Source organism: Solenopsis invicta, chromosome 7 (genome assembly GCF_016802725.1).
Source record: "Solenopsis invicta isolate M01_SB chromosome 7, UNIL_Sinv_3.0, whole genome shotgun sequence".
NCBI classification, from domain to species: Eukaryota; Metazoa; Arthropoda; class Insecta; order Hymenoptera; family Formicidae; genus Solenopsis; species Solenopsis invicta.
In genome coordinates this window covers 784,370-1,030,621 of record NC_052670.1, presented here as the reverse complement: position 1 = coordinate 1,030,621, position 246,252 = coordinate 784,370, and the positions used below count along the sequence as shown (strand labels likewise).

Sequence of the window (246,252 nt, the reverse complement as noted above, 5' to 3'; positions counted from 1 at the left end):
TCGCTTTCGACGATACCTTTTTATCATCTATAAAATCTGCGAATCTTTGTAACTGACATTTTCAATTAATATTAATAATAAGGGCATTATGAACGAGAAAATTGGAAGCTCTTTTTACCAGGGGAAATTGATTTTCTAATTTCTCCATGTAAAATGAGTCATTTATTAGAAGCCGTATAATACGAAAGTCTTGATTAATAAAATTGATCATAAATCATCAATTAAAAATTAATCGGTAATTATTCATTTCAGTAAGTTTTACGCAACTGCGGAATACTGTATAATATAGAAACAGCAATTTATTTGCCATTAATCATTTTAACGCTACCGCACACAGTTAATTTTCATTTATGAAATATCGTTCACGGAAAGTCGCCGGCGCATTGATTTCCGATAGGTAATTGTCACCGCCATCGTCAATAGAAACTGTTTCCCTGAACGGTGTGCAATAAAATCTTCCTCGCGTACAAATTAATATCTATTCTCGTAATTTATTCCTTTTCACGTATTATTTTCGCGCGTGAAAAGTTTTCTTTCACCGATTTTGATACCTTGTTTAAACAAAGGCAAAACCCGACAGTTCTATTCCTAAGCGCATCTTTTTGAGAAGGTTTCAAACGCGATGGCAAACGTTAAAGGTCTCCACGGATCAATGGGCTAATAGCGATGATCTAATCTTGACGAAACAGGGGAGTACTGATGCAAATCGCACGTGTACATTTTATAAATACTATGCATTTTTATAAACAAAAAAAATAATTTGCTAATTGTCGTTAACAGATTAATTTTTTAATTATCTGCAATTTTCACACTGAACTTCAACGATTATGGCAATTGTGATAATAGATTATAGATTTTGAAAAAAAAAACAAAGTATTAAAAATAATATTAAAACTGAAAATGAATAAATAAAATAATCTTTGATATCATAATGCTTAATTAGATAGTAAAATCATATTTGTCTTCTTTATTGTTTTATCAATAATTAGCAAGGGGTAAGTAAGAAGATATTCTTTATTTACAATACTTTTAATTTTATACAGCATAAAAAATAAAACACATGTATTACAAAACAAAAATTCTTATTTCAATATATTAATTGTTGTAACCTTAATAACTACCTCGATCATCTTGCATCTCGGCTTAATAACGATCTCGCTACGAGCTCTCGTTACGCCGGAAATGCGAGACTGCGAATTCTTTAACTGCACGAGCAACTCAAGCCGCGTGCAGTTGACAGCGATGACCATATATGGTCATCTTGAGGGCATAATGCCCCATAACGTTATTAGCGGTGGTATAATTTAGGTTGCCTAATCATGAGCAGTGGAGAGTTTCTTACATTAAAGAACGGCACATTACGTGCTTCGCGATCACCCTACACGTCCAGCGGCAGAATGCGAAATACGAAACGTGATCCATGAACTATGATCAATACGTTGTAACAAAGGGGATATTAATTATTATGATATTTGGGAAATAAATTATTAAAGCCAAGTGAGAGTGTTCTTTGCCGCCCCCCGTGGCTTCCTAGCAGCACCCTCCTCATGAGTTCCAACCCTTTGAACGGAACGAATATTTTATTTTTGTTGCACTCGGCGGTACAACAATATGCATAAACAAGTATGTATAAACAGTTTATCTTCTTTCTTCAGGCTTATTTCTGTTATTCAGCTTTGGCTGAGTCACTGACCATAAACTCGTAGTTTTCTGACTGTTCCTATACCTAAAGAAAGGTCGTTTTTGCCCAGTAGGTAAAGGAAACGTAAAAAACATGTGAAGCTAATAGGTTTCATCTGTCACATGTTTATAGGATAACGCAATAAACGTCGACAATAAGGTGGGAAAGAACTTCTCTAGACGCCTCTCAGATATCTTCCGTCTATCCCTCTTCATATATCGTGATATAATCCTTCATTTCAAATTCATTTTATTTATTAGATTCTTATTCAACAATATTAGGAACCCTACTAAGCTTCACACATGAAGTAATTTATTCGTATTGAAAAATAACAGAGAAGGTAAAAAATAAGATCTGAGAAATAACGTGTTGCCCATATTTTCAATGAATGTTCTTCATGTTCAACAGGTCGAAATCTATAAAATTTATTAATATGTTTTTTACGTTTCCATAATAGAGAAAAAAAACGAAATTTTTTAGATATTGTTCTTTTGATCCCGTTATAGTTACGGTCCAAGGCTATACCCAACTTTCGATTTCGGTTTTGGTTCCAGTTTTTGTACTCGTACATTGTTACTAGTTTTCAATAAAATAACATATTAATCTTACGCAAATTTATGAAAAAACAGTTTTCGGTCTAGTTACAGTTCCGGTCCATTAGCTTGCACAATATCTCCGTCCAGTTTCGATCCAGTTCGGGTTTCTGTTTCGTCTAGTAATAAGAATTGTCTTCTCAAGAATCTTCTCAAGTGTCTCTTCTGAATGCTTGTTTGCTTTCTCAGCTTTCTTAGGCACAATCGTGCCAGTCGTTTTACAACTTTCAACTTGTACGCTGCAATTTTCAAAATGTGTCTTCGCATACCGATTGTGATCGAGGATGTGTTCCCCGTGTACATCGAGGAAGATGTTACCGAGAATACGGTATACTTGAAGATGTACCTGGACTCATGATAGATGAAGAATATGAGGATGTGTCGATCGCTAATAGGCAAATATCAATATTACCGCAGGAGAATTTGCGTTTGCTTATATTATAACATTTACCAGCAAATTATATTTCGTTATTATCAAACTACGAGTTGACAAGGCTCGATTTACGCTTTCACATGTTTCTTCGGTCACGATTTGCACAGGAGTTTTGTTGGTTTATTTCAAGCGAGCATCGCGTCGATTTGTTGAGTAATCAAAATTTATTCGAGATCGAACTAGCTATCTCAAATGTTCCTTCCGGATATTTACGTCGCAAAAAAATACTGTACAAAAATTCACTATACTAAAGCGATTCGTATATTGTCCTGATGTGTTTGAATCTTTGTTGATACTCCTTGCGTCTTGTGATCTTGGATTTTAAAATCCCCGCTTCGTGTGATTCCATTTTTATATATAAATGTAATATACTATAACAATGTATATATATTATTCAATCAAGTAATAAATGTTTTTCTACTGTAACTTTTATTTCACTCAGTATAGGCAAGGTATTGTAAATTATAACTTGATTAGATTCGGCTACGTCATCGAAATTCTTTTTCAATTTTGGTTGAAACCGAAATTCAACTAAAACTTTAATTTTTAGACAAAACTGGCAGAATTTTTGATCAGATTCTACATATAATAATTATTACGATTACATTTTACATAATGTATACGCGTGTGCATCACGCAAGATTTGAATCGCGCGATAAATCGAGAGGTCGATCTGTCGCGCGGCGATCGATGCGCGAGCGCGAGCACGATTGATCGAGAGTCGCTGTACTCCGTACTCCAGCGCGATAACTCGTGACGTGCTTCCCATTGAAATATACTACTGTATACTACTGGAACGCTCACGGGCATCAGATGGCGATCCGACAAAGAGGGTCCTAAGAGGGATCCTTGTCCCTTTCTAGTACAATATGACCAAAAGTTTCATCGTACAATCAGAATCTCAAATATTTAGATCTATGTATAGATTAAGAACGAATATACTTTTTATGGGACTGTACCATCCCCACTACTGTTCACTACGCGTGCGTAGTCGGCTTAAAAAAGGATAAAGATCCCTCTTAGAACGCTCTCTCTCGGATCACGGCCTAACACGGGATTTTATGGCCCTGCGCGTTCCAGGAGTATAGGTGGCCCCGTTGGTGCTGATCGCAAACGCTAGACGTCAGTAGGCACAGAAAGCAAAAGAGACAGCTGTGACTCTGTTCCTCGAGCGAACTCTTTAGTTCCCGCTAGCCGATCAGAGTCGCGTCGAATCCTTGCCGTGTAATCTGGAGCGATTCGTTTAGCCGTCCATTTCCCTAACCTCCAAAACGTCCGGATTCTCGGCACATATCTTGCCTCTTCGAGGATCATCTCTAATCTCTTTCTCTTTCTCTCTCGATCGCTCTTTCTTTCTCCTATAGTTTCATCCTATCTGTCCTTTTTTTCTCTTTCTCTGTGCTTCATTCTTCCATTTTCACTTTCCTATGTTTTTCTATCGCCTTTAAACTTTATCTCTGTTTTTCCCTTTTCTTTCCTCTCTCTTTCTCTCTCTCTCTCTCTCTCTGTCTTTCTCTCTCTCTCTCTCTCTCTCTCTCTCTCTGTCTTTCTCTCTCTCTCTTTCTCTTTCTCGCTCCCCACTCCACCGAGAGTCGCTCTGACGTATTGAAAAGTGTCTCTCTGTGTGAAGAACCTGATTGTTCAACGAGGTTTAAAGGACACGGTGAACGAGTGGGTACCGTGCGACGTTCGTCCCGCGGAAATCCTACCTGCGGTGGAGCCGAACGGCGGAGCAGCAGGAGGATCCCGGCGTAGACAGCGATAATTGCTGCGCGCGACGATCGGAGTGTGGCGAGAGGATCTCTCGCGGTGGCCACGGCTCAGCTTCCCGTCGCCGAGCAAAACAGGCAAAATTCCGACGATTTACGGTCTATGAGCGCCAAGAGTCAGGGGGACCCTGGAGAAGATCACGTTTCCAGGTGTCACGAGAGTTGCGTCCTTAGCGTCGCCCGTAAAAAGAGAGAAAAGGGAAAAATGAATAAAGCAGAGACATGCTCTCTCTTTCTCTCGCGGGGAATAGCGTATTGTGTCGCGCGCATTGACAGCGAACTGCTCCGGGAGCCCGAGAGGCGGACGCTCACGGTTTTTCGATAATTTCACCGCGTGTTTAAACGCGTGTTTAAGGATTGACACGATCTCGGTAGATCGCGACGTCCCGTGAGAAATTGTGCGCGGAGGTTGTCGCTCTTTCCGTCTCTCTCTTGGCGCGACCTCTCTCTCTCTCTCTCTCTTTCTCCGTCGCTCTCCTCCCTCTTCGCGCCTCTGTTTCGCTCATTTCTGACTTCGTACGAGATTTCTTTACAACGACGTAGTACTTTACCTTCATCATGTGAGATCGCGAAATCATGAGGCTGTCTATTATTAGCGCTTTTGTTTTGGTGCAACGACATCGATTTGTCTTGGGGGGGCTGTACAATTCTCGAGGTGACTCGACGAGTCCTTCTATCGTTTATGTTCGCATTAATCAAAAATATCCGAGCGATCTTTGTTCTTCAGCCGCTTTTTCCTCGCTCGATTAGCCAATCGCAAACAGTATCCTATTATGAAATTTGATGAGTAGTTACTTTTGTACAGATAGACGATTGATAAAACGATTTGTGCAGATAGACGATTGTACAAATAAAAACGATTGACCGTTCCTCGCAGAGCTATTAAACGTCTTCGGTATTTAGATTTGTGAAACGATTTAACAAAGATAAAATATATTTACTTATAGTCGCGCAATAGAAGGTATATCGTGGTTTACATATATCTTATTGTTGTACTATCATTTTTGTAGGGTAGGAGCAGAGAGTCCTTGCAGCGACATGAAGCGCGCAGCTGCAAAGAAGCTCATCGAACGTTACTTTTATCAACTCACGGACGGATGTGGAAATCCTCATTGTGACAATCAGCATTGTGCCTCCAGTGGCAAAGTATGACGTGACGATTCAATATTTGTTTATACTAAACTGTAGGAGGAATTAAATAACGTTTTACTTACGTACTTTGCCTTTGATTACATGTTAGGTAACTAATCTTACTCCAAATCAAGCGGCAGCTCAAGCGATACAGTTGTTCTCGCAAGAAGCAAGACTCTGCGATGGAACGCAACCCAGTAAAGTTGCTCGGACTACTATAGAGCCTGGACAAACGTCATTAGCAAAAACTCTACCTGTAAAAAGCATTAATTCTACGAGTTCTGATGAAGGTATTTAGTTGATTTGCTAAAAATACAATTCTCGAAGCAAAACATCTAATCATTATATCAGATGGTATGTAAGAATGTAAATGATTATTCATGGATGCAAATAATGTAATCTTGTTTCTCATTAGGAAAACAAGAGTCATATCTTACGGAAGCTAAGCTTCTGGATATTATAGAAAAATGTAAAGCAGAGAATTCATATTCTTTATTAATTCATACTCTGGGGGAAGTATTTTCTTCTGGAAAAGCATTAAGTCTCAGTTTTCAAAAGACTGAGAAAAGCAGTTCTCCTTTGACGGCACTTCTCGAACGAGCACCAGACACTCTGTTAAGGCCACCCGCAGATTTGAATAAAGAAGCGGTACGATCTCTTCAGGGGGAAGATAAAGAAGAGGATAGTAGTGATCCGTCACCTACAGTTCCTAACAATGATGATACCAGTGTCGATTTACCATCGGTCCGCAGAGCTTTTGAAGCACTTTGGTCTCTGCCAGGTATGAAAAAAGATACAATTTTGATTTAAATACTGCTCAAAAATGGATATCTTTGCTGACTAAAGTAAACAAATATTTTGTTCAACTCAATTAGGCGATGTGTTTGAGTCAGCTTTGGTCAATGCACTAGTCTCTTTGGCAGATGATATAGAATTAGATCTGAGAGTATTTCGTATGGTACGATGGGACAGTATGGATAGTTTGTTAAATGTATTTCTCATTGCCTTTGAAATTCCGATGCTTGGAAATAGTGAATATTTGGAATTAGCCCTCATTATGCTGTGCAAAGCGTTGAGCTGTGTACCAGTACTGGCACAAGCCAAGTTAGCACGCGTATGGGCCAAACATTGTAAATCGCGGCTTCCAAGTCTTCTGCAAGCGTTACAAGAACTCATAACTATCAAGGTGCTTTTTCTCAACTTTTGTCAATAGGATTTAGTTCACTTGCATAGATCGCGAATCAACGTGCATGTTGTATTATTTATTTCCTTATAGGTACTCGGAGGAATTTTCACACGTGATTATTGCGTCCAAGATGCAGACACTATTACCGCACCTACAAAAGTTATGAAAATTTTATATTATGCGAGTATGTTGGCTGGTGAATTAGATCCGCCTGAGTTAATATTGGGCGACGAGGGTGAGTCAACCGGTAGTGATAAAACTTCACGATCATCGATATCAGGACAAATTCCTCAGGTAGCATCTTTGTTAATTATTCTCAACCTGAGGTATGCATCTATTATATTCTTTTCTTATGATAAATAAACATACATTTTAGGATCTGTTGGCGACGGAATTAGGAATTACTGCGTTGGACGCACGTAAACCTTTCATACCATTTACTGATTTTTACAATGAGCCACTTAGCGATGCCATAGAAATGGATAAAGATTTTGCTTATTACAAAAGCGAAGAGCCAATGAAATTTAGCTTCATGAATTATGCTTTCATTCTTACGCCGGCCACCAAAACTTTGGGCTTATATTATGATAATCGTATTAGAATGTATAGTGAACGACGTATGAGCTTTTTGCAAACTGTTGTCGGGCAACCTACTAATCCATATCTCAGATTAAAGGTCTGTTAATTCAAAGATGTGAAAATAAGACGATTAGCTTTGAAAGAATAATGTAAATTTTATTATTTTACATTTAAACACAGGTGCGAAGAGACCATTTGATAGATGACGCATTGGTGGAATTGGAAATGGTTGCAATGGAAAATCCATCTGATTTAAAAAAGCAATTGGTTGTCGAATTCGAGGGAGAGCAAGGTGTCGACGAAGGCGGTGTGTCTAAAGAATTCTTTCAACTAGTTGTTGAGGAAATTTTTAATCCTGACTTTGGCATGTTCACTACTCAGGTGAGAATTTGTGGAATTAACTAAAACGTTTTTTCTACTTTGGCATGTTTGATGTCTTTTTATGTATATTTGTAATTTAGATCTATAAAACGTGATTATTATTTCATTTTAGGAAGATACGCAAATGACGTGGTTTAACCCGACATCATTTGAAAGTGACGCACAGTTCACATTAATAGGCATTGTTATCGGTCTAGCAATTTATAACAATGTAATTCTGGATGTCCGCTTTCCAATGGTGGTTTACAGAAAATTACTAGGTAGAAAAGGCGGTTTCCCGGATTTGGAGGATTGGAGTCCGACATTATATCGAACAATGAAAGAATTAATGGAGTACACTGGAGATGACATGCCAGAAACATTTATGCAAACTTTTCGAGTGGGTTACAGGTACGTCTTTGATAAACTCTCTACAACAGACGCAGAACAAACCTTTAGCCTTTTATTGCAAGTTTTGACCTGTGATGTTATTCTAAGCTCTAAACTTTACAGCTGAAATCTGGGCAGCTCACTTAAAAAGAATTGGCTGTAGTATTTTTTAAAGAATTAAAATGTATTCATAATTTGTTTTTTCATTGAATAAAAATCATAAAATAACTGAATATTTATCATATGCAAGTCATCGAATAACAAATAAATTTTTATTTATCATTCACAAATGGTCGAGTAATAAATACATTTTTATTCATTATTCAATGGTAAAGAAAGTTATGAATAAATATTTATCAATTGTCAATCATTTCTATTATGACTTGAGGCGTCGAAGATGCTTTTTGCCAAAGAAAAAAAACCGTTTTATAACTTGGAGCAAAAGATTAAAGATTTTCTATATGTATTATAAATCAAAGCTTAAATAATCACAGCCAAAATCTTATTATATTTTCTTATTGCATCTTTTTATAGAGATGTATTTGGATCATTATCGTTCCACGAGCTCAAGGAGAATGGTGATGAACTGTATGTTACACAGGAAAACAAAAAAGAATTTGCCGACCTCTATGCAGATTTCTTGCTTAACAAATCCGTGGAAAGACAATTCAATGCCTTCAGACGTGGCTTCCAAATGGTTACGGATGAAAGCCCGCTCGCGTTACTCTTCAGACCTGAAGAGATTGAGCAGGTGACCATCGTGACATGACATAAAGAACACGTTATATCGAATGACAAAACTGTTCTAACAAAATTATTTGGATATGCACGTAGCTCGTGTGCGGAAGCAAAATATTTGACTTTGCCGAGCTAGAAGCAGCTACGGAGTACGAAGGCGGCTATACGGTAGACAGCGAAGCGGTACGTAACTTCTGGCGTGTAGCACATTCCTTGCCACCGGAGAGTCAACGAAGGCTTCTTCAATTCACCACGGGTAGCGATCGAGTACCCGTCGGCGGTCTTTCGAGACTCAAAATGGTCATTGCCCGACATGGTCCCGATTCTGACAGGTAGTGTTCGCATCAACGCTGATAACTTATCAAATACTCATTAACGTATGTTTTCAGATTGCCAATAGCTCACACATGCTTCAATGTGTTACTATTGCCGGATTACAGTACAATAGAGAAGTTGCAAGATCGCTTATTAAAAGCAATTAATTATTCGAAAGGTTTTGGCATGTTATGAGCATGCTCCATCGCTCCTGTTTCTTCCACCGTCTTTCGAACGATATTCGAAGTACATGATAAGACTCGATTACTTTTGTCATTTTATTCGTAGCTACATTATTCAGATGTATTTATCATAGTAATCCAAAACCGTGCCAGTGCGCTTAAACATGGAAACGTTGCTTGTGCAATATGAAAATCATCAAAAGGCTCCTAACGTTCTAAAAATTCCAACGAATCAAAGATCGAATCCTTTGTACAAAAAAACAATGTTCTTAAAAAAATGCTTTGAAACTTGCATCAGTGCAAGAGTCGCTTGTACTATACTGTGTACTTTTTCTACTAAAATATAGGTAACGAAGACCGATTTCGTTAGCCATTCCGAAACGATTGAGGGAAGAAGTGCAAGAGACATTTTTTGAAACGCACGACTACAATGAGTGTAAAAACCGAACGCGGAACTGCATTATAAAAATAAATATGTAACGTTAGCAGAACATAGTCGACATAAACAGGATGCGTTTCGGGAACTCAATGGTTGCAATCATTATGTGATTTTACGTCAAGATATTTTATTTATTATTGCTTAATTCATTACGACAACAAAGTGAATTGTAATGATAATTGATATATAATGATAATTTAAACTTTTATTATTGAAGGGATTTATTAGTATAAGTTATTGCAACTTTTAATTCAGTTTATATGTTTACAATATAGATGAAATTTTAATTTTAAACAAAGTGAAATTTTATTTATAAAATACTTAATGTATTTGTAGAAATGTGATTTATATAATTATGTTATGTATAACGTAACATTTAACTTGGATAATAGTTTAATGAGTAAAAGTGATAATTGGTACAAAACGATGTTCGCTTTTTTTATTGATTTGCAGATTTTTAATATAAATATGATGATAAAAAAAAATAAGAGAGGCTTTCATTGTACGAAGTTGTTTTTAGATGTGCCGTTTAGCTTCCTAAACGCATCTGATGCAGCAAAGCCGAAAACAACCCTTAATATGAAACACATTGAGCTAATGTCACTCTGAGCAGACTTTTTTTTTGTTAAGTAAGGCGTGGGATAGTGGCGCTTTTGTATGTATTTTTCTTTCAATTTCTAATATTTTTCTCATATATCTCGCGTCACAATGATGATCAAGTAGTATCGAATAGAAATTCGATTTGTATAAACGTTTATAATAGGCAGCTCTTTAACGGCTGCCAGACATTGTCAGTCGTTTTATTGTTATTCACGTGACAATAAAGCTCTCAGAAAAAATACCACCCTATTCATTGTATTAACAAAAAAAACTAAGTATTATATTAAGTCGTTCAATTATCTTTTCCATTATTCTTTTTTTTTTCAAAAACTGAAAAAGATTTTTGAAATATATATAAAAAAATCGTTTATTGAAAAAGTATATATTATTATAAGAATTGTGATAACTCGTCTTTTTAAACTTTTATATTTTATTGAGAATCTCAGAAAAAGAACTAAATGCGATGTTGAAAGGTTGATCTTTTATTTATATAGTTACTCGAATGGCACGACCAATCAAAATAAATTGACTTGCTTATTCGTCATTTGAATGGACAATATAAGTGGGTGCAGAATAATTCCCTACATCCGGTCACAGATTTTTCCTCAATCTTTTGGGAATACGAGATTGGAGCTTAAATACGTGCTGCAATTCGGAATTCCTAGGCCGTTATTCATAATTGATTTTTATATTTAAAACTGTCTTAAGTACCATCTAAGATGTCTTCAATCAATCAGCGAGTCATATTAGCATCTTAAAACATTACTTAAGACGATCTTGGAATAAGAATTGATAAATATCGGCTCAAATCTTATTACCTCTTGTCAGAATATATTCTGGCTACTCTCATTGCTACACCACTGACCACTGCTGACCAGCACTGACGCTCCACTACTTTCTGGAGTAATCCTGCTCGCCTTTAAACATCTAGGGACCTTACTATAACCTTAAATTTCTCCAACAAGTTATATATTAGGTTTGATCGCGTTGCATGCTCCAATATACTCCAACGTGCTCCAATACATTTGCAGCAAACGTATCGGAGCACGTTGGAATATATTGGAGCATGCAACGCGAACAAACCTATTGCTATATAGGGTACGATCAAAATGATGCTACAAGTGCTTTGAAACATCTTTCGATTGGTCAATTTGTAAGATTCTTTATTCTGATTGGTTAATGAAATTAAAATGAAGTCCCATGGACTGAAGTCTCAGGCTGAAGTCCCATTAAACTTCCCGTGTAACTTCAATGATGATTTTTACTCTTTTCGTTTCCGCCCTAGAGAAAAAATTTCATAATCCCTGGATTGATTGCAGCCATAGTAAAAGTTCTTAAGTAACCGTTGGAAACTTACAGATATAAAAATCGCATCTCACTACATATATATTTGTATGGCAAAATCAGTGTTGGGTAGTAACTAGTTAAAAAATTAAAAGTTAAATGATCAAGTTAAAAAGTTAATAATTTTTAGCTTATCTAACTTACAAAGGAAATTCGCTAGCAGTACATCGATTGTAATAAAGTTTTATAGGTATGTAGCGTTTACTTAAACATTTACTACAGTAAAGTCGTAAGTTGCGATATTTAAGCATTCTCGAGAAAATTATTAAATATTTCCAGCACCTATATGTCCAAATGCATAGACGTTTCTCAGATCTCAGATCTGTCTTTGTCTCGCAAATGGTAACGTAGTGTACGAGATAAAGACAGATTTGAGATCCAAAAGCGTCTATGAATTCCGACTATAGTACCGTTACAGTAGACCCATTCCGTTACTTCATAACGAAATATCACCAGCTAAAATATCGTTACGTGTCGTTGCGCAGCTTTTCTACCATATAATATCTGCGCAACGACGCTGTAACGATAGATCTTATTGCAGCTTGTATACAAATTCCTTATCTAATCAAAGCATTAAGGCGATGCTGGACCAGTTTCTATACGTGCATATTTTTGGACAGGCATTTCTCGTAACTGGCTTTACAGATCGCAAAATCCTTCTCCGCAATTAAAGTAGTAACAAAAACATACACGGGAAACTATAATTTAGTACGAAAAACAAAAGTAAATTAAAAAATTATAGTTTAATTATTGGCTTCTGCAGCCGACTCGTGACAACATGTGCCCTATATAAAAGTTTTAGACTTTGTATGTATGAAATAAGTAGTTTACTGCGTATGAATTAAATAAAAGAACAATACGACGCTTGCAGAATGGTCCTAGAAGCTCTAGTATGAGAGAAATGGATGTCTGAAAATTGTTTATTTGTTATGTAATTTGCACGTGCATTGGTGCAAAGAGCAGAAATTGGTTTCATTGTAGTTCAGAGATCTTGCATTAGAGGCGCTAAAGTAAAAAAAACAAGGACAGATGAGTGCGTTTGATAAAGTGCGCTAGTCTATTCCCCTTACTCTTCGCCTCACGCGCGACCCACAGTTCGCCGAAAAAAAATCTACAGCAATCTGCAGTATCGACGTTAAGTGAGTTCCACCGTCAGTTCAGCATCGCCTTAATAATTACATGGTTTCGACACAGTCGTCTTTTGAGTTAGAGATGTATTCCCACGAACGTGTTCGCAAAAGATATTCATATTCATTTATTGTTAATATAAATATTTCGCGACCGTTATAAATGAGCGCTAGTGGAAATGAAGATCAACAAGATTTCGCAACGATACTATAGGTGCTAGAAATATTTAATCATTTTTTCGAGAATGCCTAAATATCACAACTTACGGTTTTATTGTAGTAAATGTTTAAGTGAATACTACACACTCATAAAATTTTAATAAAATTGTTGATGGACTGCTGGCGGTTGATGGATGGTTGATGGATTTCCCCAGCTGTTAGTTAATTTTAAATAACAATTTTTAATTTCAACTAATTTTTGAAACATAATTTATCAACTTTTTTCCTAAATTAAAAATTTATCTACGTAAAAGAAAAAAAAATACATTCTTACATAAAAAAAACATTTCTTTTTTATTTCATAAAAATTTAATTTACGCGAATGTAAAATTAAATTTGTTTGATTATCCATTAATAATTGTTTTGAGTAATCTAATTTTAAAAACTTACGAACTTTTATGTATATAAATAACTTTTTTCATTCATAATATAATACTTTTCAAAATTAATTTTTAATTTAATCCTGACGTAAATTTTAATTAGTTTTTTGTTTATATAACTTTTAACATAACTAAATTAACTTTATAAGCCATTAATTTAATTTAGTTAAAAAATATATTAACTTATCCAACCTTAAACAAAATTAAAATTTATTTTTGTAATGCAAACTGCAAACGTTAATTTATTTACTTTCGAATTATTCGGGTACCAAATTGTCCGGACAAATTTGCTCTTTATTTAGATCTGATTGCACATTAATGTTGACTTTAAACAAAACTTAAACATGTATCTGTCTTTCTTTATCTTTCTTTCGAAATAATAACAGACATATTTAAATCTCGCTTAAAATCAAAATAACATCGATTAATCTTATATCTTTTATCGACATGCAATTATTTATATAGGCTGATAACCACGATAAATGGGAATCCCCTGGCTTCAGATGGAGTGAGAGAAACCTTGATACTTGACACTTGTTCCACATCATCAGATTTTTATCTTTGATTCGATCGTGATATTCTCAATATTCACGTAAGTAAATGTATAAAAGAAAGTTTGTCAATTTTGTCTCAATAAATGAAAAGTATTGTGATTTAAAATAGTTGAGAGATTACGTCAGATTAGACAAGCGCTCTATCTATGTTACGCTCCGACAACGGTGAATAAAGGAACTTTCTAGAAACATCCGTCGAGTACACGGTACGTAAGATATAAAAAGAGAATATTCTACATGTGAAAAATAAATAAATTATTCATACAATTTCACGTCGCGATTAAAATTTCATCGAGATTTATATTCTTTTTTCTGTCACTTGTTTTTTTTTTTTTATAAATTTGATTAACTCTGAAATACTATGGATGAATTTTCAGCTTTAAGTTTTTGTTATTACATTTTGATAGTTTAAAATAACATTTAATAAGATTTCTTTTACATAAAAATATTGTCATTCTAACCCTTTGCAGTCTACAAAGTATACGTGAAAAGTATTAAAAAATAATTAATTGTGGGGATGTAACAAAAATATGAGCAGCATTCCAGAATTAAGTAAATGTTTTTAATAGTAATCAGATATATTCAAAACATGATTGCCAATTTTATTATGTAATTATATGATATGCTTTTTCTTATAAAAATATTTTTTGCATCAGTTACAGGATGTCTAATAATAAATCAGTAATTAACATGCTGCAAGAGTTGTTAGTTAAAAAAGGAGCTGTGCCTCTCTACACTTTTACAAACAAAAGAATTAATGAGAACAGAACGCTATTCGTATGTAATGTGTCGTACAACAAATTCTATGCTTCGGGTGAAGGAAATTCCAAAAAGGAAGCCAAACATACTGCTGCAGAGAATATGCTATCACTGTTGGAGGCAAATAATGAAGTTTCAATACTAGCAGATAAATCTTCAGTTGCGAACATAAAGCCAAAAAGCTTTGAAATGAACGAAAAGATTTCATCGCCCTCTTGTCAACCGTCAACCCCTGTCTGTAATTACATTGGAATGTTGCAAGTAAATATCGCAAGTCACCTGTCAAATATTACAGTTTAAAAACTAATTGATACAATTTTTTCTCTCTGCACAGGAATTGTGTCAACAGGAAAAAATAAACCCAAAAGAAATTCATTATAAAGATCTCTATCAGGACGGACAGGATCACCAGAAAATATTCACGATAGAAGTCATTTTGGGATCAAAGAAGGCGACGGGTACGGGACCGTGCAAGAAGTCTGCTAAACAAGAAGCTGCGAGGAAGTTACTGATGAGTCTAAATTCAAAAGTAGTTAATTCAAACGTAAATAATGCAATTGAGTTAGATAGAACTAAATTAGATATATTTAGCATAAACACAAATGATCTTAAGAAGAAAATGCTTGAGAGTGCAATACGAGATTTAGGCACAGAAATATTAGAGGCAACTGACAAAGAAACTTCATTGGTAGTAGAGTTATCGGAGAAGGCAAAGTCACTCTATCTTGAAAGTTTCACTGAAAGATATAACAGGGGAATCGATCAGGAAATCGATCCATCTCAAATCCAGAATTTTCACATTTTATTTAAGAGTAATTATTTCTGTAAGATTCCATATGACACAAGAAAGAAGATGCAGATTATACAGGACAATTGCAACTACCAAACGAATCTGATGCATGAGATCAGAGAAGAAATTGAAAGATTATTAGAAGTTAAGATACGCTTCTCTATATGTCGCGGAGAGAAGAATCACATAGCGTTCGCACATCTGATGTCCAAGCCTCGCGTCACGCAAGTCGGCGTAGGTAATACTGAAACTATAGCAAAGTCTTGCGCCATACATAACCTCGTGAAGGCTATTTTAATATTTTTTAGTAACTAAATTTCACACTTCTGAACGTATATGATATTAGTTATAAAGAATAATCCATAAATATGGAATAATAATTTGTTTATGCGCAATACATCGATTCACATTTACATTCATATACATATATATATATATATGCATGTATGCTGTAATCTCATCACTTATACTTTTATTATGTTACATACATCAAGTTTGTAACAAGATTGTATATATGTTTTTATTTTTAATCGAGTTTTATAAATTAAAAAAACAATTGTAAAACGCATGAATTGCAAAAATAAATTTATAAGATTACATCGAAAGTGAATTTGTTATGAAGACCGAAATGTTCACCGTTCTCACTAGAAATCTTTTTTTTTATAACTGAACTAGTGTACACTTGAAGTGAAATGGGCATATGTTCACGAGAATTAGCGAAAATGAGAAAAAAAGTTCTACAACAGTCTCACAGGAACCGAAGACAGACCTAATACTATCTGATACCTGATACAAATTTTTAGTCAAGCGATTTAAGCTTCTTGTGCGCATGCGTTGCTTTTGATCATCCGTCATTTGGCGGCAAACTTTACTTTGTTCGCTCGATTTCTGTTGGTTTGGTAGTGATCATTTGAACTCTCGTAAAGTATCCCCTTATTAGGAACACGTTGCCTAATTTACGAAAATGTCAGATATACGTGTTCTGGGTAAGCGATTAGGGCAACGCATTGGTCAGGAGGCGATCGTGCTCGGCAGAATCACGGAGGTATGAAAATATTTTAGGTTAGGTTACCTCTGTTATTCATTGATTTATACAGGAAGATAATTCTTCATCGCATTATTATTATTATAAATATTGATTATTATTAATTAAATAATATTTTCAATATATCATTAATATATTTTTTAATAAAGTTATTTAAGGTGAGAAGGAATTGGAATAAGTTTCCTCTTGCCATCTTATTTTAAAATGACTAAAAATTAATTAAACTCGATCAAACTTAATTAATCTTATCGAATTCCTTATAAAATGGCACTTTATCTAATAGATCTTTATTTATGTTTTAATGATTCATGTTTGTGTAAGGCCTATGTAACTGTAAAGCCCAGTTACATAGGTAATAGCAACAGAATAAGCAGCAGTTCAATATGATAAATAAAAAAAATATGAAGCATTTAAATTTATTAAACTGTTACTCATTCCCTGTTTTCTTTTCCCTAGTTTGTTCATTGTGTCCACGGCTTAATGGATCCGATTTAACTTGATTTCTATCTTTTTCTAGTTCTTAGAATTAGAAGTCTGTTCTATTGAGTCGGAATAAAAGTCTATAGCATTTATTAATGAGATTCAAAAAATGTTTAAATATTTATACATAGATTTATGTACAAATGTATATAGAGGTATGTGGAATCTGCTCTAAAGGATGTCTTGTGAAATGAATTATTTTCAATTAGCATTATGATTTGATCATTGTCAATGACTGAAGACCTATTGAAAAATACTATGAACTTTTGTTCCGACTCAACATATAAACCTAAAATATAGACCTAAAATGCGTTTGGCGCATTGCTTTTGCAGAAAAGTTCAGATGGTATGAGTGCAGAGATAACGACGACGGATAACGCTCGAATTAATGTGACATTCCCTCAGTCACTTGACATTAACGTCTCGGACTACATAGAGATGCGTGGTATGGTCAAGTCAAAATCTACTATGTCCTGCAAGAGCTATGTATGCTTGCCTGAAAATCTGACTGCAGACTTTGGTAAGTAAAACGTTCTCTTTCTTTGAACTGAAGTGTCGACGGCGTCCTTAACAAAGGGATTTGCTATAGATGTCAACAACTACAATACAATGGTGAACGTACGCTGTGCGTTGGGAAATCAATTAGAGGAATTACTTTATGGAGCTTAGAAATATAAAGCTCCAAAGAATTTAAGTGTACAAATTGTTTACTGTTTCTTTTCTTACATTCTCCTCTTTTTACATTCTATTAACTGGTTTAGCATATATATCCTTACCATAAAAATAACAAGGAATGCTGTAATATAAAATAAAAGCATTCAAACTCCTGCATTCCTCTCGTTTGTACATAAAATTGATCCATAAAATCTGATAAGTACAAGTATACAAACATGCGAAACTGTAATAAATATATTAGAACTGTAATAAATATATTATCTCAATAATATATATTGGAACACATTTTTGTCTTTAATTATACCTATGTCACAGTTGCGTTTCGTGTGTAATCCAAAGACGAGCAACGACAATTGCAAGATGTTACAGGGCATTCAGTATGTTGTCTGAAACATAACATGAAACATTTTCAAATTTTATTATATATGGTTGGATTTGGAAAAAAATAACCTTTAATTTGGCTGCAAAAAATTTGAAAAAAACCTTATGAAGGTATTTTGTTAAACAAAACAAAAAATTTCTTTTCTTTACAACTTTAACTCTTTGAATCGTACTTTTATTTAAAAAAATTTTTTATGTCTTCTACTTTCGACGATATTCGCTCCAAAAGAGAAATACCGTTTTTTTTTCCAAGAGGTGTTTTTACCCCCAAACATGAAATTCCGCAGATATAAAAAAATATGGGTCTGTTAGATATTCGTATTTAACAACATATTTTAAGGAGAATCAAATCAGCGCTGAATACCCGTGACCGTTCCCTTGTTAGTATTAATTTTATTAATCTATATAATTTTATAATCTAGCATATGTATCTATGATTCACATCAGATTAAATGCGTAAATCTCGTATCCTTACCGAAACCACTGAGCTATATGTTCACTGTGTCCACCGTGTTTACATGTTAGACACCATGAAAACCAACTATTGAATTCCGTAAGCTTCGCGTTGCATTCTTCGTTCCTGGTGCCACCGGGACTGGGAGCTGTTTGCAATCCGCTAACGGTGCCTATATGCATTAAGCATATTGCGCAACGCGGCAAAGGTTTGCGGCAATTCGGACACGCCGTCATCTATAATTAAAAAAGCAAGAAAAAGATTTTACTATCGAAAATTTGAGATTTGATAAATGTATAAATTATACAAAATCCCAACTAAGAACCAAAAATGTACCTTTAATTTGTTAGGAGTACTGCCTAATCTGCCGAATGGGACCCTTGATCTGCTCAATCCTTGCATGGAAGCCGATATGCTTTTGCCACAGAAATGACAAGATACATGTATCTGTTGCGGCGGTTTCTCCTGTGGCGTTGAGGACCTCATAGCAATGTCAAATTTGGCTCTTTGAAACCACAATTTCCATGAATTCAAGAGATGTCTGTAACTGTAACAGAAACATAGAATAAGAAATCTAATTATTTGATATTTGTAAGAAGCAAAGTGACACGTGGTTCCATGTGAAAGCAAGTTAACTGCATTCTGAATTCGATTTCAACTCTCATCTCCCATATATGTATATTTTGGTTTTATGAAAGATTGGAGAGTTGGAGATTGTAAGTTAAAAAATATGAAGAAAAAATGCTAGAGCTCGTTCTTTAGATCATATTTCAATATTTGCGAGAGAAGTTTGATTGTAATACATACTTTGTAATCCATACTTGAACTTGATTCTCTTGAAGTAGCTTAGGCGGAAAAGTTCTGATAGCGATAAGAGTACAACTCTGAACATCTGAGGTAATTTCCAAGTATTTACTCAATAACTGTATACCATCCATACTTGCGCCTAAAATGCGTTATATGATGCGTTATAAACAAGAGCGCATAATTAACATCATATATTTATAAAAATACAAAACATATTCGAGTCACAACCTGTAACCAAGAAGCCCGCTAGATCTCCATCTTCAATTACCTTCTGGGTTAGTTTTTTTAAATATTCGTGCAGCTTATTATCTGATAAGAACATGAGAGCGAATGCTACTCGATCTTCGACAGCCATACCATTTTCGTTCTACAAAATCGAACTGATTAAGCGTCTAATATCAATCTCATTAAATTTTGAATCATCTTTGCATATTTATGCACTTACAAGCACGCTTTCATAGGAGTCGTTATCTGCAGTCAAGAAGCTAAATGTTGCTCTTAAATAAGGATCTGACAACTGGGATTTAGATTTCTGACATGACTCTCTCCATAATGTGGTACGCTCTTCAGAAAAACCTGATAGTGCCATAGCTACCATATTCAGAATAGTCGTTTGTTTCTTGCTGGCACCTCGGTTTAAAATATCTATAGCCTGTCTCAGGCAGAGATTAAATACCGCGAATGCTGCTGCTTTCGCATACGCGCCTTCTTTCTCCAGTTTTTCCAGGTATGCATTATCATATGCCGTATTGGTCTCTCTGTCAAATCGCAAACCACAGAGAAAAAGACTTCTTTCTCTGTCCGGCGATCTATATCAATCGAAATTACATTAAATATACGTATATGTCCATATTTTCTCAGTATTTTTATGCACTCAATTACCTGTAGACTTTTGTCATGTAACCAGAACCTATATCCGTCCATGGGCGATGGATCACTTCCGTTTTCAAACCATTGACTGGATTTTGCTGATCTAATTTCATAACTGTCCTATGTAAAAATTGGAACATTATGTTTACATATACATATATTTCCAACTATAAGGCATTGTAATTTTACCTCACACCGGGATGCTTATTATCGGGGCTCTGTATGGTGCCGTCTTCTACTAAAGAGCGACTTAGGTATAACCATTGCCATAAATTTTTTAAAGTTTCGTTCTCAGCTATATCGCCATTATGAGTCAATTCTGGCTGCAAACGCATATAATTATAACTCAATTACATATAATTAACAGTAGAAATAAAGGGAAAAATAATCTAACACAAGCAGAAAAACAAAACAAATATTAAAATATTTGGCTCTATCCACTTACAAGCAAGCCATATTCGAACATAGCACGCCTTTTAGTTAAAACTGAAATATCATCCAGTTCCTTGTAAACGCTATCCTCACTGTGTATGTATTTAAATGATTTAAAAGCACAATTCCACATGAGACATGATCGCGCGGACCAATTTAATGTTATTCTCTCAGATACAGTGTAATCTGTTATGCCTATGTGTAAAATGAAAACGTTTTAGTAATCTTGAAAAATACTGCAATATAAGAGGATTATACTTAAAGATATCAGACACCTTGTAGCGATATTGCCAACAATCGGTTCTCATCGGTTGGATGCCATGAAAAACTTATGGGATTATGCCACGGTGGTAAAACCACTCTTTCCAAAACACCTGGTTCGGTATCCTCTGCTCCACAGTACTGAATGTCAAATAGATGCAAGCCAACTGCAAAATAAAAAGTAAATTTGTCTGCCTTTATTTTATTTTATTTTTTTTTATTACCCGTTTAACATATTTAGCATTAATTATAGAAAATTGTACACAAGGTGTATCAGATCACTATTCTTTTTTCTCAATAATAAAGTTTTTCGAAAGTTGTGGAAAAATTTTAATTACCAAGATCTATCTGAAATATCCAACAGTGGCATTTTGATTTTCTATTCATTTTGGAAAATTATAGGAGGTAAGGCTCTGAGTCAAATCTAAAATTTCAAATGAGAACATAGGTCAAGAAGGATTATCACTGGATAGAGCTTTTAAAAACAATTTTCACTTAAACTTTTTTTTATATCACTTATGATTTTCGATAAAAATAATGAAATATTGGAATACGAGTAAGATTACCGAGTTGGTAAAAATGTTGGTAAACAAAATTTTTGGTACTTTAAGCGTATACTTGGTTATGAACACATTTCTCTAAATGCGCTTTTGTTGATTAATGTGCGTCGTCAAGCGTTCTTACGCGTGATACGGGTAGTCTGCTACATCTTGTATACATACGCTCATTATATAATTAGAGTTTAAAATTATGGACATGTTATACCTGAGTCTTTTTGTAATGTGCCAATTAGATTTCGTCTAGTAGGACACCATAGCACCTTTGTTACTTGCCGTTGCGGCATTATAGTAACAATTGGTTTCTCAAAACATCGAGTATCCCAAATTGTTATTAGATTGTCAACATGTGAAAGTAGTTGATAATTATTGTGAGGATTTACCGACAAATTATATATCGCTTTCGTCGGAGTGACATTCACCACCTTTGCAGAATCTAAAAGAAAGAATTGAAGAAGTATCGATAAGTGAACCATACATTAGTACATTAGTGTAGATAGTATTTTTGAAGGGTATACCTCTAAAATCAATAACTTTCAACTGTTTGTTATTGACACCGAGAGCCAGACATCTCGGTTCGTGTTTAAACCAAGCGGCGGAATGTACAGTTTCTGATATGCCGGCTTCTATCACCGGTCTCTCCGAGCCTTTTGCACAATGCAGCACGTCCCAGAGCAACACAGAATGTTCTTTGCTATGTTTGTCCAGACCGGACATGATCAGGTGAGTGTCCACTGGATTCCAGGCAACGACATTGCACGATCGCATGTACTTAGGAACTGGAATTTTATTGAGATATAGAGATTAAGTGATGTATCATGGAGAAGTAATCTCGCTCAATAATAATGTAGCGCAATGATCTCTACAAAATTCTCTGCCAATCAGGCCCTGATAATCGAACTCCGGGGGGCTGAGAGTGCTCAGAACTATCTTTCCATTTGCGTGGCCACTGGCAACAATGTCTGGCTCCGGTTGCGGATACACGTCGACGCATCTCGCGTAGCTGTTGATGGTAACGGAGCAGACCAGCTCGGCGACGGAGTGCTCCGAGATTTGAAGATCTGCGTTGGGAAAGAAAAATATACATGTAAATGTCTCTTTCAAGCGTGAGTTTAGTGTACTTTTGACGCAAACTTACAAGTTTGATCGTTCTCCCGTACGCTGTTATCGCGCGGTCCGATTTCGTAGAGATTCAACAGCGCGTCGCTGTCCCACGTGATAAATCGGTCCGAGTGAAAGGGGGACCACAGCACGTCCCATTTAGGGCGGCTCATCTTTCCCACTGCCTCGTCGATCACGCTACTGTCAAAAAGCCGTGGAACATCGCGTTACTTTGCACCCCACAATGTTGAAACACGCAGGTTCAACGTGCACGGCAGGTAGTGCGGGTAGTGCGATTCCGTCGCGCGATATCCATCCGGTGATCTATCGACATGCCAAGGAAACGTCTCTGGTTATCCTCTGCAACGTCCGTATGGTCGTCCGTCCTTCGGGGAACATGCCCTTTCGATGTGTTTACATTTATTCCGTTTATCACGCCATCCGACTTTTCTCCTCTCGCGGGAATCTAATCAACAATCGACAACCGAACCACACTCGTCAGATGTCGTCCATGTCGTCAGATAAGCGACCGCGAGGTAACGACTGCGTTCGTAAAACGCAATCGATCGATCCGACGTGAAGTTGCCGCCGAGCGATATTCGAAATTCACGCGAAAAGGCACAGCCTGTTTTTTTCCAACTAGTTTATCTTCTTTCCTCTTCAATATTTAATTATAAATTCTACTCGTTTTAACGACGAAGCATAACGTGACCCGAACAACAGATCTATATAGAGACATGTTCGCTGAAAACATTGAAAATCGAACTGCGTATCGGCGTATCGCATTGCGAGATACGAAAGTGTCGCCAACATGAAAAATTTCCCATTGGCGGCCGTGCGCAATATGGCGGCTCCCGCTAAAACGCGCGCGCCACAACTTCGAAGGAGAGGGGAAGCGTCAGATCGCGTATTTTGCGTGTTTGCGCGTATTCACGTTGATTCACGTGTCGCCTCTTTCATTACTTTCGATTGTATCGGCAGACGGTGAGACGTCTCGAGATGTCTCGAAATAGCGTCGACGGGAAGAAGCGGTTCCGGCGGCTTTCGGCGAAGTCGCGCCGCAAGGTCTCAAGGTCGAGGAGAGAAGCGATATTGGATAGATAAACACGCAAGACCGCGCGAGTACGTCACGATCTCGTACATCCCCCGTAAAAAACACGAACCGATAGCGGACAAGACCCACGTGGGCTCTCTCTCGGACGACGCCGTTCGGTTCGACGTCGCGTTCGCGTGCCGACTGCACGAGAAGGAGAGAATAAGGCGAGGAGTGAGACAGATTCGTTTAATCTAATTCAAGATCGGGACGAGCGGAGAATTCGCTTTCGGCAGCAAACGGGGGGTACAAACTCTAATGCTCGACATGTGACTTGAACCGCGAGCAGATAACACGAGCTGCATCTCTTATCAGCGATCACGAATCGACCTAGGACTAGACGCTCCGCGCCGACTGTCGCGCTAACAATTGATGCTTAGAAAACGCCAAGTGTCGGTGTGACGTAAGGAAAGGCGAAACAGCTGTGGTGAAAGACTAGAGGAATTCGGGAAGGAGGAAAATAATTAAGAAAACACGTACGCATCGTTGGAGAGGTGGGTGACACTCACACATACACATATATTTGAGGCTGCCATGCTTGCACCGTTCCATGCCCCCCACCGCGTCCTCCAGCCGTACGTGCATTTTATAAGGACTGTACGCTCGTTACAGTCAGCCAGTTATCACGGTGTGACCGTTACCGCGTCATCGTTGTCGTCCTCGTTCGGCGTACGGGAATCGGATTGTCATCGTCCTCGCCACCTGCTCAGAAATCCGTCGTCGGTAGCGCAACTTGCCAAGATTCTCGGCGCCTCCTCGTTCGCGACAATGGCCAAAATTAAGGTAAGTATGCGCGAGAGCGCAGTCCGGCTCTCTCCTCGAAATTACGCCGTCATCTCATGTGGGACGTGGCTTTGAGAGGGAAGAGGATTTTAAAACCGGCATAACCCCGATCTCTCCACATTCCGCCTCGGGGAAAGGGCGTGGAAAAGTGGACTTTACACCGTCATTCGGAACTTTTTCTTCCGTTAATTATTTACACTTGGAACTACGTGAACATATTCATCGCTAATTGGAAAATCTCGGGAATATTCCGCTTAAAAAAAATATTCAAATTCGAGTCTGATATTATATACGTTTGAAAAAAGTATTTAAAATATTTCTTTTCGGTTAATTTATAAAATTTACGTGTGAAAAAGAATGATGTAGAAAAAGAAGGATCCCTCTTATATTATCTATTAAATATTCTTGTTACTTATTCTCAAGTAATTTTGTAAATATTTTACAACCCTTAGACAGGACCAGTCGTCGACATTCTTGGCGATGAAATGACGCGCATCATATGGGATTCGATCAAGGAAAAACTCATCTTGCCCTACTTAGACATTGAGTTGCATACGTACGACTTGGGTGTCGAGAATCGCGACGCGACGGACGACAAGGTGACGGTGGAATGCGCTGAGGCAATCAAACGTTACAACGTCGGCATCAAGTGCGCCACGATCACGCCCGACGAGAAACGCGTGGAGGAGTTCAAGCTGAAGCAAATGTGGAAGAGCCCGAACGGCACCATCAGGAACATCCTGGGCGGCACGGTCTTCCGCGAGGCGATCATCTGCAAGAACATACCGCGCCTGGTGATCTGTTGGAAGGAGCCAATCATCATCGGCAGACACGCGCACGCCGATCAGTACAAGGCTACGGATTTCGTGGTGCCAGGTCCGGGAAAGCTGGAGATCATGTGGACTGGCGATTCCGGCGAGAAAATCAAGCATACCGTTCACGAATTCAACGGAGCTGGCATCGCTCAGGCTCAGTACAACACGGACGAGAGCATTCGCGCTTTTGCCCATAGCTCGTTCCAGTACGCGTTATCGCGCAACTATCCGCTCTACTTGTCCACCAAGAACACAATCCTCAAAAAGTACGATGGTCGTTTCAAGGACATATTCCAAGAGATCTACGACAAGGAGTACAAACAGAAGTTCGAGGCGAAGAAGATATGGTACGAGCATCGGCTCATCGACGACATGGTGGCCTATGCCATGAAGTCCGACGGTGGTTTCGTATGGTCGTGCAAGAATTACGACGGCGACGTACAGTCAGACTCGGTGGCACAGGGCTACGGCTCCTTGGGCATGATGACATCGGTTCTCTTATGTCCAGATGGTCGCACCATCGAAGCCGAGGCCGCCCATGGCACCGTCACCCGTCACTACCGTCAGTATCAGCAGGGCAACGAGACGTCCACCAATCCGATCGCCTCTATTTTCGCGTGGACTCGCGGGCTGCTGCATCGCGCTAAGCTTGATGACAACGCGCGCCTACGACACTTTGCCGAAACTCTTGAGAAAGTTTGCATCGACACCATCGAGGCTGGTTTCTTTACCAAAGACCTCGCCATATGTATCAAGGGCATGAGCAACGTCACCAGGGCCGATTACCTCGAAACGTTCGAGTTTATGGACAAGCTTGCCGAGAATCTGAAGAAACAGCTCAACGCGTGACTGAAGGATGACAACGAAGAATGTAGCCTACGAGCCAAGTATTAAGTCATTGCATTGTAATGAAAGAAAAGAAATATTTACGTGGTTACGGGAAAAAACCAGGCTTCAACGAGCACATTATATATATATAATTGCATGCATATAAGATTGTCACAGTTACGTCAAATCTTCCTTGGTTTTATGCTACATGTCATAAGCGCGTTTAATTTTATCTTAGAGTCATTGATCACGCCATTGGTTTCGTAAAACGTCACTAGTCGATTGCCTCATATTTTCCTCGTGGCTATGTAATAGATATAAAAGGCAAGATAATGATATTGACTAGTGATTTGATCAATTCAACTCGGCAAAATAAATAATATGGTATAAATCATTGTCAGTCGTAGCGCTACATTTTAAAATTGTAGAATTTATACAATGCTACGAATGGACGAAATGATTTAATGAAACAGTTTTGTGCACTGGTTGGTTAAGGAAAGCGAATCTATTCATAAATAATTGTATAGATTTTTAAATAAATTTTTTTAATAGAAGGCAATAAATCATATTTATATATATATAGAAAAACTCATTAAAATAACTTTGAATCACTTTATATTAAAGGTTAATCTACATTGTGCTTTTCTGACTTTCAATTTTTTTGCTTTTTGCCTCTTTTCATACTATTTACTGTTTTATGAAAATTGACGAGATAAAAATTAACCAACTCTGAAAGAAGACAAGAAAAACGTGACAAGAAAGACACTTGCCGATAAAATAGTGCTCAAAGAAACAAAAGGGTAATAAAGAGCAAGAAACAGGAAGCGAAAAACACATTGTTGATTAGCCGTAACTACTTGTGAAAAAAAATCTTTGGAAAATTAAAAAGAAAAAAAACTTTTTTCTAACAGTATGGAAATTTTTTCTCGCTTTTCAAATCTTTACATTAAAATTACGTGATTTCATTATTATTACTATTATTATTATTATATATATATATATATATATATATATATATATTCTCATGGTTATATTATATAAAAATTGTAATAATACAGTATTGCATTTTTTTTAAATATTTTTCAAAAAAGTTGCAATTTAGCGTAGCAAATAACAGCTTCTTAATCAGTTACGTTTATCGGCTATCAACTCGTGATTACTTAATTTCGCCCACAGTTCAAACGAATGTTGTGCTAAACGTCGAGATAGGACTTTTCATTTTGTTGCAATCCGAGCAAAATCGATGGAAAACAATTATATCTTCGACATTTGAATAATTTATGGAATTGCATAAGTAATTACAAGAATCTTAATAAGTCTAGTTTTTTTTGTTATCTGTAAGATATGTAGTAAATAACGCACGATAAGTAAACCAATAATTTCTCATACAAATCGACATATCATTTGTTTGAATCTTTTAAAGTAAAAGGTTTTAAACGGACGCTGATTGGAATGACTGATCAAACTCTGATTAACTTCTCAAATAATATTTGTTAGCATTTATTTTGTTAGTATAAATGAAATTACTAATTTCTTATCAATCAACGTATATTTATTAGTTTCTTATCATTTAAAAGATTAAAAATGATGAATTATACGTGTTGGACATTTTGTTGCGAGCGATTCCACTGGTTGGATTAAGCCTGATTTATGCAGACTGACGTAACCATAAGAAATTTGCCAAACACAATCAATTATTCTTCTAGAAATTGGCAATGAAGTTGCCTTAAAAATAATTTTCAACGATTAAATAAAAAGAGGGATTGAAGTGTAAGGGAAAATTACAATTTTTAAAGCCTTAAAAGTGCACAAAGAATCTGATTATTGTATTATCTTATTAATTTATATTTCTGTAGAGTTTCTATGAGTTTACCAGATCAATGCGGAAGTCTTGATCCCCTTTTTGGTATTCTTATTAGTTGACAGATATTATGGAAATTATATTAGAAAAAACTAAAGCTGTGACGTCAAAAACTGTCTATGAAAAATTCATGCGATTTAAATTATTTATAGTGCTACTTTATATAGGCAAAAGTGAGTCTAAAAAAGAATATTATTTATGTGTGATTATAATTTTTTAAGTTTCTGAAAGCAACAAAAATAAGGAATATTAAAAAAATGCTTGTGATGAATTTTGGGAATTCAAAATGTTTTTTAACAACTACTGTATTTGTTCTTTTCCAAAATTTGTACATTATAATCGCAAGCAAATATTTCTTTTTTTTTTAACTTATTTTTACCGATTTTTACTAAATAGCACTGTAAATAACTCAAACGACACAAACTTTTTTTTATAGCCAGATCTTGACGTCACTTTTTCAACGATAAGTATCATCGTATCTGTCATCATAGTAGGTATCTGTCAGTATTAATACTCTGTAATATTATCTTTTCAAATAAGTCCAGAACTTTTGCACTCACCTATTAGGTATGCACAAAAATTCTGGCGGTTCATTTCAGAGTTTTTCAACTTTTAAGTATAATATATTGATCCCAATATCAATGCATGCGACTCCATTTTTATAATAATTCTTGCAGCAACGATTGAGAAAATAAGAGGAAGTTTTAGTAGCGTTTATGAACAGCATTTATGAAATAAGAACGGAAGTTATTAAAATGCACATAAAAGCGTTGAAAGTAAAACTGATTATTTCTTTCGCTTATTGCAACATCGCCATACACATTATATATTTTGCCGTGTGCTTCAGTCTTAGAATAAATTCAAAAAGCAAAGGATAAGTCTGTTATGTATAATAACTTCTCAATTTTACTTGGCAAACATTTTTTTTATTACATCAATAAAAAACACTTATTATGTCTCGTTCAATAGTCTCGTTTATTATAAGATTGAATATAAAGACGCCATTTCATGGACAATTGCACCAACATATACTTATAAGTATGCTAGTGCAATTATCCATGCATGAAGCGGCATTTTTAGATTAACTTTTATGAAAGTTACCTTTCAAAGAACCACCAGAACTTTTTGTATATTTGAATATTTATTTCATTGATTTTATTAATTTCTTCTAATAGATTTTTTAATCCTTTAGAGAGAAAATATATAAACTTCCAAGTCTTCTTAGCTTGACTAAAATCAAATTAGTTTATAAATATGTGGAGATATAAAAAATGCTTTTATGTTTTTCAACAGTGACTTGCGATGTTTTAACGTGGCTTCGTCTATGAGACGAAGCCACATTAAAAGGTACAAAGGTCTATACTCGCATTGATTAATTGCGAAGAATTCATTAACCTTTCGAAAACTTTATAAATTATTCGTGCATTACGCGAAAATGAATTCTCTCATCTTACGTAACAGTCGCACGACAATAGGGGAAAGTAGGGTTATTGTACGCACTGGGTAATTGTACGCTTCGTGGTTTGGCACCTTCCCGATGAATAGAAATTATATCACGACGATATTTGTAGGCTGAAGGCATTTTTTAAATATATAACCATACGTTATATCATTTAAAAACGTAGTTAATTGAAAAAATAAGAAAAAGTAAAATCATGATTTTTCTTGCGATTTTGGCATTCAGAAAATAAGGCAATAAGTCCGTATTTTTACTTTAGTCATTTAATTTTGTTATACCTAACAAAAGTACGTTTTTCCCTGCGTTCTTTGAGCTATTGTTTATTAAATTTAATTAAATAGTCATCAAGTAATTGTTTTTTTATCAAATCAAGTTCGCCGTCGACAATTTTACGCATCCATCTTGAAAGGCGTGAGACCACGTGAGATCAACTATAGTGCCACTAGTACAGTGTAGTGTAGTTAAAAGAATGGGCTATAACCTCATTTTTCCTCCGCGTCCATTTATCCAACCGCACGTACAATTACCCAAGGCCCGAGAAATTTTTTCGTTTAACCACTTGCTTCTTTTTGCTGAATATAGCATTACCAAATAAAAAATTGTTCAATATGACAATACATAATGATAAAAAAATGTTTAAAGTTTCTATTTCTGTACTCGTATCGATTTCAACTTTAAAAATCACTTCACTGCGATAAATTTCCCTTAGGTGCGTGCAATTTACCTACTTTCCCCTAATCGGACACACCCGGATGTACGTTACATGTATCATCGAACGGTAACGGTGAGTTGGTGGTAATTACTTTACCAACAACGCAATACGTACAAATTCCGATTTTGTCCGCTATGCGGAACCAGAGATAACATTTCTCGATTTAAGATAAGAGAAAGTGAGAGAAAGAGAGAGAGAGCAATTACGCGAATTGACGCGAACGCAGAAGAGATATGGCAATTACTACAGGTGAATGAAACAATTGGAGTTTTCACAATATTTATGTTTCGACGAGTCGTTTGTTACTTTCGACTTTTGCGTCATGAGAAAAACTTGTCCTTGCCGTTGTATTGTTTCACGCATTGAACTACACGTAACCTACCTTTCTGCGCGGAAATGCAAGACAAATATTCGTTAAAAATATACATCTTCGGATCTATTTGAAAACGATAATTTATCAATGTTAGTCCGATTGTGTATTCAGCTCTCAGAACTGAATATTAATTCGTATGTATGTTAACCCAATCACCTTTGTCAACTTCCAGCGAGCAAGAATCAACGATACGCGAATATATTTGTCGGCAGATTCAAGCAGGATATCGCGGTGAATTGGCATCATCTGCGTTTGCATTATTCACGTTCGGCATAACCCGAAAATATTCATCAGCGAATCGTCAGCAGAATTAAGCAAGAATTGTCATTTTATAACTGGGTTGAACCCAAGAAGAGAACGAAAAAGTCAAAATATTGTCGATTTTACGTAATTCTCTGGTCATAATTTGGTCAATATATGACGTCAAATTAACACGTTTTGACATTTCTGTTCTCTTTCTTTTTCAAAGAAGTAAATCATTTAAATGTAATTCAAAACTTTGACGAAAAAAAAATTTTACAAAATTCTACACAAATTTAAGATTTCAACATATTTGACTATCTGGGACGTAAAATAATGGTTATTTATATATAAGGTAAATATTTAATTTTAATATTTAATATTCATCGACAGTCAAACTATAAATAATAATTGTATTCCTTAGTCGTTCCCGAATCTAACAATCGCAAAATATTGTTCTGAATTGGTCTAGTCTCTGATAATTTTTTCTAGATCGCTGCATATTCTTTTCTGTCTCATCATCAGACTTCGTTCCGGAGCGTCCTCAATGGCGCCGGCGGTGCGAGACGCGTGCACGCGCGACTGTCTCGGCAGGTAAAAGGCACACGTTTGCGTAACGTCCTGCTATTTTACAACGTTGCGCATATATCAAGCGCTGTTATCGCGCAATGCCTCGCTCGAAAATAAAGGTGGTCTCTTCCATTACTGACTGCATCATCCACTTTGGTGACGTACGCTCGTTTACGTGATGCCGAAATGAGAAAAGAGGTCCAAACGGTCGGAACGAGTACTTATTTACAATGTACTGTAATCTTACGTAACCTTCAAGGCGAAGATAAATCCCCTCTCTTCTATCTCTACGATATGATAAAAGCTACCTCATTGACCTGAGCAGCTCGCATCCAATCACTTTTTCATCTGTTTATAGTGGTTCGAAAAAATTTCTAAAAATTCTTGAACCCACTTTCAAGTTTCCAAAACAAATATCTGTACTACATTTTGGGAAAAAAAACGTGATACAGAATTTCATTAATTTTGAAATTTCGAAAAATTTCTGTGGATAGAAACAATCGAATTCCCTATGTTCACGATTAGGCCTGCAGGGACAAAGGATAGCGTATTTCTTCTCGTTTTTTCGCGAAATTCAATAGTACCGTGATAAATGTTTCACAATGTTTAAATTATATCGTAACGACATGCATATTTTGTATTTTGTTCCTCTTATGATGAAATTACTCGCCAAATAATTATGGATGTGAGTGTATATGGGCGATATCTGTCACATCCCCAATTCCTATTTTGGTCATTCAGTCGCGTGAGACGTTCGTGATGCTGAAAACTGTAGTAAATAAACGGTAACTAACGTCAGCGTTCTCATCGACAGAAACCCATCGGCTCCGAGTCGACCGGACACGCCTGGGACACCCTGTATACGAGCGCGCATTGCTCCGCCCCGGCGAAGGAAATGGATGTATCGAGATGCACGTCGGCGTGTCGACGCATCTGCGAAGCTCCGAGGATTCGTTCTCTCGGCTTGCCGAGGCCGAGAACCGTCGAGAGGAACCGACGTCATTCCATCGGGACCGGAAAGTAGGCGACCCTGAGCTGTAGCGACGAGGAGACGCTCCCGTCCACGCGCATGCATGCGGCTAGCGAGTTCGCGAGGAGGAAGAGACAATTAATAGCAATAATACCGAACGATACGAGACGTGACTATAATAAGCGAGGACTTCAAAAGAGAGGATTCTCGATATAAAAATAGGGGATGAGAGAACAAAGACGGAACAGTCTACGGGACGAGAATAGAAGGGAGTAGAAACGAATCGTCCTGGAAAAGAGAAAAAAAAACAGAAGAGGGCTCAATACTTTCAACATTAAAATGCATTTCTCTCGAACAGTTGGTCCGGTAGGATCTCTCCGTTGTACTCAGAGGCCGCCACTAGAGTGATGCTTCATCGAACATCCGTTTTCGAACGATCAGAGCAGTTTTGCTTCTTCGGGCACTGCCCGTCGGGGACTTCCGGTGAAAACCAAAACAGCTAGGCCCGGAAGAATGACGCGCTTCCTCCGATGTCGGGACGGAGAATCGGAATTGCAGATGGCGCCCGGGCCGCGCCATCGTCATTGCCTTCGCAACCGCTGGTCGAGTCGGCCGACCCAGCAGGGGCGCGGCGGAGGGGTGGAGGAGAGAAGGAGTCGCGCCCGTTCGCCTTCTCGTATAGTCTTCCTACGATCCACTATCCGCTCCGACGGTCAGTGCTGACGCCGGTGACGAAAGAGCGATATTCGCGATCGAAGAGTTCGGTAAGAACGAGTTGGAGCGGAGTGAGGGAGACTGGGAGGGAAGAGAGAAAGAGGGAGAGATTGAGATAATTGAGAGGTGAGGAAAGGGAACCACGGCGTCGCGACGACGATCTTTTTCGTACCGTCGGCGTCGTTGATGTTTTCGAGGTTGAATCGTTGCGATGGCCGAATGAACGAACAACCCGCATGGATTAGTGGATCCTCATCCCTAGGGGAGAGGGAAGGGCTCTTTTGGCTGCTCGATCGCTCAGCCGGCAGTCTACTCGTCGCTGTTGACACGATGCTAAATTGTCGCGTACCATAGCATCGGGACAACCTGCTACGAGAGACTATACTCAGTGGCGCAGGTGGCACGAAGGTTTGTTTTCAATTAATCGTCTCGGGACAACACGTTACGCGCTATTAATATATCCGCGAACTGTTCTCCCCTTCCTCCCTCTTCTCTCCCTCTTCGTCAGCGAAAGCAAACACACTCGGGAATGTAGAAACGACGCGGAAAACGAAAAATGAAGAGGAACCGACTTTGAGGAAACGCGGCCCCGCAATATGGCCGCCACGGATTGATATTCTTTCGTTCTCAGATGCTTTTTCTCATATTCTCGTTGTATCCGATGGAAAAGGTGAGGAACGGATCGCGGAACGAAGATGATGGAACCGTCGCCCGAGCGGATCGATCGTGCCACGAGGCGCGACGACGATTCCTCCGCGTCGATTCGAAACATTGCACGCGCGCGCGCGCACACACGCGCATCCATCCTAAGAACAAAAAGTCATGATGACGTCTCAAAACGGTGTCAAAATAATTCCAAAATGATTATCAAAAATCACTTTTCAATTAAATGGGTCAGTTTTATAATCTTCGATTAACTGAATCATTGATTTTTCTGTTGGAACTAACCAATCGCATCTGTCGTAAGTAGAATTAACCAGAAATAACCAATCACGATTGACGTTTAATCGGTCGGTCAAAGTTAACAGCATTGGTAAAATTGATCTTATGGCCGGAATTTATAGTCCGTTTTTATATTTGAGATCGTCTTAAGTACTATCTTAATATATCATCAACATCAACCAATCAGAGAGCTTTATTAGCATCTTAAGACATTATTTAAGATGGTGGTCTTGAAATAAGAATTGATTATGAACACCACCCTATGTCATTTATCGTGACCTGTTCTGCTATCCCCGATAGGCACATTGTGCAAGTATTGTACAATAATGGTATTCCGAATTGACGAAAATTTTGCAATAATCATAACGCTGTAATTTTACGAAATAAAATTTCTAAATAATATTTCTGTTAAAAATTAGACAAAACTAATTTTGTAAGTATAAATATTTTACAATTATTTAAAAAAAAACGATTTGATTTTTTATTTAAAATGTTGCATGCATGAATGTGTAATATTTCATACTGTTGTATTTCTACATTATAATTTAGGAATAATTATGTATTTTTGTATACATGTATATGGAGAGATTAATTTATATTTTTAAGTATTTTACGTATAGCTAAAATATTTTTTTCAACTATGAAACAATTTCTTACTAAATTTAATTTTGCAAGTATACCATTAAAATGAATCGACATATCATCATAATTTTGCCAAAATACGATTTCAAAATTTATATACGCCAATAGTTATCAATATTTTATAAAAGGTGAATATTTCTACATTTATTTTTGTAAATATACCTACATATTTGCAAATTATAATTTTTATGTAAGATTTCGTCAATTTAATAAATGTCCTATCGGGGTTTGGAATCGGGCTTTTCCAGTCGAATCATCCTCATTCGTTTTCCTTGCTGTTCACCGGATATCGGGATATGATGAAGCCAAAGTCGGTCACAATGCAGGCGCACTGAATGGACCTTTCGTTCCTTTCCTCTTGGTTAAAAGGGATTACTCGTCGATCCCGTAAAGTCGCGACGTTCCTTCTCTTTATCCTTAGATATCGACATTCAACGTCGATATCTAAGAACGGTAGTCGCATTGCTCAAGGCTGCGACAGTTTATATCGTACATCTCATACCAAATTTTTATTACTAACAAAAAAGGAATATTACAAGGAGAAACAAGATTTGTAATATTTTTTAAAATTTAATTTAATTTATTTTGTATTGCAAAGTACATTTGAGCTACACCGTAAGAATATTTACAATTATACAAATACACAAGAAATAAGACGCCATATTACTGCTTTAGAGCCCACTCGAAAATATACAGATATATAAAAAAATAACAGATAAAGGATAAAATATCCCCTTTACAATCATTCTGTAAAGCATTTGTCACATTTTCACAGCTTTATTTAAAATAAAATAACTTTGTACGATATACTCAAAAGTAAAAATATTGCTTTTATACTTGAGAAATACAGTTGTATTACATTTAGGGATGAACAGGGTTGGGTAAGTTAATACATTTATATAACTAAATTAAATTGAAACTAATGGCTTATAAAGTTAATTGGTTATAAGTTTACTTGAACAAAAAATTAACTCAAAAATTACGTTAAGATTAAATTAAAAGTTATTGATTTTGTAAACTATTCATATTTAATTGGAAATTTGTAATTTTTTTAAGTTAGATTATTCAAAGTTATGATAATAATCTAATGTTTTATTTGTAAAATAAGTTTATGTAAAATAATAAAGAAATATTGTTTTTTATGTGGAAATTATTTTTTCTTTTGTAATTCATTTTTTGCTACATAGATAAATTTTTAACTTGGAAAAAAATAAATTAAAGTTTATAGGTTTAAAAAATAATTAGTTAAAATAAAAAATTAAATTAGTAAAAATAAACTAATTAAGTTAAAAGTTGTCAACTATTATAGTTATTTATAACTACCCAACCCTGATTATATCATAATGTACATAGTGTTTAAAAATTTTTGTTTTTTTTTTTCAAAAATTATTCAAAAACTATGACAATTGACTCCGATCTCTCCTAAGGCATAGAAAATTCGCTGAATAGACGTATCATGAAGCTTATCGCGTCCGCCGTCGTTCGTATTCAATTCGCTCAAGCGGTCGGATCACGGACGAAGCGTCTATCTCCTCCGCCTCCTTCGCGTATATGTAGCATTGTACGCAACCGATATCGTGGGCAAGAGCAGGTCGCGGCAGCGCCGGGGTTAATCATGGCGCCGCGCGGCAAGCTGTGCAGCAGGCGTTCTCCGCGACCGTGGCAGCCACTTGACTCTAAATTCGATCTACGCGTGATCCCGTGAGCCGACATGCAACACGATTCCCTTCCCGGACGATAGTTTTCGAATAGTCAATCCGTCAGTCGTGGCGACCGCCGCGCCACGTCGGCTCGATCCTTTTCAGCTGAAACGTTCCGCCGTTGTAAATTCAATTCCTTTACAACTGTGGGCATCAGAACGAAATTGCGCTTCGCACAATGGCGCAAGACGCGTCGTCGCTCGCGCGGCCCGCGCGGCCGTCGAACGGTCGAACGCCGATCGTCGATGTTGGAAACGCGGCCATATTTACGATGACGTCCATGCGTGCGGGCGACATTTGGAGCGGAAGAGGAACGCGAGGGCCGGCCGCCGCCGTATCGACGTTGGAAAGGTCTGTGCGCGGCCGTTTTTCCCTTCTCCCCACTCTCCCTTTTTCTTGCGCCTTCCTGCGTCCCAGGCATCGCTCGCGCCTTTTCTCATCCGTCTTTCGCGACCGTCTTTCAATGTAATTCGGAAAATCGTAAAAATCGCGCTCGGCAGACCAGGGAGGAAGAGGGGGTGAGAGGAAGGGAGGGGGGAGACGAAATCGTTTTACGTTCGCGCCTAATTTCACGTGGCTCTGGTGACGACCGGATGGCAATCCCGTCCTCCTCCTTTCGCGAAAAACGGAGTACCGCGACGATTCCAATACGCTCCTGCGCTTATTTATATTTACACGTACACGCGGCTGCCATGCCGGTCGACGATAGATCCGGTCTCGCGATGTCGCGACGATTAGAGCGGCGACCGCAAGCGACGGCTCCGCTAACGAAAGAGGAGAGTTGGTATAAGAAGCGGCGGAGGAGCGGGAGGAGAGGATAAAAAAGACGGAGAGATCGAACGCGCCTTGGATCGAGGAGAACAGCGGCGAACGTTACGCGGAATTATTTTCTCGGATGGCGGGAGGGAGAGAGATTTTTCGAATTTTACTCGCGGCGGGAAAAAAAGAAAAAAGGAAAATATGGCGGATCACACCACCGTTACCACCACCATTGCCGTTGTCGCTGGCCGCGTGTCTGCGTCGCCTCCATCAGCCTCCATCGTGAGGAGAGGCAGACGTATGCTACGCGGACACGCACGTTATACTATTTCCGGTTAGTGTTTCCCTAATGCGAATCAGAATTTGTTCGGGTCCACGACGCGACGGCTGACGACGACGACGACGACGACGGCAAAAAAATAAAAATAAATAAATAAAACTTGTTACGACCCAATAACGATACATGTAGGAAAGAGTGCCAGGCCCAATCGGCGCGCCGCGATATCGCTCCGATAAAGGTTTTTAATCTCTCTTGACTCGCAAGAGTATCGGGCGGACGTTCGAGGCGTTCGCAACGAGTCAGCGTCGTCGCCCCCGTCGTCGCCGTACCGCGCGACGTACGCGTGAATGCGCCAGCAGCAGCAGCAGCAGCAGCAGCAGCAGTAGTAGTAGCAGCAGCAGCGGTGGCAGCAAAAGCAACGGAGCAGTGGCAACGGCAAGGTGCAGCGAGTGCCATTTAAGCGTTAATCGTAATCGTTATTGCCAGGTGAGACCAGAGTCGTCCGACGATGACGGTGTCTCGCGTCGAACGATAGAGAACGTGGTGAATAATTCCTGCGCGAAGAAAGAGAAAGAGAGAGGGAGAGGGAGATCCAGGAGCAAGCGAGCGAGGAGCGAGCGAGTGAAGGCGCGCGCGCGCGCGCGTGTGCACGCCATGTTTCCTGCAGCGGGCAAGGGCGAGCGAAGAAGTCTGCGCGGAAGCGCACGGCTCTCGTCCAAGATGTCGGGAAGACCGCCCCGGTTGCGTGCCCTGCGGCCGCGGGCGCAGCATCAGAGACGAGGGAAAACGGAGTCCCAGGCCTCCGACGCGACCACGCCGAGATCGGAAGGTAACCTTAAACGGGCCGCGGCGAGTCACGAGGTGGAGCACAATGCGAAGAGATACGACGCGAAGAAGGGCAAAGACACTACCACGACCAAGACGACGACGACGACGACGACGACGACGACGACGGACACGTCTGACGCTGTGAGTAAGACGCACGATGCGATGGACGGAATTGAAAACAACAACGACGACGACGACGAGCTAACGGTGACCGCCGTCAACACCGTCAACACCGTCGAGGCCGTAGCCGAGGATGAGGCGGAAGAGGATGGGGAGATGAAGGAGAAGAACAACGACGACGACGACGATGACGACGATGAGGCGACGCTGGACGGCAACGTCGACGTGGATGTCGACATCGACGTTGACGTGAACGTCGCGGTGAATTCCGCGGAGACGATCGACGTCGAGGCAAACGGCCAGGCGTCTTACGAGTGCAAGACCTGCGATCCGCCGAAAATGCTGTCCAGTATCAAGGCCTATTTCGAGCATCTGCGAAAGGAGCACAAATATAAGGTGAGCACCCATGGGGATGCTGTGTTGCACTTTTCTCAGATCTGCTGTGTTTCGCGTTCTTGTGCTTTTCTTTTAAATTTCTTTTTATTTATTTTGTTTTTATTTCCTCTCTCTCTCTCTCTCTCTCACTCTCACTCTCTCACACTCTTTCACTCCCCTTACTTCCCTTTAAACATGGCCGTTTTTAAAACGGAAAGTGCGACGAGACCGGGAGAAAGTTCCGTTTTAAAACCGGAGGGTGGTATCCGATAACGATAAATACGAGTCATCAGGGACGCAGTCTGTTACCGTTGTGCGTTATTTTGCCGCAATTGCCGTAATTTCCGTAGTGAACGACGAAAAAAAAAAAAAAGCTAAGCGAAACAATCATATCAAGACACACACACACTCATAGGTCGCAGGAATATGTTTTATTGTAATTTTTAGGGCAAAAACGGGCACAGTCCAGTCGAAAATCGTTGCCCTGCGTGTTCGTATGTCGCATTGAACGTGAAAGATCTTGAAAATCACCAAAGAGTGCATCATTTGAAAAGAAAATTTTTTCGATGCGCAAAATGCGATTACGTGACGCACATCAGAGCGCGTTATACTAAGCATGTTAAATATCATTCTATGCCGATGATCAAGTGCGATGCTTGTGATTTTAGTTCAGCGTATAAGGTTTGTTCTTCTCTACTACTTGGTTTTCCCAGCGATGTGTTAAGCATATCAGACAGCATAACTTTCCAGGGTTTTGAAGAAGCTTGCGATTACACTTTGAGATTATATAGATTATATGTGTGCCTTTAACGCTGTTTTTCAGTGGAATCTAGAAAGACACATGCGGAATCATGGAGGTGGAGGTGCTTTCAAATGTCGTGCATGTAATTTTACTGCTGATATCCGTCAGAGCTTAACGGTGCATGAGTCGTATCATCATGACCCACCTGTCGGTCAGATCAACCGCAAAAGTAATAACGCTTTCGAACGTAAGCCACGAAATAGTCCAAAACGTTACAATCAGGTATTATAAGCATATATACATATATAATTGTAATTTCGCTCGCGTTACGACATTCCGCTTGTTTAATCACTCGGTATAACGTATTTATAATGTTCGCTAGGTTGGAGCCAGTGACTTTCGAGAAGTTTTAAATAAAAGTGGAAGTACAACCACCTCGGTCGGTTCTTCCGATTCGTTCGTATCAGATCACTCGCTAATTTCGATAGACGATAAGAAAAGCGCCCTGGCCAACGCCGAGTGCATCGCGTTAAAATGCGAGGAGAAAGGCTGCCAATTTATAACAGCCTGGGACTCTGAGATGCAGCGTCATTTAGCGGAGTGTCACGCGCCGGTTTCTCCATCGAAGCCAAGAAAGCCACTGCCGATGTTAATTCCATTGAGCCTAGCGAGCACCAAGTCCAATAACACGGTCAACAGTAGCGGCCCACCTACGACCCTATTGAAAGTTCCGCGCGTTAGAGTGAGACCTGAACTGGCGCAAATCGCGAGGGATACGGAGCTAGCTAAGATGAACAAGGAGGTTGGTTGAAATCATTTCTTTTGTTCAAATGTTAGAAATGTTACACATGTGATGATGCCTTATATCTCGGTGTTGCCCGTCGTCCGTTTTCAGGCCGCGAATTCGAAGAGGAATTTCAATACTGCCGCTGGGGTATTCGAGAGAAAGAATGCCTCCTTCTTCGATAAACTGAAGGAAAAACTAACGACGACCGCGACGTCGATTAATAACGGTGTGCCGGAGGTAGCTGTAAGTAATGAGAACGACTTGAAATGCTGGTGTACGTTTAAAGCTAGTAGCATGGAGGAGCTAGCTTGCCACAAACAGACACACCACACCGCGCTCAGCGTGTCCGTGGGCACGACACGTTGCCCTAAGTGTAGAAGACGTTGCAAGAGTACAACCGATCTCCAAATGCATATGCAATACTGCCATTCGCGCAACGACGCAACGCCGTCCATCGATAGTAGTTTAGAGAAAGTAACGAATCGTTCTCGCTCGGACGTCCGCATGACCTCGTATCGTGACGAATACTCTTTTCCGTCGCAATTGGATTGGGACGCGAATCTCAGAGGACTAAATTCTTCTGGACCTTCGGTACGGTGCTTGATAATAATAATAATAATTTATATAAATATATACATATATATGCCTACAATAAGAACCCTGCTACGCAACCGCGACTCTAGATGCGAACGTCGTCAGGAAGTCTGTATAAATTACAATTAAAGTTTGAAAAGTTGTTTGTAGAAGGCATTTTTTGACAATTCTATTGGGGAAGTAAATTCTTATTGCTATGTGCATATTCTTCTATTTTGGCTATGTGTTTTATAATTTCTCGTTTCTGTAAAATAGTTATTAAAGACCTACAAGTGTTGCTGTTGCTGTGATTGTTACTGTTAGCACAAGATATTTTGTAGGAGTATGCATAAAGAAGCTCTATGTATCGCGAAATGGTAGGCGTTGATTAGAAACTAGAGCGAGCCTCGTTGTTTTTCTTTTCATTTATTATTAAGAATGTGCTTTACATATTGCATAGTGGATGTCGAGCATCTCTCTTTCTAGTTCGTTTTTAATTCTTTACAGTTTTTATTTATTACGATAAAAAACTTTTGTCAGTTTGAAGGTGGTCCGACACATCCGAGCGGACGACGAGTATTCAAATGTCCCCATTGTCCATTTTGGGCTTCCACCGCAAGTCGCTTTCACGTACATATAGTCGGTCATTTAAACCGGAAGCCGTTCGAGTGTTCAATGTGCGCGTATCGTTCTAACTGGCGATGGGACATCACAAAACATATTAAGCTTAAAGCGGCTAAAGACGCAGTGCATACGAGCGCCAGAGTGCTCATGACGGATGAGACAGGTCGACGGAATTATTCCAAATATAACAAATATCTCGCACAGGTGAAATAATGAATCTCAGTTACATAAAATAATTCATTATTCTTTTATCTCACATAGATGCAATAATTTAACGAAGAATTGCCTTCCAAAGAGGCAATGTACATACGATAAAAAAAAAAAAAAGAATCTCGGCACCACAATTTGGCCACGGCGCTCGGACGTTTGTTCACTATTGCATTGTAACACTTATTTGTAAGCATATTCTTAGTAATTAATAAACAGAAAATACCGATCATATCTTTCTCCATGAAAATTCGATCGATATTTTCGAGAATTGTATGAAAATCGAACGAAATTCGCCGGTTTATCATGAGCGCGATACAAAATTCTTGGTGATATAGGGTGCGATCCACTTGATGCTACAAATACTTGAAAGCATTTTTTAATTGATCAATTTGTAAAATTTATTTTTTATTTTTTAGTCAATCATCAAATTTAACAAAAGACGATTTCATGACATCGAACATTTCGTTTAGCTCATTCTTTTGTGAAATTTTATTTACATGGTGAAATATCTTTGCTCCAGGTAGAACAGCAATCGTGGGACGAAGATCGTATGGAACAGCGTAGCATAGAAGAAACAAATTCTGAAGAAATGCCGACGAAATTGGTGATTGTGGACAACAAAGAGTACGTTCCGTTGACTGGCCCGACGTCGCAATCTTCTATCACGATTATTCCGTCGAGTGAGGCAAATCAAAATATTCAAAATGTAGACATAAGTCTGCGACCTCCACCACCGCTCAAAGCAGCGGTTAGAAGTCGTGGACAGTCTCTGTTGAAGAACAGTCCGATTACGATGCATATACATACTCCTAGTGGTGGTGGTGCGGTCTCTATATCTCCAGCGATAGATGAGAGTAAACGCACTCAGTGGAAGTGTAAACGTTGTAATTACCGAGATACCAACAAAGATAACGTGTTGTTGCATGTTAAATCTCATTACGAATCTGCTGATCATGAGTTCATAGAAGAAAGGGTAAGTTCTATGCCTAAAATTTTATAATTTAATGTTTACAAGTTTTATGAGTAGCAAATGTCGATCGTAAAAGAGTTACGGTCAGTAACAAAAAGCTTTTATTTTTTTTTTTTAATTGTTGATTCTGCATTATGCTCTATACTTAAAATGTAGAAAAGAATTTATAATTCTATGTTCAATAAAAAGATTAAACTATTTTTGTGTCTGAAAATGATAATCTAATTAGTGAAATCTATCGCCAGTATCTCCTTAAGTTTTGTTTAACTAGTATTCTGTTTACTTTTATTTTTAATATGCTTTAATTTATCAGTAGTTAATTTAATTTTTGTGCTTGAAGACAGTATAATAACTGACGAAAAACTAATCCATTCTAATTTAATGTGTTACTTAATTTTTTGCAGAATCCATTTGGTTGTGGGGATTGTCCATTTTCAGCATCGGACGCTGCTACTCTGTCTCTTCATAGGCTAAACCATCGGCCAACCTTAGAAGCTATATTTAAATGCTATCTTTGTCCATACTACGTTAAAACAAAGGCGTATGTGTCGCTGGTAACTTACTTTATTAACGTGAACATTTCTTTTCTTTAAATTCATAATTTAATTCTATTATTAATTAATCAAGAAAGTAAATACTTTTGTGAATTCACAATCAGCTGGTTGTTCTTGTGTAAACCAAGTGGTTTATTTTATCTCAAAAACAACAGCAGACGTTTCGACTCGTGATTGAGTCCTCTTCAGTACAATTGAAAATTTACAAGACTATAATGTTTAGCCAAAATAATAAACTTTAACTTAATAAACTTTAGTCTCTTATCTAATAATACAAGAAAAGCCTTAGAGCTAGGTCTTAGTACTTACTAATATTTATTGTGTAATTTTTTCTCTTATTTAACACTTTTCTCGTCCAAAATTGTGATATTATCCCAAACAAACTCATGAGACAATTCAATTCTATGCTCCATAATGACATGATTTATACAAAAAACAATCGGTATCGGCTCACAGAAGCATTTATTTTTCTAATTTATTTGTGAGAGCCTTTTACACTTATTGTTATCATTTATTTTCTTTTGAAATTAAGAAATGTTGAGTTTTATCAGTAATAAAAGATGTATAGTATTTTATGTATACACAGTCTGTATTATATAGTAATGATATAATGTGACATATAATGCAATTGCGCTATTCTTTTATTATTACAGAGAATTATTGGAGCACTCTAGACTCCACGGGGAAGAGCTGGCAGCTATGCATCAGCAAAATACGGATGTTCAAATTTCTAAGAATAAATTGCAACAAATATCAATTTCCGAAGGTGGTAAGTTTTATAAATTGCACAATTCATCGAACGATTTGTACAAATATACATTCGCGAACATTCGTCGCAATTGAAATATTTGTTACAGGTGTTTCACAAACAAAAGACGAATCGTCCATAGAACAAGTAATTCAGATAACGTCGCGTAACAATGTAACGGCATCTTCAAAGATGACGGAAGCTCAGTCGTCACCGCCTCCACCACCGTCGCTTCTTCTAGATACTCGTGCCCTTCCGGATGCTCCGTTGGTTTGGGTATCGAAGCTAGATGGCACTCTGACGAAGATGCTCAAGTGTCGCCACTGTCCGTTCATCTCATCGCGACGTGCGGAGGTGCTTGATCATGAGACAATGCATGTAGACATGCCAACGCAGGGACCCTTCATCGCCTGTACAGACTGTAGCTTTACTTGCTCGCGTCGGGAGGTCATGACCGCACATACAGAAATGCATGCGGGATCTCTGGGTACCGTTCATTGTCTTGTCGATGAAACACGACCTGATGCCCAACAGGCGAATGATCTGGCCACTCTACTTGGCATGCCACAAACTCCTATGTTAGGTAGTGAGCCTGATCTACAGGATTCCCGTCTTGTGCATTGCTGCGGCAAGTGTCCGGCGCGATTTCTGTGCGAGAAAGAGTTGCGTATTCATCTGCGGTACCACACCACGGAACTAGCGTATTCATGCCAATGGTGTTCATATGCAGCGCGACAACCGGCGCATTTGATAGCTCATCAAAAGGCGCACTCGACAGAATATCAGGAGCGCACCAAATATTTGTTGTCGTTGTACGGTCACTCGCAGCGTTATCCTCCGCCTGCGACAGCATGCGTCGAGACGGATAATCGGGACACTGACAGTGGGCCGAATGTCGCGTGGATCGTCGTTGAGATCAATGAGAATGCGAACAACTATATCAATGGTACTACAACCGTTCAAAGAACTGGAAATCAGGTATTTACGTGCGCCAAGTGTCCAGCTCGTTACTTCAAATTAGATGCTTTGGAGTACCACATGACGCTTCACGGTTCAAATAATCGGTTCAAATGTAATGATTGCGATTATTCGTCGAAAACAGCACAAAATCTATTGAAACATCAGGTAGTACATCGACGGCACAATGAATCCAGCGAAAGTTCGACTGCGGAACTATCATCTACCCCCATTGCTGAAACTACTCCGACATCTTGTCCCGAATCTCCAGTGCAATCATCACCGGATCCACAATTCGGTGTCTTTATGCGTGGCAATCCAAACTTTGTTTATCCAGGTTATCTACGGAACGGCCGTTTGAAGGAAAAGCGCTACAAATGTCACAAATGTCCGTCCGCTTTTGAAAAGCGTGAGCAATATAGGGTTCATCTGACTTTGCACGGTGCAAAACAACGCTATCGCTGTGATACGTGTGACTACTCGGTGAAATACTATGCGAATTACATACAGCATTTGAAGAAACACCAGGCAAACGCGGAAGCGCAGGCATCTCGCAGACAATTTGAGGACGACCGAATTTCAGTGGATAGCGATAGCTTCATCGATGCAGGTACGGCAACATCGTCACGCAAGTCTTCGCGATCGTCTGCTGTTAACACGCTTGCGGTATTGTCTTCTGTCAATAATGCTACCCTGCAACCCTCTAATCAGGATAAGCAAAGTTTACTATTGATGCAAAAAAAAGGCATCATTTCATCAATGGGTGACGCCGACGCGGAGACGATCCGCTGCCTGAGTTGTCCGTTTTCCACTATCGATAAAGATATCATGGACTTGCACAAACGTCGCCATGGCATCGAACGCATGACGCCGTCGTGTCCGCATTGCGACTACATTCCGCGAAAAGACGAGAACATCGGTGAGCACATTAAGCTGCACTTTACAAGGATGTACAAACCCGAATCTTATCTTATAGTCGAGATGCTTACGTTAACGATGGAGAAGGTATCCGCCAACAGCAAGAGTGAAAAGGGTCAGCGGTTGAAGGAATTATTGTTCAAGGAATGCGAGGATGGTAGATTCCTACCACTCACAGAAACGGTCAACTCTCTTTCTCTACGTACTTCCACCTCGACAATGAAGGCTACCAAGGAGAAGGTTATCATAGACCCAAACACAGGCGAAACTAAGCATCGTCTTGCCACGTAAATCGAACTTTTATCTAGCGATCGCGATCATGCGATTTATTGTGTTCGCAAAATGTTTATATGCCTTTTTATACGTAAGAAACTGGTCCGATATTGGTAGACGATGTAGTTGACCTCGCAAATGATCATAGATCGATACGTATTGTAAAAATTTGCAATCTTATTTTTGTTTAAAAGTAATGAAATATATCAATTTATTGCACATCTTATTTCTATAAAATTAAAGGTACATATAAAAATTCGATTTTCGACGATAATGTACATGCGGAGTGTTTTATCCAGTTATATTGATTTCTAATTTTTTTTTGTATTTTACTGTTTAGTAATTTCGAATGGCAATGTGTGTATGAGAAAGAGAAAGCATACTCTGTGAAGTTAATACATTGTACGCCATATATTTTGTTAATATGTTGGTTAATAATGGGTTTATTATACTTTGACTCACTTTTCTATTTTGATTTTAAATATGATGATAAAATTTTGAATGGTTTCTATATTATTAGTAAAAAACACAATTGAAAGTCTGTAATATTTTAATATGTTCAAAAAATTCAAATTGAAGTTATGAATATATTTAAAATCTTGAAAATCAAAGATGATTTGAATTGACTTTATGCAATATTGTATCGCAATCAAGATCTACTATAATTGACTTTTTTAGGTATATAAAATTATCAGAGAAATTGCCACGTTTGATTTTACATATGTTTGAAGCAGTTCAATACAATTCAAATATATATAAAGCAATTTAAAAAGGTTCGGATATTTTACATTCGAAGCAGTTTATGTCAGTTTTCGTTATTTATTCGAAGCAATTGGAATTTTTATATGACTAAAATAGCGAAGATTTTTCAAAAAAAGTCAGATGCCCATCTTAACAATGATCATTAATGCACGATGGTCATTATTGTAAATATTTATTTGAAGCCTTACCAGACTTGTACAATATGATAATAAATGCTCATACTGTATATATGTATATTTGTGTTGTTTTATCTAAAAATATATTTCATGTAAGTATTTATATGACTTTGACATATCTTGCAAGCTTTTGCGAGCTCCGTCGAATTAAAACTATTTTTTTAACGGAAATATTTATCTCTTCTGTATACTATTATGTTATAAATATATGGTACGCGCAGATATTATATGTGCTCGAAAAGCTGCATATAAAAATGTAACAAATTGTTAAAAGTTACAAAATTAATGTTCTGGTTAAAATTATTAACATTTTATTTAACTTTTTTATGCATTTTAAGAAATCTTATATATATATGTAAAACGAATGTAAAGATGATAGTATTAAAATATTAAAACATGAAATACACTAATCATTTACAGTAAAATAATTCTGCTTTTATCTATTATATAATTGTATAAATCGCAATTATTTTTTCAAATAATGAGAAAAGGTGCAGTTGAATACATGCCTTTAAATTCACATAATCATGACGTAGAAATAAAAATTTGTATAGAATTGAATTAAATAATTAAGAAATTAAAAAAAAAAAATGTTAACCAGTATTATTTGTATGCATTAAAATGATTAAAATATACGAGCCAGAGCAATAAGTTTAATGATAACAAAATAACACTTTGTTCTAATATACAATACACAATGGATACTAATTGAGATTATACTTAAAATGATACTTAAGATGATTTTAAATATAAGAATCGATTATGAAATTATGAATATCGGGCCGGTATTCATAGTCGATTTTCATATTTAAAACCTCAACTTTAGTGTCATTTTCATCCAATGGCAACTCTGGTGTGGAGTGTGGACGTCGCGACTCGCGTCGCGCAGCAGCGGCCGCAGCGGGACGAGATTCGAGATCAATAAGGATTGCGACGATGTCGCGCATGACTGAATTATTTTGCGAATTGCAACAGTCCCGAGGAGGTTATGGCGATGACCGGGGTCCAGGTTGATCCCATATGATCTCGTCGTCTGGCTTGCGTGACAAATAGAAAGCGGCACTGGTGCTCAAGGGACTCCTCGGGGCAGACGACGACGACGGTGACGATGTTCGAGGGGGCTATAGCGGCATTTTTGAACCGCCTGCTGGGCAGGTACGTGGAGGATCTGGATACGGAGCAATTCAATGTCGGTATTTTCTCCGGGGATACGTGCCTCACCGACCTGAAACTGAAACCCGAGGCTCTGGTACGGTCTCTTTTCTTTTCTTAATAATTTATAGACAAATAAAGAAAATTTAAAGTATAATTGAACATGTGTGTATTTTTTTATGCATTTGTACTTGCAGTATCAACTGGGATTACCTATTAGAGTAGAGATTGGCTTGATAGGAAAAATTATTTTGAAAATACCATGGTCTGGACTTTTCTCGCAACCCATTGTGATATGCATAGAGGTATCAAACGATCTGTGTATGACCATATTGCAATAATAAAATATATTATATATTGAAATAATGACACAAACGTTGTTTTACCTTTATCAAGGATGTATACGCAGTAGCAGTACCTGCATTATCTGGACCATATGACCCAGAGATACAGAAACGTTTAATAAGAGCAGAAAAAAAGAAGATACTCGAGGATCTTAGAGACAATGAAATATTTAGAGCTGGTAATAAAACCTTTTTTATTTAGATATTAATTATTATTAAAATGTTCTATTGAGAAATTTAATTTAATTTATTTTGTAATTGTAAACAGTAATAAATAGCCTTTTAATTTTAAGTAATTTAATCTATCTCTACATTTATGATTTTCTTCTATAGGTCTACCTCCACAACTATTCGATGGTCTATTGGCGTCAGTCACAAAAAACTTTCAGATTACTATAAATAATGTACATATTAGATATGAAGAGAAAATATTGCGCAACTTTCTTTGTGCCTGTGGTATATGTATACAAAGTATATCCATAACTACTACCAACAAGTAATTTGATAAATGTATATTACCACGCCTTTTCCAATTGTACGTGTCTAGTATTTTAATTAAAAATGATGAATTCTAGCAAATGGAAGCCTGGGGTGTGTGCTACAAACTCGCAAACGGTGTACCAGCTTATACGCGCGGAATCGCTCAGTGTGTACATGGATCACGACACTGAATCCTGCATAAATGTTCAGGGTAATTGGGACATGTCCAATTTGCTCGCGTGGAAAATCACGATGCATAGAGCTCTGCAGACGTTTGGGATGAAGAACAAGGAGTTTCAGTTTTGTATGTTTAAAATATTACTTGTCTCGATTATGGAATACTTATTATATATCTTACATTTGAGATATATAATAAGTCTTACAGTATTTCAAGTCTCTTTATTTTAACAAAATTCTTTTTGTCACAAGTGTTGAAGCCGTTCACAGCAAAGATTAAAGTCATCATACACAAAGGCACAGAAATGCAAGCTTCACGTATGTTAGTCGATATTGTACTCCAGGATGTAGCGATGCAATTATCCGAAGCGCAATACGCCACTTTTTGTCATATTCATGACTCTTTACTACGCGCAACTATTAACAGGTGAGTTTGCAACATCTAATATTTTTTCATCTATTTTAGTGACACGTGCATTTTTAATAAATTGATGAAATTATTGATTAAAAACTAACGAGATTTAATTATTGATAGACCATATGCTAAATATCGCCCTGAAAAAACCGTGTACGAGGAATCGTCAGCTTGGTGGAAATATGCATATAATTTTGTTCTGAATCATTATATTAAGCCGTACACTTGGTCATGTATAGCCAAACACAGAGAAAATTACAGAAAATACAAAGAGACATGTATCCAAAGTTTGCAACGACCAAATGATACAGAGTTGAAACTGGATATGCAAAAACAGGAAGACAACTTGACAATATTAAATATAGTGATTGCAAGAGAGCACGCTAGACAGGAATTGAGAAACAAGGATATTGAGCGAGAGTGCCAAATCACAACAACGAGTCCATCGAAAGAAGTCAATGCGGAAACCATATTACCGGATGATAACGATCAAACACAAGATAAAACAAATCAATGCAACAAAGGTGAAAATCAAAATTCATTGCCGGATATAACGCAAAATTCATCAGTTTCAAAGATAAAACCAGGGAAGTCCCTGAAACAAATCGGTGAGTACATTTAAAGTGTTCTTTTTTTTATGTATATTATAATTTCAATTAAGGGAAAATTATCACAAGAAATACTTGAAAAAAGTGTGAATTGTTCATCTGGAGAATCTTTTTTGTAGATTATAAATTAAACTTTACTTTGGCAAATTGTTGCCTGAGTCTTTTAAGCAAAGGCAAAGAAATGCTGATCGTAACTGTCACGCAATTTCTGACAAGTATTGAGGCACGGCCTACATTATTAGCTTTCAAGATATCTGTTCGTGCTGAAAGTTTTGTAATTGAAGCTATATCAACTGATGGTGATTTGGTTCCTTTGATTACAGTGGATAACGTGTTAACAGGTAACACGCCTATTTATCTCTGTAAGCGATTTATAAATTATTGCAGACTATTTATAACTATTATGTGTTACAGGAAATGTGTCTACGTATTTTTTGGCGATAGATTTTGAGAAAAATGGATTAAATATGGATCCTATTTTCGAAGTGTCCATAAAGCTGGAAGCCATTGAAGTGACTTATCATCACGTAATAATACCGCTATTATATATTACTTTAAATAATATTTTGTCTACAATTGCCATAATTTTTATAAATTGCTTTTCAGTTTGCAATAGTGGAAATTATAAATTTTTTCAAATTTAATACCAATTACCTTTACGATACGATTCGCGGAGCATACAAACTGTGGGACTGCGTCAAAAGAAGATATCTGAACTTTGTGGATGATATCGTCTCACAGACATTGAGAATCAGTTTTAAAATTGACATCAAAAGTCCTTACATCATATTTCCCGAACACGGATCAGTTCAAAAGTACGTTCACTATGTACGATTGTGTAGAATTCGAAAAGAAAGTGCATACAAATAAAAAAAAAATTGTTTTATGTATGTTTACCTTTTTTTTTAGAGGAGGGCATATACTTGTTTTGGATCTCGGTAACATAACGTTGACCAACGAGCTTCAAGCAACGAATTTGCAATTGGAGGATGCTACTCTCATGGAACTAGAAGAATTACTATATGACAGACTCAATATGATGTTCTCCGGTGCGCAAATTTTATTTTGTCATTCGGGCGATGATTGGCGCTTAGCGAGAAAACGTAGTGATTCAGAGTATCATTTGTTACCTAAGTTGCAAGCAAACGTGACACTCTCATACAGTATTAGACCCGAATATCGTCAATTACCACGGTAATTGTATGAAATATATATATATATATATATATATATATATATATATATAGTTGCATGGTTGTGTTGTAATCCTTTGTTTATTCATCGTTTTCAACATACAATGTTCCACAGGACAAAACTCAATGTACACATCTCGAACATGAAGTTTAATCTATCGGAAAATAAATTGCGACTGCTGGCGTATTTTCTGAATAAATTGCTAGTTCTGTACGAGAACAATATTGAGAAATATAAAGCTACCGTAAAAAATTCAATTTCCGGACGAAAATCTAGTATTGTTTTTATTTCTACGAAAGAATTGATGAAAGTACAATCCAGCGTATGCTTGCCATCTGTCATAATGGTGCATAGTGATTTTAAACCTGTCATTAAGGAAGTTGTCACTAATAATGTACCAAAGCTTGATAGGTAATGATTGTATTAATTCATACGCATGCAAATAAAGCATGCTTAAATAAAACAATTCTATTTTTAATAGGAGTGTCGTCTCTTCGGAAGTTAGTGAAGAGGATTTAGAATTGTTATCTAAAACGATTAACTTGTCCGGATTTGACGATAATATATCTCCGTGTAATCACATTAATTTGTTACTTCGATTTGCTATAGGAGAGGCAAGTACATTAAGCAACCGTATTTTATTATATGAACGAATATGTTATTGATATTGATCCAAAATTTAGTTCTCCGTAAATCTGGAAGATATGGCGGATAGCCGAGAACAGCCTTATTTAAATTTGAGATTGCATACCTTGTACTACGAAACAGCTATAATGGAATATGGCGTTGCCGTTCAGTTTGGTATCGGGTCAATTTTTCTGGTCGATAAGACAAACGCTGGCGTTACGGGATCTTATCTGGAACTGATATCCACTGACGAGTCTTACGAAGTCCTCGTTGTGTCGTATCGCAAGGTAATTTATTGTGTACTAATATAAAATACAAAATTATTGATCAATTTTCTCTTCAGGTTAAATCAAATTGTCCCGATTTCAAGTCGCATTTTAAAAACATTGAACGCTCGCTGGTTGTAAATTTGCTGAATATTAATGTAAACTTTCATAGATCCGCATTGTTGAAAATGAAAAATTACTGGAATAAATTTCAATCGTAAGTAGGATAATTTTTATGCGACAAAATAAAAATTGTCTTGATAACTATTTTAGAGAAACAACTTTTTTATTTTAGTGTATGTCAAGATACTCTCTTATTCAAGTACGCTGAGAAGGTGTGCAGTAATATTATGAAATGGGAACAGCGGGATATTGATCCACCTATCCCACCGGGTATGAATACATATCGCTCATTTTAAGAATAAAAATATTAATTAGCTTTTCACTTATTAAATTGAATCTCATCAGAATTCCCCTTTTCTTGTAGATAACTCAAAAATAACGATTTTTGAGTTATATCGCTATTGTAATAATGAAAAAATATATAGTAGAAAAAATATTTAATATAAATATTTAATATAATGGCAGTAATTAATTTTATATTTTACACTACTTTTTTAGGTGCAATTAAATTGAATTATTCAACTAGACTCAGCTCGTTGGTAGTGAGATTTTGCGACAAGGATATAGATTTAATGCAAGTTAAGATTTTGGGTTTGGAAAATGATTGTATCTACAATGCGAACGAAAGAATGGTGTTGCGCGCACATCTTAGGAGCATAGTTGCTGAAGATTTGATTGATGATACGCTTTACTCCAAAGTAATCACCTTGAATGATATATAGTGTTTTTTCCACTACATAATATGCATAAATATATGTATATACATATATATATTTTTTTTCATTTTTAAGATTTTGACGACCGACGAAGATAAAGTTTTTGATCTGAAATACGTTAGACACACTCCAAGATTATATAAATGTTCAGATATCGATACAAATCAGGATGATGTGATGTCGGATGGTACCTTCAAGCTTTCTATTGGACGAATAAATTGCATAATCATTTCTAAAATTCTATATGATTTACGGGTACGGCTTATGTTATGCTTAATGCTCATATCATTTATAATGTCAATACTGATTTTAACTTTCTTCACAGAATTTTATAATACCGTTTACTTCCACACATTACACGCGTTTTTTGTATTACCTGAAAAATAAATTCGTTGGAGGAATTGAACTGTTTAAGAGAAGCGCGACGAAATTGCATATTTTTATCGATATACAAGGGCCTACTTTTTTACTACCACAAAAGAAAGATGCCCCCAGTCTTTTGGTTTTTGATACAGGTAAAAAATTGTGTTTTTTAAGCAAATAAATGGAAAGCGAGTATTTTTAATATTATTAAAAAATTTATGTTTAGGCATATTATCGGTTGAAAATTTTTTTAAGAATAGTGGACAGTCGATCAAAGCAATCGCTAGCGATAACAATCAATTAATAATCGATAATATTTTGGTTAAATTAAAATCTATGACTGTGTCTAGAGCAATTATGACATTGACTCGAGATTTAGAAGTTCAGGTAAAATCATATCGATTAATTTTAATTAGTTGTAGCAGATTATTAAAAATGAAATAATATCACGTATATTCACGTAATTTCAGGAACCCATTATCGAGCCTATACAAATTCAGTTTGATATCAAGAGAAAAACGGAATACCGTAGCATTATTGAATTTCAAACTTATGGTTTATTCAATGTACAAGGGGCTATTGATGTCGTAAATATAAACCTAAGTCAGAGGGATCTCAAATCCCTCATATCAGTGTGGCAAGATAATATTTCCAAGATACCACTGCTTAAGAAAATTGGTGAGAACGAAGATAGAACTTTGACGCAAGATTCCCAAAAGAATAGTAACCACGACGATGTTATGGTAAAGAAACTGGAAAACTTCTTAACGCACAATGAAACAGCACTGTGCGAAATCAACATAAAACTTGCGTTGGAGGGTTTGCATTTAAATTTGTTCATGGATACGGAAGAGGTAAATATTGATCTAAATTAATGCTTACTAAAATATCGATCTAAACTATTTTTATTGTGTTGCCTCGCAGGTGTTGAGCTCTCCTGTGCGCGATTTAAATCACGGTCTGTGCAAGCTAAGCTTCGGAGAAACTATTAATACTTGGGATTTTTATAGCGACAAAAGTTTAAAAATGAAATTGTCTTTGCAAAGTTGCTTATTGCAGGACACTCGCAAAGATTCTGTCGTTGAGAAAAGGTATTGTATCCGTTAATCGGATTGTATAGCTGGAAATTGATGCAACGCGTTAATCAAAAATCTTCATTTCAGGATCATTCAATCGCCGGCGATATCTTTAGAAAAGAATTTAGAGTCCTGTATTTCTGTGTCGATGTCTCCTATAGTCGATGTCACGTACAGTCGTACTCAAGCAGAGGAAAAGTGTTTCGATGTTCTTATTCAAGATATACGAATTAATTTGTCTGTGCCTTTCTTGATGCATTTGGGACGTTACTTTCTGGATTCCTTACCTGGTGAACAGATAGAGAAAGGAATTATTAATCATGGATATGATAACAACAACCAGATGGTAAATATAAATCTATTCAATTAAACTATTCATCAAGAATATTTTTAATATTTTAAAATACTTGTCTTATATTTCTCTCTTATCCTCAAAAAAATCATCTAAAGATTAATAATCAAATTAATTTCCCACATTTATTTCGTTTCAATCAAGAACCGGAATGCTTTAAATGCAGATATTGACAAATTAAATCGTTCGCAATATTTTAAGGAGCAACCAGGTAGTTTGTCCATGTGCATGCATGTTGTAATAAAGATTGTATTTTCTTACTTTGTAGCAATGTCGTATGTGAAACTCTATAATCTGAAATTGAGAAAACAAAATAAATAATTCTAATATGTTTAGGTACTTCTATATCAATTAGAATACAAAAGCCAGACATCTTTCTATTCGGTGATTTGGAGAAGAGTAGCACGCACGTGATACGAATGCAGGCAGAAGTGTTTATTGAAAGTAGCAGACACAGTCGATCCTCCTCGATAGTCTGCACTCTGACCAATGTCAATGCCAAGACTAAAGGACAGGGGAATTACGAGTCCCCATGTTGGTTGTTACGTCCCTGTGATATTGAAATTTGTAAAAAGAAGTTGTCTTGCGGTAATGAAGAAATTACCGTTATTATAAATAATATTAATGTACATCTGTCGGCGGAAGTGATCCATACTTTTGTCGACGTAAGTATTACAGGGTCTGAAATACATGTGATATAGAACGATACACAGAGTGATTTTTAATTATAAGATCATTGAGCATATCTAGTTATATAAATCATTATGTGTATTGGTATATAAATTATGTTTAAATTGATTATATTTATGCTATATATTATATTCTAGATATCGAATGAAGCATCGATTTTCCTGAATAGTATTAATTTGAAAACGGATGACGACATCAATCAGAATGCAAATGTGCACAACAATCTTTGGACCCCAAGAAAAGTTTCTAGTATACCGTATAAGAAAACTGACGAAAGTAAGTAATTCACCGATGTATTTTGAACCCCATTAATTGTATGTTTATATTGATTTAAACAAATTAATATTTATATTGCACGCATCTTTTAGGTGACGCGGAATTGTATCGTCGCCGCAGCGATCATGTAACATTCAATCTGAGACCCGTACTAATCTGTTTATTGTTGGAAATGGAGCATCCCATAGGAAGATTTCCAGTAATGAGAACGGAGACTGTCGTCACCACCACTATTAACGATTGGCGTAACAATTTTCATCTCGAATCTAACGTAAAACTTCAAGCGTTCTGCTACAATAGAGCTCACCAGAATTGGGAGCCATTCGTAGAGTTTTGCACGAAAGATGATGCAAATTATAAACCATGGGACTTTACTATCAAGGTGACTAACATTATCGTGCTACGTTTCATGTATTTGTTAATTATTTATTAATGCAATTTTATTTCTTTAGATCTATCGAGGCGAAGCGAGTATGATTAACTCTAATTGGACGGATCCTTGTCACCGTATAAAGCAAGATCCAATGAAATTCAAAAAGAAAGACATGCGATACAGTGAAGAAGATATGACAGATATGACGTTCATTGGACCTGATGTTGATATGATCTCTGTCACAAAAACAGGTAAAGTTATTCATCCACCAATTACTTGAAAGTGTTACCTAATACGTCGGATTATTTAGTGAATACATCTTTTTAACAAACACAGAGCCTGAAACTTATGTCACGTACGAGGATGAATCCGACACGGATGATGACGAGAGCGAAACGAAGTTAACGAGAATTTCGAATTATTTATTTAGTAATGACAGTGACGACGAAGAGAGCGATTCCGACGATTCAAGTACAAACGAGGATGAGGACTTTGAATTGATCCTAGATTGCAATCCTGAATGTTGTACGTAAATTCTCGCAAATGTATTAAATCTCAATTGTTGATGCTAGTGCGTTTAATATATCGTGTTGTTCTTTACACAGATAATCCCGTTACATGTACACCGGCGAAAACAAATGTCTCCGCACCGCACATTATTGTATATTCGGAAGACAAAATTAACATTACTATAACGCAAGACATGATTGCAATATGGAACGCGATCTTGAACGCGTACACGCAGGCGAGAGGTGGAATCTTGTTTGTACCCACTAACACGCGAGAATTGACTGTGCTGAATGACATAGGCCACGCGAGTCGAGTGGAATTGCTTGTTCAAGAAGAAAAAGACGGAAAGAGCGATACGCGCATCGTAGCCGCATACAATTTTCACGATGGAAACTCGCCGGTCAGCGTGCCCAGCAGTCCTGAAAACGAACAGGTGGCTGATCTCACGAGTCCCCAGTGGGCCGGTAAAGAAACCGCTGTGGTGGTGTCGGAGTGTAAAGTTTTTTCCACCGACTCGCCAGTGCACGTCTACAAATTAATAACCGGCCAACTCCTTCGTGTCATCTTTGACGGTAACTTTTGCTTTTAACAAATATACCTCTATTTAAAAATAAATACCCAAATACAATCAAGTTATCTTTAATGCAGGCTTTGAAGACATATTGGTCTATTGCCCGAAGAAAGAAACGCGTAATCTCGTATCGCTTCGTCCTGTGAGACACGAGGTTCGTTATTACCTGATAATAGAAGCATCGATAAACACTTATTTGCACCGTACAATTTGCGTGCGATCTCCACTACAGGTAATTCAATCTCGCTTATCTGTTCGTTTAGCGTCTCTTCTATCCTTTACTGATCGAAAAATGTATTTCAGTTTCGAAACGAAACCTCGTACGCATTAGGACTTTATTATAAGAAGGCGGTGATGGACAAATTGGGTCTGACGGTAACTGGTGAAACTACGAATCCTTTCGATCATAATGTGAGAATGGTGATTATAGAACCTGACGCAACTTATAACATTCCTCTATATATTGCTTATCATTGTCCTATACATGTTCTTCCTGCGTATCTAGAGTAAGTAAAATCTGAGATATATCAACGACCATGTATAAACTTGTTTATAAAATATTGCGAAATAAGATAAAAGATATTTTATGTTGTACTAACGAATGTATTATTCATAGGAAATATCAAGTCAGCGAAGAAGGAATTTATTGGAAAGATTTGAGGGATACAGCAAATGCGTTTAAAGACGTATGCTGCGAAGCGAAAGGCGACAATAATAGTAATGTATTCTGTGTCAGGGCGATATGCACGGAAGTCCCGTTAACAACTCGTCCCTCAGGCTGTCAAGTGCCGAATTACTTGATAAATATCGTACCACCTATTATTTTCAATAATCAGCTACCCTTCGTCATCGATGTCAGTATACCTGGCATCAATTACGAGGTGAAAATCGAACCCGGAGAGAAAATAAATATGCACTCTCTGAATCAAAGCAGTAACGTTCAATTTGTTTTCAAGGTACGTAGATTCATTATTCGATAAAAAAAACCAGCTGTATATAAATGTGTTTTGCTGTATTGTTTAATTACATATCGACCTAATAATTTTCTTTAGATACACAACTATTTAGGCACGACTTGGATGGGCGCGGTAAAGCTAAATATGAATCTAGAGCGCAAGTTCGTGTTAATGTCTGCAGATAACGAGTCAGATTTGACGAAGCCTTTTTTGCTGTGCTTAGAGTTGTGCAAAATTCTCAGCTGGAACATTATTATACAGTCGCAGTATTGGATAATAAATAAATCTGGTTTGCCGTTGTTTATCCAGGTAAGCTAGGCAACTAAACGACATCGCTTATTTTTTGATAATAATAAATGCACGATTAGTAACATTTTTCTTTTAGGATTGTCATTCTCATACAACGTATGAGATGCCGGAAGAGGAATTAATGGTATTCTCCCAGAAAAACAATAAAAAGAGCATGGTACGATTAAGAGCCCATCAATCCGAATGGTCATTGCCATTTGGACTAGATGGGATCACGTCGATGTCGTTGATCGTATGTCGCGATATCGAACGCGGACGAAAGTATCAGATTTTGACGGAGATTGAGAGTTCTCGTTTGTCACCGATTTTCACCAAGATAATAACGTTTCTACCGTACATCTTCATCTATAACAAAACTAAAAGAGCCTTGAGATTCATGGAGGAGAATGAAGAGGCCGATTTATGGAACGATCTCTTACCCGGTCAAGAAATGTCGTTCTGGCCCGCCACTAACTCTATGAAGATGAAAGTAAAGTGGAGAAATAGCCAGTTGGTCTCTCAACACTTTGATATTACGCATGTGGGCAAAACTGTATTGAGAATGGATAACGGGGTAAGATAGACACACGACCGGTAGTTTTGATAGACCGAGCGGTTTCTATAAAGAATTTTATTTACGTTGTAATATGTAAAAACTTTATAATTCACAGACGGCATTATGCGTGGAGATCGAAGGCGATGTTAATACTCCATACCGCATAACATTCCGGAGGTACATTACTGGCGATATACCCGTGAGAGTGGATAATCTCTGCGACAAACTGTTTCTGAAACTGAATCAAGTTGATTTAGGCCAAGTTGCGCTTCTCAAACCATTCCAAAGTTTGCTGTACACTTGGGATGACCCCACTCAAACAAGAGAATTGATCTGGAACGTTTACAATAATAACGCAGTCGGCTATAGAGCGCAATTTGAGACGGTAATGAAATAAACTATCTGTACTAACATTATCTTTAGTATTGATCTCTTTAATTTCTCAATATATTTTTAATAAAATTTTCCGACCTGTATTCTTTGAGAGATAATCTTATATTCTCGTGGGAGATTAATTTTTCAATCTAGTTTTTAGAAAAATTTTTAGTTTGTGTAGACTTATCACTTGACGCTAATACATTTTCCCTCAGGACGGCTGCGGGCATGAAAAGGTATCCTTCATAACTATCGAACGACGCCATAGCGCGTCTCATTCTTCTGTCACTCCCAAGTCGCTGGCAAATACAAAGTCGTGGTCGGAGGATACGAGCGAAAGTGTCAATCACGTTGCTAACGCGGAAACCGAGACAAAGTCGCAAACGTTAGAGCACGTGCATCAGGGTGAAGCAGAGGTTTATTGGGTGAGCTATATGGAAGGTGGTCAACGTGTGCTGCTGTTTACACAGCACGAGAGTGTGTACCTGAAAGCGAGGAGCATCATCGATCCCGAGGCGAGCAAGAGAGAAATATTCTTGTCAATCGCATCTATCGGAATCAGCGTTGTGAGTGAAGAACAATTCTGCTTATATTCCTCATTATTGTTTCGGATGTAATCGAAGATTGATCTATTTTCTTTCGTAGGTTGTACAAGAATCCGATCTTCATAACGTTAGACGGGAGTTATTATACGCTAGTGTGATCGACTCAGCCGCGCATTGGGAGCTTTACTTTAGCAAACGATGGAGGAATCTTTCGCTAGAACTAAGCGCCTGGTTAGAAAATAAATACACGAATTCTACGAAGACGGCACAACTCGAGAATTTCATTGATGTACGTCTAATACCAATCTTCAAAATTGTATGACAATCGCATCATTCGTTGTGTAGAACTCGTAAACTTTAACTTCTTCGTTATGTTGGTACCCGTCCCATGTTACTCAAAAATACTGAGACGATACGACTATTGTAGCAAACAGATAAAATAAATTGTAAGGCACGGGACGGCAACGCTTCCAATAAAAATGAGAAATCAAATAAATAATAAAGAAACAAAAATGCAAAGTACTAATGGTGATCGATTGTAATACAATCGACAGTTATAAAAATATTCTAACGAAACACATCCGCACACATATGCCGTTCCGACAAGACTCGTAAACTTCAACAGAATTATAGATTCGGCTCGGTTTTATATTTAATAAAATATAATGTATGCTATCGTCCGTTGCACAAGTGCATCTTGAATAATTAAATATGTAGAACATGCCTTGCTAGTTCAGCACAGAAAGGAATATTTCCATGTATTTTAAACTTCTTTTATCACAACGCGAATAAATCTTTAATAAATCTTTTGCAGGTTGACTTTACAAAAATGCAAATGACTAAACCGTTCTTCGGCAAGCTACGAAGGACACATTCGCCAGGTATCTGGTTGCATTGTAGGGAATCTACGACGCTTTGTTACTTGCAAGGATACGTTCATAGGATACAGGTATGCGAGCACGTTTGTAATGTATTCACAGCATTATACATGCATATGCGTATAAATAATAAACTTTCTTCCGTCTTGCAGATCGATAATCAACTCAGCGAAGCTATCTTTCCGGTAGTTCTATATCCCAACTTGCAAAAGACTTTTGTGAATTACGCTGGAAGTCGCAGATTGAAACATTGCTTAGAGTTCTCGTATTTGAAACAACGCAAATTAAGAAGTATTATTTACAAGTGCGTACGCATAAACAATATTACCACTTGTTAACGGGCACTTTTCATAATAATAATTTTCAAATGATAATCTCTTCCAGAGGAATATGCGTCATCGTCAGGGAATTCAATTTGAATCTAGAAGAGACCTTCCTCTGCTCCTTAATCAATTTGATACCCAAGAAACCGGAAACTAAACACTCGATCGCCGCGAAACTCAGGAGAGACGTGTCCAACATGCGTGTTCCTTCGGTTCGCAAAATTAGTAATGTAATGTCTAATCTCGCGCGCAACTTAGGCGCATCGTAAATGCATGGGCTTTGACCGAGTCACGCGTTTGAATTGCAGGACACGAACGGCAAGAAGAAAGATTTAATAGAGCAGATATACATTTCTCCGATGGCGTTGCGCTTGAGATTATTGGCAAACTCGGATGGATCTAACGCACGTAATTTCAGCAACGTGCTCGGTTATCACAATGTTCTTCGATTTATCTACGAGTACGCGGAGAAGGGTACGTTTGAGAGGGATGTTGAATTCAGGTGAGCGATTAATTGCGATAACTTGATGAAACTGGAAGACGCGCGACAGTAAATCTTACGATTTTGTTTACTTCAGATTGCCCGACTATCGAAAGAGTTTCATGGTTGTTAACAACGATCGATTCCTCTTGGATCTTTCTCGCGTTTATGTAGCCCAGATTATGGAACAGTTTCACGTGTTGGTGCGTTTAACTACCGTCCTGGGAAATCAGTATGGATACAACTTTAAGTCGCCAGGGAGCAATTTCTGCGAGCCGGATTTGGTGAGCGAGCAAAAACATGATATATATATCGCAAACCGACGATACATCTTTCGTCTATTAAATACGGCGCTAATAACGAGTTTTTAGTTACTGATGTGCGGAGACGAATCTGCGGAGAAGTTGGCGCACGAGGTCGCATGCGAACTGGGACATGCTACGCCCGACGGTATGCAAGCCTCATTTTTAATCGGCCACGACGCTCACACGCTTCATTACAAGGTAAACGCTGTTTAAAACCACGGAGAAATAAAAAATTAGCCGTTCTTTTCAATCTTAACAAAAAATCCGAATGACTCGTGTTTCTGGCAAGCTTTTATAAATCATTTAACGATTAAATTCTTCATTTTCGTTAAGTAAAATCCAACAGAAATTGAATCGTCAGTTACAAAGAAAAACTTTGATTAGACTCTTAGTAATTGCAAACTGAAACACTCACGATTTCATGGAAATATTTTATGTAGCGTGAAAATAGAAATTGGAACATTTGCTATATTTCGTTCTAGATGAAAGATACGAATTATCGGAATCCAGATGTGCCGCCATCGGCGTTTTCAGTCGATCATTCGTTCGCTACAGAAATCGATTTGGAAACCTCCGGTTTGATCACTACGTCGACGAATAGTGAGTAGATCATTGCTGGGATGTAAGTGGGAGCATACGTAATCGTGCTGCGCACATCTGTTGATTCGCTCATTGCCGTTTCATTTCCGGCTCGACGTTTTTATTAAATCTCTTGCAAAATGACAGGCATTCATCGAGAAGAATTAAGATATTTCTTCAAAACATTGGGAAAGAAAACATCCGTGCTGTTCAAGGCAGAAAGCTCTTGTTTGAAAACTTACTCAAAAGTAATAGCTGACATAATAAAAAGGTATCAGCGCTATCAGTACTAGTTTCTCTCGTGCATTAACGTGTATTTGTCTTAAAGACGAACTGCTCGTCTTACAGGGCGCAAGAAGTGGGTCTCGTATCAAGAGTGCGATTGCCACGGTATATTAATCCACATTTCGTGAGTATCAGGACAATGATTTGCAATCTCGCATTCGTCTTTCTTTTGTATTATTAACAATTAATAATCGTTATTTAGGGCGTGGAGTCGTTCTCGACGCACAAAGCGAAGGGAGCGTACCTATTGAACGCTATAAGTAAAGGTCACTGCGTTCAGAATGATTGTTACTGGGGACACGCTGCGCTTCACAGCGACGGAAAATACATTACGCTCGTATCTCTGCAGTAAGTTTAACAATAATTATACAAAATGTCTTAGGTATATGTTTCATATCCATGAATCTTTTGGCCAATTCGAAAACGAGAGAAGGCTAGCTAAATTGTGTTCAGTATAACGAGCTGAATTCACTGACGCATATACTTATTATTGCGTTCTCAGTGCCAAGCTTTCGAGAATTAAATTATTGCCCTGTTAATACCCTTCGATCTAGAATGTAAGAAGAAATAAATCCTTGGATTTTTATAGACGGATATACTACATCGAGAAAGGAAATACATGGGGATCGTGGAACGTGAAATGGACTTTAGAAACTAATCAATTGTTGTCACCACCAACTGTCGCTAAAAACAAACTTGTCTTGCATATAACAGAGGTAACTGTTCCGACCTATCTCAAAAACTGATGTAATGCGATCACTTAACTATTATAAATAGAGAATTATTGTGCGAGAGTAATTCGTTAAAAATGCGCAAGTTGGTTTACCGCTTTAAACACAGAATTGTAGATTCAACACTAAGATATTAGAAATGTTAAAACAACATTGTCGGGCATTCTATCGACGTTGATCAAAGATCCCACGTTAAATTTAATTTCTAGAACGAGGAAGAAACGTCATCGTCTATGGTAGATTGGTACGTGGAGAGCGAGGCCGCGGATATCCTGGAATGGCTGTGTCGCAAAGTGAACAACACAATGATTCTGAACATGGAGAGCGGTATTTGTTCCAAATGAGAATTGGGAATTCGTTGACGAGGCCACCGCAAGGGGGAAACAAAGAACAAAGAGGATGAAGAGATCGGTGTATTTACATATTTAGTTCAACGTAATAAAAGTCTATACGGTGAATGCAAAAAAGGAAAAACGCTATATATGTCTCTCTAATGCCCTACATTTTTTTATTATTATTATTATCATCATTATATCATTGTATCTTGCCAAAGTCAGATCGCATCTTCGTCTTGGATAAAGTACGTCTAGTTTATTTCATAATTTATTTACAAAAAGTCTTAGTAAATTACACTTACAGGCATCTCCACTCGAACTAAAGTAAATAATTTAAGAACTACATGTATTTAGATATCTATAGAATAGGATACTTTGGGGTCGGGGAGAAGCTGGGACCAGGGAAAGTGTTCTGTTTAACTTATCTCAACACGCTTCTAAATCGTATGTCTTCGCAAGAATTCGAGTCGTTTTAAACGGCTACACGTCGTATGTGAAAACTAAATCATCATTCCGTTTTTCTTAAATTCATTCTCTCTACGAAACGAGGAAGTATACCAGTGGAAGGTGTGCGACGACGAGTTCGAATGCGTCTCTCTCTCTCTCTTTTTCCCTTTTACTTTTTCTTGCAACTGTTGCGTAAATGTTCGTGAGAGTGGGATTTTACAATTAGGTAGATGTATGTATCGTAAGAATCGTCAAAATATGTGCAAGCTGACAATCGGTATTTGTTAGTTTTACAATAACGTATATGCGCGCTTTGAAAAAGCATAAAATCTTGGTTATAAATATATTCCCATTAGAATCGTTTAATGGCACGATCGAGCTTAAATTTAAAAATCCTCTTGTTTTATCTTTTTAATATATTCGTTTCTACATTATCGCCCAGAATCACTTTTATCTGCTTCTACATAATGGTTGGTTTTCTCATCTTCCGCCTCTCCGTTTCTTTTTCTTTATACTTCTTTTTGTTATCACAACGGCGTTTAATTACGTTTATAAATAGGTTTATTCCAAAAAAAGACTGCAGTTAGTTTTACTACTTTCAAATCTCTCATTGAAAGGAAGCCATTGGAAAAAAAAAAAAAAAAAAAGAAGAAAAATTCACCGAAACTTTGAAATCTCCTAGAAATTCAAATTACTGCAAAATTAACGATAATTTAAGTGACTATATAAATTAATCAGTTAGTTTCGCAAGCTATATTTGTGTTTTCTTTCTCTTTTTTTTCACAGACACTGTCCCCACCCCTTTTTCTACCAGCACCCCCATCCTCCGTGCATACACCCACGCGCACGCACGCACGCACCTTTTTTTCTTTCTAAAATCATTTTTTATGTTGATGCGCGCACATATGGGCCCCCGTTTGTCGAAGCGCCGTATGCACGTACCGCACACTCGCGCAACATATTAAACACACACGCGTCGCATCCATGCATCTCTTGCGCGCACGTATAGACGGACATGTGCTCTAGACCCGCTCTATTCCAGATCCCCTCTCTATCTTCTGGAACAGCTGTCTCTGTTCCCTGTAAACTGGAATTCCTCTCTCGCACTGTTTTACGCGTGTAGTAACTCTGCCGCGTCACCGTACGTAGAATGGGAGAAGCGAATGAAACGAACACGCGGAACAAACACGCGACGGCGTTCCGCTACTAGAGTACAAGAGTACCGAGAGGGGATTTCAGAATAGAGGGACCGGAGGCCTATTCTTGAATCTATACATCATACGAAGATCTATAATATATACGTATACTGAACGATTTTCGTACGTGATATTTTTTCGAGAATAAGGGGTCAGTTTAGAATAGAGGAGGGTTACAGCATCTCTGTCCCCTGCATTCTCTCTCTAACTCGAACGTTTTCTCACCCGTTCTCTCTCTTTTTCTCTCTCTCTCTTTCTCTGTATCCGTTTTTCTGTCTTACTACTTCTTTCTTTCCCTTTCTCTCCGACTCGCAAACATATACATACATACATAGATACATACATGCATGCACGCAATACACAAATACATAAACATGTACGCACGCATGCACGCATCCTCGCTCCTACTCTCCTACTCGCTTTCACGCTCTCTTTCTCTCTTCTACTCTTCCCTCTCAATCAGCGGCTTTATCACACGTATATTATTTTTTTTTCTCTTCTAGCAATGTCTTTCTTCAGTTCTAGTTTCTGCCTGTGCTTCTAAAATCGAGACTTTTTGCGACCTTACAGCCGCAAACGTATATTTGCGCCACCGTAGCCGCAGCACGAAAATCGAATAAGATTCAAATGGAAGTGTGTTATCTACAAAATATCTTAATTACTCGCTAATTACAGCACAAAACATGCAAATATAAAAATTTGCATTATATTATCGTTTAATATTTATATATATCATCATCCGATATATCATTCCACATCGCACCATTAAGGTTCGCCGACATGATTCTTGGTATATATATTATTATGCAGCTGACCGTTGTCTCTTGAAAGTCCGTTTCTTTTTTTTTACTGCGTACGCAAGTATACGTGTATGTGTTGTGTGTCGTGTGTGTTACGCTCGCGTGGCACGCGCGCGTGCACATATGCGTGTGATCTGTGTCCGTATCGTGTGATACACTCTCTCTCTCTCTCTCTGTGTGTGTGTTGTGTGTATGTGTGTGTGTATGGATATGGGGTGTGTTTACGTGTCGATTTCATGTGTTTTTCTACCTGTATTTGTGTGTATGTGTGTATTGTGTATCTTTTTCCTTCATTAACTATGAAATATCTTACACTATCGATATTATTCCAATTCATCGAAGGGGAAGGTATACCGACGGGCGGAGATCGCATCGGGTATACCTACACGCTAACACCAATAATTAAACTTTCTTACTTCCTGTTTAATCGATATAAAACTACAACTGCGCTGCCATGGCTTTTCATCAGCACTTTTGTTCCTTCACTCGTGCACACTATCACGTCGCGCGCGTGTCTCTCTCACCTTGTCACTCCTCCTCGTCTCTCTTTCCGTGTATCACGTCTATCTCCCGCTTTTCTCACACGTTCGCCTTTTAAACGCACTGCAGCCGTCCCAACACAACGTCGTGTCATCACAACATTGTCGCGTCGTTGCGTGCGTTTTATTACTCGTCGTATCATCGTCGTCGTAGTAGTAATATTTAGTAGTCGTACTAGTTAGTAGTCATCGTCATCGTCATCGTCACCGTCATCGTCATCGTCATCGTCATCGTCATCGTCATCGTCGCCGTCGTCACCGTTAATAACATAACCGCGCAATTATAGCGTAGCAGTGTTCCGACCGACGACAGAGAGTTACGTGCCCCTCGAGCACTGGAACAGCACACGCGCGACTATCGCAGCGACCTGCTGATCCAGGATCTGGCTCATGACCAAGGCGAGCAGGCGGGACTCGTGTTGCAGGAGAAGAGTTCGGTTGTCCGGATGCCTGGCGAGATTGAGCAGCGTGCCGGCCGCACGTCGCAACATGTCGAGGCTGGTACCCATCGATTCGGGATTGTCGCGCAGAGCCGCGAGACCGTGCTGATTAGCGACGCCGAGAGCACTCGACTCGGCCTGCTCGATGAACGCGACGAGCAGCGCGACACAGGGCGTCTGCAGGGCGATGGTGCGCGCAACGCCGCTGTCCGCGGCCGAGAGGAAGTGCAGTAGATTCACGCCGAACTCGCGCAACACCTGTTCCTCGCTGCGGCAGAGGAGCCTGGTCAGCACCGAGCATAGTCTCTGTAATCGTGAGTACGGCGGCGTCGCCACCACCAAGTCAACGTTGCACTCGGTCACGCATAATTTGCACAACGCCTCGAGCGCGAGTCTCTGCGGCGACAGCGAGGAATTCGGGCTGACCGTCGGGAAGGGATCCTGACCGTGTGCCGCTGGGCATACGGCCCAGTGCAGGAGGCCGTCGAGCACCGGTCGCGAGATCTCCTCCGGATGCTGGCTCAGGTCCATGTGACCGGATATGTTGGCGGCCATCACGAGAACGTTCTCCCTCACGTGATGAAGAAAGTCCCACCACCACTCGCCCTCGCCCTGCAAACTGCTACACGAGTCCGCGAAATCCGCGTCCTCTTCGCGATCGTAATTACGCGTCTTTTGCGCCCTTATCGGGTGCTCGTGGTGTAGGAGCAGCAACTTGCCGAGCAGGCTGAGGAACGTAACGTTCTTCGCAAATTCCGCCTCGTTGCCGGGGATGAAGGTGAGATTCCTTAGGATCGTCGACAGGCACACGCAACGACGGGCCAGGCTGTCCTGCGTCTCCGTCACCAGGTAGAGACTCGCCTCGTCCCTGGAGTAACTCTCGTCCTCGTAGTCGCTTATCCTCCGTCGCTTTAGCGTTCCTGCCGGATCTCTTATCTTTAATCTTGGTCCCTCCTTATCATCGCTCGTCGTTTCCGGTTCTTGTTCCTCCGTCGTTTCTATCTTGACTTCAGTTTTGTCTACGGTGTTATCGCTTCCAGGTGCCGTCGCCGTTGATGTCGACGTTGACATTGACGTTGACATCGCTGTCACTGTTAGCGCCGCCGCCGCCGTCGCCGCTGTCGTCGATTCGTTCAGTCCATTCTGCGTCGGCAACGAGTCCTCGTCGTTCTTCGACGACACGTCACTGCCAAAATGCTCGCCCATATTGTTGTTCGCTTTCGTCACTTCGCTGTCACAATCTTTTTTGAAGCCATCGTTCTTCTTCTCGAACAGCTCCCTCGTGAGATCGTTCATCTCTACAGGTTCCTTCTTGATCCTCGACAGCACGTCACTCAAAGTTTTCGTCTTTTTCTTCTTGTCTAGCTGCTGCTTGCGTTCACCACTATCTTTGTTGGATTGCTTGTCGCCGAGCTCGCCGGACTTGTGGGTAAAGTCCAGCGTCTCGTGAACACCACTGACGCTATCTGCTTTGGCTTCTTCCTTCAAATCCGTGCTGTCAACTTCCTTTTGTAACAGCGGCGGTTTCTCGTCCCTTAGCAAACGAGCGAAAGGCACCGAGCCAACCTCAGATTGAAAACACGTGACGATGTATTTGGTCGCGTTTGCGTCGACTTGCCATGGCTCGGTTTCCGACTCGCACTCCTGATGATCCCAAGGCCTCCGAGTGTCCAAAACGAACAGATCGTCATCCCGAGAGACGATTTTGACGGGGCGACCTCTCCTCGAAAGATACGTATAGTTCGATGTCGACAACAGTTTCGTCCGATCCTCCGAATCGATCGGGCGCGTCACTGCACCGAGATCTACTTCCGGACCATCCGCGGCTTGACAGTAGCGATCGTCGTCGTTTACACATGATTCGAACATGTCGGAGAGAGAACGCGAGAAGTGTTCCAGCAGACAATCCAGTAGTCCGGGTAGATGTGTCAATCCGAAGTAACTTACCTGTAAATAAAAGATTTATAGATATCTTTCCAATAGGTATGCCTATTCTACTATTATTATAGTTTTTTAATCAATCATTGATCAATCTTATTATGTGCAAATGCAACTTTTACAAAGCAAAATCGTATTGATAATAGCGATTGAGCAATCGATAAATTAAAAATTCGCTTTATATACAAATATTTTACAACTTTTTAATTTTATACAAACGTTTCTAATTAGGTTCTCAAAATGTATAAGTAATTTTACAACACGAGAGATTTATTAATACTTTTTGTATATCATTCATTACATTTCTTTTCTCTTTTATTGTATGAATGTTTATGTAATCACTTTGATTTTTCCTTTAAAATAAATTGCAACAACAAAAAATATACTTACAGAAGAATCATCGAATAACAAAATATTTAATACGTCGAGGGCCCAGCAGCTCTCGGCGAGGAGACCCGATCTCAAAGCCATCATAATACGCCAAGCTTCTACTGGCGCTACGTCAGCGCGCGCCAATTTTCGTCGCTTGTATAAAAGAGGCGTGATCGCTTCTACGCTATCCGGAGGGAATGTCATTTCTCTCTTTGACGTTGGTTGCTGGCTGATCATGGGATTCACTCCGAGTTGATTCTGTGCCAAATAATACGATACCTTATTTGTCTACAAAAAATCTTAACGATACAACATGTCGCAAAACAAGTGTATATCATAAATAACAGTTGTGATAAGAAAAAGTATTAATTAAAGTATATGCTAACACAATATAAGATATGCCGATTGACAAAAGAATCTACAACTCATAGCTTCATGTTCTATGTTAATTAATGAATTAACTAATTAGATAGTTAAATTATAATTAATTTTGAGAAGTATATTGTTTGTAAAAGAATTAGACACGTACCTGATGACTCCCGGGTGTTGGATACAAAGGGGACGGTTGATTCGTGTAGCGATGATCCCATGGTGGAGGCGGATGCGCTATAGTATTCAGAGACGGTTGAGACGAGGACCTGCTCGATTGCTGGCTAGCCCATTGTTGACTACTAGGCATACCGGCGACCGCTGGAGCGGGTGGAGCAGCGGTGACGACTTGGGCTTGTTGCGGTTGCTGAGGTGGAGGTGGTTGCGATGGCGATGGTGCCTGCTGAGTTGGGTACTGAACCCTGTTGTTTCCACTATTACTATTGTATTGATTAGTTGTATTTGGCCATCCTGCAGCAATAAATCGCATTTCCTCGGGTTAATCACGATCGAAGTACTCTCACTTAACTTGCAAAACTTGTAAAATGATAATGTATAATTGTCGACATTAATTTGTTTCACCTGGATACGCTGGTCGTTGTTGATTATACTGTTGGTGGGGATACTGTTGGTCTTTGGCAAAATCTGGGTGGCGTCTAGGTTGAGTAGGTCCCGGAGGGGGTGGTGGCATGTTTTTGTTCGCCGATCCGCTTCCAGAATATATCTGAGTTCCACCAGGCGCTCCGTATCCACTCTGCAATGCAATAATAGAATGCTATAAGAGAATACTGTCAACTTAATATATCAAAAAGTTGTAAAATCACAGAAAATAATTTGAGGAATAAAAAATTAAATGAAATTTGTTTCGAATGCGGACAACATAAATATAACAATGTGATTACTAAAATAAAAATATCGCCTATTACTTGTTCCTGTCGATAGTAGTCTTGCGGACACGAGTATGACGACACAGTTGGCGGTTGCGAGGGCGAGGAAGGCTGGCTAGTCGCCGTTTGTTGTTGCACAGCGGCCGGATGAGCCTGCGGTCCCGACGGATAGCTATTGCTCCGCGCGCTAGGAGGCGTTCCTGTGGGATAGCTAGCAGGGCCCTGTTGACCGCCGGTGTATCTGTTGTACATGTCCTGTCCAGTAGCGTTGTTCGGCGGCATGTTACCACCCGGGTATCCCCTGTACGCGACGAAAATATGAGGACGTCTTCCTCCGCGAAACAATTATTGAAACGAGGAACATAACGATGATATCTCACCTGTCGACATCCGGTACATATGGAGGATAATGTGATCTGGGCGAGTACGGTTGATTGAACTCTGCTTGCTGAGACAACGCGTTTGCCTGCGGCCGAATATACTGTTCTTGCGGATAGTTCTGATAGGAGCCCGTGTTCTGGTAACTACCTTGTTGTATCCCTTCAAAAACAAAATTGTTTGTCGTAAAATTGTTAATGAAGTTAGTTGATATCCAAACAAAGAGGATCGCTGCATCAGTCGTGAACAATCACTAGTAAATAAATATTTAAGAAAAATATTAAAATAATAAGATCAATGATAAAATTTTGAATGGTTTGTTTATATTATTGACACCAAAGAAGATTGTTATTACAGAATTGTTCCTTATTAAAATTTGTAAACGTTATTAAATCTTCGTTATATAAAATTTATGACAATAATTCCTCGCCTGATTCTAAAAGCTTAGATTAATATTATTGAAATAACAAAACTTCAAAATAATAAATTGATATTTTTAGATCTAATTTTCACAAATTTTATTTAATATATTTTTTACTTAAAAATGTAATTAGATTAAGTTGTATTTGTTTACCGACTAAATTAATTTCTTGATTGACTAGTGCAGATTGACTCTATATTTGGTAAGTTTTACAACATGTTAAATAAGTTTTACAATATCAATAGACATCATTGTAAAAATGAATTTAATGACATGCACAGTTAAGGGATTGTAAACTATGAAAACTTACCTTGATGAGCGGATGGTGCACTACTTTGACTGGGTGGTCTAGGTGGCGGAGGCGTGTACTCCGACGACACCGGGACACCACCGGGTGCGCCGCCTGCGTAACTACTTTGATAGTTTCCATAGCCGTCCATGGAAGCGTTACTTGATCCAGCAGCGGGAAAGGAATCTTGAGAATTGGAAGAACCTACAAGCACGAATCCTTACTTTTCTAGTCGAGAACAAATCTTTTGATACAAAAAAGTTTTGTATACAAATAGACAAAACTTCCGAGAGAAATATATTGTATATATGTAATATAGTCCATACCTGGTGATGGTACGGAAGCAGTTCCCTTAGTTCCCTTCTTTTTCGAACCCGCCTCAACCTGATTGATAATGGGTTGCGGATCCACACCCCCGCGATCAAAGTGACATTCATATGCCAGCAGGTGTTTCGTATAGTGTTTGCGCAATGTGTAAGCAGCACTACTGCTCGCACCGATGCCCAACAGGCCGGCTATATCTTTCCAGGTCTTGTTTTTCGTCACCTATTAGAAGGAAATTACACACACGCGTTCTTTATTACGCTCACGAAAAAGTAATTTCACGTCGAATCTCAAACACAGACCAAAAAAATCTGCATGTCCAAAAGAAATAGATAAACGCAATGATACAAAAGGCATCGCCGAGGTTCTGTAGCTTGAGGTACCAGTCTCAAAACAATGATATCTATATAAGTCGGCGATTTCTAAACGCATGCAAATATAAAAAAAAAAAAAAAAAAAAAGGGATGAGAGAAATACACAGAGTACAATCGGAACGAATTACCGTTATTGTAATATTTCGACATTAAAAGTTTATCTTCGTTGTGTGACTATTAGAATAATTCCATATAGCACCAAGGTTTGTAGATCAGGGTGTTTCCATATTCGACTGTTGAACAACTACTTCAAGAAAAGACATGTTTAGCTTTTCTTTTTTTTTCTTTTCCCAATGTTTGACACAGATTATGAGAAAGGGATAATACTAATAGCAAAAATAATACAACTATACGTACATCATGCACAATTCAATACAGATGTAAAAAATAAAGCGTATATTCTGAGGTGTTCCTGTTATAAATTATTTCAATTTAAGATCTGAATTTCGATAAATCGCTAAAATTTTGTCACATGCTCGATGCGAATTGCAAACGTATTTTAAATCGTCGAGCATCGATAGCGAGAAGTAATCGATATAAGACACCTCAAAAATGTACAGTGTGCAGAACAAATATAAAGAATGTAAAAATACATAAAAACAATACAAAAACTATGTAAGACACCAAGGGCTAGATGGAACTACACTGCACCTTGCATACCTCCATGAAGCCCCCCCTCTCCTTCACGTAGATGTAAAGCCGAAATAGATCGAGGGGGTTCTTGGAGATCGTAGGACAGCTGGTGATCGGTGATCTTCGTTCTTCCATGAAATTGACCAGCTTGTCCAGCCAGGTTCTTCGCTCTATCGAGTCGTCCATTTCGTATAACTTTGCCAGACTATCTGTCTTCTGAAAGTCGCACAATTACGCTTCTTTAACATACGCTAGAGAATTTTATGTGAAATTCTATTAATATATAAATTCGTCAGAAATGTCTCATTGTGTATTATTGATATAACATAAAACAATTATATTATTCTTGCAAAGCCGCGAACGTGTAATCCCAATTGTAGCCATTATCTAACATGCATAAACGTAATTCTGAATACTTGTACATCTCTTGTCTCCGTTTGGTTTTAATTGACACTAGTCATTAACATAGTCTTCATTATCATTAGTAAAACGTACATTAAGTAAATCTACAGATTATAAGCATTACATATTAGTATTCTTAAAGATTTCGATAACTATTCGATCTCTCTCTAAATTTTTTTTAAATGTCATTTCCTATTCATTGAAAATTAAATGGAACAGAGCAATACATAATATGCAGCCTAGTTGATTTAATGCATGCAATAATTATTAAATAAACATTCTGTTATTATGCAGATAATATGAAGAAATAAAGGGAACTTACTAAAAATTTATTTAAAAAAAATAATATATATACGGAATGCAAGAAATAAGCACATCAATATATTGTATATGGTTTCGATCAATCGTCCATGTAACATCATACGCGATTGCTGCAAAATACTAGTAATTTGTGGTAATATTTGTGGGGTTATATCACTATACTAATTAAAGCGTTATATCGTAATTCTTTTGTAATCTTGTAAAAGTAGTTAATTATTGTGTTATCCAATACAAACAAATGTTACGTTAGTAATATCATAATAATATACTTAAAAATATTAATATGCAAATTAGAAGTTAGATTATTAAGAATATATTAATATACTATTGAAACAACAAGGCTTTAAATACTTGATGTAGTTTTTATGGATGACATTATCACCTGCGAGATTAATATAATGCATATGTGCCAAGCAAGAAAAGTTAGTGTAGGATAAAAATGACTAAAGCGTGGAGTGCAAAAGGGGGAATGGCAATTATATCTTGACGATATAACGAATATTTGTAGTGAAAAAACAATAACCTTAGATCTGTACGGGTCTTGAGGCACATGACTGTTAAACACCTGTAAAATATTAAAATATTGAAAATGCAAATAATATATTGCATTCGAACTTGATCTGAGGTAATAAGTGAACTGTGCTAATTTAATACGTCAGAATGTGTATCACGTGTGAAAATGCATGCGGATGATACGTACAGGACTAGCAGGAGTACGCGGCCAACCAGGACTGTTCATATCGGGATATTCTTCGTGAATCGAATTAATGCTAGCAGCGCCAGGAGACGGAACAGTGCTTTGTGGTGTCGCAGGATGGCTATGGTATCCTCCTATCATCTCCTTCCGCACTTTTGGTGTAAATGCTGGATCTTCCCCAGAGGCTATTTATAATACATTTGGTTAAGATAATTGTACTCGTGATTTCTGTATCGCGACGGCCGCAATTTTACGAGATTAAGATGCACGAACGTAAAATGTACAGATCTAGAAATAATACTAACCAGCTGATGCGTTAGATAACGTTGACTGCTGTGAACCTTCATCTAGGGACGTACCGTCTGGACCTGTTGTTATTACAGACGTCACAGTACCACTCGAAGTAGATATGACATTTATAGCTGACGTACCTACGCATAAAACGTGCAATTTCATTATTTATTTGTATAGACGATAAATAAAAAGATAAAATGTGCTCAATTTTAGAGATTTTTTCTCGACTCACCTGAAGCGGTCGTGGTTATACCACTATCGTTGGAAGTCTCAGCCGTGAGATCTGCGGAATTGTGGCTGGTGGGAGTTGGGACAGACGCGGGATGCGAATTCGGTGTTGTACTCGGTGGCGGCATCGGACTGCCCTCGTGATTTAGAGGCGGCGTGGCCGCCGGCGTATGTAAGTGTGATACCGCTGAGCTAGTAGGCGGTGGTGGTTGGTTACTTATGTGGTTAGGAGACGGTGGTGGTGGACCCATGGAGCTCGCTGGCGGTCCCATGTTACCGATGACAGGCACTCCTGGAGCGCCTGGCGGTACCATTGCGGTAGTGCCACCAGCACCGTAAACCTGCGGCGGTCCCGGACTCGGTGGCATTCCCGGCGGTACACTGTTAAAGCCCATTTTATGCTGAAAGAGACACAATAGAGAACATTACCTTCGATCAATATAACACTGAAATAAATCATAGCTATACATTATTGACTAAATTAAATGTTTATTACCGTGTACGGTGGATATTGTACCAAATTATTGGGTCTGTTGGGAGGTTGATACTGATTGTTGGGAGGTGGTTGCGAATTCGCGGGCGTTGGATATCCCTGTGGAAACTGCATGTGAGGACGCGGAGGTGGATACGTAGATTGTGGATGATAACCTCCAGGCTGACCCGCAGCTGCTCCACCAGCTGCATAGCCCATCCCACCACCCATTGGACTGATCCCACCGAGAGCCGTCGAACCGGGTCCCGGTTGCACTACACCAGGACCAGTGCTGTTCATTTTGTAGCTATGCATGTGTGGTGAAGGACCCAATGGTTGTTGGTATGCTCCTGAAATTAATGACCATTTTACTTAATTATTATTTTGATTTTAATATAACAATCTTTGCAATAAAAATAAATTTTGTAAAAATGTATAACAAAAGCCCACTTCCCCCAGGAAAAAGGTGGAACGTTACAGTACCTTGAGTGGTCATAGGAGAGTGACTCATGCGCGGTGCTGGTCCACTACCATCCGACTGGCTACTCGACGGACGTGGAGGCATCTGAACGTTTTGTTGGCCTGTACATTCAAGAATAAAATTTTAGATACTCCAACATCTCATACGTGACGCAAGAAGAGAAAAAAAAAGAGTAAGGCAACAATAGACAAATTCTTATGTAACACCAATATTATAATTCTTCACAATATCAATGTTAAAAAAAAAAAGAACACAAACAATTTCAAATTCAAATACATCAAAAGCGCTGTGCAGGATATCCCAGATACGTTGAAAAGTTAACGCGAGGTAAAATTTTCTTTCTGTGAAAAGAATCGAGTCCAAATCATTCATCAAAGAATGTGGGCAAAGGAACGCACAAGGATATTTTGCACAGGGCAATCTGTAATTCTATTATTAAGTACAAATGCGAGTGAAAAGAGAGACAGACGTAAAAAAGACCGACCAACAGCAGGGGACATCGAGCGAGAACCTGTGGATCCTGTAGGTGACGGGGTAGGTCTCATCCCCTGAGAATTTGGTGTCCCTGGGCAAGCTGGTCCATTCGAACTGTCGTTGCTATTCTGTCCTGATAATTCCTGCAATTCAGATTAAACCACAGAATAACAATTTGCATAACAAGAAAGAGATTGGAAATTCAAGAAAAATAACATAAAATGTAATCGCAATTCTAAATCAAACGTGACAAATTCTAGTGCAATGTACACATCTTAATTGATTACTAGCTTCTGCAATTTTAATTTATAACGCGTAAACCAGTGTGGAGTCAACAAATTTGATCAGCTGATAAAGAGATACATTTTACAAATACAACTTTTCACACAACTATTAAAAATTCGTACATCATGTGATTAGTCTAGAAATATTAGTTGTAGTCTTTTGAAGTAGGTCAGCACAATGGTAAACGTCCGTTGCAAAGCCATCGCAAATATTCAGTCACCACGATAGCGCGGGGGCACTTGTTAAAAAATACAAGATACGGAAACGTTGACGACGTAAACAGTCAGAAGTCGGGAGTCGCGGCTCGCCCGTGGTGATATACACACACAATCGGGGGGAGCGAAGTAGCCGCGTGAAGAAGTCGGAGTCCGTAGGTGCACACAAGGAGGAACGGCCGGATTTGCCGGAGGAATCGCAGACACACACACACGTACACGCACGCACACACACACACATATACACACACGCGCGTGAGTTCACCTCGCTGCTGCTACGTCGGCGGTTTCTGTGTTCGCGCCGCCTTCGTGGCTACGGACGACGCGCGCCACGAAGAAACCACGACGTCGTCGTACCACTCGACGGGCGTACCTCTCTCGCGCGTTCGCACGATGGTGACGCGAGCGCAGGCTACGATCGCGCGATCGCGTATTTCTCGTCTCTCAAAAATCAATTGGAGTCGATACGACGGCGACGGCGACGGCGACGAGGATGAGGACGAGGACGAGAACGGGCGTCCGAAGCGGCGCGAAGCGAAGCGACAAGTCAGCAACGGCGATGTCGCCCATGTTATTCGAGTCCGCGCGCGCGGCGGTTAGTATATTCGCGCACGAACGTTCGCTCTTGTCACACACTATCCCGCGTTGCCGAGCGGTACAAGGCGGAACGACGATCCAGGCCCGCGACGACCGACGATCGTTGCCGTCGTTGTCGTCGCAACGCGATGGCACGCGGCGTCGTTCTCTCGCGGCCACAGTCCACGGAGCAGCGCACAACAACCGTCTGTATACTCCACGGTATATCGAAATCGCTCCGTGTATGCGTTCATACGTGTGTGTGTGCATGTGCCCGCGTGTACACGCACTTGGTCGTACGGGTCGTCCGTCACACAACGAGCGGCAGCGGCGGCGGCGGTGGTGGCGGCGGCGGCGGCGGCGGCAGCAGCAGCAGCGACGGCGACGGCCGCCTGCGTGTGCGTGAGTACGCGCGCGTGTGCGTGCATTGAGAGTAGGGAAGGGACGCGCGGCGGGTAGGAGAGGGAAGGAGAAAGAGAGTGGAACGGAGACGAGGATAGGTGTAGAAACGGAGAGAGAGACGGACAGAGTGTATAGAGGTGGGTTAGAGGGAAGGGCGAGAGCGAGCGAGCGAGTGAGCGAGCGAGTGAGAGAGCGAAAGAGGAGGAACGATTGGGTGAGAGGTGCGGCGAAGCGGAGGGAGGAGGGAGGGAACGGAGTGAGGCCGAGAGGAACGAAAGAAAATTCAGGCACATCATTACACCTACCAGACCGCGTATAGTTGGTCCGTGCGGATGCCGATTAAACACTTCCTCGGGCATACGAGCGAATGTACGGTACATAGGCCGTCCGGCACAAGGACTCTCGCGGCATGACGCGAGAGATCGAAGGAGAGGCGTTACCACCGGCTCTCCTCCACTTAAAGGCAACCAAAGGCGGAGGGAGAGAGAGAGAGAGAGCAAGCGAGCGAGAGCGAGAGAGAGAGAGAGAGACAATAAGAGAAGCGGAAACGTATTTTGCAGCGCGAAGCGGAGTCGCGCTTTCACATGTTTGTAGAACCGCGCGGAGTAACGTACGACGCGCCAGCAGCAGCAGCAGCAGCAGCAGGCGGCAGCGAAGGAGGTGGCGGGTGTCGCTTCTCGCGGAGCGAGACAATTGTCCAACGACCGACAACGTTGCCGTTGGCGTACCGGTTAAACGCGGACATTATATTCCTGGTTGTATTCGTTTCTGATTGTGCCGCCCCCCCTTTTCGCCCGCGTCGGAGGACGCGCGTGTTTTCTCTCTCTCTCTCTCTCTTTTTTGCTTTCGCGCGCGCTCTTTTATTCCGCCAACGCTGTCGTTTCGCCGCCGTCATGTGCGTGCCACCTCGTTCTCCTCGAACGTCGCATGTTGTGTCAATAAGTCTGCCAAAGAGCTCCGTGTCACGGTACCGAGGCTGATGGAACTTTGTGGAGAGGCACGTAGAGTCACGTAGTACGGTATTGTCGCGTCGTCGTGATCGTCGTCCTTCTCTCTATTCGTGCCTGCCCGCGCGAGTGCGTGCGTGCGCGTGTCGCGTGCACACGCGTCAAGCAGGTTATAATCCTCGCGACTCGTTGCGACGTACGGTAGGGTGCGCGACAGGAAGAGGGGAAAAAAAAAAGAAACAGGTCGCGCGAAACGTTCGGCGAGAAACGACTCTTTGAAATCGAGGTCGCTCCTCGTTGTCGTCCGTCGTTCGTCGTCCGTCGTTCGTCGTCCGTCGTTCGTCGTCCGTCGTTCGTCGTTCGTCGTCGTCGTCGAGACCTCGGTTTCCACGTCTAGCTGGCTGGCGCTGGCTCGTCGCTCGCTCGTCGAACGAAGGGCGTTCTTTCGTGGCGCGGCAAGCGCTCGGCGCCGCTCGGCCGTTTCCGCCGAGCCTCGGCACCGTGCGCCAGCAAATCGTTCCCAAAAGCCCTGGCTCCGGTCTCGGGAACTCTATCCGAAGTCGATATATTCCCGTATATATAGTCAGGCTCTCTCTACTATCTATTCTCGCTAATAATATTATTCCCGTTAACATCCTACGTTTTCGCGACGTGTCCCGCGAAAGGACTCAGACTTTTCTCCCCCCCGGTGGCGATTTTTCCCTTCGAAAAGCCCATTACTTTGAACGTGACTGAAAGGCCTGGGATCGCAAAGTTGTCAACTTTATCGTCCCGAATACAGCGTATAGCGCACACAGATCGCCTCGTGTGTTGGATATACATACGATGAGCGCGCGCACACACACACATACACAACATATACACGCACAAAGATCGCGCGGCGCGGCAAGCGGTCGGCGAACGTCGTACGACATCGGCACTTTTCGATCGGCGAATTCGTGTGCCCCAGTAAAGCCTGGGCACCGAGATTCATGTCTATCTTGCTGTGTTCTGTATATGCAAAAATAAAATAAACCCTTCCCATGTTCCATTAATCTCACGTGGAGACAAACGGACAGATAGACAGAGCGTTTATTTTCGTTTCAGAGCAAGCCCTCTAAGAATGTTAATCGAAAAATGTAAATAAAACGTATTTATGGCAAATATATGAAAAAATAATACAAAAAACACGAGAAAAAATGATAGAAAAAGCATAAGAAAATAATGAAACAAAAATGAAATATTACAGAGCAAAACAAAATTTGATATAAATAAAATGAGGTCGGTATTTTCATAGTCGTGAATATTTTCAATCTTTGAATGAATGTATGAATGAATCGGTGATTAATTACGCTTTTAATCAAAGAATGAAAATGATTTATGACTATGAATAAAAGAAAATTAACATTGAAGAAAAGAGAAAAAAAAGCGTGTATGATGCCCACTTGGATCGGAGCATCGAAGATCCGGACGCGATATAAAAGTGAAGACGTTTAAAATATCCCTGAAAGAGACATAAGTTATTTTATGCTAAATACAACCAGTTATCCGATTCGCGGGCCGAAATAAAATCATCCGTACGTGACAGGATGTTCAGACTTCAGACATTTGATGCCAAATGCGGAAATCTGGATCCAGATCTTCTTGGTGTATGTAGAATTATTTTTATCGACCGATAACGAAAAGCGAAAACCTTTGCTCCGTTTTTGGCGCGTTCGATTCGAACATGACTCCTCTTTCATCGACCGAGTGAAATTAAGAGCGATCGTTAAGCACTCTCGGCTTGCCAGCTCGTGTCTCGCGTTATCGAATTTCAGTTCGGAAACATCCGTTTCTCCGTCCAGAAAAATTCTCCGTTGATGGAAAAGTTGGCGCGAATCGCGAACCAACCTAAGCTTCGATTTACACAGATCCATCGACACCCCGAGGTTGTGCCACGGAATGTGTTTACGTTATCGCGCACGTTTCGATAGAAACGCGTTGATCTTGAGCGATACGGCGCGCCACGCCGCGTGCGAAGAGGTCCGATCCGCGATTGGCATTTCTTTCTTTTCTCTCTTTCTCTTTCTCTCACGGGGGCACCGGTCTCACGAACACACGTACACACGCGCGCGCGCGCAGCGGGGAAGACGTGCGTGAATGAAAACGTAAATAACGACGTACTCGTGGGGACACGCGGGGCACGTGCATACATTTGCCCGCGTTTCTCGGGAGAGCGCGAAATCGCTCGGGTTACGTAACATTATTTTTATCTGTCGGTCTGCGTAATGTTATTATCCCGTCGGCTGCGACAATAACTGAATCCGAGGTTCATTCAACTCCATCTATTTATCGAGGGAGTAAGCGAGAGAGAGAGAGAGAGAGAAAGAGAGAAGCGTGAGCCAAATATCGTGCCGATTGTCAAAAAAAAAAAAACGTGACAATTTCGGCGAATCCAATTTCAGATCTAAATCTCTGCGAATTCTTTCCTCCGCGTTGCCGACAATCGGACTCGTCGAAGGGGAGGGATATTCGTTCTCCGGAGTGCAAAGGTACGAGAGATCACCTGTAGCAGACTAAATACCCATGTGTTCCCATCAGACGGTGCTTATACATTTGGATCGTCTGCTACCGCTCGTCGTTCTGCGCGCGGTTCGACTAACTATAACGCGAGTCGCGCCCGCTCCGCGGTCTCTCCGCTACCGATACATCGACGTTTTATTGACCGTAGTATACACCGTATGTACACCGTGACCGTGCATAAAGTATGCTCCGCCGTTTACGGCCGTTTACGCCATCGCGGGTTTTCCCCGCGATTATTTCTCTCGATTCCCACATTTATCCCCCTCATTTCCCTCCGTATAGAATTCTTCATTTACTCAAATTTAATGGAAAATCCAGTCTATATTTATTCCGTGGACAAATAATCATTTTCCCAAGCTTTTCCTACAATTCGAGGACAGTCAGTTTTGCAGCGAGAAGCGCGAGAAAAATAATATACAGGACACGTAGCTTACTTTCTCAATGTATTGCGACCTCGATTCCTATAAAATTGCTATTAAAATTAATCAATTATCGCATAAAAATTTTCCGTGATATATTTCACGTATTTCGCAGATCGATCTCGCGCTCTCGCGAGACAACAAATTGTTTCCTCGTCGCGTTTCATAACGTCGCGTGGAAGCGAGTCACGCTGGAGCGTAACATGGCGGGTATCGGCGCGACGGTGCCGAGAGCGCATGTACTCCGCGAACGATTCGTGCGGTTAAAGATCCGCGAGCACTCCCGCCCTGGTGGTGGCCGCCGACGAGCCAACGGGGCCGACGATGTTGTCCTGTTCCCCTCGTCGCGCATCTCGCGGGATATTATCTCGCGGTGGTGAGTATCCCGGGGCGCGCTCGCTCGCTCGCTCTCTCTTTCTCTCGCTTTTTCTCTCTCTTTCGCTCTATCTCTCTCTAGCGAGGGAGCGAGCGAGCGAGCGAGCGAGCGCCCTGGGACGGCTCGATGCCGCGCGAACGACGGCGTCCGGAAACCTCCGGTCGAGTAAACCGGGCGTCCCGCGCGGATCCTACAATAATAATTTCGCGTCGCTGCGAGAGAGTTCACGGGGTTTCTTACGTTTCGCGGAACGGTACATTGCGATTGCGATTGCGAGAAATCGCGCCGTGGGAGCGCAAGAAGTTCGATGTCGTGTCGCAGAGTGACAGTCGCATGATCCGGCGTACCGAATATAGCCGAGCGCGACACAAAACGTCACGTCGTCGCGCGCTCGGTAGTGGTGGGGAGAATCGCCGCCGCCGCCGCCGCCGCCGCCGTCGTCGTCGTCGTCATCGTCGTCGAGCCCGACCAATCACATCCGCGCTCGCATCGACTCCCCCCCTCCCCCCGTCTCTCCCTCCAGGCCATCGCGTTATCCGCGCGCCGTCCGCACACGGTTCTTTCGCTTACCCGCCCATGTAAACGCGCGCGCAATTGATGGTGGGGAGAGTGGGGTAACCCCGGGGCGAGGGACAGGAACAGCGCGAACGCGCGGGAGGGGAAACACGACGCGGGGAAGTCGCTAATATCTGGGGCTCCGGCGGCCGCGCAACTCGCGCCCTAATCGAACTCTACGAGTCGCGTACTCTCCATCCCCACTATCGGTCGGTCCTCCGCCGCTCTTCTACCCCTCACGCTCTTCCGCTCCTTGCTGCTCATCCTCCTTTTCCTCTTCCACCGCCTCCTGCTACTTCTCCTACTCCTCCGCCACTTCCTTGGCCTCCTGATCCCCTCGCACGCCACGCGAGAGGACACCCTTTCGCTCGCTCACTCTCGCTCGCTCTTTTCGTCGGGAAAGTACTCAAACGAGTATCAAGACTCAAGTCATAGACAGAGACCAAGTAGTAGACTTTGCAATACGGAAAATTCGCCTTTCGATCTCGAAACTTGCATCCCGTACGCATCACGATCGCGTACTCCGATCGTTACGTTTACCGTCACGAGAATCGCGGCGTCCTCGTGGGGAATACGTGATGCTTTCACGCACACGTACACGCATGCACTATTAAATTTCGATCAAATTTGACTGGTATCGTTATACTGAATCGCGCTAGCTTCCAATGCGATAGGAGAGCAGAATCGATTCGAATTGTACGTGAAATCTCCACGACAATCGTTCCTGTCACGACGAGGATTATGCAATCACCGGCAAAAACTTGTTTGCTACGTTCCGGATACTTTAAGCTTTTCTTTCCACACACTCACACACGCACACATTTATTTGAGTCCCGAGAAGGTGCGCTAAATGTAACGTCGACGTACTTAATCTCTATCTCTTTAAGGAAGAAATAAAATTAATTTTAATCCTGTATACGAAAACTCACCCCAGAATCAATTCCTTGAGTATTTGGTGTTGTAGCTCGCTGTTGCAGATTATGGAAAGCCTGAAAAAGACATAATATCGTGAATTGTTTATTTTTGCATTACAGAAATATACTGTAAATACAAGTATTTTTAAGTCATATTCTACATGCCTTTTAATATTTCAACATACTCGTGGAAATATTGATAGATTCTATCATATGTACATATCTACCAAGGGCTTTTAAATATCTCAAGTGAGTTATTTACAATGCTCAATGTGTTACACTATAAATTTATAAATCAAAAGGTGAAAATAAATGCGGATTATGCAATATTATTTGTGTACTCTCTCAACTATCTATTAATTTACGTATTCTTTCATGAACAATTCATATATATATTATACATATCCCATGACAATGTATATTCTTGATCAATCCTCTCAATTTATAAAAAAATAATTGCTTTTTGCGCCGATAACATTGTTACATCAGCAGAAAGCAGTCTGTATCAAGATCAATGTTAAGCTCTTTGCTTCTATAAATGAAAGGCTCCATTTCCACAAAAATTCCTCTTCTATGAGTAAATTACATTCTATATGTAGATACTTTTTTTAAAAAAATATTTTTAAGTTACAAAGTGACAAAGATAACTAAAATTCTGGACACATTCCAGTGACACAAGATACTGTCAACCATTAGCGTAATTACATATGTCTTAGCAATGTTCACCTGGGACTGATTGGTAGCCTGTGGCTGTGGTGACGCGGCAGGTGGTGGAGCCGGGGACTGAGACAAAGCACGCTGTGGTGACTGACCCGACGGAGTGACCTGATTACTCGGTGGTGGAGGTGGATTCGGTGGACCACCTTGATTCCACCCCCTTTGTTCCGTATATAAGCTTGAAGGATGACTGGTTTGCGTCGTGTAAGAGTTTAGCTAAAAATATAAAAGAGAACATCATGTAGAAACTCTCCAGCTCAATTGACTACATTTTCAATATAATACACGTAACAGTAAAGTCATCGATGGAAGACAAAGTCTGTTTACCTGATGATGACTGTAAGGTGTGTGAGGTCTCGTAGGAGAGGAATATCGTTGGGTATACTGTTGATATTGCATGGGTGTTGGAGAACTCTGTGCTCCTGGCCCTGTATGTAATCTCGGTGAACCCTGATAGTTGAAAAAAAGTAGAACAATTAGAATCGCACGCAGAGAGATACAATGTTTCAATTTAGATGTAAAACTGACATTACTAAAAGTACAGAAGCTCATAACAACAATCATAACACATTAGACTCGATCGTCGAGTCGAACCAAAATGTAAAAGGTAGAATCGGTTGGTTTACCGTCTGCGGAGGACGCTGGCTGGGTTGTGGATAAACGGGAGGCACAACCGGTGGCCTTTGCATAGGCCATGGCTGTTGATACTCGGGTCCCATTCCAGGATAATTGCCGTGAAACCGATGCACCGGAGTGGACGCCTGCAGCAACTGGTTGAGGGTAGGCGTAGGACCGGCGGTCTGGGACATACCCTGGCCGGAGAGAAACCTCGGCTGGCCGGAGAAGTTGGCGGCGGAACTGGCAGCACCGACCGCCGAGTAGAGTCGCGACTCGATCTTGGAGGCGGAGTAATGCTCCTCCATCTCAGCAGCCGCACGATGGGCCACCCGCTCGGTCTCGTGCATCAAGTGTTTACCATGGTAGTCGAGCTGTTGCTGTTGCTGCTGCTGTTGGTGGTGCTGTTGTTGTTGTTGCTGTTGTTGCTGCTGCTGTTGCTGCTGCTGCTTGCCGGAAAAGTCGGCGTGCTTGGCGGCAGCGGCAGCGGCGGCGGCTGCGACGTACTCCGGCGGGAGCTGCTTGCCGACGGGGGGATAATCGGCAAGGGACTTGGTCGCGACTTGAAACTCGCCGGATTTGTTGTTGCTATACTCGTCGCCCGGACTGTAGTCGCGTATCACGTTCGACGCGAACGGATGGCCCGGGTGGCCAGGATGGCCGGGCGCGTCGTGCACCTCCGATTGCTTGCCGACGGGCTCCTGGGGCCCCTGGCCGCCCCCGGCCTCGCGTGGCGATTTTACCTCACCGGCGGCGGCGGCGGCAGGGTGTCCGCCAATGTCCTCGCGGTATTGACTCATCTCGTAGCCCGTCGTGTCCCCGCCGCCGCGATTCACATATTTAAGCAGCTGGGCCGCGCCCCGGGACACTTTATCGTCCGGCTCGGAATCCAGCTGCTGCTTCGCACTAGCACTCGCACTATTCCCACCGACTTGCGTACGCTTCTGTGCGCATTTCACGGACTCGTTCAGCTTCACATCGTTTTGTTGGCTCTCGGCTTGCGTCGCAGCCATGTTCTTCTCTCCTCACGGAGCCATCGTCGTTTTCGTAAACTGGCCAATCGCGGGACCTCGTGCGCGCCTCGCTATGGGGCCAAGTACTACGTACTCGAAATCGAAATACCGATTAGTCGAACGGCTCGCCTCGCGGCTAACACTTTACGGCACATCCTCGATCGCCCGTGCCTGGCCTAAGCGGCGCGCTACGAAAAATCACTTCCTGCCCTTTTCTAACTCGGGGGAACCAAAAAAAACTCATATGCGAACGTCAAAAGCAGCGTCGCATGGATCGCGCCATCTTGCGGCCGAGGCACGCACCGAAGCCGCCTCTCTTCCTTTGGTCGCCGTTTCCAACGCTTTCCGCCGCCACCACCGCCGTTCCGTTGCCCCATACCCATTTCCGCCGCACCGCCGCGCACACCGCTTTCGTTCGCGGCGATCGCGCGCGCGGCCCGCGGTATGTAACAGCAGCCTCGAAAGCCTCGTTTCTATCGCGCGCTCCAGATTACCGACGCTCCTTGCCCTCTGTAATTCTCGCGATCGACACCCTTCGTTCTTCCACTTCGACCTGCTAAATTACGATGTTTATCTATACTGTTTATCTATAATCGTTTTAATTCCGCGCGCTGTTTTATTCTCATTCTCTCTCTCTCTCTCTCTCTCTCTCTCTGCGTTTTTTCTTCTTTTCCTTCTTAAGCCCCGTTACTCGTTTATCTCGCTTTAAATCGACACGTAGATGTCGAGAAAACGCTACCGAACAAATGGACGTTTCCACGAGTAATTTCGGCGCGCAATCTTCCACTTTAGATTCGACAGATCGTCTCGCTATTTAAACGCGACACGCGGATGCATCGTCAATCGCCGAACCCGCGCCAACCTGATTTACCGTAATATTCAAACGACAAGATTGTGCCCTCCTGTTCGCGTTTCTCGCGCGCACTTTAGAACAGCACGGACGGTTACCCGGACGACGAGAGGGAGCAGGACGTTGGCGACCGAGTGCAGAGGGTGCAGCTGGAACGAATGGCCGGCGGGGCGCAGGGGGGGGCTACGTGTCGCTGCGTGCGCGCGTGTGTGTGTGTGTGTGATTTCGGGTCGCATGTTTACATCGTGAAGTTATCGCGGAGTGGTTATCGACGGGACGGCCGCGGGCCGTAGTGGCCGCGCGATAGCAGCAGCAGCGGCCATTTGCATTCCTCGCGGGGACGACGGATCACGGACTGCGGACCGCGGTCCGAATGGAGAGTGTACCGCGAAACGCGTCCTAGCGATCTACTCGGCGACCTGTTTCGGCGACGACACGATTTCTCCCCCTCCACCCGGGATCATCTCGGCGAAAATGGCGAGGGCGGGCGGTGACGTCTCGAGGATCGTGTGCGCGAACACGATTCAGCAGAATGACAGGAGGCTGCGTGAGGCGCGAATTAAGAATCAGGTATATCGCGCCAGAAGGCGGAGACCCACCTTCGCGGTTTGCGTGTCTCCCGTCTGCCGCGTACCGTTTGCCCGTGCCAACGACGGAGCCGTTTCCGTCCTATTCACGTCGTTACTCCTCGATATTCGCGCGCTGTGCATAAGCGCAATAATGCAATACCGATATTCGCGCGCTCACCTCCTCGTTCGCCTTTACTTTCTTCCAGGCGAAGGGCCGAATTAGGCAGGATCTGAACAAACTGTTTGGCAAGATCAACCAGGCTGTGAAAACGAGCTCGCTGAGATCTCCGGACAAGTCAAGCCCATTGTACAAGAAGAGCGTAAGTGTCACACGTTTTTACTATTGATATTTGTGTCACGAGTGACTACTAGATGTATACAGTTTCTTTGCGCTTCTCAAGGTATCGAAATGCTGGTATGGCCCGATTCTGAGTTTCCCACCTGGGTCCTGGTGGGGCATTCGCATGGACTGTTCCAGGAACGGGGTGCACGAGCCCTTCGACGCCGATATACACGAGGGACCGTTCGGCGTTATATCCGTGTGCACCTCGCACACTAACGTGAACGAGGATGTGGATTATGGTGATTATCTGACGCTGACAGGCCAGGTATACCACGAGGGACAGTCCAGCGAGGATCCGTTCATTCGCAACTACAAAAATCAGATACCATTGAGATTAATAAGAAGTTACAATCTGCAAGATAATATCGCGCCTAACACGGGCTACAGGTACGACGGGCTGTACGTGGTCATAGACTGTTGGATCGGCATGGCTCCAGATGGGACCAGGTACAACAAGTTTGCCTTGGTGCGTCTCGCCAATCAGGGGTCGTCCAGCTGGGGCAGCTCGCGAAAGCTGCCTTCCGTACGGCGTTACATCCCGCCGGTGAATCACTCGAATACGTATGACCTGAGAAAATGTTCAAACAGCATCGGTGTCACCTGCCGGAAGCGTAAGCTCAGCCATGGAGACAGTTGTGAGAATTTGTCGGTCGTGAAAACGATCCCGTCGATCGACACCAGCAAACGATCCGCGCCCGAAAGTTCCATCGTCACGCGTCACGTCTTCAAGAAACTACCGAACAACGCGGAAAGCGCGATATCAACTTCTGTACCTGATCAAAGGATGTTGCTGTGCCTTGGTGCGTCGACTACAAAAACCCACAGTACAAACATCTCGATACGCATGGGCCTGTACGAGTCGTCGCAGGACAACTCGCAGGACGCAAAGAAAAGCGTCTCGACCATGTTGCAGAAGCCTTCCAAGCCGCCCGATCTCGCCGTTCGTACGGCACCAGACGCGGAGAGTAGTCGCTTGACGCCCAAGGAGGACGGTAAACCTACGGAGAAGCCAGATATGGATGGGGCGCGTGTTGATTCTCGACCGAGTGAAAATGTATCGTATAATGGACGTGTCGCGGCCGACAACGCGAATGCTTCCCCGTTGGATGAGCGTAGAGAAAAGTTGCCTTCGCAGGTCATATACTCCTCGGAACATTCGTACTCCGTATCTTCGTTGAATAAACTGAAGAATAGCGCAACTATCATGATCGAGCATAAGGAGCGACCTCGAAACGCTCAACAACGGCAAGATGTACAAAACTCGAGTAGCAAATTGGCACAGAAATCGAATCCCAGTAACGAATCGTTGAGGAATTCGGTCGCGACGCACGAAAGAATCTCGGAATCATATCACGACGCTGTGGATACACCGAGCGAATCGCTCAGTGCGCAAAGCATCAAATCCCTGGACTCCTTGACGCCGGACAAGATCTTAAACTTGATCAATAAGGAGCTACATCATCCTCTGTCCAAGTTACTGATTGGAAACGTGATAGGGCTAACGACTGAGGAGTGCGCGATGTTGAACACGTCGAAGAAAGGAACGACTCCAGAGCCCAAGAGCAAGAAGCACGTGCCGTGCCGACGAGGATTCTCAGGAAGAAACGTAAAGGGACTGACAACATAAAGGAAAACGTCGCATGTTTGGACAACAGAAGATATTGTAAATATTCCAAATCAGAAAGATCATTTTGGAAAGTGACAAAGCCAGCGGATGGAGAGAAGTACGACAAGCTGCTACCCGCGGTGAATCGCGAATCCTGCAATGATGTGAATAAGAAACGGAATAATAACGTTAAGAGAAGCGACCGGAGTGGCATATCCAAGGAGAACGAGTACTTATCGCCGTTTCGCGTACGGACTTCGCTTCGGACTATCGCGCAACACACTCGCAGCTCGTACGACATAAAGACCCGTTTGAGGACTGACAAGAGCGCGGTATTGGCAAAACCGCAATTTCCCAATTCGTCGATCAAGAAAAGCAAATACAAGAAACGAGATAGGGAAATTGCCAACTTGTCGATAGACGCTAATTTCGGTCCCGCGACGCGCGGACCTAGGAACAGGAGATTACGATGCAAAACCAATGCGTACACGAGATGCTATAGTACCTTCAATACCGTAATATATCCGCCCAATAAGCGATGCAAGTCTAGTTTTGAACGGAAGAACAAGCTGACCAAAGTCAGTCGTCAACGTGCCGGAGAGAGACGAACCAAGGACAAGTATAGAATATCCAGTACCGTACATACATCTAGAAAGGATGTTAACGGTTCGATTGGGAAGCAAAAAAATCTCAAAGGTAATCCTAATAGTGATAATAATAATATTATTATTAATGAAAATCGCAACAATCATAACAATAATAATACTAGCAGCAAGAAAAAGGAGGATAAGATCGTAACGGTTGATCGCAATGTCACCAAGACTTCCTTTGACAGAGGCCTTCGAAAGAAACTGACACGGACAATTCCCTTATCGCATCGCGCCGCTCAAACGTCGCGGTTACATTGCTTTCACAAAAAACCGAATGAGAAACCCAGGACGATGGACGCGACGACACAGTGCAGGCTTATTTCCGATAATCCGGAAGTTTATGTTATTGGACAATTAAACGATCAAAGAGCCATCTTGAAAATGGAGTGGGATAAATTGGAGAAACTGAAGGAATCCGTGTTGGATGTGTCCGATCAAAGTTGCCAGGTCTATCAAACGTCGCAAATCTGTGCTGCTTCCATGCTCACGGAGGACAACGCGAGTCGCAAAAGTGATGAGGAATACGCGGATTCTCTGCACGATAGAGCGTCGGCTTTCGTGCCAGTGAACGCGTTCGACAGCGATTTACGAATCGCGCGGCTGAGATCGATCGGCTTCAAACCCATACTTAATCCGCGATCTTCGCTGATCACCCAAGACTTGGAAATCATTCAAAATGCGCTCGTAACCACAAGCAAGGTGACAAAACGCGACGTTGCCGAAGAGTATCATAAATATGCTAATAACGAGGATAACAACACAGTCGTTTATATGGACGATGAATTGCAGTATCAAGATATCGAAGAGGAAGAGGAAGAAGTGGAAAAGGCTGAAAAACAATTAACTGCGAGCGCATCGACGACACTGAGAAGAATACAATCGAAAACCGGTAACGTACTTCCGGAAACATTACGGAAACCTTCGCGCGAAAACTTGGAGTCTCCTTGGCATGGTTGGAAGAAGATTGTGACAAATAATCGATCGTATTGGATTGGTTGGTAGTCGTTATTGCAGAATATTGGTGAATTTAAACAAAGGCAGTGCAGCGTAGTAAGGAAGGGCAGAGAGGAGAAATGGATTGCATCTGATAACGTACGTCCTTCCTTACTACGCCACTGAACAGGGGTGCTTTTTCGCTACTGCGATTAGAAAAATTTGTTTTATCCAAAAACATGTACAATATTATATCTTTATTTTTTTGCCAAAAAGTAAAGGCTGTTAATAACATTCTAAATTATTCTTCTAACAGTAATAATATGGTATTCGAGTTGACTAACATATTTTTAAGAAAAAAAGCATCGATAGATTATAATTAAAATTTCTTATGTATATATGTATATATATACATATATACATATAAATTATTCTATATATAATATATGTATATTTTCTATATGTGAGGTATTATTAACAGATGTTTTAACTGTAAATAAATAATGTTCTATTCATGTAGTTGTGTCTTATCTTTATTACGAGATGTAATAGGACAATAAAATTTGTTCACAGATTTACACGTTCACTTCGTTCTTAAACGGCGACGAAAGATTTCGGCACAACGTGCTATCATATAAAATAGATCTTTGTTAACTTCGATCGTCTCTTATGCTTTTAAAAAAAATATAAGGATTATACACAGTTGTACACGTAAGACACCAAATACCAAATATTTATTCATATTCGACACGATGCTTGTCAATAGTCTTTCTTGCGCATATAATTGTTTTATATCTTCCTTTGTTTTTTTTTATATCGAAAGGCTTTCGTCGAGAAGGAAAACTCGTCAACTTCTCCGCATTTTCCAACCTAATCTACATCGGTGATATATACACGTATGGAATTTTGTAAGAGACCAAAGAAATAAGTTTTGCAGAAGGACTTGTGGAGAAGGACGCAAATATTCCTGTGGCTCGCGAGGCTTCTTACGAATACGGATACGAGATTGCAAAAGTCAAAGTTTGCTAAATGCAACGCGTAAATAAAAACAGATACAAAAGTGTAAACAAGTGTCGATGCTTACGTACAAACTGTACTCCGAGGAGACTCGATATACCGCGCGTGAAATTAAGTACTATACAATTACTTATTCATTACGAAGAGTAAGTATTATCGTGCAATTAATACCTCTTGCAGTGTCGTAGTAGAGCCACGGGTGTACGGTTAACACTGCCTCAAACACGTCAGCATAGTAAAATAAATATCTTCTATACTATTTTTTTACTCGTATGTTATAACATAATACATATATTAACATGGATGTAACATTATGGAACTATTATAGTGAAACGCAATGCATTCTTATGCCCACCGTTCCTTCTTTTCTCCTAGTTTAATGTCCGCGAGAAAATGTTCCTATCTAATTACATTCGCTACGCGTGCGAATCGCTTAAAACATAAATTTTCTCTTGCATTTTTTTCCCTCTCGAAAGCAGATCTCTAGAGGTTCATGGAAGTCTCGCGTTATAACGTTTGTCGACATAATTCTCGAGTGTAAATCACATTCCCCCAAAACATCCGTGTGCCTTACTGAAATTCGTCGTCACTACTCAATAACATCGTTTTCTCATTATAATTTTGCGAAATCGTGGCAACGCGTTGGTGAGAAGTGTTTCGCCTTTGTGGTGGTGGCACCGGCATGTTTTGCGGATCATCCGGATCGAAGCTGGATACTCGCATACCACGTTGTCCTTTCGGGCCTCCTAATTGTTACATCATTATTATACATTACAGTGAGCAAAAATACGAGATACACGTGCCTGTCGGTCAATAAATGCTTTAAAATTGCACGGGCGTGTCCTACACGCGTCCATTCTTTATGTTAATTTTGTGATCATAAAATTTAACAGAGTATAGTGTAGACGGCTAATTCTCTTCAAAATGTCACATTTACATCTCGAACATTCTTGCTCTGGAACTGCATTCGCAAAATCGACATTCGCAACCGATATAATCCCGATGAATTCAGTTTCCTGTACGCTATGAAGAATCTTTCATTTATAAAAACCATTAGACACCATTTTTATTCAAATTTTATACTATTGTATCCAAACTCTGAACTCGGTAGAATTTTGGTGATTTCGAGCTCGCTGTGAATAATACGCGTAATATTACTGCATCAGGTCGCTGAACACCAATAAATATTTAATTAAAAATATTAAAAAGAGTGATAAAATTTCAAAATAATAAATTGCAAATACTTTTTAGATTAATTTTTATACAGATTTTATAAAAAATTATTTTTTATTTGAAAATGATTATATTGTTTTTATTTGTTCATTTACAAATAAAAACAAGTGATTTCTGGTCCAATTTTGTATTTGTTTGTCGATGCAGTGACCAAATTAACGAAATAAAGCGGATCAGAATCGTATTGACTGCAAATAGCGATCATCATTAAGCTGCTCGAAAGGTTTGATCAGAGCAATAAAGTTCGAATTCTTACACGTATACAAAAGTGCAAGATATATATATATGCGATTTAATCGCAATATAAACGACTCACATGCAAATTATTATTAATATATAAGAAATAAAATAATCGCAAGCAACTAGGATTGTGATAAATTTGCCACTGTAAATGTACGCTGTACTGTCGGGAAAGAGGACATAATGATGTGCTTTACATGCTCGGCCGTTTCATGCCGTATATTCGCATGCTACATTGTACCATGTGATAGGAATAAAATAAAAGCAATAAAATTAAGATGATAGTTACAATGTTATGGAAAAAAAAACAAAAAAAAACACGATATATTAACCAATACCTAATTACATTATAGAGCAACACTATAGAAGTACGCCACACTCTCTCTCCCATCTTTTTTTTCTTTCTCTTTCCTAAATGCTCCTCTTATGTTAAGTGCTTAACTTCTATCTTACAGCAGAGTTTGTTAATCGCAAAATTGATGCGTCTTATATGCATATAATACGTATATATCGATGATATATTAAGTACAACCCTTTTGTTGTAAATTCAGTTGAGAATTCATTTATCTATCGACCCTTTGTAGACAGATACGAATCTTTAAGGCATTGTGTATAATTCCGTAAGCAAAGTATAGTGCTGTTTGAAGTATCTTTTGAGCCTCATTTAAAGTCGCGCATAAAGCTCGATGTCCAATTTCTTGAAATTAAAAAAGTGACGCCTCACTGTGTCATAGCTTTTCGTACGGCAAGTTGGTATTAACGTCTGAAAAACAGCAAACAAAAGTGCCTTCAAAGTAAATTGTCTGAATCTAGTAAACCGGCACATATTAATGAAAATTTATGCAATTATTCTTTTATAAAGTAAAAATGCTAAATATTATTAGTAAACTATCTTTGAAGCAGATTTTCTATACTATCCGTGATTTCGAAATTGCTTGAAATTTGCTCAAAATCTGCGTGAAATTTGCTTGAAATCTGCGTGAAATTTGCTTGAAACCTGCGTGAAATTTGCTATACACGCGCATGAGTGAATAATAATAATAATATCAGTGCCTGCATTGGTCAGCAGTGAAGTGTTAGAAAGTACAAGTGAAATATAAATTATATACAAAAGCGCCAAAGCCTGTAACTGAAGCGTTTGCAATCTCGAATAAAACGTGTCTTGGGTAACTATTATTGGCATTATTGGCATTACATGTCAGATAATCTTGCTCTATAATTAGAACATTCATCACAGCCTTTTAACGTGACATTTTCTTATGAATGTACGAGAAAAAAAATAATTTGTGTATGAGACAATGCATACAAAAAACTCAAATAAACGAGACGAATTTTTTATAGCATACTATGTCATGCTGTATGAAAATTCGGCAATTCGTAAATATATACGATATTGGTAAAAAAAATAAAAAAAAAAAAATGAAGACATACATACACTAGTAAACAATTGTATAGCAATGCGTAAAATAAAAAAATCATATGAAAACGATACATACCTGCACTATATTGTGTATACTGTTGATACTGTGGATGGAAATTATGGATGGCATCGGTCATAATATCTTTTGGATTCATTGTTTCCTACAAAATATTATTGACAAGTAGAGTATTAAATTAACGGAAAAAATAGAGCATATCGATAAAAGTTTGAAGAATACGTACTTTCAAACTGCTGCTGATACTCTGCATCGTCACGCTTCTACCCCTGGAGTCAGTAACACAGCCAGCTGCGTATACTTGATACGGGAACGCGTAACGTAAAGCTATAGCAGCGAATAACATTTCGATACAAATGAGGAAATTTTGGTAACCGGCGGAGACTGTACCAGCGCTCGTTGATTGACCCAGACTATTTATGACGGGCGAAATGACATTCGCTTTCTCCAAGATCGCTAGCAAAACTCCTATGTACAAAAGTATTTGTTGCAATTGTTGTCTATATTTGACGCAGGTATTTGCAGAACGCTCAACTTTATACGTTACCTTGCCAGAACGACAAAAAGATGACGCTCTTGACTGTACAAAACTTGAGCACAGGCTCGAACGGCGTCAGCAGGTCTCTCGTAGCGAAATAGAACAGAAACAGCCCATAAAGCGCAAGCGATACGCTAATATTGTAAATAATCGTGATGTAAATGTAGCCACCGTCGGGTGACCAATCTCCGTCTCTGTAATGACCAAACGCTTGCAGAAATATGATGACAAACGCCATCACTGGTTTAACCAGGCAGAACTGCAAAGTGGCTTGCTTGCAGAATCTTAGGAAACCGATGGTGTAGGTTTTTCCAACCAGGCAACAGGTGCCGTACAGGCAGCTGGAACGTATCGGCTTGCCCCTAATTTCGGACATGATGTTGCCCTCACCTCCTAGGTACTCGTAGCACAGCGACAGAAAGTTATATATAACAAACGCCTCGTAACAGTCTCGCACCGTGAAGAAGTAAACGTAATAGCTCTCGCTGTTGAAGAACAGGAGCGAGATCCACGAGTAAATAGCATAGATGGGCACGATGAACAAAATTCGCACTATCCATCTCTGCTCCGTTGGATTCGTGTACCACCTTAGATGCTGATAGATCTACAAACAAACGGAGAGGAGAAAGAAATAACGGCATGTCGATCGCGTCGGACGCGTCTCGTTGTCGAGCGACAACGATCTGCCAACGTACCTGTTGGCAAGTGAGGAAAAGCGCCACGGACACAAACACACCGGCGATGACCTGGGCCGCGCGGGTCTGCAGGAAGATCGGCGTCCCTTCCTTGGGGAGATCCGCCGTCAAATCGTTGATGTTGGTGGTCGTTGACATCTTGTCAAGTGGATTCACGTACGTGGCGCGCGTCCCTGTGACCCCGACACCATTCATACGTCAACCTGGTGGTGGCACACAACGCGCGCAAAACACACAGAGAATTATTTTCCGCGACGAAGGGCAACGAAGGGGAGAGGTGACGTGTTTTCGCGTCGCGCATCCGTCACGGCGTTCGACGAAGAGTCATCGCGATCGCGTAATTTCACGAGCGCGAGGACGCCTGTGGTGGCAGGTGGAGGAGGAAGAGGAGGAAGAGGTGCAGAGTGGGAAGGGGAAGGAGGTGGAGGAGGAGGACAAGGGGAAGGAGAGAAAGAAAGCGCGTGCGACTCGCGCGAGACGGACACTCGCACGTAAATCGATACACGTACGTGCGTAAACGGAGGATCGCGATCAAGCACGAATCTCTCGCCGAGCGAATCTCACGGACTCACTTTTAGACGGGAAACACACAGGCGCGGCTAGGAGGCAGGGGAGCGAGAGAGAGAGAGAGAGAGAGAGAGAAGAGAGAACCCGAGGGGGTCGATCGCGCGCGCGTCGCGTTATCGTAAACATAAAGCTCATCGTTCTCACGTCACGCAGCGTAAATGGCAATTCAGAGCGGATCGTTACCGATTCGTATCGTCGCGAATTCAGTCGAATGACACACACGCGCAACGATCGCGCGTCGGGTCGCACTGACCACTGACGTAAGTCAGTCTAGAGCTCGCGGATTCTTTTCTCTCCCTCTTCCTCGCCCCATCTCTTTCTCGTTTCAGCAACATACCCGTGCCCCCATTCGCCAAGTCCTCTCCAGATTTTGCAGCATACGCACGCTCGACGTGCCCTCTCCCCCGCGAGCTGTCCCGTTTACGTCGCTCGCTCCCGCCGTCACGATGACGTTCGCCTTCCGACAGTTCCGACGAGCGAAGACCGGAGGAGACGAACCAGCAGCTGCGTACCGCGTACCGCGTACCCGCTGCCCGCAGTCAGACCAAGTCAGACGTCAAACCACCTGAAGTCGACTGCGATCTCGATCGTGGCCGTGGCGATGCGTTCAGCACTACGACGACGACGTTCAGCGATGTACTCGCTCGCACACACACACACACGCACACGCACGCACCGTGTATAAACGCCACTACGTCGAACTGATTGTCTCTCCGGACACACTCGCGTTTACGACTGTTTACGAGCTGTACTACTCGCACGTCTCGCACTCGCGCACTCCCCCGCGCGCACTTGACGCGCTGGCTCTTCGTCCGCGGACTATTTGCACTCTGGTCGCGAAGACAGAGGTGGGGGCACCAGCAGACGATGAAGCGCGACGCTTCTCCCTTTCACGAGATTCTCGAGTGTCGCGCGAAAAACGCGAGAAATGCGAGAACATACGGCCGCGAACCCGTTTTCCCTGATTGCGAGCAAGAGCTAGCCAGAGCTAGCTGAGCTAGCCCTTCGCGAACAAACGGTTTCACTCCCACCACGCGTGCGTGCACCGATTATGTGCGTCCCCGCTCTACCTACACCCTCTTCATACCCCTCTACCGCCCTGGCACCACTCACCACTACGCGACTACCATGGCGGCTGGGAAATCGTTTCCGCGCGAGGCAGCAGTGGCACGACGCTCCGTCTCTTTCTGTCTCATCTGCACTTTCTGCACTTAAATTGAACCGCAGTCACGATATTGTAAAAGGAAGAAGACGAGGGAGAAAATCTCTTTCTCTTGCACGTGCAGAAGCGTGGAACGCGATTGAAAGGAGCGGATGTCGCGTCGTGTCGCGTCGCCGCAAGAATTATATCGATATCGGATACGAATGTTCCTATTTGAATACGGGCAGGGACAGATATGATGAGCTATCCGAGAAACACCTTTCGAAAATCCCGTTGTCGATTCGCAATTAATTTGGAGGAATGCGAACGCGAAAAAGTTGCCTGAAATGTTCGCACGAAAATTTTACATAAATAAATTTGATCGTTCGTCGCGAGTACTCGCGACGAGGACGGGCTGGCGGAACGTTTTCAATTGCGCTGTTGTTTAAGAAAACAAGTCGATATCGCGCTTGATAATATCCATTTCCTTTTGCACGTCCTTGCCCTTGTCGCGCATAGTTGAAAGGCCTGCGCGGCGCCTGCGCGTTCCATTCGTGAACGGTTTCAAGATAAACTTCACGCACGATCGAACGCGCGCGACCGTGAGAGATTCACCGTGAAAGGTGTTTCTCTCCGCTCTGTGCTTCGACCCATCTCGACGGGGAGATTGGCATCGCATTCGTGCCAGCTGCCGAAGGTCGAGACGCGAGATCGTCGGACCTCATCCGCTCCGCGCCGATTTGAAAGCCCGAGATGAAAAGAAATTGTCTGCAGGTTTTCAGCATGCTCATTGCACCTGTAACGTTAAAGCGAGACGTTTTGAATGGACGTCACGAGATCCAGACGAATTATATATATAAGGAAGAGTGTATAAAGAGTGTAGCTGATGGTGAGCGCACGACCTCGCATTTGACGTCACGATGCCATCATCGGAGAGAGAGTAAAGAAAGAGGGAAAGTGAGGAGAGAAAAGGAAAGAGATATAGGTCTTCTTCCTACACAGCACAGAATCCTGTAGCAATATTGCAAATATTATTTCAGCCAGAATTGAGCGCTTATGCGATGCGTCGCTATTTATCATTTTGAATTCAGATAGTTTCCATAATATGTTAATTTTGGATTCAAATGAATTAATTCGTGAATTAAAAAGATTCACGTAAATAATACGTAATCTTAAAATTTATCACTAATTCTTTTATATTAATCATGTTGCAACCAGCATATCGATATTACCATCAGAGCTCGAGTTCGTTATAATTAAAGAGGAAGCGCTATAGGAAAAAGGCCGGCATGGCGCTTCTCAGGTTTTCTCTCTGGTATAACGTATGCGCCATCTAAGTCCAATTTCCGCTTGTTAAAAGTTGGAGATTTACGAAATCCCCAGTCGATACAGTAAATTTCTCTCGCGCGATGGTCTCCTCTCTCCCCTCTTCGTCCTTTCCCCCCACTGTTCTAGTGGCACAGCTGTATCTGGCGAGTGGCGACTAGCAGTTCTGGTACTGTGTTTTGTGTTTCGCCAAGGTACGCTAACCGAACAGAAATGTCAGAATTACGAGGGTGGTTCTCGCGATCGCGTAATGTCGGTGACAAGTGACGCACCGGCGCTTCTCGCGGCACGTTATCTCTGAACGATGTCAAGCGGATAAATTATGCCACGAAAGGAGAACACGTGAGTTTTTGTGATTTCTCGATTCGCTAACCTCTCATCCATCGCACGGGCTGTCTAATTCAAGTTCCTCTTAAAATTCCTTCCCAAAAGTGCGATCACCTGCGTCTAGACGCACTTCGAATCGTCCTTCCAACGCGTTTATCCGTCTCAACTTTACTCCATCTAAACATCTCGTTGCAGCAAAGCGAAAACATGGGAGCGAGATCGAAGAAAACGTATGAATGCGTACTTCAAGACATTGGCGGATCTTCTGCCGCCGCATCAGGAAGGTCGCAAACGCAACAAAGTCGACATCCTGATCCACGCCTCAAAGTACATAAAGGACCTCCATAGTCGCACCGAGGAGTTATTCTCCACTCACGCTTCCGAGGCACACAGTACGTGTTTCGATGTTTGACGCTGTTTCTGAGAAGAAGCTTTATTTTTAAAAATTTCTTCAATAGTCATGTATTATTTTGGTTTTTCAGAGGAAGAATTGGCTCGTTTGAAAAAACTCGTGACACAGCTGATGTCTCGCACTCAGTTACTGTCGACTCTTCTTAAGGAGGCAGGAATTTCTGTACCAGCCGAACCGGCTCTCGAAAAAATATCTCCTTTGAAATGGTCGAACAAAATTAATGTCGACGATGTGGACAAGTATTTTGATAAGATCGAAGAAAGTAAGTTTGTTACTTGTATATACAGATTTACAATTAAAAACGATAATTTAAAGTTTCCTGGTCATTTGTAGAGAAAACTGTAGAGAAGAAAAAGAAGGAGAAATCCACAGAGAATAAAGTGCCTTCTAAGAGAAAATCAGCAACACCGTCGGCTTCAAAAAAGCTGTCCGAGGACACTGCCGCCGCGAAGAACGTCCATAATTCGATAGAGAATCAGGAGAATCGAGTGAACTGTGTCAATAGCAAAAACTTTAATTCCGACAGTACAAGTAGCCCAGCTGAATCGAAGGAAGCGGAGCGTTGTCAAAATGGTACAAACAAATGTAGAATTATTCTTTTTTGACTAAATGATGATAAGGCTTTGTCAGCACTCATGAAATTTTCATATTTTAATTTAGATTCTACCAATGAGACGACTGCGACAGGGACAACCAAAACGAAAAAGAAGATCTGTAAGTATCATAACATCGACAAATTGATAGTAGATGCTGTATCTTCACTGTTAATATAAATTTCTGTTTTTAGCGAACAAAAAAGTTGAATCCCAAAAGTCATTGAAGAAGAAACGCAAACGCAAGGATGAAAAGAATTCGACGTTGTCGCCTGTGGCGAACACCGTTACTAATTTAACTCCTAATGCCCTCATTTTGTCCGGTGGAAAGCTGATGCCCCTCGTAGCTCCGATGACGTCAAACATCATCGTAAATACGCAGCAAGCGTCGACAAACCCGATAATCCTTGGTAATACACAACAAAATCAAATGATTGTGATGCAGCCCTTGGCAAATCGCGTTCAGAACTCCGTCGTTTCTATATGCAATCACGCTCTAATTAACACTGTGCAAAAGGTTACTCTGAATACCGTACCGAGTATTCAGACGAATATGGTTGTCGATTCTCACAATTGGGCGTCCAATGTGAAGAATATAATTAATGCCACGAAGATTGGTGGACACAAGGGTATCTTGCCGAAAGGTAAAGAAATCACAAAGACGACTATGGCTTACAAAGTGCCTATTCCAGCGATACACAAGGATAAAGTGGAGAAGCCTAAGGATGGCGCGGGCAAGAAGGAATCGGAAGTGAAAGCGAAGGGTAACAAGAATCATCCCAAGAGCCACAAAAGCATCCAAAGTACGCCGGAAACAGCCGAAGAGTTAAATGTCGAGAAGAAGTCGCCGAAGGATTCCATTAAAACTCAAGAGGACCCAAGTGCTCCGCGAAAAGGCGCGTTTAAACGCGGCTTATCTGTGGAATCTGATTCTGCGGACGAACCGGAGGACAAGAAACGGAAAGACGCTAACGGTGAAGCGAAATCCGCTCAGCCGATTGCTGCGAAAGCGACGGATTTCACCGCCACTTGCAAATCTATCGTAAGTTTGAAACACGTTATAGAGAAAATAGGGGAAAACATCCGAGACGAGCATGCAACTGTCAGCAACGAAAAGGAATCTGTCGTCACGAAATCAAATAACATTACTCAAGTTACTCAAGCAACAAACGATACTGATCGCGAAGAAACATCCATGACGAGCAAATTGATGGACATCACGGACACGAATTGCTTCGATGTGAACAAGAAAACGACCGAGGATGCTGTCACATCGCAAGCCGTTGCTTCGGATAAGTTTTCCGGTGAATCGCACGAAACAAATGCACCTGAACAATCTTCCAATGAATTCAATATATCAATAGACAGCATAACAGAAAAAAGTAGCACAAACATGGAGCACTTGGATGCAAAATCGACTTTGACAGATGTCGAAGTAGCGGAGAAGGCTGCTGGTTCGGACGGGCCAAAGAAAACTTGCAATCTGGGTACGCGTTTTGACAGTCTTCTACGCGTGGCGACGGCTAAGGAGCAACAACGAGTCAACGATGCGGAAAGCAACAAGATTATTCTAAATTTGGATACAAACACTACAACAACAATGAAGTCTGATGCAAACATTGTCGATGTTGCGACATCGGTATCAGTATCATCCTCGTCATCATCGACGTCGTCATCGTCGTCACCACTAATAACTAATGTGGTCAACGACGAGGCTAAATTGACAAAGACTTCGAAGGATGAAATATCCAAGTTACCGTACTCCAATGAGAACACATTCGTACCAATCAGCAACAGAACGGACGGGCTACACTCGGATTTGTCCAATGACATATTCGCTTCCCTGAACGTTCCCTCTAGTTCGCATAATCCGGAATCGATATCACCCACAGCGGCGTTCTTGATGGCTTTTCCGCTGGTGTCGTCCTTGAACGGCAAAACTGAGGTTCTGGACGAGGAGATGAAAGATGACTTCAAATATCATAGTCAGACTCCGCCGATGCTGTTGCAGATCGGCACCATGGAGCCAAATAGTTTTAAGATCAAAACTTCCTCGACGTCGCACGCGATTGCGGAGAAGCGTCTGAAAACATCCTACGAGGAAAAGCAAAGTGCGTCCACGAATGTAAACACGAACACTGATGTAATCGTACCTGTGGAATGTGCAACGACGAAATCGTTGCCAAAGGTAGTAAATGAGGAAACGCTGCGGGAGCCGTACAAGATAGTTCAGACTGTTCTGACACCGAGCTTGGAGAAATCGGTGACTACCAGCGTGTTTACCTCTCAGACTTCCGTCAATTTCTCCGCCGTAGACTCGTCGTGTATCATAGGCAATTCCTCGAGTCTGGCAACGAATCAAAGTCGTTCGGGTCAATTGAGGACGACGAACACGCTGAACAGTGTTAACGTAATCGCGTCTCAAGCATCGGTAAATATCTCCGTGTCTACTGACAAAAACGATATCGCGGATTGTACGTCGTCCCAAGTGGCAACGAGCCGCAATCCCGACATGGTGTATTCCGGATCGCAGGAGTTCTTACCCAGCTACTCGTCGATAGTGGGCAATAGTCTTGTCTCGTTGCAACATACTCATACATCTAACTCGTCTATGTTCAAAAATACTATCGCGACGACACAGGAATCGAATTCCACAGTTGGTCCGCGCACAGTCAATAATATCAATGGCTCCCAGAATCTGTTGAGCACTCGTCTCGAGAACGCGACAGTGACCACGAATTCCTCGTCCGGAACCTTGCGACCCCTCCAAACGGATTATTCGACTCAAACGAAGAACAAAAGCTCGCAGAGTTCATCACATGCGATCTATCCGTCGCACAAAGATACGCTCCTAGATTCTACTGGCATCGTTTCCGATCATCATGTCGATTACGCGAATCAGATGGAGCGAGGTCTTCCAGTGACATCCCAGAGCATGCAGAGCTACTCTGTGTCAACTAAGGAGTCCTCTCTTCCGATCCTGCCCTCTCAAGATATGCAACATATGTACAGTCAGAATAAGGAGAATCATGTTCTTTTAGATTTGAATGGTTCTCAGCAAACGTTTGCCGTTCAGAAAAAGCAGGAACACATTATTGCCAGCTCTTACATTGGAAATCAAGCGAAAGCGATGTCGCAGAAGGATTCGATATCGTTTACAAGCGACAATGAGACCGCGAGTACGACATCGCGAAATCAGGAATATGTCACGAAGACTGCAAATCAGAGTTCCTCGGAAAACACTTTCCAGCGAAACTATTCCAAACTAAACAAGAGCACAGACACACTAAACAGTCCGAATCAGATAAATCAAGAGACGAAGTTGAACAATGTGCTCGTCTCTAAGACGCAAGAACAGCAGCATAATCACATACGCGATTCGGCCTACGTTGCCGCAAAAAAACTGGATGTAGATCCATTTGTTCAGTCGTATCAGTACGATGTCAAGGAAGCGATGAGCAATCCGAGCGAGCGGACAAACGTGCTGAACGCGAATACCGATGCGAATACGCACAACAGTTACGTTACATATCCTAGTAAGGGCGACAAAAAGAACGCCGCCATCTCGACTGTTGCCATGACCAACAATAAGTCAGCAGCAGTGCAACAGAGTGCCGACGTTGCACGATATTCGCAACAAACGTCATCGTTTATCGTTACATCTAACTACGAGCAAAGCACGATGACGGAGAATCATGCCAAGTCCACGACCACTGTCGCCCATAACTCGTCCAATTTCAGTATCCTCTCGTGGACGACATTTTCGCCGGTTAGTAGTGGCAGCGGTGGCAATGGTAATAACAATCTGGTACACTACGATCAGGGACAGCCACATCCGAACGATAATACCGAGGCAAAGACTATCTGCGAGAATTATAATTATATACCATTGCACAAGGACAACTCGAGTTTCCCTAATCAAGTGTTGATAGGTGACAATTATTCGAGTAGCTCAACCATGTCGACTGGGATCGACAAGTCGCGACAAGGAAAGATCGAGTCGCAAAAGCAATCCTTCGTCGATTCCTCCAAGACCAGGAACGATCCGTCGAAGCAGAATCGCATGCAAAGCCAGCAAACCGGTAACGACTACAAGTTTCCCGATGGTGGTAAAAGCAAGAACAAGTACGGCATGGATTCGGACTACATGCAGAACGAATACAGCACAACTATGGATCCACAGCAGCACTCTCAGCAACACGGTCAGAAGAATCATCAAAACCTGTCATCTAAGCAGGAAAAAACTGTATACACGTATGAACCACAGATTAATTTTGACTTGGCGGAGAGTAACGTGCAGATGAAATATTCGATTGAAGCTTACACTGGCGTAAACTTCAAGTACGCGGAGAAGACGTCGCAACAGCCAAGTCAGCACAAATATCAGGTTCTTCCTCAAAGTCAGATTTCTCTACACGACAGCGGTAGTTACAGCAGCGATGTGAAGCAACAACAGCAACAGCAACCGCAGCAATCTCATAGTAGCAATAACAATAGTAACAACAATAAGGCCAAGAGTAATCAACATCAGCAACACGCGATTAAAGCACCAGTCAATTGGATGATGACACCGGAGATTAAGCACGCCGAACTTGCTCTACCAATGGTTAAGGAACTGGAGTTCTGTCAAAACAATCTGTTTACGCAGACACCCGCATACAATCAGAGCACTCCGAATCAATTTTATAATAATTATGATGTATCTGCTGCTCACAGTTTTCCAAATCTACCGGTTCTTCAAAGCGATCCGAAAAGGCCGGCGGAGACCTTCTATTCTGAGGAGCAGCCGTTTCCGTGGTCGCCAACGAAAAACAATGTACATAATAGTGTTGAGCACGCAATCGGTCAGTCATCGGTTAAATGTATCGAGCAACACATTGTGCCGTCGAGTTTACAGAGTTTGGTAAGCGATCTCGATCTCAGCACCAATCTGGAGAAGCAGAACTTCCTGTTTGGTGCTCCAACCTCGAGGATTTCGACGGAGCAAAACAAGGATGGATCCATAAAGGAGAAAGAGACGAATAACGTATCGGGACGGGATCTGCACGCGATATTGAACACTCAGAACACGCAACATCCGGCTTCCACCTTCTTATCTGTGAGTCAGCTGGTAGAGCATGAGAAGGAGAAGAGCCATCAGCAACAGACGCATCAACAGCATCAACATCATCAGCATCACCATCCGCATCAGCATCAGCATTCGCAACAGCAACAACATCAACAGCAACAACAGCAGGCTAGGAAACATCAAAGGAAGAGTAATGCAAGTCCTAGAACAAACAGCAAGCGGCAAATAGATATTCGTAAATCTACAACGACCAATGACAACAATCTGCATCAACGACACGAGGAACAAAAGTCGTCTGGACACGTGTTCACGGAACAAGGATACCAACAACCGCAGCAGCAACAACAACAAAAGTATCAACAAAATAATATCCACTGGAGAAGCAGAAACTGCAAAAGCAACTACACTGCGGAGGCGTTGATTGGCACCAGCATTCATGATACTGGCAGTCACCAAGATAAGCATGCCTCGATCAAGTTTACGAACTATCCACAGAACAAATTCCAGAGCGGTTTGTCTGCGGATGCTGCGGTGATGCCCATCAATTACTTCTCTAGCGCGCCACCACCGGACGACGGCACCGTGACCGGGTACGGTCAATCGGTGGTCAATCAGAATTTCAACACGTATGCATACCCGTCCAATTCTGCCAATTCTATTTATCCTACCAGCAACTTTATTACCAGCATCTCCAACACGCCCAATAGCTATATGGCTATGCCGTTGCACGAGAACGCTGCCGATTATGTGCAGGAAACCAACAGCTTTCTGTTGCCAAATGTGGCTGGAACGAGTAGCTCGTCGAGTGCTAGCACCGCAAATACGTCTACTGCGAACACGAGTTCCACCACGGCTGGAAACGCCAATGGAAATGGAAAGAATCATCAGCATTATGGGAAGCATTCCAATTGTGACAAACGTTCATATTCTACTGTTACAAAGAAAGGCAAGCGGAAGACTCTCGAGAGTGGCCCCATGCAGAACTTGGAGTTTTCGTTATCCGGTATCAACTCTCCACTGGAGGATTATCATCACTCGACGTCGTTCCTGGCGCCGCCGCCGCCCCCGCCTCCAGCACCACCGCCACCACCACCGCCACCGCATGCCAATCCTCTCTACCAGAATCATCCGCAAACGAATGTCTACGCCAAGACTGTCAACAGTCTTCCACCGCCCCCGCCTTCAGCCATGGCGAGCGCTCAAGGTGTCGCGACCGTAGGAGCGGCCGGTTTCTCCATGAACTCCAACATGGTCCGCGGAGGAATTGTCTCGAGCAATCCAATGGCTATGCCGCATCATCCTTCAGGCACCAGTCTCACTAACTTCAACCTAAGTACTATATTTCCTGAAATGAATGACAAGGTATCAGATTACGCTCAATAAATATTGTAGATATAGAATTGTTCACGATTTTCACGTATTATAGAAAGATAACTTTATTATCTTTCTTTCAGGTCACCGGATACAAATCCTCGAACGGTATACCACCCGGCCTATCGCAAACATCCAATCAGTCCGCGACCTATGCGCAACGAAGTAATTATCCGTCGAACTCTCTGTGCCACTTGCCACAGGTGTGTTTATAAACGTGTCTATATAGTATCAAATTTAATTATATGAATTTAGGAATAGCGTGTGTATATGTTGTTTGCAGGTTTCGGAAGGCACGCAATTCATTAATAGCGTTCCGTCGCTTCCCGTACCTCCCGCTCCTCCTCCTGCTACCCCATCCCTTTCACACGGAATAATCCATTATAAAAATCTATGATAAGGTTTCATAGTTTGTGATACGATCCATCATTTGTACATATGTAAATACTATGTATCATTCATTAAATTAAAAGACGTTGATACAAAAAATGTACATTTAATTTATGTTCGCGCGTTATTTAAATGTCGAATTATAAAATAATGGTTTGTTAAATTATAATGATTGAATAATGACTTTATTTCATTAGATTAAAAAGAATTGTACCTCAAATCTAGTTTTCTAATTGAAATCCCCTTTACATATTGTGCGATATTACTTTTATATCCACGTAATTCATATTCTAACATCAACATTTTAAGTACTGAACTATATTCTATTCACTGAGAGAAACCGAAATACTCGGACGAAAATTCGTTCTCTCCGTGTAGACTGCGTCTGCAATGGCTTGTAGGACAGCTGGAAAGCTCCCTTCTCCTCTGTTTGCACAAGTCGTATAGGCTCGTAGAACCAGCATTCCTTGCACTACGATAATGTCTATGTGCGCAAACGGATTCGATTTTTCTCAGTGAATAGAGTATAAAAAGGTTTATTAATTGAAATTAATAGGTTTACTATTCAGTTCCGTAAACATATATCTATATTAAGAACTTGGTTGAGAGCACATCAGTTGTATAAAAGTTTAGATATTTACAGATTACAGAAATAACGTTATCACAGTATGCATTTAAATACATATCATTAAAAGTCCATAGATGGAATTATCGAGTCAACTCAAAGCTTTGGTGGGAGGTTTGAGTGGTATTTTGCCAAGAATAAAACTGTCAGCCAAGAATTGATTCTTTTCTTCATCCGTTAACGTACCCTCCGCGCTATAAACGCTATCATCGATGACGATTTCGTTACAAGATGATTTTCTAAAAGGAGAAGCGTTGATGTTAGGTTGATTTTGCACATTTCCGAATGGTGAACTGCCTTGTTGTGTTCGTGGTGCAAATGGGCTTGTAAGGGTTGTCGTTGCCGTAAAAGTTGTAGCAGCACCTGATCCGAACGGAGAGGAAACTGGGTTGACGTTGCCGAAAGTAGATGCGGAGAACAGTGACTGATTTGAAACAGTTCCATTGGTGGTTGCAAAGGTAGTTGCCGCGTTCGCAAATATCGAATTGGAAGAAGACGTTTCTGTGGTACCGAACGTGTTACTCGTATTAGCGACGGGCACTCCAAATCCTGTGCCGGAAAACGGCGCTGAGCTTGTACTCGTAGAATCAAACTGCTGTGAGTTAGCGGTGACAAACGGACCGTTCATCGCAACAGGCGGCGCGCCGAATGGCGTGTTGCCCATTAACATCGTGTTGGTATTTTGTGTAGCGAAAACATTCGGAGTCGATGCAGTCACCCCGAAAGTGGTATTATTGCTGGGCTGTTGAGCTAGATCAAAAGTCGGCGCCGTGGTAGCAGCAAAACCTGGCGCCGTGCTGGCAACAACGGACGTACCAAAAGTTGGCGTTGTGGTAGAGACGACCGCTCCAAAAGCCGGTGTTGCGGCGGCCGTGGATCCGCCGAAGATACTACCGCTCGATGATATCGCGGGAGCACCGAACGTTTGTCCGCCGCCTCCGAATATCGTGTTGCCAGTAGAATTGCTGTTATAGTTAGGAGTTACTCCTCCGAAAACTGGCGCTCCACCGAACGCAGGAATCTGTGTTTTTGGTTGAGTAAACATGCCATTGTTAAAGGAACCGGACGACGACGTGGTCGAGACACCGCCGAAGACCGAATTTGTCTGTAATCCGGTGGATGAACCGCCGAACAAGTTGGAGGCGGTCGTCGCTCCGCCAAATAACGAAGTGTTTGCCTGCGAAGTTATCGAATTGTTGAACAACGAAGTAGTGGACGCGTTGCTGAGCTGGCTCGTTCCGCCAAATACGTTGTTATTTTGACCGAACATATTTTGAGACGATCCGCCGAAGATTGAATTGCTCTGAGGTGTTCCAAACGCTGGCGCGCTGTTCTGTACTCCGCTGAACGACGTCGACGTGCTTGTTGTTCCGAACATGGAACCAGCTCCACTTGTCGCGGCACCATTAAATCCGCCGAGATTGTTTCCAAAGGTTGCCCCACCGCCAAATACAGACGTTGTATTATTATTGGATTTTCCGAATATCGATGCGTTACTCGAGGAGACGAATCCATTTCCGGCAAATGGGTTATTATTTTGTACGCCGAATGCGCTTGCGAATACGTTACCAGGTGAGGCAAACTGTTGAGTTCCAGGACCTGTACAGAACAAAGTAGATAATTTCCTGGCTGTATTATTGTTGAATTTACATTCAATTTACATTCAACTTACATTTACTTCCTAAATTTTTTTTCTGAAACATAATCATATTTATATTTAAAGGATTTCATTAACAATTACATGAAAAAAAATTATAGAATTCGATATACCAGGAACGTAATTGTCTCTCGTGTGGGATTTTTCAGCATCTCCCTTTTTGCCTTCATTTCTTGACACAATTGTTGAAAGTGTAGTTTCTAAAAACAATATGCAAGGATAGCCTAATATTTCATATATTTACAAATGTATTCTCATGATTTATGTGAGCAACAGAATGCCGAAAATTTTTCTTTTGGAATTCCTACAAATATCTTTTACAGCTCTGTGTTGCTCGAATAATCTATAAATATAATTTCACTAACCGCCTGTTCAACCATGCCATTTTTTTGTGCCTCATATATCTCCCATCGAACCTCTTCTGGGGATACGTCCTTCATACCTGGGATACAGCAGCGTTCTTTAAGTGGTGCAAAACATGATAATAACCATTGTCCACCTCTCTCAGCAAGAAGTACTTCTTTAGCCACCAAGATACTGATATGTATAGATAAAGAAAAAAAGAAAACAGTGTCATTGTTAGCTTAATTGTTCATCTGCATAGGTAGAAATAAGCATAAGTGAGATAAAAATAAGCAAGTTTTTTAATTCATAGACTAATCAATCACATTATGTGATTTGCTCAATCGTCTAATCTCATACTCCCTTTGGTATAAAATAATAAACCCCAGGGAACCAAGAAGGCCTTTTAAATATATGTTTTTCTTCCTCATAAAAAAGTATTTGTATGTGTAATTGTATGTGTATACATATATAAACAACAGAGTGATACTTTTTTGTCAGATTCTTTCATTTCATATAAAAATGCGTCGAATAATTTTATCAAAATTGAAGGTGATGGGAATGTCTGGATAATTACCTTCACATATGCATATAAACTTTATACAATACTTACATGATATCATCCTCTCCTTTGGTATTGCCTAGTTGGAAAAGTAAACAATCATGTTACTCGAGTTGCGCCAGTTGAATGATGAAAATATATGTATTTCTTACCGAAATGATTTATATGCTCGAATTGGCAGTACTGCCCGTAACGACAATTGCCTTGTCGATAATATTTGCAGATGACCATCGTAAATACCGTGAAAACGCAGAAAGAGGTTATTTCCTTCTTTCGTAAACGTCGACCCGGTCGATTCTTTTGAAACGGCGCTTTTCTATCTTCTTGCTCTCTTTTTTTTGTTAAATGTAAACTTTAGCTTTGTTTCAAAAAAATTTTTTCTTACATAATTTTTGTTATGTATAGTTTTGTAATTTATATCACTACGTTTGTCCCTTACTTCGTTCTTTGTTCACGTGTATACATTGGCATACATCATACACTATGAAGCGAGATGTATACATACTGGAATGGACTACAAGGTTGTGCGGAGACTGCGGACGTGCGGAGTGAGTGAGACGGCCAAACTTGCAAGAATGGTGCAAGAGTGATAGTCATATATCGCTATCCCCACCATACGTTTCCTTAAGTCTCGTGTCCAAGTTGCTAGAAATCGGTTCGAAATGGTCCAAAATCTAGCGCAAGGATTAACCAATCCAATTATGAACAACTCGTCCAATTAAACTCATTCACTAATGTGATTGGTCAATTCTTTTTTTAGAGAGAGACTCACTCTGATATATTATAAAGCAGTTCGATTCGATTTAATTATTACAGAGCCTTATATTTAATTCTTATTTTATATAAATAATAAATTTTCATTAAAGATTTATTGGATGAATTAGCAGATAGGTAATTAATTTTAAAAAAAAGAAAGATTACTAAAATATTTCTATTTTTTGCGTATTGAATACAGGAATCTTTTGTTATTCGGAAATATATGAATAAAAAATAAATGCAACCAAGCCAGCACACATTCTTCATTAACCCTTGGTCATCTTCTTATTTTCGTTTTTAATATCTAAGGAAACACAATTTTGGCAAGAACAAGAACGTGGTATTGCCAATTGTTTTTTCAATTTTTTGCCGTCTTCGCATATCAAATTAACAATGATACCCATATATTCCTCCACTTGACAGCACTGACAATTGTTTACTTGATTCCAGTTTTCTGCATAAGAGAAAAATGAGATAAGAGCCAAATTAACATTGCAATATTTAGAAAATTTCAATTTGATTGTTACCATTGTTAAAGTATGTTGAAGATTGACATAATCCGCTGCATTGTTTAATGCCCTCAATAGCATCCAAGTTTTTACATTTCCCGTGTAATGGATGATTTACAACTAACATACCTACAGTACTGTTTGCATCCACAAAAATTGTTTTGCATGTTTCTGAAAAATGGTTATCGGTAAATAATTAATTATCAAAAATAATAAAAAATATACAGCAGCATTTCTCAAGTTCAATATAAATAATGCTTGTTCAAATTTTTTTATACTTAATTTTTTCATACTTACCCTTGATCTGATCTTTTATATTAATATTACATCGTTTGCAGCATTGATCGTGATAAATCAATTCATTAGGACAATCTGTTATATCTGGGCAAACAGTAGGACTCACAGCGAGAGATAGCTAAAATTATTACACAATTATGTAATATAAACAGTCATAAAATTGATTGCATATATTTATTGTATATGATTGATCATACATAATTTAATTTCTGAAAAAGATATTAATTTTGTTTAATTAAGAAGCGTTTATTCTTTTTGAGAGATAACTTACCTGTTCGTTAATTTCCATGCACGTGTAAGTAGTACAATTATCATCAGATGACCATGTCATGCCAGGTGTGTATAGAGTATCTTCAAACACGCAAAATGTTTGTTTGCATTCCCCGCAACATTTACCATGTTCTGGTTCCTGATACGACCAACCCTTGGAAATTGATCAATGCGTTATTAATGAAACATTTTAAATATATAAAAATATTTAAATAAACGCATGTAATAAAATATTCTTACTTGAGCACACTGTTGTGAACACACTTCAACCTCTTTGCGTTTTGATATATTGGTACCATCTATACATGTCTCGATGACGCAGCTATCCGTAAGAGATTTCCATGTTTCTCCAGGTTTATATAATTTTCCGTCACTACGACAAGCTGTTTTAACAATTTCCGGACAACATCTTCCTGGAATTTTGCGTGCTTCTATCTCGAACTCGGCTTCCACTTGCGGGTCAATTTCTGGGCAAATTTCGGTATTTGCTTGTAGATACACCTAAAAATGAATATCAGTATAGCTAAAATTAATTCACGATTTTAATCAATTAGTCAGTATCTATGTCAACAATCTTACATTTCCATTTGCAGATTCACAAAGATACGTCATACAATGATCATCCGAATACCATTGTTCTCCTACATTTTTAAGTGTGCCTTCTGCAATACACGCAGTTTGGATACACGTACCACAGCAATTAACACTGGTATCATTAGAGGCTTGATATTTATACCCATAGTCACATGTGATATCACATTCTTGGACTTTATTTAATACCTGAATACTACCTGAATCTTCATTACAGTGCATCGTGAGACAAGCATTCTCAGTATTGGGCTTCCAACTTTCGCCAACCTGTGATGATATTGATAATATAAATTTTATATTTTCATGACACTTAATAAATTATAATACACACACATACACACACAATAAAATATTAGTATATTTTTCTTACATTGTATATTTTGTCTTTCCATTTGCAAGCAATACGCTCAAAGATTGGACAACATTTATCATCTAATATTCTTTCTTCCAATACATAATCATCTACATCAGGATGTGCGCTCATATTTGAACATTCCATGAATAAACAATTTGCTTTAGGACTATCATTTGAAATCTCGCATACGCACGTTTTGCATTTACCATCTTTCCATTTTTCACCAACTTTCTTCGTTACCACTTGTGATATGCCTTGGTCTTCGTTACTTGTATAAAGACAAACGTCTTTTGGAGGTACTAACAAAAATTTTAAATAATAAAATTAATAATAAAGTCAACACTTTTTGACAAAATACATTTTGACAAATACTTTTTGATAAAAAATACATGTTGTTAAAAATATTAATTTGCTAAACAAATATTGATATTATTTTAAATTACATTACGATATCTCTAATGTACGCATATAATGATAAAATTACACAAACAACCATAAAAAGAAAAACTATACCACAATCGTAATTGGGACAGCAACTATCTACAAGCATTGTTGTAATAGCGTTGTAGTAATCCGGACAGTCTGGTACAGGAGGACAAGTTCTCGGATCGCATATTTTAGTTGGTCGCGGGCAACAACCAGATGTGTTCATTATTTGTATAAAACCAGGTTGCAGTTGCTCAACTTCGTTTGTAAAATTGTCGAAAATGGGACATTCATTTACAGGCAAGCATTCTGAAATTACATGTCATGTTATAGTTTGCAACGAGAGAGAGGGAGGCAGTTAGGGAGCGAATAAGCGAGTGAACAAATAAATAATTATAAAAAGTGCACACATGTTATACGTACGACATATAAATTTGTGACAGCCATCAGCATCGATAATCACTTTCATTGTTTGGCCAAAACCACATTCTGGTTCCTGTGACTCAACACATATTGTAGGCGTTGTTGGCTTTGGAGCTATACATGAGAATCGTTAAGTAAATAAAATTTTATTCAAAAATATTTTTATTCGAGATAATCAAATAAATTTTTATTTGAATAACAAATTATTCGTTATTTGTAAATAAAATTTTATTCGTTATTCATTATTCTTTATTCAAAAAATTGCCCATCTCTGATACATATATATACATATTGGAAATATATCTTTTTCAATGTTATATACTAACTCACCACAAAAATATTTGGGGCAACATCTCTCCTCAGTTCCATTGATAAGTACAGGTGTCATATTTTCTTCGCAAATCGTATCCAACACAGGACATTCCATCGTTTGACAATTCACAATTCCATCATTGCAATTACATTCGGTGCATTTATCCGGATGCCAGATATCTCCCTGTACGTGACCGTCCTTGTCACAGATGAAACAATCCTTCTTCGGTATGCAGGAATCATTGTGGAAAACGTAATCCACTGGACAAAAGCATCCTTCGATAGAATCAGTTGCGCATTTCGGATTGTTCACACCATTTATGGTGTCACACGTTTCTTTACAACTAGATCCGCATGCTTGGTAGACAAGATCTGAATGAAATACATTAAGTTAAGAGAATATACTTTTTCGCAATTTGGCATTAAATTAGTTTTCTTTTTAATTAAATCGTGTCTTCAATTACTAATTAAATCAAATTTAAAATACTTTTAAATAAAAAAATATTTATTATTAATATTATCAGAAAAAACTGATTGATGTTAAGTAAAATTCATTTATTAAAATAATAATTTTACTTAATAAAAGTTATTTTATAAATTGAATATAAAATGTATATACAATAATACGGAACTCTGTATAATTTCGTCTTTAATGTTACTTAGCAAATACAATTTTTGTGCGCAAATTTAATAATTAAAATATCAGGTAGAATCTCACTTTTAGGACACTCGTAAGGACAGATTTCGTCGGTTCTCCAATTCGGACACAAACCAGCTTCCGAACACTTTCTGGCATACATCTCTAAGCTGTCACAATAATTTCTTCCGGTGCATAACGCATCGTGACAACAATCTAAATATGGTTCTGGATCGACAATGCTATGGCACTGCTTGAACGCAGCTAAATCTAGAAGCTTCTTGCAAAGATCTTCTTCCGCTGGCGGAGGCGTACATTGAAATTGACGACTACTAGAACACGTCTGATCATTCAAACCCAATTGCGTCGACAGATTTTCAATCAACCAAGATTTACCAAATTCCTCGGCATCATCGGTGATCTCTCCATCACGTTTCTCAAAACCACTTTCAGCATCAGCGTTGCAATTGCCGCACAGACCCTCAGTATCATCGCTAAAGATGTGCGAAGGTAGTTTTAAAGTAAACGCAAAGTTTTGTTGAAAGGCAACAAGTTCCAATTGGATGGACGGTACGAGCAGAATCACATCTCCAACGGATATTTGATCCAAGACAATCCACGTGCGATTGTGCGGAAACTTCTTCACTTGGGAATCGTCTATCATCACTCTCAGATTCTTCGAGCGTTCTGCACGTTTGATCTGTATCACATGGTTCTCATAGAGCAGTGTAATGACCTCCGTACACGTGCCCTTATCACAATAACCATTGGTGATTAAGATTTGATACGTGCGAGTTCCGTCCGGACTTTTTACGTTCTCCGCGACATTCCCCGATAGCAGGTAAGTGCAATTGCCAGCGAACTTAAAGTCCTTGCGATTGAAGCCGATGAATTTAGCATCGCCAAGACCATCGCACACGCAATCCCGACACTGCGCTGGCGGCACGCACTCATCATTTCGACGTACCAGGCCATCCGGGCAGAAGCAACCGGGGAAACAAACGCCCCGCATTGGCGGACATGGTTCCACTTCATGCAGATTGTCGCAGGTGATCTCGCACTTGCTGCGGTAACAATCTCGATGAACAAACGGTGACGGACAGCTCGCGGGACAATCATAAACGGTTCTCCAATCTGATAATAGATCAGTGCCAGGACCAACGGCAGCTTCGCACTCGCCTACGAAGTTCGTTAGTAGACGACACCGGCAGTCTTCGTAAGAACTGTTAGAAGTTTGCAGACAAGAGCACATGTTCTCCACGCAACGAGACACAAACCTGTGATAATAGCAACAGAAATTTATACTCTGTAGATATATTTTTAAAGATATAATTTATACAAAAATTTATTTAGTTTAAGCGGATGAAACTTTGTTTTAAGGGGGCAGGACCCTTTGGAGGGTCAAAAAAATCAATTTCTTTTTTATTGCATTTTATGAAAGTACTTTTAAGAATCAACCCTTATCACAAAATTTGAAAAATTACGGAAGTTATAACATTTTATTCAAAGTGATAAAAATTTTTACATGCAGTATTTCTTTTTGATTTTATTTTATTATTTTTTATTATAATAAGTACACTTTACTCCAAAGTGTCTGATTAGCAATGCTTCCATCCAGAAATTACAGAAGACTTATTATATGGGCGTGGAATTGCTGATTAGTATGATACTTACAAAAGTACTAAAAATATACGAGTAAATTTATATTCAGAACTTTAAACGTATTTTTCTCGAAACATTTTTCAAACTGGTGACCACGATTTTAGACAACCTAATAAATCGATTGAATTCGCCTTTTACCTATATATTCGAAACGCTTCTCTCTATCGTTGGAACCAGCAAAATTAAATTATATTACTGTGTTCATTTTCTTTTTACGTTAAACTTTAAAAATTTTTAGTGATTTTTTGAAATCTATTTTTACATGCATAATAATTATTTAAAAAATAGTTCAATTTTAATAATTCTGGTTCCAACGGTAACCAAATATCTGTAGATTAAGAATCTTCGATTTGTTATTTCTCAGATAACATTGAGTGTCAAGATTTCATGGTCACCATGAGATGATGCACGCTCGGACACGTCGCGCGAACAATGTTATAATTATTACAATTTTCATTATTTTTACTTGTAAAAATTTCTAATTAACAACAAAATATAGATAAAAATGTGTGCAAATTTTCAAATTAATCGCTCATATAGTTTTTGTAAAAAAAAAAAATTCATAAAGATAAGCTTTTTTTGACCTTCCAAAGGATCCTGCCCCCTTGACTCCTCCATTTTAATAACAAATTTGAAACATTAACCCTTTGAGTTACCAAATTCATATCATTGAATCAAATACTACCTATCGATATCGACGACTGTAGAACACGTGTCCAGTAGCATCGGACTCTTCACAGAGCGGCAAATCGTCCATGCATGCTCTTGAATGTCACGTGGACATACATGCAAATCGCATTTCGTGTCTTCCATCGCCCAACTATCCCCGAACTGAACGGTGCTCCTCGCTTGCGTACCTTCGGGTGTCTGACGATCGTTCGTGATATCACCGTCAAAGTATCCGCACAGACCGTCTACGCGACCCGCCAATTTAGTGGTAATGCCGATCTTTACGTTGGTGCTCGAGTCCCAAATTATCCAGAAACCATAGCGATGCGAAACAAAGATAATTTTGTCGCCTGTGCGCGAAAGCTCAAAACCGGGCAGTCGATTTCCGAGACGCGCGATCTGCTCAGCCGTGAAGGTATACTCATCAATGTTCGCATGCAGATCCGGATAGAGCACGATCGCATGGTCATTCAGCATCACCATCAAGATCCGTGTGCAAGATCTCTTTCCGCGTGAATCGACGCATAACTTCTCCAGCGTGACGTACCACTCGTTATTATACATGTCTCGGGTTAGAATATGATTACAGATATCGTACTTGTACTCCATGTTATCAAACGTGTTGAATGTTCTGCCCGTGACGTTGCACATCGCTTCCTGTGATGACAATGGTCGGCAAATGTATTTCGGACACTTGCGCACTTTGTACATGCTTATCTTCTCGTACACCACCTCGTATTGCGGCGGACAGAATGCTTTTGGACACTTTTCCGGCTCTGTCTCGCTGGGGAAGACAGGTTTACTGGGCATACAAATGAATTCAGGACATTGAATATTCTTCGTTGTTAGTTGACTCTGTTCTTTCATTAAATCATTTTCATCATGATCATGGAATGGATATTTTTTGTGTCCCTTTGTCTTCGTAAAACCTTTGTGCCCTTTAGATTTCACATTCGACTTAACATTATGATGTGGCTTATCGCGCAACCGGGATGTCCGCTTGAAAACTACTCTGTAACCGGGCGGACAAATCGGCTCCTCGCATGGTAATGGATTAACTTGAATGGGGTTGATAGTCGTAACTTCCTGCTTGATTGTTCCCGGAGATTCAGTCGCGATAGGTGTCGTAGAAATTATGTTTGGACAATCTATTTCATCATCTGGACAATCCTGAACACCATTGCACCATGCGGCCTCATTTACGCACACGCTGCTCGTGGGACAGAGTCTGGTGCCCGGTGGACAAGGCTTGCAGAGACAGGCACATAGTTCACCGACAACAGATCGTAGACCCGGTTTCAAGCAAGGGTCGCATTTTTTTGGCAAACATGTAGCTGTTCCGCCGAAGGTGCATACGCATTGCTGGCAATCGTCCGTCTCGTACATGCTGCCCACCTGTAATAAACACCTGTTATTATATTTGTCGTAATCTATTCTTAGAAAATTTGCTCCAGGATTTCAATAAATACATTATTGTTATCGTTAATGCTATTATTACCGCATAAGGAACGTGTCCGACCACGCAGGGACACTCCTGCTTCGGTACGCACAATTCGCCGTCCCACCAGTAAGGATCCTCGCATTTGCAGCCTTTATCGTTTAACGTTTGATCGATCCCGTCACACACATTGCATTCTTGATTGAATAATGTCGTTGTCGATTTAATTGTCGATGTCATCAACCATGGCGTAGGATACATTAGATAGCAACCCAGAACTTCGACCTTCAACGAAATATGATCGTGCCACTTGACAGGTTGTATCCTCAAGAATTTTGCGTGCAACGGTCTCTCAAAGAAATTCGTCTGCAAACTTTCCGCATCGAAATTGCCAAGAAACACTTTCTCGTCGCCGTTCTCATCAATAACGGGATTCCACTGACGTTCGTCATTGCTGTAAAATATTTTGTAAGCGGTCGTCCAAGCACCGTCACCACCCATGGTCGTGATTCCGGTCAGATTTCGAGCCTCTATGAAGTTGAACTGAACATATTGATGAGGATTGTCCAAAGCGGCACGCCATGCACTCTTTGCGGATAATCGAAGATACTGAATCAACTGCGACGAACTCGACACCGAAATTTGTTCCATGGTCATCAGCCCGTTGTCCAATCCCATCGAATCCTCACATAAAGGTCTGACAATCTTTTCAGTTGTTGTCCTAATAGTTGTCATTGAGATTGCGTGATCCTGACAACCCAACACTTCTATCCTAATCGCAATTCCATTGTGCCATGTCAGCGGATTGATACGAATGATCCTCGCCTCAATCGGTTGATAGAATATTTGTTTCACGAACTGAACTTTATCGATAGGCCCTCTGAACACGCGTGGCTGTTTTTCATAGTCGAGTATGTATGAGAAAGTCTGGCCGTCCTCCGAAAAAAGCACATTATAACTGGTTACGAATTTATCTTCAGAAACGCCGCCTTGCAAGATCAATCCATAAATCGGTTCAGGTTTCTTAAACTCGACGTCAAGCCATTGATCTGCATTCATCATCTCAGGTTCCCAGAATTTTTTGGGTAGCAGCATTGTTCCTTCCGTATATATTAATAGATCTTCGGATCGTAAAATGGAATTCCTATTGCTGCTAGTATGGACAATAATGTCCTTTCGCAGATTTTGTATTAATGGTACGAAGTTGGCGTCATCGCATTCCCCGGGCGGAGTGACCGTGCTATGTAAAAGGATCGTTTGGTCCTTGATAGTAACTGGTGATGTCCTCCAAGCGTTTCCCGAGGTTGTACTGAGTGGTAGTTGAGTGGTTGTTTCCGGTCCCCTTCCTGTCCCTACCGTCATCTCATGATTTGAAATATTATAGCAGAAAGTTGTATCACATGTGTAATAATTATTGATACATTGGCAAGTCTCACAGTCGGATTCTTTTCTGATGGCACCAGGCGCAACCGAGCCTCCATCATGGGATCTGCAGGAGCAATGATTTGCCTCCACGCAGGTGATATCGTCTCTCCAAAACTTGTGCGAGGGACATGTAGGTCGGTCAATTGAAATACATTTGGAAATGCAATCAGTACCTTTGCTACAAAGACCTTGCGTCATCAGAATGTGACGATAATAATGACACACGCTGTCGCACTGAATCGCGCATTTACTCCACGTTTCGCCGTCTTTGCACACGTTCGTGGTCGATACTATCTTTTTCACCGTGGTCGACAGCGTATTCTCGTAGTGACCGCCAGCAGTGCTGCTCCACTCGGTTCTACCACTGGCTTGTGTGGTTTGCCCAGAAGCGACTGAGCACTCTGGTCGTATGCGTAGAACTTCCGTTGGCCAATCGCAGACGAGAGTCTCTGAATTGTAAAGAGTGCCAGGACCGCACGATCTTTCTATCAGTTCGTATCCCGTCAAGGTAGGGACGCATTGATAAAATAGTTGACAATTCGTTGGATGCGGCAAGTTTGGTTGCGCGACGTCGCATTCCAGATCATTCTTCCCCGTCTCGGTGCTGATCTCTGTTGTCACGTTTTCGATATTGTGTGTAATCGATTCAGAACAGCGACATAACACGCTAATTTCAAAGTCCACGCAAGGAAGATCTAAATGAGATTGGCAGTACAAGCCACGCTCCAAGCTGCACTCCACGTCCAGGCCAGTCTCCTTCGGGTTCAAGTGTCCTTCAACAGATCTGCATCTTATATCAACTATGTGCTCTTTCTCGCAAACTGCGAGTCCGTTTGCATTAGCAAGATCCATTGAATTGGGCAACGGTTCCACATCCAAGAATTTCTTTCCTTTTATGGCAGGATCCTTATTAATCCACGTGGTCCAACCGTCTACGCATTTCTGGGGTTCCGCCAAGGGTAAGGCAGTAGTAGCATCGATAGTGGTGATATTGGTACAAGCTTCTCCTTTGCAGATCACTTTACCGCGACTGCAGAAGCAACTGTGACAATCATCGCCGCTAATTCGATCGCCCTCATAGTATATCACTCCGTCGAGTTCGATGCAGGAAGGTTTTGCGCACATCGATTTGGGTATACATTCCGTATAACTGGCGTTTCGATACACTTGGCCTTCAGAACAAGATTGGAATTGGCAGCCCTCAACGCACGTATCCTCCGTGCACAGATGCGAGCTGTCTCTTACGGTCATAGAATTGTCGCATGTCTCGCGCGGACAGGTCGAAACGCAAGGTGAATACGTACTGCATTTTTCGTCGCATTGTAGCGGGCAGAGTTCTCGCGTTCGCCATTTCACAGGGACACCTCGCACATTGCATTCGTGCGCGTACGCGGCCAGTGCAGTGCATAGGCATTCGCAGTCACCGCCGGCATCGCAACTGCACGCATCGAAGATGCAATTACGCAGATACGGCTCGACCTCCACTTCTGAATGACACGGTGAGAACAATGGTGACTTCAGTATGTTACACTGTCGTAGCGACCACAGCTTACGTTCTGGATGTTGCTCACAGGCGTCAGCTTCCACGTCCTTCGGTTCAGGACAGAACGTATCCTTTTTCCACGAGTCTCCGAACAGATTGACGGAAGCCTCGGATATCCCACCGGATGGTGTCTTAAAATCATCCTCAGCGTTGTTATTGTAATCGCCACATAAGCCCATTGTACGACCCTTCCATTCCGGATTTAATCTGATGTAAACTCTAGTACCTAATTAAGAATAATCAAACACTCTTTTTAAGAATTCAACTAACTTATACTTTTAGGTATGTGTACAATTCTTACCTTTGTCCCATTGTAATACCAATCCTAAATCTGGCACGTCAACAAATACAAAGAGATCAGTGAGTCTCATCGATAGTCTCTTAAAAGGTCCCCTAGGTAGTTTCTTTCCTTTTGTCAAAATGACCTCCTCCTGTTGTTCACCACTGCCAATCGTAAGCTTGATCGATTTCGAGCATGCAACTCCATTTGTACCGCAAGGTACGTTCTGAATCGAGACATCAAAACAATCTTCTTTATTCAACGCACTCTTCACCAAAACGTAGTCGCATACACCTTGGAAATCATACATTTTGCCATCGAATGTTTTATAATGCGAATCGCCCCATACAGAACAGACTCCTGTAAAAAAAATATTATTTTAGCATAATATGATAGGTACAAAAATAATCAATTTTTTTTATTCGAGAAGATAAATTATACACTTACAGCCAAAAGTTGAGAAACAAAACATAAAAAAAATAATAAAAATAATTAATAGCAAGTGTAGAAGAATTACCTGCGCAAGTTCTGTCTGTGCACTTCCACTTGGTGCCCTCGCACGTACAAGAATTACATTCGGCTTGTATAACTGAGCCTTGCTTGTAACTCTTTCCGCCATGATGACAGGGGCAATCTTCCTCTTTGATGCAAACACCATTCGGCGTGTCCAAAACGTATCCGGATTTGCAAACGCAACCAGACGTGCAAACCGACGGCGTTTGTTCGTTCTGTATGTGCATGTTGCTGCAAGTTCTGTGCTCCACGGGCTCGCAATCCGTCACCTCTAGATGCTTGATAGCCTGGCAAACGGATAGTAGTTCAGTGACCGATGGATATTCCCGAATTTCATCTGGTGTTGCTAATCGACACTCCCATACGCCGCCTGTGAAAAACAGAATTTTGTATTACAAAACACTACCGGAAACAGACTTGCGCTTTAGACACCGACCTACGCAAGAGCAAAATTCTTGTCCCTTGTTGCCCGGACGGACTTCTCGATGATTAGGCTTATATTCGCGACCTGCGTATATGCAAGGACACTGAGCGACTGGGATGCACTCTCCATTCACATCTAACGTCTGACCTTCTGGACAATTGCAACCTTCCACGCATTCTTGTTTGCAATCCCGATAAAAGGAGATGTCCGAACACGATCTGCATCAATGAATTAAGCGTGATACAGAAAACAGTAATATAAAAGGTAACTTGACAAGTAAATGCAATGAATGCATTACAGCGTGTTACCTCATGCAACTGTTTCCACAAATTTGATATGTCTGTCCGCCAGTGCAATGAATTTTACACTCGCCGATCTCAGTACGCCACGAAAGTTTCACGCCCAACGCAGCGCAATCTTTCGCATATGCTGCTAACATGGGACAGAGACACGATTTTATATCAGTGTCGCATGCGCACATATCATACATGCAGTCTTGATAAAATTCCGTTGGATCGACATGCCAATGACAATCTAAAATAACAGATAATAATGAGATTATTTGATACTATTTAGATATAAAAATTTGTGTATAAGTACCCGAGAAAATATCGCTATGTATCTTGGAGCAGTGTTCTTCCGCGGTCGCTCGTCTTTGAGGATTTAACTCGCAGGGATTTTTCGGTTCATTCTCAGACTCGTCAACACAGTATTCATCACTTGTCTTCCATTTATTGGCGAAGGCGACTGCCACGGGTTCAATATCACCGTCAGGCGTTATAAAATCATCCTTTTGATTGTCGTTAAACGTCCCACAAAGTCCTTTCGTTTGATCTAAATAATCACGAGTCAATCAGAGAAGTTCTTCAAAAATACAATAATATGCTCTTTATAACGATGGAAAGCAGTTTACCATGGAATTCAGCAGGAGCATTAATGTAAACGCGTGATACTCCGTCCCACCACACTTCCAAAGCATTTGGCAGGTGAATCACCATGAATATGCTACTCGCAATTCGTATTCGGACGCCATCAAACAACATTGGGAATTTTGTTATCTCGTTACCATTTATTGTAATCTGGTGATTCTGCTTCAACTTTATAGAGGTATTTTTGAAAATGATTGTAATAGTCTTGATACACGACGGGGAATCTGCAGAGGCAAAGCCCATGCTCTAAAATAAATAATAATTAATTAGGAATGCCTAATAAATGAGGGAATAAGTAATAATTAATAAAAATAAAGTTCAACATATCAAATCATTTCTCAGCAAGAGATTTCTCTGACCTCGGATATCGCTCCGGAACATGGGATATTTTCGCTTTCAATCGTATAATTTTCTCCCTTTATCAAATAATATTTGCACTTTCCCATGAAATCGTAATGCTTGCCGTCAAATGTGATATAATGCGGGTCACCCAAGACGGCACATCTAGCGCCGCATTGTACTTGCGTGCACACCCATTTGCCGGAAGTGCACGTGCAAGTGTTGCAACCCTTTGGCACGCTTGTGCCTGGTTCAAAAAATTTACCCCTTAATTTACACGGGCACTCCTCCAGGGAGATACATTTGCCTTGATGTTCCAAGGTGTCCGCTGGACAGAAACAACCTTCCTCACACTCAGAACTCTCGCTCATTGCTTCGATACCAGACGAACAAGACGCTTCTATCTTTGGTCCACATGACATATACACTCGTCCACCGTCGCAGATAATCGCTAAAATTTAGTTTTTTAATTAAATAAAACAATTTCCAAGTGCGTTTTACAAGCAAGAACAACAGAAGAAATATTTATAAAATATATTTTAATTGACTTACGACAAGTATCATCGGTCCTCCATCCAGTTAATCGTGTGATTCCTTTTTGAGCGCACTGACGCACATAAACGTTCATAGTATCGCAAGCGCATTTTCTTCTGTCGTCGTGTTTGCATGCGCAATAATCCCACAAGCATGAATCGGTCAGTTCAGAAAGATTAATCGTTTCGGCACAAGTCTTGAATTTGTGGTTGGAGAGCAACTTGACGCAGAACTGAAAGGCGTCGCTGGCAAACTCGTCTTTCAATTTGCACGCATGTTGTACACTTGGATAATCATCGCATGGTTCTACAAAATAAAATGGTGACATTAAAAACATTATTTCCAAAAACATTATTTGTTAACGCGGATAGTTTAGGTAAAGTAGTTTAGCGTTTACAAAGTACAAATTAAAAATCTAATTATCATTGTCACCTTCAAAACTTTCAACCCGCCAAGAACTTGCCAACGCTGATATAGTTTCAGCGTAACTTCCGATCTTCGTTAAGAATTCGTCGTTTGGATCGTCGTTCATAGTGCCACACAGACCAGCCGTTTTATTCCACATACTCTCGGAAGCTTCTATTTGTAGTAGCAAGGCGCCATCCCATTTCAGTTTCACGCCCAGCGAATCGAGGGAGATGAGGATGAAATGTGCGGACTTGTCCACGCGCAATCCAGGCAAGTATATTGGTATCGGCAACGATCGTTTCCCGTTGCTAAATATCGGCATGCCTGTGTCGTCGCTGGTGAGTATGTATTTCTTATCGTGTACGAACAGCTTCACGATTTTGGAGCAATGACGATCCGATCCGATTTTGCAGCCCGGGCCATTCGACGCCACGATCGTACAAACGCCGTCTTGTGTATCCCGGAGAAGCGTGTGCGAACAGTCGCTATCGAAACTGTAGATTTTGTCGTCAAAGGTCTTATAATGTGCGCCTCCCCAACTATAGCATGTCTTTGATCTCGGCTGACTTATCTCAAATACCATTATTTGATTGTCGTGACTATTATATCGAATCTGTAATGTTTTGTGCAGTATAAATTAATTACGTCATTTTCATTTTGTTAATTTGATGAGCATAGTCTCTTTTCGCATATAACATTATTTATTACAAATTCTATATATATAATAAATTTTCGTGAATGCAATGTATTATTTACTGGATGTGAGGACACGTTGCTACCGTGGATCCTGTAACTTTCACCGTGCACCTTTTGAGTATGCTGCGTTTTGGTGTCGTAGACATTTTCCATTGACCAGGAGTGATTCGATTCCCGTAGGTAAGTATTGTAGAAGGTACCATGTGAGATGATCTTAACGTTATTCTCGACTTTGCATTGCGGTACGGGCTGCGGTTCGAAGATTCCTTTGTCGTAGGTACAAACATAAACCGAAGAAGCTGGAAATTCGAATTCAACTCCCGACGGACAGTACAGCGTGCAAGAATACGTATCACCGGAATCTCGGCAATGATATCCACCATTGAAGCGGAGTTTCTCAGCATCGCAAACATCGGCAGCTGCCATCCATATATGATGAGATACACAATTTGCGTAAAACAAATTATGAACACAAAAGAGATTTAATAAAGTCTATTTTCGGGTATATTTTCTGTTAGTTAAAATAGAATTACGAATTATAAAGACATCTCTTCACTTACAGTATTGACACTGAGGTCCCCGATAATCCTGCGGACATTGACATACATTCATTGGAAGACAATTGCCACCATTTTGACAAGGTGGATCGCACACAGCTGTAAAAATACAATCATGTTAAGTACGCTACGGGTACTCAATTTTACAACGATTTAACGGTCGCAGTCATACGTTCGCAATCTGGAATTGAGACCCAGTCACTTCTGGTTGGCATCCAACTCCCATTCTTGCAGATTAGATTAGCGACGGATGAACCATCGGGGAAAGTAAAATGCTCCATACAGGATATAGTGCACGTTCTTAAAGAAAGAGTTAAAAGAAATTACAAACTTTTGCTTATAGAAATATAAAATATTGTACTTACTTCGAATTACATCTTTTATAAGCATTCAGCACGGGCGGAGAATAATTCAGACATGGTCTATCTTCAAACTGGCACTGCGGACCGGTAAAATGTTTAAGACAGTCGCAATGATGCGGCGCGATGCATATTCCATTATTTTGACATTCCGGCATACAGATTGCTATAAAAGGTTTAACGTGGATAGAGGTATATCTTGTCTCTCGATCTTCGACGATTAAATCTAGATTTGCTTTTACTACGTACGTTCACAATGTGGTACAGAGTTCCACTCGGTTTCTCCGATGTGCCATTCCTTATCAACGCAAGTAATCGTTAGATGAAGCGCACCGTTCGGAAATTTGTAATCCGGCGCACAACTTGCAATACAGCCACTAGAATCACAATTATTTAGCATATTTCTTTAGCGTTTTATGTGAACTTGTACTCATCGAATCATTTTATCGTTTAATATAATAATTATATAATTACATAATAACAATTAATTTATCAGTTACTTTAAGTAATTTAGATTTAAGTTAAAATATATAATATAGTTTTTATTTGAATTTTTCAGTGCTTCTAAATACCTGTCTAGAGAACATTTTATTTTGCCATTTACGGGCGCGGTTGGTCTACGAGTACAACCCCCTACGAATATACGTCTTCCTCCTTTGCTGCTTTTGACATTGTAGAAATCACCAACCACCGAATCTGGTGCATCGTTCAGGATGTCCTCCCTAATACATATATAAAAAATGTGTATATAGGATTTTTAAAATTTACTTGTTTTCTAAGGAAAGCAAAATGCAATTATACCAATAACATTTTAAAGAATTGCAGTTTGTACAATATACTAACTCATTTGCATCTTGCGTGTTCATATCCTCCGAATATCCATATCCTCGATTTATAACGCTTGCAACGATAATTAATATGAGTGAACATCCAAATATCTGCAACGGCACCATAGTACCAGCGCGATACAACTTTGTGTCCACGTAACGGAATAAAAAGTTTTACATTCGTGTCTTCGACGAAGTGCGCGGGCTAAGTAACACTTTTAAAAAGCGCAAATAAGAGTACAATCCTTTTATATATATATCTACCTCTAGAAGGAAACGGATAAGTGATAAGCTCAAATTGCACTTGATAAACGAGAAAGATGAAAAATGTAGGTCAGTCGGTCGTGGATCAGACGGTACATATAATATTTATTTAAATGTAAAATCACGTTTAGTGCATTTATAATAAATATACGATAAAAAATGCGTATTGAAGAAAATATGTAGAACAATTACTATATTTATCAAAATTGTAATCATCTTCAGTAAATGAGTTTCTTTCTTCTAGAAATGTTTTCTTTGCACTTCCGAATCTATGTGTTCTCTGCAGGTTTTATAATTTATTTAAAATAACAATAAATATAACGTAAATTAAAGTTAAATGAAAATACATAACTATTCCTAAATAATATATCGAGTATATGCAATTGCTTTTTTATCAGTTATTAATCATTTGAGAGTTGAGATAAGCACGCTTCTGCGAAAACGTTTTGGGAGCGTGATTAAATTATCGCTTTCCAGACGTTAATGAGCCTCTAATTAGTTCGATAAAACGTACTAAGCATAACAAGGGAAATAGTTTTATCAACCATTTCCGATTAATAAATTACCAAGAACGTATAACCGGACTAATTGTGTTACATATAAGTGGGCATGGCATTAGATGCAATTTCGGCTCAATTTTTGTATTTTCGATGCCCACTATCCTTTTGTCTTTGTTGCTCGCGTAATAAATTGAATTATGAATTATATCAATCCTTTTTTTATTAATATACTTTGTCAATCTTATATCTTTTTAATGTTTAAATGATCAAATATATAAAAAAGGAGATATCACAAATATTCACCATCTTTCAATCCTTTGTACAAATTCTTTTGACAACTATAGTAAACTGTTAAAATTAGTCTTCGAATAAATAACTCATTCAGTTTTTTGTACTGTCGACAACACTTTTAGTCCTACAGTCATACGCAGACCTATTTCCCGCTTTGTAATTCGCCAGTAAACAATTTAGCGCATCCGACGTCATCCGATAATTTTTAGTAATTTTTAACTGGCCTGGTTCGGAGTATCTTGAGTGCCATATTTCGAAATAAGCGTCGCTAGATATATCACTCAAATGTGTGATGTTAAATTCTTCTTGCAATGCAATCTTCCAAACCTGCACACAAAAAAAACATTCTTGTTATAAGAATATTTTTTTCCGAAATATTAAATATTAAAATAGGATTATATAGCATTTAACAACTTGCTTAAATAAAATTTTGTATAATTTTATCAAGAAAAAATCTTTTCCCGCATTATAATAATTTTCATGAGTCGAGAGAAAAAAAATATCAGATAGAAAATAGCATATCTTCAAACTAAGAATTAGAATGTTTTGATATTATTAAAATTATAATTTTTTATATATACGATCATATTGTTTTCTTTATATAAAACTATATATAAACAAGATTATCATTGTTTTATACATAAGTATGAAATCATATTCTTATTATATAATAGAATATAATATCTTGCTTATATAAAACAATAAGAATTAAAAAGAATATATTAGTTTTATGTTTGATACTAAAGTTTTTTCTGTGTCAAACATAAATTAAATGTAGATTATTATAATAATAGTTTTTCGCTGCATCATATTTATATAATAGATAATTTAAATTTGTTTGCATTATATAACTAAAACATTAATGCTTAACGGAATTTAAAAAAAATAATATAACTCATAGCGTCAAAGACGTTAAAACTCACATTCTCTTCGGGTACCGAAACTTCAGCAGGAATATTACCAAATCGGCTTTCGCCATTCAATACACGCAATTGATACAACAGATAATTTAGCGTGTGCATTTTATCAGGCTCGCTGGCGCCAAAAGTTACAGATATTGAAGAGCAGTATTCTCTTTTTATCGGGTATACAGCACGCGTGAAATAGCTGTCTGGCTTCGCGACACCCCACAGAAGATTTTGTAAGGAATAACCATGGAAAGTACCTCTTAAGTACTGATCTCTGGTATCGGACGGACGTATGCCTAAGGACGACAGGTGCTTTCCTGTAAAATAAGATGGAAAATCAGTGTCGCGAACGTATCAACTTAGTTATCGATTTTACATGACATCACATTGTTTACCAAGATAATAATCTTCCTTTTTCCAATACTTTCCACCCTTCTTACATTTTTCCGCAGTATTGAACATTTGGACTACTTTATCCAGTGCTCCTTTACTAAGAACATATCCGGATTGAGCAACATTGTAAGTCTGACCCCACAAAACCACCGGATGACCCAAATAATAGTCACGCCTATAATCTAATGGGGCGACCATGTAGCGCAGATTTTCTGTTATAACAATAGTATCGTCTTTCACAAATATAATCCATTCTAGCTTGTCTTCAACCTTCCAAATGTAATTCATAGCTTCACATAAAAGCTGCCAGGAAGACACAATTTTTACATCTACATTAATAACAGGCAATTCCGCATTCTTCAAACGGTGTCCAAAGAAATATATTTTGTTGCAACGTTTGCCCCACGTGGCTTTGATCGATTGTCCCAGCTTGAGCTTTTCCACGAAAACCACACACGTGACGGACACTTGCTTTTTTAACCAGTTCCATTCTGTGCTTTCATCTCCTTTATGCGGACCGTACAAGTACTTATCCAGATCAATTTTGTGTATTTTCAAGTTTTGCGCCGCCAACCAAGTGTGATATGTAATGCTATTGAAGTTGGACGTCTCGTTCGCCCGTTTCCAAAGTTGCAAAGCAATTTTCTCGTGACGAGGTTCTTTATTCAAGTAGTACTCGGGTTGCCACAGTGAAAGATCTTCATTAACGATAGAATCGGTTACAAATGTATTTCTTAATGAAACGAGTAACAATGGAAGAACAAAACCAATTCCACAGCCAATCAGAAATATCGATCTTTGCTTGCGGAAATGCATTGTCACAATGAAAAATTCGATAAAATCATCCGGTTTGTCGGAACTAATGCCAGGTGATCTAACATCAAGTAGAAACTATATTACACTCGTGCCGTCAGTCATTACATTTGACCTTCGTTGAACTCAATTATCTTGTTAAGACCTCCTTTCGCAGATATTGCGTGTACATATTAAATTTTTTTGAGTCTTACTTTTTTATTCTTCATATTCGCGAAAATGCTCTATTCTAGGACTGCAAGCATACAACACAATTAATTTATACGTCGAATACATCGCGTCCAACTCGTTTATTCCAAATGATTACCAAAGTGTGGCGAGTATTAATACATTACCTGCGACATGAATTTTATGTACGTGAATCAACGATAAAAGTAGAATGACAAAATCATTATCATAGAATCATAGATATTATATCGTAGATTGATATTCTATATATACATGCTGAAGCGTGTTCACACTTAAAAACATGTGCAATTTGTTATTATAAGCCTGCAGCTGCGGCGATCAATTTGCGACGTCCATTGCTGTCTAATCCAAGAAAAGTATTGGAAAAGAAAACTTTGCGTATAACATATGGTGATCTGAGGTAATTATGACATTCGCGGCCGTGTGAATCAACAGGTGACATAAACAAGACACCTATTGGTCCAAACACCCTAACCTTAACTTGACGTAACCTAGCTTGATCCAGCTTGATCTCCGACCTAAATCAGCTGATGATCGACTTGTGGAATTTTGAATTCATTAAATGCACGAGATAAATCCATGAATAGACTCTCATGCACAATTTCTTTTTTTTGCATTAGTATAACATATAATATAACAAAAATGTAAATTGTAAAAATGAGAAGATTAGTGTCTTTATGAACAAAATTCCCAAAATCTTAATTGCTCGAGATATTTGTTCCATTTTTTGCTTGAATTAAAAAGATAAATATATTTAAGGTATTTCATTTATTGTTAAATCAGAAATAGATATATAGCATTGTACATATACAAGCACAGTGCATGTCGCACTATAAAAAATCACAATAAATATTTTATTTATAAATCCTTCCTTATGGTAATTTAAGAGTTTAAGTTTTTAATGTGAAATATTTTAAAATAAAAAAATTTTCATTTTTATATGAAATAATTTAGCACAATGTAATGTATAATGTATAATGTAAATGTATAATGTATAACAGGAAATGTATATGTATAATTTAGAATTAACACACATGTATACATACATATGTGTTTACATATATGAATATTTTTATACTTATATATAAATATATATATATATATATATATATATATATATATATATATATAATTTATGATATCGCAGAAAATGTATCATTAATTAATAAAAATTATTGTTTAATAGACTGTTGGATTTATAAATTCTTTTTTATGAAAATCACTAAGCAATTCTAAAAATACTGTAATAGATATTTAATTTTAATATACATATAATTTAATATATATATATTTATATATTTAGATTTATTTATCATAGATTGTGTTCCGCAATATTAATTGTTATTCTACAGTAATACTGTACAAGAAATTAAAATTACACATGTAATATAAGAAAAAAAGTTTATATGAGCGAGGAAAAATATTAAGTTCAGACGACTATCTTGCAATTTACAATTCTACGAAATCAGAGAAATTAGAAACTGACTTTGCCACGTACTTTAAAGAAACCTAAGCCGTTCCTATTGTGCACTAAGGCACCGACACCGCAATAATTCTCTATAATTATCGGCATATTAACAACGTTGCATTCACGAGGTAGTAAACTTTTGAGCGTAGTATCGAAGGCTTCTATGTCAAATCTCGTTTTAACAATTTCGGTTCCATCTAAAAAGATATCTTGTTAGTCACAATTCATACATGGCAAATCTTTTAAAAATAGCAATACCGATTCCTTTACTACAGTTTTTGTATCTACCTTTGTACCAGAACAATGGATGACTAGCAAATGTGAGCCACGGTATATCTCTCGCAAACGGATTCCACTTTTTTATAAAAGACAAAGGCTGCCCTCTGTTCCACATAAGTCTTATTCCCGACATATGTCTCTTTCTGAAAAAGATTAAAATTCTGTTGCTGCATACACTCTGATATTGTATATGCATGAAATGATCCTATTTTTTTGATGTATGTACTTTTCTCATGGTATTTTAGCTTTTGTAACATGTCACACAAAATTAATAAAATTTTATGAAAATTATATACAACCGAGGGGAAATTCACAGCCGGCATTGGTGTACAAAATTTCGGCAGTGGACTGCCGAAAAAAGTAAGCAGTGACCTATAATATTGACGGCATTGTCGTCAGTGGTTGGGGAGTGGTGAGCTCACTTCAGAGTCGGTTTTTCGATCATGGGGTTGAGCACAAAAATTTTTGAATACTTCGGGAAAGCTTTAGAATTCTTGTGCAGGCATTGGCGTATGATAATGGGCACGCGGTAGTGTTCATAATTGCATGGCATTGCCTTAATTTTAATATAGGATTGACGGCATTGTAGGCATTGACTAACAATAAGCATTGTCGGCAGTGTACAAAAATGTCGGCAGTGTTTTACAGCAATGCCAAAAATCGGCATTGGTGTACAAAATTTTGGGTTGTGAATTCCCCCTCGTATACAACATAAATACACAGAAGGCGTACAGTTATATACAATTGGGCCCGTATTCAGAACGTGCTTTTACCGATATGAGCGCTCTGTTTGCATCATACTATCTCTGTTTTATGTGTAATGAACGATAAAGATAGAATGTATAATAACATGCTAACATCTTTATAAGCATATTCTGAATACAGGTCTAAGTGTTTTAATACAGATACATTGTATAATGAAGAAGCATAGAAGGCAAACAAAACAAAATGGGAAATTAGTGTTAGTTTACAACAAAGATTTATACCTAGGCTCAAATTGAGAAAGATTAGAGCAACCTGCGATAGATGACCATTCCTGACGCACTGCACAATGAATTACAGACGACACGCCTTCTGCTAATCCACTTAATCGTCTAAAATATAGATTGACATAGATTGAATAATATGCACCAGACAAGAACATAGAAGCTGTAATTTTTATTTTATACTAAACATTATTTCTTTGTACTTTGTCTATAAATTAGTCTTATAAATCTCAATATACCTCTTCAATGGAAAAAGAATGTTACCAAAAATATCAATCGAGTTGTAATATTGTAAACTTGCGTTTGCTACATAAACCTGTTTGTACACAAATTATTTATAATGCCATAAGTACTCACGGTGCAAGAGAGGAGGTTGGATAAATCAAATCCCCTGTAACTACAGTATCGAACAGCATTATGGGCACTCGATTAAAGTCAAGTATCTTTAGTGAAATAAAATCATATTTTACAGAGTACAGAGCTTTCGTCGTCAATAATACGAGCCTTTCTTTTTCCGTGTCCCATAAACTTATCCTTTAAATAAATGAATTTTTATGTCAATGCAAAATTATAGTAATAATGAACATGGAGCATCGCTAATAGATAAGTGCATACTCCGTCAAAAGCCAACTTCCTACGGGTTCGTCATTGTTTTGCTTTATCAGTTTCTCGGTGCAGTCGTTTATCGCTCTCTCCACGACCTCGTTCCTGTCAGTGAAAAATGTATGAACATCTATGTGCTTGAATGGCACATTGCATACATTTCTCGAGGCCGAATTCCGCTTCCTCGCGTCTTCCGCATGCTCGGTCGGCGGTCTAACAGCTGAAGCAAAGAAATACCCGTAGCAGATGGCCAAATTTACTTTCTCACGCGTTCTTTTATAGTATGAGAAATTATTAAATTATTGTTATTGACCTGCAGTCCTGGAGAGACTGACGGCGAAACTTACGGTCGGTATTGGCGATTTCTAGGGTGGCTCTTTCAAAATTTACCGGAGGTCCTTCTTCCAAGCATGTCTCTTCCATATCTCTGTGTTGTTTGTCAACAAGAGGTCCTCGTTACATATATCGGAAAATAGGAACTCACAACGGCATAGGCGCGCGATAACGGAAGCGAGGCAAGACTTTTCAAAGTGCCACACAAACACACTCGATCGAATCCGAGGATGACATTTGATCTGAGTGACCTCTCGTGGCGAGAAATCTAAGTTTCAAAATTATAGCAATCTCGAGAAATAAAAACTCAATTATTATTTCATGCCAATCGAAATTACTAATTTCTTTACATTAAAATCCATAAAAGCGTTTAAAATGTTATGATGTTTTCAATTTGTTTTGTAATAGTTATAGTAGAAAATATAACGCAAAAGAGCTCTCTTTTGTATCCCGACTCACCATCATACTTGTAACATTTATTAATATTAGCAAGTATCAACATGATATATAATACAAACGTATATTATCCACGCATCTCGTACGCCAGCTTTACAAAAGTACTTAAATATAGCTGACTTAATCTATTTGTACAGTTTACACACGCCATGTTCGTACGTATACACAAAGTTCTGTACAAAGTAGCACATTCAAGGCATTGCAAAATGAAACGTGCGAATAACTAAACGAAAAAGATGTATGCTACTGAAAAATATATATTCTTTATATATATATATATATATATATATATATATATATGTATATATATATATATATATTTTTATATATAAAGAATAAATACTACATGCTACAATATTTGTACTCATTAAAAGTACACTATATATGCTAAAAGCTTTGGTTCAATTATTTCTAAGTATTGCATTAAGTAGGTCATTCCTTCGTAATTTATGATCAGCTAAAAGATAAACTTTAATACATGTATGTACACAGACACAGAACATCCCAAAATCACCGCGCTTAGTGATAAGAGCTGAACCAAAATTGTAGAAGAAAAATCTGTTTTCAAAATCAATGCGCCACTCTTGAGTTACAAGATGTTAAAACCCCCGAAGCATAATAAAATAACTTTATGTCTGTCTTTTTTAAATGAATATTTTGTACAGTTTATCTTTTTTTTTTCTCCAACGTAGAGAAAAAGAGAAAAGAACAGACCGTTTATTATAAAGATAAAAAATTTTCCATCGACTGTAAAAACAGCCTTATCAGGAGAACGGTGATTCTGTAATGTCCTGCACGCAAAGAACTGGCATATGTACATCATTAGAAAGTTTCTTGACCTAGGACTATTTTACATTTTTACATCTTATCAATCTGTATCAAAAATGTCTGTACCACGTTCTGTACCACGTTTTGTACCACGTGGACCCATGCCACAGTTACAAGACGCAAAATTAAAATTTGATTATGCTCGAATGATTTATGCCTTGTATATTGACGAGCAGTTATTTTTATGATAATCCATATCAGTCTTCTTGTAAACTTAACATTAAGCGTCATAACTAAGGCATTACCGATTCTCGTACAAGATAACGAGATAAAGTTAAAAATTTGACTAGGAGAGAGTACGTCCAGGAAACGCGTCAGAAATAAGATCAAACTTTAGTCGTATAGTCGATTGTAGTGTTGTACGTCATCTAACATGTTATCCGACGATGACAACGTCAAACTTCGTTCTTCGTGCATCCCTTTGGCATAATTGATTTGTTGCGACACCTACAGCAATAAAGAAAACAAATTAATGGGATAATATGTTAGGACGCTTGTAGGGTCAGAATAAGAAAAGAAGCAATGCTTATACGAATTTGAACTTAAGCCTCGTTTTATATACTCACCCGCTTTGCCACCTCTTCGTTGTCGCAGCGCACTTTCGGCCGTCTTAATAATCCATCCGCTAATCCATCTAAATTGACCGCGGCCGATGAATCAAGTCTGGATATCAACTCTATGTAATGCAAAGTGATATTGTTGCTTTGAACCTTCTGCATCGGCTGACAGCGCAGAAGCTCCGCTAGATTGACTTGAGTCACTACCGCTTTCGTGCCGCCAGAGATAACGCGTACTCTCTCGTTGGACACTAACAATTTAAGATTTTCCGAGCCGCTACATAGACATTCGTAGGCGACAAAAAGCTCGGAATAATCGTGATTGTTAATGCTGTACAGGAACTCCTGACCCTCAGCCTGCTGACGATTGTACGGTGGCAGCAATCCAGTAGAACCGCTAACGACGCGTGGTGGTCGATCGCGTTTTGGTATTGCACGATGAGCGCTGTATACATAGTAAAAACAATAATAAGTATTAGTATTAAAAAAATTATATTATATTATCTATTTAACAATCATTGTTTCATATATAAGCAAGAAATTAGATTCTTATTTAGCAAAATATTATAACTATTTAAATATTATAATAGTCATCTAAAGAACACAATATGATAATTTTGATAATAATAATAAGTATTAAATATAATAGAAATAAAAATTCTTGATTTGAAGACATTGTTATTTTCTACTAGATATTTTTTTCTCTCATTTCATGAAAATTATTATTGAATAATAAGAATATATTTTTCTTAATGGGACTGTACAAAATTTATTTATGTAAGTAAATCTTAATATTTGTACGCTTTATAATCTCATTCAACATTTAAGAATTCAAAAATATATATTCTCAAAACAGGAATATTCTTTTTTTTTTCTGTATATGAAAAAAATCGACCAGACATCGACAAATATTCGCTATCAATCATTGGAGAAATTATAACAATATGATTATATTACCTTCTACTTGTCTCTCGTACAGCGCTAGCTGTCTCCGTTGCTAGATCTAGGACACCAACGACGGGTTTCGTTATCGTACCTACTACTCCTCTTCCAAAACCCGCAAAGAAGCCCTGGAATTTTCAATTTATAATCCATTATCTTTAAATTTTATAAATGGTATTTATATCAAAGAACCAGATTTGTTTAAAATATTTACTGGAAAACCTTCGCTGGTTGCTCCGTCATATGTCTGTTTGAATATACTGGTGACACCACCAAGTAGACCAAAACCAAAACCTTTTAAGCCGGCTACCAAGTGATCGCTACTTCCCGTCGTGTTAGCCCGAATTCTTTGTCTGGTCTCTTCGTGCCTTTCGTCCATAATCACTCTTCCTAAACCGTCCGACAAGGATTCCGTCACTTTCGCTGCCGAATTCGAAATACCGTGCGTAACATTTTTCACTAGACTTTTTACGCTGCCTTCGTAGATAAGACCAGAAACACCTTCCGTAACGTCACTCACGAATCCAAGAGGATTTCCCAAGAAATCCACAGAACCTAGAATAACTGCAGCTTGCCATTTTAATTCCTGAAACATCATTTATTTATAAAATAAACGACAAGCGAGAAAAACTATATTATTAAAATATGTATTTGTCGTACATCTTTGTAATGCTTTACGATGGAATGTACTAAAAATTGACTGCTTTCAAAAGGATGTTTCTTAACAAACGGCTCCAACTCGATTGTGGCATTTTCGAAGTTAATTAGAGTCAATCCCAATTTTCTTTTTACAGCCTGCAGATGATGCGGCAATTTTGTTGTAGTGAGAACGCTGAGTTTTACCTAAAAAGAGAAAAGTTAACGTGTGAATAAATATACGTACCGTATATTAATATTATTTATAAAGCAATTAACAGAGCCTCTGCCACATCAATATCTACGTACTTGATTAGGAACGAGTTTTAGGGCGCCAAAATAATATCTCTTAGCGTGCGCTGCAGATACCTCAGAAATGAATCTTTGCGCCTTAAAATCATTCTCGTCGACGGGCACTTCCAGTTCCGACTTGCCAATTCCGAGAAATGCTGCCAGTTTCAGGATAAATTTTTCTTCTAAGTGTACGCACAGAGGTTTGACACTCACTATGACATGTTTATATATCTCCGCATTTTGATTCTTTGATTGTAATTTTTCCACCGCTAAATGAAGAGTAGGTCGGGACTCATCTTCCGTACGCGATGACCGTGTTACGAATAAAACTGAGGTGCATTGTGCCTCAAACAATTGATTATCAATTTGCACATCAGCAACGCTCAGATCCAACGTGGTATTCAACGGGGTATGCATTAAATCTAAGGAGATTGCAGCAAACCGCGCGAACAATAGTTCTTCTACCGGCCTTTGCGATACAATAGACAATCCGAGACCGGTTGGCAAGTTCAGCTCTAAATTTAATTCGCTAGAATCCATTTTTTTAATATCGGCATTAATCTGAGTGGGCCGATGACTTACGGCGATATGGGACCAATCGCGTTCTTCGAGTAAAGCAAATGTTTTCTTCTGAAATGCAAAAAGATTTGTGATAATTTCACTTGGACATTTATGTAATATTCTTACGTTTGATATCGATAATTCGCTTTCACTTGTGATGTTACATCATATAAATAATGATGTTTAGAATAGAATCTTTTTAGCGGAATAAAACAAAATAAAAGTGACCAGTAGTGAACTGTAACACGTACTCTTTCCTTAATATCCAAAACTTGTAGAACCCGAGTCGGACCGTCAGTGGTCACTCTGATCGACAAGAATCCTGAACCCGGACGCAACTTTTGTCTGCCCACACGTTGCTCGATCGGTGGTGGATTGCTATGTGTCTGAGGACCCAGTACAGCTTCGCTCCCTAAAAAAAAAGCAGCGAGATTTCTTTTATTGCGTGTGAAAATGTACACGATGATTGTATGATTCAAAAAATTTGTGAATGCAGAAGCACTGTACGCCAGAGTACGATAACGCCGTGATTGACTCATCTCACGAATTTTTTGGCAATAATTTTTTTTATTTATAAGAATTTTATTCGGAAAAAATGTTTTTTCCTCATAAAGACTTTGTATAGTAAAAGTCTTTTTTTCTTTATATCGCGCTTTGACGTTCCTGGGAAGATATGCAATTACAAGGAAAAAAAAGAAAAAACAAGCATAGAGAGGTATAGCATATAATACTTATAGGTAAGCTTATAGGAAATCGCCGATTTTAACGTGTACTCTGAAACTATACGTACACATTTGCCAACGGGCGACACTGCCGCCTGCAACATTCATGATCAATTTAGATCTTTCAAGTCAAAAATAGCGAGAAAGAAATAATGACAAAAATAGAGAGCTCTTAATAACGATAGAAATTAGATAATCGGCAGACAAAATTGTATGCAAAATATAAGAATATAATATAGAAAGACAAGTGTCGCGCATACGTCATCAATGTCTTCAGTCAATGTCAATTTCAACGATACCGTACGCTCAACTCACTAGTTTTACATTTTATGCTTCGCATTTACAGGCAGAAGCATTAGATTTTCATCACACACATATTTAAAAATGACAATTAGCTCGCAAATAAAGAGTATGTTGAACTCAAAAAAGGCAACAGAAAATAACAGAAAATATATCTGACAAGATAAAGCGTATGATAGAAAGAAATTTGCAACTTTCGTGGACGATTTCTTGTCAATTTAATCATAAAGCGGATTAGCAAATGTGTATAAATGAAAGCAGAGTTCCAACCTTCGTATAGTCCCATAAAGCCATCTTTCGACTGAACACACATATTCTTATGTGCGCAACATAGACGTCCGTCGTCGGTGAACCTCCAGGTCTGCGTCGAACGTCGCCTAGAATCCGGCTTCCTCAGAGCGAGAGCGCAATACGTGAACGGTTGCGGTGCAGTGCCCGCTATATCCAAAACGAATATCGTACCCGGTGTTTTCGAATGCTTGTCTCTCGGTGGACTGGAGCCTGTCTCATTAAAATTATGCACATAAGAATACATACACGTACATTATCATTATTACTTTCTTCTATATAATTTTTGTACAAATTGTGTCAAAAATAATTTCGTTTTTGCTGATATATTCTTATATTACCTTCATGTTGCAATTGTCCATCGCCAGTCATTCTCCAAAGCTGCGATCTATCACCATACTGTTTCCTCCGAAGAGCAACCCAACCACCAGAACCAGCTTCTAAGACCAATCTCTGAGTTTCTACATCCAATGGATCTAAATTGCTTTCACCTGTTCCAAGATCGCAATCGGCCTTGAAAGTGCCTGTATAAAAACATCAGTATAAAAGCGGGCAATCAACATTTATCATATATATATAATTTAATGTTTACTCTACTTAAAATATAGTACCTGTAAACGCAATGTAAATAAAGTTTTCATAAGTCAGTCCTCTACCCTCTCCTAATATATTTAAATCATAAGAAGCTGTCACACCTCCGGGTGCTGTCAGTACTAGACCAGCAGTTTCAATTGGTTCATCTAGGGCATATGGTACTGACGAATGAGGTCTCACGGTCCATTGGAAATTATCGGGAACTCCGATCTACAAGTACAAATTTGCAAATTAAACAATTAACAATAATAAATAATAAATAAAAATTAAAAGCTATAATTAATAAAAATAACAAAAAACTTATATAAATATACCTGATTAACGAGCAAAGAAACCTCTGAAAAATTATCTACTCTTATAGGAGGTGGCATGGTATCGGCGTCAGTGAATACAATGAAGAAGGTAGTTTCCTGCAGTACTACGTCTACCCGTAGAAAATGCATTTTCCCTGTTGCGTTTCTGACATTAATGGTCAATGAATAATTATCATCCAATGTGATACCGCCTGACCACATACAATCCGGAACGTTGGTGATCCTGACGCAGAGCAACAAATCTTTATCTAACCGTGGCCAGTGGAAAGGCATGTGACAATCTGGCATAGTAGTTATATATGTCGCCTGGGCATCCGGATGAGACTAAAATTAATATTATTAAGCAACAGTGACCAACAAAGTTACCACTCTTTAGGTCTGTTTTTTTTCCGTATCCCAGGAAAATTTCTTGCACAGTTTCCTCTTTTTTTCTTTTCACATTAGAAAAAAAAGATGAATCAAGAAGTTGTGAGGTGTGGAAAAATAACAAATCTTTTAATATCATCAAATAATTGTAATAAACTTACGACAGTTGTTGTAAAACATTTCTGAGCCAGCTCCAATGTATAAGATGATTTATTGTGCAATTGATATCTTGGCGATAATGTAACCACAGTAGTGGCTCTATATCTTCCTCTTGCTGCGCGAGTGGCCACGCTAATCAAGTAGACTATATCGGGTCTGCCCTCACGTAAACTGATTCTCAATCGATGAACCTAGAAAACATAAAGTAAATGTGATCGGCATCAAAATGATTGAAATACTTTGTATTTCAATAGCAAGTCTCATAAATTTGTTTCTGTATGAATCAGAATAATATTAATAATTGTAAAAAAATTAAACATACATATGTCGAATATAATATACTGCGTATAAAAATGATGAGATTGTTACATTAAAAATTAAATAAAGATTTTATGTGAAATATACTTACGTGAATTCCAGGCTGCAAATGAAAATGTTGAGACCACTGTGGTATTCCATGAGGATGAACTTCCGTTCCGATTCTGACTGACAAAGTTCTACTGGCCTCTTCGTCGCTAAACGAAAATAGCAACGGTGCTACCATCCTTGCTCTTTCATGCTCTTCGAATTGTCCCGCCGCCTCGATACCGACTCCCTCTTGTCTGAATACCAAAGGCAAACCGGTCTTGTTTATAATCCAATAAGGTGCAGTGATGTTGATTTGCACGGCTGCACCTTTTTCCACAATTACAGACGCCTGCAGGTAAAGTATTCTGGTAGCGGAATCCAATAATTTGAGACGAGTGGTAAAAGAACTGCTGTTCGGTGGTAATATTATCTGAAATACATAATTGTATTTGGATAATATCTATCATATTATTAGCATTAAAAAACGCAAAAAAAACGCAGTCATCAAAGAATAAAATTCGACGTAATAAAACTGTACAGCTATTAGCTGTCATACATACTAGTCCATATCCTGGATAACCATCCAATTGAATCGTAATTTCCAGGTTCTCGGTCAAATTTGCACAATGCAAATCCGCGCTGCAGCCAGGCGTGATTCTACCACCTTCTACACCTGCCTCGTACGTCAATTCGTATGGCAATAAGTTTGTCAACGTTATAGGTGCCATTACTGTGATCGTGTGCGCCGGTAACACTTGTATTCCGTCAGGTGGATAATTGTTTCGTCTTACAGCCACACACATCCTGTGACAAGAAAAAAAACAATACTAAGTTTTGCTAAACTTCATCGAGGAAAAAGGCTACTTTTCATATACCTGAATATGTTATTCTGATTAGTCCGGCAAGTAACATAGTTTTCTGATACTTCTAATGGTTTTTTAACTATCGTCCAGTCTACTGATTCCATGCAATATTGGAACAGATAGTTCGAAATGAGCGGTTTGAAGCACATTTGTATCCCGGTATGCGTCAAAGGCATAGATATCACTGATTGCGCCGGTACTTGTAAAATTCTTCCAGTACTGGTTGAGGTCAGCGGCAAGTCTGAAAGATTCACAATTGTTGATTAGGTTTACTATTATCAAAAACAAATCATAAAAAATAAAAAAAACTCACATCCAAGGTGGCTTAATGATTTCTCTATTTTGATCTCGATCGGATGAGCTAGTTTGTTGGATACCTGAAGGGCTGATCTAATTGTAACTAACTTCCTAGCGGATCCTTCAAGTTCCACAGCAAATACTAATCTAGCTTTCGGTGTAATCGGCTGAAATTTATTATTATTATTATTATTATTATTATTATTATTATTATTATTATTATTATTAGGATAATATTTATAATGTTCCAAGACCAATTCTGTTTAAATAATTAAAAAAAAAATACAATATATGCGAATATAGTAAAGAAATGTGAGACAATTTCAAATTTACAAAATAATTTTTATTTTAAAAAATATGTAATAGCGTTGGAGAAATACAAAATAATAAGTATGAACAATATTGTTTGTTTTAGTCCAAATACTTACAAGAAAGTAAGTATAAATTAATATCCTTACCTGAAATCCAGCAATGTTAGCATTCGCATGTCGAAAATAAATGCCCACGCGATCAACGGTCACAGGATCCACCGGCTTCCATCCCTCAACCAGAACTGCAATCTGATGCCTTCTGACGATATGCGTCGCATGATGCCTCAACTTGCCCCTCACCTCAAACGTAAACGGCGTGGTGTCTCCCGGAATCACCTCTATCCACGTATCGTCTTTGTCTAGGACGTTCTTCGCTTGAGATGACGCTTTGCTGACATCTATCGTCTCGTCCGCAGTGGCGATAAATGTTTTAAACCAAAGTCGACAGCCAGTGTCATTTTTCAGGGCAAAAGGTATAAATGGTGATCGACGTCGATATACTTGTCCCCTTGTCGACGATTTACCAACGATAGTGTTTCCATTAGATAAATAATAATCCTGCGTCCAATTGTGTTTGACTAGTTGCACGAGTTCCACCAATGTTAACGTGATATTAACGTTCACAGAATCATAGGAGTTGATAGACACGTTCAGTCTTTTTGGATCCAACGAACTGATAAATATTTGTTCCCAATCAATATTCGCTCGCCAAGGTTCGATGAATGGCTCCCAACCGCTTAGTACTCTATTGTAATAGTCTATGCCGATAGTGGCGGACAGCAAACCAGGCTGTTGACTCAATTTCCGCAAGTTGAAGTCTGCCAAAGTGAGCTCTAGAAGCGGCACGTCCGCGTCGCGGCAATCGTCGATGATACAGATCCGCATGCAGGATACCTGCAACTCCACAGTCCGGAAAACTGAATCGTTATTCGTTGCGACCGCCTCGGCACTTATCGGCACCGCATTCTGCGTCAGCCAAAGAGCGGCATCGTCCAGCTGACCGTCACAGTGATCCAATGCGATTTTGCAATCAGCCTCTGCAAAACCTAAAGTGATCAGCTTTAACACCTGGCTGTCCATCGTCTGGCCGCTCTCCACCAGCGCTTCGCTCGATCTCTGCTTCGCCCATAAAGTCTGTTTAGGAAGAGAGCTTAACATCCTAGAGAACATGGTCACGTCATGGTAGCTCAGTCTCACGCACAATGGCTGCAATTGGATCTCTAGACACCTGTCTTGAGTCAGATCCAAACTCGCTCCAACAGGATCAATGATAGATAGGGCAGTTTCGTTTTCCATACCTAGAATGCACGAGAATAGCTCGCAATGCGAGAGATTGCAGGAGAGTGGTTTCTCGCCTTCCTGCGGCGTCGAACGATACGACAAGACAGCAGTCGTCTTGAGAATCACGGCGTTGGTATCAAGAATCGCGGTGTCCTCGACAATGACTAGCTCGGAGTCCGTGATATTAATTTTTAGTTCAAATGGTGTAGCGACTGCGATAGTGTCGACGATTTCGGCTTCTTGATTAATAATTGACTGCATGGCGCCGGGTATAGGGTCCGGTTCCGGCGAATTCAACAATAGGAAATCTCGCACGGCCTGCCACCAATCCAGAATGGCAGTCAGTCGCATGCTATGCAACAGAATGGTAGTCGCTGAGTAAGCTTTACGCTTTCGATGATGTACTTCCGCTTGGACGCGGTCCTTGTCAACCTCAATATTGACCGTGTCTCTTAACGGCTGTAAGATTCGCGTGAACACGTTGCACTGTCGATCTACCGGCTCGTTTTGAAAACGCGTGTCCATGATCAAGATCTCTTGAGACACCAGATCGATGTCCTGCGAGCCATCGCTCAGCGAGTCCAGCGTTAGTCGAGACTTAATAAAATTGATGCATGCAAGTGCTGCGATATTGTGACTCGGGTGCAGTTTCACCGTCACGTTTACCAGCTCCAGAGTTATGCAGGATCGAGTCCATGTCTTGGCGCGATTGTCCACGGTTGGGATCGCATATTCCACAGTATGATTCCAATCTTGCACAAGGAGACGTAGATCGTCCAGATTCTCACCGATATTGTAGGACAGAAGGCCGCGAATCAGCATGTACTGTTCTGGATCCAGAGCACAGTCCATCGTCGATAATATACCGTGCACACTGAGATCAGGTATATCGCGGCTTATATAAGTGTCGAGATTCCGCTCGATGCGCAGCTTCAAATGACACTTTTCTGTGAGCAACGAGGAGCCCATCTTCCTGATGAGAACGCCGCCCACCGTCAAGGCATCCGCGTCCTCGTTCAAACTCAAATCGCACTGGAGTCGCCGCGCCGCGTACACGTCCATGTTGACCAGCTCGAGCAGCATCACGTCCAGCAAACAATCCGGAACAGCTAACGATGTGTCGAATCTATTGTGCGCTGTAAGCTCTCCCAGGTCCAGCAGGATCAGTTCGTCGGATCTGGAACTCACCGGTAACAGTATTACCGGTGCACCAGCATTCAGCTGCAACGACAATCGCGTGCCACGCTTGTTCACATCTATGACGGCACCGACGCCGGCACGAAGATTCCGCATGATGCTCCACAGTTGCGAGAAGTGGCCAAAGAACGCCTGTAATTGCGCCACGAATCTCTGAGTGTGAACGTAATGCACGGCGGACATCTCCAACTTGAGCCGCGCGTCATGAGGCCGGTCCTCGCAGTCAGCGTAGCTCGAGTACTGGAAGTTGAGCGCCTTCCTGCCGGACGACAGGAATCTCTCGCGGTAGAATCGGCCGTGCGGTGTTAAATCCAGCAACGACATCGAGCCCAATGATCCGGACACCTTGGTTTTGCCATCCACCGTCTTAAGGATGTGCATGCTGGCGTTGGACACATTGGCTTTCGCTATCTCGTGCTCCAGCTGCGTCAGCACCAGCGTCAACGATCTTACTTCAATCTCGGTTTCCGACCTCACTGGTAAATTATCGTCTACCTTGCTTGTGCTAGTACTATCGCTATCCGGCGTGGCTCGATGCGCGGCAACTTCGTCATCAGCCGTTCCGGACAAGCCTGCAATTCCAAAGAAGTCAAACACCACCATCCACGATTCCACGCTTATCACCAAATCCAGGCAATTGAAGTCCACGGTTACCATTTTGCGATAGAACCGATCTTCGGGGGCGATGCAGCCATTCTCTTCGGGATACGTCATGGTGATGCTCATTAGCACCAAGTTCTCTTCACTGGTAATGCCGCCTGGCGAGGGCGGTGGCGTGTTCGGTGTATCGGCTGACGAGATCGCTGGTTTTCTGCGCCAGTGCGGTGGAATCGCGCCGTACAGGGTGTAGGTTTCCAACCGATCTGGCAGACTACCGCGTCCGAAGGTGTTTTTATATTGTCGCGCGAACGCAAGATCTGGACACGATTTTGAAGCGCCTGTAGACAGTTTTGCGCGCGTGGGCGCCGACGACTGCATCATGCAACGATGCCGCGAGCCGACCGCGCACAGAAGATCTTCCATCAGGAGAGAGCGCAGCGCAACCTGCACGCTCGATTCGTTTCGATGTAATTTGTCATACTTGACAACGAAGTCACGCATTGACAACTCCACCAGTGGCTGCTCCGAGTGCGCCTGCTTCAATTGTACGCTAAGAATCGGCAGTTCGAACGAGACTTTCACGTAGAGATCAAGCTTCTCCGAGTAGTTGGATAGCCCGTCGAGATCGTCATATTCCGACACTGCAGCTGTGGCAGTCACGGTAGGCATGGAGAATAATCGATGAGTGGTGTCGAGTAATTGCTCGTATTGGCCGCGCGACAGCGATACTTTCAGTGGCGTTATCACGGCGCCGTGTACCTGTACAATTGGACTATTGCTCGTAAAATCACCGCAATCAAGTAGGAAGCTCATACTTTGCGTTAAGGTGTTTTGCTTCTCAACCAGAATCTTTAGCGTTGTATCGTGTAGTATCGGCTTGCCCAACTCCTTGCACGAGTACATCTCCTCGGCTCTCGGTAGATTGCTTTGTGATTGCCCGATATTGGCAGACATCTCCAGAGAGTATAGATTCATGTCGCGCACTTCCAGCGTGACCTTGTGTTTCGCCATAGATCCCAAGTGGGGCTCGTGTCGCAGCGACATCGTACCCAGGTGAGCAACGAATACTTGTCTGCTATGAGAAGAACGAGGTAACACGAGCACCGGACTTTCCAGAAGCACGTCTAATTTCATCGAAAGCGCATTTACATTATCTAAATCAACCGAGACACTCGGCAATCGTTTACGCGGCGGGATGGTCCAATCGTCGGCGTTCACCAAACCAATCGCCATATCAGTGGCGGCTGCGCTGATCTGACGCGCAAAATTGCTTAGATATTGTTTGAATTCGTCGGCACACGAACGCAATTCCGATATCAGGTGCGGCGCATGAGTATACCAAACGCTGGCCACACGTATCGTGAGATCGAGATCGATTTCTATGCAATCGTCCTCGCTGACCTGCCTGGTGTTGCGATTCGCCACGAATCTAAACGCCTCTGGCTGATCGGATAGACTACTAAAGTGCTCAAACGGATAATGCTGCGGATCAGCCAGAGGATCCCTACCTACACTGATAATCCGCTGGTGAGTCTTCCCGGTTGACGTTTGATCAAGAACTTGTACTCCGCCAAGAGAGCCCGAGATCGATGTATTTGCAGCTAAAGTCGCCTGTATGCGCGCGTCCGACATAGTCGCCGTGGCGATCTTTTGCCCCACCAAATGATTATCCTGCATGACTGCGCGTAAAAGTAGCACATTCAAGCGATGAAAGTCAAAGGTAATTTCAGTTCTCGTTGACATTGATCTTATTTCTGTACTTTGACTCGACAAAGAATTGTCTCGGCTCGCAACATACGCTGGCCGCGACTTCTGCAATGGCAAGATTCTTCGGAAGAAACCTAACAATTCTACTATCGTCTCCTGATTGGCTATAATATCTAGATTATTGAACTGTATATTTGCCATTCTCAGGTTTTCCGTGGGGTCGTCTACCAGCGTCAACTCTACGACAATCAGCGCCTCCGAATCCAATTTTTCTAGGCCGACCAACGAATTATTCCTGGGTGAGAGCGGAGTCTTGGTTTTGTTCACCAAACTGGACAAGGCATTGGTCAAGGCAACGGGAGAGGTCAGTCGTGGTGGTCTCGCGGAGTCGGGTGACTCGGGCGATTCTGGCGAAACGGGCGACGTCGGTTCCGAATCCCTTAATCTACCGGAAACGCTGTCCATACCGACATGTTTGTGACTAGCCACCAGCAATTCAAAATCTGGCCCGAATTCTTGAAGAGCGTCGACCAAAAGCAGACCGTGGACGGAGAGGGAGACGCTCAGATCTGCCATTCTTTTGCTGAGGGCTGCCCGAACGCCAGACACTTGTAGCTCTGCCACGCTGCGACCTCTCGATTGTAATTCAAAGGCCATCTGATCGATGATAAATTGTACCATCACCGCATGGCTCAAGGAACGACTCTCCTCCTTCCTGGGACTCTTCGGTTCTATATTGACGGCTTCTGTTTGCGGAATGCCGGCAGAGCGGGAAAAGCTCGACAGTAAGTTATAAATTAAACGTATCGCGCCCACTTTCTGCTCGTTCACATGCACTACCAGCCTTGGCAAGTTACCAGATACCGTAACCGATGGGAAATTAGGATCCGAAGTGGTGAAGACACGTCGTTCAACTTGCAACGATATGTTAAAACGCTCGAGAAAATGTAAGCTCGACGTGCCTCTCGTGCGAACGTGTTTCCAATTGTCATTTGTCTTACCCACTAAAATCTGCAGGTCCACTAAATCAATCGAGTACTGATCGTACAATTTCTTGTGTAACTCGGTCTCGGACAACCCTTGAAAGTCGTGTAGGGAACCGTTTTCCTGACTACCGGGCGGAGTGGAACAAGGTGTTTCGTATCTCTCATCTTCATCATCATCACTTTTAGGTGACTCTATTTTCAGTATCACATGATTCAGATTCGCGTTCGATAAATGTAATTTACCGAAATCGACCATCACCACGGCCGCGTTAGAATCAACGAAGCTTTCCACCAATAAGATCTGTGGTGCAGAGATCTTAAACTGTAGATCCCAAGATGAACGATATACGAAATCGCCGTCTAAAATTTGTTCCCAGTTCTTAATCAATTGCCTTCTCGTGCGACGTTTCATCGCCTGAAATCGTTGATTGGACGACACCGATCGATGCGGTTTGCACATAAAATCTATCAGCCAGTATATGACGGTTGGATTATACACAACATCCAAGGACTGCGAGTACACATGCAATAAATGATCCACAGTAACGTGAAGCGGTCTTTTTTCATAGATCAGTTCGAATAAATGATGTGGCGCTTTCGTTAGTTTTTCCGACGAATTGCGAACGCGCGAGGATATGCCGTTGGATGTGACTTGAGGTTGCACTAAAATGGGAAATGTAGAGTTTTCCGTGAGAAAATCATGCAGGTATAACGCGCCTAAACTGACTGAGAACTTGTGCGATCCGGATCTAGGTCGTGATTCATAGCTCAGGTTCACTCTTTCGAATTTCAGTTCTATCACAGTTTTCCTGTTGCTTCCATCTTTTGCGGTGCACAACGATACCGCGCCTTGCACCAGAGCAAAATTAAATTGTCCAAATACTGTGTCGCGACGTAAAAGAGTGTCATCATTCATAGTGTCCGCTAAAACATCCAGCAGTTCGCCATCGAAAGTAGTCGAGCTATTTCCGTTTTGCGTTCCATTGTTACTGTGAGATATCTTTGAAGACCAGCCCCACCATTGTGGAAACCATTGCTCGAGCATACCACGTCCTTGTGGTACATTCATATTAGGTAGTTGCATTTTCGCAGGTCTCATTTTCTCCATAGCCAGTTCCCTCAATACCCGAAGCTCGTCGAAATTTCGTTCGTTCTCGATCTTCTCCTTCAACGTTTTAATTTCCGGAGATAAGATCGAGGTAGGTGTGCCTAGAAAAGATAAAATTTGAAAAGAAATTTTCATCGTTTCAAGAAAATGTAAAAATCTATGAAAGACGATATAAAAAAATATTCACTTGTACCTAACAATTTAGTATATGTTTGAACGTAACAAACGTTCTCTCTGGCTCTGAGAAGCATATCTTTCCAGGATAGTTTCGGTTTAAGCGTGTCTCTGCCGAGATGACACCTAGCAGCATACTTCCACCACTCCTTGCAAGCTTGTTTAACGGGAATTACTGGCCTACAACGCCATTGCTGTTTACGACGATCTATACGATCAAGCTCTTTGATACATTTGACCATTTCCTCATATTGAAGCTAAAAGAATAATTTGTTATATTACACAAATCAATCATGTTTGATTATATATCGACAGATTATTGTTATCTGTAAGACTTACGTCTGTTATAAATAATGGTACTTCATCCAAAAGCAAATCTACTACGATACGCGGTTTATTAATAGACCTTAATGGACGTTCGGTTCGATCTCTCTTAATGTGCGCTCTTGCATTCACGGGCGATAAAATGTGTCGTTGAATCTTATTTTTACTCATAGCAATCTAAAAATCGGGTTTACAAATAATTTTACTCTTATAGAATATGATTAGCATGCTGTGCTATCATGCACACCAAGCTCTATAGATCTTACAGCTAGATCGCCTAGATTAAGTCCACCAAAAAGATGATCTTTCTTCACGTGGTTCCAATAAACCGAAAGACTATCGAGTTCCATTAGCTTAAACGACGCATCTGTAAGATTCCAAGACGTGGAACTAGGTATCCAGCTAGCGTCACAACTTTGAGTAGTTAATGCTCCAATTGTAATGCCAAATGCAATACCATTATCTTTATATAAAAGGATCAAAAGTTTTATTGAGAACATAGTTAATATAAATATATTACATATAAATTTTTATTCACATTATACTCATGTGATTCTTTACTTACCATCTGGTAGTGTAATACCATCTTCGTATCTAATATGAACATCTTTGATGTTCAACTGTAAATTTTCGATGATATTTGTTACTAGAGATGTGCCATAATTTAACCACGAGCTATAACTCGAAGCATAGTAACCAGGATCATGCTCTATATCGGCTCTCCATCTGGCTTCTAAAGCATCCAGCCGACTGAGTTTATATTCTAATATTGCTTGCTCCTCCGCTTCGTTGTCATACTATAGATATTTTTAAACTCATTATTTAAAATATTTGTGTAAATATTTGCCATATAAATTCATCTTTTTAAACATAAATTTAAAAAAATAAATTTATATTATACAAAAATTTTAATTATTTAAATATTTTAAATTTATATTTGAATAATAAATTTATCTTTTACACATAATTTTTTTATGTGTAAAACATTATTAAGATTATCAAGATTTTAAAATAACAGAAGACAGAACCATAATACTTTACCTCATCCAAATTAATTGGTCCCGCCACTAAATAGAGCTGCTCTATACCTATGACCCACGATGCAGTTCTTATTTGCCTAACTGGCACTTGCAATCTGATTTTACCGATAAATCCAGCCTTGATTTCCATTGGCAATCCGATATGACGCAGAGCCTCGCGTTTCAGGGGTAAGTTTTCTAATTCGACTTCCCCTAATGTAAAACAGACATTTATTAGATAAACGATGTATAAATACGATAGCGCAGTTATAAAATTAAATAACTCTTGTGTAAAAATAATGTTAGAGAACTATAGAGGTTGCGCAAGATATACTCATTTGTTGTAAATCAATATAGCATGACAAATCAGAAATATATAGTTATTAACTGACTCATAGTTATAAACTATAAATATGTAGTTGTTAACTAACAAATCATACTTTAAATGTGTATTATTCTGCATGATACCAAAACAAGCGTTATGACATTTTTATGGCAGACGAAGGTATTTACATAGATATCAAATCAAATGCGTAGTGCGACATAACCTCACCTGACAACAAAGCAATGCTCAGCTGATCCGTGTTTAGATTCTCGACGTATTTGCCGAGATAATTGTTCAGTACCCAAGCGACGAGTCCCTCCAACATTTTGAACGTGTGATATCTTTGCCACTGTCCAGCCGGAAATGTCTGCGTGAATACGCACAAGTGGCCTCATAGGTTATAGTCACTTATATCTCATGCGAATGTTCGGAACCTGTGAAATAACAGCGCGTAAAGACAACACATTTTAACGGTTTCCACTTAACTCTCGCGCAACCGCTACCTCTCGTATTTTGACTGTCGTTATATCCCTCATTAAAAATTCGTATCTCACCGTCGACTTCGAGATCCATTTCAAATAACGGTTTCTCTCATTGATAACCACTGATAACCACCGTCGATGTCGACTACCACCAATTACTAACCATGACAACCACTGCTTGGAAAGCATGATTTCGTCATGATTACGTCACGTATTAAATCGTCCTGTAATTCGTTGAAAACCTTACGTAAATGTTAAAAATAATTCTTTCTGTCCTTGTTCATCTTTATTGTTATTAAATAAAATATTAAAGCTTTTTCTTTTTTAAATTACTTCAAATTACTTCAAAAAATTATAATTCTTAATTAAAAAGACTTACCAAATAAACTTAATATTTTATTTATAAATTAATTAAGTTAGTATAAAATAACAAAGAAATATAGTTTTTTGTATGAGATATTTTTTCTTTTATATAAATAAATTTTTAATTTAAGAAAACAGTACATTAAAATTTGTTTTAAAAATATAATTAGTTGAAGTTAATCTTTTAAAATTAATTAATAACTTAAAAGTTAGGCAATAACTTTTAACTTTATAGTTATTATTTAACTCTAATTATTAATCTGCAGTATTTTTGAATCCTTAAAACATTTTTTTATATGAATAATAGAAATTCATTCTCTTCGTGAGTCTATTTTTAATGTTAACCTTCTAAAAAAATATATAAAAATATTCTATTCTGCATTTTTAATTTTTTTTTAAGTGTAATTAATAATTGACGATAGCGTCATTTTTTACCAATTTCTTTTAAGTCGCTACATTTTTGTTCATTCCTTTTTTTGTTGAGAAAATCGGAGTAGAGAGAGAAAATCGCCAGCGATTTGTCGCTGCGTGAATTCGCGATTCAATTATTCAAAGTTAATCTATATTAGTGTAAATTGGCATTAATCCACGTTTTCTAATCAACCGCAGGGATTGAGTGTGATTGAGTGTGAGGTAGCGTCGCGACGGTCGCGACAACGGCGCGCGGAAATGGCGCGCGGAAATCGATTCTCGCGATTTCGCGAGTATCGATCGCATCGAGGACTGATCGCGAGTAATCTCGATATGGATGCGAGATACGAGCGGCAATCTGGCAATGTGGCACCTACGGCAAAAAGACTACTTCCAACAGTTCCAACTACTTCTAACCTGACTCTGATTCTCGGGCGCACTGTCCGACGAGGGTGAGGACATAATAATGTCCTAGAACACGGATTTTGCAGGGTGAAGGAAGAAAAACGCGCGTTATTATATTAATTATGTCTGCATGCGGTGGACGAAGATGAATCTACCGTCGATCATTTTCGGGGTCCTCTGCTTCCTAGACGTGTTTAGGTCCTCCAGCGCGTGGGATAACGACGAGTTGGAGGTGTTTGACGTGGTCGAGGAGGTCAATCAAAATTTCTATGATGTGCTGGGCGTTACGCAGGTATGTTCCCTGCAAATATGTTTGAAGTTTGAACGTCCACATTCGCACGATGTCGATGCAGTCGCGCGGAATGACGAGTTTGATTAAGATTAATTTACATAAATTGTTTCTCTTTAGTCCGCGAACGCCTCGGAAATCAAGAAGGCTTTCAGACGCCTATCATTGCAATTGCATCCGGACAAAAATCCGGCGGAGGACGCGGAGCTGCAATTTAGAACGGTACTTAAAAATTGAGAGAGATACTAAAAGCTCTTGAATTAACATCTTGACAACTTTCCAAATTCCTTCTTTTTAGTTAGTCGCTGTTTATGACGTTTTGAAAGATCCTGGAAAGCGGCAAAAGTATGACAATGTGCTCGTTAACGGGCTGCCAAATTGGCGATCAGCGGTATATTACTATCGTCATGTCCGAAAGATGGGATTATTGGAGATGAGTGTTATATTATTCACAGTCATCACAATAGGGCAGTATCTCGTAGCTTGGGCGGCGTATTTTGAGAAACGGTACACTTACGTAAGTAATATTTTTATAAGAGAATTTTTACAAGTTAGAAAAAGAGAAGTTTTTTTTTTATATACATGTAACAGCAAAATTAAAGGATCACTTATTCTGACTCTGAAAAATAGGCCTAATTCAAGATAGTGTAACTTTGTCAAAAATAATTGTAAAAAAATGTTAAAAAATGCATTTTAATGCTTGAAATCTCTAGTTTTGAGATTGATTTTTATTTCACGCTGTGCAACTTGGCAAAATTTTTATAGGTTTTTGACATTTGTCAGATTTTTTTTATGAATTTTGCAAAGCTCCAAAGCTCTTGAATTACGCCTATTTTTTGGAGTCAAAATAAGTAATCCTTTAATTTTGCTGTTGAGTGTACAATTAATATAATTAGTACCTATTATGTTACGATTACAGGAACAAGTTTTAGGTAGCAAACTTCAAAAGATGCAAAAGAAAAATAGAAAAAGCAAGATAGACGTTCCAGATTTAGCTGACATTTTGGAAAAGATTCCTACTCCAACAATGTGGAACACTCTTCCATTTCAATTACCAAAGTGGATAATAGGTTCAGTGATTGCTATACCCTCCACTATTTGTCTCATCATTCAACTCGTGAAAGAGAGGAAAGAGAAGAAAAAACAGGAGGAAGAAGAGGCATTGTAAGTATGATGCAGCTTTCTCCTTATAATTTTATATTGCTCATAAAAATCTAAACATTTGTTTTAGAGCACAAGAGAGTGAACAGCCTGAACCTGAGGTAATGTCGCGTAACGTCAGGAAACGTAGGCCTGGCTTTACCCCACAAGAGAGAAGCGGTACTAATTCTAAGGAGACTATAAAAAAAGAAGATTGCGATTACACAAATCATGTATATGAGAAGCCAGCTGTATCTGGTGGCTTGTGGACCGATAATGATATATTAGAATTGATAAAATATGTGAAGAAGTATCCTGGTGGAACTCCAGAACGGTGGGAGAAAATCGCGAGCGTTATGAATCGTACCGTCGTGGAAGTTACGCACATGGCTAAGAAGGTTATTAACTGTTCATCAATTTTGTTTCTTGATAAATCGACTGTAGAAGTTGAGTCGTGTATACTTTACGTTAGGTGAAAGAAGAAGGTTTGAAGCCTGCTGAATCAGTGGAGGAAGTTTCTGTGGAAGAAAAACCGAAAAAGGTTAAGACCCGCAGTGATAATACTGTCAGTACTGCCGAATGGAGTCAAGAACAGCAAAGGACTTTAGAAGCGGCCCTGACGAAGTATCCCAAAGGTGCTTCTGTAGATAGGTGGGAAAAAATTGCAAATTGTGTCGAAGGAAAGACAAAGGCACGTTACATTATGTATTTTTCTTTATAAATTATGTATAGAAATTTATAAATCCACGTTATAATTATAATTGTTTGTTTACAGGAAGAATGTCAAGTGCGTTATAGACAATTGGTGGAATTAGTGAAAAAGAAACAGCAGTCTCAATAGTTCAATTTTTATAAAATCTCGTTTTCCTGCAAATGTACTTTATACCATCGAGCCAAGAAATAGTATTACTGAACACTAATATAAGTGTAAAAGCAAAAAAAAAGTGATATTTCCTGGTTATACAAAATATCAATTCATCTCTTCTGAAAGATTTATAAATTTCCTACAAATTCTCTCTCTCTTTTTTATACAAATGGTATGTTAACCATGTTACATGTAATATGAATATGCGTCCGTGAACCAACTCTGTTATCATAAGTCAGAGATACATCTAAGAAAAGGAAAGAATAAATTGAATAGGGAAATCTTTCCTATGTGTCATCTTATTAAATGTTATCGAGAATGTATTTATTTAATAAATTTAATAATTAATCAAGAGGGGAAAGACTGAAAAACGTATCTTAAAACAATGCCCTCTTCTCTAAAAAGACTGATTATTTAATGTATTATAATTTATCGAAATAGAACTTTGATAAATGTTAAAAAATATCGAAAATGTAATGTGAATGAATATGGTTATATATTTACAAATGTTTACAAATATGTACATTTATAGAGACTTGTAAATAATCTTTTTTTTGTAATTGCATTCTTGTACATAGTTTCCAAGTTTCAATGATTGCATCACATTTTTCTAGTTTTATCGTGACATAATAAATTTAATTCATTATCTTCGCGATCATAAATTATCTTCATTCTTCGCTTCCTAGTAATAAAGAGTATTTTTTTTAAATGTATCAAAAATGCTAGATGTTACACGTGCAAAATAAAAATGTTCTGTTTCCACAAAGTTTTGTCATTGTAGATGCAAGCAGTAGCTATATAAAAACGATAAGAATACTGCTTCCAGAGCTAGAATTAATTATTCTGTATCACTAATACCTATTAATTATTCTATATCATTAATACCTATTTCCACCAACGCAGATTAACTTTGATCTTAGTTTAACTTACTCTTTATCTTACTTTAGTTCTAAAAATTAGAAAAAGATAAAAGGTAAGTTGAACTGAGATTTAAAGTTAATCTACATTAGTGGAAACGGGTATAAAGCTTTCAGAAAATTGAAACGTCAAATACCATACAATACTTATATCGAATTACTGAAACGATATTTACATGAATTATAAGCGTATTCTTTAATTACGTCGCCTGCGAACTCGCGATATTCTCCACGCGTTCGGTTCCTCGTATTTGTTGTAGAGCGGCTCTAGTCTTTGATTCTTTTTGAACTTGCTGAGTTTGGTCGGATCGCTGAACTTGAAGAATGCGGGTGCGAACTCCACCAGCCACTTCGGATCGATCGTCGTCACCTCTCTCATGTATTCCTTGGTAGTTTGCACCAGTTCGTGATAGATCACCCATTCTGGCTGACGATTGAACAATGCGCTACTTGGATGAATATATACCACTTGGCTGTCGACCAACGTTCTGTATCCCTCCTGTGGATCTTTCTTCGCGGCGTTTCTGAAGAATCCCGAACACACCGCTTTCTGTATACGCACTGTGTTCTTGCCAGCTGATACAACATCCAATTTGTGCCTATCCATTATGCCCAGCAATTGCTTACGCACATCTTGGGCACGCTTCAATGTTCTTATCTGCACAAAATTCTCGTAGCACCAGGCATTACTCAGCTTGTTGTTCTTCCAGGAATTATAAACCGCCAGTAGAGTCAAGTGATCGCCTTCGGGTTGATTGAACTTTGCTTTCTTCTGATCAGCTAAAGCCTGCTTGTCCTTAGGTCGATAAAAGACATTCTGCACGGACAGCATACTGACAATAGTTAGAATTTCATCGGAGCATTGAAGGTGCACGCTCATGATCAACATCTTGGATAGATTTGGTTCCAGCGGAAATTCCGCCATTCGTCGGCCTAGTCGCGTCAGTAAACCCTCGTTGTCGAGAGCGCTCAAGCTGTGCAGCGACTCCAATGCCATGATCAGCGATTCTACTGGCGGCGCATCCATAAAATCAAAATGCAGAAGATCATTGATGCCCATAGTCTTCAGTTGCAGCACGGTAGTGGCCAGATTTGTACGCTGTATTTCCGGGACTGGCGTGGGCAGCATCTCGTCTCTGTAGGCTCGTTCCGTGTAAAGCCGATAACACTTTCCAGGTCCGGTTCTACCAGCTCTTCCGCTTCTCTGTTTCGCCGCCGCCTGGCTAATCGGCGTCACTATAAGACTGTCCATGCCTGTCTTGGAATTATAGACCTTCTGTTTGACGAAGCCCGGATCAACGACGTAGTATATACCATCGATGGTCAAGCTGGTTTCGGCAATGTTCGTGGCGATAACGACCTTGCGTGAGCCAGGTGGGGCCGGCTCAAATATTCTAGTTTGCATCTCCGAGGGTAAGGCCGAGTAGACCGGGAGAATAATTAGTTCCGGTACATCTGGGCCCAGTGATTTCATACGCTCGTAAAGGATCTCGCAGGCAGTGTCGATCTCCTCCTGACCGGTGAGGAAGAGCAGGATATCGCCCGGCGGTTCGCGCAGATGGATTTGCATGACGGTGATCAATGCGGCGTCTAGATAATCAGTCTCTGGCTCCTTCGTGTACATTACCTCGACCTCGAACGTGCGCCCCGGTATAGTGAAGATCGGTGCCTCAAAGAAGTACTGTGAGAATTTAACTGCGTCGAGGGTAGCGCTGGTGACGATCAGTTTGAGATCGGGTCTACGGCCCACCGCTTGCTTCAGTAGGCCAAACAGCACATCCGTGTGTATCGTGCGCTCGTGCGCTTCGTCCAACATAATTACCGAGTACGTTTTCAAATCAAGGTCCATCAGGCATTCGCGCAACAACATACCATCCGTCATGTATTTAATATTGGTCTCTGGTCCGGTACAATCCTCAAAACGGATGGTGTAGCCCACCTCCTGGCCCAGGCAGCAGCCAAACTCTTCTGCCACTCTCTTAGCTACGCTCATAGCCGCGACACGTCGCGGCTGCGTACAGCCGATCTTGCCGCGTGCGGTAAAACCGGCCTCCGCTAGATACTGCGTGATCTGCGTCGTCTTGCCCGAACCGGTCTCTCCGATCACGATCAGGATCTGATTGTCCGTCACGGCTTTCACCAGATCGTCGCGCAACTTATAAATCGGTAGGCTCTGACGCTGCTCCAACAGGGTCAAATTGGTCTTCTTACCGAAGGATGACTTCTTACCGCCTATCACGTGCTTCTTCCACTCGGGCAGATCTTGCGTTTGCAAACCGATGCCACGCATGTTCGCTGCTAGCGTGCGGCTTTCCGCGTCCGGCAACGGGTCTATCCAATTCTTGTTCAGACCAGTGGGCACGGAATCCATCTCCTGCTCGCGTTGCAGCATCTTTTGTTCTCTCCGCTCCTTCGCTAGAGCACTCTGCATCATCGCCGCCTGCGCCAACGAGCCGTCCGGGTTCTTCACTATACGCACGGGACTGAGATCGCCCAGGGCTCTACCGTGACCGTGCAGGAACGGCGGCTCCTCCTCGACAAGCTCGATCTCCACGTCCTCCTCTTCGTCGTCCTCTCGCGGCAAAATTCCGGTCTCCGTGTCGAACTCCGGCAACTCGTTTCTGTCGATGCACGAGGCGGCCATCATCTGCTTGATCTCCCATTTCTCCGGCGACGACAGACGCTGCACGCGCTTCCTCGAGTACGTCTCGTCTTCGTCGTAATTACCCTGAAGCTCTAGTAGGGAGGTAGGCCTGTCCGGATTACGCAAGTGCTTCTCGTCCTCGTCCGCTTTCGCGATCGGCACTACCGGGTTTAAATCTCTCCCAGTCTCCTGATCGACATCCTTCATGCTCAGAGATACCTTCTGCCCGCCGACGTTGAGAACCTTCACCAGGACCTTCTGCCCTCGGGAGACCACGTCGCTCGCGTTTGCCACTCGACCCTCCCGCCTCAGTTGGGAGATGTGAACCAAGCCCTCCCAACGACGTCTTAAACCTTCTAGCTGGACGAAACAGCCGAACGGCACGATGTTCGCGACCTTACCGGCGTAAATCTTACCTACTTCCGGCTCCGAGGAGAGCGTCTCCTCCGCGGATTTGGATCTGGATCTGGATCTGTCGGCGTCGCGTCTCCTCGAGTGTCTCGCGTGATCTTTGCGATCCCGGGACGACGTTCTCCTGCGCTCGCGGGATCCGGAGCGCCTCCTGCGCGTTCTGTCGCGCGATCTATGACGTGTTCGCGATCTGGAACGTGTTCTGGATCTGTGTCGCCTCTCCTTTCGATTCGACGATCTGGATCTGTGTCGTCTTCTGTCCCTCGATCTGCTTCTGCTTTTCTTTTCTCGTTTACTCTTCTTCTCGCTGTTGTCAATCTTACCGTTACTTTTCTCGGTATTCGTAGATTGTTTTTTATTCGACGGCGCGAATGCTTCCAAGGAGGCCATAACGTCGTTGACGATATCTTCGTCCTTGACGTCGTTAGTCTCGGAACGTTGATTCTCGTTCGGTAACGCTAGCGCTGGGAATTTTAATGCCAATTCGTCTTGCTTGCTTGCAGACTTGGACGGTTTCTCGGTTGATGCTCTCGCAGGTTTCATGTGTTGTATTATTCTGAGGAGATTGGCCATGAAGGAGTCCGAAAACTCTGCCCCATTCTCAATCAGTACCTTTTTGAACGCTGGAAACGTATTGTTCTTTTCGGCTAGATGTATTATGAACTCGGCCAAGTCCTTGTCGTTCAGTCCCAGGTGATTTTCCAACTCTGTGCAGATTTTCGACACGAGAGACAGGTGTTCTAGCTTCGTAACTTCCTCCATCTTATTTTGTAATGTAGCACGGGATGTTGCAACTGAAAATTGACCAACTTGAATCACCTACTGGAACAAACGTATAGACGAATAAACATCCTGATGGCGTTTAACCTAACTTCTATCCAACTCAATCCAACTTCCTCGCTATTCGCGCCGCCTACGTTTGTTTTCTTGAAATCTCACGACAAATGACAATGTTTCTCACGTTAGTAAGAGAGAACTCGATAATATCGCTGAGCAAACGTACGCTGTATTGTATCGGTAATGCAGTTAGTCTTATGTTAGTAAACGCGATGTCACGTGAGAGAAAAGTGAGGTTATTCGGCTCGAAAGATTCGGATGCTGCGACCAGTGTTCGTATTTCCGCGTAATAAGGAGTTGATAAAATTTAGTTTGAGATGCAGACTACTAACGAGGAGAGATACGAAGCTGCGGAACTTCATTCGAATGACAGCGATAGAGTCGAAACCGTGCGAACAGAATTGAGGGAGGCCGCGTTGACGAAAAGAAAGGAGGATCGTGTGTCCACCTGGAACAAAAATCGCACCAACTTGGGAGAGTTTCCAGGGATTGAACTGTTTTCCGTTGAGTACGTTGACGAGAAGGTGAGGCTTCTCAAAAGGAAAAAATTACTCTTTGTGGAGTACAGATATTTGCCCAATGCTCTTATTCAGGTACGTGCCGCTCTTGGAGTAATCTCTATCAAATGTCTTATAAACTATAAACAAGGTTGGATAGTGACTAATTTAAAGGTCAAGTAAAAAATATAATAACAAAGTTGAAAAATTAATAATTCTTAATTTAATAACTAGTTAAATTTCATATTTTATTTAATTATTTTTAATACACGTAAACTAATTTATTAACTTTTTCTTCTTAAAAATTGATATGAAAGAAAAATGATAAAAGTAAAAATACATTCCCAATATAAAAAGCAATATTTCTTTATTATTTTATACAAATTTAATTTACAGATAAAATATTAAATTTATTTGACTGTTCATATTGTAATTATTTTATTAATTAATCTAATTTTAAAAGTTATGACATTTTAATTTAATATTAATGCAATTTTTAACTTAGTTTTTTTATTCAGTCAACTTTTAATGTAACTCAATTAACAAGCCATTACCTTTAATTTTAATTAAAAAGAAAGGTAACTTATCCAACCCTACTTATAAAACATTCAAGATTGATAATCTTCATGAAGATACAAGTAGTGAAGAATAAAACATAATCTCTTGCATTTGTCACAGTCAGAAGAAAACATAAATGCCTTTTTAAAAGTGGACCAAAGTTTATCGGGTCTGGTGCGTGACTTGTCAGGCAACGATCCAACTCTTCAATTATATGCAGCCAACTGCTGTTGTAACATTGCCTTGGGAAACATGAAAGCATGCACAGCATTGGGAAAAGCAATTATTCCTTATCTAGTTATCAAGTTAAAATGTTTAAATTATGCATTACTGGTGAGTTTCTCTTATGTTAAATAAGAAATAATGAAATTACATGAAAGAAGTGAATAAAATGATATCAATCTTGTTATAAACTTAAGGTACATGTATTCATATTTTATTAGGATGTTTGCATTTGGACAATTGGTAATTTAGTTGCAGGAAGCGATAAGGTTTTCTCTATCTTGCACTCGCAACATTGTTTGAAATATATAATTTTACTGTTAGAAAATTGTGACGACTTGATTCTTCCTTCCATAATATATGCACTATTACATTACGTACGTGCAGGATTTCATAAGCTATCGTAAGTATACATACATCTATTTTTACACATTGTAATATAAAATAAAATTTGCAAGAGACTCTAATATGTTTCTGATATTTGTAGAGAAAATGAAATGTTGGAGCTTGTCCAAGCTATCATAAAACGGAATCTTTTATATGAAAATCTGAATTATATTTGGTTATTAGCTTTGTTGTCTTCCTCATCGATATGCACTGAACATTTGCATGCTATTCTGCCAAAAGTTGTTGATTATCTTTACTTAATATTTTCCAATTCGGATGGAATGACTCAAGTTAGCGAGGTTTGTTCTTTTTTTCATATAACAAAATTACAATATTTTTAGAACATCAAGAATTATATTTTTAATCTTTTCTATTTTAGATTACAGCATCTATACGTATACTAGCCAATACGTTGCATAATTCTTGCGAAGATGGGGTAGACATTCTTTTGAGCAATCCAAAATACACAAACGAGGATCTGCATGTTTTATTGAATAAATTATTAGCGCATCCTTATATGCACATTAGAAGAGAAACTCTATGGTTAATAGGTAACTATACAATTTCTTTCTCATTTTTACATAGAAAATACTTTGAATGTAATCCTCTAATTATTCTAATAAATTGTTGCAGGAAATTTGTATAATCATAGATCACCCAGTGTCGCTAAAAATATAAAAGATCTTATATCTTTTCTATCAGCACTGAATCAAGCTTTTTCCGCTGTTGAAAACTCCGTATGAATGCAAATGCATGTTGAAACTTAAGTCAACATTTTTTTAAAAGAAAAGTGTGTTAGGTTCATAAAAATACTAATTTATAAAATTTGTGATACAAATATAAAAATATATTTATAGTCCTTTGATTGTATATATTACATAATATACATATACGATATTAAATATTAATTTTATTTATCAATAATAAATGGAGTATTTATGTGTGTGTATATATACACAAATACACACACACACACGTACACACACTGAATTTTTTAATATAATACACTTTATATATGCCGCTAATTAATATTTCATAGTTAATATACCCTTTTTACAGGTACAAATTTTCTTAATGGATCCGAGGAAGAATATCGATTTTTTCCTATATCTTCTATACACGGCACCTTGACGATATTGAAATATATTTGTCCCATCAAATTCGCTGTTGGATGATTAGCAGTTTTTAAACATTGGTAAAGCAGTTGATCACAAGTACAATGTGACCTGTAAGAAGGTGAAACATATGAGACTGAATGCCTTACGAAGACAGTTTTTAAATAGTTAACAGGTAAAGATAATTTTTAATTTTGTTAATCATGATAAAGAAATTTAGTAATTTATGTGCTGTACTAGTTTAAAGACGTACTAAAATTTTTTATCAAAATAAATTGATTGACTATTTTTATCAATTTTTTATAAAATCTTACTTAGTGTACAGAGAATAATTTGTGAGGTTGTATCGGGTTTGTTGAGCTCGTACTTTTATTGGACAAAGATCGTGATTGCGACAACATCTGAAAAATACAAAGTTCCATCTTATCTCACCAACATTGTTGAAAATTTAGAAGTTATGATCCTATATGTCAAAAACAACCTGTCGATGTGAGGTAGATCGCCCAAATCGTGATAATTTTCGGCTATATCGCCGGTCCCGCACCATTTTGTGCCTGGAGTGTATATTTAGTCTTTGTTAATAAATTTTGCAATTCTGTGGAATTGTGAATGTTTGATTAAAATTATATAAACGGTAAACCTGGCAGAATACCGGAGAACAGAGTTATAGAACTCGCGGCTATGCGAGTCCCTCTGCTCAGTGCGTTTGAGGGAGGCAAAGTAGTCGTGGCCGGCACCTGTAATCCATCTAACAATTCGCACTGTTGCATGAGTCTCGTTATCTCCTGGAAGGACACCACTTGTGGATGTAAAGTCATAGACAGGTTTCGCAAAACTTCCGTAGCCTGGGATGGCTCGCTGGAAGAGTCAGTGATGCCGATCAAAGATTACACAGAAGAATCGTAGAAAAGGACTAACGATGAATGTAACCGGTAAAAGCCGATTTTGATCCAATTTAATTATATAATGGTTTTTACTATTATAGCGGCACCACTTACTATACTTCGATTATATTGCAATCGTGTAATTCATTTTTCCGACCGAGATCGACCACCGCCACCGTCTGTTCGTAATAATAAACGGCTCGGATCTCGTCTTTCATGAGCGCGATGGCGCTTGGTGTGAGGCCACTCAACCCCTTGAATGTGCTTCTGAAGAACGTTGGTTGCTGAGCGGTCAAGTTACATATCGATACGACGAGGAAAATCGTCAAGCACACCGAATACATCTTTTCCTTCAAACTATCGATCTTCTTTTTGTTTTGTTATGCTATTACTTTAGCGTAACGCACGGAGTATGTGCATACGACTAACGAATAACGTAAAAAAAATTTCGTTTTTAAACTACATTAAATATTGAAATTAACAAATACAAAAGATTATTCGCGTCAAGGGGACATCAACACCGCGAGATTCAAAATTATCAATCAATAACCGTCGAGACAAAAGTCGATCTGTTCCACACGTTTTCGTACACTTTTACTATTTGAAAATAATGCGTGCTTTAACAAAACGGTGTGTCGCGCACGCATAAATGAATATTTACACTCTAGTACATTTGTATCGCAGGTAATGTCCATCACGTAATTATCGCACATTACACGGTTTTATATTTCCATAAATTCTTCATATCTAATATATTTCAGAATTGTCTTTACAATGCACAATTTTTTTTTCTTTTTTACTTTATGTCATACAAACATGAAACGGAAAAGCATTAGCCAGTTATTTACGGGAATGAATTATTTGTGTACAATAATTCTTCGAAGAAGAGTTTGAGATAAGAAGAGAACTCATATAATAAATAATTCCCTTGGAACGAAACCGAACTCGCGTGTTAGTCGAAGTATTATTTGGCACTTGTACGGATCTTTACGGAGAGAAATAGCGAAAAAATTCGCACAAATATTCTTAACTTTACACAAAAATTATCTGTTAAAAAATGGAGTTAGCACTCTTGACCGATACCGTTCCCATTCGCGAGAACCAATCGACTGGTTGACTTCCCGCGCACAAACGGTGTGTCTATAATTATAACGCACCCATCCTTCGGTTGTACATGGACAGTAGCCGATCGAAAGACTAAATGTATAAGCCATGGTATGACACCCGCATGGTATAACTTCCCTCTCTCGCAATGGTAGCAGTGACAGACGTTAGTGGGGAGACCTACATTCGCAGGACTAGGACGAAGAAAGTGGAACAAAACGATGGAATACGATTCCACAGTAACTGCCAGTAACTGCAAATTTACAAAATCTTATAAAAAAAAGAAAAGAGAAAAACGATGCCTTATTGGACTTTTTTGCGATTGCAGGCAGTACTCGCCAAAAGACATTTGATATTTATAAAAATTTATATTTTGCATACAAAAATCTAGAAAACTGTATAAAAGCACAATAGTGTCTGAAAAAGTATCTTAAAAATATTAAAAACTTGTTTGTACAAATGTAAATCTCTTATGCCGAATTTTTCATAGCCGAAAGATGTCTCGATAGAAGAACGGTTTATTTATATCCGATGACAACACGAGCTACAAGCATTTTCTCCTTCGCACATTTTTTTTTTAATGGAATTGCAAATTTCAGTCGTAACTCGTAATAAATGGTTACGCAATGCCGAGAGATGTGTTTCTACTGACATTTCGAAAAAAATGCTAATGAAACCGATGCTTCTCTATAATTTTGCTTGTTAAGCAACAATATTTAACAGTGGCCTTGTCTCAGAGAATGGCACGAAGGGTTCGACTTGCTCGTAGCACCCGTTGGATATTGAACCCCGCCGGTGCGAGTCGTGCTCAGCGTGATGCTCACGGGCGTCGCATTAGATAGCTGCAATCTGACTGGGCACTGTCTATATCCTGTAATAAAAAATGAAAGAGCATTATAGCCTTATCGCGTACTAGTGTAACGCACCGGTAATTTCAATAATACATGTGAACTTGGGTGATAGATGATAGGGTGGAAATAAAAATGATTTGTTATCACGACTTAAGTATAAGACAGTTTGAGACCAAGTAATTTGTTATACAAGTAGGTAGAGGTCTCGATTTGATTCTTGGAGTGAATTCTAATCGAGTTCCACATGTTGCGACGAGAAATTAGCTCTCTTGTTTTAGCATTTTCCGTCGCAAGTTGCTCAACACTTTATGATAAATAAACACAATGTTTGTTACATGACACGCAAGGTGATTTGCGCGAATCATAATTTTTTCTATTTCGCAATTCGAATTCCAGAATGAATCATGGTCGACTTTCACATTTCATATTTTTTAAATGATGAGAAATTAACTTTTCTAAACCGTTAATGTCTGCGCCGCTTTCCAGCTGTTGAGCACTTTGCGTAATCATTTGATCAATATATAAATACATTTCTCGATAAAAACTAAGAAACAAAGCGATTACTTATGTAACTGTTAAAAACAGTTATGCGATTGGAACAGTATAAGAAATATGTTTAAATGTACAGGTAAGAGATGTGTTTTTTATAATACTTTTTAAATCTCGTAGAGTGAAATGTCACACTAAAAGAGTGAAAATTGAGCTTGTGCAATTTTTCGAGTGATTTTTCACTCTATGAGATTTAGAGAATACAATCCATTTACACACATGAATAATATTGCTTTGTTATTCATTAATATTTGGCGTAAATATGTACAACAAATATTTGCAAGAGATTGATGAGAAACGAGCGGTAGGAAAAACGCGACGATCCTCAACAAAAAACAGGATTTACCGGCGTGATGAGGTCCGGAGCAATGGCAACATATAGGGTTGTTGCGCGGCCTTGGGCAAAACTCGACGCTGTGCGGTTCGCCACAGCGGACGCAGCGTGGCAAGTGCCGGCAATTGGCGGCCACGTGCCAGAAACCCTGACACCGGTAGCACTGCAACACGCTGTCCGCCGTTTGCGATAAATTATCTTGATGCGCTTCTAGGAAGTTACTTCCGTTATTCCCCGGCAAGTATCGCGAAGGTATACCAGACGAGCATGCGGTACCGCCGCTACGCCACCAGCGTTCTGGAATAGCGTTGAAACGAGCCACCTCAAAAAAGTCCAGACCTTGACGCAGTAAGGCTTCGTAATGACCCGCGTCAAAAACCTAGCGGACAAAAGAACGATAACGCTGGAACGAAAACATATATCATTCGAGTGACTTCATATATCATTATCTTTGTTTAACATTTCGATGAACAACAAGGATAAAATGGTTATAAAGGGGCACTCGGGTGATGTTTTCGAACGTAGCCAAGAATGATAAAAGAACGGTATCCAGTTTTTGTCAATTAGAGGTGCGAATAGTTGAAATTCAAATCGGATCACAGTAGGCCAGTTAAAACAATTATATACATACGAGAATTAATAAACATTGATACAAGATCAGTCTTGTGTATGATTATTTTTTTTTTTCCGACTTTTATGTTTTTAAATCTTATAAACTATTCAACAATTTGTACACGATAGATAGGTTTCTCTGTAAATTTGTTTCAACATTTCATAGATTTGTATTATGATTTTATAGAATTTAAGACAAAATTTGGAAATTGCTCCATTATATTTTCCTATTAAAGTACATTAAAGTACTATTACATCATAATTTGCGCAAGATATAATCAATGCTTATTAGACAGAAAGAAAGAATAATATTATCACATTACTTATATATAATAAATTTTTATTTAACACATTTTTTTGTAATTATTTTTTAAAATTTATGTGATTAATTTTTTTATGTATTAAGAAAATTTGTACTCTCATTGAAATTGCTTTATTACATATAATTTAATATGTAATACAAATCTGGGAAATTTTGATTCAAATTCGATTCGATTCGATTCAACGGGAAATTTTCAGATTTTATTTTGAACGTGCTATCAAAGATTCAATTTGATTCGATTCGATTTTATGAATGCTTCATTTATTTCTACTGTCATTTATTTGCAATATATTATGTACTTTATGCATCGTATTAACAATTATATACGATTTATTTCAATCTTCACTTTGACATTATTCGTCTTAGTTTTTTATTGTATGAACTACTGATTGCTAATAAGATATTTCGAAAGTTAGCTTTCAAAACCGGTTAAGCATACTTTAGCAGCTACTCTGCAGAACTCCATTACGGAGAACTGGTTTGGAATTACGTAGTATTATGCATTTTTATACGAATTTAAACGATGCAGTCTGTATACTTCAATTGAGACGAATATTAATTTTATGCTCTAATATCCGGTAGAAAATAATTTTGTTGGAGTAAACTAGTATTCATATCCATATAATAGAGGTGATAAGGTCTTATCGGGCTAATTAAAATAGGAAATAAGCACCTCTACTCGGACAAATTGTCGAGAACGCTCAACATTTCCAGCGACGATTCCTTGCTTCGTTAGAGCCGAATTTATATCCTGTAGCGGTATAGCCCATGGTACATCTCTTAAAAGTACGGCTTGGCGATATCGGGAATCTCTTGCCGAGAATCGTGCTACCTGATGTAAATAAAATCCAAATCGAAAGATATTTTATCTTTTATATTTTACTTATATATAAATGTTTCAACAGATTATTTAGCTAAAAATTCACGTTTAAACACAATTAACGATATAGCTTCAAAATAAAAAATAATAATCATAAATGGACTATACAATAGAGAATATGAAGAAAATATATAACACAATATATTTCGTGAGTTTTTACATCTTTTATATCTCACGCATTATCTGAAACGCGCCGGTTAGAATCTGCAAATGTCATACTTGTACAGGTCCTCGAAATACTTGAGCCAAGTTGCCGCGTTGTAAAAGTTTCTCGGCATCGTTTTCTCGTGCGAAAGCGGCTATAAGTCCACATGGAGTTTCAGAGACACGCCACGTTGATAGTGGTTCAGAAGCGGCGATAGCTTCCTCGAGATGAGATCGCAGTAGCTCGCAATCTAATCGACAAACAAACAATAAAAATATCTGTTTATGTTAATATTTTTATATTATTCAGCCGACGTTATACACTTGACATAATTTTGATGATTAGATATTACATTATCTGATATTACTAATTAAATTGAATAAATTAGCATCTCATGAATTATTAATTAAATCGTAGTTCTTATCTTGAGAATGCAACAAATATTGCAAAAGTCACCTTGGACCTCTCCCTGGTCTTGAGTTTGAAGGCCAGCGACGCGCGAAATGTATAAAGAACACGTAAACTGCGTCTGCAGCTGTTCAGTAGAAACTTCATTATAACACGTTGTTAGATGTAAATCTTTTTTATCTGTTTGGTTATTATCTCCGATCGTGCTTTGCGATGAAGAGTCTGTCGTGGCCTTTTCCTCCATTGTGCGCGCCACGCACTGACTGTAACTAAAATTTATTGCATAGATAAAGCTAATTTTGTACACGGTTTCTATTACTATATATATATATAAACTAAGTAAAAATTAAAAGTTTAAAATTTGATACGTTTTATTACTATATATATATATAAACTAAGTAAAAATTAAAAGTTTAAAATTTGATACGTTTTAAAACTATAATTCTTATAAAATAAATTTTTATAATTTATTAAATAGTTTTTTAAACATTTATTAAATAGTTTTGAAAACGCATTTTCAAATTTTAAGCGCGCGTTTACTTTTTCAGCTTAAAATTAATTTTTAATGTTTATTGAACATATTTTAAATCTGTGTTGCTTGGGGAATATATTGCGACGAGAATTTGTATTCAATCTCATTCCACGTTCCATTACTGGTAGAGGAAAATTGTCAATACCAATACAGGTTTTGTTTAGGAAAAAATAATAATCCAAAAAAATCAAATATGTCATTATTGATGACCTTCCTCTAATCGCAAGCAAGTAATTTTAATTAATGGCAAAGGAGAAGGGTATTTTTTCGACTGAGAACATTGTTGCATAAATATTTTATTGTCGAGGTTACGGGCGATGAATGGAGAAAAATTGCCAATACCGACGTATATCGATAGGATTTGTTTAGGAAAAACTAACAATCCAAAAAAAAGACCAAATGATACGTCATTATTGGCGACCTTCCTCTAATCGCGAGTGAGTCATTTTAATATTTATGCAGTAATGTTCTCGGTCGAAAAAATACCCTTTTCCTTTGCCATTAATTAAAATTATTTGCTTGCGATTAGAGGAAGGTAATCAATAATGATACACAATATTATTCTTCTTTATTATTAATTAAACCTAATAATTCAAAAAAATAAAAAACTAAATGATACGTTGTTATTGGCGACCTTCCTTTAATCGCAAACAAGTAATTTTAATTAATAGCGAAGGAAAAGGGTATTTTTTTCGACCGAAAATATTACTGCATAAATATTTTATTGTCGCGATTACGGACAACGAGTAGAGAAAAATTGCCAACACTGATAAAAGTACACAGAAAAAGAATTAGTATCAAATCAACATTTTATTGTTTCATATATAAGCAAGAATATAAAATCTTCTTGAAAAAATTTATAATTTTAAACAGACATAATTTTGACAGACTTAAACAGAAGAAATTTCGTTTCTTCATATGTAAATCAATAATGACCGTTTAAGATTATAAATTCTTCTAAGATTTTATATTCTTGCTTATATATGAAACAATAAATTGTTGATCCAATCTAACTTTTTTTTTCTAGAATTCGTTTAGGAAAAACTAACAATCCAAACGAACCAAATAATACATCGTTATTAGCGATCTTTCTTTAATCGCGTTATTTTAATTAATGACAAAGAAGTAGGGTATTTTTTTTCGATTCAGAACATTACTGCGTATATATATTTTATTGTCGCTAATGACTAGGCCGATAACAATCATAATAATGTGGAGTTATTCAGGTCATTATTGATTGAAGCAGTAACGATTACGAAAACGTCTACTGCATAAATAATTTGTCGTTTGTACGGTCGTTATCGAGGCGATCATTACAGGTATATTTATGCAACGACAACTGCGGACCGTTTTTCAATCCTCCTTCTGTTATCGAGACCTCGTTTCGCAATAATTTTTCTTCTCCAAAGCACAGTCATTTCTTTGTAGTGTCATAACGTGACATTTCCTTAGTAATTGCGTTTGAAGAAGGCGTTTTTTACATCATTATTTACGATAGTTGTCTCGACGCGTTTTCGCGCGATCGTAATATTTATAAAAGAGCGTTGATCGGGTTGAGAGCCACGGTCGCGATCGCTCGAGCTGCTTCGCCGACCAGACAAACTTATCGAGGTGGATGCTGCGAATTGGAACGTTTCCACCCCGGAAACGATGTCGATTTACCTCGGTCTTGCCGTTGACGCGATAGAACGCAGCTCGGGTGTCAGGAGAAACGAAGAAAACGCGGCCCATGCTGACGCCAGGCGCCATTCGTCGTCTCGCGTCGTCGTCTCGCTCCTAATCGCATCGCTTCACGACGATGACCAACCAATATTCAGCGCCAACTTTGCGTCGTCGCCGCTATGTTTTGAAAATTAGAAGAAAACATTAAAACTATATACAAAACAAGGGCCTGCACACAATAGAAGAATATTATAGACATTTAGAATTGAAATATTAAAATCGGTTCCTTCAAAGAACATTCTAGATAAATAAGTTATGTTGTATCTTGTACGATATATTACGTTTTCCTAATTATGTCTCTCTCTCTCTCTCTCTCTCTCTCTATTGTGTACAGAGCCTAAACATCAAAACTATATTATGTTCTATTGTACTTATCATAATTAAGGCGATCCATCTCTATATAAAAATGTTCACGACTAGCACGTGTATTTAGCTCGGAAAAATTAACCTAAAAATTTTTGGGGAAAGAACTTTTTCCGGATTTTTTCCTTGCCGTATATTTCCAAGTTTTTTCTTTCTTTTAAGATATATCACCTTTTGCGTGTCCTCTACGTTAATGATTTGAAGAGGATCCTAAATACCGATCGCATTACAGAATAAATAATCGAATTGATTTGACGGATCACAAGATCACATCTTATAGATTTGGTAGTATAAAAGTACGCACCTAAAAAACTTGGATAGAATCAAGAATAGATTTTTCGAGAAAATTGAAAGAAAGAAAAGAAGTCTGAGAAATGGCCGGCGCCCGGCATCAGCCGGCACGCCACGGCCAGCCACGGCATGACCACGATTTAAGATTTTAGCTGATACGATGATTTTTCGAGACGCCATCTCTACAACGTGAACTGACGTGGACTTGTCCGCCGTGCTGCCTGACCGACAGACTGCTGCCACTACGTAAGCGGCGTGACCAAACGTTCCTCATCCGGGTGCACCGTGATGTCGTTTTATCTTTGTTGTTTACCAAATGTTAAACAAGGATAGAATGATGTCTGCGCCGTGCTGCCTGACCGACAGACTGCTGCCACTACGTAAGCGGCGTGACCAAACGTGACTAGTGCGTAGTGACGCGCCTGCGCGGCGTCACTGCGCCCCACTACGCAGTGGCGGCAGGCGGCGGAGTCGGTCGGTTCGGTTAGCGCGCGGGACAGCGGAAGGTCGCGGCCAGTCGTGGCGTGTCGTAACGCAGTTTCAACTGGTCTCAACTCGCATCCTCGTCGTCCCGAACGAGTTTTTGGTGCGAGCGACTGTTTCAAGAGTGCCATGGAATGTCGAAAGAGTAACGTGAAGTATCGGGCGTTCGTGCCAACATCCGTCGTATCGGATACGATGCATGGTCAGCGTGGTGTGAAATCCCGCGTTCATTCGTGTTTCGTATCTTAATTCTTCGTTGCCTCGTATCCTGAATTTTCGACGCACGTGAGTACCGAGAGTGTTTCGAGAGTGCCAAAAACGAAGAGTCGTGTATTCGTGCCAAGTGTGAATCGAGAGGAGGAGGATCGTGGAGAGGATTTTGGAACTCGAATGTTCGACAATGGCGGACGGAGCGACAGAGACAGAGTTATAAGACGATAAACGGAACGATTAGCGGCGAACGGTGAGTTAATTCATTTGTATCTATTGTTTATTCCCCCCCCTCCCCTGTTTTAGTATTTGCGCACAGTCTCGATTGTGCTCGCATACATCACGAGAAGACGACTCAATGAATCGCGCGAAAGCCATTAGAATAGGATAAATTTGAAGTTTGTGTACGCGCTCTCTTCGCCAGGTGAGCCAACAGTCGCGGGTATCGTGCTTTCCGAGGAAACCTGTGTCATGAATGTCATGAACGGTATCTGCTAAATCGTGGGCATGGCCACTTTCAAGTTTTTTTCTTTTTTTTTCGATTTTCGCGTAAAATCTATCCTATCCAAGTTTTTTTGGTGCGTATAACTTTTATTTTATAAAAGGATTTTGTGATCTGTCAAACCAATTCAAAAATTAATTTATTCTGTAATCGGTTTTTAGGATCCCCTTAAGATTCTTTCACAATTAAGAGGATGCTAAAGTACCACGAATTACCGACATTTACAGTGCATTAAATATCTTTGGATTGGCTTTACAGAATCACAAAAACTTTTTTTAGAATTGAAATATGCGTAAAAAGAAAGGGTGCTCAGGTCAATTTTATAAGAAAATCGAACAAAAATTTAATAAATCATTAAAAAGTCACTCGTATAGCCGTCACCTGAGGTTAACTTTACCTTAATACAGAAGTTGTGTAGCTCGTGCGTACAAAATGATAGTAGAGCACCCTTCATAAAACATGCACGAATAACACTGACCTCACAAAATTACGATTGAACGCCTAACAAAAAAGATACGCTAATGTGCTTTTACCACATGCATGTTTCGCTCAGCGAAACCGAACTGTCATAAACAGAGCAATATGGAGCCCTACTACAGTAGTTGATAGGACTTTTCGCAGATGGCGAAATAATAAAAAAACAAAGACAGATCTATGCAATGGACAAAGAACAATAGCCTGGTCTTGCTCGATAAATAATCTGCAGTGATCTGTAGGACCGACGTCAAGGAAGTTCTTCTGTTACTTTAGCATCCTCTTAAGAACATTGACAAATATTTTCCATTTATTAAGTCGTCCGCTGTCATTATCATTTTGTGGTCTAATAATATGTTTTTGTCGATATAATATATATCATCGCTTTTAACTTTGAAAAATCTTACTGATCTCAAATAAAAAATCTTGAAAATGATTATAAATTGTATAGCGAGAAGAGAATGCGTAATATATTTCGAGCGTTCGATTCAAAGCGCTCATTAAAAAAAATTTTTGAATAAATTTCTTTTGACTAATTGAAACTTGAAGAGATTTCACAAACGATAGGATCGATAACGTTGATTTTTAATTTTATCGATCATCGGTACAGCACGATCTTCTAACTACAGTCTTCAATGTTCATGCGCAGCGGAATTCGAAGCGTTTGTGTTCCCGTTAATGGTGTTGTGAAACGAGATCGCGACTCGCGAGTGACATTGAATTTTACTTTAATTTCAATATCCCGGTGAAAGGTTTCTCAACACGGTGTCAAGATGATGATGGACTATTTTGTGACGAACAATTCTTTAGCACCCGCACCCATGGGAATACAAAGTACCGCGGGTGCTGTGCCCGTAAAGAATGATAAAGGTTAGTTTAGCAAAGATTTATTTATTATTTCTTCATTTGCCTTTTGCGATATTAAGATTTTCCTACCTTTAGCAAGAAAATTAGCGTTTTATTAATGTTTTATGAAAATAAAAATGAGAAATAAAAACGAAGTATTGAAAACAATAGCAATTTAAACGGTCTGTAGCAAAAGAGAAATGCGTCTACAAAGAATAACGTAATTGGTAACTTTGTTTATTCCTGATACATTTATGTTTATCTTTTATTAGAATTTATTTTGTAATGCCTATTACATACCCACATAAAGGTTGTAGATTTATTAGAATTATAAATTATATGTTTGTTCAGTTAGATTGTTCGTAACAATAATAATTATTAGAGAAATATTTGGAAATACAAAGCAATTTTTGTCTATAACAAAGGGAAATGATATTTGCATTATTTTATAAGAAACGTGTATGCCTTTGCTTCTGTCTTACTTTAATAACATTTGCTTCATTTTTATTCTTATTCTGTAACATTTCTATACTACATAATTAAAATTTTTTTTTTAACATATCAAGATTTTTGAAAAACCGTTTTGCATTTGTAGGAGAGTTGTCTATGAAAAAGGTGAAGGTACATCGTTATGTTTCCGGCAAGCGGCCAGATTATGCAGCTGTAAGCTCGGATGAAGAATCTGAAGACGAGGACTTTCTCGAAAAGCGCGTGCATAAGGGCTACGATGATAGCGAGACCATCGCGGACGTCAGTTCGCACTCGTACACAAGGGGTAGGGACGAGGATGATCCGCGTCTGAGAAGATTAACGCGGCAGCAGAAGGAGGCACCGACCGAGGTGCATGTGGACAGACACAGACACATTCACGAACCAGAGCTCATCGAGATTGAGCTAGAAAGAACGCGAGAGAGAATCAAATTGGAGAGTTCGGACTCGTCCGAGGATGAGGAACTATCGGATTCCGAGATAGAGAAACGACGAGAGGCCCTGAAGCAACGAGTACTATCCAAGAAAGAAACGGAGGAAGAACTGATACAGGGTGAGGAAGAGGACAGATCGGGCGACAGCTCAGAGGAGAGCTCGGAATATGAGGAGTACACGGATTCCGAGGAGGAGACTGGACCACGATTGAAACCGGTGTTTGTTCGCAAGAAGGATAGAATCACAGTGATGGAGAAGGAGAAGGAGGCAATGCGTCAAAAACAAGCGGAAGTCGAGGCCAAGAAAGCAGCCGAAGAACGAAAGAGACAAACTTTGAGGATGGTTGAAGAGACGGTGCGAAAGGAGACGCAAATGGGCAATAAAGGTAATATTGAACAAGAGAGCAAATTGAATGATGTTTGCACGGACGATGAGAACGACGAGGTGGAGTACGAAGCTTGGAAGTTGCGTGAACTTAAAAGGATAAAACGAGATCGCGAGGAGAGGGAGCAACTCGAGAAGGAACGTCTAGAAATCGAGCGTATCCGTAACATGACTGAAGAAGAACGAAGGCAAGAAGCACGACTAAATCCCAAGACGATTACCAATAAGGCGGCCAAAGGAAAGTATAAATTCCTCCAGAAATATTATCATCGTGGCGCGTTCTACTTGGACAAAGACGATTCTATATTTAAACGCGACTTCTCCGGCGCGACTTTAGAGGACCATTTCGACAAGACAATTCTACCGAAAGTCATGCAGGTAAAGAACTTTGGACGCAGCGGCAGAACCAAATACACCCATTTGGTGGATCAGGACACGACACAATTCGATTCACCTTGGATTTCGGAAACGGCTCAAAATGTTAAATTCCACAGTCATCAAGCAGCGGGAATGAAGCAGGTCTTTGACCGACCTTCTTTGAAAAAGAGGAAAGTTGAAAATTAAGTGGCGCAAACACTAAGAACTGTATTTTTTGTTATCTTTTTATTTCTTTTTTGAAATGTAGTAATTACATAACATTGTATTATAACATCAAAAAACGTATAAATTTAAATCTTCCATCACTCGATAAATATATATAATTTATATGACATGCATGCATCTATTGACATACAATTAGAACCTGTTTGTATCACATTATTGGCTTATTCTTTTAAATGGAATCACATGCATACAAAATAGTAAAGTGGTATAAATGTGAACTTAACGTGTCTAGTATGTAACTTTTATTATGAAAGAAATATTCATATCTCTTCTTTTATCTCAGACGTATAGGAACAAATGCATTTGCATATAAATTATATTTGCATATAAAAATGCATCAACTAGAAATTAGAGAAAAAAATAGCTATAGTAGAAAAAATATTAATATAAAAATATTGATAATCTGTAATATAGTTTAAATATATTCTTATAATACAAATCTTATGTTTTTAACATATTGATAATCTCTGATTGGTGCAAAAAGCAAAATTTATTAACTTGAAATCTTAATATAATTTTTTCAATTTATATGTATTGTATAAGAATAGAACTTAAATATAGTTGTAAAAAGAAAGTTAATATTTAAGTCTACAAAAGTTCAAAGTCGATAGAAGATTAATCTGTAAAGTCTATATATTTTTTATACATTTTGCATACAAAAAATGTATGGATTTTACAGATTAATTATTTTTATAGAATTTATAAACATTTTGCACGAATTAAATATATATAATCTGAACATTTAAAACGTTCAGTCTTATAACTTATGAAATGATATCAGTTTTGAAGTTCATAAATCTATAAACATTAACATTTATAAATATATGCATAAAGAAACATGTTATATGAAACAATCTCTAAAAAAAAAAAACTTTATTTTTCAAGTTGTAGTCTTTTTAATGCTTGTTTTGCGGCTGCGCATTTAGCCTGTTTTTTGTTTATACCAAATCCATGGAAGAATTTCTCTTTACCAGCGATAGTGACTTTCAAAGGTATCATAACTCTACCAGTGCCTTTAATCAATGTCGCTTCTCTGCAATTCCAAGTACGTTTTTTTTATGTATATACTTATATGAAGGAAAGATCATATAAAATGTGTATATAACATACGTTACATGCGTGTTCATACTTACAGAAACTTGGGACGTAAGTCTGTATGTTCATATATCACTCTTACTGGCTGTTTAGGTATGCTCCTGCTAAACTCGTCTATAAAACAAACATTACAATTTTAATAAAGAAACTGATTTATAAAATTCTGTATAAAGTTAAAATAGATTTTTTTTCAAATTTGTGTTTTATCTAATTATAAGTTCTAAAATCATCATTTTTACATTTTACACACAGATATACGCGCGCTTGTTAAACTCTTACCGATTTCTTTGTGCATAAGAGTATAGATAATTTCCCAGATTTTTACAAGGTCTTTGCCACTATCAAGATAAATGGCACCAATTAAAGATTCAAATAGATCACCAAGAACTTTTGGAACGTCCACATATTCTACTAGGTTGCACTCTTCTTCTTCAATTAGCACATATAGCAGCTACGTTATAGAAAAAAGAAAAAGGGTGTATATCATTTATTATACTTGCTACAAAATTTGTATCACATACCTCATCATTAACAACATAATCTCGATCTTCTTGAAATTTAACAAAACGATCGATGATTTCATCTAATTTTGGAGCGTAGGCTAATAAAGCGATATGCAAACCATATCGTACTGCCAAACAAGCGAAAGTTATATTATTAACAAGAGCGGATCTTAGATCGGTGAGCTCACCAGGACTTAAGTTGCCACATTTTTCGTAAATGTAACACGTTATCAAAAAATCTGAAATTATCAAGAAGATTACTTATTCATTATTACTTTTTTATTTATATCGTATACATTTATTTATATCGTATTCTTATATATGATATTGTATTATAATTCTATCGAGTGTAAACATGCCGATATTTTATACATACCAAGAATAGCATCTCCAAGAAACTCTAATCTTTGATAACACTCAGTTAATCCATTAGCTGTGTAAGACGGATGTGTGAACGCCTGAAATATAACATGATTTAAATAAATATACTTGTGATTTTGTATTATATATTGTAAATATTTATATATGTATACGAAGATGTGTGTAAATTAAACTGTAAAACATATGAATAATTAAATATATATATATATATATATATATATATATAGGTATACAATATATTCACACCATGATCACCTTACCTGTAACAAAAATCCTCGATTCTTAAATTTATAACCAAACTGAGCTTCTATGTTATCAGCCCATGGCATGTGATAATTTAAATTTCCATCGCCTATTATAGGATTCTGTGGCTCGCTATCCAGTAACTTATCAATCTTGATATCTGACAGTATACCGAACCATTTTAGCAGCTCTGAGGCGCCTCTTATACCGTTACTCTAATGCAAAGACATTTCTTATAATAAATTTAACACAATTATAATATTAATTTTCAGCCTGATGTCTAAAATCAAGACGATAATGTTATAATTGCAAACTTACTCTGAGATAAACGCCGATTAACGCTTCCACTGAATCCGCCACAGTTTTATCGGCTAAAATCTGTACACCGAGATAATGTTCGACGCCAGTTTGCTTATCTCCTTTATCCCAGTTCGTCACTGTTTCTCGCATTATCGTCCTCGTATCTTCGCTTATGCATCCGGTGTATCTCTCCAGCTCCGGTATTTCAAATTCGTATAATACATTTGGGGCTATTGATTCATTCAGCAAGATCTCTTGCAATGGGCGCAGCACCGTGAACGCGGGTGGGATAAAGTTGCTCATGGGCACGAATGCATCGTTTTTTATACGCCCGGGAATATTTTTTTTTTTACCGCAATAATAAAGATTCCGATTACCAATAATTTTTCCCTTCAATGCCGTTAATTGACCCTCGTTATACATTGGGAATCTGTCATATAAATATAGCGATACAATAAACTTCAGGTAAGAATCGCCCAAAGTTTCCAATCGTTCTAAGTTGAACATATCTGAGCCTAGTTTAGTGGTTAGCGCCTAAAATTAAATGCAATTATTATTCACTCAATTAGAACAAAATGGACGAGGGAAATGAATGCATGAATACAGAAGGGATGAGGATAGAGGAGACGGTAAACGAAAAAGAGATAGACATGTATGTATGCATGTGCGCATGCGAGAGAGAAAGAGAGGAAGATAAATGAAGGAAACGAAAGTCATCGGGAGAGAAGAGAATATAAGGCAGAATAAAATTAACAATAAAAGTAGTATGTAAAAGAATATAGAAATAAGCGTAAGACGTATGTGTGTATTGCGAGAAATAGATTATGGTCTGTTCAGAACTTCTTGTATAGTTCATCTTTTCTTTTTTTTCTCTTTACATCAAGGATCACAGATCGCACGCTGTATATGAGTGTGCGCCTGCTGTACATAAAAAAAAAGAGAAAAGATAGACTGTGCAAGTTACAAAAGCAAATTTACTGATTAAGCATAAAATGTAATGCAGCAAATTTTTTGCTATATCAGTGAAATGGAGATACTTATATAACCGCTTGTGCATAGGTAATCAAACAAGGAGCATTATGCACGACACGTGAAAAATAATAAGCTTGGCCTTACATGCATAATATCCGCTGAATTAGGTCCTTGTGACAAAAACTGCTCGTCAGAAGAAAGAATATTCAATATTGGTACTGATACCTTTGACCTCTCAATGTAGCAACCAACCTTCTTGTTCATATTTGTCTACATATAAATGTTAACATTTTAAAGACATGTATAATATAATCACGACACATATTGTACTATAGCTGCTTACCATAGCGCTTTCTTCTTCATTACAATTTAAAAACATAAATTGATTATAATATTGAATATCGATCATTTGAATGTTGTCCATATCACGATATAAATCCCGAGGTTCTTGATCCCTCGAGAAAGGATTATCTATTTTTCAGAGAATTTATTTTGTAGTCAGCATTATAGGTTTATAAAAAGAAATACCATAGAAATACAAATGTTATAATAGGAAGAAAATTATGATATCACTGCCAATTTGTTTTAAATATTTATATAATATATAAAAATTAATAAGATATATTACGTACCGAAATCAAGCACGTTCGAGTCTGAATATGTTTGATCTTGCGTTTTCTCGATTATATCATCCGTCAATTCTAATCCATTACAATAGTCGTCTTCATTCAATTTCTCGTCATCCTCTTCTATATTTAAGGGAGACAACTCTTTTAATGTTAATGCTCCTAATTTAGTCTCTCTTGCAATAGTTACTCTCAAATCTTCCGCGATTAAGAATTGGCAAATTCTGTGCAGAATGGAAGGCAACGTAGTAGCTTTTAACCAATATACAACTGGGAAATTTATCCTCATACATAGTTCTGGAACTAGATGTTCCTGAAGATCCTCCACTGTGTCATCCGTTTTCTTATACTTCACCGGACCTTCGGGCAATTTTCTGCAAATTATGTAAATTAATCAAATTATACGACGTACAGCGATTTTTGCAATTTGTATATCGTACCTCGGTTTTATATAATTAATTTTGACTGGTATTGGCTTCACTTCCAACATAGACTGCCTTAGATTGTCTATAGTCAATCCATGTTTTTCGTTATAATAATGCTGATACGTATCAAAATCTTCATTGGGAAAATATGATTTAGGTGTAAGGTCGTCACACACTTGCGTGACTACATAGACCGCTGATCCTCTGTAAGTTGGAGTAACCAACGCTAATTCATAATCGCTAGATTTAAAGTGAAAAGGCTTATACGGCGGAATTCGTTCTAAATTTTGATACGTTGCAACAGCCTCCCAATTTATCTTCTGCTGTTTATTCACTGAAACAGTACATTCAATAACTTATATATATATATATATATATATATATATATAGAATATGAAGCTGGATGTCGTGTAGCTCAGTGTGAGAGCGACGGATTTGTAGACGACAAGTCGCGAGTTCGAACCTGTACAACCCGTATATACAAATTTTTAAATTCGTAATTTTTAGCAGAAGTCACAGAGGAGCGTTTTAGATCTAGATGACGTATGGAAACTAATAGTCCTACTCGCTCTCATTACTAAACATGAAGCTAGAAATTTACGTAATACAGTAATGCTAAATTATGTTACGATACATATAATATAACCATACTTACATGGAACAATTAAGAAGGAATTTTCAAGATTGTGATTATCGAAAATCATAAAGCTTTTAATAACAGAAATAATATTAGTGAACAATAAGAAATGAAATCTCTTAAGCAATTCGATGTCATCATTGTTCAATATTATCGTTGTATAGTCAGATATTACATTGACATTTAATTGACCATCCTTCATAAAAATCGGAAACGAGGGTATCTGACAAATATAAAAAAATTGTATTAACACACATGATTAACAATTTAAACTTAATTTTGCAAAATGTTAGTAAACGTCTCTTTACCTTTGGCAAACTCTTTGTGGAAAGAATACCAAAGCCACTTTTGTCATTTAGCAAATTATAAAAAACTATGCGTCTATTATCGCAGCTCGTTACAGGATAAGTAGAAGTAAAATTGATAACATGAAGGTATAATGACTGTTCCGGTTGTGGGTATGCACCATAAAACGCTAGCGGATGCTGCAAAATTTTTATAAGTTAACAACTGTTGTATGTGCGTGTGTATATGCACGCGTGCATGCGTGTGAATTTATTATAAATAATATAAACAGGGTGTTGAAAAAGTTACGTACTTTGAGAGCAGGTAGTATTCTTCCAAACAATAAAAAACATCTAGTAACATAGATCTCAAAACAAATACTTGTTGAGATATGGGCCAATTTTTATTGTAAAAATCAGAAAATTATATCTGCCATTTTTCGTGTGGCATAATAGATTTTTATTAGCCTACTTATTGTTTAAATTACACAGAAAAAAAATGTATTGCTCTCTGCTTACAACAATTTTGCATTGTTACATAACAAATGACTAGTTGATAAATGTATTGAATAAATGCAAAAGTTTGTGCCCAATTCTAATAGATGTCAACAGTTATATGGTAACGCTATTGATTGTTATGTGAATATATTACACATCTGTGATAGGTATTCAATGATTATTTATGTGAAAACTTGTGTTTTGATTGAATTTATGGTGAAAAAATATCTTTGAAAATGAACGAAGGAATGTTTCATTTATGACATGTTCGTAAAACCAAATCCATTTTATGATCAAGGCATTCGTGTTCTTCCTTAACGTTGGATAAAGGATTGTAAAAACAACAGCGATTATAATAGCATTGATTAATAAAAAAAATATACATGTCAAATTACTGCTCAAGTTTTAATAATAAATCGGACACGAACATTTGTATTCACTCAATATGACTTACAATTAAACTTTACTGCACTGTAGAGATAGCACGACCAGTAAAAAAAAGAATAAGTTGAAAGAGGAAGTGAGCATTCATATATTTGTTATCAAGTATTAAAATTGTAGACCAATGCAAGGTTTTTGTAAGCAAAGAGTAGTAGATTTTTGTTATTTTGTGCAGTTTAAAAGTCAATAGAAGTCTAATGGAAATCTATTATTCTACATAGGAAATGGTAGACATGATATTTTTATTTTCAGATCGCGTAGAGCATCTCCTTTTGTTCTTATTTTAATGAATATTCTAAGAATATGTACCACTTTTTTTAACACTCTGTATATAAATAATTACAAATAAAATCTCTCCCTTAATATATACATATAAAATGTATACTTACCTCTAGCTTATGTTCTCGCTTTTTCTTATATGTGCCAGATAAATAATTGTCTTCGTCTATCCAATTTGGACACAAAAAATCCGAATTTTCCGTGACTTCATCGTCAGTTGCGGGTAATAGTTTGTCTGTCAATGCACCTGCTTCGTGCAATTTTATGCAAGTCTTCATAGCAGCAGATCGTTTAGCACCTTCTATACTCTTCATATAATCACCATAAACTTCAGTTTTCAATGGCGACAAGTTTGGTAATTTTAGTGAAATCTGCAGAGTTTATATGTATACACAATAAATATAAACACTGTTTATGAATTATGAGAAATAAATGGCAAAGAATATGTATAATACCATATATAATGTCATGTCACCAGATTTCCCTTCATATAACTTCCAAATTGGAACCAGACAACTGAATTTAGATTTAAGTAAAGTACTGCAATACATATTTATTAAATTAATCGCAGCTATCTCTGATATGGAACATTCCACAACATCATTACGTTTCACTACGTATGGCATGATTTCAAAATCAGTATATAGACATTTTATAATGTCATCTTGTGTAGGCAATGTGCGTTGTTCACTTTGTCCCATCAAAATCTAATAATAAAGACAATTTATTTTTTAGTTTTAATTAACTTCGTGTGATTATCGTATTTTAATTTGGTTTATCATATTTCAATTAAATTGTTTATTTTAGTATTAAATTATATTATTACATAATATATTTCTTTAATAATTATATTATTACTGAAATAGCTGAAAATATATCATCAAAATTTCGTTATAATTCTAATTACTTTGAAAATAAAAATGATCTTATAATACATGTAAAAATATATTTCCTCTTTAATTATGAATATTTTTGCCATGATAGTTTTACAAAGATAGTTTTGCAAAGATTTACAATTATAAAAATTTGCCAATTAATACACATAATTTTGTTGTATTTGATATCCATTTGGCATTAAATCATTCTAATGTCAGCTGATAATATAAGCACCTATTTAAATATTTTTGCAAACAAGATAAATTTATAAATTGGAAAAAGAAGAACATTTGGTCTTATGATCTTTTTATCATCAGTGTGTGAATGTAGTTATTAAGTAATTATTTACTGGTCACCTTTTTCAAATGCATTTCCGTCTTTTGGTAATGATAATATCTTTGAAGAAAGTCTACATCATCATCTTGTACTAAGATTATAAAACTACTCGAGCTGTGGCGTGCCCGACCCTTACTTTGAACATATGCTCTAAAATCCATTGGCATATCATATCGTATTATTAACGTGCATGTAGGTATATCGATACCTTCATCGACAACATCGGTTGATACAATGCAATTTATCGAACCATTTTTAAATCTGTAATAATGCATTTTTTAATTACTTAATTATACTAAATTGATCAAAGAACATTTTTCTTTTTTATTTATTAATGAAAACCATAACGTATGTACAAAAAAAATTTTTTATGCATCCGTTCGAAAAATAAAGTGTAACTTACATTATTTAAGTAAAAAGTTCAATATTTATCATTCTAGAGTATGTATAAATTATATAAAAATTATAGATACACTAGGAAATTGTTTATACGAAATTTATCAATTTACAGAAAAATAATAAATGTACAAAAAATAAAATATTTTACCTTTGCAACACTTCCTTATTCCATTTTGCAATACACGAAACTTCTTTACTATTTTTATAAGGATTATTCTGAAAGCCGAGCACGTAATCAGGCAAAAGAAAACTGTATTGCTTATCGCGTGTAGATAGTATCTGAAATAATATATAGATTTTAAGTATTAAAAATTAAATTTAATATTTTCCGAGTATATTAAGTAATCAAACAATAATCTATGACCGGGAAATGTATCAACAGATTTAAATCGAAAAAATGGTAAAGTAATTAAAGTGATAATTATTAATTAATTTTATTTTGCAATTTGTGATTCAAGTTGCTAATTAACTATTAACAAATACTTGAGAGTATAAAAAAAAACTTACTTTCAATATATGATATATCACTTGTGTCATAAATCTTTCCTTGACAAAAATAATGCAGCAGAACTTGTTTTTGCTTGATTTACTACCATATTCAAGTAATATTTTAAATAATTTATGCATTTGGTTGGATGAAAATCTAAAAATACATTATACATTTATATATTCAATATATATCTGTAACATCAATCAATATAAATTGCGTCATAATTTTCATTAATTTTTTAATACTTTATACTAACTTGTACAATTGTTCTAATTCTGTATGATTTTTCATCTCATTATCGAATAGTTTCCTCATTATCATTACTTGTGTAATTAAGTAATCCAGAATATTATCCGTCATCTAAAACAGGATCAATAAGTTTAACATTAAAAGTTAAGCTTGTGAAAAACTTTTAAAAAATAATTTCATTTAATTCATACTTGGTCATCGGAATATTTTTTTAAACTTTCTAGCTGAATTAAATGCAGCAAAGCAGATTTGCTTCCACCATATATGCCTATAACAAAGATGTTTTATGTAGATGTTTATTAAGAATTCAACAATAGGCATAAAGATCAGAAATGTATTGGGATTCACAAAAATGATACATTCATTGAGATACATGCATAAGTAAGCTAATTACCGGTGTGTGATGTAGTCGTTGCTATATCTGTCAAAATAGCCTTCAGTTTGGAAGATTTTGATTTAGGTCGCATTGGTTCACTGGATTCATTATATATAAGATCCAAATTAAGCTTCACATTTTTTACAATTTCTATACTTGTGTTTACAATAGAATTTATTTTTTCCAGTACTTCTGGAACTGGATGTTTCTTATACTTAATGATCTCTTCTTTTGGATTTGTACAGTAGCCTTGAATACAATCTGACGAGTCTACCGTCGCTATCTTCGCATGGAAAGTTATTTCTAGAGACTACAAAGAATATAAATGTTTTTTTTTTTAATGTTTTAAGATCATAATTAAAGATTACTAATAATAAGACATTAGATTGTGATTTTTTTACCCTAATTGTTTGTTCAATCTTCTCTGCTTTTATATTAGCATTCAATAATGTTGCTGACATAGCTAAGACACGTGGATGATTTTCCTTCGGCCAATTTTCAAATTGTTGCATAATTTGTCTCATTGGGTGATTAGACACGGCTCGATGGCATTCGTCAAATATTATTAAGTTTACTCTATCTAACTTCATATATCCATGTGTAAGTAGATTCAGGAAGATTTGTGATGTCATTACTAGAACCTACATCATATAAAATTGGTGTCACCCATTAATTATACTAAAAGAAAATTAGAGTTATCAATACTATAAATTAATACTTCGTGTTCTTCTATTTCCGCTGACCATTGTAGTTCTTTCCAAAAATCCACCTGCATGTCTCCACTGTAACCTTTACAATTTAGGCCTGTATGTCTGCATATGTATTCTGCGTGTTGTGTTACCAGTGCTACTGTGTTTACAGTGAATATAGTGCGTTTACCACCTTCCCGATAAGGTCTAAATAGAAAAAAAAAATTGAAGCCATTGTGTACATAATATTGGCCCATAATACAAATGTTTCTGTATCTTTTAAAATAATAGTTTGAAAGATTTTGTTTTAGGTCATTATTTTTACTAAATTTACACATGTTATACATTATATCTTAAGCCTTATATTTCTTAAAATTTCTAGGCTGATATTTATAGTTCCATTTTTATATTCAAAATAGTTTTAAGTATAATCTTAGATAATCTCATAAACTAATCACAGAATTATTAGCATCTTAAGACTATTCTTGAGACAGTCTTGAAAGAAGCTAGTCTTAAAAATAGACTATGAATGCTGGTTCTAGTGTAAGGTACTAAGTTATCTTATATATTTACAGGTACACATTATTGGCATTGGAGGAAGAATGTTAAGTCAGGAAAAAAAAAATATTTCCATGAAGAGCTGCATGCTGCATACTTGCGTATATCTCCGCTTAGATGCTTCAGGAGCATAATAGCAATGTATGTCTTGCCCGCACCGGTTGGTAAGTAGAGTATTGTATTATTTCGCAGTGCCCTTTCAAAGAGATCTATTTGATACGCTCTAGGCGTAAACACTGTTTCGTTTTCTGTCTCCATCCTCTCGTGTCAGTTGTAATCAATCGCCAGTGCCATAAAATGACTAGAAAAAGATACGTTTACATAGACAGTTGATAATACCAAAAAATCAAGAAAAATATTTTTCACAAGCAGTTGTATGCCTCTTAACCATCAAACGACGATTTGTTCGATTGTCATGAGAAACATTTATTTGGAGTAGTATGACATTCTATTCTCGTATATCGAATTTTCATTCTACTACAAACATTTATAAGTTTCTTTTTTTCTACAAAATGGTGCTAATACGTGACAATAAAAAAAAAAGAAAATGTATGTTTATTATTTTAATGCAAAAAATATGTCAAACATTTTAAAACTGTTGCAGCAGCATTGCGAATTATTGTGCTTTAATTATCTGAAATATCTGATTAACCACGATTAACTCTAACTTGGGCCGAATGTATTAGACTCGATCACGCGGCAAAATCGTAAGTTACATCAGATTGCTAGATAATAGAAATTCCGTGATTTCAAATTCTCTTAATTCTCAGAACCTTACCGATTTTTCGCCCGATGCAGAATCGTTTGTAAGAAAAAATTATTCCGAACTCGAGAAGCAATTGGAAACTACTACACCTGTACAGATCAAAAGCAACAATTCGTTTTATCACCTAACAAATAAAACACTTCTCATCAAACTGCATCAAACCGCATCAAACCGCGGGAGAACCCCGGACCGAAGGTCCCTTTTCCCCACAAAGCGACGTTTGGTTGATGCCGGAAATCAGATCGTCTATCCACGTGGAATGTCATTTTGTGACACTCTAATTGGTTGATAGCTAGGGAATTTTTTTGAAAGCGGGCTTTTTCAACAGCCAATCTGTGCTAGCAACGTGTTAAAAAAACAATAGTCTATGCTAGAGTCCCTAGAAGTAGAGTCTGGACATCTGTCCCTAAAATGTCGGTGATGAATATGTCAGGGTGCAGTCCCATGGAGCGTATCAGGCGTATCGCGGATTGCGCGTATCGAAAATCTGACCAATCGCGAACGTTCCGCTGCTTCCGCTGTTCTTGGTTCGCTGCCGTTCCGCCGAAGTTATTCTTTAGCGTATTCAATCGAGCGGATCAGAGCGGATTGAGGTTAACATAAAGAAAAATAGCAGTTTCTTGTAATTGATACAATTAAAACAATTATGAACAAAGGAAATATAAGTCCTGTGAGTAGCATATAGCATTTTAAAATATTATTTTTGTAATACTTATTAATTATAATATTTTAAGGTTAGTTTAGAATTTGACGAAGCATATTTTTGATTAGTCTACACTGATTATTTCAGTTTAATATAAATACGGATATAAATATTGTATTATGAATTGCAAATTACAAATTGCAAATTACAAATATTGGTCTGACCCAATATTTCCGTTTTCCTTTATTCGCAATTTTTCTCTCGTTTTTTAATGCTTAATAATAAAGCGCATAAAGATTAATAATTTTACGATGTATTTCATGCCTGGTAAAAACATCGTAATTTATTCGTTTTAAACGTTTTATTAATAAAGCAATTGAAAGCAATATTGTTTTCGATTTCATTCTGCACCTGTTAAAAGTCAAATGTTTTATTTACTTATACTAAATAAATTAATAAATTAAATAAAATTCACTTTATATATACTGTGAATATTCTACTATTCTTCCGTCTGCTTTTGTTCCTACGGTCCCATGAAGCGGAATTCGCGTAAGCGGATCAGCGGTTCACCAATCACAAGACTGTTTGGATGAGAGAAATAACAAAATTCGTTTCGTGATTGAGCATCCGCTTAATACGCTTACGCAAATTCCGCTTCATGGGACCGTAGGAACAAAACGTTCACGTACCGAAAGCAGCGGAACGTTCGCGATTGGTCAGATTTTCGATACGCGCAATCCGCGATACGCCTGATACGCTCCATGGGACTGCACCCTCAGTGTTAGGCCGGTATTCATAGTCAATTCTTATTTCAAGATTGTCTTAAGCAAGGTCTTAAGATGCTAATACGGCTCGCTGATTGGTTGATGGCATCTTAAAGTGATACTTAAGACGATCTTAAATATAAGAATCGATTATGAATACCGGCCTTAGAGTCCTATATAAAGAGAGAAGCGACATTGATGTCCGAAGCTCTGATTGGTAATCTAATTGATACTTGATTGGCTAAGCGAGCAGCCATATTGTGACCACAGCTGTTTGCAGAATGATACGAATGGTGTTTGATGACGTTAAAGCGGTCCCAAAATGGTGGTGGAGGATTCAATTGGATACTGAAGGTTGTGGTGGGGGTTTGATGTCGCTTCTCTCTTTATATAGGACTCTAGTCAGTGTATGTACGTGAGCTTTATGTGTGTGAATGTTTATCATTGCGTGCACTTGAACGTGTTGTATGCTGTTATCGCATTGGCTAAAGAAGATTAAACAGGGATCCGTATTGGTGCTGCCATTTTAGGTGCACAATCACGTGGAACCCCGAGATGTCCAGACTCTCTACTTCTAGGGACTCTAGTCTATGCTAGAGTCCTATATAAAGAGAGAAGCATAGACTAGAGTCCTATATAAAGAGAGAAGCGACATTGATGTCCGAAGCTCTGATTGGTAATCTGATTGATACTTGATTGGCTAAGCGAGCAGCCATATTGTGAACACAGCTGTGCAGAATGATACGAATGGTGTTTGATGACGTTAGAGCGGTCCCAAAATGGCGGTGGAGGACTCAATTGGATACTGAAAGTTGTGGTGGGGGTTCGATGTCGCTTCTCTCTTTATATAGGACTCTAGTCTATGCCAAGGTCCGTGGATTGGCGCTGGAGGGGAAGGAAGGTCGTTGCATAGCCGCCATTTTCGAGACAGCGAGTCAGTTTAGTGTACGTAGGTACTACAGCTATTAGTTGTGTGAGTGAGCGAGTGTGCAGTAAAAGTATGGCCGCCGCCATTTTCGTTCCACATCGTTGAAGTGGATGCAACGACCTTCCTTCTCCTCCAACGCCAATCCACGGACCTTGGTCTATGCAAGGTGATTCGGGCTACGTTCCGTTTCGCGCATGATGCGCATGATGTAGTACCGACGAGTCCGGTAATCATAAGGCCGGTATTCATAGTCGATTCTTATATTTAAGATCGTCTTAAATATAATCTTAAGATGTCATCAACCAATGCCAGAAGAGTCGTATTAGCAACTTAAAGCCCGTCTCAGACTACGCATTGAAGATTGAGATTGAAGATTAAGATTGAAATTTGACCAATCAAAACAAGGAAATTTTAACTCCTTTTATTTTGATTGGCCAAAGCTCAATCTTTGATCTTCAATCTTCAATTTTTAATGCGTAGTCTGATACGGGCTCAAGATGGTCTTGAAATAAAAATCGACTGTGAATACCGGCCCAAGAGACTGTAAGGCCCGGTTTTTCATTATCTGGTTAACTTGTAGTTAAACTTAACCTGATGTTTCAACCAATGAGCTTCACTTATGGCATCATCATGAGTGAAGCTCATTGGATAAAACATCAGGTTAATTTAACCACAAGTTAACCGGATAATGAAAAATCGGGCCTAAGTCGCAAGATCAGAAGAAATTGACCAATCACAATTGAATATATGAGGAGAATAATCGAATATGGTTTGATTAACATAAATATTTTAATAATATATTAAATTCATGATTTTTTATTATGTAGATGCTTTATAAAAGTATGCATACTTATAAAATGCTATAATGTCTATTGCTACAAAATTACAATTCTTTTTGTTCAGCTATCGTATATCATTATGGATAATTAAACTTGAACGATAACGTTAAATATTTCGAAGCTATAACAATATTTTGTTTTTTAATTTTTCTCATAGGAAATTATTTGTGATGTTGAGATATTCTGGAAAAAATTTTCGTAATATCTTATAATTTTTTTCAGAATTTTTCATATTTTAAATTTATAAAGATTTCTGAAAAAATAATACCTTAAACTTATTCTCCAGATAAGTTTTCTTTAGAAATGATAAAATTTTAGATTTTAGAAATCTTAGAATACTTCAGAATTCATATATTGTAAAAAAATTCATTCATATTTAATTGTTTCAATTCGTATCAAATAAAATCTGAGAAATTTTCTAGAATATTATAAAAAAATTATACAGAATTTTTGAAAAATTCTGAAATTTGTACAGAAATTTAGAAAAATTATACAAAGAATTTCTAAAAAAAAATTTTCGCCAGGCAGAATTGAAGATCGTGAGTATAACGTGTTGCCCGTTATTTTTTGTATCATGTGTGTGCATATTTTGAGACACTAGTGAACAGATTTTATCTAAAATGCGTTCACACTTTCAGAGAGAATTCTATTTTTACATACAGGTAAAATTTTAAACTTACGCGGTAGTGACTTTCAAATATGGCGATCACTGCAAACGAAGTTGCCTGTAGTAGTAACATCAGTTTAAAGAGCATAGTTAGTGTCTATCGAATGTAAGCGGTTACGGCAGGTTACGGTACCGAATGAATTTATTCTGAGTTGTATATTCGAAGAAAAAAGAAGTCAGATGTTAAGCACTGTCATTTAACCTAAAAATGGAGCATACTATGCCATTTTTTCAAACAGTTACACAACGTATATTCAGTAACTGGACAGCACTAAAGGTAAGTGCTTGCAATCTCTTATTTCACATTAAATGTTTTAAAGCAAACATCTTTCGTGTCACAAAATATTAATATAAGTCTTTCTTTTTTATCAATTTTCAAGTATACATGTGCTTTATATTTTTTACTCTATATGGAACAAGGTACAATAAAAACACAAACCTTATTTAAAATATAGGAGTATATATTAGGTTGAGGAAAAAGAAATCCATTATTTATATATTTATAATAAAGGTAAAAATGATGAATTTCTTTTTCCTCAATCTAATATTATTGCTAATCTTTTATACATATATTCTTTTTCGAGACCTTTTCTCTATATAAAGTCGTTTGTGCTTGAATTCATTTTTCATTATTTTTGCAAGTAAAACAATTTTTTCATGACTTACATATATTTTAATATCTCTAAAAATATTTGTATAGTCTTTTTTTTTAAATATACATGTATATAAATTTTATAATTATGATTCTTTTAGTTTTTCAAAGACAAATACGCTGGTTCAAATAATCTCAATTATCTGTACAGAAGATTAAATTAAAAAAAAAGTTTGTATAATAAAATGTATTCATTTTTTAGTTGGCAGTGGAACATGATATGGGTCCAGTAGAAAGTGCAAAGGAATTTTGTTCATACATAACGGATGTATTATATATGAATGGTTATTTTCACTATTTTTTTTAAGTATACATTTTATTGAGAACATTGTATTGAATTAATTTTTGTATTTTTCTAGAGGGATTGGTTAGCAGCCAAATTGCGGCTGAACTAGATGATTATATGGATGATCAGTTTAATACAGAAGTACAAGATGACAGTAGTATACAAATAGCAGAGGAATTATTAAGGTTTCATCGATATTGTATGGAAGGCAACGAGTCTACAGCAAAAACGGAATTTGAAAAATTACCACCGTTACAGTCATGGTTGAACTTGGAACAACCCACTCGACAAACTCATTCTCAGTCAGCGAAGCACGAGCTCAAGAACTTGGTTGAAGATATGGATGTAGATAAGAACGAGCAGGAGGAAGATGGGTGGACAGTGGTCACAAGTAGGCGAAGCAAATAATTTCCAAGTTTCTTTTATATGAAAGATATTTTTATTCACCAATTTTGTTATGTATATATAAAAGAATGGAAAGACGTAATATGAGAAATAGACAGGCGCATATGTGATATGCGCGCATTCGTTCCACAATCATACAAATTTCAGCACTATAATTATCTACAAAAGTATATTTACCTAAGCAGCCTTTTGAAGCATTGCTAAACGTCATTTAGCAAGTGTGTCTTCTGTATCTGTAGGAAAAAAATAAAAAATTGAATCTGTTTTCATTCATCTTGAAAAATTGAATTTTGTAATATTGAAATTTCAAAGAGGCTACCTTTCCCATTTTGGGATAGACGGACGGTATAATAACCATTATGATATTGCATTGCTTGACTCTTTTTTGGGCTATCTTGCTTTCTCTCACCAGGTCCTGCTAGGCTCAGTATTACTGGCAGAAATAGCAATCCGTGAAACAAACCAAATATTACTACGGACGTGAACAACTGAAACGATATGATATATATCACTTTCATATCTTTGATGATTACATTTTTCATAGCGTTATATCCATACCTTGAAAAAAGTGATAAAAACGTAAGCCTGACTGAAACTTAACAGAACAAAGGCAAGAAATGTACTCAGGCCACCATTAAACACAGCCGGTCCAATCACATTAAACGTCATTAATGCTCGTTCTGAAAGTGCAATAAAATGAGAATTATAACAGTATATTAAGACTATGCATTATTGAAAAATTAGAATTTTTTACACAAGAAATGTTAAAATGTATTATAATGTAGAAATTTGCATTTTTATTCAAACTATATTATTTAAAAATCTAGATAATAATTTGTTTAACATTAAGCTTTAAATTAATATTATTATCTAATTGCTTCAAATATATAAATTTTTTAAAATTGCAATTTTATAATATTATTTGCTAACAACCATTTTTATTGCCACTCGAGCGAATGAATTCCAATCCCACATGAGCAGCGTAATCAACTGCTAGTCCGGCGCACAATAGGATCATAATGGTTGATGATATTTCTATAGTTAGTCCCAGAAAGTACATCGAGCCTAGAAGATCGATGAGCGTGAACAGCACGCAGCACATTACCCAAAACGATGCGAGTAGATTTCTAAGTAGCACCAGTGTTACTATTCCTACCGCCATTATTTCCAAACTCAAGTTTCTGATTAATTCTTCGCCGATGATCTGCAAAACCAATTAATCGATTACGTACATTACGTACATTAAACGATTGATACACTTCAAACAATTTTAAAGAGAAGAATTTCACCTTGTTTGACGCCCATGCTATGTAATCCAACGAATAAATAGCGATATGATCGCATCCCTGAGTAAAATTCACCGATTTTACGACATCCCTAATAGATTGCATAGCCTTTATTTGATCGGATGATGTGCTTATGGGAATGTGTTGCACTGGAATCTGCGACGTCTGAAAACATTTCTCATAAGAATTCCACTTTTCGTATTTATAGATAAAATGTATCATTCTTTTTAACGTACTGTGATATTATAGTCATTAAATGGCAACTTATTGAATTTCATATTCTGAATGTACGCTTGGCCCTTTATCGTGAACAGGAGAAATTCCGTAAGTGTGTTATAATATTCGTCTTTATCGTCGATATAATGCACTAGCAAACGATATAATGTTAAATTAATAAATTCTATATTTAGGAAATGTATACTCCATTTGAATAATCCATTTGAACATTACCTTTGCCAGTAGTGTTCAACCATTCCTGATATGCCGCGAACCACGGGTCCAAAGTACGATTGTTGATGTATGGATTTTGTTTGAGATTGTCCACCAGCTGGGACAGTGCATGGCGATCCTCATAATAATCCACTCCCGTCAGGTATATGTTAACATTCTTGCCGTACTTTGGAAAATATTCTTTCAACTTGTTGTTAAATCGTATGGGGTAAGATTCCTGATTTAAATAGACGAGTGGATCAAAGTTCTGGTTTAAGTGAAATATTCCCCATATGTTAACGCCTAGTAGAAGAGCAGTGGCTAGCAAGATGATCGTCTTCATTGACGTTCTCATCACACAAGGCCCGACATATTTCTCAAAAATGAGACGCTGAAAGTTTTGCTTGCTACACTCGTTTGGTCGCCAATTGGGTCGTGGCTGACAACAGCAACCCTCCCTTCTTGCCGCCAATCGCCTCTCGTCGTATACCAGGCAGCTGACAAAGAATGTAATCTCATAGATGTAGAGAAAAAGTATACCCATTGCGGCGAATATACAGAAAGATTTTAGAAACGGCATCACCGTCGTCATGCCGATAGCGAAGGCCACCATATTGGTGAACGATGTTACGGTGATTGACATACCTATGCAGATAAACAAAATATTAATCGAAATGTTATAAACTTTTATTATTTTTAGTCCATTTATATTTCCGAAATAAATTACGAAAATATATTCAAAATACATTTATGAATGATAAGCATTATAGCGTAAATTATATTGAGAACTTAAGATTTCATCGTACCTGAGATTTGAAGGGACTTGGCTATACGGGCGGGAATGTCTAAGGATTTGTCTATCTCCGATATATTTTCGAGACTTTGCATGATGATAAACATATCGTCGACGCCGATACCAAGTAACAGAAATGGTAGGATCGGATGCACTGGGCCATAGAAAAATCCCATGTAAAAGCACAATCCATAAGACGACAAGAGAGCCTGACCAACCACGGAGATACCCATGAGGGATAGATATATCCGTTGCTGTATCACATTACATCGGCCAATCATCACAATCACATAAATTGTAATTAATGACATGCCACAGAATAACACAGTCATATTGCTGTTGATCACTTCGTGCAGCATATCCTGATAACTGCGTAGCGTCGTCGCATAGATCTCCATGCCTGGTGGTAGGGTACGATTTGAGTGCAGTACCCTCTCGATAAATTCGATTTCCCAATCTGGTGAATGTGGATTGGACTTCTTCAACAACCAGTATAGAATCGTCGCGCTCGCGCTTTTTACATTCCCGTTCTGGTCGTATTCGACACCGCCCAGCAACGGTGCAATGTCAGATAATATATTCTTGGTATTCCTACATAGAGCGAATCAACATGTAAAGACATATACAAAAAGGAACATTATATTTATGTCTATTTCATAGAATCAAAAAATAATAAACGATAAAGCAAGCATAAGTATAAATCAACGTTAAAGAAGTATAACTGCGCAAAATTAAATTTTTATAAAACAAAAGTATTTTATTCAAAAATAAAAAAAAAACTTTTTCATGTAAATCAAAACACATCAATTTGCTATAATCTGTAATTTGCTTTTATATTTTACTCAAGAGTTTGAGCGATTGATTTCATCGATTTTGTGATGCAAAATTTCTGCAGCTTACTTATTTTGTAGAGTCATGGTGACATCCTTCAATATCCTACTCTTTGTCAATTTATCGATATTCCTACTCTTCTTCTGCCATATCTTTAGGAACGATTTATGGATGCAGGGTTCCTTTGTCATGGTACTGTTTATAATAGGCAGATATTCTTCAGGAAACTCAGTTTTATTCATGGTTTCCCATTTATCATCTTCTTGGAACCATGTAAAATATCTGTAATACGAATATTCTATGCAAATATTTTATAATATAAATTCATACAAACTAATCATACTTTTACCTAAAGAAGATACTTACCCAGCACACACATCTTCCCAAGTGTTATTATGTACTATTATATTTTTCACATCTTTTTCGATATCTCTGATCTACAATTAAGTATACAATCAAACTTTATAATGCAATTAAAAAATGATTCGTAACGCATTCTTTAATTAAATGAAATTAATTAACTTTAAAATGAATATTACAAAATTGATAATTGAGTAATTAATATTAATTAGAAAGGTCTTAATCTAACGTATGTAACTAGTCTAATTTAAAAGAAAAAGTTCATGCGAATATACTGATTTGATGATCATCGATCGTTATCTTAAGAGTATCTTAAACAGGATGTTTACTCAAATTTTATAAAAGAATTCCCTGAAAATTTCCGGTTTATCTAAGAATTTTATTCAAAATTCTAGACGAGATTATGGAATTTTTAATGTTTTCAAATAAATTTATTTTATTATATCTTTTAATGTTTCTTAATTATATAATAAAAAAAAGTCACTTGAGTTTTTTTAATATTAAATCTATAAGAAAGAAATAATATGAATTAAATGATACATAATAATTTGTCTGCAATATACAAATCTAATCAGAAATACATTATTCGAAATATGATCACACACAACACCAATTTAAGACAATGTATTGCCTCCAATTTTTATTGATTTTTAAAAATAAAAACTTGCGAATCACACGAGAATGTACGCGAATATAGATATTATGCTTTGTTTATTACTAATCGATCGTCGACCTTTTGTATTTTGTCAAAAATTAAAAAAAAAGTTAAACAATTTTGTCAAAAAAGAGAGATAGAATTTAAAAATAAAATTCCAAAAATTTTCCTGAATTCCAATAAAATTCCATGAAAATCCATAATTTTCAAGGATAAAAAAGAAAACTTCAAGTTTTCTCGGTAATAAACACCCTGTTAAAATGTAATAAGAAAGTTTTATTGCGACAGTTTCAAGTGAATGTAACAACAATTAATTTAACTATCGCAAAAAGAAGTGTGCATTAATGTGGAAAAGAACCTTCGCTGATACTCGTATAATTCATGATCGCCTATGTACCGATCGCAGCACTTCGGGATCCAACACGTTAGGGGCAGTGACGATGACACTTTCGTGCCTGAGATCGTCTCGGAAGTACTCCTTCACCCATTCAGCGTCCTTGCGAAATACAGATCCAATTGGCATATAGAGCTCTACTTCATCAATCTCCTCCTTCCAAAGTAATAATCCGAGACCACAGATGAGATTTAGGCACAAGGAAATTATTAGCCAAACCAATGGTCTTGTGGCTATATTAAGTCCAATCCTGAAATGTATGCAAAAATAAAAAAAAAGATAAAAGACAATTACATAAAAAATAAATGTATAGCACTCATAAAAAGTGGACAATCGTAAAAGTTAAAAATAAAAAATGTACACGTGTGTATGTACATTTGTAACACACAAGAGAGAATAAACAAATAAATAAAAATGCACTTGGCGAAGCATTCATTCCGTATTCGAAAAATGCTTACAAACTGGCAACGACTGCCAGACACTTTACACATCAAATTATATAAATTTATTTTTGACCAATATGATCGATGAACAATAGTGATCGATAAGCCGACTAACGCCGGGAGCAATAATCTCTAAATTACGTAAGATGTGAAAACAACATGCAGACACATCATCAGGTTTGCCGATCTTACGTAATTTGATTTTTAATCGATAATATTTTTCACTTTTTTTCCTACTTGAAATAAAATATTTGCTATCTGCTGATTTTTGTAATTTGATTTTTTGTTTAATTTGTTATACGTAAGAATGCATAACGATACATGTTGTTCTCGAATTATAAAAGCTCAAGATTTTGAAGCGGAGTTTTTCTTAATTAAATGCAAGGTGACTTAGGATTACACGCAAATAGTTCCCTGTCGACATGAAACGTAACTTCTTCTTTACCAAGCCCGCTATCATCTAGGCCAATTAAGCCATTAATTAATCGTTAATTAGAGATACGGCAAATATGCATCGTTGCACGAATGAATAAAACTCTTTAGATTGTTTTGCGTTGCTTTATATACATATGTGAGATCTTTGACATTCTTAGACATGCTATTTCAAAGATACTTCTGAGAATGCGCAATTAAACTCTAAGAAATCTTATATCGAATATAATATGATTTTTTATATAATTAATTAATACAAAACTTCATAAAGTAACTTTATTTAAAAATATTTGCCAAATTTTTAACATTATTTATAATTTCTATTCAATTTCTTCTCATACATTTAATAATTACATATAAACATGATTTTTAGCTGTTTTTAATTGAAAAGTCGATTTTTTTTTTTAGCAACGTTATCTCTCTTTAAATTTCAAAAGTTCCGAAAGAGAGTTTGAAAGAATTTGCTGAAGCCGTGTTTTGCACAAAACGAGTTGCTTGAGCGAAAATCTATTTTCGTAACATTCTCGTGAAATGCGCTCGATTGATAATGATATATCGGTATGTCGTGCGAACTCACTGCGACTTTGTGAACGCGAAAATTGGCTGAAACCCGTACTATACGCGACGAGATTTCGTCATCTACTTCTCCCGTTTGGGAATGATTATCTCGAGTTGTGTGAGTCGAGAAATAGACTTAAGGAGGATGAGCCATTCGAGCCTCGACAATCACGTATAATTGTAATACAACCGGACGCGGTATTTCGGTTTGAAACAATTTTTTTTTTTTTTCTTTTAATGAGGTAGCGTCAAATGCATTTCGAGATACGTGATAAGGATTATCGCGAATCGTACGAAAAATACGATCACATTTTTTTCAAGACAAATACCTCGACGAATACTTGGACCCTCTTTTCCTTGTCCCTCTGACTTTCTTTGAATGGCAAATCAATAATGATAAGGATAAGAGAATTCTGGGATTGTCTTAGAGCTCGATAAGTGGCTAATGCGAGATAGCATGCTTCTTTAAAATAAACATGCACGTCGCGTATTAAAATGCAATTGTTAATTAATATTTTGCATTTTCAGCAAATTATGTACTGGACGCATACCCTCTTATCGCATACTTTCTTCTTCTTTTTCTGTTTACAACGGGTAACCGGAGTGTAAGACTAGTGGCCGTGTACGCTTATCTCGGAGAAGCTATCTCTCGCAATGTTTGTGTTTATTTTTGATAATAGCGTATAATTATGCGTGCGTAGATTTCGTACGAAATTAAAAGATCACGTTTTCCTCCGTTTTATCGCGTATTAAAACAACCCCTTTATATTCACTTCTGACTCACACTAATCTATGTAACATCGCGAGGATTGTATACCATTGCGTTGTCAGACGAAGCGTATCCATCGAAAGATTAATAAAGATTCGCGCACCTGTCGTATTTGTTCTAAAGAGAGAAGAAGGGAAAAGGGGGAGTGCAAGATAAAGAAAGAGTCCAATAACGAGTCACGTGTGATTAAAGATTATGGTAATTAACAAAGGCTGTTGGAAGAAGGCCTTTGGAGAAAATATGAGCGCGACCTTGAACTCTTGAAGGTCGAAGGCATTTTCCTTCGACCAGTCTAATCTATGTCGTCTTTATTCTTCGTTGACCCATTGTAAATGGAAAGCAGAAATATAAGAACGTAAATATTGAGAATAAATATTAGCAATCGTAACATTATTATAACGTGTAAATTTGTACTTTAACCCGCGGGAATAGTCACTCCACATTTCTTCGCGTAAACGATCACCTGTAAGGTGCGATTTTACACCCCAGTTAAAAGTCATTGTTACTAACTACATATATTATTGATTGTTCTATAATTTATTAATATCTATTATAAGGGCATTACGTATATAGATTTAATCGATATTATCTGAAAAAAGAAAGGAGAAACCAAGAAAATATTGAAACAAACGGAAGAAACACTAAACTATTTATTATAACTGTATTTTTTAAAAAATGAAATCGGTTAATAAAACACTTTTATTACGCTGCACTGCAGGTTTTTGTTGGGATATTCGAAGATTCGTAAAAAAAATTGTTAGAACAAAACAAACGAAATACATAGACTTAAAAAGATTTTTGTATTAACTAAATTTTCTAAATTTTAGAAAATTTTATTCTTATATATGTATAGCCTCAAGAGGAATCCTTTGAAACTAAGAGAAAAATAGTCTAACCACCAGATATTTTTATAGTTGGAATAATTTTCGTTTTGCATCAACAGTACAAATCTTGTTTTTAATATAAATTGCAACTGGCAGAAATAACACCAAATCTGAACAATTTTTTTCCTTTTCTTCCTTTGGTCTACTTCACAAAGAGTAGTTACTGCACCTATCTTCTTACCCATCATATATCTTGCTTATCATAGCACCGAGCACTGTGATACGCGTACTAACTACTATATCAATTATTATATTAGTGTTGATACTATATCAGTACCAAATTACTTGATACGCTTGGAATAAACGAGGATTAAGCAATTTGGTACTGATACGGCACTTCGTATGCGTATCAAAGTGCTTAGTATAAACTAGGTATAATATACGCAGTGAGACACATTATTTGTCTCGTTATTTCTGTTTCGTATAAAAAGGCATTTTGATTGAAGTAAACATAGTCCTTTTAAAAGAAGAGAAAAATTATTAGAATAATATACGACACATTTTTCGTAAATAGTCCATTTTATTAGAAGAAGAATATACTTTCTAAGAGTGAAAGTTTTCGCTTAGAATATGGGATTACAGGAAATTTTACTTTATAACTAGAATTTTTTTTTAGATGCAACATCCATTTTACAGCAATGAAGGTTAAATCGACTATCTCAATTATAAAGTTATAAAGTTATTTATATTGCATTTGCTCTCGCAGAATTATCAGAAATATTTTGTTTTTACTATATTGGTTTATCATATTATGTAATTAAAAAATTATATGAGGTATTTTTAATAAAAATAAAAGTAAACATTCATAGAAACACAACATGAATTTCTTGTACAAACATAAAAATGTTAACAGCATGTGAATATTTTTGTAACTCAAATCTCGTTCAAACTTATATTATTATTTAATATGAAACTCATTATTTCGATTCATAAACTCATTATAATTTTGTAACGTAAACATTCATCTAGGGTGTTTCTACGTCCCAGCTAGTTTCAACAAATCGATACTAACAATAAGTAAGAATATATGAGCCAGAACTTGGTTTGTAAATTGGATACAAATTGGATCTCCTGGAATTAAGGAATAAAGAAAATAGAATCAGTAAACAGTTTTGAAACAGTAAACAAATTTTGCTGTGACATTTTACTTTTTCAACACTGTGTGAAGTTTAAAAAACACCTGGCTAACTATTTTCGTGTTTCAGCACATTAATTCGGGATTATGAATGATATATACGCAAATTTATCGCTCTGACATTGAGTTAACTTGCACAAGGCTAGATTCCAATCATAAAAATAGCAAGATATAACGTAAAATCGTGTATTGTAAAATGAGTTGTTGCATAAATCGCAGGACTCGAGTTTTCTTATCCGCATTATAGTTGTAGAGCTGTAATACATGAAATATTGAAGGCTCATATCAAGCTGACCCATCTGTCTGACAACGAGCGAAGCTTCGTCATTTGGTATTCATACGAGTCTCGATCACCCCGATCTGTTCTCGAATGACCCCTCTTTTTAACAAAGTCTTCGATTAGAATTCTTGGATTTTTAATATCTACAGTAATGTCGAATATCGTCATGCAAATATCTCGGTTTCTGCGTGCAGTTAAATGTTGAGGCAAAAAAACTTTTCGGCTGAATTTCTCGCAGAGTTCATCCCTTCTATTTTTTTTACTTGGAGAGGAAAGAAATGAATGATGCAAAAAGTTGAGCTGAAAAGAAGGCTGAAGAAACATGCACGTTGAAGGACTGTCTTATTGTCTCGCTCGTTTTCATTTTCTTGCGCTTTACACACGCGATCCTTTCATTCTTTCTTTTCGTGGAGATTTATTATACAGCAATTTCGTTTTAACCGCGGGAAGTGCAACGATCAAGTGCAAGCGGCCGAACCTGTGTGCGTAACGAGCGTGTATCCAAGCGGAAACGAGCTTCCGAGCTCGTTCCTCTGGCGGTTGCGCTCTGTGCCGAATTTCGGATATCCGTTTGCATATGATGATCCGATTCGACGCGACCATCGCGGCCAGGTCGAGGATCGCCGACAAACGTACTCGGAGCGGGAAAGAGCGAAATGCGTCACGACCAGGAGTGGAGGAGTATACAGGCATAGGCGGCTAAACTCGGACATCTAAGTTCGGAGCTTGCCAAATAGTAGAGGAAGAACGTACGTGCGCGCGGAGCACACGATATAAACAATAGCGGCGACGGCGCGGGCGGCGGCGGTGGCTAGGAACTGGGAACTGGGAATCGCGGGAGCGGCATGGAAACGAACATCGAACGGCGTTAGGGGAGGCGAACGCTATTGCGCATCCAGGCTCTTCCGGCGCGTGGCGGCGAGCAGCAGAGAAGGGGAGAGAGAAAGAGAGAGAGAGAGAGAGGAAATGGAAGGGTGGATGATCCGCGCGCACTCACCGGTGGAATATCCGGTCGGAGTTGAAGTGAAAGTCAAGCAGCAGCTCTTTGCAGCGGCCCCACGTGACGGCGATCATCGATCCTCGTCGACGCTCGTTGTCGTCGTCGTCGTCGGCGGTGGTGGCGGCGGCGGAGGCGGCGGTCGTGGACTCGGCGGCTGTCTCCGTCGTCGTCGTTGTCATTGTTCGGCCGTCGACACGCATCTCCATTTCGACGGTGCTCGCTGCCGCGTGTTCGATTGTTGACTGACGCTCCGCGGGCCGCGGCTAGTAGACTCTTTGTTGCCTGGCCGACCGACCGACCGACTGACTGGCCTGCCTGCCTGCGGTGCCTGCCCCTGCCTGGCTGGCTGGCTGGCTGGCTGGCTGGCTGGCCAACCGACCGAGTGAGCGAGCGTGCGTGCGTGCGAGCGAGCGAGCGAATCTGCGCGGCCGCGTTCTCGCGCCGGTATCACCGAATCCGTGTCGTGACTCCGCGCGCGCGGAGTATGCACACGTGCACTATGCAGATGCGCGCCGCTGACGCTGACGGTACGCCGCGCGGCGGTGGCGGCGGCGGCGGCGGCGGCGGCGGCTGTGGTGATACCATCCTGACTCATATCGCACGTAATAACGAGACGTTGCTATCGCGGCTTCCGACCTATCGCTGTAATTTATGTACATTAAGCGAGCGACGCGCCTACTATCGCGCTCTCTTTCGAATGTCGTTGATCGATAGAGCGCGAAACGTCCCACGATCTTCGCGGGGAAGTCGTTATGTAATGGGAAGGAAGGTTCGAAAAGATATTCGGATGTCCGGCGCGGCTTTCGCGCTTTTTCCCTTCCCGCCGCGAGTACACTCGGACGAGACTCGCGCGCGCATCCCACACGCCACAATTTCTAAACAAAGAAGGGAAAGAGATCACGAGCACTCCCTAAATGCGCGCGAGGGGACCTCTGTCGAATCGATCTGATCGTGAATCCGACTGGATCGCGTTTTCCCAACTTTTCCCAGGTATAGCTTCATGATCCTGTAAACGTGATCACCGCGTGACCTCACTCGCATACATCGCTACGTCACGTAATGTGCACAGCTAAACCGCTTGCGGCGCGTCACGATCGACACACGTATGTCGTCAGACTCCAAAAGTAATCGACTAGTTCCCCCATTGTCGTTTATCGCTCAGCGGCAGACTAATTGCGCGCTTAAAATGATGAAAAGTGCAATTACGGAAGTGACAGAAGGCGTAATATTATGCGACATGTAAGATATACATAGGTACAATGACGGCTGTTTACGAGTTGCAGCTTCTTAATAGTGAAGATAAGACAACACGTAGTATCGCCGATATTGTGTACATTTCTGGCTGACCGGAGAGTGCGGCGCTCGGTGCGGATGTACCGGACGAGCATCGTGGCCGGTGTACGTGTACCGATCGAACGTACTTGTCACCAAACGCGCGGATTGAACGGATAGCTATTGGCACAGGTGCTCAGATGCACGGAAGTGGAGGTGCGCAACCTTGGCACGAGGCACTACATAAAACAGATTTTTCCATCTTATACGCTTACGTTATATCTAGTGCATAAGATAATAAAAAAATTTAATAAAAAAAGACTAATAAAGAATGATAAAAAAGTGAAGATTTCCATCCTTCACAGAGTAGAAGATATTTTGTATTTCTATTAACATTTTTGAGTTTTTATATATCTAAGTGTTAATTTAACACAATGCGAGTATTTGAATATTTTGTATTGAAATAATATTCAACATTTCTTAGTGTTAAAATAACATAATTTATAAGTAATTTAAAATATAAATTCTTAGATAAATGCACTGAGAAAGAAAATTGTTAATTCGATTAAATTTTTTAAATTCAAGTATTCATGTATTTAACTTAAATACATAAATACTTGAACCTGAATAAGCATTTATATATTTACTTAACTACATATATATTTAATTTAAAAGACAAATATTTAAACTAAAGAAATTTAATCAAGTTGAAAAATTTATTCGAGTTAATAACTTTTTTTTCAATATGAATAAAATGTATTTGTCAAAGTGTTATAAATGTTAATTTTACCGAAGAAATATTCTATTATATACTCGAATTCTCTTTCTAAATTGTATCAAAATGTTACATGTTTTGTGTTAATTTTTTACATAATATTTACATTTATATTTTCTGACATATTTATCTTGTGTTAAATTAACACGAAAATTTAAGTAACTTATTTGAGACGTGCGATGTATACTAAGAAAAAAAGTTGTTAACTTGACTATACTTTGCAATTTGCGATTAAATTCCTTCACTACTTTATATATTTAAAGCTACGTTCACACATTATGATATTTGTTCAGACGATTATCTGAACAGAGACAACATTCATATTTGTTCAGACGATTGTCTGAATGAACAAGTCCGTTTGCATCGATTCGGTTAAAATACCGTAGCGTGTGAATGAGCTCTAACTTAATACTTGACGAATGAAATCCTAACATGATCGGCAAGTGTATTAACACATTTAAATAACAAGAATGGCTATACTGGTCGAAAGTAGATTTTAATGAATTTACAAACATTTACAAGATTAAATCAAACGTAATATAAAACATAAACAAAAAATAAAACGCAGCTTTTTTTTTTAAAAATCCAAAAATGTAATGACGAAAATACTTGAATTGAAGAAATTTAGTCAATTTGACACTTTTTCTCAATGTATGTTTTTAACATAAATTTTCCAACTGTGCATATTTCTTTTCTGTAGTTTAATCAGCCTCTGAGATTGCACGCTATTCCATCATTTTTTTTTTTAACACAAGATAAACTTGATTAATCTCCGAAAAGACTCTGACCTTAGATTTTCGACCTTGTTGATATCTTTGATGAGTTTGTCGTACAACTTAATTGCGATGAATCTGAACGCTCGAGTTATCGGGAGGATAATTCTGGCACGTAATGAGAATATCATATATCGCAAATTCACGTCATGGAATATAAACGGCGAGCTGTTTTCGTTAAGTGCACATGCACCGAAAAAGCACCACGAGTCTTCAGGGTTCAAGTCCACGAGAATTGTTTACGATGTGAAGAGTCTTTTATCTTATTTTCCGCTTTTCGAGTACTGTAATTGAAACTTAATAAGCAGTTTGTTAGTGCATGCGAAGATGACGAGAATACAGATGAACTTGAAAACATAGTTGAACAGAAATTGTTTTCAATTTGCGTTTAATTGGACAAAAACTCGTGTATCGCGCAATCGTTCGGTTTGATTACGTATGCGTATAATAATCTGCAAACGTATATTAATCATTATAATTACGTGACTTAAGATAACATTCTCTCGTAGATAATAGAGAAGAAGTCAGTTCGCTTCGGATGCTCCGATTCTCTCCTCTGTCTGAAAAAAACAAGAAAATTCCTACCTACGCTCACTGCTTTGCACTTTCCAAATGTGGAAAGTGCGAGAGAGTAGGTGATTCGAGCGGAAATCGCCATCGGCCGATAGTTTCATCGAGATCGAAGAATCACAGCCGAGATAATCGCCGATGCCGGGTTCGCAACGCCGTTACGGTTCTTCCGAACAATTGATAAATCACACGGATAAGCCGGAGAAGCCGCGCGCGATGACATTACGTAACAGCCTGACATGCACCCGTGTGCGAGCGCACCGAGCGACCCATCCGCGATTAATCATCGACGATATGCTCCTACATCAAGATTCCATTCGCCAAGTATAGAGAGTATCTATCGCGCTTTCTCTCGTCACTAACGAGAGAATCGAGATTGCCCGCAATGTCGATTCAAATCTTGCACGGTTGCATCAAAGCTTTCGGTTGAATTTTCCTTCCGACTTGACAAAATCCTGCTCCGTTTCATGAAGAATCCCGTGCAGCCTAATTTGATTGAAATTTATTTTTTAGGTTCAACGTCACGTACGATTTATCTTTAATTTTCTTGGAGTTAGACACGTCGAACTTTTGCTTCTAATTTCGCGCTCAATGCAATTAATTGCGAAAGTTTAGCGACACTGTCCTTTTCACACTAATTTTTTTCAAAATTTTAACGTTTTTCCCGACGAATGTAACTGCCCGACTTAAAGAACGTTGTAACATTGTAAGCAGTATCGCAGAGTCGATTGATTAATTTTTTTCTTCAATATCTTCTGAAAGGTCTTCTGCTCTCTACTCTTCTGAGTTAAATCGGAAGAACATTGTACTGGAACTATTTAATATGACTTTATTCGTTATATAGCATTGCACTTTATTCCAAACGAGGATAAGATATCTGTGTTACTAACAAATGACGAACCTAACTTCTTATTATCGTAATAAAATAAGTAGTTTGTTTCCCAGGTGTTATTATTTCGTCTCTTCCTTGTACGTATTTATGGAAAGGGGCGATGAAACGGTATATATGTATAGTAGTATAGTTGAGTGCGGCATACGATTGAACGCGGGGGTCACGACTCTCAAGTTCGAAATAGCGTTTTGTAACGTTATTTCGAACATTCTCCGCAGCTGCTCCACATAAATAGACTTATCGCTCGAGTACGATCGCTCGTCTGAACTCCAAACCTCGGAACGGTGATCAGCAAGGAAATTAAAGCCACGGCCAGATCAGTAGCGTCAATCGTGACGTTAGGTGGGCGAATAGACGTTAAAATGCGCATTGCGGTCACTTGAAAATCTCATCGGGTTGTCGGAAAACAAATGATTATATTTTGATTTGGCGCGCTGCGCCGAGGCTGCAGATGAACGTTGCAAGATTAACGAACGGTAACTTCAGCGATTTGTTTCTGCTACCTTTCGACATTGTCGGATTGGCTTTCAAACGTCCATCGACCTGATACACTTAATCGATCATTAGGGTATTATGGTATAGGTTCTATAATATGAGGTAGCGAGGTTTCTGCTACATTAATAAACGCATGTGGTTGGTGCCATCGTAAACTTAATTATTACTTTTGGAGTGAAATCTGTTTAGTGGACAATTTATTATTAGATCATGCATGCAGTTGAAAAAAAATTTTTTTCACATTAGATGTCAAGATTTATTGAGATGAGTCTTTAAACCTTGTTTATTATAAAATAAACAAGTATTTGTTAATAAATTCTGCGTACAGCGATAGAGTAAAGTTGTATTAATAGAAAAATACGAGATGTGATGATTTGCTTAATTATAAATATTAAATTTGGCGATCGTGAAACCTCAAAGCGTGGAACTCGTAATATGAGATACTCAAAAATCTCCATTTATTATTGCATATTCTAACTTTAGGAGGTTTCCAAAATGCTATAATAAAGATTTTGTAAATAAAAATTTTATTTGAATAGAAATTTATTTATTATTTGTAAATAAAATCTAATTTATTATCCGTTATTTACATAATACAAATAAAAATTATAAATAAAATTTTGTAAATAAAATTTTATTTGAATCAGCAATTCAATTTATTGTTTTCTATTTATCTTATCATTTCATTTACTATTTAATTTTATTATTTAACTTATTATTTAAATAATTTTTTTATTTATTTTACTACTTTATTTATTTATTTTTTATTATATTAATTATTTTATTATGTTTTTAATAATTATAGCCATAAATGTTTCTCTAAATTAAAAGTGAAAATAAACTTTTGTAGCGTTTCTATAAATTTATTCGCACTTTTCAAATCAGTTTTATAAAACCGATAAAAATGATGTAAGAATGTGGAGATATTACAAAGTTTAAATATTTTTTTTTTTAGTTTTTTACTGGATGTAACAGTAACAATGGAAAAAGAAATTAACATGCAGATAATGATAAAAGAAAGAAAAATGCAAATATTGAATAATGCAAATAACGAATAATACGAATAACGAATAAAATTTTATTTAAATAATTATTTAAAGAAAAAATTATTCAAAAAATAACGAATATTTATCGAAATTATTTTATTCGAGATAGACGAATAAATTTTTATTCCAATAAAAAATTATCCAATAATCATAAATAAAATTTTATTCGAAAATATTTTTATTGGACGAATAAATTTTTATTCAAATAAAAAATTATTTATTCAAATAAAAAATTATTTATTTGTAAATAAAATTTTATTCGTTATTCATTATTCTTTATTCGAAAAATTACCTATCTCTGATTTAAACCTAGTAAGGTTCGGTTCCAAATCGATAAGATCCATCTCACATAAAAAAAATCTTTGTGTTGTGTTTCATATTAGGAATTCTTTTTTTGAATTTGCAAAATCGGCAATTTTGATAAAGAATTTTATATACAACAAAGTATAACTATTATTAGTTGCTAACTTTTGGCGGTGAAATTTAAATATACCTACTATAATTTAGATATAAAAATAGGAGTTAATGGTATAAATTAAATAAGCCTAGAAGCTTTTAGAAAAAAGCTCATAATAGGTGACTTTACTCTATCGACCTGGTACATTAATCAATCCCATTTTTGCAGGAAATAATTTTACGCATCCAGCAAGCCGTCTAACTCTCGCGTGCGAGAGAAGAAAACGATGTTTTTGATTTCCTATATCATTGTGTATGCTGAAAGTCGTTCTGCAGATTACTTATCTAATTTATAGCACTTGCTATAGCACACGCGAGAAAAAGAGAGAGGAAAGAGAAACAGGAAGCGGAATGAAATCAGCTTTGAACAAAAAGAACGAAGAATAATCTTCATCTATTGCTATTTTGTAGGAAGAAGATAAAAAAGAACGTACGTCTTTATCTTTGATGAAATATATTTATTCAGCAGCATATGCATTTTACCAGTATATAAGTGTATAATTGCATGTAGAGAGAGTTTGAGATTTAAAAATTGAGATAAAAATGTGCAAAACGTATGCCATTTTTATCACACATACATATATCGCGAGTATTATACGCGATCTCATCGTCTATTTCCTGTCTTTTTTAATTGGGTGAAGTCTCTTACTTTCTTTTATCTCTTTCATTGAATCAATAATTATTTAAGAATTATATAAATCTCTTCAGGAAAACATATCAAAGAATCTATACAACTTTTGAGGATTATTAATCAAATAAATTATCCAATAAAATCAAATAAAAAAAAAAAATGAATTTGGAGCAATTTTGACAAACTGAATTTCAGTCGCATACGACGACGTTAACTTTTAGATACTTGAAAGATTGCTCCGCATTCATTTTCAGACAGTGCAGAAGGATATGGTTTAATCTCTCTGAATTACGATACGAAAATGTATTCAGAGATCATCATATTACCTAGGTGGAATTTCAATTCTAGAGAAAATTACGATTTAAGGATATTCTTGATACTTCGCTGTTTGATACTTCGCTGTGAGAAATTTCATACGCGCGGATAACAACTCGTCTCTGTCTCATCGATACGAGGACACCTGCATCGGCGACGATAATTCGCATCTGTCCCCGTTCACGACGTTTATGGAGGCTAAACAAATCTCGCTTGGTTGGCCGCGCGGGTCCGCCTGTGAGCCTGACTCCAGGGGGGTCAAATGAGCGAATTGAGTTCGAGCCTCCGTGCCCCTAAGTAGGTCTTTAGCAGTGGAGGACCGTTATCCGACTCGCGACCTTCGACAAACAATTCGTCCGCGAGCGTTTTGTCATGCGGTTCTCGTGGCTGCTCGTGTCTTCTCGTCGGCCGGATCTCGCGACGCTCGCGACGCTCGCGACACACTGCGTTCATCCAGCTTCCCAATTTGAAGATGCGATAATCGCGTTACGTCCCATTGACTCGGAGAACTATGATCGCGAAGACCGACCTAGTCCGGCTTCGCAGAATCCGCGCGGTGATCGATGAATGTCGGATGAGGATCGCGGCGAATAACTGAACTTGATTTTTACCCGCTTACATCCCATTATGCAAACTCGCGGTAATGGTCGAGAGGCACGAATGATATTACTTCATCCCAGCCTCGTGAAAATGAAATTTACTTAGAGTGGAAAAGTCTAACGGTTAAAGAATTAATTGATACGATGGAAAATGTCATGAACCTGGAAATATTTATTTATTCATTTATTCTCTGGCAATCTCTCACATTATCTTCATAATCTCAGTTGCACCATCTCATATCTATTATATTTTTTTCTCTGGAACCAGAGAAGGACGATGGTGACGATGGATTTTGCTTTCGCATATATCATTTACATATCTGAATAATCACTCCATCAGCATTCCGCGGATTTCTGCTCTTGCCATAGCGTTTCCTTTTCCGGAAATATCGGACCAGTCGGTCAACCTTGAAGTTTTGGGGATGTCCGATGACTCGTTTCGACCCAGTCGCCGCTCGGAACCGGTCCTCCCACAGAACGAAACGGACGAGTGGCCAGGTAAATTACGAGGTAAAACAGCGACTGCCGACGAGGTGTCAAGGTAGGGAGTTCGCTCCCGGAACGAAGTGAATGCCTTTCCCGGCTGGCTGGTCCCGGCATCTCAGTCCTCCTGGTGCCGCACCGACCGATGGGACTCGACGTCTCTTCGCGCGCGGTCGCGATCAAGGGTGAAGGTACGTTCGTTTGGCTGCCGGTGAGCTGATCAGGTCAAGTTTAACGATCGACAGGTTGATCGATCGATCGATCACGCGTCGCGTCGCGTCACTGTCGTTGTCGGTCGATTAAATTATTGTCTGGAGCAAAAATCAACTATTAATTCCGAGAACTTCTTAAATAAATCATTCTCGACTACCTCTCATTTATTACATGTACATTTAAATATTGTTTGTAAAAATTGTTTGATTCCCCGATTCAACATCATAAATAGACCCATTAGTGGGTACAAAAAAATAAAAGATTTCTACGTAAAGTGTAAAATTTAAAGAATTCAGACGATCAACGTTTTGCCGCATAATAATCGCATTTGAAACGCTCTAAGCTTCTTTTAAAATCTATTTTACGCCTTATGGCCGTCAATTAGCACGACAGCGATGTGACATTTTCTAAATGCAGTGTGTGAGGAATGTGCGGAATATAAACTGAGTACGTATCTTTTTCACGGAAATAAATCTGATGAAGTGAAATTAGTTAATTGTTTGAGTTTAATTCAAGAAAACTGAAAAAATTAGAGATCGAGCTTTCAATTTAGCATCTGTAACGTAATAAAGAGATATAACGCGATCATAATTGTAATGAGAGCGTATACACGGCTAATTATACGCGTATCAAACGCGTCTAACAAAGTGTTACATGTTTTTATCGTTATATATGAACATTGGAGATGAATCTTTACAAACGGAGAACACGATTAATCTTCTGCAGTCGAAATATTCCAGTCATCAAATCTTATAATCCATTATGGAAAACATATTTACGCTTTACACGTCACTCAAGATATGCAATTTATCTTTTAAAGTTATCTCTTAAAGCAATATTTCTTTCTTTGCTAGTAATATCTTTGTCATCCATTAAATTTAATAAAATCTAATTGATGTGAGAATAAATTAGGATAATGAGGCGGATAACACATTCACGATGCTAAATGAATGTTTAAATCTCAAAGATATTCGAAAATAAAATGGTAAATCTTCGCGAATAGCTAATAATAACCAAAATTATTTGCTTCATGAATCGGTTTCGATCTTAAACCGAAAGTAGGATGAATGAATGGAATCGATACGTTCTACGAACGTCTGACCGAATTTGAGGTCAATCTCAATAATTTGAATGGATATGGATGCACTATTGAATTTCGGTCGTACATTGAATTCTCAATGGAATTAACGGTTTTAGAAAGCTGCGAAACAACCGATGGAACAGGAATCGCGCAAGGAATGACCATAAAGTTGCAGAACAATTTGCGTCGGAAACCAATTTTCATACGGACACTCGCGCAGAAATCTTTTCTCCCGTCTTACTTGTAACAGTAAAACTGAAATATTAATTGCGCAATAATAATAAATAAATCCAAGATGGATTAATCTTGAATTGCAGTATAACGAAAGGAAAAACGCAATTGAGTCGTTGGCGCGTTCGAAAAATCAAGAGATTAATTCTTGTATTAAAGATTGGTCTTTGCCTTTTACGCCTTTTGAATATTTGTGCTGTCCGAACGCGATGATTAAGTAGAATCGAATGAGACGACTAAAAGCCATTACACATGCACACGTGCTAAAATGACTTGGCTGATGTAATGAACAATTACGGACTCGCCTCGCGTTTGCGAGCTGCAACTTTTAATTGTTGTACCGTGCCAGCTCGGGAAAGTAGTTCTCGGCGAGATATAAATAATTCACAGAATACTTCATACAACCGTCAACAAGGTGGAAGAATAGATATAATTTCGAGCGAGAAATGGAAAGATTTGTGTCTCGAGTCTGCAATTTTTAACTTCCTCTCTAACATGAAGCGAAAGAGCAGAAGAACGCGCATTTCGCGGCGTTGAGCTCTCCAACGTGACGCAGCGATCGCGTATGTCTTCAGATGAACTTGGAGCCCAAATACTCATACTCTCTCTCTCTCTCTTTCCTCGATGTGTGGGCCAGCAGGCACGTGACTAACATGCTTGCGTTGTTCGTCACTTTCTCGTGGAACGACTTTTCCCTCCCGTTTCGGGGTCGCGTTTTAACATGCGTACACTTTCGTTGCCCTGTATTTCGGCTTTCCTCACTCAATATTTTCAACGTTTCAGAGATCCACGCGATACGAAACGCCAATAGATGTTTGGATATTTGTTTTTGTAGTATTTTTTGTTATATGTATTAATGTTCCGCTACTCTACTGTATAATTTTGTGATTCGTGCCCTGATAGAATTTTAAACATATGCTAAAAAGAAAGTTTGAATCTCATTAAATTCCCGTCCAATTAGGACGTCGCATGATTCAGGACAGATCAGGTTAATTAAATATTCGCGAGTCATTGAAAACATTTTCGCGTATTTTGTTAGTTGCTCTTCGTCTCTTGACCGACGAAAGTGTCACGCCATCAACGATCTGTGAATGCGCGTAGCGTTCTTCTGCATTATAATGCATGTTTACAGTCCTCGATCCATCTCTTCGATTGCTCGCATCTGTTGAAGCCGGCCTGCCTAGATGATAGCTACTACAAATAATGGCAAAGGACTTTGGCGAAATTGCCGCGAGGAGACATTCTCCCGTCCCGTTCTACTTAGGCCGGACTTACTCGCCACGAGTACGATGATGTTCGTAGAAACGCGGGCATTTAAAGACAATTGTGAATAACGTGTGCGAGGCTGCATCCCGCGAGCACCATTTCTTCCCTCTCCCGTTACTACGGCGCACTAAAAATCCCACACTCGTTCGTTCTGCTGGAATAGCGGCAGTCCGACACTGTCGACACTCTTGACCGAGAATACAACCGACATCAAAATTTACTACGAGAAATTTCGTTTCTAACAAAGTCTCGCTGAAATATAATAGCGATTAAAAGTGTCCGAAATAGCACATATGAAGCTAACGGCTGTACGCAAGGAAACGGCAGGAAGGAGCGCTTTAAATTTTGACAAGGGAAAAGTATTAAATTGCGAAAATCATTTTTGTAACGATAAGTTAAATTCTCATTGGGCATTGCGGGTGGCTCACGGCGGTTGTTCTTTTTAACAGGGAAAAATTTTTAAGAGGATAGAATTGGAACTAGCGGGAGATGTTGAAAGAAGTTGGAACTTTCTTCTCAGCGAGAATATGTGCCCTACATATTTCCTTAGTCCAACGAGCACCGATAAAAGGTCTTTAGTACATTGCAAAGAGTCAAAATCTGGTTGAAATAAACAAATTGCCTCAATGAACTATGCATGTAAAAATTGTGCTCACGATAAACAAAAAAAGAAAAAGTATTAAGAAAGTTTGCTGAAAATTCTAAAGGTCGAGAATTGACTTTAATTTAAATATTTTAATAAAGTGTGAATATAAATTTTAACCCCCATCTCCCCCTTGAAATCCTAAGTATTCATCCATAATTATGAGATCTTTCGTACAGTGTCTCACTGTACACTTAAAAATTATCTTTTTTCTTTTCAGAATCATGATTAAGTTTGCAATCCTCCTCGTTCTCGCCATCGACCTGGCGAATAGCCAGCTCAACTACGAGGGAAATCCGTTTACGGAGTTCACCGAATACATCGCGGAGGAGAGCAATCTCTCTGAGAAGTCTGCCAGGCAAAATGACGCCTCGATCGATCTCTCTAATCCCGGGATGTCCCGTCCTCAGAAGCTGTATCCGATCGTAGAATCCGAAAACCATGGACGCTCACAGCAAGCGGAAATCGATAATCTTATCAAATCACAGACGTCATCTTCAGTGCAGACCTTCCAATCGGACACGTCCGCTCGGCAGTTACAAGACTCTTCTGGAAACTTGCCGGTCAGCCAGGCGGAGGTCGCGCTAAACTCGTTCTTGAACTCCAGGACACCCGAGGAATCTCGTTTATCTCTCGAGCACTATCTCCGCAGTCAACAGTCGCCAGAGGATCAATCGCGATCGTCGGAAGCGATTGTCGGTCAAGAGTCACAATCGATCGAGCCCCTCAATCCTCAAGCGATCTCTCATGTTCAGCAACAGCAACCGTTTTCGCACGTTCAGCAACAGCAACGGATCTCCCATGTTCAGCAACAGCAACCGATCTCTCACGTTCAGCAACAGCAACCAATCTCTCATGTTCGGCAACAGCAACAGCAACCGTTGCTCGTTCCTCAGGTGAACCAGCAGCAGGTGCAGTTGACGTCGCAATTGGATCAGGTCCAGCTAGCGCCGCAGCAGCTAATGCCGCAGACCGATCAGCGACAACTGTTGCCGCCCGCTAGCCAGACTTATGGCTACGTGGGACAACCAACCATGGTACAGGCGGTACAGCCCGTGATTAGGACACCCACCGGAGTCGTCCTGGGACAAAAAATGCTGCAACCAGTGCCACTTGTGCCCGCTTTCCAAGCCAGGAACGACATGCTAACGCCGGCGATGTGGCGAGAGAGAATGAGAAGGATACGCGGAAAACCGTTTCCCTTCGCGCAATCCAGGATAACGCCGACATTGTACCAAGGCCCAATCGCAGGTAAAGAAACGTACCCCAGAGAAGAAAAGCATGACGAATTGTTTCGATAAGAAATAAGCAAAAACGATTAACAATTTTTTTTTCAAATTATAATTTAAATAATTTTTGTTTTTTCACCTCATTTTAAAATTCATTATTGAAGACTTACATTATTCATAGCTTTTTTCTGAGATATAAGGATTCTTTTTTCACATCAAAGTTATTATTCATTCTTTCACGTTTCATTTCAATATTTCTTTCTGTTTTATTCATGCTTTTGCGCTTCCGATGCGTGAACATTGATTCGATCTTTGTATGACCTTTAATTTGATGTAAGAATGCGAGTTACGTCGCGTTCTTCGTGTTCATCACGTGTTACATCATGTATACACATATATTTAGCAAATTTATGCGGAAAGAAAGGCCAAGTAAACATTCTCTACGGCGATATATCATTTCTTTTTCGAATTGATTTATATGAATGAAAATTGAATTAAATGTACATAACTCCGTTTCTAAATGTACAAATTGTTATCCTCGATTCATCATGACTCAAGCATAGCCAAAGTTGAACGTTTATGTATAAAATATAATCTACGTTACGAGTATAATATACTTAACTACATTTTTGTGCCATTTACGTAAACATCACTCTAACTGTAAGTCTCATATATTTAAATTTCATAAACAATAAATAACTCATGTAGACATAATCTTATAATCTTGGTTATAGTCTGTCATGATTCAGCTATAGAAGAAAAATAAGCAATATTTTATAATGATGAATTATACTTTTTCTTTTAAAAGTGACGTATAATGCATATTATTTTATGTTGAGCCAACATTAATATACATTTGCGTTGCAAACAAATACACGTGAAATATATTGCACGAATAAATTATATAATTGCTTTTTACTGGAATTAATCGGCTTTTCATCTTAGTTCCTTTCAAGGCCAAGGCACCAGTGGAAGTTATCTATACGAAACCACCGGGTTTCCATCGAGGACCGCCTATCCTCAGCAACCCACCGATTCCCTACGAGGACGCGAGCGCCTGGTTTCCCGAGAGCGATCATCAGCCTTCTCAGAAGGACGTCTATTATTCGCAGTTATACGCGCAGTCTTATGATCCTCACTATTACAATTACATCGCTACGACCGGTAAAATTCGGCCGTATCTGTACGGAAAGCTGGGCAAGCATCAGGAGGAGCAGGAAAGTGGCATTTGGTCTGAACTGTATCGCGGCTTCAAGAAACACGGCTTGAGAAATATCATGACGCCAACCTTCCTGCTGGGCATGACGCTACCAGTGGTGACTCTGATGCTCTCCGCTCTCGTGCAGAAGCGGTCCCTCGCGCGCTCCAGCGACGCGAGGGAATTGAATCAAGAGGAGGCTCTGCAAGAATACCTCGAAAGGCTGCAAAGAGCGATGGAATGTTACGGTAGGAATTCCCGAGACACAAAGCTAGATGGATGCTAGAATCAAACATATACCTTCATGCTAAGATGTATGACATCAGTCCGATGCTTGCATTAGATAACGTGCGAAGAAATAGCTTAATTAGCGTCGAGAATTGCAACAATCATTTAGACAGCAAAACATGTACAATTTTTTATGTACATTTTAATATACAAACTATACAATACAATATCGGACTGCGCATCATCTTGCATTTTATTCAACGATAATCAGATATGATTTTTTTGATTCTAGAATTTATTTAACGTTACGCCGCCTTAGTTTCAAGTAAGATCGCCGCGTTTTATGATAAACATACAGTGAGAAAAAATTTTGTACTTAAATCGTGATAAAAATATAATACTCTTAAAATCGCGCGTGCTTTGCAAATATGTAACTGTATTTTGAAGACGGAGACGCCATGTTGATCAAATACAACAGTTGTGGCCTGTAGAACACTAATTACAGAATCGTAGTAGAATATTATATATATGTATATATATATGTATATAATAACGTGCATCACGAGAACGCTCGCTTGTCATTAGACTTATGTTACAGTGACCTCGTACACGATGGAAAAATATGAGCCGCGTATACAAAATATTACAGGTTTTTCCGCTGGAAACGGTCACTTAATTGTACGGAAATTAAGATATATCTATGTAAAACCTTCCTTCTCGAATGAGAAAAATAGCTCTGAAACGCGTGTCTTTTTTATGGACTTTGCAGTCATGCATTACTTTTTTTTTAAATTATAAATTGCAATTTGTACAGCGTAGTTTACTGCGTATATTTTATATATATATATATATATATAATTTTCAGCGGAAAAACCCGTAATGTTTTGTATACGCGGCTCATATTTTTCCACCGTGTAGATCACTGTAACACAAATCTACTAACACGCGAGCGTTCCCGCGACACATGTTATTAATGTGTTACGTAAGATCCACATGTCTCTCCCCTGTCTGTCGCAAGTCGTTAGTTATGTGTTAAAATAGCGAAAAGAAGAAGAAATAAAAACTGCTAATGTCACCGGATTAAATTTAGGAGAATTAAATAGCGAAAGGCAAGCCACAATTGCCGATGTTACTGCATCAAACACTGTGTATATATAACGTGTATCTAATATAAAAATCTATATAATATACTCGCGTTAATTAAAGCCTATACTGTGTGTACTTTATTTACCGTTGCTGGCGCAACGAACATTTCCCACATTATTTACCAACCCCGGAAAATCGAGCGCAGAAATCTCCCTTTCTTTTTTTTTAGCAAGATAAGACGAAGGAGAGACGGTAGTGAAATCTTCGTGAGAACTAAACTTTCGCGTTTCAATCATCGTTGCACCTGTTCACCGAATGGAGATAAATTGAAGGGAACTAATTATAGCAAAAGTATTAATTATTTATATTTTTAGATGTGAACGCGATATCTTTCGTTTTACAAAAACTATTCTACAGATTGTGAATGAGTTATATGTTGAAAGAGACGAGACACGACAGACGAGTGATCTTTACCCTGTGATGCAGCTGAAGTAGGACGCGAAGTAGGACTGCAGCTTCGAATTCTAATCTTAAACAAGTGCTGCATCCTACGCTTTTTATTGCATATAAACAGTCACCTAATTTACGAGTTTATTAATATTAGTTCAGGCTAACGTAATTGACCTTGTTGTTAAATTGCTAATCCAGCATCGTTCGCTGGAACATGCCGTACATTCAAGCGTCGTTGCGTCTATTGAGAAATATAGTACACAAGTTTTAGAATGTGGTTTTTATGTGCAACGTACGCATTGAAAAAAGGTACAGTAAAATCATGATCTACGCGGAATAATTTATTGCAATACAGTTTTAGTTTCGATAGTGCAGAATTAGTGCATGTGTACAAATGAAAAAATTAAATAATTCCAAGTGATATCTTTCTCGTTTACTAACTGCGAATTAATTTGTTATTTATTCCGTGACCGTCAAATTAAGTTTTTCGTATTATTTTGAAAATACTATTAGTGCGACTGAACGCGAAGTAATGCGCAGTTTAATAAAATATAATAATTTTATCGAGAATAGAATCAATTTAGTTTTAACGATTCAAACGCGGAGAGTCTTGTCATCGCCTTCTACTTTATCAGTAGATATATGGAAATATAATAATGAATTAATAATTAAGTAATCCAATTAAATATAATACATAAAACAAAAATATTTCTCTGTGTAATAACTCTGAAAATTTAAGATCAATGATGACAATTTGTAGAATAAATACATATGGTTTGTACAAGGATGAGCCGTGTTCACAGTTTAGAAAGTAATACTAATCAGATCGTCGTATCAGGATTTAAGCTGGTCATGCCGGTTATGCCAGTTCTCTTCGCGTTATATTACCATACTCGCAACTCTCAATCTAGAACAGCTAAAAACCTGTGAGCGTATGTAAACCGTTAACAATAAAATATAGGTCGCGTATATTAATACCTATTTTTTAGTTAAACCAATAAATTGTTGAATAAAAAGACATTCAGGAATTTCTTCGGGATTCGCAAAATCCCTGGAACATTTTTATAATTACAAATTTTTAACGTTTATACAGTTTTATGATTACTACAATTTGTTACAGATAGTTCTATTGTTCGTCACATTATTGATTATTGTCGAATAGTATTTTTTATGTATAAAGATTTACTAAAAAATAATTTTTTATAAAAGCCTTTTGTAAAATAGAGGGGGCGTAAAAAAAATTTAATTAAACAAACATATAATGTTTAATACTTATTAATTGATGAGCTTTTTGTTGTTTAATTTTATTAAATATTTATAAGCATTATTTTTTATTTTTATTTCTGCAAAATTTGAAGTTGAAAGTTGAAATGCGGAAATAATTTCGCGTGCTAATCGGCGTTGAATTAGCCGTTGCGTTTTCAGATATTATAGTTGGCATCGGGTTAAAGAACGGACTCATTGTATGAACTTATTTAAGCCGCCGGAATCGTTGCCAAATTGAGTACAATCGAATTATTTAATCGAATGTGTGATGGCTCAGCTCAAGGGTCATGAGACTCAGCCGTCGTGTTGTCTGTGGCATGAATAATTATATGTAGCTAACAGGGCCAGCATGCAAATTGTGTATCCTACAAGATAGGTAGCACACGAGATGAATACTGATCACAAGTTTTTAAAAAATTAAAAATAAAAAAAATTTGATATATAGGTTCAAAGCCATTTTCACAGAATTTGATTTCATCGAAGGTCACAAAGGTGGGTGATTTAAATAAATAAACCTGCGATTTATTAAAATAAATTCTAATTTGCTCCATAAAAGTCACAGAGGCTACATGAGAATTCTACATTTGATAATAAGGAGATATATTATTAATATTGCCATTGATAAAGTGCGACATTTCCTACACATATAATAACTGTCTTGATATAAGAGAGATCCACTATACTAAGGTATATATTATGCATGTGGGTGAATGTGAAATATATAAATAATTACATATACATGTATATATTACAAATATAATATATAATACAAACATATATAAATTTTAACAATAAAAAAATATATGTATAATGTATAATTTTACAAAATCATTTAAGAGATCATATACATAATATGTATATGCATGAGTGTGTTTATATTAGTATAATGTATCTCTTTTTTTTATTTAACTATTAAGTGATTCTGGCGACAGAGGCAGAAGCTTTTATTGGCATGTGATCGCTGTAGCTTTGACCGTTGCACGATACCTCATTGTCGCGAATGAATAGTAAGCCGGTTTGTTCGTGATGTTCATTTAAAGCTTATTTAACTGGTCAGTCTTTATCTCGACAGACATTAACGCGTTGTTAGTGATTATTATTTGATTTTATCGTTGTGTCAAAATTGCGCCGTAAGGGCAACAAGTACAAAATATAAATGTGCGCTTTTACCTTCGGATTAACTCGTTAATTCATGCGACTTTTATACGCAAGCTGTCTGAGCACGCACAAATGGCACTTTAAGGATAAGTTTTATAATTTTAATTTAGAATCGATTAACTTTAGTAAAAATGTTGAGTAATCAGTTTCTAAAATATTATCTACACATCTCGAGATATTTTATACAAAAAGAAATTAATGAGAGAAGAATGGACAGGAATTTATTCAGTAGAGATAAATTTCAGATCTTCAAAATTAAGAAGCGGTGTTGAAATATTGTAAAAAAAAAATCTTTTAAAAATCCTATATACCAGTTCTTGCTTCTACAAATCAATAACGTAATTTCGTAGAATAAATTCTCGTCGATTGTTTCGAATTTATTTAATAGACTTTAATAGATTTGTTTGCGCAACCAAAGGCAACAATTTTCCTTGGTCTTAGTCTATGTAACAACAAAAATCCTTCTATGTTTTTGTTATTTATTCGCTAACGAGCTGCATTTTAAGACTAGACCTGACTATATATGTAGTATACATACATATATTTTAAAGTATAATCTATACGTGTATTACTTTTAATATAGATTATACTTTTGCATATAATCCTCGGAACACAATGTATGCCAGCTGCAAATTTTAAAAGCATCAAATTGGATCAAAATAGCGAATTTGATTGGACTTCACTCGTGCGTACTAATGCACATTAAAGCACTGATTTAATATAAGTGTAAAAATGAAATGCAAATGTGTCAAATAATAAAATACATATTTCTTCAAACGGTACACTAAGTAAAATGACGATATTTCGCAGTTTAATCTATTTATTGATTTTTTGTTGATTTATTTAATGTGCAACAATGTGCACTAGTGCGTCCAATCAAAGTTGCTATATGCCTATTATTTATTATTTATCTATATTAGGAGTGTTGTATATATCACTTTTATATATCTTGCATTGCTTTCGATTAAGAGAGGCATAATGCACAGTATACTTTGCGGACAAAGTATGTTCAGCTCACAATCAGTTTACGATACAACTACGACAGAATCATCTGTAACAAAATGTACACTTAGAATTCGTGTACATCGTACACGAATCATCTAGTGAAATTTTAGCGTTAAATAGATATCAAATTATGCCTGGGGCGTGCATCAGACCGTTGTCTGAACAAAGTTATATTTCAGTTGTCGTAAACATACTAAAAATCTTTCATATATGTACGTCGTAACATACTAAAAATCTTTCATATATGTACGTCTGTTTATCGACTCAACTGTATGTACAATATGGCAATATTCTTTTTTATTTCACTATTTACAATATAAATTAATCTGAGAATTTATTTCGTTTTCGCGTAATTAATTTTTTTTTAATTAATGAAATTCACAAGAAGAGTTAGAATATATTTTTCTTTTGTTAAATAGGCAGTTAAAAAGAATAAGAAAGATACTGAGAAAGGAGCAAACTAAATATATAATATTTTCATAACGTATTATATTTATAGCCTCTCTTGCTATTTTCTGTTTCTTTACTGCGAAACGTCGTCTATAATAAAGACTAACACTTCTAAAAGAGAGATTATTTGCTTATAATACTCACGTTACTTGCACACTCTTCTCTCTGTCTCTCTTTCATTCTCTCTCCTTCTCTTTTTCTCTGATGATATAAGGATACGAATATCCCAAGGCTATCTATTATGCTAACTTATTCAAACTTCTCTTCTTTAAACGCAAGATTGATAGCATGTCCGACGTCTTTTACGATAAATGCCGGCTTACATAGACCATCGTCGACCGGCAAGAAATCCCTGGGACTATGTTCAGGTATAAATTGGGAATCTCGCTGGTGCACGCCGGTCTCGACTAAAATACTAATGCAGGCCTTCGCGCTGGGGTCCCTCAAGTTCTTGCCAAGGAGCTTCTCCAGGCTTCGGGACTTGGTACCCTCTCCAGACTCGTAGTGGGATAAATATTTGTCATATAGATTCGCCCCGAAAATATCGGTATTAATATTGTCGCTGTAAAAATCATATGTAGATTATTCCATATTATTTTAAAATGTATGTTTGATATTGCGTAAAGAAAATCTATCAACGCATTTAATAAATGTTTCTATATGATACGCACCCAATAGCATAAATTGTATCGATATTGTCAATGCCAATGCTTCTAGCGTGATTAACGAGCATTTGATTAGCATGGTAATATGTAATTTCACTAGGCTTTCCAACTAGAGCAGTGTATGTCATGTCTTTCCCTGTGACTTTTTTGTACAAGTTTTCAAGACACAATAAGAAAGCACCGTGGCCGTATCGGGGGATCGGTGCCTGCGACGCCCACAGCAAATCCATGTTGCATGCCAACACTGGAATGTGCGGGTATGGAAGAGCAGTAGGCAATCCTGTGGGCATCCCATTGGTAACTAGAAGATCTACCATTAATTGCAATGATGTTTCCCAAATTACAGGCTCGCTCAAGAGCAAGATTCCCTCAATTTGTGGAAAATTTGGATCGATTGGACCACAAATCGGATTTCTCTTGTTCACGTTTATATAATCTAAGCATGGAAAATTTTTTACTAGCTCCTCTATAGTTGTCGTCTTCTTGAAGCCCAGTTCTCGAGCTATATCAGTTATTGGACCTTGACCAGATATGAGAACTTGTTTGTTATGAAGATAGTCGAACATTTGTAATGGTGAGTGAGCCAACACGACTTGCGATTCCGTGACTTCGACGCCTATCCATTTTGACAGCTCCGCCGCTTTCTGACTGCGCAGTGAATTCCCACTGTTGGTGACGAACAGCGTGGGAATGCGAAATTTTCCATTGCCTCCTTGTAGCCGTTTGAAAGACTCTTTCACGGGTGGTAGTATTTCTTTGCCTCGTATTATGACGCCATCAATATCAAAAAGTAAACCAAATTTTGGTTTTGTACTTAAGTGCTGCAAACAAAAATTAATAAAGCTATATTATTTAAAGCTATATGTAACACATATGAAATTTTGAGGCTTTTTAAATAGAGTACAAAAGATATAGAACTTTACATTTATAAAATTAAATTATTTATATTTTTATCTTAAAGTGGCATCAAGATACAAAAATTTATTACAAAATTTTTATTACAAAATAAATTATTTCTATATAAATTTCACATATTTATATCGTTGTACAAAGTTATGTTATCTTGTACAATTTTAAGAAAAGAAAACACAATTGAATATATTCTTTTAAAATTATATAGTAAATCATAGGTAATAATAATGTTGATTATAAATACTATAGCAATTTTTCTGAAATAAAAATATCAATGATAATAATTTAAACAGATTGTCATAAAAATGTTTAAAACAAATAACAATTTTTTAATGAAATATCTCAAGAACTTTGAACGAGAGCACTCATCACAAGACACATGATAAATTGTTTATCAATGGCTGATAATACGGAGAGATCGACATAAAATGGATCGATGAAGCGAACACGACCTTCGAATATTCCAATAGCGTTACACCTTCGTCGAATAGTGTGCGTTGCATACATAAAACTAAAAATAATGCCTCGCACAATGACAAAGTTATGAAAGAGCATTATGTAAAATACGAACAATAATAACGCACAGTGGCACAAGCAGCACGTATACGCACGATCGCGATCTCGAGTACGCCGAAATGAAAAAGAAAAAGAGAGAAAGAGCAAGAGGATGGACGGGCTATAAACAAAAAAGACCGGGGAACAGATCGGTCGTGACAGCCGCGCTCGTAAAAGGAAAAGGAAAAAGAGTGGTGGCGGGGAAACTTACTCTGACTCCGGTAAACCTCGCGACGTCCAGCCGTAATAAGACGTTGGCGATCGCCATGTCTCCCTGTTTCTTTCAATTAGAGGCAAACGGTGAGGCGATGACGTGCGCGCGCGATTCCGTGCGCGACGACCTCAAAACGCTCACAGGCCGCCCGTCGCGGCTCGATTACGCATAATGACGCGCTTTGAGGTTATGTCGACCTCACGGCGCACACTTCGCACGTACTGTCCACACGTGCCGTAAGAGGACATCAGAGGACATGATTGGCGCAAGCGGAGTAGGGGAAGTCTCTTATGTCAGCGGTACTTCCTTGCACTCTCCTCGCTTCAAACTGCTTGAAACGAGAGATAAGATTTCGAGATGTATCCCAATATTTTTAAAACATTTTAAAAAGTGTTAAAATAATTAGTTTAAAAATGTTTTTTTTTGTAAACATTTTGAAAACATTTATTTGATATTAAAAGACAAACTTTTTTTCAAATGTTGAAATAAGCATATTTCAACGTTAAAAATATCCTTTCATTAAAATAAACATTTTTTTTAATGACATAAAGGACTTACTCCATTGTTTTTAACGCTTTTAAAAATGTTTTTCAAATGTTTTAAAAATATTTTTAAAAATTGTTGTCGCACCTTAAATAAGTAACGTATTATCAAAAATTAAAAAATCTTTATAGATTGTTCTATTATTATGTTTGAGTATTTGTGTAAAATGTAAACATGATTCTAATTAATTTCTAAAGTTATTTAATTTTTTTTTCGTTTGCTCTGACTTCTATAATAGCGTTACATGTATCATAGTTGCGAATGGTTCTAAAGTACCGTAAAGCGCAGTTCTTTGTTTATTTATTTCGGTTTTTTGTATTCGTAGAATTAAAAAAAAAAGATAAAAAAGAAGCATTAAATTAACAAATAAAAATAGAAACACAACTGCGCGCGTCTTACAATTTAACCACTTTTATGACTGGTATGAATGCGCTATTGGAGAACGAATCTTATGTAAAATCGCCTTTTGTAATAGTTATTTGCAAATTTTATATATGAAGAAGAAGCATTACAAATTAAATTGAACTTTTTTTACATATACTGATAAAACTCTAATAAAAATTTATTTGGATCCACATATTCACAAGTAAACAGCATAAATTCTAAAATTGTATCATAAGATGTCTGAAAAAACGTTTTTAAGATAAATTTTCAAAAGGAGTCTTTTTAAAGACGTCTTAACATTAAAATAATTTTCGTTGCATCAATTAAATTTTTCATATTAAATCAGAAAGTATGCACATAATGCACATAAATCCTCGTAAAAATTTATTTTTGCGATTAAAACGTTAAAACTGCTTGTATTAGAAACGTTTGATTCTTTGTTTTACTTTAGTTTTAAAGTTATTATTAGTTATAATCGATTCTTTCTTACCTTTTTGTCTTCTTTAGCCTATAAGCCCCTGCCTAGGAGTTTTTTTACTTTCTTTATTTCCACTTTTAACCTTTATATTTTTTTCAGATTTTTTCCATCGCCGGCTAAATTTCCACTAGAAAAAGCAACTTGTTCAAAATTATTGGAGTTTAGATCGCAATTAGTATTTAGAGATTAAAAAAAGCAATTCTTTTTAACTCTAAGTGTTAATTGCGGTCTAAAAATCTTAATCCGAGGACCAAGAATTTGAAACAGAAGAAAGTACATATAAAAAACTTCCTGGGATTTAATGAATTAAATGAAGAACATTATTTACAGAAATATTATACATAATAATACAATCATATGCGTGAAAACTTTTTAAAGTCTAAAATTTGAATAAACGCAAAATATCACATTTAGTTATCACCAAATCACTAATTGTAGTTATATAATAATTATTTATAATTTTGATAATTAACTTCGAACACATGTGACTTAATTCTATGTACATGTAATTGTTTTCAGCATTTATATCATAAGATGTATATTCTACGCCACTCGAGATTATTATCTCGTGATTTTGTTTCAATCTGCATGTATCATACAATAAATAGCTTTGAGATATTTTTACAACTTATCTGTTATATATATATATATATATATATATATATATATATATATATATATATATATATATATATTCTATTATAATACAGTTTTACATAAGAATTATATGATCTAGCGTGTAACTTCAATTTGTACTTACAGTCTTTCGCGTTGATGAAGATATATATCTTCATGATATATCTTTATCCTTTATAATCAATAGGAAGAACATGCGACATAAAGGGTTCTTGAGGTACTACAAATAACTAAATGTGTACATTTTCAATTGCAAACCCATGGACGTACGACCTCAGTAAAGTCAATGACAGTTATTAACATCCTATATAGTGGCTCTCAGTGGCGCAGCTGATACTTTCCATTGCTGTAATTATGACATAATCTTACAACTTGGAATTGAGGAAAAATTAATATTCCAATATGTTGTGTTCTCTCAGGAAAACGTATGCTTTTAAGATAGTATTTGCAGCAAAATTCTCACAATTCTATTTTTAACGTAACTGTCACTGTTTAGTCACTGCCATCAAAAATTTTTTTTTACATATGCTTATGAAAGATAAATATTATATAGTATCTATTACGTAAATGTATCACACATACACACACACGCGCGCGCGCGCGCGCACTCGCACGCACGCACGCACGACACACAAAAAACACGGTAATGTTTGCTATAGTGCGAAACTGTATATTTGTATGCATTTGTATGTTTGAGCCGGGCAGTCGCGGCCAGAGTTCTCGATATTATCGGATTTTAATACAACAACAATTGAAGCAATCAATTGATAGCTTGGGTTTGAATTACATAATAAAAGTATAAAATGCAATCTCTATTTAATAAAAATGTTTTCTTTCTTTTATTGCATTTTAATTCTAATTAAATAGAATATGCATGTATCCATGCATATTCTCAAATATTTTTAATTACATTTTTTTGCAAACTAGGCTGACCACATTCTTATCAGACAGATTGTATATAAATGTGTTTTTATTTTTTCTTTATTTTCCTCTACGAGCGGAGATATATGTCGCGACGCAAAGTCCAAATCTAGAAATTTACATTTACAAAGTATCGTTAGTGCATCAGTAATCAGCCTTAAAAAGAGCATGCAAATGTACTGATGAGAAAAAATATTGATTCATTTGAATACCTGTTGTATCGTTAATATTGTTACTTAAGAATTTTACAATAGATGTTTGCATGAGACTCATGAGAGTATGGCTGCATAAAGAGCAATGAAAAAGCAGCTTAGTGAACGCTTAGTGATTCTTTTAATTCTTTTTATTAAAATCGCCTTTTACACTTACAAAGGAAATCCAACAGTCTGTCGTCACCGATTTTAATAAAATTTTGTAGATGTGTAATATTCACTTTACTAATACTAAATACTGGTGAAAAGCCGTAAAGTATTTACTATTCACTCTCGAAAAAAAATTTAAAGTTTCTCTCTCACCATTAACATCTTTTACAGATAAGCGAAAATGTGAAATCAACGGCACAGTGACTAATGCTAATGCTCGTGGTTTTGGCACTCAATTTTATTTTTAAAGCAGTACAAAAAAAAGAAAAAAGAAATAAAATAGTTTTAGAACGCTACAAACACTTATAAAATGATTATCAATAATATACCTACTATTGTTTAAAGTATGCAATTTGTAAAAGAAAATTGTGCAGAATTTTTGTTAATTTTGCTGGATCGTCTAAAAATTTAGCTGAATGCAGATTTAAAAATAATTTTGATCATCAAAATAATTTTGTAGGACGTTTAAGCTTAGCATAAGCAACGCTGTGAAAAGTTTTGACATTTTAGCAATTAGTTTGTGAGCCCTACATAATTATTTTGATGGTTTAACAATTATTTTTAGATTTGTATCTAGTACAATTTTTAGATATATTTTAGCAAATCCGTTTCTCTATTATTCCAATTTTCTTTTAGTATTTAATTTAATGTGTTTACAATTAAAATGTCACATATACTTTTTAAAAAAGAAGTAACCAAAATATATTTATACAAAACTTAAAAATTGTATAAAAACTTTGAAAATAATTTAAGTATAAATGAAAAAGAAAAAAAAAATTTGAAAAAAGTTTCATCAGAGATTGAACCTAAAATCCTAAATTAATGTATCAACGTCGATCACTTCTGCCACCGATTCGACTGTTCTTCCATAAAGGTATATTATCCGTAATATTAACTGATAGAAAGACCTTCACCACAATTTTCTCGAGAATATCTTAAGGGTTCGACGACTTTACCATACTATTAGCGTAAGTAAATAATACGAAGCTTCATTAAAATTGGTGATGACAGACTACCGGGTTTCGTTCGTTAGATACATCGAAGAACTAAATAAGGCAAGAATCAAACTCATGAAAAATTTACTCGTGTCTTCTAAACGCAGCGTATTTATTTCATTACGTGGGAACGTGACAATATGTTGAAATTTATCGAGAGGGAAACTCCTCGATTGTATCAAATAACACTGTTATAATTACAACTTTCATGCTGGTAGTAAGGATACCGAGAAGATACCGCAAAGCCAAATTATTAATGTATCATTCGTGCAGGGATGGTAAGACTGTAACGTTTAATCGTAGTGACTTGCGAACCTTTGTCGCGTGTGCACATTGCTATATAGTCGTTTTCATCGATAGACAAATTGTACTTACTAAGAATCCTGTAGTAATTATTTGATTCCATTTTGTTATAAACGTTCATTACAAAACGTGTGTATAAAGTAAAGCATATACTTACTGCGCGATGTACTCCAAAATATACGTAACAAGTAAGTTTATAAAAATATTTGTACACAGCTAATACATGTAATACTACCTTCCTCTCTACTATTTACTAAAATGTAACAACGTTAACATTACTGATATAAACAAAAAACGATCGCTAACGAAAAAAGTACTCTTACTTCTCAAAAACTAAATGTATTTATTAATACTGATAATCATATAATCTATTTAAATATTTAGAAAAAGTAGAAAATTATAATTCATATATACGTGGTTTTTTTATATAAAATTTGCTAACAAATTGTTCAAAAGCAAGAATAGAATTTACATTTCTTGTGAATTACACAGTTTAAACATAGCGAGGATATTATTAATAATATTAGATCATTTTACATGTTTGTGGTGTCATAAAATTAATTTATTTAAGTTTTTCACTTTCTTATTTTTCTCATACGATTTTAAATCTAAAATCGAGGTGCAGTATAAACTGGCACACCTGTTAATAAGACAGACTGTGAAAACTATAAGATAGTGAAAATCATATAGGATAGAAGAAAAGACGAAACATTATATCTATCTATTAAATTAAGGTGATGCTAAAGTTGTCCTTTTTTACCGACCGAACGTTAATTTTCGGGCACGCCGTTCTTCTAATTGCATTTACAGATTTAAAAATCCTTTTCCACAATTAAAGTATAGACAGTAATGTATAACGGACGCTGTAAAAGGATAATGAAAACGAAAAAAATTGGAAAATTATTTTCAATTTTTTATATTTTTCTTATCCTTATATAGCGTCCGTTATACATTACTGTCTATACTTTAATTGTGGAAAAGAATTTTTAAATCTGTAAATGCAATTAGAAGAACGGCGTGCCCGAAAATTAACGTTTGGTCGGTAAAAAAGGACGACTTTAGCATCCCCTTAATACCTAAACGGAGTGACTTACTAAAATAATATCTAATAGAGTGACCTAACCTAATCTGTATATCACGCTACATGTTGCATCTTGTAGAACATCATAAGATATTTATAAATCAACAAAAACCGTTTTATATCGGTGTGTGTGTGTGTGTGACAAATTTTTACAAATTTTCATACATACATATTAATTTATTTAAATATTTTGTACATATGACTCATATTAAAAAATGAAAACTAAAGCATTGCTATGTATTACTGTCTACTGTATCGGTTTTAGGGCTTATTTTTTTCAGATGCTTATTTTTGCTTATCTTACAAAAACTTAATTATTGTAAAATTCAAAACAATATTATAAAAACTATTATATTATTTGACACTTTTTAATTTGTATTTATATTGATAAAGTTGATTTATTTTTAGCTAATTAAAGATGAGGCTTATTCGATCATAATAGGATCTTCCTGCTAATATTTCTTGTGATTTTATATAGCTTTTTACGATCATATTTTTCACTTTTGATTATAACAACTCTAGAAATGCAAATACTCTCTCTCAACTTTTTACTTTTGACCATCTCTGGTTTCTGGCAACCAACTGAATGGACTTCGAAATGCTCCAAGTTGATGTATAAAATATTCACTTTCTTTTCGATGTATCTTATGACGTATCTGCTACTGACTCACTTGATGTATGTCATCTTTATTGTCGATGGCTTGGAAAATTTGGTCGCGTGTTCGTTTTTTAATATCGCGATACTGCTCGGGTATTTCAAAGTAATTACTGTTATAACTCGTCGCGATCAGATTATTAATTTGATCAAAATATTACAAACAAATCCTTACAAAGCCTGTGACGAGGAAGAGATTGATATCCAGATGAAATTTGATTATACAATCAGGTTGGTACTGATGCGACTTTCGACAATATCAAATCTGTAAGCGAATCGATAATATATTATATATACATCTATTTGGTAAAATTGAAACAAATAAGTAATTTAAAATAAAATATCTTTGATCTATAATTACAAACTTGCATATTTTGCACGTATATTTCTTGGAAAAAAAAAAGAGAACAAAGATAGGGCAATCTAGTATAAATAAGAAATCATGTGAAAAAAATACAGAATTAATAAAATGTTTCATATTCAACATACTAAACTGTTATTCTCTGTTCCTTATTCCAACATATTAAACACATTTTTTGTTTCTTGTTCCTTATTTCTTATCTCATTTATTGTATCTGAGCCTTATAGATCATTTTCTTAAAATCTTGTTTTTTAAAAAATTTATTTAATTAAATTTATAATTTGGCTTTTATTTTGAAAATTATTTATTCATCTCAATTTTATTAAATAGCCGTTTATACAATATATTATCGATTCTTTTATTGAAAAGTGTTGTCAATTTGCATAATTTTGAAATAGTTCTTGCTTGTCCTTATTACATGTTTTCATTACGATTATTATATATTTATTATGTGTTTTTGAAATATAGATTTTATACCATGTCTTATATAATCTTGTGTACAATCTCGGGATTATCCTGTGCGTTTGGAGGTGTACTCTATATGCTACACGGCCAAATACCCTATGGGTTCGTGTGGGTACCTTGGGATTGCACTTCGACTCTTGTATTCTGTTTTACATCTGTTCAAGAGATACTGGGTATACTTATTGGCTTACCTGCAACCGTTGCAATAGAAACTATGGTATTAGGATTTTGCCTACAAATATGTGCACGATTTGAAATTTTGCTACATCGTCTTCAGAAAATGATCAAACATGATGAGAAGGAAGCTATTCCGACAAATTGGTTAAATAAAACATCGAATAAAATAAGCAAATTATCGGAACATGTTATTCATCATTTATGTATAATCAGGTTCGTCAAACAAATAATAGTTATTTTATGTCAAGTATCTCTAAATATGTTAAATAATACTCAATATACGTATATGTACCAAGTATATCGCTAACGTATAGAAATATTTTGTCTTCTGCAATGGTGCATGTTCCTTTAAAAAGCGATTTGTGTTTTACTCTACGATCTGTTAAAATTAAAATAATGTAAAATATGTAAACAAAATATATATTAGTTGGCTAAAAAGATCCATAGCAAGTATCCAGATAATTAATATTCGTGCTCCTGTTTTGCATGTACAACAGCATCTTAGAATAAATTCTAAATATCGTTGCATAAGCTCTAAAACTGTATGTACATGTAACAAAAAGCATAAAGAGGAGATATTTGTGCTCATGTTGCGCTATGGTCTTATACGTATAGTACAGTTGGGATAAATATGAAAATACAATATCCATCAAATCTTTTAAATAGATGCAGTTATATTATAGAACGTGATTATTATTGATTAGGAAGTTATATTTTTTAATCTTATGACAAAGGTGGATGCTAATGCAGATGATAAACAATTATAATTTCGTTAAAAAAATGTAAATAATAATTATGTACAATTATACATAACTATTATATCAAATATGTTCAATATACATTAAAATATATATAATTATGTACAATAATATATAATTATGCATGATTGTTATATAAAATTATTTATATAAAATTATTTATACATAACTAAATATAAAAAAAAATTTATCAGGTTACTTGGTGTTTCCCACTAGATATATATTTATTTTATAAAAATATACAAGGGCAGTCCGATAAGTACTTAGCCTACAAAAGAAAAACGAAAATTTTGGAAAAGTGGCGATTTATTTCTCAACATAGTCTCCTTTTAGCTCGATACATTTGACCCAGCGATGCTCCAACTTCTTTAACCCATCTGAAAAATACGTTTTCTCGAGATCTGCAAAGTAGGCCTCCGTAGCGGCGATGACTTCCTCATTCGACTCAAATTTCTGCCCGGCGAGTGACTTTTTCAAGTTTGGAAACAAAAAAAGTCGCACGGGGCCAAATCTGGAGAATACGGTGGATGGGGCAGCAGTTCGTAGTGCAATTCGACCAATTTGGCCGTGGCGACGGCGGAGGTGTGAGCCGGTGCGTCGTCATGGTGGAAGAGCACTTTTTTCTTCGCCAAATGGGGCCGTTTTTTCTGCAATTCGGCGTCGAATCGGCCCAATAATTCGGCATAGTAGAGCCCTGTGACCGTTTTGCCCTTCTCCAGGTAGTCGATGTAGATCACACCTTGTGAATCCCAGAAAACGGTGGCCATCACCTCTCCGGCCGATAGGACAGTCTTCGCCTTCTTCGGAGCACGTTCGCCGGCTGAAGTCCACTGTTTCGACTGTTCCTTGGTCTCTGGTGTGTATCAGTGGATCCATGTTTCGTCGACGGTCACGAAACGATGCAGAAACTCCTTCGGATTGCGCTTGTTGTCCGGAGTGAGCAAACGCGGCACCCATCGCGTCAACAGCTTTCTCATGCCCAAATTTCATGCAGGATATGACTCACGCGGTCTTTTGAGATGCCTACTGTTTCAGCTATTTCGCGCATCTTCAATCGACGGTCTGCCAATACGAGATCGTGGATTTTTGTCACGTTATCCTCCGTGGTAGCCGTTTTCGGGGCACCTGGGCGTGGCTCATCAAAAACCGACGTGCGACCACGTTGAAACTCGTTAAACCAATTTTTGACGGTCGCCATCGAAGGAGAAGAGTTACCGTACACAGCATCCAAGCGCTTTTTAATTTCGCTGCGCGATTTCCCTTCCAAAAACAAGAATCGAATCACCGACCGATATTGCTCTTTTTCCATTTTTCCACATGCAGTCAAAACAAAACTACGAGTCCGATTCGGCTGAAATTTTGACAGTAGCCGTCTACGAGAATGTGTTACACGATAGTAAATTTCTCTTGCGATACTGGTACCACCGGGCGGTGAGGCTAAGTACTTATCGGACCGCCCTCGTATTTCCTCTTTAAAATTATCGGATCCTTAAAAAAATCGCAATTTTGTTGTTCGCTTACAATTAGCTTCGAAAATATACCGGGATATTGATTAAAATGCAACACTTATAATAATCCCATATGATATGTCACAATAACGTTTTATCTGTACGTTACATTATAATGTAATATACAATTTGTACCATAATATGCAAATATTTATAGACTTGCTGAAATGATCAACGATGTGTTCAGTCAAATCATCTTCGTTCAATTTTTCACCAGTACTTTTGTTATATGTTTAACTATATTCTATCTGTCTTCTCATATGACAATTGAAAACCTGTCTACTTATTCTGTCTACGTAATTTGCACGTTTGTGCAGATATTTATGTATTGCTGGGCTGGAAACCAAGTTACGACTAAGGTAGGCCATGATTTAGAATTTTAAGTCTATAAAAATAATAAAAAACAACGTTCTGTGCAAGACTTTTATGTTAAGAGATGATCGCAGTTGACGGCAGTTGAATTATTCTAATCATTATTATTTGCTTAGAGTACTGAATTGGGCGAAGAGATATTTAACATGGACTGGATATCGATGACAAAAAACGAACAAAGGGATCTACTGATGATTATGATGCGCAGCACAATACCTATCAAATTTACTAGCACTTTTCTGGTGACATTGTCTCTGGAAGCTTATGGCAATGTCAGTATTAAAATTACACTGGAACTAATCGATGATTAATTATTGTACTACTATTTAAGTATTATACACACGCGCGCACACATACACATAATCACGCACAATATATATCTTAAAAAAAAAAAAAAAAAAAATGAAAGGAGTAAATTTGTAAATTTTTTCATCGCGTTTGTATATTGCAATGAAAGTTATGAAAAGTTAGTAAATACACCGCTATGATGTACATTTTATAATAATTTTTATCATCATTTTCATTTGCTTTGATAGTGATCGCATCTCTAATGTTAAAGATTCTTCAGTTGTTTGTTACAGAAAATCACTGAACTATAAATATACTGGAATAGGCACAGGCCGTCAGAAAACGTCTTTGTCACGTTAGAAAGTTTTATAGTATCAGCACATGGAAATAGCTATCAACGTGGAAACGAGGAAAAAATTTATCTTTTGAAGTAGGAATGTAACGTGAATGCTGACGTATGCGCAGAGAATGCTTAGAAAGAGAGGAAATCCCCTTCGCGTTATGCTATCTCTATCACGTTTTCCGCTTACGGACGTAATATGGCAGTGCCCATTCCAGTATAACTACAGTTCAGTGCAGAAAACACTTTATCTTCAGTAAACTTTTATTTTACTTTACAGCTTCTGAAGACATCTTTCTCTGCTTTTAACCTTTTGCAACAAGTTCAAAAGTAATGTTTTATTTATATCCTTTGGTATTATAGCACACTTTGTATATTTGGCAATAGTATGAAACTTTTAGTGATGAAATAGAGTATAAAACTTTGATAGTATACATATATGGCAATAGTACGAATAAATCGCTTATTGCAGAATATAATATTTTGTTATTTCATTACGACTGGCGTGCGATTGTTAATATAAGGTACAAAGGTGTGAAGAAATGGGCTTATGTTTTCTATTAATTAACGATATCTTCGACATTGCATGATGTTGAGGCGAATCATTTTTTATGTACAAAAAGTTTAATAATTATATAATTTATTTTAAAATTTGGTTTTAATTCCTTTATCATAATTGCAAAGTTTTTCGGGACTCGAACTTTGAAAATCCCGCCCTAAACAGCGTGAAACATTGCAGCATATTGCAGCAACGTTGCAACGTTGTTGCACTGTTTTATGCTAACTGCGGGTCAGCTGTAGAGTTCATTGGAGGTTTGTTCGCGTCGAATATGTTTCAATATACTCCTACTTACTCCAACGAGTCCAACGTGTTCCAAGCTCCAATATACAGGTTTGCCGCAAACGTATTGGAGCTTGGAGCATCAGTATATTGGAGCATGCGAAGTAAACAAACCTAGCTTGAATTTATCCCACCACACCAACTTCCTACTGCTTCCATCGATGTCCGCGATGTTGGTAGCGCTTCCATCGGATAATGTCGAGTCGTGGATCCATCAACTATCAACACTATCAACGAGGATAAATAAGGATGCGGCGCCGTCTAGGAGATTAAGGTTAGGTTTAAATGTCGTACGCTCCCTATTAGAGGATTTCGCTCGTTCAAAATGTTTATCAAGCCGTTCAAAGTCAAGACCAATTACCAATTGAAGGGATCTGAGAGGTTCGTGAAATTTTTCTATCGTTCTAACGTTTAGCTTCAGATTATACCCTGTATACTCCTCAAACGAATGCCTCTCTCGTGAACATCTTTTACACAACGCCATGGAAAACATATTACAATAAATAATATCAAAGAATTTGCAAGTGTAATTATAATAACCAGACATGACATTCTTACAGTATATATTATAAATTAAAATTTTTAATTTATAATATATTCGTATGTGTGTAAAGTTAGGAGTAATTATCTTTTTCAGGAAAAAATTATGCGAGGAAGTATTGGCGGCATATCCGAGCTTGTCGGATGAAGAAATTCAATTATTGTTGCCCAAAAAGGAATCCATCAGCATTATGAAAATACTAACGCACAATGGACACATAGGCAAGGTGTACTGCGTAGCCAAAATACCCATGTTCTTTCAACTAGATTCATACGACACTCTGTTGTTTCCTACAATTTATACGTTATGGCATCATCCATATTTATTGAACGCCTTCACTACGCACACACCAGTTGTGTCTAAATTGGTAGGCGGAGCAGATCTCATGTTACCTGGATTGATTTTGAAGGAGCCAGTGACCTTATATAGTTTTGGTAAACTACCAAAGGGAACTCCAGTGTTGATTAACACAGAGGAGAACAAGGTTTGGATCTTTATCATGCCATCAGTTAATTATAAATCAAAACTACAATTAAAAATTTAGAAATGGTAGTGTCCATGTGCTACTTTGTACTCAATTTGTCGCAACATATGTAACTTGAGAAATGATATACAGTATTTTGGAGCAAAGTATGTTATACTTGTAATAAATTGGTTTATATCGAGACTTCTGTTAAACTTTTATTTATATATGAAAATATTGACAATAGAAAAAGGATATTTATTCTGCAGGCTGCAGTCGCTGTTGGTATCACTGCACTTTCCAGTGAGGATATGTATATGGCAGCTAGACATGGGAAATGCGTGGAAGTTTTTCATGTTATGGGTGACATGCTGTGTCAATTAAGCAAACCGCCCATGAGACCTGATTTGGGTTCACCAAACGTTGACAGTCCTACAAATGCATTGGAAGATATTGAATCGATGAATCAAGAGGCGATCATAGATGAAACGGAAGTTTTGCCAGAGAAATTAGATGAGTTAGATATCGGCGAGAATTCAAACGACGTAGTCAGAGACGAAGTTATTTCTGAGGTAGGCATATGGGAGATTCTTTTGAAATTAAACAAAGATAAATTGATTGTTTTGAAAATTATTTAGGAACATATAGAAGATGTAGAAACTGAAGATGTACAAATTTCAAACGTAATTGAATCGGAAGTACTTGATCCAGTCCAAGAAATGGATGAGCTACTGGAATATTGTTTCTTGAAAGCATGTAAAACGACGGTAAAATCTAGCGATTTGCCAATGTTGTCATCCAACTTCTTCAAAAATCATCTGTTGGCCGCATGTCCACCAGGTAAAAACGTTGATGTGAAAAAATCTCGATACAAAAAGCTATCGGTTTTCCTAGCAGAAATGAAAGCCAAAGGAATAATCAATACATCCATCACAAAAGGTGTCGAAACGTTGTTGTCTATTAAGGTAATATTTGTTTTGCATTGTTTTGCTAAGCGGGAAGCTTTTTTCAAATTGCCTTACTTCTTAGAATGTAAAAAATAAAAAAACTTTTTAGGAATAAGTTCTTTGATTAGGAACGTGTGATTACAAGAAATTGTCATTTATTTTAGTTTGATCATCCACTTGTGAAAAAATTAGTCGTTACCGAAGAACCAATTGCAGCTGAACCAGTAGTTTCGAACAGCGCTGTCGTGTCTGAATGTTATCGAGTGACCGCCGACGTCCTGCCGATTCTATCAAAATTTGGCTATGAGTAAGTATGATAAGCATTGCACTTGCTGAGTAACGTGATTTTATTGCGACGCAATAATATAGTTGAGGAATAGACAATTTTTTATGCGGTGATGATAAGTTCGGCGAATGTCATATCGTAATGTATAAACGTGCGTATTGCGTATTCATTTTATATCGATCATACATGGTGATAATTGCAGAAAGGGTGACGTAATGAAAAGAACGGACATCAGAAAGTGTTTTACTGAATACGTGAAGGCGGAAGATCTGCAAGACGGAAAGTAAGACGACGATGTTCCACACAATTCGATCTCGCATCTTTTTCAACATCAACAGTGATTAAATTTTATAGGACGTTAAAGCTGAATCCTCAATTAGCGGGAATTATGCGTACTAAGGCTCATCAGGAGACGGTGACGATGGAGGATGGGATAAATAAGTTTATCGGACGCATGACACACATGCATGAAGTTACCCTCGCGGGAAATACTTTGCTGCACACGGGAAAATTAGAGCCCATCGACATGAGGGTGACAGTGAGATCAGGCGGAAAAAAGGTAAAAACGACATTACGGAAAAAATCGATACAGGAATTATATATTTGTTTTTCTTACGATATTGCAGGTTACATTGGTAAATAACCTGGAAACGTTTGGGATCAATCCGAAGGAATTCAGCAAAGAGTGCCAAAGTATTGGTGCGAGCGCGACAATCACTGACGATCCTGGCAAGAAGACACCTAGTGTTCTTGTTCAAGGAAATCAAATTTTATACGTGTACAAATTACTCACAGGTGACTAATTTTGACTTCAATATTTATTTTAATATTTTATCATGAGAACTCTCTGTAACTTTGTTGTTTATCATTTGTAGAGAAATACCAGATTAAAAAGAATTATATAAGGGGCTTAGAATTCGCCCCGAAAAAGAAAAAATAGATCTTTGTAAAAAAAAAAAATTGATGTTTAGTGATTGTGAAACCATTCTCTGTGGTTTTAACTTTTTCTCGAGATTATCACAAATGATTCCACCTATCGACGATTGCAATTTTGACGGAACAGTTTTAATCGAAAACCGAGGTATGCTGCCATTTTAATTATTATGAAATATGTTTTCTAATAGACTAAGACAATTGGAAAATTAATATTTAACTCTTACTAGAAAAAAAAATGCGTTACGAGTAACTGTCAAATAAAAGCAACCTAGGAATGTACAACACATGAATTCTGATTATTATTATATTTATCCGATCCCTCCGTATAATTTCTTATTATATATAAAGCATGTATAACAGCTAAAGAAAAGACAAAAAAAATTTCTTTAGGCGCAATGAATAGGTAATATTCATGCGAGAGATGACAGCCGATCGAAGTTTGTTAATATAATTTATTATATATCGAGGTTTCAACATGGAAAAGTACAAATATTGCAATATGGGGAGGGCCCGCGAGCTCTCCTCGGGTGGGTGGGAGGGAGGGAGGGAGGTAAGCAGGAAGGAAGAAAGGAAGGAAGGATGGGGTTTTCGATTGCACAGAAAGGTAGGAGGTACGACGCACGTAAAGGGGATGTCTCTTGCAGGACACAGGATGCTGCGTTCGGATGAAAACCGAGAGCGAACCGCGTATACGTGTATAATGTATATGTATATGTATATAATCATATTTTTCACATATATATATAATATATATTTATATATCTTTATATCGCGCGCACGTTTTACTTCTGTCTTAAATTTATCTCTCTTTTTTTTTCTTTTCGAGACGACGGGATACCGACGGACGTCGCGGAAAGCGGTGGAGGACGCCCGTCGGTGGTTTCTTTTCCTTTTTTTTCTTTTTTTGCACGGATAAAAGGAAGGTTCCCTCCTCTCCACGGCCCCCGCATATATTTAATACTCGTTTTGTTCTTCATTTTTTTTCTCTTTTTTTTTTCTTTTGTTCTACTATACCTGCACGCACGGGCGCGTCACAGAAAACCTCACGACGCGCGCGCGCGCGTATTTCATGACAGTAATTACGCTTTTTTCTTCGTTCTCTCCCTCTTTCTTTCACTACTCTCTTACTATCATAACCATCCGATTAACTTGCTGGTGTTATCGTTACTTTGCGTTTTCCCTAATCATCTCGCAGACATACGATCGATCGAGACATAGCGATCTGTCCCACAATTTTTTTTTTATCGAACATACTTTGATCCTCGTAGATAGATCCTGATAGATCGTCCTCGCGCACTACAGATCGCGACAGAGAAAACTTGATACGAATTAAGAGAAACACGATCAGTTTTCACGAATTGTCAATATTAATATTCTTGCGACTCTGTACCTACGATTTATTATAATTACTTCATTTTTTTTCCCGTCGTTCTCAAATCGTCAATTCCTACGACAATGTGACGCAATCTCTTCAATTCGTACCACCAGGATCTAACCAATTAAATCAATTGCTAAGGACCTGGGCAGAATAATAATCGTAATCGTAAATCCAACGCATAAAAAATTGACGTTAATCGTCGATCGTACCATACGAAACAACTGACATTTGCGTTAATCGTTTGTGCGTTTAACTTACGACTGCGACTACGATTCTATTACGGCCATCCTTCTGCTCAGGCCCTACGGCATCGATACGATCGACGTCAATCGTTTGTGCGTTGAACTTACGACTACGACTATGACTCTATTACGGCCATCTTTCTGTGCTCAGGCCCTGATTCTCCACTTCGTTCCCAAAGGATCTGATTATTAGATCAATTACACTTTACTACCTGTCGTTAGCCGTCATTAGTCGCTTCGGTGCTTCGATAATAATCGCCTAAAAGTCTAAAACTCATGCGCATCTAAAGCTTTTGCCGCGTTGTATCGGATTATAATCATCAGTCTTCTTTCGTCAAAACACCGAGCGACTTGAACCAGCCAACTGCTCTCTTCCGCGCGATTCTTATTCCGATCAGCAAGATTCGGATACAAGAAATCGCGACGGAAAGCTTCCCCCCCCCCTCTCCCTTCATCTCTGTATCACAAATCCGATCGCTACGGCTCGATCATCGTCGATTTGTCAACGATCTACGTCCGCGAAGAAAATCCTCGCACTCGCCCTTTTTCTCCCTCATGCACTTCTCCACGTTTTCTCACTCTTTCTCTTTCTCTCTTTTTTTTTTTCTTTTAATTTCATACCGCATCTTCGCACTGGAGCATATGAAGCGCTGAAAATACAAATAGATTATAAGTCCAGTTTCAGAGAAATTCTTTTCTTAAATTAATTAGCTATTTATGTTGGAAGGGTTTTCTGCAGTCATCGTTATTTTACATTAATCTTACTTTGTTTTTTATTGCAAAAGGGTAACTTTACATTTTCAACGCCTCATATTGTATTTGTCGTTGTTGTCATCGCACGAATCGACTCTCTTTTGCTCTCCTCTTGCACTCACTCTTTCTCTCTTTCTCTTTTCCCTCTCTCGTTCTCTCACTCGTACAGTCTCTTTTTTGCCTTCGGAATTTTCGTAGTTTTCTTTTTTTTTCTTTTTATGCAACACATAATGCGACTAGGTAGTACAGATTAATTAATAATTAATATCATTAGTTATACAATAATAACGTATGACTAGACAATGCAAGATAATAATTATATCGTAAATAGTAATAATCATATTATGGATCGCAATTTATATCAACAATGTGGTAGTGGCGCGCACGTGTTTCGAAGAATGTAATGTCTAATTACCGTTTTTTTTTTTTTTTCATGTGTAGGTGTATTCGCTTCTGTTTCCTTGTGTGCGTGTTCCCGTGTGCGTAATTATTTCCCGCTTCCTCATATGTGTGTTTATATATATATTTGTATATATATATATATATAATATATATATATAAACGCGTATCGTAGATGTGTGTACGCATCATGTGTCCCTTCTTTCATCTAACGTGTTCATTCGTTTCACCTCGCGGACGTTACACCGCGAATGGAATCGGAGAGAGAATCGCATTAAAGCCAAGAGATCTGTAGAGATCCTGCAATGTTGCTTTCGACAGTGCACAAGTATTTTCAAGATTTTTATATTTTTTCCTTCGAGGCATATATCCGATTCAACGCGTGAGACGCACCCGCGATTCAAATGGAAAAAAAAAAGATTCTCCCTCTCCCGTTCCGTTTCCACGGCACGTAACATCCCGCGTACACGCGCTTGTTTTACGTGTGTATAGTCTGCATAGTTTGAACGCTGTATATATAGGAAGCTTTCTGCGTTTCAAGTTATCGTCGGTATCCCGATTAACCCCTTAAAAAGTATCGACAATCGTCAACGCGGCGATCAAATGCGGTGCGCCGCGTTCCGTTCGAGGGAAACGTTTAATCAACGGATCCAGCTATCACGGTGAAGTGCACGTGGTAATCCTGCCGCGCGATCCTACAATATATAAATACATCTACAGAAATAATGAAATCATTTATATATCTCTCGGTGAGAAATGAATATCTCGCGGATGCTCGACGCTCGTCGCGTTAATTAAACCGTCGCACGTTCGTTTCAGGCTCGGATGGAGATCGATCGCGCGAAGCGAGCGAACTTGAAGCTGAACGAGCTTGCTCGAATGAGCAGGTGGTAGAGTCGCAAGCTTCAACGAGGCCGAGTTTACGTACTTGTCATTTTTCTCTTTAGTATATTAAATTAAAGGGAAAAACGTATTTGTCGCATTCGTTCACGTTCGTTCGCAGTTGTTCACGCTCGCGATCGTTCGTCCTCGCACGATCTGATCCTACCTACCTAGGACGGCGCGGCGACGGCAACGCGCGAGATATCTTGTCGTCCGCAAGCGTTATCTTGCACGATATAATAATACGCAATAATCTGATAATAATATTCATACGAGACGCGCAATATCGCGCTTCGTTCACTAATAATAATATACGTAATAATAGCGTGACGATAATAATAGCAATAATAAGAACGATAATAACACCAATAAATATGTGTATACAGAGTTCTGTCGAGAATATAATACGGTAATGTCCTTCTCGCTTTCTCTCTCTTTTCCTATTTCAATTTTAATCTCCCCCCCCCCTCTCTCTCTCTCTCACTCTCTTTGCTATACGTAACGGAAAAGCCGTTTCCGCGATTGCACAGGTAAACTTAGATCCCCGAAGGTGTAACGAGGGAAAATACTTCTCTGTGAGGCCCGTTTTCTTGTTGGCCCGGGTTCCGCAAAGTTAAACCCCTACTCCTTAAGAGGTTAAAAAAACGTTCTGGATAGAGACTCTTTTTCTCCCGTCTTTTGTCGTTTAATGTTACACGATATGCGATTTGGCGGCGTCGACGCCCGTCGATGAACGGAATGATCTCAACAGGGGTGTGATGTCATCGGCGGGCATCGGGCCTGCCCCAGGACTCGCCTCCTAGGGTGCGGGTTTTCGAATCCGAATTCCGATGAACAGAAAACAAAAAAAGATCGACCGGAAAGATCCTTGGGAAAGGCGAAACTCTTCCGCGATATCCTCCTCCAGTCTTCCTCTTATATCGTATATTGTTCCGTTTCGATACGTCCGCACCGTCGTGCGTTCTCTCTCACGACGGCGTCTTAATTATATATACAATATATATATATACAAATAAAGCACATATGTGTATATATATATAAGTATAATATATACTAGTTGCGGTCTTTACCGGCGCTCACGGAGACCCCAACGACCGATTCGGCCTTGTCGGGCTCGTGTCAGATCGATTATCTAATATTCAATTGCGAATTTCATTCGAATTAAATGTCATAATCGATCTTCAGGTCGCCGAGGATTAAACTGTCTCCGTAAGTTCGCAGAGCTTTCAACACCGTGCGCGACAATCAATTTTCGTGAAGAGATCAATGATTTCGCCGACGAGTTGGGAAGTACTGCATCGCCGTATGCTACGAGCTATATAGAATTAATAACGAAAAAAACGCTCAGCTTAAGTCCGCGGAGATAATTTCTCGCGCGACATACAGAGTACACTTTTTACGTCAACATCCTAAAAGTTTTTTATTTTTTTTTT

At 38.3% G+C, this 246,252-nt stretch overlaps 29 protein-coding genes and 1 long non-coding RNA gene across 72 annotated transcripts; 15 read left to right on the top strand and 15 right to left on the bottom strand.

Annotated features, from left to right (window-relative positions):
• The first annotated feature begins 4,208 nt into the window (after positions 1-4,208).
• LOC105193546 (ubiquitin-protein ligase E3A) lies at positions 4,209-10,637 on the top strand. 4 transcript variants are annotated; one of them, XM_011158043.3, is made up of 12 exons: positions 4,209-4,554; positions 5,487-5,622; positions 5,717-5,897; positions 6,023-6,388; positions 6,483-6,793; positions 6,884-7,087; positions 7,170-7,469; positions 7,553-7,753; positions 7,866-8,143; positions 8,657-8,873; positions 8,957-9,192; positions 9,250-10,637. In XM_011158043.3, the coding sequence occupies exons 2-12, from the start codon at positions 5,515-5,517 to the stop codon at positions 9,368-9,370; spliced, it is 2,523 nt and encodes an 840-aa protein (XP_011156345.1). In that variant the 5' UTR covers positions 4,209-4,554; positions 5,487-5,514; the 3' UTR covers positions 9,371-10,637. The 4 variants fall into 4 exon arrangements, with proteins under 4 accessions (XP_011156345.1, XP_011156343.1, XP_011156346.1 ...); XM_011158041.3 differs by having other exon boundaries at positions 4,209-4,626; XM_011158044.3 differs by lacking the exon at positions 4,209-4,554 and adding an exon at positions 4,638-5,131.
• Positions 10,638-11,912: 1,275 nt separating this feature from the next.
• Positions 11,913-16,163, top strand: LOC105193544 (RISC-loading complex subunit TARBP2). 6 transcript variants are annotated; one of them, XM_039451655.1, is made up of 6 exons: positions 12,033-13,081; positions 13,932-14,058; positions 14,130-14,226; positions 14,491-14,572; positions 14,677-15,040; positions 15,114-16,163. In XM_039451655.1, exons 5-6 carry the CDS (start codon positions 14,684-14,686, stop codon positions 15,882-15,884), a joined length of 1,128 nt encoding a protein of 375 aa, XP_039307589.1. In that variant the 5' UTR covers positions 12,033-13,081; positions 13,932-14,058; positions 14,130-14,226; positions 14,491-14,572; positions 14,677-14,683; the 3' UTR covers positions 15,885-16,163. The 6 variants fall into 6 exon arrangements, with proteins under 6 accessions (XP_025991486.1, XP_039307589.1, XP_011156341.1 ...); XM_026135701.2 differs by lacking the exons at positions 12,033-13,081; positions 14,491-14,572 and adding an exon at positions 11,913-11,930; XM_011158036.3 differs by lacking the exon at positions 14,491-14,572 and having other exon boundaries at positions 12,034-13,081.
• Positions 16,164-16,305: 142 nt separating this feature from the next.
• LOC105193542 lies at positions 16,306-18,054 on the top strand. The gene is made up of 3 exons (XM_011158034.3): positions 16,306-16,614; positions 17,428-17,614; positions 17,684-18,054. Exons 1-3 carry the CDS (start codon positions 16,534-16,536, stop codon positions 17,761-17,763), a joined length of 348 nt encoding a protein of 115 aa, XP_011156336.1. The 5' UTR covers positions 16,306-16,533; the 3' UTR covers positions 17,764-18,054.
• Positions 17,784-23,110, bottom strand: LOC105193543 (GATOR complex protein MIOS-B). The gene is made up of 15 exons (XM_011158035.3): positions 22,670-23,110; positions 22,398-22,592; positions 22,050-22,310; positions 21,740-21,967; positions 20,989-21,141; positions 20,727-20,908; positions 20,471-20,604; positions 20,294-20,401; positions 19,857-20,220; positions 19,640-19,778; positions 19,412-19,550; positions 18,941-19,151; positions 18,626-18,840; positions 18,074-18,155; positions 17,784-17,992 (listed from the first exon to the last, which is right to left on the bottom strand). Exons 1-14 carry the CDS (start codon positions 22,803-22,805, stop codon positions 18,074-18,076), a joined length of 2,547 nt encoding a protein of 848 aa, XP_011156337.1. The 5' UTR covers positions 22,806-23,110; the 3' UTR covers positions 17,784-17,992.
• Positions 23,111-23,592: 482 nt separating this feature from the next.
• On the top strand, positions 23,593-28,978 carry LOC105193541 (isocitrate dehydrogenase [NADP] cytoplasmic). Of its 2 annotated transcripts, XM_011158033.3 has the most exons (3): positions 23,593-24,219; positions 24,338-24,508; positions 24,961-28,978. In XM_011158033.3, exons 2-3 carry the CDS (start codon positions 24,494-24,496, stop codon positions 26,170-26,172), a joined length of 1,227 nt encoding a protein of 408 aa, XP_011156335.1. In that variant the 5' UTR covers positions 23,593-24,219; positions 24,338-24,493; the 3' UTR covers positions 26,173-28,978. The 2 variants fall into 2 exon arrangements, with proteins under 2 accessions (XP_011156335.1, XP_011156334.1); XM_011158032.3 differs by having other exon boundaries at positions 23,593-24,508.
• Positions 28,979-30,176: 1,198 nt separating this feature from the next.
• LOC105193539 (zinc finger protein 91) lies at positions 30,177-47,048 on the top strand. 10 transcript variants are annotated; one of them, XM_039451799.1, is made up of 12 exons: positions 30,179-31,390; positions 32,181-33,100; positions 37,860-38,717; positions 39,144-39,377; positions 39,520-39,720; positions 39,821-40,240; positions 40,334-40,816; positions 41,339-41,626; positions 42,153-42,605; positions 43,007-43,143; positions 43,810-43,925; positions 44,014-47,048. In XM_039451799.1, the coding sequence occupies exons 2-12, from the start codon at positions 32,867-32,869 to the stop codon at positions 46,068-46,070; spliced, it is 5,481 nt and encodes a 1,826-aa protein (XP_039307733.1). In that variant the 5' UTR covers positions 30,179-31,390; positions 32,181-32,866; the 3' UTR covers positions 46,071-47,048. The 10 variants fall into 10 exon arrangements, with proteins under 10 accessions (XP_039307734.1, XP_039307733.1, XP_025991457.2 ...); XM_039451800.1 differs by having other exon boundaries at positions 30,177-33,100; positions 43,810-43,922; XM_026135672.2 differs by having other exon boundaries at positions 30,179-33,100.
• Positions 47,049-47,947: 899 nt separating this feature from the next.
• LOC120358239 lies at positions 47,948-52,199 on the bottom strand. The gene is made up of 2 exons (XR_005575209.1): positions 52,112-52,199; positions 47,948-48,221 (listed from the first exon to the last, which is right to left on the bottom strand). It is a non-coding gene; the product is annotated as an uncharacterized LOC120358239 (long non-coding RNA).
• LOC105193594 (vacuolar protein sorting-associated protein 13A) lies at positions 48,068-64,079 on the top strand. 2 transcript variants are annotated; one of them, XM_011158121.3, is made up of 50 exons: positions 48,068-48,239; positions 48,340-48,447; positions 48,539-48,665; positions 48,820-48,982; positions 49,062-49,270; positions 49,396-49,570; positions 49,679-50,166; positions 50,286-50,507; positions 50,581-50,693; positions 50,773-50,981; positions 51,076-51,360; positions 51,475-51,771; positions 51,842-51,974; positions 52,044-52,274; positions 52,331-52,470; positions 52,549-52,646; positions 52,875-53,074; positions 53,168-53,347; positions 53,418-53,607; positions 53,682-53,842; positions 53,926-54,309; positions 54,380-54,546; positions 54,619-54,877; positions 55,028-55,094; positions 55,220-55,548; positions 55,711-55,849; positions 55,942-56,231; positions 56,302-56,473; positions 56,559-56,747; positions 56,828-57,304; positions 57,381-57,535; positions 57,607-57,809; positions 57,920-58,259; positions 58,356-58,568; positions 58,645-59,121; positions 59,219-59,488; positions 59,694-60,044; positions 60,124-60,312; positions 60,838-60,972; positions 61,054-61,205; positions 61,286-61,454; positions 61,533-61,726; positions 61,803-61,989; positions 62,077-62,208; positions 62,493-62,610; positions 62,737-62,860; positions 62,938-62,998; positions 63,077-63,222; positions 63,464-63,590; positions 63,815-64,079. In XM_011158121.3, the coding sequence occupies exons 1-50, from the start codon at positions 48,099-48,101 to the stop codon at positions 63,947-63,949; spliced, it is 10,221 nt and encodes a 3,406-aa protein (XP_011156423.2). In that variant the 5' UTR covers positions 48,068-48,098; the 3' UTR covers positions 63,950-64,079. The 2 variants fall into 2 exon arrangements, with proteins under 2 accessions (XP_011156423.2, XP_025991463.1); XM_026135678.2 differs by having other exon boundaries at positions 48,099-48,239; positions 61,286-61,436.
• Positions 64,080-64,090: 11 nt separating this feature from the next.
• LOC105193538 (trithorax group protein osa) lies at positions 64,091-86,584 on the bottom strand. Of its 5 annotated transcripts, none has more exons than XM_011158018.3 (20): positions 85,290-86,583; positions 84,991-85,113; positions 84,673-84,879; positions 83,962-84,021; positions 76,712-76,859; positions 76,245-76,343; positions 75,786-76,111; positions 75,294-75,690; positions 75,073-75,198; positions 74,771-74,952; positions 74,594-74,635; positions 73,366-73,563; positions 72,343-72,562; positions 72,038-72,220; positions 71,309-71,468; positions 70,968-71,229; positions 70,624-70,795; positions 70,202-70,512; positions 69,691-69,930; positions 64,175-69,309 (listed from the first exon to the last, which is right to left on the bottom strand). In XM_011158018.3, the coding sequence occupies exons 1-20, from the start codon at positions 86,289-86,291 to the stop codon at positions 67,240-67,242; spliced, it is 6,528 nt and encodes a 2,175-aa protein (XP_011156320.1). In that variant the 5' UTR covers positions 86,292-86,583; the 3' UTR covers positions 64,175-67,239. The 5 variants fall into 5 exon arrangements, with proteins under 5 accessions (XP_011156324.1, XP_011156320.1, XP_011156321.1 ...); XM_011158019.3 differs by having other exon boundaries at positions 73,375-73,563; XM_011158020.3 differs by having other exon boundaries at positions 76,727-76,859.
• A 767-nt stretch (positions 86,585-87,351) lies between these two features.
• On the top strand, positions 87,352-91,859 carry LOC105193537. The gene is given in 4 exon segments (XM_011158017.3): positions 87,352-87,711; positions 87,917-88,030; positions 88,112-89,629; positions 89,632-91,859. Coding segments are annotated over 4 exon segments (3,408 nt in total). The 5' UTR covers positions 87,352-87,615; the 3' UTR covers positions 91,312-91,859.
• LOC105193536 (transmembrane protein 184B) lies at positions 91,757-98,049 on the bottom strand. Of its 4 annotated transcripts, none has more exons than XM_011158013.3 (6): positions 97,481-98,049; positions 96,402-96,604; positions 95,716-96,310; positions 95,395-95,636; positions 95,229-95,313; positions 91,757-93,005 (listed from the first exon to the last, which is right to left on the bottom strand). In XM_011158013.3, exons 2-6 carry the CDS (start codon positions 96,594-96,596, stop codon positions 92,830-92,832), a joined length of 1,293 nt encoding a protein of 430 aa, XP_011156315.1. In that variant the 5' UTR covers positions 96,597-96,604; positions 97,481-98,049; the 3' UTR covers positions 91,757-92,829. The 4 variants fall into 4 exon arrangements, with proteins under 4 accessions (XP_011156315.1, XP_011156317.1, XP_011156313.1 ...); XM_011158015.3 differs by having other exon boundaries at positions 91,757-94,495; positions 97,306-98,048; XM_011158011.3 differs by having other exon boundaries at positions 97,306-98,048.
• Positions 98,050-99,757: 1,708 nt separating this feature from the next.
• LOC105193534 (serine-rich adhesin for platelets) lies at positions 99,758-107,816 on the top strand. The gene is made up of 8 exons (XM_011158010.3): positions 99,758-99,777; positions 99,958-100,154; positions 100,245-100,436; positions 100,508-100,747; positions 100,835-100,888; positions 100,962-107,197; positions 107,290-107,409; positions 107,490-107,816. The coding sequence occupies exons 1-8, from the start codon at positions 99,758-99,760 to the stop codon at positions 107,601-107,603; spliced, it is 7,173 nt and encodes a 2,390-aa protein (XP_011156312.1). The 3' UTR covers positions 107,604-107,816.
• On the bottom strand, positions 103,711-128,354 carry LOC105193532 (hemocytin). Of its 3 annotated transcripts, none has more exons than XM_011158008.3 (29): positions 127,978-128,354; positions 127,707-127,856; positions 127,384-127,511; positions 127,141-127,300; positions 126,948-127,075; positions 126,779-126,874; positions 126,279-126,637; positions 125,547-126,135; positions 125,133-125,420; positions 124,601-125,031; positions 124,226-124,487; positions 123,913-124,146; positions 123,621-123,846; positions 123,325-123,530; positions 122,893-123,258; positions 122,397-122,735; positions 119,188-122,321; positions 117,706-119,084; positions 115,440-116,635; positions 114,740-115,093; positions 114,410-114,523; positions 114,074-114,295; positions 113,576-113,859; positions 113,194-113,472; positions 112,855-113,115; positions 112,616-112,768; positions 112,345-112,462; positions 112,066-112,218; positions 111,696-111,992 (listed from the first exon to the last, which is right to left on the bottom strand). In XM_011158008.3, the coding sequence occupies exons 1-29, from the start codon at positions 128,085-128,087 to the stop codon at positions 111,805-111,807; spliced, it is 11,907 nt and encodes a 3,968-aa protein (XP_011156310.2). In that variant the 5' UTR covers positions 128,088-128,354; the 3' UTR covers positions 111,696-111,804. The 3 variants fall into 3 exon arrangements, with proteins under 3 accessions (XP_039307732.1, XP_011156310.2, XP_025991483.2); XM_026135698.2 differs by having other exon boundaries at positions 126,330-126,637; XM_039451798.1 differs by lacking the exons at positions 111,696-111,992; positions 112,066-112,218; positions 112,345-112,462; positions 112,616-112,768 and adding an exon at positions 103,711-103,747 and having other exon boundaries at positions 113,057-113,115.
• Positions 108,161-111,505, bottom strand: LOC105193533 (nucleoporin NSP1). The gene is made up of 6 exons (XM_011158009.3): positions 110,935-111,505; positions 110,834-110,861; positions 110,244-110,415; positions 109,992-110,078; positions 109,894-109,915; positions 108,161-109,820 (listed from the first exon to the last, which is right to left on the bottom strand). The coding sequence occupies exons 1-6, from the start codon at positions 111,011-111,013 to the stop codon at positions 108,313-108,315; spliced, it is 1,896 nt and encodes a 631-aa protein (XP_011156311.1). The 5' UTR covers positions 111,014-111,505; the 3' UTR covers positions 108,161-108,312.
• A 573-nt stretch (positions 128,355-128,927) lies between the features above and the next one.
• Positions 128,928-131,825, bottom strand: LOC105193531 (C1GALT1-specific chaperone 1). Its single transcript, XM_011158007.3, has 4 exons — positions 131,466-131,825; positions 130,320-131,365; positions 129,940-130,241; positions 128,928-129,343 (listed from the first exon to the last, which is right to left on the bottom strand). Exons 2-4 carry the CDS (start codon positions 131,131-131,133, stop codon positions 129,107-129,109), a joined length of 1,353 nt encoding a protein of 450 aa, XP_011156309.1. The 5' UTR covers positions 131,134-131,365; positions 131,466-131,825; the 3' UTR covers positions 128,928-129,106.
• Positions 131,826-132,679: 854 nt separating this feature from the next.
• LOC105196264 (tumor protein p63-regulated gene 1-like protein) lies at positions 132,680-135,247 on the bottom strand. Of its 2 annotated transcripts, XM_011162082.3 has the most exons (6): positions 135,003-135,244; positions 134,668-134,875; positions 134,410-134,586; positions 134,053-134,160; positions 133,076-133,209; positions 132,680-132,984 (listed from the first exon to the last, which is right to left on the bottom strand). In XM_011162082.3, the coding sequence occupies exons 1-6, from the start codon at positions 135,076-135,078 to the stop codon at positions 132,794-132,796; spliced, it is 894 nt and encodes a 297-aa protein (XP_011160384.1). In that variant the 5' UTR covers positions 135,079-135,244; the 3' UTR covers positions 132,680-132,793. The 2 variants fall into 2 exon arrangements, with proteins under 2 accessions (XP_011160384.1, XP_011160385.1); XM_011162083.3 differs by lacking the exon at positions 134,053-134,160 and having other exon boundaries at positions 135,003-135,247.
• A 178-nt stretch (positions 135,248-135,425) lies between these two features.
• LOC105193593 (vacuolar protein sorting-associated protein 13D) lies at positions 135,426-153,216 on the bottom strand. 4 transcript variants are annotated; one of them, XM_026135705.2, is made up of 25 exons: positions 153,100-153,216; positions 152,774-152,979; positions 152,243-152,433; positions 151,767-151,998; positions 151,468-151,664; positions 151,217-151,378; positions 150,891-151,134; positions 143,972-150,804; positions 143,530-143,680; positions 143,229-143,457; positions 142,914-143,157; positions 142,415-142,783; positions 142,008-142,196; positions 141,481-141,804; positions 141,184-141,376; positions 140,914-141,096; positions 140,555-140,785; positions 140,053-140,079; positions 139,514-139,674; positions 138,717-139,331; positions 138,432-138,614; positions 137,986-138,357; positions 137,787-137,899; positions 136,839-137,274; positions 135,426-136,719 (listed from the first exon to the last, which is right to left on the bottom strand). In XM_026135705.2, exons 2-25 carry the CDS (start codon positions 152,868-152,870, stop codon positions 136,606-136,608), a joined length of 12,090 nt encoding a protein of 4,029 aa, XP_025991490.2. In that variant the 5' UTR covers positions 152,871-152,979; positions 153,100-153,216; the 3' UTR covers positions 135,426-136,605. The 4 variants fall into 4 exon arrangements, with proteins under 4 accessions (XP_025991490.2, XP_039307515.1, XP_025991491.2 ...); XM_039451581.1 differs by having other exon boundaries at positions 153,049-153,189; XM_026135706.2 differs by having other exon boundaries at positions 150,897-151,134; positions 153,049-153,189.
• A 902-nt stretch (positions 153,217-154,118) lies between these two features.
• Positions 154,119-156,854, top strand: LOC105193530 (dnaJ homolog subfamily C member 1). Its single transcript, XM_011158006.3, has 7 exons — positions 154,119-154,498; positions 154,616-154,717; positions 154,794-155,012; positions 155,415-155,659; positions 155,727-156,033; positions 156,108-156,326; positions 156,411-156,854. The coding sequence occupies exons 1-7, from the start codon at positions 154,337-154,339 to the stop codon at positions 156,474-156,476; spliced, it is 1,320 nt and encodes a 439-aa protein (XP_011156308.1). The 5' UTR covers positions 154,119-154,336; the 3' UTR covers positions 156,477-156,854.
• Positions 156,855-156,977: 123 nt separating this feature from the next.
• LOC105193529 (ATP-dependent RNA helicase DHX8) lies at positions 156,978-161,369 on the bottom strand. Its single transcript, XM_011158005.3, has one exon. The coding sequence runs from the start codon at positions 161,232-161,234 to the stop codon at positions 157,614-157,616; it is 3,621 nt and encodes a 1,206-aa protein (XP_011156307.1). The 5' UTR covers positions 161,235-161,369; the 3' UTR covers positions 156,978-157,613.
• A 131-nt stretch (positions 161,370-161,500) lies between these two features.
• LOC105193527 lies at positions 161,501-164,384 on the top strand. 2 transcript variants are annotated; one of them, XM_026135681.2, is made up of 7 exons: positions 161,501-161,902; positions 162,485-162,697; positions 162,808-162,989; positions 163,074-163,272; positions 163,353-163,524; positions 163,607-163,724; positions 164,033-164,384. In XM_026135681.2, the coding sequence occupies exons 1-6, from the start codon at positions 161,627-161,629 to the stop codon at positions 163,714-163,716; spliced, it is 1,152 nt and encodes a 383-aa protein (XP_025991466.2). In that variant the 5' UTR covers positions 161,501-161,626; the 3' UTR covers positions 163,717-163,724; positions 164,033-164,384. The 2 variants fall into 2 exon arrangements, with proteins under 2 accessions (XP_025991466.2, XP_011156304.2); XM_011158002.3 differs by having other exon boundaries at positions 163,607-163,763.
• LOC105193528 (phospholipase A2) lies at positions 163,852-166,154 on the bottom strand. The gene is made up of 5 exons (XM_011158003.3): positions 165,087-166,154; positions 164,729-164,946; positions 164,570-164,642; positions 164,403-164,489; positions 163,852-164,199 (listed from the first exon to the last, which is right to left on the bottom strand). Exons 1-5 carry the CDS (start codon positions 165,314-165,316, stop codon positions 164,013-164,015), a joined length of 795 nt encoding a protein of 264 aa, XP_011156305.1. The 5' UTR covers positions 165,317-166,154; the 3' UTR covers positions 163,852-164,012.
• Positions 165,765-173,294, bottom strand: LOC105193525. 3 transcript variants are annotated; one of them, XM_011158001.3, is made up of 8 exons: positions 173,099-173,294; positions 172,803-173,004; positions 172,372-172,548; positions 170,226-170,446; positions 169,844-170,019; positions 169,418-169,576; positions 167,823-168,189; positions 165,765-166,947 (listed from the first exon to the last, which is right to left on the bottom strand). In XM_011158001.3, exons 4-8 carry the CDS (start codon positions 170,419-170,421, stop codon positions 166,793-166,795), a joined length of 1,053 nt encoding a protein of 350 aa, XP_011156303.1. In that variant the 5' UTR covers positions 170,422-170,446; positions 172,372-172,548; positions 172,803-173,004; positions 173,099-173,294; the 3' UTR covers positions 165,765-166,792. The 3 variants fall into 3 exon arrangements, with proteins under 3 accessions (XP_011156303.1, XP_039307506.1, XP_025991471.1); XM_039451572.1 differs by having other exon boundaries at positions 172,966-173,004; XM_026135686.2 differs by lacking the exon at positions 172,803-173,004.
• Positions 173,295-175,400: 2,106 nt separating this feature from the next.
• Positions 175,401-177,780, top strand: LOC105193524 (microfibrillar-associated protein 1). Its single transcript, XM_011157999.3, has 2 exons — positions 175,401-175,624; positions 176,196-177,780. The coding sequence occupies exons 1-2, from the start codon at positions 175,528-175,530 to the stop codon at positions 177,470-177,472; spliced, it is 1,374 nt and encodes a 457-aa protein (XP_011156301.1). The 5' UTR covers positions 175,401-175,527; the 3' UTR covers positions 177,473-177,780.
• Positions 177,499-189,163, bottom strand: LOC105193592 (endoribonuclease dcr-1). 2 transcript variants are annotated; one of them, XM_026135741.2, is made up of 25 exons: positions 188,947-189,163; positions 188,266-188,469; positions 187,640-187,817; positions 187,323-187,562; positions 186,940-187,231; positions 186,737-186,813; positions 186,553-186,656; positions 186,314-186,449; positions 185,955-186,085; positions 185,428-185,668; positions 184,651-184,902; positions 184,306-184,566; positions 183,002-183,178; positions 182,712-182,916; positions 182,072-182,390; positions 181,638-182,005; positions 181,349-181,476; positions 181,150-181,275; positions 180,052-180,567; positions 179,751-179,948; positions 179,486-179,567; positions 179,128-179,348; positions 178,886-179,057; positions 178,645-178,720; positions 177,499-178,544 (listed from the first exon to the last, which is right to left on the bottom strand). In XM_026135741.2, the coding sequence occupies exons 2-25, from the start codon at positions 188,424-188,426 to the stop codon at positions 178,385-178,387; spliced, it is 4,821 nt and encodes a 1,606-aa protein (XP_025991526.1). In that variant the 5' UTR covers positions 188,427-188,469; positions 188,947-189,163; the 3' UTR covers positions 177,499-178,384. The 2 variants fall into 2 exon arrangements, with proteins under 2 accessions (XP_025991526.1, XP_039307815.1); XM_039451881.1 differs by lacking the exon at positions 188,947-189,163 and adding an exon at positions 188,755-188,887.
• LOC105193523 (histone-lysine N-methyltransferase 2D) lies at positions 188,215-219,973 on the top strand. 4 transcript variants are annotated; one of them, XM_039451889.1, is made up of 3 exons: positions 188,215-188,332; positions 216,329-217,359; positions 218,283-219,973. In XM_039451889.1, exons 2-3 carry the CDS (start codon positions 216,333-216,335, stop codon positions 218,819-218,821), a joined length of 1,566 nt encoding a protein of 521 aa, XP_039307823.1. In that variant the 5' UTR covers positions 188,215-188,332; positions 216,329-216,332; the 3' UTR covers positions 218,822-219,973. The 4 variants fall into 4 exon arrangements, with proteins under 4 accessions (XP_039307823.1, XP_011156298.1, XP_039307824.1 ...); XM_011157996.3 differs by lacking the exon at positions 188,215-188,332 and adding an exon at positions 211,720-212,865; XM_039451890.1 differs by lacking the exon at positions 188,215-188,332 and adding an exon at positions 212,872-213,334.
• Positions 192,782-194,406, top strand: LOC105193521. The gene is made up of 3 exons (XM_011157994.3): positions 192,782-193,052; positions 193,630-193,711; positions 193,787-194,406. The coding sequence occupies exons 1-3, from the start codon at positions 192,984-192,986 to the stop codon at positions 194,119-194,121; spliced, it is 486 nt and encodes a 161-aa protein (XP_011156296.2). The 5' UTR covers positions 192,782-192,983; the 3' UTR covers positions 194,122-194,406.
• Positions 194,130-204,861, bottom strand: LOC105193522 (patched domain-containing protein 3). Of its 3 annotated transcripts, XM_011157995.3 has the most exons (12): positions 204,365-204,861; positions 198,870-199,116; positions 197,824-197,894; positions 197,527-197,739; positions 196,640-197,217; positions 195,855-196,478; positions 195,641-195,771; positions 195,408-195,569; positions 195,052-195,322; positions 194,677-194,798; positions 194,438-194,606; positions 194,130-194,351 (listed from the first exon to the last, which is right to left on the bottom strand). In XM_011157995.3, exons 1-12 carry the CDS (start codon positions 204,571-204,573, stop codon positions 194,326-194,328), a joined length of 2,823 nt encoding a protein of 940 aa, XP_011156297.3. In that variant the 5' UTR covers positions 204,574-204,861; the 3' UTR covers positions 194,130-194,325. The 3 variants fall into 3 exon arrangements, with proteins under 3 accessions (XP_011156297.3, XP_039307816.1, XP_039307817.1); XM_039451882.1 differs by lacking the exon at positions 204,365-204,861 and having other exon boundaries at positions 197,527-197,755; positions 198,870-199,109; XM_039451883.1 differs by lacking the exon at positions 204,365-204,861 and having other exon boundaries at positions 197,527-197,755; positions 198,831-199,093.
• A 2,089-nt stretch (positions 219,974-222,062) lies between the features above and the next one.
• On the bottom strand, positions 222,063-226,828 carry LOC105193520 (haloacid dehalogenase-like hydrolase domain-containing 5). The gene is made up of 3 exons (XM_011157993.3): positions 226,522-226,828; positions 224,850-225,664; positions 222,063-224,740 (listed from the first exon to the last, which is right to left on the bottom strand). The coding sequence occupies exons 1-3, from the start codon at positions 226,576-226,578 to the stop codon at positions 224,428-224,430; spliced, it is 1,185 nt and encodes a 394-aa protein (XP_011156295.1). The 5' UTR covers positions 226,579-226,828; the 3' UTR covers positions 222,063-224,427.
• Positions 226,829-230,554: 3,726 nt separating this feature from the next.
• LOC105193591 (putative odorant receptor 85d) lies at positions 230,555-237,630 on the top strand. 2 transcript variants are annotated; one of them, XM_039451892.1, is made up of 6 exons: positions 230,555-231,334; positions 232,750-233,113; positions 233,712-234,098; positions 236,309-236,510; positions 236,640-236,795; positions 237,432-237,630. In XM_039451892.1, the coding sequence occupies exons 1-6, from the start codon at positions 231,310-231,312 to the stop codon at positions 237,483-237,485; spliced, it is 1,188 nt and encodes a 395-aa protein (XP_039307826.1). In that variant the 5' UTR covers positions 230,555-231,309; the 3' UTR covers positions 237,486-237,630. The 2 variants fall into 2 exon arrangements, with proteins under 2 accessions (XP_039307826.1, XP_025991542.2); XM_026135757.2 differs by lacking the exon at positions 232,750-233,113 and having other exon boundaries at positions 230,565-231,334; positions 233,873-234,098.
• A 536-nt stretch (positions 237,631-238,166) lies between these two features.
• On the top strand, positions 238,167-243,432 carry LOC105193519 (eukaryotic translation initiation factor 2D). Its single transcript, XM_011157991.3, has 9 exons — positions 238,167-238,373; positions 238,630-239,017; positions 239,266-239,568; positions 239,635-239,961; positions 240,108-240,250; positions 240,432-240,512; positions 240,584-240,788; positions 240,856-241,024; positions 241,105-243,432. Exons 1-9 carry the CDS (start codon positions 238,318-238,320, stop codon positions 241,167-241,169), a joined length of 1,737 nt encoding a protein of 578 aa, XP_011156293.1. The 5' UTR covers positions 238,167-238,317; the 3' UTR covers positions 241,170-243,432.
• Positions 243,433-246,252: the final 2,820 nt, after the last annotated feature.

Coding starts and splice junctions, on each gene's coding strand:
- LOC105193546 (XM_011158041.3), top strand. CDS start 4,580: ATGAGCGCCAAGAGTCAGGGGGACCCTGGAGAAGATCACGTTTCCAG. Junction 6,794..6,883: donor AAGAACTCATAACTATCAAG/GTGCTTTTTCTC, acceptor ATTTCCTTATAG/GTACTCGGAGGAATTTTCAC. Junction 8,874..8,956: donor GACCTGAAGAGATTGAGCAG/GTGACCATCGTG, acceptor ATATGCACGTAG/CTCGTGTGCGGAAGCAAAAT.
- LOC105193544 (XM_026135701.2), top strand. CDS start 14,684: ATGTCTAATAATAAATCAGTAATTAACATGCTGCAAGAGTTGTTAGTT. Junction 15,041..15,113: donor ATTACATTGGAATGTTGCAA/GTAAATATCGCA, acceptor CTCTCTGCACAG/GAATTGTGTCAACAGGAAAA.
- LOC105193542 (XM_011158034.3), top strand. CDS start 16,534: ATGTCAGATATACGTGTTCTGGGTAAGCGATTAGGGCAACGCATTGGT. Junction 16,615..17,427: donor TGCTCGGCAGAATCACGGAG/GTATGAAAATAT, acceptor TTGCTTTTGCAG/AAAAGTTCAGATGGTATGAG. Junction 17,615..17,683: donor AAATCTGACTGCAGACTTTG/GTAAGTAAAACG, acceptor GATTTGCTATAG/ATGTCAACAACTACAATACA.
- LOC105193543 (XM_011158035.3), bottom strand. CDS start 22,805: ATGAGCCGCCCTAAATGGGACGTGCTGTGGTCCCCCTTTCACTCGGAC. Junction 18,841..18,940: donor GTACTCCTAACAAATTAAAG/GTACATTTTTGG, acceptor TTTTAATTATAG/ATGACGGCGTGTCCGAATTG. Junction 18,156..18,625: donor CATATAGCTCAGTGGTTTCG/GTAAGGATACGA, acceptor GTTATGTTTCAG/ACAACATACTGAATGCCCTG.
- LOC105193541 (XM_011158032.3), top strand. CDS start 24,260: ATGCTTGCACCGTTCCATGCCCCCCACCGCGTCCTCCAGCCGTACGTG. Junction 24,509..24,960: donor CGACAATGGCCAAAATTAAG/GTAAGTATGCGC, acceptor TACAACCCTTAG/ACAGGACCAGTCGTCGACAT.
- LOC105193539 (XM_039451799.1), top strand. CDS start 32,867: ATGTCGGGACGGAGAATCGGAATTGCAGATGGCGCCCGGGCCGCGCCA. Junction 38,718..39,143: donor GAAAGGAGCACAAATATAAG/GTGAGCACCCAT, acceptor TGTAATTTTTAG/GGCAAAAACGGGCACAGTCC. Junction 42,606..43,006: donor ATGAGTTCATAGAAGAAAGG/GTAAGTTCTATG, acceptor AATTTTTTGCAG/AATCCATTTGGTTGTGGGGA.
- LOC105193594 (XM_011158121.3), top strand. CDS start 48,099: ATGTTCGAGGGGGCTATAGCGGCATTTTTGAACCGCCTGCTGGGCAGG. Junction 56,748..56,827: donor AGATTGCAATCCTGAATGTT/GTACGTAAATTC, acceptor TTCTTTACACAG/ATAATCCCGTTACATGTACA. Junction 57,536..57,606: donor GCGTGCGATCTCCACTACAG/GTAATTCAATCT, acceptor AATGTATTTCAG/TTTCGAAACGAAACCTCGTA.
- LOC105193538 (XM_011158018.3), bottom strand. CDS start 86,291: ATGGCTGCGACGCAAGCCGAGAGCCAACAAAACGATGTGAAGCTGAAC. Junction 84,880..84,990: donor CACCTTACAGTCATCATCAG/GTAAACAGACTT, acceptor TTATATTTTTAG/CTAAACTCTTACACGACGCA. Junction 72,221..72,342: donor TGCTTCCGTACCATCACCAG/GTATGGACTATA, acceptor TCGTGCTTGTAG/GTTCTTCCAATTCTCAAGAT.
- LOC105193536 (XM_011158013.3), bottom strand. CDS start 96,596: ATGAATGGTGTCGGGGTCACAGGGACGCGCGCCACGTACGTGAATCCA. Junction 95,314..95,394: donor GTATCAGCAGCAGTTTGAAA/GTACGTATTCTT, acceptor AATATTTTGTAG/GAAACAATGAATCCAAAAGA. Junction 93,006..95,228: donor GTATACACAATATAGTGCAG/GTATGTATCGTT, acceptor TGTAACAATTAG/GAGGCCCGAAAGGACAACGT.
- LOC105193534 (XM_011158010.3), top strand. CDS start 99,758: ATGCCACGAAAGGAGAACAC. Junction 99,778..99,957: donor ATGCCACGAAAGGAGAACAC/GTGAGTTTTTGT, acceptor ATCTCGTTGCAG/CAAAGCGAAAACATGGGAGC. Junction 100,748..100,834: donor AGCGGAGCGTTGTCAAAATG/GTACAAACAAAT, acceptor ATTTTAATTTAG/ATTCTACCAATGAGACGACT.
- LOC105193533 (XM_011158009.3), bottom strand. CDS start 111,013: ATGGTCATCTGCAAATATTATCGACAAGGCAATTGTCGTTACGGGCAG. Junction 110,079..110,243: donor ATGGCATGGTTGAACAGGCG/GTTAGTGAAATT, acceptor TATTGTTTTTAG/AAACTACACTTTCAACAATT. Junction 109,916..109,991: donor GAGAGACAATTACGTTCCTG/GTATATCGAATT, acceptor ATTATGTTTCAG/AAAAAAAATTTAGGAAGTAA.
- LOC105193532 (XM_011158008.3), bottom strand. CDS start 128,087: ATGGTGCCGTTGCAGATATTTGGATGTTCACTCATATTAATTATCGTT. Junction 123,531..123,620: donor TGTGGAAACAGTTGCATGAG/GTAACACGCTGT, acceptor TCATTGATGCAG/ATCGTGTTCGGACATCTCCT. Junction 114,296..114,409: donor CTGTCACAAATTTATATGTC/GTACGTATAACA, acceptor ATGTAATTTCAG/AATGCTTGCCTGTAAATGAA.
- LOC105193531 (XM_011158007.3), bottom strand. CDS start 131,133: ATGCATTTCCGCAAGCAAAGATCGATATTTCTGATTGGCTGTGGAATT. Junction 130,242..130,319: donor AAAGGAAGATTATTATCTTG/GTAAACAATGTG, acceptor CTTATTTTACAG/GAAAGCACCTGTCGTCCTTA. Junction 129,344..129,939: donor TTTCGGTACCCGAAGAGAAT/GTGAGTTTTAAC, acceptor TTTTGTGTGCAG/GTTTGGAAGATTGCATTGCA.
- LOC105196264 (XM_011162082.3), bottom strand. CDS start 135,078: ATGGAAGAGACATGCTTGGAAGAAGGACCTCCGGTAAATTTTGAAAGA. Junction 133,210..134,052: donor CTTTCTCAATTTGAGCCTAG/GTATAAATCTTT, acceptor AATCTTTTTCAG/AAAGAGACATATGTCGGGAA. Junction 132,985..133,075: donor TCCATTGTTCTGGTACAAAG/GTAGATACAAAA, acceptor ATATCTTTTTAG/ATGGAACCGAAATTGTTAAA.
- LOC105193593 (XM_026135705.2), bottom strand. CDS start 152,870: ATGTTGGAGGGACTCGTCGCTTGGGTACTGAACAATTATCTCGGCAAA. Junction 151,665..151,766: donor TGGTATTACACTACCAGATG/GTAAGTAAAGAA, acceptor TTTTATATAAAG/ATAATGGTATTGCATTTGGC. Junction 141,805..142,007: donor AATGTTTTACAACAACTGTC/GTAAGTTTATTA, acceptor TATTAATTTTAG/TCTCATCCGGATGCCCAGGC.
- LOC105193530 (XM_011158006.3), top strand. CDS start 154,337: ATGCGGTGGACGAAGATGAATCTACCGTCGATCATTTTCGGGGTCCTC. Junction 155,660..155,726: donor CAGGAGGAAGAAGAGGCATT/GTAAGTATGATG, acceptor CATTTGTTTTAG/AGCACAAGAGAGTGAACAGC. Junction 156,327..156,410: donor GTGTCGAAGGAAAGACAAAG/GCACGTTACATT, acceptor GTTTGTTTACAG/GAAGAATGTCAAGTGCGTTA.
- LOC105193529 (XM_011158005.3), bottom strand. CDS start 161,234: ATGGAGGAAGTTACGAAGCTAGAACACCTGTCTCTCGTGTCGAAAATC.
- LOC105193527 (XM_026135681.2), top strand. CDS start 161,627: ATGCAGACTACTAACGAGGAGAGATACGAAGCTGCGGAACTTCATTCG. Junction 162,698..162,807: donor GTTTAAATTATGCATTACTG/GTGAGTTTCTCT, acceptor ATATTTTATTAG/GATGTTTGCATTTGGACAAT. Junction 163,525..163,606: donor AGAAACTCTATGGTTAATAG/GTAACTATACAA, acceptor AAATTGTTGCAG/GAAATTTGTATAATCATAGA.
- LOC105193528 (XM_011158003.3), bottom strand. CDS start 165,316: ATGTATTCGGTGTGCTTGACGATTTTCCTCGTCGTATCGATATGTAAC. Junction 164,947..165,086: donor TGCAATATAATCGAAGTATA/GTAAGTGGTGCC, acceptor TGACTCTTCCAG/CGAGCCATCCCAGGCTACGG. Junction 164,490..164,569: donor GATCTACCTCACATCGACAG/GTTGTTTTTGAC, acceptor TGTATTTTTCAG/ATGTTGTCGCAATCACGATC.
- LOC105193525 (XM_011158001.3), bottom strand. CDS start 170,421: ATGGAGGAAAAGGCCACGACAGACTCTTCATCGCAAAGCACGATCGGA. Junction 169,577..169,843: donor TATTTCGAGGACCTGTACAA/GTATGACATTTG, acceptor TATTTACATCAG/GTAGCACGATTCTCGGCAAG. Junction 166,948..167,822: donor CTCCGGACCTCATCACGCCG/GTAAATCCTGTT, acceptor TTTTTATTACAG/GATATAGACAGTGCCCAGTC.
- LOC105193524 (XM_011157999.3), top strand. CDS start 175,528: ATGATGATGGACTATTTTGTGACGAACAATTCTTTAGCACCCGCACCC. Junction 175,625..176,195: donor GCCCGTAAAGAATGATAAAG/GTTAGTTTAGCA, acceptor TTGCATTTGTAG/GAGAGTTGTCTATGAAAAAG.
- LOC105193592 (XM_026135741.2), bottom strand. CDS start 188,426: ATGGAGACAGAAAACGAAACAGTGTTTACGCCTAGAGCGTATCAAATA. Junction 186,814..186,939: donor AACGACTACATCACACACCG/GTAATTAGCTTA, acceptor TCTTTGTTATAG/GCATATATGGTGGAAGCAAA. Junction 179,949..180,051: donor TAATCGGCGTTTATCTCAGA/GTAAGTTTGCAA, acceptor TCTTTGCATTAG/AGTAACGGTATAAGAGGCGC.
- LOC105193521 (XM_011157994.3), top strand. CDS start 192,984: ATGGAGCATACTATGCCATTTTTTCAAACAGTTACACAACGTATATTC. Junction 193,053..193,629: donor GTAACTGGACAGCACTAAAG/GTAAGTGCTTGC, acceptor TTCATTTTTTAG/TTGGCAGTGGAACATGATAT. Junction 193,712..193,786: donor GGATGTATTATATATGAATG/GTTATTTTCACT, acceptor GTATTTTTCTAG/AGGGATTGGTTAGCAGCCAA.
- LOC105193522 (XM_011157995.3), bottom strand. CDS start 204,573: ATGGAGATGCGTGTCGACGGCCGAACAATGACAACGACGACGACGGAG. Junction 196,479..196,639: donor CAAGTCCCTTCAAATCTCAG/GTACGATGAAAT, acceptor TTATCTGCATAG/GTATGTCAATCACCGTAACA. Junction 194,607..194,676: donor TTTTTATCACTTTTTTCAAG/GTATGGATATAA, acceptor ATATCGTTTCAG/TTGTTCACGTCCGTAGTAAT.
- LOC105193523 (XM_039451888.1), top strand. CDS start 215,993: ATGTGCCCTACATATTTCCTTAGTCCAACGAGCACCGATAAAAG. Junction 216,037..216,328: donor CCAACGAGCACCGATAAAAG/GTCTTTAGTACA, acceptor TTTTCTTTTCAG/AATCATGATTAAGTTTGCAA. Junction 217,360..218,282: donor GTACCAAGGCCCAATCGCAG/GTAAAGAAACGT, acceptor TTTTCATCTTAG/TTCCTTTCAAGGCCAAGGCA.
- LOC105193520 (XM_011157993.3), bottom strand. CDS start 226,578: ATGGCGATCGCCAACGTCTTATTACGGCTGGACGTCGCGAGGTTTACC. Junction 225,665..226,521: donor CGAGGTTTACCGGAGTCAGA/GTAAGTTTCCCC, acceptor TTTTGTTTGCAG/CACTTAAGTACAAAACCAAA. Junction 224,741..224,849: donor GATACAATTTATGCTATTGG/GTGCGTATCATA, acceptor TGATTTTTACAG/CGACAATATTAATACCGATA.
- LOC105193591 (XM_039451892.1), top strand. CDS start 231,310: ATGTACTCCAAAATATACGTAACAA. Junction 231,335..232,749: donor CTCCAAAATATACGTAACAA/GTAAGTTTATAA, acceptor TAACAACTCTAG/AAATGCAAATACTCTCTCTC. Junction 233,114..233,711: donor AAATTTGATTATACAATCAG/GTTGGTACTGAT, acceptor TTTGAAATATAG/ATTTTATACCATGTCTTATA.
- LOC105193519 (XM_011157991.3), top strand. CDS start 238,318: ATGTTTATCAAGCCGTTCAAAGTCAAGACCAATTACCAATTGAAGGGA. Junction 240,251..240,431: donor CTATCAAAATTTGGCTATGA/GTAAGTATGATA, acceptor TGATAATTGCAG/AAAGGGTGACGTAATGAAAA. Junction 240,789..240,855: donor TGAGATCAGGCGGAAAAAAG/GTAAAAACGACA, acceptor ACGATATTGCAG/GTTACATTGGTAAATAACCT.